Source organism: Ictalurus furcatus, chromosome 10, assembly GCF_023375685.1.
Source record: "Ictalurus furcatus strain D&B chromosome 10, Billie_1.0, whole genome shotgun sequence".
Lineage (NCBI taxonomy): Eukaryota > Metazoa > Chordata > Actinopteri > Siluriformes > Ictaluridae > Ictalurus > Ictalurus furcatus.
Genome location: NC_071264.1, coordinates 9,716,323 through 10,003,576, shown reverse-complemented (window position 1 = coordinate 10,003,576; position 287,254 = coordinate 9,716,323). Strand labels below are relative to the sequence as shown.

Here is a 287,254-nt window from a genome sequence, read left to right as displayed (position 1 = left end):
TTCAGCAAAAAAAAAAAGAATCGAAATATGCAGAAGAAAACAGGCTTGCCTAATCTTGCGATGTAATCATTTTTTCACCACTTACAATGCGAAGCTCACTCATAATTATTTGCTCATATTGTACATTTAATGATATGTAAAGTGAGCAGTTACACAGTATATTTCTAAGCCACATTTTTAATTGCTGAGAATTCCTTGTTTGCTGTTTGACATGGTCATGTCAGTGCTTTGGTCACCCATTACAATGATGAAAATATTCATTCTATGCTTATGCTTTCTTATTACAGTGCTTTGGGCTTCTCGGGGTTAACGGGGCTGGGAAGACTTCCACTTTTCGCATGCTGACAGGAGACACCACCATTACCTATGGAGATGCTTTTCTCGACGGTTACAGGTCTGTCACAGTTCCGCTGTCACTGATCATTATAACTGCTCCTAATGACGGTACAGCATTTTGAAACTCTGTCAAACTGAACCCTCAGTGTACTGAAAGACATGGACAGAGTACATCAGCTTATGGGCTACTGTCCTCAGTTTGATGCCATCAATGACCTTTTGACTGGAAGAGAGCACCTAGAGTTCTACGCTCGATTGAGAGGAGTCCCCGAGCCATATGTAGCAAAGGTACTAGAAGTTATAGGTCTTATATGACTGCTGAAATTGATAATCCTGTAGATACACAGTATTTTTAGGGTTTCAAATGAATAAAAGAAGCCTCTAGCCTTTTGATGTGTCAGACAACATTAATAATTGATCTTTGACCAATAGGTCTCACAGTGGGGAGTGAAAAAACTGGGTTTGACCCAGTACGCTGAGCAAGAAGCAGGAGGATACAGTGGAGGCAATAAACGCAAACTCTCGACCGCCATTTCTCTTATTGGAGCGCCACCAGTTGTTTTTCTGGTCAGCATTTAACACAACAAAGAATCACTATTAAATAGTGATATATACACACAATACAACCCTGTCTTACCTGTCTACAATTTTATTAAATGTTAGTTTCATTCTTGTGCAGGAGTCAGTTGACTTTCTCTGTGAAACTTGCCTGTTTTTGATTCTCAGGATGAGCCCACAACAGGAATGGATCCAAAGGCTAAGCGCTTCTTGTGGAACTGTATCCTCAGCGTCATCAAAGAAGGCCGAGCTGTCGTGCTCACGTCCCACAGGTACAGGGCGTAATTAAAGCACTAACCTTTATGCCTTTTAGCTTGATCAAGTTATTTCTTTTGTATAGCATTGATATGCATCCTTTCTCAGTTCTTTTTGTTTATATATATATACTCAGGGTAGTGATGCCTGTGCACAGTCAGTATCTAAACTTGAACCATCCTGCACTTTTCCTACCTCAAAAGACGCAGTTCTCTACTGGCAAAAGCAGTTCATTTGCACAAGCAGCACCATGTTGCTTGTCTTGAATCAAGAACTGAGAATCTCAGGGACCGTGAGGAAGGAGTAGACTTTTCGCTATTGCAGTTTAAGTAACTCAACTGTTTTTTTGGTTTTTTTTGAGCAACATTAAAATTTTCTGGGAAAAGTCTACAGTTTTGGGATGTATGTTTATATTTTGTTCACTGACAATAGTAAGGTGGACAAGTGGTCTCAGCAATATATGTAGAACCAAATCAACAGCTGTTCAGGCCTTTAATATGTCTACAGTATTTTTCAGATGAAGTGGGTAAAGTATTAAGTACCACGTTAACGTCCTTTATTTTAAAAAAATTCCAAATTGAAACAGTCCACTATTTTTATGCATGTATGTATATGTATGTGTTAATTAATGTATGCTGTATTGCTGTTGTTCTGTGCAGCATGGAGGAGTGTGAAGCTCTCTGCACTCGCATGGCCATCATGGTCAATGGGAGGTTCCAGTGCCTGGGTTCAGTGCAGCACCTCAAGAACAGGTATAGAAAAAAAACTACAACAAAAAACAATCATGTACACCTGATCAGGAACAGTTAATGACATTAGAAAAACATCAGATTGGGGGCAATGTGCCATTGACCGTAGCATGGCTGTTGATGCCTGGTTTGAGTATTTAAGAAACGCCTGATCTCCTGGCATTTTCCCACACAACAGTCTCGTTTTCACACACAACAGATTTTACACAGTTTACACACTTGGCGCAAAAAAACAAAGCGATAAACATTGCAAGCAGCAGCTCTGTAGGCCGAAATGCCTTTCTGATGAGAGGGTTCAGAGTAGAATGGTCAGACTGGTCTACATGGACAGCCATGGTAAGGAGAAAAGCATCTCAGAACATAGCCTTACTATTTGAGTTACCATACCATTGTACCATTTCAGCTATAAAAGTCACCGAAATCACATTTCTTCCAATTCTGATGTTTGATGTGAAAATGACCTGAAGCTCTTAACCTGTATCTGCATGAGTTTATGCATTGTGCTGCTGCCACATGATTGGCTGATTGGATAATTGCACGAATAAGCAGTGTAGAGGTGTTCTTATTAAAGTGGCCAGTAAGTGTGTGTGTCATTGTTCTTGTTTGAACAGAATATATGGACAATAAGGGCTACATTTATGTTGTGTTTGTTGCATTTTTGGACTACTAAAGCCATTCCTAAGAGAGGGAGAGAACAAATAGGAATGGAATAAAGAGAAAGGAAAGTGTAGTGTAGTATAGTATAGTATAGTATGTTTGATAGAAACATTACAGTTTATTCTAGACAGTTGCCTTCAACTGGAAGCCAGTCCCTTTTTTTTTTTTTTTTACCATGTTCATCTACAGCGTAATGTAACCTACTATCAAGTTGGAGAAAATTCCCAAATGATAGTTATGAATCCAAAACATAGATGTGAACGCGTTTTACAAGAACGTTGAACACGATTCGGTTTTAATGAATAATAAAACGATGCATCATTAAGTGGCATGGTGGCGCAGCAGGTACCTTTACTGCCTCACAGCCCCATGGTCCCTGGTTCAGTCCTGAACTCGGGTTATTCTCTCTGCATGGGCTTTCTGTACATGTTTTCCCCATGTCCCTTTGGGTTTTCTCTGGCTTCTCTGGTTTCCTCCCACCTCTACACTATATTGCCCCTAGGTGGGTATGAGTAAGTGTGTGTGTGTGTGTGTGTGTGTGTGTGTGTGTGTGTGTGTGCGCATGGAGACCTGTGATGGACTGAGGTCCCATCTAGGGGGTATTTTCGCAACCCTGACCAGGATACAGCTGAATGAATGAATGAATGAATGAGTGAGTAATAATGGTGTTGAATTTTACATGAATATTTGATGCTCTTCACTTTCCTACAGATTTGGCGACGGTTATACAGTTATTCTCCGCTTGCCTGCATCAGCTCCGGATCCCGGCGCCATGGATGCCTACATCAAGAGCTGCTTTCCTGGAATCGAGCTGAAGGAGAGACACCACAATGTCCTGCATTATCAGCTGCCAACTCGCGCCTGCTCCCTCGCTCATGTGTTCAGCGTTCTGTCAAGCAACAGAAAAGAGCTGAGAATAGCGGAATATTCGGTCTCTCAGACAACACTGGACCAGGTTAGAACTCAGCAGAAATGATTGGATGGATGGATGCGATTACGATTACGATCCGAACGAAACTAAAAGTGAGATGTTCCTCTCCCACAGGTGTTTGTCAACTTTGCCAAGGAGCAGATGGACGACGATGACCGACTGAGAGAGGTGGCTATAAACAGAGGATCAGATGCAGCTCGATCCCGCACACCTCGGTAATCCATTCTAACTGCCTATCCCTCGCTAACAGCTTCTTTTGAACCTGAAAGATCAGTGTCTCAAGTTACTGCTGCTCAGTCATGTCATGTGTTCTCATCCTCCAGATCCAGCCAGCCAGGAGCTGCAGGATCAACGACTAAAGAGAGCAAATGTAGCGAAACAAAACGGCCTCAGCAAATAGAAATGCAGCCTCTAGTGGATTTCTCAGCGAATGGATTAACGTGCACAGAAGAAGAGAATTCTCCGAGTAAAGACCTCACCGAGCTTTTTGTCGTCAAGACATGAACGACCTCTCTGTCTCAGATCTTGATGTTTTGCTTGAGTTTAAAATGTATGTATAATCAGTATTTTGTTTCAAACTAAATTCCATGTACTGAAGATATTAACTACTCTCAGGACCACTCTGTTAAATGATCTGAAAAACTTCTGTATGATGTAATTGCACTTTACTTTGTGTGTGTCTTGTGCAAGTCGGTTTGTTGACAAATCTTATTTATTTATAGTCTATTATATGATTTTTAGACACTGTTTTTCATAATGACGTGAACATCTGTCAATGTCGTGTTATGATCAGAAACTGCTTTCATCACGTCAGCCTTTTTGTATTCATATGTTTCAGTTTTTAAAAGAGTTTAGACAAATTGCACACCTCTGATGCACGCTGGCATAAAAGGAGCTGTGAAACCAAACTGTAAGGTGCACTTACGAATACCGTCTCATTGGAATGTATGTATAAATCATTTTAAGTGGCGGAAAATTGTATATCGCACGTGTAAATGATCTTCACTGAAATGTGCCGTTTCGTCGAGTACATGTAGGGGGGGGAAATGCAAACGCGTTCAAGTTCACAACTGTGTGAAAATATATGTTAAATAAATGCGCAAGAATCTGTTAATCACTTAAATGACGTGTTTGTGCAAATGAATTTTGACACAGACCTCGTCGGCATCTTGCACATCTGCACATTTTTGCTTTTTGCATGCAGGAATTCAAATACAGCTGCACATTTCAGTATTTGTGTCATTTTACAAGTGCAAAACCATTTTAACGCCATGATATTGCACTTATTATTTATTCCTATATATTTTTAAGAACAATAATAAATGTATATGGCATAATGTTTTGTGGGGTGTTTTTTTTTATATATAATATATATATTTCTTGTAAATGTAATTATGCTGATGTATAATTACAGATTAATTCATTCTTTAAAAACACCTGCAAACATTTCTTGCATTATAAGAAAAGAAAAAGGTGAAGAAGAAGAAATAGGGCTGCAGAATATAATGATATAATATTGATATGATAAATGATGTCACGATACACCTTTCTGAGATATTGTAGCTACTGCAAAATCTTTTTATAGTTTCCATTACCATGTACAGTGTTAATTTACTGAACACCGTTCCTGAGCAAACTTGTATACGTATATCGTGATACATACTGTGAACTGTAGAAAGGATATATTCGTTATATCGCCCATCGTTATTTTGAAACCAAACAGAACATGAGATGGAAAATGAATGAGAAGCTCCATAGACAAAGTGGTAGTGTTTGCTTACTATACGCATGCTTTGTTTTGTTTTTCGGTTGTAAAGCCTCACAGGAAGCTTTTTTTTAATATACCAAGTGGAATCAGATTACTAGTGTCAGCTTATAGATGTTATAAGCAGAGAAACACTAAAACATATGATTCAATTCAATTCAGCTTTATTTGTATAGCGCTTTTAACAATCGACACTGTCCCATAGCAGCTTTACAGAAATCTATATATTCAGGATATAGTTTTTAAATGTATAAAATTATCCCTAATGATTAAGCCAGAGGCGACGGTGGCGAGGAAAAACTCACTGAGATGATATGAGGAAGAAACCTTGAGAGGAACCAGACTCAACAGGGAACCCGTCCTCATCTGGGTGACACCGGATTATAAACAATTAAATCCTTTCTATAACTGTGCTCATACTACATGCTCAAATAGTGCAGTTGTGTAACCAGGAAAATTCAGTACAGTTGTTACAGGAAGTCTGTTTTGTTGAACTTCTCCACTGTTCACTGATGGAGATGAGTGCAAAACTGTTTGTGGCAATTGCAGTCCTAACCATCATAGCATAACTGTTCATATGAATTGAGGTCCAAAGCCTTCTTATGGTTTTCAAGCGGTTCCATCCTCAGCAATCTCAATGATCTTTAGGCTGCAGCATGTGGGGCCATGGGGCCATCCTCAGCAGCAGCACGTGCCTTCCAATTGATGAGAACTCCAACCAGAAGTAGGGCATCAGGATGGATCCCGCAGGTCCGGAGAGCAGAAGGGGTCAGGATCGCTGGTTTCTCAGGAGTATCATGTGTAGCTCGACAGAAAGAGAGAAGGAGAGATTATTAGGTATGCTTATTATTTGCTTATTGCTCCAAAATGGTTAAAGACAACGCACGGTGGCTTAGTGGTTAGCACGTTCACTTCACACCTCCAGGGTCGGGGGTTCGAGTCCCGCCAGGGCCCTGTGTGTGCGGAGTTTGCATGTTCTCCCCGTTCTGCGGGGGTTTCCTCCGGTTTCCTCCCCCAGTCCAAAGACATGCATGGTAGGCTGATTGGCGTGTCTAAAGTATCCATAGTGTATGAGTGTGTATGTGATTGTGCACTGCAATGGACTGGCACCCTGTCCAGGGTGTACCCCGCCTTGTGTCCGATGCTCCCTGGGAAAGGCTCCAGGCTCCCGTGACCCTGAAAAGGAGTAAGCAGTAGAAGATGGATGGATGGATGGTTAAAGACAATCTACTTTGAATGAGTACAACACTATATGCCTGTGAGCCCTCTAGATCTGCTCCTTTACCTAAGAAAAATCTATACACAAAAGACTTGAGTAAACAAATATGTTTTCAGCCTGGACTTAGATACTGAGACTGTGTCTGAGTCCCGAACAATAATTGAAAGGCTGTTCCATAACTGTTGTTTTTTTGCAAAAGAAAGCTCTTCCCTCTGCTGTAGCCTGAGGATACTCCAGAAGCATGACTGGGAAATAGACTGGGTGGGTATGTAACATGTTTATTTCAGAGTAATTGTGTGGCTTTTCTGTTTTAAGTGTTCTAGGAAGAGCGGCGATGGAGTGAAGGTTGGGGCAGACTGACAACAGCAGTTATGCTCCGATCACTACAGGCCCAATTGTAATCACTGAGCAATTTTCCCGGCCATTGATGTGGTCACTGTGACCCTGTTAAAGTTTCTTCCTCTGTGAGCCAGTAATTCAAGATAATTGAATGTTTCTCATAAAAGCACTTCAGCACTGTGTGTCATTTGTGTGCTGTCTGCTGTACTAAAGAGACAAGGGAAAAAGCTGCACTGTTTAATTGCGATGTTTCTCTGAACATTTTGCTTCGGTACAGAATGAGAATTGTTCTTTGTTTCAAATATGAAAGGTGAGTATTGTGTAGAAAAATATTTATTGCACAAGATATTCTGACTGTGACTGTTAGTGATTTTCAACATTAAGCCAGTTTGTTCAGTTTATGTTTTGGATACTATATATTATTCTTGATGGAGGTGAACTGTGTATGATGGACTCTTGATCACATGTTTGTCTGCAAAATAAGTGGGTTTTGCTACATTCTAATATCCGCCATGTCAAAAAAAAAGTTTCCTTTGTTTCCACAGTCAGCCTCCCAAAACTGCACTAATGACTTGCATCAGCTCTTCCAGAAAAAAAAAAAAGATTTAAAAAGAAGGAACACGCATAGGACCATAACATATTCTACCATGTCAGTGTCAGTGCTGTGCTGAGAATAGGCCACCACTCAAAATAAAATGATTGGTTGTGGTCCTATGCTTGTACCTTTTTACTGATGGATGGGCTGACAAAATTGTGCATAGCACTTTATGGATTACAGTCAATAATTTTATACCTACAAAGTAACTAGGTTTACCTGAAGAGCAAATGAGTGCAGGGACAAGACCAGGATACTTAATAAAGTGTATCAGTAAAAAGGAACAACCATAAATCCACCACTGAGCAGATATTATTAGAGTGTTGGACTATTCTGAGCACAACACTGACACTGTAGCTTGTGTGTAGCACTATAGTGTATCAGGCAGAGCAGTGTTGCTCAATGTCACTGTGTTACTGAGTTCAGAATAGTCTGCCATCCCTGCTGAAAAATCCAGCTTAGTGTGACTAAAACACAAGTCAAGCTGGTCAAGCTGGTAGACTAGATAGATCTAGATAATAGGTGCTGGTAGAAAGGAAACCTTCATCCATCTCATTCATCATACATCTTCAGTAACTGCTTTATCTTGGCAAGGGGTGCAAAAATCCCAGGGAAAAAACACTGGGCAAGAGGTGGGAATACACCCTCAGGTATTGTGGGATAGCTGTGGCTCAAGTGGCGGTTTAATTCCTGGCCCACGTACCTGTAAATGCCGAAGTGTTCTTGGGCACGACACTGAACCCCAAGTCCGAACGGCAGGTTAGTGCCTTGCATGTGTATGGTGTGTGAATGGGTGAATGAGAAACAGTGTAAAGCACTTTGTAGAACCGCTAAGGTTAAAAAGGGCTATATAAGTGCTGGCCATTTACCCTGGATCAGCCACCGGTCACACACTCTTAGTCTAGTCAGTCTACCTACTAGTATGTTTTTTGTGTGGTCAAATGAAACTGGACAGCCTGGAGGAAACTCATGTGGGCAAGGGGAGAACATGCCAAAGTCCTCATACCCTGCTGAAAACAAAACAAAACAATGGAAACCATCACAGAAATTCTACTAGTTTAAACTACAAATTGTATTACAATCCATCACCTAACCATCAAAACCATTACCATTATTAGTCTTTAATGGTATCTACCACACATAACATGCCACCAACAGAAGGCAACAAATTACCAGTAGAGACCAACAGTGACCGTTACAGTTTCCACTAAAATCAGTGCAATTCCCATTATAACCATTAAAACCACAAGTCCTATGAAGGTTTCCATTGAGTTTTTTTTTTTTTTTTCCAGCAGGGTAAACAGTGAGCCGAGCTCAGGAGAAAGGAAACAAAGTCTAGAAATGCCACACCGTAGACAAGTTACATTTAAGAAAATAACACAACAGCAAGAAAAGCAGAAAATCTCAAACATTCACTGAACAACTCAGTTAAGTGATCAGTAACCTGACCCTGTCCAGGGTGTACCCCGCCTTGTGCCCGATGCTCCCTGGGATAGGCTCCAGGTTCCCTGTGACCCTGAAAAGGATAAGCGGTATAGAAGATGGATGGATGGATGGATGGATAAGTAAACTGGGATAAAACTACCAGCTGGTAAAGATGGTCTACCAACCCAGTCTGTATTCTAGCACTTGGTAGCTGGGTTTTCCCACCAGGAAATGGGTTAAAAATAATAATTAACACAAATTCTGAATGAATAAAGAGCTATAGTATCTGTCTGTACCCAAACAATGTGTTTTAACCAAGTAGCTGGCTACAATAAAGTGGTCTGTAAGTAGAAATAGTTGATACTGTAGCTCTGAGGGTATTGACTGCATTCTGTTTGATCTGGCAACCCGCTTGGCTGGTTTTCTCAGCTAGTTAGCCTTCAAGGCGTCTTGTGAACATAGGACTCAGAATTGACTTCAGTTAAATTTTATTTCATCGTGTCGCTCGAGATGGTTGTGCTTAACAGTAACGCCAACAATGAAGAACACGATATAATGTGAGTAACTGGGTTTGTTATTAATATATCTTGGCCTTGTTGTTGTTGACAACAAGATAGCTAGCACCTAGCAGACGCTAGCTTGGCTAGTAATAAGCTTGGTAGGTAGGTCATCAAGGCGTTATAATGCATATTATTTGTGTAGTTGAGGCTTGGGTTAAAAATGTATATATTTAAGAAAAAATAAATCGTGCAAAATATGTGTCTGCTGTTTAAATGACGCTACATTAGAAAGCAGGTAAATTAATGAGCTAGTGCTTAGTTAGGTTTTTATTTGTAACAATAGTATGAATGATAAATTTCATGCAACCCAGCCAGTTTATTTAATAAGCAAAAAAAAAAAAAAATCTAATTAACCTTGTAATTATAAATCTAAAGAGATCCCCCAGTCTACTGGATCAACTTCTGTTGTCTTTAAATGTGCTTTATAGACCAATTTGACGTGACTGCAGAAGAAAACAGGTCAAGGCGTTTCCTCTGATCTGGCTTGTTTATGACTGAGTGCTTGACTGATGTAACGTTCATTATATCTAGATATTCTACACTCAGAGCTCATTTAATGCATGGACGTTTTAATGTACGCTAAGATCATAAATCAAGGTCTATTCTAAGCCCTGGTCCAGAACTAAAAAATACACCCTGATAGCCATGGTCATTTATAAACAAACAAAAACAAGGCAGGTGGCTGTACAAAGCAGGGAGTCAGAAATGCTGCAGATTTCATTATATTATATTCCCACTTGCACGTAAAGTCTCCCCAAGAACATATTATTGTTTACCATATACTATAATAAATTATTCATTCAGTGTCCTAGTAACTACCAAGACAGCACTGGAACATCTCTATGCATTAATTAAGACTTAAATTTAAAATTTTAATCTCTACACCCTGTTTATAAATCCATGGACCTTTTATATCATCCTTAGTAGAGATGCACCTATACAAAATTTCTCACCCAATTCTGATAGCCAATTATTCGGAGTGATATCGGTAGATACTGATAACCGATTATTCGGAGTGATATCGGCCGATGCCGATGGCCGATTATTCGGAGTGATATCGGTAGATACTGATAACCGATTATTCGGAGTGATATCGGCCGATGCCTATAGCCGATCATTCAGAGTGATATCGGTAGATACTGATAACCGATTATTCGGAGTGATATCGGCCGATAACGATGGCCGATTATTCGGAGTGATATCAGCCGGTGGCCGATTATTCGGAGTGATATCGGCCGATGGCCGATTATTCGGAGTGATATCGGCCGATGACGATGGCCGATTATTCGGAGTGATATCAGCCGACGACGATGGCCGATCATTCGGAGTGATATCGGTAGATACTGATGACCGATTATTCGGAGTGATATCGGCCGACACCGATAACCGATTATTCAGAGTGATATCGGCTGACGACGATGGCCGATTATTCGGAGTGATATCGGCCGACGACGATGGCCGATTATTCGGAGTGATATTGGCCGACGACGATGGCCGATTATTCGGAGTGATATCGGCCGACGACGATGGCCGATTATTCGGAGTGATATCGGCCGACGACGATGGCCGATTATTCGGAGTGATATCGGCCGACGACGATGGCCGATTATTCGGAGTGATATCGGCCGACGACGATGGCCGATTATTTGGAGTGATATCGGTAGATACTGATAACCGATTATTCGGAGTGATATCGGCCGACACCGATGGCCGATTATTCGGAGTGATATTGGTCGATAACGATAACCGATCATTCGGAGTGATATTAACCGATACCGATAGTTCTGCCTTTTATGCCTTCTTTTAAATTAATAATTAATTCCACAATTGTGAAGGAAATGCAAATAAAAACTTTTTCTCCATTTCAACAAGTTGTTTCACAGTAACTGGTCTCATAAACAGAAAATACATTACTCTAACATTAACACATGAACTAAATTCTGAAGATTAAAGTAAGATTTCTTCACTTATTGAATGTTATTAATTCATATTAACATTGACTGAATTCTAAAAACCTCCTGTTAGACTCACATTCACTCTCCACAAACACAAGCATTTCTACTTCATCATTAAATATCAAACTGATAATATATAATATCCACTTTTTATATATTAACATTAACTGGATATGAAATACACTACTCTACAAATATATTTTGCTGTGTAATATATATATATATATATATATATATATATATATATACGCTTTTGTCGATTCATCTTTATTTAAATCTTTCAGCGGTGTAATGGCGCTTTAATTCAGCGCGAGTAGCGCGGCACAAAAAAATTCGACTCAACAACGAAACTCCCGTTTCACTGCTGCAGCATCTGGTGTAAAATTTTATCAGTGCACAGATAACAGAGATTACAAACTGCAGTTTTGTCGTCATTTCACACAAGAGATATCATCTTTACACACAGCACGAAATCGATGTGTTTTCCCACCCTCTCTTGATTGACGGGATATAATCGGCCCTGATCATCAGATGTTTTTCTCTGAGGTTTTGATTCTCAGGGAACCTGCTTCAGGAAGGCTGCATGCAAAGAGGTTTCAACAACATTTGTATGTTTAATTAGTAAGTGATGTGATGCAGTGTTCAGAGAATCTAATCTCAGTTTTCTCTACTAAATGTGATCACTGTATGAGCCGTTATGCTGAGGCTTGATTTCTACTAGTTTGCAGACTGTAGTGTACAAATTCTGTTTATTCGTTAAATAATAATGGTTACTTTGTTGCATAGCAACAAGCCACTTGTGGTGAATCTTTTCTGTGGCAATAGAAATGGCCGAAATTAAACATAGGTATTGTAGATTTTTTGTCATTTCTTTGCGTTAGTTCTTGTAAATTGTTGCATAAAAACAGTGGAACGCTTAAGATTACCTATGTTTTATTTGGGACAGCTGTCTTGTACTATTGATTGACTTTACAGTACACTTACAGTACCTGATAGCTTCACTCGATAAAAGGGCCTGTAATGTAGACTACCGGTCGAAAGTTTACAGACACTCGTCTGAAATGTTTCTCATGATCTTAAAAACTTTTTGATCTGAAGGTGTATGATTAAATGTGTGAAATCGGTGTTGTAGACAAAAATATAATTGTGCCAACATATTCATTTCTTTCATTAGAAAACGAACATTTTATTTACAAAAAATATATTTTTTTAAATGGATGACTTTGAGCGAAATATTCCGAAAAGCATGGCTAATAATATAGCACCTTGAGATATTAATTCTAGACTGATGAAGTCTCTTTTTTTCCCTTTTTCTTAGCCTGATAGAAGAGCGCTGCTCCTCATTGCCCAGCTCTCCTGCCAAACGGGTGTCTCCAGCCAAACGGAAGCAGTTCTTTATAAGTCAGGCCATAAGGAACTCTGACCTTACACCCAAAGCCAAGGGTAAAAAAAGCTTGAGAAGACTGGAGAACAGTAAGTGCTTTTTAAATTACTGTTATTATTATTACTATTATTATTTTAAATCTCATTTGGTTTGGTGTATCTTTGCAGTAGAGCAAGCATGTATTACATACATTGAATGTATTACATACATCACTGAATGGCTTCATGACAATACAAGCATACTCATCTGATTATTTGTTCTGAAATCTTTCAAATGATGAAACTATGAGATATGCTGTGCTCAACTAGAGCCATGATCGATCTTAAGATTGTACATAGTTTTTCTTTTCTTTTTCAATTTGTTTCAACGAATAAATAGCTCGCTACCTGGATAATCTCCTGGAGCGGGACGAGTGCTCCAAAGATGAGACTGAAGCACACGAGACGGCCTCGCCGTCTATTTTCACTGAAGCATGCACCAATGGACATTATGTGAAGGTACAGCATCCTGTTCCAGTGATTCAATTTCAGTATGGTCTAGTGTCTTTAAAATAGCCTTTCCCCATCTCTCTCAGTACTGGAGTGACTTCATGAACCGCTCAGGAGAGGAGCAGGAGAAACTGTTGGCCCTGCTGGATGAAGAGACAGCAAGACAGAGTAACTCTAGCAAGGCCCCAAAAGACCAGAGAGAGTGTGAGGCTTCACTCACTCCTCACCTGTTTACATGAATAAACTGTTATGTTGTGGCCAGAGGTAGCTCAGCAGTTGAGGATTTTCACTAGACCAGAAGAGTTAACGTTTCATTTCTGTGACTGACAGAAAGCCATTGCTGGGCCCTTGAGCAAGGCCCTTAACTTTTTGTTTGGATAAGATCATCTAGCAATTGCATATGTATATGTGTATGTATGTATGTATGTATGTATGTATATTATGTGCTCATATTATTCTTTGCTAACCATTTATCATGGTAATCAGCAATTTTTTTTCTCTCCATCAGTGAACTCTGCCGCTCAGGAATGCTTCCAAAGAATTGATCGGAAGTTGCGTGCAACATTGAAACGCAAACACATTCCCAAGGTGAGTCCTAGTTTTTTCTGTAAATTACACTATACTGTGATTGTTATTAGACAAAAAACAATATCCTGTACACATGTTGTCTGTGCTCATATCATGTACGCTGTATAAACTGTCCCTTTAAAGACTACATTGGAACTTCTGGAGAGTGACCTGCTGACCTTTTTTGAAGCCCACCCACAATCTATATATGTCGCCAAACTTAGCAACAGGTATGTTTGCCTAATAGCAATGATGGGGTCAGTAATAGTTTCTTGTATTTTATGTAGGAAAATGTAACATTTATTAAGTGTTCAATTCAGTGTTTCATTCATAACATGTTTATACCAGTTTTGAGAGACTGTTGCTTCATGCCATTTGCCAGTACATGGACCTCGCCTCAGCCAGTAAGTCGATCAAACATTTGTGTGTTTCTCCTGCTAGCCTTCTTTCCACTGAGGAACCTTATCTCAGGAACTTAAATCCTGGTACTTTGGAGCTCTAAGTCTTAGCTTACAACTAAGAGTTCTACTAAGACCACATTCTCCAGTCTTATCCAAAAAAGATCCAATGACAGATATGCTTAGAAGACTCTAAAATTTCCTAGGTAAAAATGTCTTTATAAAATCGCCAACAACTTTATAAACTGGCATAATAAAATGACATGCAATATTTTGCATCGGGGAGTTACAGTTCTGTACGTTTAAGCCTCAGACCCATAACCATAGAAACAATATATGACATTTACTAGTTAATTGTAGTATTACTAAATCAGGAAGAGTAAAAAAATGTAGCACAATTATACACTCACTGAGCACTTTATTAGGAACACTATGCTAATACTGAGTAGGGCTTCACTTTGCTTTCAAAACAGCCTCAATTCTTCATGGCATGGATTCCACAAGATGTTGGAAAATTTCCTTTGAGATTCTGGTTCATGTTGAAATTCCTGCAGATTTTTCAGCTGCACTTTCATGCTGTGAATCTCCCGTTCTCCCACATCCCAAAGGTGATCTACTGGATTCAGATCCGGTGACTGGGAAGACCACTGAAGAACACTGAACTCACTGTCATGTTCATGAAACCAGTTTGAGATGACTTTTGCTTTGTGACGTGGTGCATTATCATGCTGGAAGTAGCCATTAGAAGATGGTGAATTGTGGGCATGAATGGATGCGCATGCTCAGCAACAAAACTCAAATAGTCTGTGGTATTCAAGCGATTAACAGGCCCAAAGTGTGCCAAGAAGACATTCCCCACACCATTACACCACCTCCACCAGCCTGGACTGTTGACACAAGGCAGGTTGGGTTCATGGATTCATGCTGTTGGTGCCAAATTCTGACCCTCATGGATTCTATATGGAATTGTCCATGAAAATCCCAGGAGATCAGCCGTTATAGAAATACTCAAAACAGCCCATCTGATACCGGCAACCCATGCCACAGTCAAAATCACTGATATCACATTTTCCCCATTCTGATGGTTGATGTGAACATTACCTGAAGCTTCTGGTCCGTATCTGCTTGATTTGATCCACTGCTGCTGCCAGGTGATTGGCTGATTAGATAATTGCATGAAAGAGTAGGTGTACAGGTGTTCCTAATAAAGTTCTCAGTGGGTGTATGATCTGTATCTCTGTTTGATTTTTTTTTTCTTTCTTTTTTTTTTTTTTGGCTTTGACAGTTCCAAATCGCTCCAGTTCATAATTGGGGCTGTTTTTTGTAATCCTGTTGTTACGGGGTTTTTTGTTTTGTTCATGCTTGTGATATTTAGTTGGTTCTAGTTCCCAAAAATGTATATAAACTATGCATTACTATGAATGCATTACGCAGTTCCAAACTTCGTGTTAATGAACATGGTCTTTCTTTGTCCCGCGAGCTTCATATTCCCTCCTCTCCGAAAGTATTGGAACAGCAAGGCTAATTCTATTTTTTTTTTCTCTATTCATTTTGGTTTGAGATCAAAAGATGAATGAGACAATAGATCAGAATTTCAGCTAGATGGGTTAAACAATTTAAATCATGGCATCTTTGTTGGCAGACCCCACTGACATCACCAAACTGTTGCATTTTTCTTTAGCTTCTTTCAGTTGTATGTTTTGTTGTTTTTCTCTCTTCAGTCTCCCCATCAGGAGGTGAAGTGCTGCTCAACTGGGTTAAGGTGTGGTGATTGACTTGGCCAGTCTAAAACCTTCCACTTTCCCCCTCGATAAGGTCCTTTGTTGAGTTGGCAGTGACCCTAACCCTAACCCTTGCTGCATGATAAAGTTCCTCCCAATTAGATTGGGTGCATTTCTGTGTAAATTGGCAGACAGATTATTTCTGTAGAGTTCTGAATTCATTCTGCTGATACCATCATGAGTTACATCATCAATAAAGATTAGTGATCCTGTTCCAGATGCAGCCATGCAAGCCCAAGCCATGACACTACCTCCACTATGTTTCACAGATGAGCTTGAGTATGTTTTGGATCATGAGCAGATCGTTTTCTTTCTCCACACTTTGGCATTTCCATCACTTTGGTAGAGGTTAATCTTGGTTCCAGAACATTTGTGGCTCGTCTCTGTATTTCTTGTGAATTCTAATCTGGCTTTTTGATTCTTACTGCTGATGAGTGGTTTGTATCTTGTGGTATGTCCTCTGTATTTCTGCTCTTGAAATCTTCTTTGAATGGTGGATTGTGATACCTTCACCCCTGCCCTGTGGAGGTTGTTGGTGTCACTAACTGTTGTTTTTGGGTTTTTCTTCACATCTCTCACAATGTTTCTGTCATCAGCTGCTGTTGTTTCCCTTGGCTGACCCATTCAGTGTCTGTTGCTCAGGACACCAGTGGTGTCTTTCTTTTTCAGGACATTCCAAATTGTTGTATTGGCTATGCCCAATGTTTGTGCAATGGCTCTGATAGATTTTCCCTGTGTTTTCAGCTTCAAAATGGCTTTTCTCCCATAGACAGCTCTCTGGTATTCATGTTTGTTTAGCTTTTTTTCATAACAAATGCAGTCTTCACAGGTGAAACCCAGGGCTCAAACCAAGAGTAGACATTCAGAGCTATTAAATCTTTAGACAGTCAGTGTAACAGGGCACACCTGGGCAGCAAGAAACACCTATCAGTCATATGTTCATATGTTTTGATCGCTTGAAAAAAATGGGTGGGTTCAAACAAAAGGTGCCACATTCTAAGTTGTTTAACACATCTAGATGTAAATATGAGGACATGAAAGCTGATATTCTGATCTATCATCTCCTATTCAGACTTTGATCTCAAACCAAAATGTCTTCAATGTATGGCAGGAAAAATTGACCGAAAGTTAAAAACTTTAAAGTTTAAAAACCTCATGCTCACACGACTTTTATTTCGCCCTGGTGCACACGTGTAGTCTCGACCAGCTTTCAAAAAAGAAAAGAAAAAAAACACTGATTAGTCAGCCGCCTGTATTTGTATCCATTTAGAACACATATTCGTTATACAGTAGGTTACATCCTTACAAAGTAATGTTGTATAACTGTCAATATGAGCCCAAAGAGTTGTGTTCTAGGGTTTGAGTTCCTGGTCAGGTTCTGGCACCAGATTTTGTCTTGAGTCGAAAGGCTATTCATGATTGACAATGCATGATTTAATAGACAGAACGATACATTACCAGCATGTCTTATATCACAGGCACTGACTGTAATGGCGCACGACAGACAAAGGTTGTGAATAAGCAAGAGGAGTTCCTCCCTCCTTCACCATTGCTCTCAGCTTATTTGGAGCAGAGGAGCTGAGAGGACGACCGTATTCCTGCACTGCCATCCAAACTGGCCAATATGAATCGTAGAAGCAGCTTTAAATAAACAGTCTGTGTTCCTCGCCTCTACCAGTGACAAAAGAAAGCCTTTGTTTTAGAGAGTGTGTCACTATGTTCTGTAATAGGCTCATGCACTTGCCATTTGGACTTTAAATAGACTTTTAAACGACGCACAAAAATCCAGTATAAATTCAGAATATTGTCCTGACAGATGTACAGTTTTGTCATAAAGGGCTTTTATAGGTGCTACCATTAAATTTTAATGATAGGTTTTTACTACAAAAACAAATCACACACAATTCATAAAATGATCCTGGTTTTCATGATGCTTTTTAAAAATGTACTAAGCTTTATTTGGTAGTTGATTCGTTTTTTCCCCCAACCACACTGTTTTGTACATTCTGGCTTATGAAATCTTGTATAAATCTTGCATGAGTAGAAGAGAAAAAAAAAGTATTTGCAAATACCCTGCTGATAACATCTTGAAGTATCTCCGAAGTATCTGCAGCAGTGACACAGCTGATAGATTTTAGTGTAGTCAACCGTATCTTCTTACCATAGTGTTTCTGCTTTCTCACAACTATACTGAGGGTATTGTTGAAACTAATCATGATTAATTTAGAGATTTTTCAGTTTCGAATGTAATGGTTCAGCATACGTACATGCGGTCAGGCTGTCAAAGTGAAAGGTGTAGAAAATCACTTTTGGCCATGCTAATTGTTAGTGGATAAAAGAATTGAAATGAACTCAGTAGTACTTGCAGTTTTATTTCATTACTCGCTGTCCATACATAGTGTACCGATGGATAACTGCCATTTTTAATGCTTTAATAATTTAATCTTAATCTTATATTTATGCAGACATTCACATGAAATGATGTATGGTAGAAATGGTGATGTTATCGTAGTCAAAAACTGTGCCATATGTTGTGCTTTATACTTTTGAAATTTTTGTTAAATTATAGTAAATTAGTATTTAAAGTAAATCCTAGAATCCAACAGTTTACACTGCAGAAATTCGAATATAAGTTCTTTTGTTTGGTACTGATAATGGTGGACGTCATTGACGTTATAGTTCGAGTTAAGGAAGCCTCCAAGGCGTGTGACGTCAATAAACTCGCATTACTTGTTAATGTTCTTCGCCCTGTTGTCACTCGGTCATGAAACTGATAAAAAAGCCAAACCAATTTGCACTTACAACTATGCCTTACACGTGCATGCCGATTTGTCAGCAATGTGTTTTTTTCATGTCATACGTTTATAGAGCAAGAGTCGCTGTGGTTTACAGTGCGAGGAGAAAGAATGTGGAGAGACCTGACCAATCAGGGCGTTGGTGTTGCAAACCAAATTGTATAGGTGTACGGTTGCTCATTTTCTCAGGCACCAAACCTCATGAATGTGGATTTCTGTACACATTGAACACATTTTTATTCACACAAAGCCAGGTGTTCCATATTTTTCTTTAGATGCAACAACAACAAAAAAATCTGGGCTTTGGGGCCGTTGTAGAATATCTACACTTGTGTGCTATTGTTATTGTGTATATAATATACTGGATAAACAGTGGGGTCCAAAAGTCTGAGACCACATTGAAAATCTGTTTTTTTCACATTGAAATTTTGTTTTGTTTTTTAAATTGGAAATAAACAAAAGGTTTTTAGAATTTTGAAGCATTTAAAACAAAGAATGTAAATGTTCAATATCTTGAGTATTTAATATTCAAGATTCTGCACTATTTCTTGGTCCGTATTTAAATGTAAGTGAATTTATATTGATCATGATAACTTCGGTGTACAGAACATCAAAGATTTTCCTCATGCCTGATCTCTTCTATTAAACGTGTTCAAATGACACTGATGATGGATTTGACCTAAAATGGATCATAAGGTTTTGCACAAACTTGTGTGGAGTCCATGCCAGCTCGAGTGCACACTGTCATTAAAGCAAAAAGAGGACGTACTGAACACAAAGACATTTATGTAAATATTTCAGAGTCCACTTTTTCACTCAAGTTCTTGTCAGTAATGTCATTTGTAATGGAAATTGTTGTGTTCAATTAGAAAAGAACGCACAGTAGAAGCATTTTCATTAGTGTTCTCAGATTTTTGGACCCCACTGTATGTATAGGTAGTTAGCATCATTCACTGTAAAACCAAGAATGCTTCAGTGTGCATCTTTAGATGTGTGACAAATAGGAAAATGACTCGTGTTAAGATGATTTCATATGTATATGACCATTGTGTGATGGGTGCAAGCCATGAATGACTGTCTGTACCTACAGTTGAATAAATACTCGGTCACCTTAGTCTCGAATATTTGGTGTTCGTTGTTATTTACTCTCACAGTAGCCATGTAGTGCTGTCCAAGTTTTACTGATTTATTACAAACTGAAATATTTTAAAGGCCTGAGAGTTTTAATGTTTTTGTAATTACAAACACATAAATAATTTCTTGAGCAGTGTAACAGAGGTGGTAGCCGTTACAAATTAATATGCACTATGAGAAACAGCCATGTACTGGATCTAGAAGATTTACGTATCCATATTTCTCCACTCCTTTCATGAATGTAGAATAATTAATTTGCTGTTTCATAAATGCTTTTATTTGACATTTTTATCTTTATATATTTAAAATTCCTGGAGATTTTGAGCTTTAAAAATTGTGATATAAATAACAGTCATTATACCACAGCACTGTTGAACTCTCAAATCAGATTGGTCAGAAGATGTCGATTTATTTACTGTTACAGCATGGCTCTGATTGGTACCTGCTGCGAGGCAAATTAGAGGGTTTTTTAAAATTGAACAAATTTTATTAATATGTCCATGAAACCATCCATTTTCTATACCGCTTATTCTACTGGGTCGTGGGGAACTTGGAGCCTATCCTAGGGAGCATCAGGCACAAGGTGGGGTACACCCTGGACAGGGTGCCACTCACATAGACATTCACACACCCATTCATACACTACAGACACTTTGGACATGCCAGTCAGCCTACCATGCATGTCTTTGGACTGGAGGAAAAACCCAGAGTACCTGGAGGAAACCCTGCATCATGGGGAGAACGTGCAAACTCTGCACACACAGGACACGGCGGGAATCGATCCCCAAACCCTGGAGGTGTGAGGTGAACGTGCTAACCATTAAGCCACTGTGCGCCCGTCATTTTATTTGTATGATGGATGCTGCACAAGAATCTAAGACTAATAATAAATGGATTTTTTTAACCTTTCCTTTATTGTTATTTAATAAAGTATAAATCCTGCAGTACGGTTCTTCGAAAATTTGATAGATTGAATAAGCAATGTCTATGAACTGGGGACTTGTGATGTCCCAGAAAATGATCTGAAACATAATGAGCTCAGTGGCAGTGCCTAAGGTGTCACTTTAGTGGGAAGTAGACCTCCAATTTTGGCTAAAATGCCTGACTTCCATGGCCTCTTTCTCGATGCGCTGTAGATCACAGAGGAGCAGGGTTTCTGTCATTTGAAAGCTACTGAAGATCTCAGATCTTTTTTTTTGCAGTTTTAACGAGGTTGTTGTGATCTGCGGAAGGCTCTTCAAAAGTGGAGATGATTCCTATTTTGGTAACGGCACAGGCTCTCCATGAACGAACACAATCATGTGACCAGTGCACTCTATCTATATTTTAACTCTATAAATGTCAGTGTCCCCTTGTGACATCAGAGTAGCACACAGCCACTCTCATGGGAATGATGAAAATACAGCATCAACCAAACTAGCAGCAGAATCAAACATTGCACACAAGCACTTTCTTGTAGTGCAAATTTTATTATGAAATGTATATCAGTAAAGAAAGTGACATATTAGGTAACAGACCTCTTTTCAGACATAAAAAACATAATGAAGGCTGCTGGGTTTTGCTGCAAGAAAAGAAGCAAAACGACAGTCAGAGTCTCCAGAAGAACTATGGCAGATTCTCCAAGACACTCAGGAAAGCGTACCAGCTGATTTCCTTATAAAACTGCACAAATTGTAACTTCTTTTTTTTTAAAGGCAAAGGTCTGACACACCAAATAATGACTTTCTTTAGTTTATTACTGTTTACTGCTCTTTATAGCTTTTTTAAATTTATTTGGAAACGTTTAATTTGATTCTTTTTGAAGGCATCTGCTTTACAGCATTTATTTGCATGTGCCTATGTCTTTTGTACAGTACTGTATATAAATAGAAACATACAGTATAATGTGTTTCAGGACAGGTAAATATACACTCGCTGAGCACTTCATTATACTTTAGGTACACCTATTCATTCATGCAGTTATCCAATCAGCCAATCGTGTGGCAGCACTACAGTGCATAAAATCATGCAGATACGGACATACTTTTGACTGTGGCATGGGTTGTCGGTACCAGATGGGCTGGTTTGAGTGTTTCTATAACTGCTGATCTCCTGTAATTTTCACATACAACAGTCTCTAGAGTTTACTCTGAATCGAAACAAAAAAGAAAAAACATCCAGTGAGCGGCAGTCCTGTGGACGGAAACGCCTTTTTGATGAAAGAGGTCAGCGGAGAATGACCAGACTGGTTCTAGCTGACAGAAAGGCTATGGTAACTCAGATAAACACTCTGTACAATTGTGGTAAGCAGAAAAGCATCTCAGAACACACAACACCTCCAACATTGATGTGGATGGGCTACAACAGCAGAAGACCAAGTCGGGTTCCACTTCTGTCGGCCAAGAACAGAAAGCTGAGGCTGCAGTGGACTCAGACTCACCAACACTGGACAGTTGAAGACTGGAAAAACATAGCCTGGTCTGATGAATCTCGATTTCTGCTGAGGCACACAGATGATAGGGTCAGAATTTGGCACCAACAGCATGAATCCATGAACCCAACCTGCCTTGTGTCAACAGTCCAGACTGGTGGAGGTGGTGTAATGGTGTGGGGAATGTTTTCTTGGCACACTCTGGGCCTGTTAATACCCATCAATCATCGCTTGAATACCACAGACTATTTGAGTTTTGTTGCTGAGCATGCACATCCATTCATGCCCACAATTCACCATCTTCTAATGGCTACTTCCAGCATGATAATGCACCACGTCACAAAGCAAAAGTCATCTCAAACTGGTTTCATGAACATGACAGTGAGTTCAGTGTTCTTCAGTGGTCTTCCCAGTCACCGGATCTAAATCCAGTAGATCACCTTTGGGATGTGGGAGAACGGGAGATTCACAGCATGAAAGTGCAGCTGAAAAATCTGCAGGAATTTCAACATGAACCAGAATCTCAAAGGAAAGTTTCCAACATCTTGTGAAATCCATGCCATGAAGAATTGAGGCTGTTTTAGAGCAAAGTGAGGCCCTACTGAGTATTAGCATAGTGTTCCTAATAAAGTGCTCAGTGAGTGTATTTTATAATGCTGAATTTTTCATAACACAGGAACGCGTAGGCTACAATCCGCCATTCAGAACGAATCGATTAAGGAGGAAGAGTGAATCAAACTAAAAGATTCGAATCATTAAAAAGATTCGTTTTGTAACACCCCCCTGCTCTCGTGTCCTTCACGGCGGCTCAAATAAGCGCGCGCTTGGACTTTAGAAAAACACCTCAGAGAATCTATCACTAGTGTCATGGCGGTACAGCAGTGGCACATCACTTTCCTCACAATATTGTGATTACAATTAGCACTGGTGCCAGTTAGGGATTTTAAAACTAATTCTACAATGAATGATTCAGTTAATTCTACCAATGAGTCTTGTCCTGTCGTGTCTGTGTGTGAGGAGGACATGCTCATCATTCCTGCGGTTCCTTACCTGCTGGACGCCTGGCTCGTGCCGCTGGTCTTCGCTCTCATCATGGTGGTGGGACTGTTTGGAAATTCACTGGTTCTCTTTGTGATTTCTAAACACAAGAAAATGTGGACAGCGACAAATATCTATATAGGTGAGAGTTCTTTCTTTCTTTATTTCTAACCTTATTTAACTCTTTCATGCATACATTATTTTTAAAACACACACACACACACACACCATTTTCTAAATATCACATATTAAAAAGTAAATGGACATGGTCCATGTGTATGAATGAAAAAAATAATAATTAAAGATTATTTAAAAAAGAATGTTAACACTTGGGTCTAAAATAGGCTATTTAAGGTTGAGTACCAAACTTATGGAGAATTTCATATTTGAACAAAATGAAGCAGTATTCTTAGCATGTACAAAATTCAGAATGAACATGTACAAAATTAACGTGTACAAAATTAAATACATTTGTAAAAAAGCGAAGGCGTTTTTTTTTTTTTGGAGTATGGTACAAACATAATTTGGGATTGTGTGTAGAAGGTTTGTGAAGATATGTAAGACATGCTACACTGAAAACAGCAAATAGTCTAGACACGAACAGACATCGGGATAACGGTTTATATTCAATTACGGTAATGTTCAAAGAAGTGATTTGGAGGTGATTTACATCTTACATTAAAAAAAAAAAGAAGAAGAAAAAAGAACAGGCTTAGAATGACTACTTATACATTTAGATAAACACTGTGCATGAAAGGATTCATTTTTCTATTTAGGCTATTCACTGAGATTTAATGCAATGAGTGTAGATTGTTGTGCTGTTGCTTTTTCCCTTGAACTAAACCTTAGCCAGAAGATGAAGTTCAATATATAAGATGAAGTTCAATATATTTCCTCTGCAGCGAACCTGGCGATGACCGACATCACCTTTCTGGTTTGCTGTGTGCCTTTCACTGCAGTGCTTTATCCTTTACCAAGCTGGATCTTTGGAAATTTCATGTGTAAATTTGTCAGCTACATCCAACAGGTCAGTTTCTGCCCTCATATGTGTAGTTCAGTTATCCCAAAATAAAATGTTTCGTAAACTGTTTCCTAAATATCCCGGACAGCGCATTGTTGTTGCAAATAATGAATCGGATTGCTTGTACTTACTTTGGGTCTCATGTTCTGCTCTATTTAGCAGTCACTATTCACTGACCCAGGTCATATGTTTAAGAATTACTGCAATACAGTTTTAAATACTAAATACACTCACTGCAGAGGTGTTCCTAATAAAGTGACCAGCGAGTGTATTTCGTATTGCACTGCAGTAAATTGTAGTTTAGTAGTAAATGTATTTCATATGTTTATTTCTTGTTGTGTACATCTGTGATAGGTCTCTGCACAGGCCACTTGTGTAACACTGACAGTGATGAGTGTGGATCGCTGGTATGTCACTGTGTATCCGCTACGCTCCTTGCAGTGTCGCACGTCGAGAGTTGCCACCGTGGTGAATCTGGGAATCTGGATAGGTCTGCAGTTTTCTCCTCACTCAGGACTATTTCACTTACTGCAATCAATGTAACCCTGAAGGAAAAATCCACCCTGAATAACTTGCATGTTAATCTTTAATATTAACAGGATCTTCAGTGGCAAGATTTGTGTTGTATTGAAATTGTGAGTTTTTTTAGTTTAAACTTCTTTCATCGACATATTGGTTGGCGGTTTCCTACGTCACTTACAATGTCCTTCGACTGATAGTGGTGCAATGGGATTTAGGCCTTGCTTCATCTCTAGATAAAGATGGCAATGCAGCAGTGCTTTAATCCTTTAGCGTGTCTACTTCTCTCGCCACCTCATCTGTACATTCTGCACAAACACCTCAGTTTCAAAAGCTTCAACTTTCATGCCAATCCTGACGTCAACGCTATTGTACTTGTCACCACATAGATCGTGAACTAGCCAAGCCCCCCATAGGACCCCCCCCCCCCCCCCCCACTATATAAATGTAACTGTATCTAACAAGCCGAATCTCTGCTGTAACTCATTGTCATGTAGCTGCATTGCCTTCTGGAACGTTCTAGAGTCCAACATTTGCTGATTCCACTGTTGTTAAAACATTGCTGAAAAATGGTGAGTAAAGGTACGTTCACACGTACAGTGACTCGCAGTGACAAAGCGACCAGAGACCATTCATTTTTCAATGAGAGCTGGCGACATGAGCGACAGCAACCGTTGGCGTCTAGATGTGGGCGTGTCCAGCGATGAGACAAAGTAACATTTGGAGCAACTTGGTGCAGCGACTCTCAGTGGAAGTGAAGACAGTAGAGCGCACGAGAGCCGTGAGCTGCCATGTTGCCTGCAAGTTTGAATTGTTTCCTGGACCCAGACAGTCTGGCCCTTGTGCTTCCTCTGCAGATAGATGGCCTCAGTGGCTAAGTCCACTTTACTTGACCTGTTACCAGTAGACATTTAAATTGACCTGATTGACTGATTTACATTTCTGCTTATCTAGCTGTAAAATCAGTGTGACCTGTGTTGTCTTGTTCAGGATCTTTCTTGGTGTCTCTGCCAGTGCCACTGTACACTAGGACTTTAGCTGGAGAATGGTTTGGTCCTCAGGTATTCTGCGCTGAGATTTTCCCCACAACAACTCACAAGAAAGCCTTCATCCTGTACAACTTCCTGGCTGTGTATATGCTCCCACTGGTGACAATCTGTGTGTGTTATCTGGTCATGGTGTACCAGATGGGCCGGCCAGCTGTGGAGCCTGTCGACAATAATTATCAGGTAAGATCATTTGTCAAGCCATAATGTTGTGTACATTAAGTGTAGGGTTGCTGTATTACACGTTTTAATGGTATAGTTACATCTTTGATAAGGAAGACATGTAGGATAGCATTGCGGATAAAAATCAAATTTAATCAGTGTGTATTATAATATATTTCAGTGTATAGATCTGTTATGCCCACATTTTGCATAGATTTCTATGCATTTCTATACATTTAGCATCTAATAACTGAAATGTGCATGTTGGCTTGATTAGATAGATTGCATTATGTATTGCTGATGTAATAATTATTCACTCAAGTTTATGTATTTAAAAACAAGCTGCACTGGATGTTTCTCACTAGTAGGCCAAGGGTGCGACACTTACTTTGTATTTTTTTTAATATATATTTCTGATGTTCCTGAGATGAGTTGCAAAGCACCTGTAAGATTATACTGTAATGTCCTTCAAGACTGCTAATTTCTAAAAAATCTAGGTTTTAAAAGTCTGACAAATATCTTTTTTTCTGCATATCTGTGACTTATCAGCTCCAGGTTCAGACAGAGCGCAGCGCTGCTGTGAGAGCCAAAGTGTCCCGTATGGTGCTGGTGATTGTACAGCTGTTTATTCTGTGCTGGGGTCCCATCCAGCTGTTCATCCTGGCACAGGCATTTAGCCCACACTTCCGTCAGGACTATTACACATACAAAGTGAAGATATGGGCACACTGCATGTCTTATAGCAACTCGTGCATTAATCCCATAGTCTACGCCTTCATGGGTGCCAACTTCCGCAAGGCCTTCAAGAAAGCTTGTCATTGCTGTTTCAAACAGCGGGTAACTGTCGCCCAACAGCCAAACGCAAACGGAAACACTGAGATGCACTATGTGTCATAGAGTATGTGTATGTGTATATGTGTGGGGAATGACATTTGACCTTGTGGGGACATTTGGCTGGTCTCCATGAGGGAAACCAACATTTATTTATTTATTTATTTTACAAAGACTACAGCTTTTATTACAAAAACTAAAAGAGCCAAAAGGTTTAGGTTAAGGATATATTTTTTAGGTTTAAGTGCAGTAGTAATGGGACGTACATCAGATGCCCATTAATGCTGACTTTTTATTACACTCAATTTAAAGTTTAATTCGTAACTTAAAGTACGAATAGGTGCAAGTGAGTCTTATACCAAGAGGCTACTTTGAAAACGGATGGGTGTATTGAAATTATTTGGCTGTGGAGGAAGAAGACAGCGAAATGCCATTAGACATAATGTATTCTACTTCTCTTGGGTTATTTCAAATAATATGGACTAGTATACAGATATCAACACTTTAAAAAAATAACTTATTATGTACAGAAAAATAACTGGAAATTTGTGATTTCTACAGTGAGAATTTGCAAATATGGATGTCAAGAATTGGATGTGAAATAAATAATTTGAGACTGTTTATATGTTTTGGTCTGGCTTATTTTCAGAAATCCCTGTCCCTAGTAATTAGACTATAGTGTTAACCAGTGAAAGCTGCTGTGTTGACTGTTTTATGCCCATCTTTAGTATGATTTCAGTGTGTATTTATTTTATTTCTGTGCGGAACTAGATCATTTTTATTCGTTTACACATGTTCATGAACTCGACTGTTTAGATGTTTAGAAAACACGAGTAGCGCATGCTGATCTTTTCTAATTGGCTTTAAATATACAGTTTATTAGTATTATAAAATCTATGATTTATTAGTCAAATAAATCTTGTCTGTTTCGTTTCTCCAACTTTATCTGTTAGGGGTGTTTCTCACAGCACAGTCCAGCACTGAAGTCTGGATGGTTTCACTCTCCAGTAGGTGGTGCCATAAAACCAACAACCTCTGATGGCAATGAAAAAGTACAATAACAGCACCTAATCACCAACTATAAGTAAAATGATAAAGCAATATTAAAGTTGAACTAAAACACACAGAAATAAGCAAACCTGTATGAATAAGGAAAAAAATATATAAATAGTTTCTGTTGAATCAAATATATTTCTGTTAAAAAAATAAAAGCAAAACATTTATTTATTTATCCTGATTAAAATATTTGCATTTCTGTGTAAATTATCCCGAGCTTGGGTTACTGTCTGTGTGGAGTTTCTGTGCATGTTCTCTCCATGTCCATTTGGGTTTCCTTGTGCCATTAGGTGGATTGGCTAAGATGAATTGCCCCAAAGTGTGAATGAGAGTGAGAATGTGTGTACATAGTGCTGTGTGATGGACTGGATGTATTCCCTCGTCATGGACAGTATTCCTGGGATTGACTTCAGATCCACCATAACCCTGACCAGGAAAACGCGGTTACTGATAGTGAGTGAGTGATATCTGATAAACAGTTCTACTCAACACCACTTTTATGTTGTGGTAGTTCATTATTACTCTTCACACACATACATGTACTTTAGCCCTTTACTGCATGGTGTTGCCATATGGAAACAATTAATTTATCTCCAATTTCTACTATTTTCCATTGTAACTGGAAAAAGGGGGGGCTTTAACTTTGAGGTAACAAAAAAAATGCCATGGCACATGACCAGCACTTCCTTTTCTGCAACCACATGTCATAGTGAAGGTCATCATCAATATTTAGGCAGCTACTTAAAGGAAAAAGGTAACATATTTTTGTCATTTAAACAAGTTCATATATTTTGAGTATTTTGTAAAATGTTAAAATGTCATTGTTGCCATATGACAACAACATGTGATAATGGAACTGTGGTAGTCATGAATTGAAACAGGCCTACACTGCAAAAAAGACACTCTGCTTCTCTAATAGTATATTTCAATTTTTTCACATTCAAAGTAAGAAAAACTGTTGTAGTTTCATTGCAACTTTTTTATTTTCTACATTTTATGTTCCCAGAAAGAGAATTAAGAATTCAAGAGAAATAATTAAACAGATACTTCACCCAAAACAGAAGGTATAACTTTTACGTGCTTACTAGATTAGAACAAACGCTGCAACTTATAGTCTGGAAAATGCAGTAAATTAATTTCATACATTTTGTGTTATTTTTGACTATATGATACTTTCCACCACTGCACATTGTTGCCATAGGGCAACAATTTGCTAACTACGCCTCCCTAAAAATAATTCAAGTAATAAAAATTCATAAGAACATTTTTTTGTGTGAAAGTACTAATTCATGAGGGTTAGGGTAGAGGGTTAATGCATATTAATTGTGTTACAAAAAGCCTATACAGATCAGAATAAAGCATTTAGATCGTGCATTTGTTTGCAATATTTGTCAAATTGTGAAATTAATTATTTTTTAAATGAAATTAATTTTGACCTGCCATATATCTAAATGAGAATCAGTAAGCCCCAAAATCATATTGAGCCAAATTCCCATAATTTATCCTACTTTTTAGCAAATATAAAGTAAATGTAATAAAATATATTGATTATATCAGGATTACTTAACAAAATTGACAAGGTTCCTTTCCACTTCAGCACGAATGCTGCTGACAGCAGGAAACATTTAGGGAACGTCACTAAATTCCAGCTCTACTATAAAACGTTAATTATAACCGTGCCACACATCACAGAAAACCTCCAAGCCACTGGTTTGACCCGCAGCACTACGGGTTGCTGTTTTGTATGGGTGACAATTAAACCTTCTTAAATAGCAATTACGCAGACAGTCCTTTTTCCTTCCCGCATTCAACAAAACCTGTCATTCGCAGACGTTCCCTAAGTGATCAAGCTGACAAGGCCCGGCCTCGTCTGATTCACTTTTTGGAATTTGCATCTAAATGCTGTTTGTCAACCAATGATTTGATGCAACGGCTGAGGACACACCTCAGATTAGTCAAAGATGCCTCAATACGACCAAATTACCTCGTATGTTCAAATCAAACCGAATTAACCTTGTGTTAGCTTGCTACGTAGAAGTGAAGACGTTAAACTGTAGATCTCAATCTAGTTGAAATATTGACTAGGCGCAAGCGCGTCACGAGCGCCTAGTTTTCACGGGGAAATCAGGAATGTTTCTTCCGGTTCCCAAGAGTGCGAAAAACAAAACGGAAGTTGAATTGGTAAGGGTTTTATTTCAGTTCCTAAATCCGTATACGTGTATTTGCTGGTTTAATAAGCCGTACTTGTTGCTTTATATATTTATTTCAGTTGTTATATGGTTATTGTTTAACTACTGGTGTGGAACTCGTTTACCCCTAGTAGCATGATCGGTTGCGATGGTTACGTACAAAAAAAAAAAAAAAAGAAAGAAAGAGAAAAAAAAAAACGGAGAAAAGATGTACACACACACCACGGCAGTGAATAGTGTCTGAACAGTAGTCGGGCTGTTTCGTGAGGTTGTATGGCTTGCTGGTGTACTATTTTAACACACAACGTCTTACTACGATAAGCGGTTTTGGACAGTATATTTATATAGCCCTGCCCTTTTGGCCAGCGCGAACCGGCTGACAAAGCTCTTACTCCGGCTGTATATTAAAATTAAGACCTCGTGTCAACCCTTTATGGAGGAATTCAGGGGCATTTCAGAGGTAAGATCTTTTAGACTGGAAAAAAAAAAGAACAGCTGAAAGGTGTTTGTTAGCGCAGTTGTAATGTCCGTAGTTAGTAAGTCGCTTATCATTGGTTATTCGGTTGGGGAAGTGGAGTATTGATTGTTGGTGTAGTTTGCACTCTTTTTCACAAAGAATAAAAAGATAAACTTTTCATCCGGTGGGGGGAGAAGAAAAGAAACCTGGTGTGAAGTTGTAGATGAGGGAAAAGCTTGACATGGGTAGCATAGACTACCTTGCTTATGTCTTAACATGTATATAGTTCGTATGATATTAGCTTACAGGGATTACTATAGGCTATAAATGTGTAATGTAGAAATAACTGGATGAGATGTCAAGCTGTCCTGTTTCTGTCGTGTATGTATACTAATATATATATTACAGTCGTAACAATTTGACGTAAGCACAAGAGAATGTCAGGAAGCCCTAAGGTATGTGAGCTCCACGTGGTCTGTCTGACTACTTCTGGCAATTTTACACATACATACACACACACACACACACACACACACACACACACTCACACACTACTTATTGCATGAGTAATATATATATATATACACGTACACACCAGTCATAAAATGTGCATTATGTAGTGCCTAAATCTGCGCCCTACCTTGTTTTTTCTTGTGCAATCTTTGCTTTAACTAACTAGGAATGCGTATATAGGAAATGTTTCTTGTTTTGTGTACATCAGCACTTGTATTTGCCCACTTCCTGCTAAGTTTACACAGCACATCATGGCTTATGGTCTGGAGTAGGTTCAAGCCAGGGGTGGACTTTACCATTAGGCAAAGGTCGGTAATTGCATTGGGTTATGCAAACTAATGGCCCCAAAACACTGCATAAACTTATGGTTAAGAACGTTTTAAAATTTTTTTTTTTACTTTTTGTTAATTCATTTCTGGGTTTTTTTTTTCTTCTTAAAATCCTTACGCTAAAATGCCGTCAGAGTGCTTACTTCATGAGAGGCGTGTTGTGGGCTGGGTGTGGTGGTCCACTCTGGGCCAGAAAGTCCAGTGTCCCTGATTATTGCTATTAATGCTAAATAACATATGCTGAAAAATTTAATATTGATGTTAAGACACTTAAATGAGGGCCCCATTCCCCTTTTTATTTATTTATTTGTCTAGGGCCCCCCAAATCGCTAAATCTGCCCCTGGTTCCAGCAATGCCTTCCTCAATTCTTTCATAGTTTCATCAGTATTTTTGTTGTTGTTTGTTTTTGTTTCCTGATGAAAAGTCCTCATCAGAGATATCAGATTTGCCCTGATGTACATCTTTTAGATTTGCATTTATCATTTCTGATTGCGAATGCGTCACAAATCTCTTATGAGATAACTCCTGAAAATAATTGAGTCAAGATTTGGTGATCTGGTTCCCTCGATTCGTCATTTCTAATGCTTTTGACCTAGCTGATGTAAGCTTTCTTATGAAAACTGGATATGTTCAAGCTGCTTTAAATATAGCGATAGAGAGTACCGGTGCAATGTTGGTGCTATTGTTTGAAAATATGTTTATATGTGCAGTCTTTTGTTCCTGACCAATTGCTAAACAAGGCTCATGTATGTGACTGGATCTCGGTGGATTAGGAGCGTGTGGCTAGAGATCAAGTTGAGGTCTTTAAGAGCCAGGGTGCATAATGAAGGCTGTCTAATGAATGGCGTGCCTTGTTAAAAGTGCATACATCTCTCGACCAGGCTTGTTCATGCAGTGATGCGTGGAATGTATTCAGATGTCAGACGTGGCCTTTTTAATAATGGCGACGTGTTTGCCATAAGTCAAACATCAATGGCGCATTGGCTAGTAGCAAGCAAATAGGCATAAATTAATAAGAATGAAATCAAACAGCGGTTACAACGAAACCTGCAGAATATACAGTACTGTGCGGAAGTCTTAGGCACACAAAAATAATGAAATTAAATGTTTCTCCATTTTAAAAAATACTATAAAGAACAGTAATAAATGAAACAAAGGCAATATTTGGTGTGATGACCCTTTGCTTTAAAAAAAAAAAAAAGAGTCTCAGGTAGAATTAGTGCAGTTTTATAAGGAAAATAACTGAAGTTTTATTGAGCCTCTTGCAGAACCAGACCCGGCTCTTCTGGAGACTTTGACTGTCGCACTCGCTTCTTATTTTTGCAGCAAAATCCAGCAGACATCATTATTTTTTATCTGAAAAATGTCTCTAAAATGTTTTTGTACTGACTCGATAATGTAGAAGTCATAAAATAAAAATCTCTAACAAAGCTTGTACTAAAATAAAAAATATGGTGCCTAAGACTTTTGCACAGTACTGTAGATATCACAAGTTCCTGGCGTTAGCTTAGTATTTGTAACACGTCTCGTAAGCGGATTTGCAGTTTCTCTGCGTTCTGTCATTTCATTCTGCCCACACCTGGGCTTTTACATTTTCTGTGGGACGAGCAACCGTCTTTCTCTATTCAGCGTTTAAAAAAAATTGTTCTTAGTTTCGGTTTGACTTCGCAATATCACACTGTACTCCTGATACTGATTTTGTGTGTTTGGACATTCTGTCCTCATGCGATCATTTCCTGAGAAACCTGTGGGGATATGAACGTGATTCAAAACAAAAGTGAGAAGTTGATTTGTGAGAGATCAGAGCCTGAGGAAAAATGAGTATCTACAGGGCATTTGAGTGTATAAAAGGTTTTCTGTAATGCACAATAATAACTGAATTGTTAGCAGTGTGAATAATTGACTGTCTGCAGCTGTGGGTTAGACTCTCGACAGGTCCAGTTGAGGGGAAACTCCACAATGTATGAGAATTTTTCCTAATGAAGAATTTTGTTGATTCGCTGTCTGAAAAACTGGCTGAGGGACTTTTGCCTAATCTAACTTTGTTATTCAAATAAAGCTGATGTCTGGGGAAGAAAACTTGCCTACGTAGTATTTGTTTCTTAGCCAAGAGAGTGCCATCACCCCCCCCCCCCCCCCCACACACACACTCTGAAAGAAAGACAGGTGGGGTGTGTGGGTGTGTGTGGGTGTGGGGGTGTGTGGTTTTACAAAGTGATAAGAATTAGTACATGAGAACAGTAGGTGCTTGGCTTTTTGCTCTGAGGTTCTTTACATCATTCCATCTGTTCCGTTCAAGGCCAACTACCTTCAAGCCAATCTGATTTCTAGTTTTTTTTTTTTTTTTTTAAAGGATTGCAAATCCTCAATCAAGCTGGCTGAACAGGTTTCCACTTGGCATGTTACCGGGCATCAGATTTCTGGTCCAGCAGCTCTTGGAGGTGTTAGAGGCTGTGTTTAGACACAACTGTGTGTGTGTGTGTGTGTGTGTGTGTGTGTGTGTGTGTGTGCTTGCTTGCTTGCTTCTGATATATAGCTGATTAACTGAATAACCATTACGAGATGATCTCTGTTTGAGACAGAAGGTTAATGCTGATTAAGGTGTGTGCATGATTTACTGCTGCGGTAGGAAGTCAAGTGGCTTGGCTGTGACGAAAATAATCCACACGTTTGAGGGTTTTGGCACGGTATCTCTCTCCTCCTGCCAACAAACAGGGAGGTGGTAAGCAGTGATTTTTTTTTGCTCTTTGGGAGCAAAAAATTTCCTTAGGCAAATGCGGTTGCATTCTGCGCTTACAACGCTGTCGATGTATAAAGGAAAAGTCAGGCGGGCTGGAAATTTGATATATATAATATATCTATCTCTCTCTCTATATATCTCTCTCTATCTCTCTCTCTCACTATATCTATCTCTCTCTCTATATATCTCTCTCTATCTCTCTCTCTCTCACTATATCTCTCTCTGTCTATCTCTCTCTCTCTCTCTCTCTCTCTCTCTATCTATATTTCTTTCTGTCTGTATCTCTCTCTGTCTATCTCTCTGTATCTCTCTCTCTGTCTATATCTCTCTCTCTCTCTCTCTCTCTCTCTCTCTCTCTTTATCTATCTAGCAACAGTGTAGAACAGTGTCTTCTTTTGCCTCATACGTGAAGGAAATGGATTGCTAAAGCATGTGCTTCCTCAATAAACATTCTGGGATATTAGTCTCCGAGCATACATCGTGAAATTATCTTTGAATGAAAAGCATTCATGAAGGATGGTTTTATATTCATATACCACAGATTTATGCGTTTCCTAGCCTTTCAGATGTATATCAAATCTGCCGTTTTGAGCAGCAATAATTACATGCGATGTCTCCGCCCGCGCTGATGCTAATCGGTGTTTTAGCTGTCTTTCATTACTCTGATTGCAGCGTAGTCTCAGTTTGCGGCTTAAAGTCTGTCGCAAGAGGTTCATTTGCATTGCAACAAGCCGGCAGAACTGGAATTTGAAACGTCAGTATTGTATTGTTTTCATGTCAACCACAGTAACCGTACCTTCCCTCTCAATGAAAGAAAAAAAAATTAGTGAAAACATTATTATTACCCCTCTAGGCTGTGAAAAATGGGTTTATTTCTCTCAGTGTCAAGTTCAATGTTTATAATAATAATACTGCCTAATATCACTGTATTCAGATGGGGTTTTTAAATTCCAGTTGAATCGTGCATCTCAATATGCTGATTTGTCTCATTATTCAAACCTTTTTATGAAAGTAATTTGAATAATAAAAAAGCTACATTTAAATGCAGGTGCTTTTTTTTAAAAAAAAAAAAAAAAAGAAGCTGATCTTTAAGTGGCTTTCTAATGACTTGGTTAGTTAAATGAAAGTTTATATTTAGAAAAGGAACTGTACAGGTGCGAGGTATCACATCGAGAGAGGGAAAAAAAACGCTGTAAAAGATGTTTATATAGTATATTAGTATCTGTTTGATTTAAGCCCATTTCCTTGTAGCACGTGCCCTTACTAGTCACACATGGAATTTTTTTTTTTTTTTTTGGTGTGTGTAGTACATGTTTATAGCCAGAAGCTACAGTGTGAGAGATAGCAGCAGATAGATCCCCCCCCCCCATGTTTCTTGAAGCAGTTTGTATGCCTAAAGTATACAGTTCTGTTTCCCCTGAGTAAACTGTGTGTATTCTGTGTATTTAGAGGAAACTGTTTTTATGCTGCAGATTTGACTTGGCTTTCTTTCTTGCTTTCTTTCATGGGTTTGTACCTTCTATCATCGACACCCATCAACTGAGCACTTCAGGACAAACTCCAGGGTCCTCCAAAAATGGCCAAAGATAATATCTGTGTAAATTAGATTACTGAATGGATGCATGGCTGGCCACGTGAATCAGATTAGCCTTTCTTTTTGCCAGGTTCTGGACTCTGGGGTTAACTCTAGTTATGTGGCGGTAATCTTCTGAATGACTAACTTTATGCTTTTTCACTGGTGGGAATTTCACTTTCCTCAGCGCTAGTGCTTGTGGGAATATGAAGGGCTACTGTGTGCTTTCTGTCACCCGAGCGAAGTGAATGAAAGGGGTTTTTAAATGTTGTTGTTTGATTGTTTTTTTTTTTCTTTTTCCCCTTCACGCTTCTGTACTGCTTTGTACCGCTCTGCTGCGGCTGTGCTCGTCATTGTGTCGCTCACGGCTGAGCACGTCTCTCTGGTTAAGCGTGCAGCGAAAAGCCTGTGATGTTGCATCCTGTTCGTAAAAGGAGGGCTGAGTGACTGGTGTAAACAGAGAACAGTCAGCCTTTTGCAAACCAGCCAACACTGTAAACATTCAGTGACTAATTTAGCCCGTGCCACTCGCTCTTTATTTAATGTTCACATGCCATAATTAGAACTTCGTTTACAAACTTATTTTTGTCACCTCTCTGCGGCTTTTCTGAGAAAGGCCGTCTCTGTCTGGGCAAATAGTATTTCTCTGTGCAAGCCTGTGATATTAAATGTGTCCTGCATGCTGGTATTTTCATGTCTTGCTAAGTTGTGTGTGCGTGTACACTGTAGTGCAGCTTAGGGGCTGTGGATTTGGGTCTGTATATGTGTGGAATTAGACCCTTAGCACTTTGCTTATCGCTTGTCCTGTTTGCTCGGATCTCACAATCTGTGTGTTGTGTTTTTCTCGTGTTATGGGAAGACACATTAGCACTATTTCTCAATAGATCCGTTGGCTTAAATTCTGTCCAACATGGCAGGATTACCAAAACAAAAAAATCCTTCTTTTTTTTTTTTCCTCCTTCTGAAGAATAAAAATATAGTACCAAAAAGAGCACTAGTTAGTTTGTGTATGAAGTGTTTAAAATAATCATTTAAATTTGAGGGTTTTTGTGTGTGCTAATTGTTAGCCATGACTGTTTTGGATCTCAGAGAGACTCCTGGAAAACTCAACTTGCCACACGTAATTACACGTCAAGATTAACGAGGATAAAAGATAATAAGATGCTGTTTTAAAAAAAACTGGTTAAAATGTACTATAATAACAGTGTCGTTGCGACTCTAAATGCTTGCTTTTGCTGCGTTTTTTTTTTTTTGTTGAGAACTACTTGAATTGGCGAAATCGCAGCCGCACGGTCTTTCACAGCGATGTTTGTTGGTAAATGAGACCTTTTTAGCTGTACTCGCGTTCGACACACGTGAATTGAAGAGGGATTTGGCTGAACGTGTGCTGTAATGTCACATGACGCATCTTGGCCCAAATCTGCGCTAATTTTGTAAAAGTGCAAGCTCCTCCGACCCTTGCTGTGTTTTGCTTTGATTTTGTGTTCATTTCTATGATCACAAAATTGCTAGATCTTGGCAGGATCGAATATGGATGTAAAACAAAAATAAATCGAATTGAGACATGTGGAGTATTCCTGTTTTAGTCGCATTACAGACATGTGTACACCTTAATCACACTATTAACATCATGTGGGAGTTTAATCACCGCATTTTGCGACAGGACACGTGGACGCACGGCAGCGCCCAACCGTTTGACGGCAAATGGCTGAGCAGGGCTGTGTCCCAAACTGCGTACTTACTTACTAAATACATGCATTTCGGCTACTATATAGTAGGTAAGTACGTGGTTTGGGAGGCAGCGCACGGCTTCAAGCAGTCATCTATTTGCACGTACAGCATGACAAATAATTAACCGCAGTTGAAGCTTTGGTAAAATTAAATATGAAAACCCCAAAACTGTATACGGTCCCATAACGAAGCCGAACTGTATGTTGATACGTGAAATTCTGGAGGGAACGTCGGACGGCGTGATGTGGGGACGTAATGACGTGTGCCGTTAATCGATCTATAACATGTAAAACAGGAACATGAAAGGAATACTCTAAAAGCGACTCATGTAAACACCTTAATCACAATATTGTCTCATTCAGAATAAGGTCAATAATTAGATTACTGCTGTACATGTAAACATAGTCAATAATGCCCAAACTTGGATGAATATTCTCATTATTAAGACATGACCAAAACAAGGTTCTGAAAATTGAAGTGACTTTCAGGCTTCAGGTGCAAAATTAATGGTTGCCACTGATTGTGTGCTATTGACATATATATATATATATATATATATATATATATATATAAAATCACATTTGACATATTTCAGAAATGTAATTTAGCCAGAATGTATACAGTCACAGATGTCCTAAAATTTCCTGCTTTTAAAATGATCTCAACAACTAATGTGCAGCAGATAAAACTTGTGTGGCATTGTTTATTTATCTATCTATCTATTTATTTATTTATTTATTTTTATATCCCCCGCCTTCCCGCTTGGAATTTACAATTTGGAAAAAATCGTGATAATGTTTGTTTATGGAAACAGTAAAGAATCAACAGCATGATAAATACAGGAAAATGAACAATTACACCATGAGAGGTTTAAGTAGAGCATGGGAGGGTGTAATAATATTACCGGTTGTGTATTTGGAAACTAAATGCTATAGTTTTCATGTGTAGTAAATATTAAAAATAAAAATAAACAAACACAACAGTACATCTTTGATATAAGTTCATCATTTTACAAAAATTGACTGTCTAATGTCTACATGGCTGACTACATTTTCTTTGTTATTCTGCTACTGCTTAAGTCCTTTTAATTATCATCACCGTTGACATTATTAGTAACATGCTAGACTTTACACTTCACTGTTTACTATTTAATTTTAGGCAAAATGTTTAGATTTTTTTCTCTCTCTCTTTTGACCAAAAATTGAAGGTGTTTTTTTTGTTTTCAAACCATTTTGGTTTCAAAGCGTTCAAAACAGTCACGCAAATCATTCCAGATTTATATCTCTCGTCTTGTGTTCTGTTTTATTGGGTAGGAAACGGTCTGCTGAATCCGGTGTACTCGAGTACGAGCGATGACTCGTACGAGCATGCTCCGATGTCAAATTGAGGCGCTCCGACGCAGAATGTGTAAAGATTGGGAGGACTGTGTAATACCTATAATTCTAGCGTTAATGAATATCATGGCAGTGTAATATCCAGTCCCTCCAGGATTCCGTGATTTTTGCGATCGCAGAAATTAACGCACAATCAAGCAAATACCGCAGTCTTCAGAAGAGCTTGCAATTTTTCTAAATTACCTCAGATTTTGCGCTCATTCTGGCCAGGACGCGTCATGTGACGTCATCACAAAGCGCTCTTCGGTTAACGTGCGTCAAACGTGAGTACAGCTAAAAGGTCTCGTTTACCGACGAACATCACTGCGAAAGAAACTATTTTGTGGAATCGCAATTTTGCCAATTCAAGTAGTTTTTCGTTTTTTAAAAAAAAAAAAAGTACAAAAACTTTTTGAAAGCGATCACCAAAAAAAACCCCCAGGACTGAATATTATCTAGAGATGATGAAATTATTATATCGTGCAAGCTTAGCACGTTGCAAATTTCAGCGATGATGCGATCGTTGCAGTAACGATGGTACAAGAGGATACTCAAGAGGAAAGTCAAGGTGGGAACAAAAACAGCATCAGGATGGATTTTGGAAACTAAGGAGAGGCTGAAGCGCTTCAGTTTAAAATACCTCCTGTTTACAGGCATAATTTGTTATTACAGTCAACAGCATCCATTCACGTCATGAAACACTGGATTTGGTGGACTTCATTCGGAAAGGTCATCCGTTTCAACGCCCTTCTCGTGTTTCAGACCAGTTTTGTCTCTTCATATTGGATTGGTACATATTGTACCTATAAATAATAATAATAATAATAATAATTTTTAAAAAACCAGACTACAGCGGGTACTTTTAATATGACATGTGCTGGGGAAAATCAATCTGAGTTTATGGTTCTTGTGACAGCTTGAACATAACAGAGCAGATCTCTTAAGGAATGTTGTAACGCCTGTGTATGATGTCTGATCTCTATATAGTTCATGTAGAACTGTTATGATTAATCTATATGGTAGCTAGTATCTGTAGTGCCCTGGTGAAGTTGAATGATTTTAGAAAGAGATCGTTCCTCCTTATATGCCGTGTGGAAGAGGTGAAATAAAAGAAGACTGCGATTGGATGGAGGAGAATTTCTATAATCGTTTTTATTAATGCATGCTCTGTTTCTCTCTCTCTTTCTTTCTTTCTTTTCCAGGCTCTGATAGAGCTAGCCGCTCTGCATCAGCGGGAGCTTCTCGTCTCTAAAGCCTGCTTCCGCCTGTAGTGTAGTAGAGGTCCGTGTCTTCGACGCAGTCTTAATCAACAATCCTCAGGTTTAAGTAGAAGACGTTTTCTAGGAGTTCTTCGGTGAGGCTGCTTTTCTTTCGACGCGTTCACGTCCGTTCAGATCCCGTGTCTGGAAACCCGATTTTGCGGTGAAGTGGGGCAAAGGAGGCGATATTTCCGAGCGTCCTGTTTGCCTGGAGATGAAGCTGCAGGCAGTTATGGAGAACTTGCACAGGCAACAGAGGGCCAGGCTGCTTATGGAGATGGAGCAGCAACAGCAGGAGACGGGTTCGTTTCAGAGCTCCGCCCCCACAGGCGAGGAGCTGAAGCTAAGCTCCGCCTCAGACACAGAGCGCGCTCAGATAGCGGCTCTGGCTGCCATGAGAGCGGCGGCGGCCGGACTGCAGAGACGGTCGATGGCTGACAGTCCTAGGTCGGAACACAGCACCGGCGGAGAGGAGGATGAAATCGAAGGAGATGAGGAAGAGGGAGAGGAGCATTACAAAGACATGATGGGGTCTGACGAGGAGGAGCAAATGTACGTATTGTCATAATTGCCGATAGTTACTAAGATGCCAAGCTAAATAAATATTGGGTGTTTATTATGGGTGTTTTCAAATGTTATCCCCTCCCCACCGTTCCACTCTGGAGGAGGCTTTCAATCAGCAGCGTTCATTCTCACAGGTTTAAAGGCTGTCCACTTTGGTAGGCACCATAAGGACTGGTGCCTTTTTAAGGTACATAATTCCGCGTAAGAGTTTAATATGGCCTTGGACTTTCAGCAAAAGCAGTCATTCACATAACTCTGTTTTTAAACCATGAAAACACCTTGAAGTTATCCACCTATGGAAATTGAGTATTGGATTAGTCATGAGCTTTATAAAGAGTACAGAACTCGGCTCGGCTCTTAGGATGTTTTGATTGCATGAGCTGACACATAAGTCTACATTTTTTAATTCATTTTTAGAAAGCAGAAGTGGGACGAGGATGACTTCGAGGGTGAGATGGAGGAAGACTACGATGAAGACATGGCCGAGGAAGGCCTGCAGATGAGCCGCGAGGCCGTCACCCCGGGCCGAGGCATCCTGCTGCTGCCTCATCGTCAGCTCCATCCTCACTCTCAGATGCTGAAGGCCCGATCAGGGCTTGAACCTGAACCGCGGGCCTTGGGTTTGCCAGCTCTGCCCTCTCAAGGCCAGCAACACGGCCAGGACCACACCGACTGGACCTACGAAGAGCAGTTCAGGCAGGTACGACGTGGCAGTTTTCTTTTGCTGAATTTTCAGAAATCTGCCTAAAATTTGAGGAAAATGTTGGAAAGAGATGACGTTTTTATCGTCCATACAGAGTCCTACACAGCCACAATGTCAACTGAAGTATATTTTAATTATATTACTAGACCTGCCAACTTTTACATGTTTTATATAGGAGCTCCCCAATTTTGCGTAGGTGTTTTGAATTCTCCAATATTAACTGACACATGCTCTTTAGTAGATGCACGTGGCAGACACCCTTGCTGTCAGTGGAGAATATTTTCAGCAATATAAAATAAAATGCATCGATGTATGATCGACTTGGCTAACATTAGTCCAGTATATATTTAATAACGGTTAACTATATGGAATACATTTACGACATTTGCCAAACACCCTTATCCAGAGCGACTTACGTTCATCTCGTTATACAACTGAGCAGTTGAGGGTTAAGGGCCTTGCTTAACCACTGAGTTACCACTGCCCCTATTAGAGTATTAGAGATGCCACCGAAAAACCATGTTTTGGGTTTTTGCCAGAAAGAGAAACGAGGCATATTTTCATGTCGGTCATGAACATGTTTTCTGCGTATTATGTTTAAATGTACTGTTATTTTGTAAAATGTAAGATATTGTAACTTTACTGCTGAATCACCTCAAAGCTGAATTTCTTTCTTTTTATTTGTGTGTTTTTGCCGATGCCAGCAAGCCGTTTCCTACTGCACAGCTGGAAATATTATTACGCCCTACTGTTCTTTCCTTAAAACTGAAAAGGTGGAAATGCTTCTTTTCCTGTCTGTTTATTTATTTATTTATTTATTTATTTATTTATTTATTTATAAAGACCATAGGTTCTGGATGATTAAATCATTAATGTAATTTTTTAAAACCATATATTGCAAACAGGAAAAGAAAAAAAATCATAGTCTGTAGTGGATTTTTGAAAAAAAAAACACAAAAAAAAACAACCCTGTGCATTGATGGAGTTTCTCTACTGCAGTAACACAGCATTTCAGCACCATTAGAAATGAACAGGAGTACTAACAACCAAATACTAAACCCCGCAATTAAACGTGTCGCCTAGGTTAAGATACGTGGACATTAGTATGTTCCAGTAGGTCCTTATCCTGAGGCTGATAAAACATACAGTCCCACTTACACACCATGTGTTAAACTGTGCACATAGAAAACCTTGCACTTCTGTAACTGCAATTATAATATCTATAAATTGGCCAGAGAGTTTCATTCTTGGTTTTTATGCAGCTGTTGAAAGACCTCATGGTTCATTGCTTTTATTAGAGGAACTGAAAAGGATTTCTGTGCATTTGCATTCTTAGCATGCCTCAAACGCAGTTAGTGTTTTCTCTATAGCTTATTTACTAGATAGAGATAATCAAAACGTATTTCGGTCTTATAGTAAGTGCTGAAATCACACGTGTTAAGTGTGTCATTTTAGGATCTGCACTTAGGGCTGGGGCGATATGACAAAAATATCATATCACAGTACCTGAGGACATTGCTATGATACACAATGCGTATCACGATATTTAATTTAGCGAATAAACTGTCTGCAAAACAGTAGTAAAATAAATCAATGGCTTCCATTCAGTACTATTTCATATGTAATTATTAAAAGTGTGTAAAAATATTTTTAAAAATCAGCATACAGACGATATCGCAGAAAAATATATCATGTATCACGATATCGAGATTATATTGATCTGTCCCCCAGCCCTAATCTGCACTAATTGTTTAACAGAAAAGGGGGGGAATTGCTTTCAGTTAATGCATAAGGAGTTGCTGGTTTTTTGTTTTTGTTTGTTTTCAGTGCTGAAGCGTTCTGTTGTTGTATGATGTGGATTAACTCTCAAAAGACTGGCAGTTGCCCAGTCTAGAGGAACTGCAGTTAAGCTTTTGGAGATAGCGCTCCCTATCATGCTGCAACCAGAATGTATGAATCTTGGCGACCGTTAATAGAGTTGCAATGTTCTTGTCCATTACGATAATGTTACTTAATCACATCGGGCTGTTTGTGTAAGCATGTCTGATCGAGGTTACGTTGTGTCTGATGAAGGTTGCACTGTTTAAAAAAATATATATATTAATGTGTTTTAAATGTGCATTGAACTGTTGTGTGTGTTTGGAGAGGAAAGGGTTAATACACTGAAGGTTATTTTGGGCAGGAGGGTGGAGGCGGTTTGGAATGTGCCTGAGGGAAAGTGATAATCTGTCGCTCTGGACTCAGACTCTGCCGCTACTCGCCAGCGTGTCTCTCAGCCCGTGTCAGTTGGAACCCTGCCCAAATGTTCTCTGGCTAGACGTGACAAAATTCAACTTCTCAGATGGGGAAACTTATATCGAGCATGCCCTTAAACAGTAGAATCTACATCAGAGCGCTCTTGTCTTCGGCGATCTGGTGAAAGTGCAGATGGGGAAGCGTGTCGGCTCTTCCAACGAGCAACTCCGTAATTCAGCAAATCAGACGTTTGCTTTCTGGTAGAACTATCAGGTCTGGCCATGTAGCTGAATGAATAAAAGAAACAAATTTATTAATTAGTATCAAATTTGACCAGCCTGCAGTCAACAAAGATTTGTTGCTGAAGCCTTTTGTGAGCCAAGTTTGTGATTTTGGTTAAGCAAATTCTTGCATCATGGAGGGTCTTGCTCCCCCCCCTCCTTCTCTCCAGATATTATGAAACTTCTTATTATATAGATTCTTGAAAGACCACATAAACTCTTCTCAAGTTAAAACTTATTTATGGATTGAAAAGGATTTTAAAAATCTCCAACCTTTTGTGACTACAATCAGACTAGTGTTAATAGTTTCTAGATGGCTGCTTTTTTTTATTATTTTTTTTAAACAATCTACCCATCTTTAAAACAGCAAAGCATACAAAATAAGTAATATAAGGTTGTGCTGTTGTAGGTAAATAGTCCATGCCCCCCTGATGGTGTTTGTGGAGGGCTGTTGCCAGCCTGAAGTGGATCATTTTTTCCTATAAAAGCACATCCCGAAGTGTGTTGTTTCATTTATGCCGCAGTGACCTCACAACTATAAAAATTTTTTTCTTTTACATTTATCAGTGAATGACACGTTGTGCTTTTTAACAGTTTATAGTTATGTTTTCTGCATTGAATGTTGTGGAAAGCCTGCAAGACAAGTTAGTTCCTGTTATCATTTACATTGCAGCAGCTACAAAAAAAAAGATTAAAAAAAACAGCTTGTCAAGTTGCAAAAACCAGACTCTCCCATGGTGGAAATTATATATATATATATATATTACTATATATATAATAGTCTGTGTATGTGTGTGTGTGTGTGTGTGTGTGTGTATATATGTGTGTGTGTGTATGTGTGTGTGTATATATATATATATATATATATATATATAAGTATGTATGTGTATATATATAACTTCTGCAATTCTGCAGCTGTGATCCTTGGAGATTTTTTGGCCACTTGAACCATCCTCTTCACAGTGCATAGCGACGATATAGACACACGTCCAGTTCCATGTTGATTCATAACATTTCCCGTTGACTGGAACTTATTAATTATTGTCCTGATAGTGGAAATGGGCATTTTCAATGCTTGTGCTATTTTCTTATAGACACTTCACGTTTTGTGAAGCTCAACAACATTTTGTAGCACATCACAGATGCATTCCTTGGTCTTAGAATGACTAAAGGGGTGCTTCTCAATACTCAAACTGATGCTTCCTCGTTTCCTCGCTCCTCCGTCCTCCAACCCGTGACCCAGAAATTGATCTACGTCAACCATCTTGAAGGACATATCAATCCTCTAATTGCACTGCGAGGAATGAAGAGTGAGGAAGCTTCCAGAAGAGCGAGGATACACCGGTGTATCTTATGCGGAAGTGTTTCCTGTCGAAAAACCCGACACACGTATAAATTCCCCTCCTCCTTTACATCTGCCACAATCTCAAACAAAAGTCCTTTGATGAGGTTTTGGAATTTTGTGTGAAATATAATTAAATAATATGCTTAAAATGAGTATTGTATTTAACTGATCCTTGCATGTTTGGATGGGCAAAGCTGCACAAAAGGTGCACTAATTTATGTATTGTTCATTAATTCATTGTTGAATAACCCAGACATTTCACATACTATCAGTGCATTTTGCTTTATTAAGAATGTTGCTATTAACCAAGCTTCAACAACATAATGGCACATCAAAAACATAAGCATAACGGCAGATCCAGCCAGCGCAGTGAGGTCGTCCAGCTGAGCGCGGCTTTGAAGTGATGCTTGAAAGAGCGAGGATATTCCGTTTGACTTGCTTCAATTCTTCAATTCTTCTCTCCTCACATCTCATCCATGCATCCTTCTCTCACATCCCAATCGGGGAGGAGCTAAGGTGCAAGGAAAGGAAATGAGGATGCACAAATAAGAAATGAGAATCACCCTGGGAATTTGGCCTCTGTGTTTCCTCATATTTATACCCCTGTGAAACAGGAAGTCATGGTTGAACAATTTCCTGTTCCTAGTCACCCAGGTGTACTAATCTATTTATTTGTGTGTGTGTATATATATTTATATAATATAATATAATATAATATTTATTAATGGGAATATACTTCAAATATATGTTTCTCATATGAATTCATGGGGTGCCAATAATTGTTGCGCGCACACATATTTAACACATTTTTTTTTGATAAGCCTGTGTTTGCAATTGGTTGATATCCACGAGAGCAAAGTATTTTTGTGATTTGTTTTATTTTATATATTTATTTTAAAACAAAAGATCAAAAGGTTAAACAATAGACAATTTTTCACAGCTTTCTTTGCTCATATTTACCAAGGGTGCCAATATTAGTGGAGGACCCTGTATGTATGTGATGTATATAACAGGCACACACATACTGTGTATATATGCTGTGTGTGTAATATATACAAACATATATATATAATATATATATATATATATATATATATATATATAAGAGCATATATCCTATAGTCTATTATTTGGTCCCATTCTCATATTACACAATCTTCCTGAGGCAAAAGAGGAGGCAGAAATGGCCTTTGATGTCTCCTCTGTATTGTAAATATCCCCAGTAGGACAAATGGAGCCCAGATGGACAGTAAGGCAGACATGTCTTTAAAAATTCATCACATCCGTCCACGGTGAGCTCCCATTTAAAGGCTTTCGTATTAAAGATTGATGCTTGAGGTGGATAGGAGAAGGCAGCGCTGACCGACACCATTGCACTGAATTAGAGATTACACTCTGTGTGTGTTTTCCGGTTCATTTTCATAATGTACTACCGAAAGTAGTGTTGTTGTTGATCTGGCATTTCTGTCTGGCTTGTAGAATATTTGATGGCGCAAATGTGACCACTGCGAAGAATTATCGCTTTACAAAGACCTAAAACTTCAGTCACATTCAGTGCGTGTAATTTTGGATCACATTCGGTGGTGTGAAAAAAGATGATCTACGCTCTTGTTCCTCACCCTTGTCACTGTGACTCATTCGTCGCCATGTATTATTGAGTGCATTTCTCAGAATGAAGAGAAACACTCGGACTTGCGTACAGCTTACCTTGGGAGATGACGCACTACGTACGCAGCTAATGAAGAAATCAAACCGTAATATGTTCAACGTCTACGTCAACGTAATATGTTCAATGTTTTAATTGCCTATATACTGAACTTTTTTAAATCCTATTTTGACTTTATTTGTATTGTTATTCCTCTCATGGTCCTTTTTAAGGAAGCTGCTTTTACACTTGTGTTGACTGTGTCTAAACCTGTTAGGATTAATAGGCATCGTCACGGCACAAAACAACCCGGGAAAAGTCCATTTAACTTTTTCCTGTAGTTGAAATCTGGCCAAATTGTACATGCTACCATGAGGAATTGCTCCTTGGCAGCGACTTCGTGTGAAGAATTTTGCAAGCAGCAGTCAGGCTGACGTCAGAGCCACATAACCTACGGCTTTGAAAAACTGCCAGGCTTTCAGTCTCGAGCAGGAGGGGGAAGAGCCGCTGGAACGTAAACAAAGAATGCGCAGAGGCATAGCACAGCAGTTTTCCAGGCTGGCTCTCCCTTTTTTTTTTTTTTTTTTTTTTTTTTTTTTTTTTTAAAATTAGGAAGCCCCATCCTCTTTTTACCTTCACGTTTTAATGCATGACATCCTCTAGTGTAACATCTGTAAGCACAATTAGTAGATGTGGTATCACTGAATTTACACACACAAAAAGAGATTTGTTTCTTCATACTTTCATGCTGTCACGTTAGATTAGCTTTGTCGAAGTTGACATTTGTATAGAACAATAAGCCTTTTGTCCATTAGGCATGTACCAGTAATTGGTCCTAGAAAATGCTGTACAAAGTATCTGACACACCTACAGCAGGTAATCAGGGCTGGAGCTGAATTCTGTAGTAAGGCAGATCTCCTGTTGGAACTGTTGGTTAACACTTCTACCGTCTCTCCAACTGTGATTGTGGACTCTCCAAAATATTCTCAGTACTACTGTTTTATTTTGGAGTAGGGAATTTTGAGAACGACTTTCCCTTAAAATTTCATGTTTATACAAAGCCTTTTTGTATAAGCTGAAGTGTGAGTGACTGCGAGTAAAGGCAGCATGCTGGCCCCGGGGGTCGGGGGGGGGAGGAGGGTATGAACTATTGAAAGATTATGCTATGCGGCCAAAAATAGATCGCTGTTTCATTTAGTTCTGGTCAGCAGTGCCACATGTGTACTTCTGATCATCATTGCGTATGATGAAGTTACGAACATGCTAGGAGTGGACGCAGAGGTAGTGCAGGTTCTGGTACCGAGGTTGCTGTAACATGATTTTAGAGGGAGTCCAGAGGGAGTCCAGAGGGAGAGGGTCGCAAACTCCAACCTACATATTTGGAGAGATGTAGGAATTTGAACCACTGGAGTGACGGAAGTCAAAAAAAGGGTAGTAGAAGGTACCTGATGCATTTTGAAAAAGTTAGCAGTGTTGTAAGCATCTGATCCCACACCGCAGCTAATAATGACTGACGAAGCTGCCTTAGTACATGCCATTGTGAGATGCATTTGTGCCTCCTAAGGTTAAAAAAAAAAAACACACACGCAAATACAGCTGTAAAGGGGATTATGAAAAGGGATAAATTGGGGGCTGTCTGAGGTTAAACATTTGCCCATCATCTTGATTGTGCTGTAGAGGAAAGATTGTCATTAGATATAAATGCGAGCTTTTGTGACATTTGGAGGGGGTTGAAAGGCCATGCCACAAGAGCCTTAGTAAGCCTCGTGTCATTGATTATTAACATGCGAGTTGCTTCTCGGCTTCTTCTTGCTCAACGTGATTCATTAAACTTGCACAGCGGTTAGTGTTTTTTTTCCATCTAATATAATCTAGTATAATGAAGACTTTTTTGCCTCTGGCGTTGAGGAGCCCTGCGAAAAGGGAACTGAAAATGCAGGAGTTTTACTTGGTCTCTGTCTGATTCTCAGCCTAGCTAGTTGCATGCTCGCGCTTGCGAGACGTCTCTGTGATGAAATGTGTATGTTTATTTAGGGGTGAGGAAAAAAAACGGAGCAATAACTTCTTGTTTTTCGGCTCAAATGTATGGAAGCTGTAGAAACCGTAGTCACAATCATCCGTAGGAAATGTAGCTTTCTGCGGCCATACGAATGAGTTCATTTTACACGAGGAAGGGAGTTGTTAGTTTACAAATTCGTTTGTATTTTGCTTGGCCCTTTTTGTTTCGTATCTGCTTATTAGGAATTTCATGGAGGTTAATGAGCCGGTCCTCCTCAGTCGGTCCGCCTTTTCTTTTTTTCTTTTCTTTTTTTGTGCTGTGTCATTCTCCACTCGGGGCTGCAGATGTACCTCTCTCGGGAAAAGACGCAAAACTGCTACTGTTTAAAACTTCATTTCCTGCCAAGCAGAGAGCTAAAACGGTCTTGTTTAATGTCTGATTTGCAAGATTGCTGAATTGAAAAGTCATTTGAATTATTAAAGGGTGCAGATCTTTGAGTTTCAGGTTTCACTCTGATGCAGCGATACACAAAGTAACATTCGCACCATGCAGGTGTTTGTTACAGCCCTGTCTGTGCTGCTGATTCAGTTGGAGAGAATAAGGCCATGGTTATGGAAGCCAGCACTATTGTTTTCACACAATGGCTCTCCATTTTATCAGCGACGTTTTACAGGGCCTGCCCGCCATTCACTGATAGAGCGCTCATGTTCTTTTATTATGATTCTGGGCCATGTTAAGCAAATTTGTTGTATAAGACTGAAACTGGCTCACCGGTTGACTTCTGCCCTTCCCCCTATGCTGTATATGGCAGATGTGAAATGCCGTTACAGGGTTTCGACACTGGTGTCTTGTATGTCATAAAAGCATGTTGGGGGCCTTCTCTGTGACCATGAAGGGGCTATAGATTCAGTGTTCACTGAATGGCTTTGATTGAAATACATACAGTAAAGTATTTCTATAATTTGTACAATAAAATGCTGTATTCAGACCAGTTTCATACATTTTAAGCTATTGTATGCAGCAGTTTTCTGTTAAAACAAAAAAGAAATAAATTATTGAGCAAGGGGACAAAAATGCTCTATAGGATGATGGTGCTGAGCTGCTGTAGTAGTATTTCACATTCGGTGCCGTGTTAGCGTGTTGGTTCAGATTGGAGAGAGATTTATTTGCCAGGTTAACTTCAGGCACAAAAAAGGACTGACTCTATGGTGACTGGCAGGAGCCAACAGCCAATCAGGGGAGAGATTGAGACAGCTCGAGAGAGTGAGTTAGAGACAGCAAAGTCCGAATAATAATATCATTTAAAAAGCCGTTTCGGGACTGATTGACGGATAGGGCATTTATTTTTTCTGTATTTTTGTGGTGTTTTTTCCCCCGGGGTTTTATTTATTTATTTATTTATTTATTTATCTATTTATTTATCTATTTATTTATTTATTTATTTATTTTTATCACTACCTATAGTTAGTGCCCTAGTTATTTTGTGTCTATTGATATCACACAGAGCCATTTCCAATGCAAACGTGAGCCAACATAGCAAAACCATTTGAGACCACACACACGATTAAAATCACAGTAACAGAAACTCCACATGACATGAAAATTACAGATGTGGGAAGTGCTAGTGAAGCTACTGCCATGGGGTGGGGAAAATGTTCTGCCTTTAATTAAACCTGCAGATGTTCTCTTCTCCCATAACCTAAAACGGGACCGTGTATTGCATGGAACATTTTTTTTACATAGAGAAGATAACATAGCAGTATTATATTACATGCCAAAAAATATTCAAATATAGTTCACCCAAAAATGAACATTGTCAATTACTGACCCTTATGTCGTTCCAAAATTATAAGACTTTCGCTCATCTTCAGAGCACAAAGAAGACATATTTTAATGAAACCTAGATTTCTGTGCCTCCATTTACAGCCCAGTAACCAAAATTTTCAAGCTTCAAAAAGTTCTCAGATCTCTGACGTGCGTTCACAAGAGAACCACGACGCACGCGTGTTGATGATGCAAGAGCAGATAAAAAAAAAAACCGCTAGTCTTCCTTTATGTTGAAATCTGCAGACATCTTTGTTACAAAGTTCTATGTGATTCAGTTTGTGTACAGCAAATCGCTTCCTCCGCTGTAAACAGTGCAGAGCGTCTGTGTCCCGTTGTATCGCTAGAACGTCCGTGAACGCACGTCGGAGATTTTTGAATAAAGACTTAATTTTAGCTTTTTTTCCCCCCACACAAATCGTTCGTATCTTTTCATAAAATTGGGATTAAACCACTGGAGTCACATGGGTTACTTTTATGATGCCTTGATGAAATTTTTTTTTGGAGCTTGAAAATTTTGGTTACTGGACTGTAAACAGAGGGGCAGAAATCTCCCAGGTTTCATTAAAACGATCTTCATTTGTGTTCTGAAGAAGAGCGAAAGTCTTACGGGTTTGGAACGACATGAGGGTGAGTAACTAATGACAGAATTTTCATTTTTGGGGGAACTATCCCTTTAATGCAGTCGGAATTGTGCAAAGAAATGTACCGTACATTTTATTTGGGCAATTCTTTAACACCTTTTAGTTCATATTCTCTGAGGCTACGTCTACATTACATTAATCCGGATAAATTAGAAAACCCGTCTTTTTCTCTACGGTTTGCCCTTCTGTCAACACCGAGACTGCGTTTTTGTCCAGCAAAAATGGAGCGTTTTCGGAAAAAACCCTATTAATTGGATAAATCTGAGAACGGCGTTGTAGTGTGGACCGAGAAAACGGTGATATTCCAAAACGATGATGTATTTTTAGTCATGTGACCCATGCAACTCAAAACAAACAAGATGGTGGACGATCTTGCACTGCACTTGTTGTTGTGCCTTATGTTTTTACGCATGCACACTATAGGGATGCAGGTGTTTTTTCAGACGTTTCAGTGTGGACGAGCAATTTTTTGGAAAACGTTTGAACGAAAACGCAGTTTTCAGATCTATGTGGATTTAATGTCGCCTAAATCTAAATGTATTTTGGCTGATGGGTAGATTTACTGAAGCCCTACCAATCATCACAGCCTGAATTAAATTTAGTTACGTCAGGAAATGCAGGTGTAGAGGACTTGATGGCGTTCTCTTACATTAATGTTAATGTAATTAATAGCTAGGCCCTAGTCAATACAAAACATTCTAATACTTGGCTCGCAAAGTTAGCTAGCTAGTTACTGGGATCATCTACTGAACTCAAATGACTGCTTTTAATAGACATGTTTTATTTGGTTCTTTTATAGGGATTTATTTGGTTGTCTGAGTGAGAGCATAGAAGAGAGGAAAAATTATAGGCACTCACACGCACGCACACACACAGTATAGAATTAGTTTGCTAGCAGATGAAGCGTATTTAAAGCTTTGTATAAAAAGTGTTCTCCTTGCACTGAATGCTGCTCTGTGTGGTCGTCTGTTGACTGTTTTTGTTTGTTTGTTTGTTTGTTTGTTTGTTTGTTTGTTTTTTTCATCCCCCAAGCATCTGTATTTATTTATTTATTTATTTATTTTTAGAAGCATTACAATAATAAAATTTGAAAGCTCTTGTCAGCATATAATATTTTTGCTCTATTAGACTGACACGCTAACATCTGGTTTGCTCTGTGAATTTTTCCATCACGCTGCTGATCCAATTAATGAGAGCGCACATATAAAGACGTTTTCTCTTTTGTGTCCGAGAGATGCGTTTCCACTGGAACGGTGGGACGTTGGCAGGCCAAATATCCTGTCATAAAAACCGAGCTCTGTGAAGGGAAGCGTGCAGAACAATGAAAGGGTTGATTTGGTTTTCATTTTGCAGCTCTCCGTTAACGAGGCTTTGTTGCTTTGTCGTGGTGTAGATAACGCTGTTCAGGCTGGTTGGTGCATTTCTGCTGTGTTTCTGCTCTTTTTACTGTTGAGGCATATATTCGGCATTGTGCGTCGATCGATCGCTGCTGTGTGTTTATCAACAGCATGAAGGAGCATCAACTGAAAGAACCTGAGCTACATTTTATTTTTGTTCTTAATCAACAGGCTCCTTTGAGTGTTGTTGTTCTTGAGGAGATGGCAGGATGGGTTTATAAATGGTTTTGATGGTGACAAATGCCAAAGCTGATAAGGATCCACTGATGTGTTTTGGCATTCTGGGAAAAGGAAGAACTGTTTGTAAATGAGAAGAAGGAGGCACTGATGGAATTCTATTAGAAAACGAGAGAGTCAGTTAGTCTCTCTCTCTCGAATGGGAGCTCTTTGAGAAATTTATGATACAGTTCTCCTTAAAAGTGCATGCATCCTGTAATTAAGCCTGTGCTGCGTTAACAGCCCATCCCCCAACCACCACTCAGTCATCCGACTCCTCCTCTCCTCCCTTCCCCCACTTTCCAATAGTCCTCTGGGACTACTTCACCCCAGCCTCCGTCCCTTGAAGTCTTACTCTTCTCGTTTAGTTCCCAAGAGATGTAATAATTAACCTTTCCTATTGCTCCCCGTATAGAAAATAGTGGCCATGTGACTACGAGCACAGCCTGATGGGCACAGAATGAGCTAACAATGTCTACCATCCTATCTGGCAGCCTTGATATGTCATTATCGCCACGAAACCGATGCAGAAAACACGTACACGGCTTCATGCAGTAATACCAGATTTTCAGGATATCTGACTTTTTTTTTTAATCATCGCCTCGTCACGGGTTCGGCGCCAACGTGCATCTTAGAATCAGAAATCTTCATGGATCGTTGCTAGTTTCGAGACGACTAAACTGTTCTCGTGTGCCATTAACAAATGCAGTGGGCCGAGTATAAACACAGCTTTTCATTTACAGATGTCCGTATCTTTCATAGAAAGTGTGGAAATCTTTCATAGAAAGTGTGGAATTGTGTAAACTGCAGTGCTCTTTGTACCGTGTGTGTGTGTGTGTGCAGTGTTTTGTTTTTTTGTTTTTTTTCACTGCATAAAGCACCACAACCGTCTGAGAACTGGAGATCATTGGTGTTGTTTTTGCTCAGGAATTGTACCGAGAGCAACTAATGCTACTTGGGTGTGGTGCTGAAATTAATGTTCTGTATCACGCAAAATACGATAAAAAATATCTGGCACGCACAAGCATTTAATGTCAACGCCGGACCTCCACAAACCGGTTACAAGTTTAACTGCACTGATAACAGCCTTACACTGAATACAAACAAATACAGTGCTCTACAAAAGAGATTCATCTAATCATATTTTCACCAACAATTACTTGAAATTAAAACATTTGTTCACATTTGATCATGGGACAGTTTTATTTATTTACTTATTTATTATTATTATTATTTTTGTTAATATTGACAGGCCGTTCATAAGAGCTTAATCACAGGTTACGTAGTGAAGTCTGTCTGCTGCACGGCCATCTTGAGGAAATGTTCTTATCTGCTTGAATTGGAAGATCGAAATATAAGAACCGGATTGAGAAAATGGCATTTAAAAATCTGATAAAAGTGGCATTTAATACAATGTGAGAACTTTGGCTCTTGTCATGCATGAACCCCCCCCCCCCCCGCCGCCTCCCAAAAAAAACAACTTTTCATTTGCTCAGGCTTTCTCTATAACTACTGGAGCAAAGCAAGCTGTATCTGCGTGTGTGTACGTGTACGAATCTGATAGGTCAGACATTTTCTGCTAATATCTTAAACTGGTTCTTTTTACCAGCATGGCAGAAATTCTGTAATCCAGCCAGCATGTTGAGTTTATGCGCCAGTCTTGGTCTACTCGTACCGTCTCCGGCTTCATCTGAGCACGGCTTCGATGTTGAACGGGAGCAGGCACGCCAAGAAACCGAACCCCGAGTTTCGTTGGCTCTTGTTGAAAACGTCTACTACTTTTCTTTTTTTTTTTTTTTTTTTTTTTTTAAAATGTAAATAACATTTCACAACCACAAGCCAGATATGCGCGGAGGAAAAACTACACCCACCTCAGATTTTCAACCGGTGCGGACTTTAAAACCAAATGAGAGGAATTGGCAATTAGGACGGTCATGTTTCCCCACTGCAACCGTCAATTCCAGGCTCAGATTGGACTAGTCAGCCATCTCCCAACCCACTCCCACTTAAACTGATGATACTGTGTGGCTCCTCATCGACTTCGATGGACGAACTAGTTTAATGATTTAATTGTTGACGATTTTGTGCCACTTATATATGTCTAATAAGCAAAAAAGAAGTGTGACAATTATGTAATAAGTGTAACAGTCCACCTGGTGGTTTGTTTCTGTGATCAAACATATATATTTTTTATGATTGCAGTTTTATTTAATTTTTTTGCCTTTATTCGTTAATACAGCATTATCAAATTTATAGTTGAAGCCTTAGCTCCTCATTCTTGTTTTGTTTTTGTTTTTTTTGTTTTTTTCTACACAGCTTTATGAACTGGACGGCGATCCCAAGAGGAAAGAGTTCCTGGATGATCTGTTCAGCTTCATGCAGAAGAGAGGTACACCATCACCCCTGAAATGAACATTTTAGCAGACACTTATTTAAAACTGATAACAGTATTACATTTCATTAAGATGACTCGAGTCCTGAAAGCTTGCTTTATAAATACGGCATAGCAGCAGTACATGGTCACAAAAAATAAACCGTCCGTGGTCCATGAACACTTTCATGGACCATGTTCATGGACCATGGACGGTTTATTTTTTGTGACCATGTACTGCTGCTATGCCGTATTTATAAAGCAAGCTTTCAGGACTCGAGTCATCTTAATGAAATGTAATACTGTTATCAGTTTTAAATAAGTGTCTGCTAAAATGTTCATTTCATTCATTTTCGTTCATTTTTCGTCAGCCGCGGAGTTACCGCGTTCAGTCAGAAACACGTTTAAACGGATATTTTGTCTGCCGTGTTGAGGGCCATAGCTATTTGACCCAGCAAATTTTAGAAGTTACCTTTACGAGTTATAGTTACATTTGTACCCCTATGTTTCTCTTCCTGTAATGAATGAGAACCCAGCTCAGGTTTCAACCTGATGAAGCAACATTTCTTAAATGACTGCTTTATCGCTGCAGACATTTTTACTGCTTATAGTATGCTGGAGATGATCTTTGGCCTTTGAATATATAGCAAATGGTGTGTGTGTGAACATGAGCACATGCTCTGGCTTGGCCTTGGATCTATCAAATTATCATCTGACCTTTCTAATAAATAGGCTCCAGAATAAAGTAATGTATACCGATATCTTTTCACCTCATATAAGCAGCACTGAAGTTCCCTGTGCATATGAGTGAATGTTTTATTTGCAAAAAGAACAGGCTTTATTGCCTGTAATGTAACACAGAAAAAGGAACATACATGCATACATCAGCCATAACATTAAAACCACAGATGGGTGAAGTGCACTGTCAGGAACATTGATTATCTTACTCTAGCACCTGTCAAACGGTGGGATATATTAGGCAGCAAGTGAGCGACTCTGACAAGGTCCAAGTTGTTATGGCTTGACAACTGGTTCAGACATTTCCAAAACAGCAGGTCTTGTGGGATGTTCTCCATGCGGTGGTTTGTGCCTACCAAAAGTTGTCCAAGGAAGGACAAGCGGTGAACCGGCGACAGGGTCACGGGTGCCCAAGGCTCACTGATGCACGTGGGGAGCAAAGGCGAAGTTGTACGGTTCAATCCACACAGAATAGCTACTGTAGCGCAAATTCCTGAAAGAGTTCATAAGGTTATGATGGAAAGGTTTCAGAACACACAGTGCATCACAGCTTGCTGTGTACGGGGCTGTGTAGCTGCAGACCGGTCAGAGAGCCCATGCTGACCCCTGTCCAACACAGAAAGTGTCTACAATGGGCACGTGAGCGTCAGAACTGGACCATGGAGCAACGGAAGAAGGTGGCCTGGTCTGATAAATCATATTTTCTTTTACATCATGTGGATGACCTGTGTGTGTGTGTGTGTGTGTGTGTGTGTGTGTGTGTGTGTGTGTGTGTGTGTGTGCGCGCGCGCGCGCGCACGTCGCTTACCTGGGGAAGAGATGCACCATGGGAAGATGGCGGAGAAAGTGTGAGGCTCTGGGCAATGTTCTGCTGGGAAACCCTGGGTCCTGGCATTCATGTGAATGTTACTTAGGTGACACGTACCACCTATCTAAACAATGTTGCAGTCCAAGTACACCATGGCAATGGTATTCCCTAACAGCAGTGGCCTCTTTCAGCAGGATAATGCGTCCTGACACACTGCAAAAAATGTTCATGAATGGCCTCCAAATCTGATTGAACATCTGTGGGATGTGCTGGACAAACAAGTCCGATCCATGGAGGCCCCATCTCGCAACTTGCAGGACATAAAGTGGCTAGCTGCTAACATCTTGGTGTCAGATACCACAGCACACCTTCAGAGGTCTTGTCTAGTCCGTGCCTCGATGGATCAGAGTTTTGTTTTGTTTGTTAGCACAATGGGGACCTACACAATATTAGGCAGGTAGTTTTAATGTTGTGGTTTAATGTTATGGGTGTATATACAGTCATTTAATCTAATACTGCCCTCTAGGGACAAGAGGGAAAATGACCCCTCCCCTTCCCCCTCTTAATTCTCACCCTGTAGTGAGCACACATATTATGCATGTGAATTGGGGTCAAATACAGTTCATCCTAATGGAATTGCAATACTGCCAATACATTGTAAAAACCATGCTCATTATGTTTCTTTGCAGGAACGCCAGTGAACAGGATCCCCATCATGGCCAAGCAGGTGCTGGATCTGTACATGCTCTACCAGCTGGTGACTGAGAAGGGCGGCCTGGTGGAGGTAATCAATAAAAAGTTATGGAGGGAGATCACCAAAGGTCTGAACCTGCCCACCTCAATCACCAGCGCTGCCTTCACTCTCAGAACACAGTGAGTGTTTAATTCTCTGCAGAGGACAATGTTCTTTACGTCACTTCAACTTTGCATACATATTTTGCATACATATTGCATACATTTTTTTTTTTTTTCGTAAGGAATAAAATACTATGGGGCATACTGTTATTAAAAATAAATCAATCAGTCAATCAAAGATAAGGTCGTGTGATGCGCCCTGACGTGAAGTGGAGTTACTCCAAAGTTGACTGTTTTATTCCTCTTATACCACAGCGTTTTACCAATTCTAGCCATTTCTTATTTATTAAAGAACGACACATTGTTTGATTTATCAATTTATAATTGTGTGATGTAGTGGAAAATCTGCAAAACGCGTCCATTCCTGTTATAATGCCTTGTGATGTTACGAAGAACATCCTGAATAATTTCCTGTGTCAGAAAAGTTAAAGGAACCACTTCCCTCGACTGATATAATGTGCTGACACTGGAAACTCCTTCTAAAAATGCTAAACCAACATCTCTTAACGGAAAACTTTACCACATCAACAATTACATACATTTTAGTCCTGTGTAAGCTGTTATTATAGAAACGGTAATGAATAAGAACAAACACATTCGTATAAGCCTGTGATTAAGCTACTGTCTGAGCGGTGCTGTTAGCAGTATAATCAAAATGACCTTTCATTATATTTTATTATATCATGCCATTCGTCTGCTGCATGAACTGGTGGTGCATGTTGGACCTGAGGTTTATTAGCTGCTCTCTTGGACCTCATATTTCGAACCCTCTCTCTTTCCAGATACATGAAGTACCTTTATCCATATGAATGTGAAAAGCGGGGTCTCAGCAACCCCAACGAGCTCCAGGCTGCCATAGACAGTAACCGGCGGGAGGGGCGACGCCAGACTTTTGGCGGTTCCCTTTTCACCTACTCGCCCAATGGGGCTCCCACAATGCTCTCCTCCCCAAAGATCTCTCTGCCCAGCATTGGTATGGCTGTGGGAACCAGCACTACCTCACTTTCCTCCGTTCAAAAGGTCAAGAAGGGTAAGAACGGTCTCAAACTCTCAAATTCAGGTGTACCTAATGCTGATGATGTTATGCTTTTGTGAAAAAGTGGCATTGCATTTCTTGAATTTACATCTCGCTAAAGTTTAGATCACTTTGAGACAACATTCAGACGTTGCATTTTGCTGTTTTTAACGTCGGTGAAGTTCAAAGTAATTGTGATTTTAAATACTTACTTACTTATAAACTGTGGTCTATAAATTTCTCAGATTTATTTCTAAAGACCACAGAAGAAATTCTAGCTCAGTACACAGTACATGCATAGACATTTAGTTTCAACCAAAATAAGAGTCTCAAAGCAAGCAGCTGATGAAAAGCCTCTTGGTTTTTAAATCTTTTAAATACATGTTCCTGATGTGCAAGTTCTTCTGACCACTCCCTGTCTGTTTGACCTCACTTGTTGTCCGTCTGCTTTCCCTAGAAGATGATGTCAGTCAGTCTCTGACTGCACAGGGCAGCAGACTACCTGGCAATCTGGCTGCTCAGTCAGTGGCAGCAGCTCAGGCAGCGGCGGTGCAGGCTGCCATGGCCGCTCAGGTCGCTGCACTCGAGCAGCTGAGGGAGAAGCTGGATTCCGGCGAGCCGCCCGAGAAGAAGATGGCGCTGCCCTCAGAGGACCACCAGCGGCTCCTGCAGAGGGCACTGCAGCAGAACCTGCTAGCTATGAGCACCCAGATGCCTATGAACATCCGCATCAACAGTCAAGGTAACAAGGCTTTAGACATTTCTCAAACGGTCACAAGCACCATTATCCTGGCGTCTGAAAAGAGCGTGACAGAAGAGTGAACCTCAAGCAATTAGCTGATAAATCTGTTCACATTTTCCCCGATATTATTATTACAGGGTGTCCCAAAAGTCTCCATATATTGGGGAAATTAACACTTTTTAGCAAAATGTAACTTTTATTTATAAAACATTCTCTACATGATTGCCATTTCTTTGTAAACACGCATGGAATCGTCTGTCCCACTCATTATGAACACGTGTCAACACATCTGGTGCTTCCCGATCATACCATGAGAATATCAATACATTCTTGTCAAAGGCATTCTTAAAAGCTATCTAAAAAAATATAACATAAACTAAGTATGAAAAAAGACATTTTGCTAAAAAAAGTGTTAATTTCCGCTATGCATGGAGACTTTTGGGACACTCTGTATATACAGTGAAAGGAAATAAGCTTTCTGACACTTTTTTTTATTTTATTTTAATTTTTTTATTTAATACATTGCATATATCCACTTTAAATTTGCTCACATAATGTCTCTTGCCGTTGTACGTATGAACAAAAAAATTATGGGAATATTAACAATGAACGAAGATGTGTTTTATTATATTGCTAGATATTGCAATATTATAGATATTGGATGGTATAAAAAATATAATATAATATAATGACAGCAAGTCAACTCAAATCCATTTTAAGCAAATAAGGCTGGTTGTTCAATTATGATAATCAGCCATGTAAAAGGAGGATGGGCCGGTCTGTGGAGATGGTAGGCATACGCTGAGGCGGTTCAAATGGCACAATTGATATTGCTGGAAGAGTTAGCCAGATGCCCTTAGGAGTGTTGTCAAACCATTTTCTTTTGACCCGAGCTGGATGGATGACACCGGATTGATTTCTCTGTGATTTCTATCCATATTTTGGCCTTTTCAAAATTAAAATTCTTAAAATTCTTGTTTCATTTTCGTCGGCATGCGAACTTCTACTCCAGAGAAATTCTTCATCTTTTTTGCCAGTTTAGTAGCCATTTTGCACTTTTTGCTCTGTGAACTTTGCCGGATAGAAAGATAATCAGCTTTTGTACATCCGGTGTAAAATGATTTGTTCTGTTTGGCTTACAGAAAGATTTACACACAACTTTACACACCTTTTTGATGAACGAGGCTGAATGTGTGTAGATATGAAGTGAATATATGCACCGGGAGCATAAGTGTCCAAGTAATTATTTCCCCCTCATTTCATGTTTCATTGTATAAAGGGGAAAATGTGAAGAAGTATCACATGAACCATTTGCTAGACAAAATGCCAGGCTTTCCCCGAATTGATGAGCTGTTACCCTCGAATGGTGTTGAAATTGATCATTTTGGGGGAAACCTTACTATGAATTTTCCAGCAATTATTTGTTGTGGTAAAGTCTTGCTGTAATCTCCAGCCTTTTCATTGAACATCATTTACTACTTAGCATCCTCTTGTAATGAAACAAATCCTTCCTTGACTTTCATTTACTAGTATCATAGTACTGAAATGAGTCATACGAGTCCTTTACTTTTCTCACTTTAGGCTATGACACATAAGCGTGTTTCTATTCTTAATCTATGCAAATCTATGTAAAGTGCTTTCATGGTAACTGACCTGAAATTTCCCCAAACTGTACAAAGAAATGGATTTGGGGGGGAAACTATTCTCACACTAAACAAATTCCTACACTAAACAAATGTCTGAAATACTGTATAAAGAGTGTAACAAAGAATGAAGTCAAGATCCTGACCTATTTTTCACCTGAATTCATGCATCACCACTCTGCTTTGTGGTGGTGGGGAAATCCCCTCTATGACGGATAGTAGACACAAATACTATGTTGTAACCTAAAACGAAGTGTTTCAGTTACGTGTGGTTTTACCTGACAAAATTGATAGTAAACGTGAGCTCATATGAGTGTCCTACGCATGTTCTCCTCACACCTACATGGATGTTGTCTGGGTTCTCCGGGTTCCTCCTATGTTCAAAAACCTTCTAGTCGGTGGATTGGGTACATTATATTGCCCTTAGTTGAATGAGTGTGTGAATGGACTGGCGGCCAATCCAGGGTGTTTTCCCACCTTGCACCCAGTGTTCCTGGGACAGACTCACCACTACCCTGACCAGGATAGAGCTATTGCTGTCTGACTGTTGATGTGTATTGCAGTGTGCAATCAAGGTTCATTCTATTTAAGCCAAAACCGGTAATAGATTGTTGATTTGTCTTGTTTTCTTTCATTTCAGAAAGCAGACAGGATTCTGCACTCAACCTCACCACGAATGGCCTGAATAGCATCAGTATGTCAGTGGAACTCAACGGGGTCGTCTACACTGGTGCGTGGGGCAGATGCAGCAAATGTTTTGTGTTGAAATTCAGTAGTCAGGCCTGTTTTCTAATTTTTGCACATGAATCTTTTCAAAGTTATATTTGTTATATTTCAAAGTTATAAATATTTATTTTGCAGCCTGGTTTTACTGGCCCTCTTGTGGAGTAAAAAAATAGCTCTACTTTGTATTTATTTCCCCCTCAAACAGACCTATGAATACAAGAAGCCCGTTCATTCCTTCACTCAATATATGAGCGAAACGTTTGCTTTTATTTATGTTTAACTGTGTGTACAATGTTCTTGTGCTTGTTTTGTTGCAGGTGTTCTCTTTGCTCAAGCTACTGGTCTACACTCCTCAGGAGCAGCTAACAAAACGGCTGGAGAGCGCAGTAACTCTCAGCAGCCTCCTTCCTCTCAGACACCTACCTCGTCCAGCTCCACCAATCCTTCACCCTAAACCCCTCAGAACATCCCTGTCTCAAAGCTAGCTAAAGCCAAAAATCAACCTCATTTTCTAGAGCCTATGCCAAAAAAAATCCCCCACAAACTATCAGGAATAAGTTTCCAGACCACTTGATGTACACTATCTCAGGTTCTCTCTTCTTTTATTCACTCTTTTGTTCAGTAGCCAAAATGAACTAAAATATTAACGCAACAAAAGAGTTTATGGTTAAAACAAACCTAGAATGACTATATATATCATTATATTATACACATACATGCAAAACCTGTGAATAATCTATCTTTTCTGGGTGCAAAATACTTGGAATTAGTAGAGCAGTAGAATCTAGAAATGGTAGCACACTGTTTACACACCTGACTGACAATGAAGCTTGTTGGAAAACAAGAAAAATATTTTATGAATGAAAATTTATTATATATGGTAAAATTATCATGTATGATAAAAAAAACAAACGCAACTAAGGTTCTAAACTATACATGCATATTCCATGTATATCTAGAGTGCCTTGCCGAACACCTCTTCAACAGTCCTCGTCATCGTCGTACTCCACCCCCCGTTGCCCCCCCTAGGTGGCGTGAACAAGAAAAGAGACTCCCTCAAACCCCAACAATGACAACGAATCCGTGCAAATTCATGCCTGTTTTCTGATCCCGCATGCTGAACCTCACCACTTGGCATTTTGGAAAGAATGTTTGAAACCATTTTCCACTCTTCAGAAACGAAATGCCAATTATTTTAAATGATTAAAATAAGTCGTCTCATGGATTAGACACATTACTTAGCGGGGCGGAAGTTAGTACTGCATTATAAACATCATGGAGGATATATTTTTGCAAACCAGCGTATACATGTTTGAGATTTGAAAGGTGTTTATGTAGTGACCTAGACAAGTTAAAAATAAATAAATCAATAAAAAGTTTTCAATAATTCATATTAAATATAGGAAATGCAAATGAGTGTAAAGGATCCTGTCTGCTATTAATCGCTTTGTTTAGCTAATGAGTTAATATTCAGGAAACAGCTCTGTTGTATCATCTAGACTCAATAGAAGGAACTTATTTGTTCCTCTGAAATTAATATATTATATTTTAAGCAAAACCACAAAGTCCTTGAATACAATGGTGTGTTTCTACAAGATATTTGTTATTGAGACACTTAAGAAACTTGCCAAATTCACATAATATATTCATTGTTATTATGCAGATTTGTTATGATGAAGAATTCTATATATTTCCATAATTTTCTCACTGAACACAGAAATTCTAAGCACACATCATTTGGCTCTCTTTATCTTGGCTGAAAACATCATAATTGAGAACATACTCCAGTTTTGGGATTTTTTTTTTTTTTTTTTTCTCATCTCACTTGCACAATAGATGTTAAAAATATCATCCTTAGGCCAGTTGGGTTCAGCGGTTCACTGTCACTGTGTGAGCAGGATGTGGTGTATTTCAATCTGTAGTTTATTTTGCATTCATTTTGGCGGACAATTAAACGTCACCGGGCTAGCACTGAAATGAATGTTTTTATCCCATAATGAACAGCTTTGCCCTGAACCTTGGTTACAGCTAATCTTTTTATTGTTGTGAATTGTCGAGTGCATTATACAGACTGATGGAGATGATGTGTCAATCAGAAAACAATACGTGTACACATTTTCTTCCAGGATTATGCATTATTCTGATTTAAATGTTGTCATTTTTCACTGGACTTTGGGGGACGTTATCTAATCATTTATGTGGTTGTGATGCTTTTTGTTGTACTAACTTTAGTGTTACACTATATTCAGGGTCAGGTTGCTTTTTTTTTCTATTCAGGTATAAAATGGCATGGCTAGATTTCTACCACAATGAAATAGAGAAATGTAACAGTTCCTATAAGTAGCGTTTAAGCCTTCAAGACGTACTAAAGCTGGAAAAGTTCAGTGATGGAGAAAATGCCATGTTATACAATGTCCAAAACCTCAAAACAGACAATTTTTATTTAATTTTTGTCCTTGAGCTTTTGACAGTGTTTTCTCTCACTCTTTTTCAGCCTTAGCTCTGTTGTGTCTAAAACATCGGCTTGTTTCTTCTTTGATGGTAAGTCACTGGCGTATAGGTTACTTCAGCATGTGTGCCGGACGATGGTGTCTATTATTTATTATAAATAAAAAGTTATTCATTACCAGGAAGTCACAACATACCTCATAGCTTTCTAGGCATGTTATTATTAGACTCACTCTATCTACCTCAAACATTCATTTTACTCAGCTTGTGCCCTCGGGCAACACCATGAAATCACAAACCACTCTACACAAAAAAAAAACAACAAAAAAAAACAGGTGTTTTTGTATACAGTAGTTTCGTGGTTAGATTTCATTTGCAGCGCCAGTTTGAAATAAATAAAGGTTAAAATCACACTTGACGTACAATCTGTGCATAAATCTTGGAGAGCTTTATGAGGCTTTGTAAGGTTTCATAACCACATGAAGATGTCTTGTCTAGGGCATATAGCTCTATAAATTCTAACTTGTGCTTTGTCCTTCCTCTGCTGTACTGTATCTCTGGTTAAGGTGGCAATTAACAGGTAACATGCTGCCTTCTAGTGGATAGAGTGCCCTCCATGCCATGTGATATCATTTATTCTTTATCAACATAAAAATCTCCCTGTTTCTTGTGTTAATTTACTAAAGCGCTGGGATTTTTGGATTGAATGTGTTCCTTATCCTTTTGAGTGACACATGAGAAAATCTATCTTGTATTTTGAGCTTGAAAATGTTGGCTATAGCACCATCAATATGTATTAGAGTAGTGTTTTATTATGTATACTCAACCATTTAGGATCAAGGGTAGAAAAAAGAAGAAAAAAAATGACAGCTATGGTTATTTTACCTTTGCTCCAGTCACCATCTAGAATGAGCTAAAGATAGTGTAACACATAGTGTGAATTTTTTTTTTTTTTTTGTAAGAAGGGGGTTTTTTTGTTTGTTTGTTTGTTTTTTGGAACATCATTGAAATGTAGAAAAGTACCCAAAATTGAAAGATCACACTGGCAATTATGACTTCACTGTACTGTATATTGCAAAGACAACCAGAACAGCTCACGCTTATTATAGGATGCCTTATGCTTTGACAATTATTATTACTATTAATTTTTTCTTTCCATAGAATTTAATGTTACACTAAGAGTGTTGTGGTTTTTACAGCTAGACATTGTTTAAAATTTTGGGGGTTTTAAGATTAAAAAAAAAAAATGGCCATGGTTATATTTTTAAGGTTCCAAGAGCTATGTCCAAAAGGCATAAGATTTTCTAATTGGCCACACTTGTGCAAGTGTGCAGTTTCTTTTCCGGAAAGCTTATCTTGCAACAAGTGCTTTACGTTCTAATGAGATGTGACCATTAGAAATGCTGGATCTGTACCAGCTGTGGAAGAGTTAAATGTATTTTCATACACGTGCAACTATTTTTTGTTTTGTTTGTTTGTTTTAAACAAGGCATTTGACATCATCTCAGGAAATACACGTCTACCTCCACATCTATAGATATGTTCATTTTTAGGGATTTTGGTACATTTAGTACACAAAAATATAATTCTACCTTTTATAATGGTGTTACAGAATGTCACTTGTATCACTGCTAGAGTGTGTGTGTGTGTGTGTGTGTGTGTGTGTGTGTGTGTGTGTGTGTGTGTGAGAGAGAGAGAGAGAATAGCTTTTCTTTACGTGAAGAACATTTCTTTTCATTATTGTTTAATTTTTTTTTAATAAAACCTTAACAGTGAAACTTATTCCACTCAAATAAGTTACTCAAAACTAGAAGTAGAAGTATGAGCATTGCTGGGAATTGCCTAAATTAATAATTTAAATGTGTTTAATGTGTTCTTTGAAAATGAGTGGCTTTTTTTCTGTATCTTGAGGGATCGTGTATGACAGCTTCCTGACACCTTTGACTTATTTCTCTTATTTAATCCTAAATGTGTTTGTGTGAATTAATATTATTTGAAATATGAATATATTAAATATCTTTTTTTTTTTGCTTCAAAGAATGTCTACAGAAGAGCTGTTTATTTGCTTAACAGATGGAGTTTGAAAAAATTACACATACATTAGATGGCATCCTGAATGTTTATTTATATATATATATATATATATATATATATATATATATATATATATTCTGAATGTGAAAGATTAATATACTGCTTTAACAAAAAAGTTGTTTCAGATTAAGGCAAAAATAATTTCACAAATGAAATGGATTATTTCCAATGACATCAGATATATGCAGTGCATGTTTGAAGGGTGTTTTTTTTGTGCTAAGCTTTGTCTTGCTTGCTATACATTTGTTGCTTTCAGTTGTAAAAGAATTATTGTAGTTTTCCCCTCTTTTTTTGTTTTTGTTTTTAGATGTTTACATTTTTATAACTGTCTTTTGTGTAATAATTATAACTTCAAAGTTCCAACTGTAAACATATGGAAAATATAATAAATTCAAATCTGGTTTATCACGCGTCCTGCTGAAGATATTAATGCTTTTTAATATCTAGATTTATATTAGAAATTAAATTGTTTTTGAGAAATTAAAGTGCCACCACATGTATGCTGTATACTATTTAAAAAGTCACCTTTAGCTTCGAAATCTCTCATTGCAGCAATAACTAGAAAACAAATCATGTGCTTCCTGGACCCTGGACAACACTTTGAGATCTATAAAGCTAAAAGTTCCTAACTGAAGGCTATTCCTGCTTTCCAGGCCTGTGCTGTAGAAACATGACCTTTTATAAATAAGCTGAGAATAATAATAATAATAATAATAATAATAATAATAATAATAATATTCTTTAGCAATATCACAAGTAGGAATGCTGTTGTGAGAATCAGCACAGCTGTGATTCAGCCAGAGGTAGTCACAGTACAACAGCACAAGTATGAGTGATTATTGCTTTTATACAGTAGTTCTATAAACAAGAATTTAAAATGGAGTAACCAACATTCAGACACAATATGGCCAAATCTTTTATTTTTGCTCTATGAACCAGAATACAGGGTGTCCCAAAAGTCTCCATACACAGGGGGGAAACAACACTTTTTAAACATTTAGTAAACATTCCTTGTCAGTTATCATATAATTGTAAATTTGCATATAACGCCCCCATATTAACACCCCCCCCCCCCACACACACACCCCACACACCAATAATATTAATTAATTAATTAAAAAGAATTGTAATAATAAAAAGTTAACCAAATGCTAACATTAGGGTACGTAGAGGATGCTTCCGAAATCGCTTACTTTGGCAGTGCGTACTAATGAATATGTTTGTGTTATGACTACAATCCCGGACATACTACATCCGCCATGTTAGCATTGTCATGTGACCTTAACGTCATCATAAACACAAACATTTTAAACAAGTTAACAATTTATTCGGGTATTGTTAAACAAGTCCTGTTTAACCAAGATTTAATACTTTAAAAGCGTATCAAGGCTGCCTTCCGCGATTTCGATTTCTTTTTCCGAGCTCGACCGCACCAGTCCCGTTGCATCATGGGATTGTTTGCATCGGTTGCATACTGCAAAATCTCGCCGGAAGCAGTACGCCATCCGGGTATTTCTCGCCTACTAGGAAATGAACTACATAATTAAAATTCTTATTTTATTTGGGAAATGTCATATACATAAAGCAAAGTATATATTAACGGTACCAAATGGTAGACTATTTTCCACTGACAAAGATTTTTGTACGACTCTCTAATGTCAGTATAGAACAATCGTAAAGCTGTTAAGACTCGGCTATCTCGGCTGTTAAAAAGGATACTTAATGTATTAGATGTAGGATTGAATTTTGATACAAGATGCAGAAATTTGATTCGACTGTTTTGTAGATAAGTGCGACTTTGAATTCCCCTATTGTTATTTCTTTAATATTTTTTTAAATGCTAAAAAGTTTATCGCATACTTAGAATTCGGAGATACTACCCCTCTGGGGTACTGCTTTTCGCCTACTATATAGTAGGTAAGTATGCGGTCTGGGTAGTGACGCATGTGCACACCACGTGATCCGTTTTTAAATAAAGCTTTATTGAAAGATTTCACAACTCGTTACAAAGACTTATTTACATAATAACATTGTGATACATTATTTACATTTATATAGTACATTATAAGTCATTGTCCATTTTTGTAAATATGCATATCACAGCAATTCGATGCAATTAAATCACACACATGCATTCACATTAATTTACAACATATTTACACCTCACATCTCTACGGAAGCCCTAAGCGGCCATGCATTGTTACTTTTTTCTGTTGTTTTCTCGTGATCTCGACATAACAAAAGTTGTTTTCCTGGGATCTCGACTTAATTTTCCTGTCTACTGGACATCAATCATGCCGAAGTCAATGGGGGTTTGAATGTTTTTTTTGTTTGTTAAATGCCTGAAATAAGGTCTGTGCTTAACACAAGCTCAATATATGTTCACGTTTTATACTATGCCATAAAATACATCACTAATACCCCACTCAGGATTTTTTAAAAAAGCTTTTACGTGTCTTGAAAAAGACGGTTGCTAACACGTGGCTAAACGGGACTACAGAGGTTGTTGGGGACATTAAACGTCATCACGCCGAAGAGGAAAACTCATCTACTACAGCCTTGTTGTGTTTATACTCGCACTCGCAACTCAAACTTCCCAACTTGTAGATTTATCAATTTATAATATTTTCCAATTGTATTGTGTTTTTTTTTTAAATAAAGATTGAAAGAGTTGTCGGAAGCGTATCGGTGGTGACGTTGAAGTCCTGCGACCGTGGTGTAGTTCGTTTATAGCTTAACATTAGCTTTTTACTTCTGCCGAGTGTATAGGCTTCAAAATCTTATGCATCTTATCTTAATGAACGAAACATGTAAGAATCATAAACTTTTGTTGCTCACAGTTTGTTTTCTGCAATAATCCAAAAGCCAGTGGAAAAATCCTATTGGATTTTTGTGGAGGGAATCAGGGTGATGCTAACTTCCGTGGTGGCCTACAAAAACACCTCATCCCTGCAGGACTGACGACTTCCACATTAGTGTCCCACACTTGAGAAGGGGACACACACCCCTCTCTCTTAATGCGGAGATAAAGTCCATCTCTACAGCGGGGAATTATTACAGTGATGATGGAGAAGATACCAACATGCATGTAACACCAGTCCCATTCACAAAGCTGGAGATTTTCTCTGGATAAAATTACATAGTGAGAAAACAACTTTTGTTATGTCGAGATCACGAGAAAACAACAGAAAAAAGTAAAATGTCTGCCAAAGCGCTTTACACTGTGTCTCATTCACTCATATTCACACACACACACACACACACACACACACACACACACACACACGATAGCAGAGCTGCCATGCAAGGCGCTAACTTGCCATCGGGAGCAACTCGACATTCAGTGTCTTGCCCAAGGACACTTCGGTATGTGGAGTCATGTAGGCCGGGAATCGAACCGCCAGCCCTACGATTAGAGAACAACCCGCTCTACCACCTGAGCCACAGCCGCCTAGTACTAAGTACTAACTAAGAGCATGACCGCTCTTCAAAACTCAATAAAGCGATCTGCGCTCCGCCCACTAAGCGTTGTTGTATTCATAAATATGCATATGTATGCGTGTGACGCGTTTCCTGGCTCCGCCCCTACCGGCAGTTTTAAATCGTTAAAGCGGACTGTTGACGCCCTGATAATGGCGCCTGGGCCTACATAGACTGGAGAGGGGTTTTAAGCTTTTCTCGTTAAGCTTCAGTCGGTCACCCTTTGTCTGGAATTTAATTTGGTTGAAATACTTCGTTACGGTCCCGTTAACATGAGACTTCGGTCGAGAATTATTTCTCTTGAGAGCCCGTCGTCTCAGCAGCCCAGCACCCCGCCGCGCCGCCGTCGGCCGGATTTGAGTCGAGCGCCGCGGATGGAGCAGAACCAGTCCCCGGTGAGCCTTACTGAAGAGAAAATAGAGTTTAAAATACTGTGAGGAACTATAGCTTTCTCTGAAATAACATTGGTTTGTTATTTACACATTGGCTTGAGCCTTTATCCTGCCGTTTCTACAGACAGAGAGCTAGTTATTTGAACGGCACTGCTGTGTTTGTTATTGTAGTTAGCTCGGGTAACTTGTTTGCTAATTAGCTAGCTAACGGTGTTTATAATACCCGTATTGGCTTACGAGATAATGCGATACTAAATCTAGGATGTAGCTAATAATATATATACTTTTTGTTTAGCGACTTAGCAGTAAGCTACCAAGCATCAGATAAAAGCTTTGCTAACAATGAAAGCCAGCTTCTTGTTAGCTGACTACTGAGCTGGGCCTACAGGGCAATAGAGTCTCAACAGCTAATGTGAAATGTCTTGCAAATGGCATGTATTCATTTAGACTGAACTATAGATGGTAGGAGTGACTGTATAGTTAAATGTAGGCAGGTGGAAGAGTTCCCCAAATTGTCTTCCTGATACTTGGAGTAGTAGTATTTGCTACAAAATGGTGATGTTTTCAGTCATAAATATTATTTATACACTCACTGAGCACTTTATTAGGAACACCTGTATATCTACTCTTTCATGCAATTATTTAATCAGCCAATCATCTGGCAGCAGCAGTGGATCAAATCATGCAGATACGGGCCAGCAGCTTCAGGTAACGTTCACATCAACCATCAGAATGGGGAAAAAATGTAATATCAGTGATTTTGACTGTGGCATGGGTTGTCAGTATCAGACGGGCTGGTTTGAGTATTTCTATAACTGTTGATCTCCCGGGATTTTTCACTGACAATTCCATTTATTCCGAATGGTGCAATAAAGAATCCAGTGAGCGGCAGTCCTGTGGACGGAAACGCCTTTTTGATCAAAGAGGTCAGCGGAGAATTACCAGACTGGTTCTAGCTGACAGAAAGGCTATGGTACCTCAGATAATCACTCTGTACAATTGTGGTGAGCAGAAAAGCATCTCAGAACGCACAACACCTTGAACATTGATGTGGATGGGCTACAACAGCAGAAGACCAAGTCGGGTTCCACTTCTGTCGGCCAAGAACAGAAAGCTGAGGCTGCAGTGGACTCAGACTCACCAACACTGGACAGTTGAAGACTGGAAAAACATAGCCTGGTCTGATGAATCTCGATTTCTGCTGAGGCACACTGATGATAGGGTCAGAATTTGGCACCAACAGCATGAATCCATGGACCCAACCTGCCTTGTGTCAACAGTCCAGACTGGTGGAGGAGGTGTAATGGTGTGGGGAATGTTTTCTTGGCACAGTTTAGGCCTGTTAATACCCATCAATCATCGCTTGAATACCACAGACTATTTGAGTTTTGTGGCTGAGCATGCACATCCATTCATGCCCACAATTCACCATCTTCTAATGGCTACTTCCAGCATGATAATGCACCACGTCACAAAGCAAAATTCGTCTCAAACTGGTTTCATGAACATGACCGTGAGTTCAGTGGTCTTCCCAGTCACCAGATCTGAATCTAGTAGATCACCTTTGGGATGTGGGAGAACGGGAGATTCACAGCATGAAAGTGCAGCTGAAAAATCTGCAGGAATTTCAACATGAACCAGAATCTCAAAGGAAAGTTTCCAACATCTTGTGGAATCCATGCCATGAAGAATTGAGGCTGTTTTTAGAGCAAAGTGAGGCCCTACTCAGTATTAGTATAGTGTTCCTAATAAAGTGGTCTGTGAGTGTATATCTGTCTTTGATAAACAGAATGATGTGGTGTTCTTTAAGTGTAAACATGGTCTTGGATTTGTATTACTTATGTCTGAAAATGATGTGTCGTCATAATATTCTTTTCATCTGTGTGCATGTGATATTGTTTAGGATGTCCAGGTTTTAAAGGATTGCTCCAATTTGTTCTCTGATCCTGTCCCAACTGCAGTGAAGCACCCACGCTTAAGACATGGAAGGAAAAGGGTTTTACCACTACAGGCGTGTAAAGGTAAAAATGTGTTTAAACATTCAATCACATCATTTGTTTGGAGACGACTGTGTTATAACTGCCTTCACAGTGCTTTTATTTTTATTTCATTTTTTTTTCTTCTTCTTTCTCTCCTTTTCTTTTTCTTTCTCTCCTTCTTATGGCTCCTTTTGTTGGGTAAAATTTCATCTATGTACACTGCTGTGATTTCTTCTGTTTTTGTGTATCTCTCATACTAAATAGTTTCAGAAATTATATCAAAATCTGAGATAAATGTGTTATTTATTTATTTTTATAAATGATAATGTTATTTATTGAAGCAAAAAAAGTTATCCAATACCAACTGGGCCTGTATGAAAATGTATTCGCCCCCTAGTTACTAATTCCCCAAATCTGTGAAACTGCATTCATAATGGGGTTCAGCTGGACTAGACGCAACCAGGCCTGATTACTGCAAACCCTGTTCAATCAAATCAACACTTAAGTAGATCTTTTTCAACAGCATGAAGTTGGGTAAAAGGTCTCACCCAGTAACACACTATGCCAAAGTTGAAAGAAATTCCAGAAATGATTAGGATTGAAATACATCAGTCTGAGAAGGGTTACAAAGCTATTTTAAAGGCTCTAGGACTACAGTGAGAGCCATTATCTCCAAATGGAAAAACTCGACACAGTAGTGAACCTTCCCAGAAGTGGCCGACCTTCCAAACTTCTTCCAAGAGCACAGCAACGACTCATCCAGGAAATCACAAAAGAGCCAAGGACAACATCAAAGGACCTACAGGCCTCTCTTGCATCAATAAAGGTCACTGTTCATGACTCCACTATCAGAAAGACACTGGGGGAAAATGGCATCCATGGAAGAGTGGCGAGGCGAAAACCACTGCTAACCCAGAAGAACATTAAGGCTCATCTGAATTTTGCCAAAACACACCTTGATGATCGTCCAACCTTTTGGGAGAATGTTCTGTGGATTGAGGAGTCGAAAGTGGAACTGTTTGGAAGACAGGGGTCCCGTTACATCTGACAGAATTTACTTGCTGTCAAGCATGGTGGTGGAAGTGTGATGGTGTGGGGATGCTTTGCTGCTTCAGGGTCTGGGCAACTTGCAATAATTGTGGAAAACATGAATTCTGCTCTCTACCAGAAAATCCCAAAGGAGTATGTCTGGTCTTCATTCTGCAAGTTGGAGCTCAAGCACAACTGGATTATGCAGCAAGACAGTGATCCAAAACATAGGAGTAAATCCTAGTCGTAGGAGTAAGTGAAAGACTGATCTCCAGTTATCAGAAGGGTTTGGTTGCAGTTATTGCTGCTAAAGGTGACACAAGCAGATTTTACGTTTAATGGGGCAGTTAGTTTTTCACATTGGTGATGGGTGTTGGATCACTTTTTTTTTTCCTCTCTCTCTCTTCAATAGGAAAAAAAACTATATAGTGTGTTTACTCAGGCTGCCTTTGTTTTATGCTGTATTTTGTTTGAAGATCTAAAACTATTTAGTACGAGATGTACACAAAAACAGAATAAATCAGGAGCAGTCTCACAGCACTGTATATGTACACTGAAAGGAACATTTAGCTGTGGAGTTTGAAAGGTGAATTTAATAGACTGTCTTTAATCAGCAGAATCTGACTTCAAGACACCAGTGCATCATCTCCGAGAAATGCAGTACTCCTCAGTCAACCCTGCTGCACGTAGCCTTTACTCTCCTGTAGTGCGTTTCGTCACACCTACGAAAGACAGTAAGTGACTAAACTGTGGTCACGAGCACACAACATGGTGTTAAACCTTATATTCAGTGCTGACACTGCTTATTAATAGAATGTAAGTCACTGTTTGCTGAAGGTTGTACCAGTCACTATATAACTTTTTTTTTTTTTTAAGAACAGTTTTAGAAATATTTTCATCTGAAGGTGATCGTACTGCAATTAAGGGTAATGTTTTGTGAATGTTTTTTTTTGGGGGGGGGGTTGTGGATGCAGTTAAGCATAAATGTAGTTTTGCTCAACTACAGAACATTTAACTTGTGGTTTAATGTGCTAATTTGTGCGCTTTTTGTCTTGGGATGCTGCTAACTGTAGAGATGGATATGATTTTTCAGAAACATACCAATCAAATAAGTCGAGGAAATATTATTCCGTAGTCTGCATCTTCAGATTTTGTTACCTGTATCAGACTGGAAATTCACGTAAAATTCTGGGAAACATCTCGGGCACCGTTTTTGTTTTGTTTTTACTGGAAATGATGTAGGTGTAATTTTTTTGTATTACTTTTTAATTTTAAAAAGTCAACGCTGCAACAAGGAGGTTTTGTTTGTTTGTTTTGTTTGTTTTTTAAATAAATAAATAAAAAGCTGCTAGTTAAGCTGCATTTTGGCCATTGTCATTAGTAAAGCATTTTATTTGCACTTTGTATATCCTGAAGAACTGCATCACACTTTGTCGATTAACAAACCACACCAAACATTCCATCTGTAGTGACTGAAAATCAGTGGAAAAACACAATACTGCAGAATATCCGCCATCACCATTTCTTTTTCATAGATGAGAGGACAAGGAGAGGTGCAGTGTTCAGCCCTGAACAGTGTGTGTTCGGATACAGTGCCGTCAGCTCCCTGTCAGAAGACGAGGAGAACGATGAGGTGTTCAGCCCGTGAGTCACTTTTCCAGCACCAAGGGTTTCATAGTACTCTAATTGTTTTTATGCTTTTCCTGCTTAACTGCTTTCTGATCAGTTTTCAGATGATTGCAAAAGCATTGTGAAATACAGCAGTATCTGCTTTTGTGGTTCATGCACTATTACCCCACAGATTCACATTCATCAAAAACATCCCAAACCAGTCACAACAGTCCAGAGCGGCGTCTACTCTCCGGGACATACCGCCCAAGACGAGAAGTACACCTGCAGCCACCATGGTGCTCGATCTGGTGAGCGTTTCAAATACGCAGTCTTTCACAGGCACCTGTTTATATTTGTGTGTAAAATCTTTAGGGTGAATATAGTTCTGATCGTGTAACTAGACACTTATTGCTTTCCTTTCTTAGGATGAAACCCTTGTGTTCAGCTCCCTCAATAGACTCGAGGATGCAGAGTACACGTTTAACACAGTCTTTCAGGATCAAGAGTACAAGGTTATTGAGGCCTTTCTTTTATAACAGCCATGCAGAAATTTCCATGCATGTGCCAGTGTGGTTAGGTGGACAGGATGCTAAAAAGATTGAACCTTTTGTAGTGTATGCCATGCTTATTTCCAGATTTTCTTTTTCTTTTGCACACAGGTGTATATGGTTCTCAGGCCACATGTGAATGAGTTTCTGCAAGCCATGGTGAAGCATTTTGAGGTAACGTGACTTAATAGACCTGCTACAAGCATTTCAGTATTTCTGAAAGCTAGAAATGTCTGTCTCCTGCTTGCCTGATATTTGATAGTTGAAATAAAAAACTAGAGAAAGACACCACACGCCTTTTCTGTGAAAAAGTGATGCGGTAACACTTCTACCCCACACTATGCGTTATCAGGTTTCTAACAAACATTTTACGGTGCTGTGAAAAAAGTATTCGCCTGATTTATTCTGTTTTTGTGTATGTCTTGTACTAAATAGTTTTAGATCTTCAAACGAAATACAACACAAAACAAAGGCAACCTGTATAAACACACAATACACTTTTTATTTATTATTTTTACTGAAGGGGAGAAAAGTTATCCCACACCTACTATTTGCCCCCTTAAACTTAAATTCTGGTTGTGCCACCTTTAGCAGCAATAACTGCAACCGAACTCTTCCGATAACTGGAGATCAGTCTTTCACTTACTTCTAGGATTAGGATTTACTCCTATGCTTTGGATCATTGTCTTGCTGCATAATCCGGTTGCACGTGTTTCAATTTACGGACTGAAGACCGGACATTCTCCTTTAGGATTTTCTGGTAGAGAGCAGAATTCATGTTTCCCTTAATTATTGCAAGTTGCCCAGGCCCTGAAGCAGCAAAGCATCCCCACACCATCACACTACCGCCACCATGCTTGACCGTTGGTATGATGTTCTTTTTGTGGAATTCTGTTTGGTTTATGCCAGATGTAACGGGACCCCTGTCTTCCATACAGTTTCACTTCTGACTCCTCAATCCACAGAACATTCTCCCAAAAGGTTTGAGGATCATCAAGGTGTGTTTTGGCAAAATTCAGATGAGCCTTAATGATCTAGGTTAGCAGTGGTTTTCACCTTGCCACTTTTCCATGGATGCCATTTTTGCCCAGTGTCTTTCTGATAGTGGAGTCATGAACAGTGACCTTTTATTGATGCAAGAGAGGCCTGTAGTTCCTTTGATGTTGTCCTTGGCTCTTTTGTGATTTCCTGGTTGAGTCGTTGCTGTGCTGTTGGAGGAATTTTGGAAGGTCGACACTTCTGGGAAGGTTCACTACTGTGTAGAGTTTTTTTCCATTTGGAGATAATGACTCTCACTGTGGTCCTTTGGTGTCTCAGAGCCTTTGAAATAGCTTTGTAACCCTTCCCAGACTGATGTATTTCAATCACCTTCTTCCTCATCATTTCTGGAATTACTTTCAATTTTGCCACAGTTTGTTACAGGGTAAGATCTTTAACCCTCTTACCCCTTAGTTCCCACAGTATTATGTCCCACAACCCTATATTCCCCATAGAAACAACATGCCAACCCTGAGTTCCCAGGCCAAAATTGGCCCCAAAATCAACATTTTAATTTTAACATTTTTAGGCCTTGAAACAACTTATAATAATGTATTTGTGTAATATTACTTTGAAAATGAAGCAGTTCAGTGTTTTTACTCCACTTAGAGCACAATTCCTAACTAGAGAAATGACGAAAAATGCTCGCTAAAATCCTTATACTCCTTTAGAAGTACCGTATGAGCATCAGCGTGGTCAATGCCTTTGAATAAATTCAAGTAAATAATAAATAAATAAATAAATAAATAAATAAATGCATTTTAGCGCCAAAAGTCAAGTTTCTGGTGATAATCAGACCAGCAGGTAGTGTTTTCACGAATGCACAGAAATGGTCCCGTTATGACTCCAGACCCCTGCAGTGTCAGTCGCACTGGTTGATGCTGAAGTTGAAAATGGATCAGGTTCTGAATCAGGAGAGTTTGCGTCACTATCAGTTTCGGTTTCAACATCCCCTGAACTTTCACTGCTGTCACTATCTAGAATCCTCGCTCTCGCCTGTGTAACTGTGTATGTTTTCTCTTTTTTTCCACTGTTTTAGATGTACCTGTGTTCACTGTAGGTGTAACTTTAGCTGGAACACGATTAGCTTTTCGCTTTGGCATTTTTAGTTCACTTCTACTATTACACCAATATTCACGCTTGGATCTTCATCGTAATGCCGGCGTAATAACGTAATCACGTCGTGACGTCATGACGTCATCAACTTTCCGGGTTAAAAAATAATAATTAAATAAGTAAGGAATCGTAGCAGAGTAATGCCGGTACACCGGCCTTATGGGGATAACGTTTACACTGTAAAGCCGTTATATCGGCCTTACGGGTATTTGGCATAGACGACCAAGCCGGTATATCGTTCTTACGGGAATAGATCAAAGACGGGCAAGCCGGTTTTTCGGCCATACAGGGTAAGAGGGTTAAACCAACTTCATGCTGTTGAAAAAGTTCTATTTAAGTATTGTTTTGATTGAACAGGGTTTGCAGTAATCAGGCCCGGTTGCGTCTAGTCCAGCTGAACCCCATTATGAATGCAGTTTCATGGGTTTTGGGGAATTAGTAACTAGGGGGCAAATACATTGTCACACAGGCCCAGTTGGTATTGGATAACTTTTTTGCTTCAATAAATAACATTTAAAATCTCTCTTTTATGTTTACTCAGGTTGCCATTGTTTTATCTTTGATTATGTTTTAATTTCTGAAAGTGTAGTATGAGAGAGCCACAAAAACGGAGGAAATCAGCACTGTATGTCTGTTTGAAAGTGTTTCATGTTTCCCCTGTATCTTTTGTAGATGTTTGTTTACACTTCTGCTAAAAAGGAATATGCAGAAATGATAGTGGACATACTGGATCCAAGAAAAAAAATATTCAGGTAAGGTGCTTAATCTTTCTGTGCAAAATTGTATTACTACTGTTGTTGTGATGATGATGATGATGATGATGATGATTATTATTATTTAACGTACCAAGGAAACAATCAAGTAATTTCCCATTTTCCCCCCCTAAAGACATCGTCTGTATCAGGACGACTGTGCATGCGTTCTTGGACACTATATTAAGGACTTGGAGGTTCTGGAAAGAGATCTTTCAAAAACAGTGATTCTGGACAACGCACCCCACACCTACCCATACCATGTATGAGTGTTTCCACAATCTTTCAGTCCCTCCAGGATTTTGCGATTGCAGAATTGAACACAAAATCAAGTAAACTCTGCAATATTCAACAGAGCTTGCGATATTTCTTAAAAGCCAACTCAAAATCAAATATTTATGGCCGGAACAATCACAAAAGAAACTAGGCGAAATCCTCTATGGACTGATTGTTGGTTGTTGTTTTTTGAATGTTACAAAAGTGCATACTCCAACATCATTTCACAAAAAGTAATGTTTTTTTCCAGCTGACGAACGCGATTCCCATAAAGAGCTGGTGTGGAGACAAAGAGGACAGAGAGCTACAGAGGCTCATACCTTACTTGGGGAAACTCGCCCAAGCTGTAAGTTCTATCGTGTCTCACTCTTGTCAGAACTTTTGGTTAAAAGTGTATAAACTGAACCCAATAAAAAGTATTATGTTTGTAAAACAGTTAAGTGTTTAAAATGGTGTTCATGAATAACCATGTGTGCATCATTAATTATCCCAAGAGCAATTAAATTCTTTATTGAACATTAAGATGTATTCAATATCATTACCTTAATTAACTCTTAAATGTTTTTATTTTTAGAACGATTTCAGGACTGTGCTCAAGAGGAGGACAGATCATTTTTACAACCTGCTCACTGAAGACTGAAATCCTGTGCCATTTTTATTTGGTGTATATATTTTCATGTAAATAATCGTATGGTGCTCTGGGTGTAATATAGGCTGAATCATTAAAGAATGATAGCCAGTTTTACTATATGTGGCAATCTCACCGAGCCTCATTTAGGGTGATTGCTTTAATTTGAAGTGTTGTGCTTATTAAATTATGAACATTTGATTTTATTCAATTTATTATTTAATAAATTTATTATTAGCTAATTTATTATTGCTGCTTTTTATATGACACTTAAATATGGATAATGTCATTTTCCCAGTTGTACACTGATGCATACATACTTAAAATGTCCTGGATTCTGCCACTTTGCTACATTTCTTCCAAAAAAATAAACTTTGTTTTTAGCAACTGGATGTTATGTGGTCAACCAATCATTCCAAAGCAGTTATATAGGACAAACGTACAGAATTATACATATTGCTTTACTGCAAACAGTATCTGATTCTGTTGGAGTCCAGTGCTTTAAAGGTACTTGCACAGTGAAATGAAGTGCAGCGTTGTGGATTGCTCTTGCCATCAAAACCTTCACTTCTGACAAATTTATGAGGGCGGATTAAAACAGCTAAAGGTAGACAAAGGCAAGGTATAGCTCATTAGGGTGGACTAAAGTTGCCCCAGATGGACGAGGGTGGAGAACCGCAGAAAAAGGGGACAACAGCAAAGCAGTTGTGGACAAACGCAGAAAAAAGAATGAATGAATTAAAAAAAAGGTGTACAAAATTAGAGAACAGTGGAAAGGGGGAGTGACAAGAAGGTGACGGGCAAGCAAAAAAGCAGTGGCAGACAAGGGAGAACAAACAGTGGACAAAGGCAGAAAAACATCAGACAAAGGGGGGGGGGTGATGGACAAAGGTGAAAAAATGGAGGACAAATGACAGGAAAGCAGTAGACTGTGGACAAAGGCAGATAAACTGCTACGCAGACAGCAGACAAAGGCCATTTTGCTGCCTCTGACGAATTTTTCTGCCTTTGTCCACTGTTTTTCTGGCTTAGTGTCATTTTTCTACCATTTTGGGTTTGACTGGGCAAAGTGGACAAAGGCTATTTTTCTGCCTTTGCTTGTTTGTGGGCTTTTGTTCACCATTTGCCTGCCATTTTTCTGCCCTTGTCTGCCTTTTTCTCTCTTTCGTCCACCATTTTTCTCTTTCGTTCACCATTTGTCCACTTTTTTTCTGCTCGTGTGTAATTTTTACTGTTTTTCTGCCGATTGTTGTTTGTCCACTCTTTGTCTGCCTTTTTCTGCCATTCTTCCACATCTGACAATCAATTTTTTGTTCTCCATTTGTCTGCAGTTTTTCCACCTTTGTCTGCCGCTTGTCCATTGTTTTCCCACCTTTTTTCTGCTGTTGGTTCAGTTTGTCCTGCATTTGTCCACCGTTGCCTATCATTTTTCTACCCCTGTTCACTGTTTGTCTGGATTTGTTTGCCATTGTCTGTTTTTTTTGGTCTGCCTTTGTCCACTATTTATCAGCCTTTGTTTTACCTGTGTCTACTGTTTTATTTTCTCCAGCTATTTGTCTGCCTTTTTTCTGCCATTGGTTCAACATTTGTACTACTTTTGTCTGCCTTTGACTGTCATTTTTCCGCTTTTGTCCACCATACTTCCAACTGTGTCCACCATTTTTCGGCGTTGTCTGCAATTTGTCTGTATTTATGCTGCTTTTGTCCACCTTTGTCCTCTGTTTCCGCAGTTTTTCTGCTGTTTGTCCACAGTTTTTTCTCACCTTTATCTGCCATTTTTACACCTTTTGTCCATGTTTTGACCAAATTCCACTTTGTCTGTTGGCTGTCCACATTTGTTTGCTGTTTTTCCGCTGTTTGTCTGCCTTTGTCCAGCTTTGTCTGTCATTTTTCTGCCTTTTTTTCATAATTTTTTTTGCCTTTGTCTGCAGTTTTACTTCCTTTGTTGGCCATTTTTCCTCCTTTGTTCACTGTTTGTCCCATTTTTCTGCCTTAGTCTGAATTTTCCTGCCATTTTCCACCTTCATCTGCTGTTTTTCCACATCTGTCCAGTTTGCCCACGTTACGAGAAAGTTTGTCATTATTACGAGATGTTAAGTCATTATTATGAGAGAGTTTCTCATTATTATTATTATTATTATTAGGCCTTTGATGGATTAAAACATTTATCACTCTGATGATTTGAACTTTTGATTGGACCTGATGAATCTAATTTAAATCATAGTCTGATCAGTGAAATTCCTCTATAATGTTAACGATAATACACACAAGTTACTTCAGAAAATGGAGTGTTTTAAGTCGCATCCAGCAGGTGGACCCGTACATCCGCCTATCACCATTCCCTCAACTAGAGAAGAAGCAGCACCGGAAGTTGTATTCTGTAAAGATGGCGGCGTTGGTAGGTGAGTATCGCAAAAGGAGAATCTTTCATGTTTTAGTTTTAATAACAGAGCTGCATACTTTACTCTCTATAGCATGACAAGTCGTTAATCATTACCGCCTAATTACTGATTAAATTCGGCTGTTGTTTTGTTCATCTCGTCATTACCTTAGCATTTGTTCCCTGACCTTGTTGTGTACCAAAGCTACAAATGTGACATGTAACATTCCCAAACCTGTGGGTGATTCCCACATGCCTTCCTGCTTCTCATAGGGAATATTGAAATAATGTCATTTTACTATTTGTTTACTCCGGTCTCTCTTCAATTGCAAAACATTTGGGGTCAAAATAACTCTGAGCTACAAAGCTAAAAACAAGCCATTCCGCGGCATTAGTTCATAGTGACATCCAGTAATAATGGTGCCTTCTGGAAAGTTCCTACGAGTTCTGAGGTCGTGATTACGACGTGGTGTGTGTTGTTCAAGTGGACGGCGTGAGAACATGCAGAATTATTACGATGTACGCTCACCGTCCACTTTATTAGGAACATAACCGCTCGTTTATGCAGTTATCTAATCAGCCAATCAGGTGGCAGTAGCATGATGCATAAAATCATGCAGATACAGGTGAAGAGCTTCAGTTAATGTTCACATCAAACATCGGCATGAAGAAAAAGTGTCATCTCTGTGACTTTAACCATGACATGGCATGGTCTTCAGCTGTCCAGTTTGGGTGAGTCTGTGCCATGATTTTCTCAGATTCTTGTTCTTGGCTGAGAGTGGAACCTGACGTAGTCTTCTGCTGTTGTAGCTCATTCACCTCAAAGTTTGATGTGTTGTGTGTTCTGAGATGCTTTTCTGAAAGAGTTTTTATTATTATTTGAGTTACTATAGATTTCCTGTCAGCTCAAACCTGTTTTCCTCTGACCTCTCTCATCAACAAGGTGTTTCCACGCACAGAAGTGCCGCACACTCAATGTTTTTTTTTGCAAGGTTCTGTATAAACTCTTTTGTTTGTGAAAATCCCATGAGATCCGCAGTTTCTGAAATACTCAAACCACTGCATCTGGTACCAACAAGCATGCCATGATCAAAATCACAGAGATCACACTGTTTCCTCATTCTGATGTTTGACGCAAACATTACCTGAAGCTCTTGATCTGTATCTGCATAATTTTTTGCATCGTGATGCTGTCACCTGATTGGCTGATGGGATAACTGCATGAATGTGCAGGTGTTCCTAATAAAGTGGATGGTGAATGGATAATTGCAAAATTTCTGACAGTACTTGAAGGCACTGTAATCTAATCTTGGTAAGTAAGAACTGACAAGGCCATATATTTAAAACAAATTTGCCCCAAAATGAAAAAAAGTTTAGCACAGGTGGTGCAGCAAAGCTTGTTCTGTCTGTCATAGAGTCGGTAATAAATTTAATAGTTTCAGAACTTGGAATAACTTGTAGTCTGTGGTAGCATGTAGATGGTTCTAGTTTTATAAGAACTGCATTGTGCAGAAAGTTATGCGTTTAATCCCTTTTATTTTTTTTGAAAGCTCTGGGTATTTATAATACTCAGTACTTATTCAGTACTGATGTTCTCGCAGTAACTGAGCTGACTCTCTGCAGGCTCTTTTTTTTTATACAAAAGTTATACAAGAATTCAGATGCATTATGGTAGCCTCAATTTATGTCCTGTGTTTACATTGAAGATCTGTGTCATTTTAACCTTTAACATTTAACACATGCTCATGGCATATCAATAAATTCAGTACCAATTCAGAATGTAGGTTAAGTATGTGATCATTGTATGCATAGTTGTAAAACTGCAGGTGACGTTGTTAATAAGTTTAGTTACTTTGCACCCAAACAATTTAGCATGATGTTATGGCACAGAGGGATTTTTAAAGTGCTGGCATCCATTTTACTGTTGTTAACAGTCATGTCGCTGTTTTTCAGCTCCTCGCCTTGCCACACTCGGCTCCTTTTCACTAAGGTGAGACATGACAAATGACTTTATTACCTCCATTCAGACTGCTTCGCTAGTTAATGCTCTTGATTTGGCATCATGTTGATATGCTTGATAAATGCTGTGATATATATTTTTTTAATTAATTTATAAAAATTCTAATTAAACATTGATCTCTGTTACAGACCCTTTTCCTCATTTGCTGCTCAGAAAACAGTTTTGCTCAAGAACACGAAGGATGCAGAAGCTAGCAGGTATGGGAAGGTTGTGGAAATTGTGGATTTGCAGGCAGCTCCAGAATTATTGGCACCCTTGGTAAAGATGGGTAAAAAGCTTATGGGGGGGGATATCTGCTTATGATTAACTTCATCTCAAATGTAAAATATGAGTGGAAACATTTTAATTGAAGCAAATTTGGTCTAGGTAAAAAACATATCAAAGATAGATTGTGTTCATAACCCTTCTGTTTCACTGTGTGCGCTTTTAATGAGGTGACACAGAGGGTACATTTCTATATGGGGAAGATTAGAAAACACACGTTTGGCAATAATTCAGTTTATTACCTGCTGGGGGAGCTGTATGGACTGTAACCACCACTGATTTCTGTCCAATTTGCAGCCTGGTTCCATTCAGAGAGAAAAGCACTGCTGTGGCATTGAAACCCACTTCAGCAGTTAGCAGCAAAGGTGAATACGTCATCACCAAGCTCGATGACCTGGTGAACTGGGCACGCAGAGTAAGAATCGTTCGTCTTTGGCTCACTTTCTTGTTTTATTTAACAGGAATGATAATTTATGATACTTTCCTGCCTGTTATCTAGAGCTCCTTGTGGCCCATGACCTTTGGCTTGGCTTGTTGTGCTGTGGAGATGATGCACATGGCAGCACCTCGCTATGACATGGATCGCTTTGGAGTTGTGTTCAGAGCCAGCCCTAGACAGGCTGACGTCATGATCGTCGCTGGAACTCTCACCAACAAGATGGCCCCTGCTTTACGCAAGGTATGATGTGGTGATAAGTACTGTTACATAAGGCTGTATGAACAAGTATTCATACACATTCTACTGTGTGAAAAGGGAAAAATGAAAAAGGGCAGTTTGGCAGAGATCAGCATTTGTTAAATGATTAGTTTTCCACTCTAATTAAAATTTGCTCCAGATGTTGGTGTATGTTTAGGAAGAGTAATCCAGGAAAATAATGAATTGAATTGAAATATTGAATATGCTGAAAAGGCTTTGCTTCTGTGTAGTTATTAATCACTGTACACAATCATAGTAAACTGGTGCATGTCTTAGGTAATTATTAAAATGAAAAACCAGCATTGTAAAATATTTTTAGCTTACGATTTCATTTTATCACCTATCTTTGATAGATTAGAGGGGTGACATTCCTCACTGTTATGTTTGTAATTAGTTCCAAGATGTTATCCCATCAGACTGACTGCCATTTCCAGAATGGAGCAATGAACAGCATTGTTGACAATGGCTCCTAGCTTTTTCTGTGCTGATGGATCATGCAATCGTTCAGGCTCTTAATCCTGAGTAATTTGAAATATGGATATAAACAAATTTATTCATAAATCATTCACAGTAGTATTTACACAAGAAATGTGGTATTCATGAAAATGCAGTTAGTTCAGAAAAAAGTTCATATCCTAAAAGAGCTCCTGAGTTTGTGCAAATTTACATACACTCACTGAGCACTTTATTAGGAACACCTGTACACCTATTCATTCATGCAATTATCTAAACAGTCAAGTCAGTTGGCAGGAGTGCATAAAGTCATGCAGATACGGGCCAGCAGCTTCAGGTAACGTTCACATCAACCATCCGAATGGGGGAAAATGTCATGTCAGTGATTTTGACTGTGGCATAGATAGTGCCAGATGGGCTGGTTTGAGTATTTCTATAACTGCTGATCTCCTTGGATTTTCATACATGTGTAGAGTTTACTCAGAATTGCACAATAAATAAAAAGAATCCAGTGAGCGGCAGTCCTGTGGATGAAAACACATTGTTGTTGAAAGAGGTCAAAGGAGAATGGCCAGACTGGTTCTAGCTGACAGAAAGGCTACAGACACTCAGATAAACACTCTGTACAATTGTGGTGAGCAGAAAAGTAACTCAGAATGCACAACACGTCAAACCTTAAGACGGATGGGCTACAACAGCAGAAGACCAAGTCGGGTTCCACTTCTGTCAGCCAAGAACAGAAAGCTGAGGCTGCAGTGGGCACAGACTCACCAACACTGGACAGTTGAAGACTGGAAAAACATAGCCTGGTCTGATGAATCTCGATTTCAGCTGAGGCACACAGATGATAGGGTCAGAATGAATCCATGGACTAAAACCTGCCTTGTGTCAACAGTCTAGACTGGTGGAGGTGGTGTAATGGTGTGAGGAATGTTTTCTTGGCACACTTTGGGTCTGTTAATACCCATCAATCATCGCTTGAATACCACAGACTATTTGAGTTTTGTTGTTGACCATGCGCATTCATTCATGCCCACAATTCACCATCTTCTAATGGCTACTTCCAGCATGATAATGCACCATGTCACAAAGCAAAAGTCGTCTCAAACTGGTTTCATGAACATGACAGTGAGTTCAGTGTTCTTCAGTGGTCTTCCCAGCCACCGGATCTGAATCCAGTAGATCACCTGTGGGATGTGGGAGAACGGGAGATTCACAGCATGAAAGTGCAGCTGAAAAATCTACAATCTGGAATTGTGTGATGCAAAATCATGTCAACATGAACCAGAATCTCAAAGGAAAGTTTCCAACATCTTGTGGAATCCATACCATGAAGAATTGAGGCTGTTTTGAGAGCACAGGGAGGTCCTACTCAGTATCAGCATAGTGTTCCTAATAAAGTGGTCTGTGAGTGTACATACATGAGTATGAAGAAAATCAGCATGATTGAAGCTTATGTAAATCTTGAGGAATTTTTTAGTTTGTTCTGGCTTGCAAAAATATAAGACTGATAAATGAGGCCCATTGTTCCTTGTTACATTAAAATATTTCCAGGGACGGTTCTTTCTGAACACCATGTAAAACTTTTTTCATGATGTAACATAATAAATATCGTATTCTTGATTTCATTATTCAAAATGTCACACATGGAACAATCAAATGAGTGTAATAAAATTGCCCATGCCACACCTCTGCCTATTAACTGATTTGTGTAGGGATGCTACGAGACCATTTTTAATCACTTTTTGTTGCCGTAGGTGTACGATCAGATGCCTGAGCCCAGATATGTCATTTCTATGGGAAGGTAAGGATAAATATTTCTCCCTCAGCTCACCCAATGCTAAAATGTAAGGAAAATCTGTTTATTTAACCAAAATATAGCAGCACAGGGTTAGTCTTCTAGTATAATTGGCTAAACTATAACTTGCATAAATTAAGGTAAATTATCATGTCTATACAAAACAACACATGCAGCAAATCCAACATGGTCTGAAATGATGTATGTTCATTTATTGATGCAGAAAACCAGCACCACAAATGTGAAGCATATTTTAAAGCTGGACCGGAGCAGAGCAGACTGAATTTTACTTGAGCACTGAGCGAGTTTTTCAGTGATGAGCGCAGTTGCGTCATATGTCTTTGATTGCGTGCTTCTGTCCCATTTAAAGCCATTTGCGTGCACCTCCTGTCTAGTGCTGCATTAACTAGGATGCTTTAAAAAGTACAAGTTAGAATACCACCATTTCCAAACTATGAAACCAGAAAGTTGGGTTCTTGTAGATATAATTAATTCATTATCACGAATAAGAAGAAGGATAACAATAGGAATAGTAGTATAACAACAACAAGAGGAAAATATTTAAACGGTGCATGTTAAGTAATGAATAAAAGACAATGGGGCATGTAGTTATAGTAAAGTTAGCAATGACATGCTGGTGTGATGTGGATGGCCGTTACTGCCCTGGCTGATTAATATTCTACAGAGGAAAGTGTTTTATTTCACTTATAACACAGCAGTTTGGCTGTGTTTATTTATTAAAGAACACCACATAATACTTTTTATCCATTTATGAGTACATTTAACATCTACGAAAACATGTTAGTTCCATTATAGTATCTATAAACGGCTATACACCGCTTCTTTTTTTTTCTTTTCCTTTCCCTTTTTCTCTCTATTGAACATAATACAATGGAAAATATTCCGCATAAGGTAACTTAGAAATTTGAAAACGACTTTCCCGTGGTGGAAACAAAGCTTAACCAGAGCAACACGTATACACTGCTACATAGCAACATATTTCTTCATAAATATCACTTCTGTCTGCCATACAGGTCCCAGTAAATGAGTTGTTTCTATAGAAACAATAACATTATAAAATGAATGTATTCACGTCAACTTGGGATTTGCACACTACTGTCAGAGCAGCTGTAAAAAAAATTCAGTTTACACCTTCTGGCCAATCAGATTCAAGTATTTAGCACCACTGTGGTGTAGTGTTTATAATTCTCATTGTTTCACTATACTTTTGTATGTGAAATGAATATAGACATTTTCTTGTCTCTGGGGTAAAAGCAGTCCTTTACACACTTTCTGCCCCACTTACACACACTGCTCCACTTTACACCCAGTGCATCATCCAGAATAGCTAATGTTGTCTCTGCGCTTATGCATATGAAAGGCGATGTGAAGCAAACTTTCATATAATTTTGCAATGTGATATACACCCAGATAAAAGCATTTTTACTCCATAATCGCTGAGGAAGGGAGTGACGTTTATCACTATGGTATTTTAGTGATGGCTTCTAAAGTCAGTGGTAGAATTTTTCTAGGATATGATGCGAGTCTTTTTTATTTTTTTGCTGTTTCTAGTTGTGCTAATGGTGGAGGATACTATCACTATTCCTACTCGGTGGTCAGAGGCTGTGACAGAATTGTCCCTGTGGACATTTATGTTCCAGGTAAGTGTCACAAATCATTTTAAGCCTTTTAAATGAAACATTTCAGTATAACACACTTTTTGAATTAAATTTTACATTCTTCTGCAATCATGTCTACTTGTATTAAAAATCAAAGTAAGTAATTAACAGTTTAAAACATAACCTGATGTGTGTGTGTGTGTGTGTGTGTGTGTATCTTTTCTCTCAAAGGCTGTCCTCCAACTGCCGAGGCTCTGCTTTATGGAACTTTGCAGTTACAGAGGAAAATTAAGCGGGAAAAGAAAATGAGAATTTGGTATCGCAAATGAGATGTACTATCATGAGTGATCTGTTGTAAATGTTTTAAATTAATTTGTTGTACTTGGAAGGCTGTCAGGAGCTGCTTGTGGTTCAGCTCAATCTCCTCCTCTTTACGGTTACAATAAAGGACTCTCAATTGTACGCTAATGACCTTCAATGCTTTTCTTAAAACGTGGGTACAGTCTAAAATCCCAAACAACAGAAAGAGATATGACAGCTTGGCCATTACACTCTGCCAAATTAGTTGCACCATCCATATTGCATGCATTGCTTTCCCATCTCATAACAGCCTGTGAAAGTTGGTGTTTTGCTGAAGGTTATCAGGTGGTGATTTGATATGCACATGTAGTAAAATACTACACGTGTTACACAATTCAGATAAATGATTTTGGAAAAAAAAGCTAGGTAAATAGGTTTGATCTGATGCTTGTGGTGCATATTCTGGCAGTGCATGACCCATAACACAAATGTGACTAATGTTAAATAAACATAAATTAACTTGTATTTTATGGCTGCCCACATAACCAAACACAGTATGTGAATACTTTTTTTTTTAAAGTAACTTTTAAAATAAAGTCTTCTCCCAATTTGCCAGTTCCTACCCAGTAGCCAGCTATCTCTCATCACATGCCAATATTTTTATCTTTATTGAAAATACAGAGGAGTTGGAGTACAAACTTTACTAGACGATGTTAAAACACCATCATACGTTTTCTGCGGCTGAATCTCAAATATCCTTCGGTACTATTTGTGAGGGAACTAGGTATTATGTTCAGTTCCATTATGTTATGTCCTATGTAGGGCACAAACAAAGTGAATTCGAAGCATTTTAAATTTGCCCACACCACAAGTTCATGGCTTTTACTTGGATCAGAAAAAAAAAATTGATTGATCTAGATAGTGACCAGAAAATGTTACTGAGAGTAAAATAAAAAAAGATGATGAAAACTGCTTACATTGTTTAAATGGCTGGTCTCTTTAAACGTGCCAGAAAAAGGACACTAATCTGTTGAATCAGTGAATATTTTTGTGCCAATTCCAGCCAGAGTCATTAATCAGTAAGTCTGAGTGACCGTTTGAACAATCAACTTAAATACAGCACGGCTCGCTTGGTGGTGGAAATGGAGGCAACCTGGAGCATGACTGAGTCGGGTTGTGCCACTCCGTCCAGTGGAAAATCATTACATGGGTCTTCTTTGTTGTTGCTGTGTTTCACCACCAGTTTCGATGTCCAAATGGGCATGTTTTTCTTCAAATGCTTAAAAGCACTCAGTACCTCAAAACACTGACCTCTTTTTTTCCCTCCTTATGAGGAGGAACTGACTGCCTTCAAGATGCTCATTTATTCTGAAAGCCATTTTTGTGATTATAAAGTCAGATTTTAGAACCAGTTTCATGTTCCAGACTAATTGGCAATGGCTACATGTAGCTCTGTTAATGTACAGCCTTGAGAGATTATGGACTTCGTGCCAGATTTGTAAACATGCTGCAGACCTATGTAAAATCATGGTATTATTATTAGAAGACATGGAATTTATTATTCAGAAATAATACTTTGATTATAATAATAATAATACAGTCTTGTGCTTTTATTTGCATGAATATTTATACACATTCCATGACTCCCACCATAGAATTTCAATTATGCAAAATTATTTTTTCCCCCTATAAAACAGGTAGCATTAAAAAAAAATTCTAAGACATAAAAAGCACAGTAGACAGGTATGTATGCAGGCAACTTGGGCGTGTAGCTTATTCTTTAAGTATAGTTGGTGTAATCATCTTGTTGAAGGAATAGTATTTGCATTCACTTGGTGGATTGATGTCCATCAGCGTGGTGCTGATATTCTCCTTTTTGAATCCAGCCTCTAGCAGCTGAGGCACCTGCGTTTCCTGAAAAAGAAGCACGCACACTCTTGGTAATTCTCTTGTCCGTGTAGTGTGTGAGATTTAATATGAATTCACCGGGTACAGAGTACACACCTGGAACATTTTGTCTATGTTGTCATATTTGGACTTGAGCAGCTCGCCCCAGGAGGTGAGATTGCAGTAGGTGAGGACACCACCAGACTTCAGAAGCCTCTTAGCATGGGCCTGGGACATGTTTAAACGATGAGGGGGAGGGGGGGGGGAAATGATAAAAGTGGGAAAACAGCAATATGTCATCTCACATTTGTGTAGTGATTGCTCGTCCATAGGGGGAAATGAAGCAGAGAATGTTAATCTTTGTAAAGTCCTTATTTACAACTCCATACATTTTGAATTCTGCTGAATTGCATCTTTCGAATGAATAATTTCAAGTGTTGCTATTTGACAGATAAGCCAATGTTTCTTCGATTTGCTCACGTTTCTAGAAGTTACTCAATCGTGCGGCTACACGCTCAGCGCCCCATTAAGAGCAATTAAGTTCATTACACCTAGTGGTCAAAAATAGGAACTGCAACGAGCGCTAATAGAGGACCATTGGGACAGAATTCACACTTCCCCATGCTCACTGTATGAACAATTTCAGTGGAGGACGATCAGCACATAGAACACTTAATGGTATGGTTGCTAAATTGAGCTACTTTAAAAACTATTTGCAGCTCCAGAGAATATTATTTTATAGCAAATATTTGGAAATAAAAACTAATACATTTCCACAAACAATGGCAAAATGCAAGTGCAGACAGTGTGTATGATGTACAGAAGTATTTCTATTGTAAGATATATTGCAAGGATTAGGAGAATGAAATAGGGATTATGTAGTAGATAATATCTGTACAACAAAAATGCGGGTACATCAAAATGATTTTGTTTCCACAGGTAAAGGAAACATGTCTCCCTTTTTTGGGATACTTTCAAGTTTGTTTTTTTTGTAGTTTTTGAGATGTAGTTGGGCTGTAAATTTTGCTGATACAAACTAGAGCTGCTAGACTGTATACTGAATGACTATGTTGTTAACTCTCAATTGTTACAGGGTTTTCCAAAAATGTACAAGATAGTAGATTATAGCAAATCAAGTGTGATAACCTCTTGACTTTTTTTTTTTGAGGCTGCGTTATTGCCCACCCAAACTCTATGGTAATGAGCCACTGCTGAACTTGTCCATCTTTATAGGTGTCTAGCATACTTTATCACCATACCTTAATGAAGTTAAACTGGTGAGTGTGCCAGGTTTCTTCTGACAAGGGATATGTGTCATAAAGGATTCCTGTAACAAAATTGCATATAAGCACTTCTTTTACTCCAACTATAATTTGATGGATTTCAGGAGGTACACTGTGATTGTCATTTCTCTAACCATCAAAGTGACCATCAGGGAGGGTGGGAACCACGTCTTCCCACAGGCCTTTAAGAGGAACAATCTGTATGGGTGAACAAAATAAAAAAAAAAAAAAGTATTAAAACTACTGCCACTCGGTGATAAAATGAATTAAATGTGCAAAGAATTAATCTTTTGTTTTACCTTGTGTGGTTGAGACTTGGCCCATTCTTGCAACCTCTGGTACACACCATCATTGCACTCAATGATCCAGTGTTCCTCGATAGGAAAAGATTCAATTTTAGTAGCAGCTATAGCCATGCCAAAGCCAATCTCAAGGACACGTCCACCTACACAGCAGAACATAAGAAGGGTTACATTAATAGAATAACTTATCATAGGAAATGATCACAATCATTATATAGCAGCAAAAATTTAATGAATGTTTTCATTGGTAGAGTTGAAAATATTAGATGTGAAATTCAGACTATCGATTTAAAACCAGACAGTTTTATAACTAACCCTGTAGATGATAATATAACAATATCTGATCAATGATTAGAATGTTTTACTCCCTTTAGAGTGACCGAACTAACTTCATTAATCTCTTCAGCAAAATTCTACAAAATGACCTACATGTTTTTTTAAACTGATTTGTCCTGGAGTAATTAAAAATAATCGATTCCTCCCTTAGCACTGGCTATGTACCTAAATCATTTAAACTAGCAGTTACCAAACCCCTGATTAAAAAACCTGACCTTGACCCCTGTCAATTGTCCAGCTATAGGCCAATATCAAATTTCCCCTTCATCTCCAAGATCTTCGAAAAGGTTCTAGCACAGCAGCTATGCTCGTACCTACATAGGAACAACATTCATGAAATGCATCAGTCGGGGTTCAGGCCTCATCACAGCACCGAGACAGCGTTAGTTAAAGTAGTAAACGACCTACTACTGACCTCTGATCAGGGTTGTGTCTCGTTGCTTGTGTTACTTGACCTTATTGCAGCTTTTGATACTATAGATCGTCCTATTCTCCTTGGCAGATTAGAAAATGTTGTTGGCATTAAGGGAACAGTCCTCTCCTGGCTCAGGTCTTATTTGACCTTTCGTTATCAGTTCATAGATGTAAATGGAGATTTCTCCATGCATACTGAGGTTAAATTTGGTGTTCCACAAGATTCTGTTTTAGGCCTGCTACTTTTTACTTAATATATGCTACCTCTAGGTCAAATTATTTGTAAACATGGAATTAGCTTCCACTGTTATGCTGATGATACACAGCTGTATGTTTCAGCGAAGCCAGAGGACAGACAGCAGCTTAGTAAAGTTGAGGAATATGTAAAGGACATTAGACATTGGATGTTTATTAACTTCATTTTACTTAATTCTGATAAGACAGAAGTACTTGTACTAGTACAGCATGTAGCTAGAAGTAATCTTTCTGATCACACAGTAACTCTGGATGGACTTTGTTTCATCATGTGCAGAAGTAAAAGACCTTGGTGTGATTATTGACTCCAGTCTTTCATTTGACGCTCATGTAGATAATATTACTAGGATAGCCTTCTTTCATCTCAGAAATATTTCTAAGATAAGAAATATATTGTCACTACAAGATGCAGAAGTATTAGTTCATGCTTTTGTCACCTCTAGACTAGATTATTGTAATGCCTTACTGTCTGGATGTTCCAGTAGGAGCATAAACAAGCTCCAGTTAGTCAAGAATACAGCTGCAAGAGTCCTTACTAGAACCAGAAGATATGGTTCAAATCACCCCAATCTTATCAACGCTGCATTGGCTCCCAGTAAAATTTCGCATTGATTATAAAATATTACTACTAACCTATAAAGCACTAAACAGTCTCGTGCCACAGAACCTGAGCGAACTTTTGGTCTTCTATTATCCGCCACACCTATTTAGATCAAAAGGTGCAGGCTATTTGTTGGAACCTCAAATAGTGAAGGCCACAGCAGGGGGAAGAGCTTTCTCTTACAAAGCCCCACAGTTATGGAACAGTCTTTCAATTAGTGTTCGGGATTCAGACACAGTCTCAGTGTTTAAGTCCAGGCTGAAAACATGTTTGTTTACTCAAGCCTACCATGAATAGACTTTCTTTTACGTAAAGTAAACAGTCTTATCCATTACGGGATAGTAAGGATACCTAACAATCTCACACTCTCTTTACCTCCCTCGCCCATTCTCCTTCTGTCGAGCCACACATGATTTTATGGAGATGCCAGTGATCCTGACCCTTTCTGCTAAGGGACCTGCCTGATGTCCTACTTCTGGATAGAGCTCTCATAATCAGACTTCATGTACAAACCATAATGAACTTTCCTTTACTTTTACACTATCCATTGTTACCCAGATGAGGATGGGTTCCCTTCTGAGTCTGGTTCCTCTCAAGGTTTCTTCCTCATATCATCTCAGGGAGTTTTTCCTTGCCACCGTTGCCACCGGCTCGCTCAATAGGGATAAATTCACACACTTAAAGTCTGTATCCTGTGTTTATATATTTCTGTAAAGCTGTTTTGAGACAATATCCATTGTTAAAAGCACTATACAAATAAAATTTAATTGAATTGAATTACTGCTACTTATTGATCACGGGTACTGAATGATATGATTCTATATGATTGATTGCTTGACTGTAAGGCCTCAAACCAAGTTAGAAGTGGACATGAGAAACACTACACGAGGGGTAGTGTACCCATGGTATTTCAGAGAAGGATAAAAATAGACACATGAAACAGTAAGCAGCGACCCTACAGCCCCTCAGTCAGGGTTTGAATGTGATTATAGGGTCTGTACTGCAATACTTCACAAAGATGTTATAGAAAACAAAATAGATTACCATTTAATAGTGAAAATATTTTAAGTATTTCTACATGTAAATGTTGAACTTTCTCTTTTAGGTTAATTGTGAAAAGTATGAGTATTCATTTGGTAGGTAGAAAACCATTTAAATGTGTGTGATTTTATTTCTTTGATTGCTGATAGGCCTTTTTTTTTTTTTTAATCGGTATATTGAGTGCCTGTCATTTCCAGCACAGAGTTCTGGGACACCTTAGGACCCCTGATTATTTTTTTTTTAATTCTTTGTTACAGTGCTGGAAATGACAACCTATCATTTTCAAAGTTATTATATTTACAGATATTTTAATAAAATGTTTATATGTATTAGCCTGCTTGGCTGGTCACTTGAATTGAATGAGTTTAATCCAAACCTTAATCTCAAAAACAAGTCGCTTGTGTGTAGTATAGTATAATATAATATAATATAATATAATATATGTAGATGGATAGATAGATAGATAGATAGATAGATAGATAATGTCAGCTTGGTAAGAATGTGTGCTGTCTGCGTAAAGTAATACGCAGAATAAAAACTTCTAATGCTGCAGTAATATTGCCAAACTATTATTGTACACGTGAATAAAAAACCTAATATTTGCACAGCTGGATGATGTTTGGAGGTTTGTGAAATGCTGCTGGTTTGAAAGTTTTCAGAGCTACTGTTGAACATATGGAAGCAACCTTTAACCTGTAGGATCGTTCATTTTGATTCAGGCGTTGTGTGTCTCACTGCATAAGTGTGCATGAGGGGAAATTAGGGACAATGTTAGTTCAAACTTGCTTTACATGTTACAGGTCTCATTATGCACAAGCATGTTGTTAGATTGCCAATTTCCAAACTGTATGTCAAGTTTTCAGTGTGTGCATGTTATGTGCGTGTTGGTAAAAAAATAATTCCATTATGTGTGGGTTGCATTAACATAATTTATTTTTTTTTATGCATTTACCTTTAGACGCTGCGACGGTTGCGAGAGAGTGCATGTATGGAGTCTCCCAGCGCTCCATGACAGGTTTCCCCAAAATCTCGAGGTGTGTGTCGGACTCATTGTAATCGGCGCTCGCGTCGTTCCAGCCTTGCTTGCAGTTCTCTCCTTTGGAGAAAATCGGCTGTGCGGTGGTCATTGCTACTATTTAATACTATTAGTTGTTGTTGTTGTTTTTTTTTGTGGTGGGGGGAGGAGCAGACGTGATGTGTCCAGGCACGATGGCTGAAAAAGAGAAAGCTGTCTTTGCTTCCAGTCCTATATATTGAAAGAAGTGCTGATTCCGCAGGAGGCTGTACAATAATCTGCACTTTTAACTGGGCCACTGTGATAAGGAGCAAGAAGGAGGCGGTCACATTACTATGACAGCTGGAGCAGCACGTTCACAATGTCAAGAGAACAGCTGTAACTTTCACGTGGAGCCGTGTTACATCGAACTATACGTGATCACTCCAGTTTAGTATCCTTCCGCCGAGGAGTCACTCCGAGACTACGTCCAAACATAGTCTTCCTACAGTACTAAACGTCAGAAATAGACATTTGGCACACTAGAATGACCTCTGGACCTGAGAAAAAGCTGTCTACAAAGTGCAGGCCACAGAATGCTGGTCTTTGAGTGCATATTGAAATAAGGGCAGCGCTTATTGGAGAGTGCTTAAGACCATAAATGGAAATATGGGCGTGTCTTCTGTGGACGGAAGAAGGAAGTCATTGGCAATTTTAGCTAGATGGCTAATATGAACTAGCATGAACAGGAGCATTTCATAGATTGTAAATGATATTCGTAAACAGCGCTGTAACCTGGTTCAGAATTTGACTGAGGTTAACTTTGAGGAAATGTGTCATATTATTAACACAACATATCAAAATGCTACATGTCTAATACATACATTTTTATTGATTTTTTTTTCTGTTGTGTTATCCTGTTCTGCTAAGCAGTACAGAAAATAGATGGGTGGATGTTGTTATCTTTGAATATTCTTCCATAAACTGCTCTGACTTAAGTTTAATTTTACTGAGATCAATATCTTTGGTTTATTAGAGAGCCTAAGTTAGCCTACCTGTGGATTTTAGGCTCCAAAATTAGGCAACTTCACAATATCTTATAACTTCTTGTGAAGTTTGTTTCATTAAATTTACACAGTGTAAAAACACATAGGTAGTGTAATATTCCTTTATAATAATATAGCCTACTGTTTATTGGGTATATTGATTGAATCTTATGACTTTTGTTATGTTTGCTTTGGAGCGCAGTGACTTGCTCCTTGCAACCCCGCCATGCACACCATTGTTGTTCAGTGTTCTCCTGTTCTTGGACTCAAGATCATTAACATTAGCCAATGTGAGAGAGGCCTTTAGTTGCTTAGAAGTTACCCTGGATACTACAGGTTTTATAGCAACATATGCTTCCATCCATTCCATCTCATCTTTACTTCTGAGAGACTCTGCCTCTATAAGATACTCTTTTTATACTTAATCATGTTACTGACCTGTTGCCAATTAACCTAATTAGTTACAAAATGTTCCTCCAGATGTTTCTTTTTACTAACACTTACTTTTCCAGCCTTTTGTTGCCCCGTCCCAACTTTTTTGAGACGTGTTGCGGCCATCAAATTAAAAATTTGGCACATTTCCTCAGTTTAAACATTTTATGTTTTCTATGTTCCATTGTGAATAACATATGGGTTTATGGGATTTGCAAGTCATGGGATTCTGTTTTTAATTTACATTTTACACAGCGTCCCAACTTTTTTGGAATTGGGGTTGTATGTATGTATGTATGTATGTATGCATGTATGTATGTGCGTGCGTGCCATAGCAGTAAAGGTGTGTCAGAAAACCTTTGTAACTCTGATCATAAAACTACCCAGAAATATTGCAAGAGCATGATCTGAATCCATATATGGGCTTAAAGACACCTACCTGTCTGCAGACAGACCCTTCTTCTTTAGGTAGCCTGAGATGGATTAAAGCCATTTCTCTTTCAGACATAAGATCTTCAGCCTTGCAGCAGATCAATAGTTTTGAGCAGACAGTTTGTTCTATCCTGTTCTATCCAATCCATCAATTGCTCAGTCTGCCTTGACTCAGAGAGAAACCTAGAAAAGTTGTAAATTATTTGAATAAATCAAAAATCCAGTGTACACTGCAGTGTGAAATGCTGAAACCCAAGTGTTCAGCTCTAAAACCAATGCCATCTGTCAGCTGATGTTGAGATTAATTAACCTCTTCTCTTACCATCAGAGATATGAAGCAGAAACAGTTCCTAACCAAACACAGGAACTACTATGCTAAGAAACACTAACTGTGATTTACAGTGGCAGAAGCCACTTTAAAAACAAAAAAACAAAAAACAAAACACCAATCAGCCATAACATTAAAACCATTGACAGGTGACGTGAATAACATTGATTATCTCGTTACAATGGCATCTGTTAAGGTGTGGGAAATATTAGGCAACAAGTGAGCAGTCAGTTCTCGAAGGTGATGTGTTGGATGCAGGAAAAATGGGCAAGCGTAAGGATCTGAACAACTTTGATAAGGGCCAAACTCTGATGGCTAGACAACTGGGTCAGAGCATCTCCAAAACAGCAGGTCTTGTGGGGTGTTCCTAGTATGCAGTGGTTAGTACTTACCAAAAGTGGTCTAAGGAAGGACAACGGGTGAACGGTGGACAGTGTCATGGCACCCAAGGCTTATGGATACGTGTGGGGAGTGAAGGCTAGCTCATCTGGTTCAATCCCACAAAAGAGCTATTGTAACAAAAATTGAAAACGTTAATGCTGGCTATGATAGAAACTTGTTAGAACATACAGTGCATCGCAGCTTGCAGTGTATGGAGTTGCGTAGCTACAGACTGTACAGAGAGCCCATGCTGAGCCCTGTCCACCACCGAAAGCACCTACAATGAGCATGTGAGCATCAGAACTGGACCATGGAGCAATGGAAGAAGGTGGCCTGGTCTGATGAATCACGTTTTCTTTTACATCATGTGGACGGCTTTAATAACATAAAGTTATTATGTGATTATTTTGTGTGTCTCTTACCTGGGGAAGAGATGGCACCAGGATGCATTATGGGAAGAAGGCATGACGATGGAGGCAGTGTGATGCTCTGGACAGTGCTCTTGCATTTATGTGGATGTTATTTTCACACGTACCACCTACCTAAACGTTGTTGCAGACCAAGTACACCTACACAATACTGAATGAAACATCCAGATGGACATGCTGACACTAAGCCTATGGGTTTGTTTGTCTCTTCCTACCTCCACCAATGGCTGTCTCAATCCAAGAAAACCTTTATGGACCTCCCCTCCCAAAGGGTTGACTTCATCCTGCAGCAGAGCTGATGCTGTAGTCTCACTGTTTCCATCCAAATCTACACCTCTTATAAACAGTTAAGAGACATGATGTTTTCCCCAGCTTGTGCTGAATGCTATTTTCAAAGACCTTTACCACACTTTATGGAAACATGCATGCTTCCACATTGCTGTTCTAAATAAACTGAAGGTGTATCTTGCTGCCAGGCCCCATTGCTAGCTAACTCACCAACTCATAAATGAACATATGAGTACATGTTCAATTGCATTGTATATGCAATTTACAGTACTACGCAGAAGGAACATGTAAAGAAATGCTGTAAAGGAAAGATGCTTTCAGACATAATAAATTGAATGTTTCTACATGAAAAGAAATCTACTATGAAAGCAGTAAACTGTAATAAACTAAACTGAGGCAATATTTGGTGCCTTTAAAAATGCATCCGTAGTCTCAGGGACACTTTGTGCCGTTTTATGAGGAGCTGGCTGGTAAGGTTTCCTAAGCATCTTGGAGAATCTGCCACAGTTCTTCTGAAGACTTCTGAAGAGTGGTTTATTATATGATATATTACTTTCTTTGCTGACATACAAATGTTTTTTTCTGTGTTGTTTATTTTTTGTTGGAAAAGTAATGTTTGGAAATTGAATTTTTTTTAAATGAATCCAATAATGCAGAAGTTCTCAGAGACAAAATTTGTATTAAAAAATAGGGTTTAAAATAAATTGTCTGTACATGTGAATGTGTGTGTGATTATACCTTGTGATGGGTTAACCCATCCAGGGTGTTCTCCGCCTTGTGCCCCAAGTCCACTGGGATTGGCTCCAGGCTCCCCGCACCCCTGTGTAGGATAAGCAGTATAGAAAATGGATGGATGGATGGTTGTTTGCAACGGTCTTTTCCTGTGAAAATAAGTAGGTCTTAACTACAACATTTGTTGCAAGATTACTTCTTCAACCACCACAGGGAGTACCATCAGAGTCCTTCTAATAAAGTCTGTCTACTCTGCAGCCATCTTGGCAACACTCCTGGAAAGTTATTTTCAGTCATGCATGGCCAGACCTCTATCTACTTGAATAAGTAGAGGCCCATATACCATAAACAGACCGACAAGATGTTTTTTCAAAAATGAATTTGAAATTGCTGTTGAAGTCTGATAAAGATGGCATAAATAATATGTGACCTGTAACTTAATTAACACGAAAAAAAACACACATATTTTTTCAGGTTTGCTCAGACTATTGAGCATACATGTGTCTTCATAACTAATTGTGGAAATTGCCCTATAGCTGCTCATGCATCAAAGTAAGAGTCTGATTGGCCAGGCTTTTTCTGCTAATGTCTTTACCAAGAAGGTGATTGTCTCTTTTTACTGGAAGGGTGAGACTCATGTCATCACAGCAGCTATATTGAATGTTATGTGCTAGCCCATTCATATTTTAAATAGTGGCTTGTCTCTACTCATACCGTCTTGGTTACCATGCCCTCCTGGGAAATGCTGGAGTTTTAATTGGGAGGTTTAGGAGTGTTCCTGGTGGGCCTGCCATGTATCTTAATCAAAACTACACTCTGTGACCAAAAGTTTGTCGACACTTGACTATAACACTCATATGTGCTTTTTGAACATCCCATTCCAGATTTAGTCCGACTTTGCTGTTATAATAACCTCCAATCTTTTCAGATGGTTTTCCACTAGATTTTGGAGCGTGGCTGTGGGGATTTGTGCTCATTCAGTCACAAGAGCGTTAGTGAAGTCAGGCTCTGATGTTGGGCGAGGAGGTCTGGGGTGCATTCAGAGTTCCAGTTCATCCTAAAAGTGTTCAGTGGGGTTGAGGTCAGAGGTGTTTTTCAGTGTTATAGATTACAGTCTCACCAACGCTCCTTTCAGAGTTCAGATAAACTACATTATCACATTCCAGTGGTTGAAAACTGATATTGGTAATCTTGAAGTCAAAGTACATAGTGTCAGATAACGGACTTCCACTAATCTCATGTAGTAAAATTATGTAGTAATTTTCAGGCAGTGTAAAATCAGGTTCAGTTCTTTTTCTTACCGTTTTCTTAACAGTCAAACAAACAAACAACAACAACAACCCAAACCTGACCGTTAGTGAGTACAGTAAAACATAAATGCACTTAAGCTTTGATTCTGTAATGTTTTACTGAGCTTTTCCATCCTGAATTTGCCCTTTACTCTTTTGTATTGCTCTTTCCCCTTAGTTTATTTGTTCCACAGTCCATTATCTTACGTCTGTTGTGTATATTAACTCTCACATTACTCTCAATTTTTCATTATAATCTGTGTTTGAATGTGTATACTTTCTTCTACTTTCAGGGCAAGAAATCCTCTAAAAATACTTTATACTTTTTTAAACATTTATTTTACATATATACATTATAATCACAACAATTTGTCTTTACTTTCAATAGAAGAAATCCAAATTATAGTCAATGTTAAATTATGTGTAATGACTAAATATATTTACTGTAGGCACTTAGGACAAGTATGTACAGTATGTACAGTCTTATTCAGACTACAGATTACAAACATTTTGTTTAAAAAAAAACAACATTGCCTTTCTGCTGGGCTATTATGCAAAGTTGGCATTTCAGAAATAAAACTGCAGTCCATTTATATTTTTTTCAAGTGCAAATTGTGAAGGGTGATATCCTAACAGCTCAGAGCCAATATACATCATCTTATGTCTGTTATATGGTATAGCACAGTACACAGATAAACATAACGTGTCAGAAACACATTAAAGGCAAATGGTTTATAATGGGGGAAAAACAGTAAAGGTAGAACATTACAGATTGTAATATTTAAAGCTATCTCTTTAATAATAATAATAATAATAATAATAATAATAATAATAATAATAATATATTTTAAAGATTCTTAAGAAAACTGATTTAATAAATTGCTATGCCATGGATCTTGCTGGTTTCTTCATTTCAGAAAACATTTTTTTCAGCCTGAGCGTTATATCTCTGCCTGTAATTAGAAGTGTCCAGCTTTACCTCTTCACCTTGAAACTCACAACACATACATAGTTTCAACAGGACTGAATAGGGTCAGTGAAAAGGAAAAGGCTTGTTAATATTTGTATTGGCATTGCAATTCACCTTGAAAGCAGCAGAGGACTCTAACAATCACAACGTGCTTCTTTAAATGCAATATCAATGACAAATGATTTGTTTTTTCTTTCATTACTTTTTTTGTAAATGACAGACAAAATAATAGAAGATAAAATTTTAAATGTTTTCCATTAAGAATAAGATTAATGATTAAGATTATGCATTAAGATTACACTGATCATATTTGAACTTCATGTTGGTGCACTCTAGTTGTTTTTAAATCCAGATTAAAACGTACTTGTACTGTAGAAATGTTGTATTTTATTCCTTTTTTTTTTTTTTTCATTTTTCCTAACTAATCTTTATATATTTAATTTGGATAATCACCATCATCATCATCATGGACTGATGCGACACAACGTGCAAGTGAATGTTATGAAACGTCCGAGAGACAAGAGACACACATACACACACGCAAAAATGTAACTGAGACTCCTTCCATAAATGTTATATAAATAAATAAATGTCTCCTAACAAAAAACATCACCACATCACAACGATTATAGGAATTACTTTGTTAAACAATGTTTAAAAAAAATATTTTTAAAAATTCTGTGTATTATTATCTTAGATTATATGGAGCTTCTGCCATATAAGTCCATATAACTTAGTAGAATGAGCACATTAATAATAATATCATTAATATCTTTCACAGCCAGAACTACCTGTGGTGTTATATAAAAATGATGCACACCTTCTGACCAATCAGATTCGAGTATTCAACCACGCTATGGTAATGTATAATGAAAAACTAATCGGCCCAACACAATGCAGAGGACTGTTACAACCATTCCTGTTAACACTTACCTTATAGCAGTTACAATAAACAGTCTCTCACCAGCGTCTTTCTTTTTTCTCTTGAAGTTAATCATGAGAAAAAAACACTTCATGTCATGTTACTGAGAAACCAGAAGGCACAATGTCATGTTACTGAGAAACCAGAAGGCACAAAGTCCTCTATCCTGAAGACTTTCCTGTGTTTGGAAACTTACTGAGTGTTAAGGCACTGACACTCCTTCAATAAATGTTAAATAAATGTCTCCTTCACCTTATCAACGTTTTCTATATTATACAGAGGCCTAAGAGGCCATGCATTATTATTTTAGTTTGTTTCTCGTGTTCTTGTGATCTCGACTTAATTTGCTCATGATCTTGACATAACAAAAGTTGTTTTCTCATGACGTAATTTTATCACAAGAAAATCTCACGCCTTGTGAATGGGACTGGTGTCGCATGCACGTTAGCGCCTTCGCCATCGCCATCATAAATTTAATAAGTGGCTGCTGTAGAGATGGACTTAATGAGGTTGAAGACCTGACAGCCTCCTTCTCAAGTGTCGGACACTAATGTGGAAGTTGAAAACAACTTTTGTTATGTTGATATCACGAGAAAATTAAATCCAGATAATGAGAAAACAAGAAAGAAAAAAATAATAATGCATGGGCTCTTAGAGAAATTCTGTAGTATTGAACAACACTTAAAAAAAATCCATTTATTATTAGTTTTAGATTAGGCCTGTGTGGAGCGTCTGCCATACAAGTCCCTGTGTATGAGCTGTTACAATAGGTGCATCTCAAAAAATTAGAATAGTGTGGAAAAGTTCATTTATTTTACGTAATTTAATTTTCAAAAATTGGGAACTTTCATATATTCTAGATTCATTACGAATAAATTGAAATATTCAATATTTCAAGCCTTTTTTTGTTTGTTTTAATCTTGATAATTACGGTTTACAGCTCATAGAAATCAAAAATCTAGTATCTCAAAATATTAGAATAATAGACCTATAAATTCTGTATTCTAATATTGTGAGATACTGGATTTTTGATTTCCATGAGCTGTAAACCATAATCATTAAGATTAAAACAAAAAAAGGCTTGAAATATCTCACTTTATGTGTAATGAATCTAGAATATATGAAAGTTCCACTTTTTTAATTAAATTATGGAGAAAAAAATGAACTTTTTCCACTATACTCAAATTTTTTGAGATGCACCTGTAGAGAAACAAACTGAGCGCATGAATATAAACTAGAGATGCATCGATACTAAATTTCTCAGCCGATACCGATAACCGATTATTCAGAGTGATATCGGCCGATACGGATAACCGATTATTCAGACTGATATCAGCCGATACCGATAACCGATTATTCAGACTAATATCAGCCGATACCGATAACTGATTATTCAGAGTGATATCGGCCTATACAGATATCGATAGTTCTGCCTTTTATACCTTCTTTTAACTTAATAATTAATTCCACAATTCTGAAGGAAATGGAAATAAAAACTTTATTCTCTTTATTTCAACAAGTTGTTTCACAGTAACTGGTCTCATAAACAGAAAACACATTTAACATGAACACATTAACTAAATTCTGAAGTTAATTTATTGAATGTTATTAATTCATATTAACATTGACTGAATTCTAAAAAACCTCCTGTTAGACTCACATTCACTCTCCACAAACACAAGCATTTCTACTTCTTCATTAAATATCAAACTGGTAATATATAGGCCTAATATAAACCTTTTTTTGATATTATTAACTCATATTAAAATTAAATGCATATTAAACATACTACTCTACAAATATATTTTTCTGTGCAATATATACTACTTTTTTGTCACTCATCTTCACTGAAATCTTCTCAACGGTGTACTAGCCTCAGTGCGAGCAGTGCGGGAGCAGTGCATGAGTTGTGCGAATAGCGCCTGGGTGGGGTTCACTGCTGCTCACTTCCGGTGTAAAATTATAGCAGTGCAGAGATTACAGAGTTTACAAACTGTTTTGTCGTCATTCCACATAAGATACATCATCTTTACACACAGCATGAATTCGATGTGTTTTCCTGCCCACTTTTGATTGACAGGATATAATCGGCCCTGATCATTGTGTTTTTAAACTATCGTCCGATAGCCCATAGCGTGAAAAATAGCCTATAATATATAATAGCCTATAATATATAATATAAATAGGTTTATATTAGAGATGCACCGATGTATCGGCCGATAATCGGGATCGGCCGATACATCGGTGCATCTCTAATATAAACCTAAAGGCTACTTTATGTTACAGCCGGAACTACTGTCAGAGCCGTGAATGAACAGTATGTTCAATGATGTTGCATTCATGTAATAATGAAACCCACGACATGACCAGTGCGGTTTAACAGAACTGAATACGGGTCAGGTCGCCGTTACTAACCGTTCTGATGACTACAGTTCCCAGCAGCCTTTGCGTCAGCAGCGCTTCCCCTGCAGGGCGGCCCCGTGGCTTCGCGTCAGCGTTGCGCAGGTTGGGTTTGAACCGAAAGCGGAGTGACCTTCCCGGGGTAGGAGCAGAGAGAGGAGGCAGCTGTAGGAGACTGAAGCAGCAGACTAATGTCCGCACTCCAGTCCTCAACTCTCGCTACAGATATGAACAACCTACCTGGAGATGAAATTGGGTAAGACGCCATTTGCTGTTGTTTGTTTGTTGGAATAACATTAAAACATCACTCCTTCTCATCTCCTCGCTAGCAAGCGACCTGCGCAGTGTAGCTTCAGCGATGATACCGCTCGAGCTCGAGCTAGCTTACAGTTACCGTCAACTGTCAGTTCTAAGCTAGCTCAGTTTACCTGTCCGTAAAGCTGACTGACGCGGAGTCCAAATACAAGAGTTTCGACTCGAACTTGTTAAAAGTAGGAGTTTGTTCCGATTTAAGCCGAGTTTAATGCTTTAACGAAGAGCACCTCATTGATAAACTCGGTGTCTTACAAACTCTTTACTTAGTAAGCTAATGACGTTAGCGGGTGCTAGCGGGTTAATTAGCGAGGTGGGTTAAATGAGAGAAATATCGACTCGCGTAAAGATTGTGTCAGACGAGTAAACACTGAGTCGTCTAGCACATTATTCTCAGTTAATCCGTGAACTGTGTTACACCAAGGAAGTTGATTTTGTTTGAGTGAAACCTGTAATAATAAAGGTGAGTTTAACGTGTAAGGCGGTGAGTCCGGTTTTGTTGATGGGCCGCAAGTCAAAGTGTGAATGACGAGCTGTTTCTCTGAAGGAGCTGCTGAAAGAGAGAGAGAGAGAGAGAGAGAGAGACAAGCTGCAGCTCTGTGATAAACCCAGAACAAGTGGCAGCACAGGTCTCTCAAAGTGATAGCTTCCTAGCTGAATGGAAACGACCTTCTTCTTGCACTTGATGTTGTTTTTTCTTGCATAACTTCATTGAGTTCACTGTCGCATCCACTCGTCTTGTAGGAAGCTGTTTGTGGGTGGATTAGACTGGAGTACAACTCAAGGTAAGACTGAGGGGATTTCTATACACATCTGAAACACATTGAAGCCTTCTGAATTATTCTTACAGTATGATATTACATCCACACTAGTTAAACTGCTTCTACTAATAGTGTTTTTCCCCCCCCCCTCCTTAAATAGTTATGTAGAAGCAGGAACATGGGACGCTTTCACTTTACAAGCTTCTTTGCACAATTCAGATTTATTTATTTATTTATTTATTTTACTCAGATTGGATCCACTTATCTAGACAGTTCATAACCTGAAGTGACCCGTATCTGTCTTTAACGAGAACTCGGCTGTCCGCTGAAATGCCCTGCATGCAAACATGGACGTTTTGGCCAGGTTTTACGCCGATTCTGTCGTTTCCTTCCAGTTTTTTTTTTTCTTTTGCTTGAATCGAATCTGCAAATATGTAACTAGTTTTTGAAACTAATTTTCCTATCTTGTCTGATTTTGCTGTCCTCCATTGTTGTGTCGCTGAGATTGGACGACAACCGTGTGCACGTCGGGGAAAAACCGCGTCGACTTTGCATCCGGGTGTTCTTGTTCGTGTCGCGTTGGCTACATATTTCGTACGAGCGTGATGTAGGTCCACGTTTTTGCGTCTACGCAGTCCTGGAAAACAAAATAAAATCTGTGTCACATTAGGGCAGAACATGGGATTTGTTTCCTCTACCTGGTAATGTGAGTGTAGCCATAGTGTAGCACGTAAGAACACAATAATGAAATTACGATAGGGTACACGTTTCTAACCGTAGGCTTGGAGTTCGTTGTTCAGCACGTTTTATTGTTTTCTCTGCTCCCATCAGTTGAATCATTTGTATTGGAGCAGGGAAAAATACTCAAAACTTGCTGGACAGAAGGTACTCCAGGACCAGGGTTAGAGACCCGCGTTATATTATATATATATATAATGTGCTAAGCCATTTAATTCTCCCTGTTCTCTTTAAAACATGGGTAATGTGTAGAATAGTGTTCAGTCGTGGCACTGATGGCAAGCTGTGGGATGAGGGGGTCGAGGGAACGTGAATTATTTGCAGTGTGGGTGTTATTAAAAAGCTATGGAGACCAACATTATCAGTGTGTGAATGATGGCATGGCAAGTAAAGCATTTCTTAAATATTTAAGGACTTGAATTGCCCTAACAGTTTATTAAGTGAGTCCTCGTATACGTCAGTGTTATAAGACTCCCATGAGTGAGCGAGTAAGTGCGCACCAGAGTTAACCTGTAGGTACGTGGTGTCTGCGCACCATTCAAAAGCTGTCTCATCTGGCTCCTGCACCAGCTCTTCTGCTCAGATTTAGTGACCAAAGCTGTATACATTTTGGCCAAATTAAAATACACACACAGAGTAAATATGGATGCACCTCTATAAGGAAGTATGCAGGTATGAGTATGACATTGAATAGACATAGGAAATATATGACTCGCTTTGAGGACCCTAAACGGGCCAAATATTCCCACAAGTATTTCTATATCATTTAATAGTATTAAATTTAAGCCCTGAAAAGGTCCTGCATGCTCTGACAGAGGTCAAGTTTTGTTTATAGTTGGGGCTTCCTGTTGCTAGCAGTAACACATCCCTCTCGATTTAAGATGTACACGCCTCGCCCATTATAGCCTCACACTAGCTGAAGCAAATGAAGCGAACGCCTCATTGTTTTATATTGTTGCCCGGCAAAACACAGTTTGAGAAATTTTAATGCTTGTTCTGCAATAACTGAGAAGCGACGCGAGCCAGTGACCCTTGAAAGTGTTAAAATATATAAACATAAAACTTATCAGATTGTTATAAACTTAATTCAGCTATTGAAATATTAAGCATTCATTCTATATTATATATTTAATATACATCTATCCACTGTTGCAGTTTGTTATACTGGATATATTTCATTTGTCACACTTTATAGTATTGTTTGAGTGCAATATTCATTATTTAAATATTTTAATACTGGCATGCAGTGTATGATGCTGCTGTACTTCTCACTGCAGTTGTTTTCTTCATTCAACAAGTGCAATAACATACTTTCTGTTTTGTAATATACGTTCTAATTTGTATTTACTTTGTTTTTTATTTTGTACTTTCTTATATTATTTTGCACTTTTTCCTCTGGGTTTTTTTGTGCTCAACACTTCACTATATATGCTGCTATAATAGAACAATTAGATATCTCTTTAAGGATTAATAAAGAATATCTTAAATTATCTAATTGCTCCAATAAGATTTTAGATTTCTGAACTTACACACTTACACCCACAGAATCCAAACCATTGACCTTGTGTTAAAATGGAAATTTAAATAACAAAAGAAGCAATTTCCTAAAAGAAATACATCATTTGTTTGACACAATTTAATGAAAGTAGGCTTATATCTATAACTGTAGTTTTATAATTGTGCTCAGATGTTTTCAGATAACAAAATGTCCTAGCAACAAAGAATATAATTTATTTGTTAAAGTCAAGGTTGCTGTGTTAAACAGTGTGCAGTTTGCCATTACAGCCTATCCGCTTCCTCTTTTTAGAGACTTTACGAAATTACTTCTCCCAATATGGAGAGGTTGTGGACTGCGTCATCATGAAGGACAAAAGCACAAATCAGTCCAGGGGTTTTGGCTTTGTGAAGTTTAAAGATCCAAACTGTGTTCGGACTGTCCTGGATACCAAGCCTCATAACCTTGACGGTAGAAATGTAAGAACAAAGCAGCTTATTACGTTTCTGATGGTGTCTTGACTTCAGCCAAAAATCAGTGTTCATTTATTATAAGAATACATTTCCAATGATACCAAGTAATACTTAAGGCTGAACTAAGTACGTGAAAACTGAAGGACAGTTGAGGTGTAATTCTCTGCTCCCACAGATTGACCCTAAGCCATGTACTCCAAGAGGAATGCAGCCGGAGAAGACGAGAGCAAAAGATGGCTGGGTAAGTACTGTGATGCTCTGTTGGAAACATGAATGTAATCATTCAGGACTTTTGTAGTTCAGATCTTATGCTGATATTGACAGAATTTAAGTGATGTACTGAAAAATAAACATGCTGTCCAGGATTCTGTAAATATATGCACTACATTTAAATGAAAGTCTCCTACTCCCTAGATTCAGAGTATTCGTATTGCTCTGCATTTTAACTGTGGTTATTTTATATGTTTTAGAAAGGAGGTAAAAGTGACAGCAATAAATCCAAGAAGATATTTGTTGGTGGAATTCCACACAACTGCGGTGAACCTGAACTCAGGGACTATTTTAACAGATTTGGAGTGGTAAGATTTAGATTTAGGTGCTTGGATGTCTGTTTTGTGTCATCAGTTTTTTGACCGCAACACAGTCTAATGATAAGAAACAGAACGATCATGATTTTGGTTTTTAGGCCGCTTTTAACTGTAGAGATTAACTCTTGCAGTTGCAGTGCTGTTGAATTTAGATCAGCCTTTAAGCGGTCACTTTGTTCTACCTCTGACTCACTTGTCATACATTTTCTCCTTGAAGGTCACAGAGGTGGTAATGATCTATGATGCAGAGAAACAGAGACCCCGAGGTAAAAGCTGATCTAGTTCTGTTCCCAATACATCTATCTTCATACTCATGACAAACTATTCTGACCCAAAGAGGGGAAAAAAAAAAGTCCTTCAGCAGAGCTCATTCTGATCTCATTTCTAACTCCCATGTCTCCCATGTCGACTTTGGCCTGTTGCACATCTCCTGCATTTAGAAAAGTCAAATCCCGAGCATATATATGTAGCAGACGTGCATTGTGGCATCATCATCGAATCAGCTTCTGATGCATTTGCTTGTTGTTTAGAACGTCAGTACAGTATTAACCTTCATATTTAAAAAAAAAAAAAAAAAACATTTTGTTCTCCTTGAAAAGCAGCAATTAGCCTTGAGTCTCCCAAATATCAGACACCTCTCTTCCTTAATGTAGGAGAAAGCTGATTATTTCAAATAGTCCAGTTGCTTGAAACCGAATGCAGGCGATATATAAGTGAAGCAGACACACAGACAGGTGCAGAAAGTGTTTAATTTTCCACAGTGTAACACACTTGCTGGGGTGGTGAAAGGAAGCAGACTCTTCAGGAAACTTGTGAGGACAGAGTGTATTTCAGTGTCAAATAAAATGACACCGAGCACATGCAATTGGTGTTAAAGATTAAGGATGTTGAAACAAATGCACAATAATAGTTTTGAAGTCTTTCCTGTAATTCACCACCAGTGCAAATTATGTACAATTTAAATGTTTTCAGTGGATCACGGTTTTTTGTTTTTTTTTGCTTCCATGCACATTATGTGTTTGAGTGTATTAAGAGTTGTTTCCTCATCTCTTGCTTAGTACAAATGAAAGGGGGGGAAAAAACAACCTTGCTTAATCTCAAATCTCTTTGTGGATACATGAATAGTTTGTCATTGGATTTTGTAGTTATTTTGAGCTTTGTTTTTATTAACCCTATACAATAAATAGTTTTTTTTTATGATATGTATCTGATATTCTTATTAACGAGTCTCTATATATATACACACATATATCTATATATAGTAAAATAAGTTCTGTCTTTCTTTTATATACATTCTCCTTGTGAACTGTGATTGTAATTAACTGTGTTTCTTAAGATGTTTTTTTTTTTTTCCTTCAGGGGATTGTGTTCACAGTGGCACCACACTGATAAAAGTCAGGAACGATGTGTATAATATGTGTTGCGGTGTCAGACTGGCAGGTGTAGCCAGAGTTCCTACCTAACGTTTCGCTGTGAGATCGTAACCCTGCTAAATACATCATTACGCAATTATCTTAAGTCATTTATTTAGGTGTTTAGGTGTTGTTTTGGCATATTAGGAAGATTTAAGACTCGTTTTTGTATGCATCAAGGCTGTTAACCAGCTGCCTGTTTGCAATGGAAAAACTTCATTTTAAAGGGAATATTTTCGTCGTATTTAAAACGAACTTTCTCCGTTTCGGATCAGATTCTGTGATGCGTGTCAGAAAGCCTATGCTTTCCAGATATGTGCTACAGTGAAGGAACTTGACAGAAGCTTACAGAACGTGCTTTCCATTTTAATATGTTCATGAATTTTGATCTTAAGTAGGTGAGTGGCAGGTCAGATGTATATTTAGTGCTCATTTAAACAAATGAGACTCTCTGTATGGTATCGGAAATCTCAAATTCCCCACCTGGGTCTCCGAGGCTGCTTAATTGGAATCGGGTTAGATCCCAAAGTGGAGGGATCCTCACAACCCAGTTCTGCTGTGCAGTTATTTGATCACTTTTTAAACTAGTTCACACAGTAGTGCTGGTGCTGCAGAAGAACAGCTCACCCGCTGTTTTATATGGTTCATCCTCTGCTTTATCATAAGAATGACCCTGAAAATGGGCTTGTCATTTTGTGCAGTAGTCTCAACTAGATTAATGTCGTTCTGAACTTTTTTCCCTCGTGAGCAAACAGCGTGTGGCCGCTTTCGACTACATGGCTCATTTAAAAAAAAAAAAAAAAAAAATCTGTAAACTGGTTCAGAAAAGAAAAAGGAGCTGAGAAACTTTGGTTACACCTCGTGTAATTCTGGCCACGCACAGACTCGTAGCAGAACCTTACCTTTTTATCTCTGTGGTGCTTTTTATAGCTGTGTTGTAAATTGCTCTTCTCTTCTCTTTGCTTGCCCAAAATACTGTCATTTTGGGAAGGCTTTGAGAAACTATATTTATTCATCATTATTAAGTGTTAATGATTGTTGCTGTCAGCATTTGTTGTACATGTTATACAAGAATATAACAAGGGGACATTCAAGGGGTTTGGATGGAACTGTATGGGAAGTAGAAATGTATATTTTATTTTTTTAAAAGTGAAAAGTAGAAAAATGTTTCTTCATATTGGGTTTTTATTTTAGCTTATTTAAAAAAAAAAAAGATTTTAATGTATAAAACAGACTTATCTGGTAATACAGAATATGTCTTGACTCGGAATACATTATCAAATGACAGTAGTGGTGAATAATTAAAGTGATTGGTTTGAACCTTTAATGCACATACAGAGAACAATATTAATTCTTTTGCGAGATGAGATTGCAGTTCTTGTTTGGCGACCTTTGCTCGTATCGCAGACTGCAACATAATCCAAACCCCCGCAGTGTCACCTTGGTCAACTCCCCTTCCCCTGTTTTTCACCTTGTTCTGTCCCAACACCCTGCTACCTTGATTCACTTTTGGTCGTTGGCTAGGTTTTGGATTTATTACTTTCGAGGCCGAACAATCAGTGGACCAGGCTGTCAACATGCATTTTCACGACATCATGGGCAAAAAAGTGTGTAGTTGTAGTTTTATTTTACCCTAAGTAAGAAACTGAAGCTTGGGTGACCAATAGTGTTTTCTTCCAGAGCCATGAACTCCAATTTAATCCTGATGTAACAGACATACTCAGAAATTAATCTGTGATTTAATCTCCAAGATTTGATACTACAACTGTCATTACAACATTAGCTTAAATGATTAAAAAAAAAAAATAAAAAAAAAACTAAGTGCTTTTGACCGTGAATCACTGACAGTGAATCATACTGTGTACAGGCTCTGCAGTCGCCCAAGGTTTGGTTTACTTGGACCGCTCCTTTGGGTGTTTATGTGCTGGTGATACTGTGTAGCGTTATCCAGGTTTTTTTGTTTTTTGTTTTTTTTTAACCTGAGAAGTTCTTTTTTTTTTTTGTAGTTATATAGTGCTTAAAATGTAATCAGTTTTCACCTAAAGGACTGGTCAATGTCATTTTTCATCTTTTATTATTTATTTCATTTTTGCCAGGTCACTTACAGTTTGAGTTCTTGACATTATTGCAACAACAAAAAAACACAAAGCAAAATCTCAATTAAGTGACCTCAGTTAGAATCTCCATACTGTGTCAATTTTCTGTTTCCCACCAAAAAATATATATTTTTTAGTTTTTAGGTCAGCATATGTATTGAGGTTAGATTACTGGATTTCCTGCACTATTATGTAGGACAATATGTGCAAAAATGATTTCACAATGATAAATCTTTAATTACAGTGATAAGTTGGAATCAAGAGTACTGGCTCAGCTTTAACTACATGACTTGTTCATTCAGTCTGCTTACTGGTGGATATGTATTACTCAATAGTCTGAAATTGCCAAGGGCATTTTTCTGACCTGCACTAGTGCCGTGTGCTGATTCAAAGTGACGAACCACTTTCATGAAGACTGTTGTACTTTCTATAAAGGCTCAGTGTTGCTGTCCTACATTTTTTTTTCCACATGTATCTACTTTCCCCTTGACTCTGTCCTGTTTTCCTGAAGGAAGCAGGTTCTCTAGTACATAGACCGTTGTTCTTGATGTGACATTATTGAAATGGGATTTTGGGGATGTTGTAAAATTAGAAACTGGAACATATCAAACTGTTCTGCAAACCCCAGCTCTGGAGTCGGACGCCACAATTTCAAGTGCTTCCCCTCCCATCATGCTGAGCCCTGAAGCCCGCGGGAGAGGGCCTAGGTAGTTGTGCGGCGGGCCTCAGACTATTCGCTCAAACTGGCACCTAATTAGGTCGACAAAGAGGGAATAAGGAAGGCGAAAAAAGGAGGTCACTGTGTGTTGTACTGCAGAAAGCAACTAAAAAAAAAAAAAAAGTCATGCCTTGCTCTTGATTCAAGGTGACCCCAATAACTCAACCCATTTTGGAGCCAGTCTATTTCAGTCTTACCCATTTTACACTAAGGCTGGCACACCTATGGTTGGGTACTGAAAATAAGGAGATAAATTTTCATCTCTGATAATACAGATTGGATGCCTTAGACCTATAAATACACACATAACTTCAGTCTTTTTCAGGTATACGTAGTTTTCAAATCAAAATACGGCACATTACATTTTTTCCCTCATGTTTGACACAGTATGAAGATTCATTTCTTATTAGATCTATGACACCATTATTCTCTGCATGACTATTATTTTTTTACAGTTAGATCTAAAATTACTGTTCTCATATTTCTACTTCAAATTGATCTAAATTGAGGTTCTTAAATGCATTAGCAAGGTAAGTCTGGACTTTCTATCATAGTTTTTATCTACTTAAAAGGGATAAGATGCAGCAGAAATGCAAGGAAGGTGTTTCTCAGGTACACTTTATAAAGACCATTTGGGCTGTATTTTTTGCAGTTTTTAATTTTTAAAGAAAATCCTGTGCTTTGTTCACGTGAATTTGTAAAAGCTCTCTTTAAGTCTGCTCCATTCAAACGTACCTTAGAAACATTGCTTCAGCATTATGTAGAATAAGAAGCCTAGGATTCATTTTTCTAACTAATGAACTATTTTGTTACATCTAAGTAAAACTATCTCAGCTGAATTACAGGATTAGTAATTGATGGGGTGAAGAAGGCACATTGGTTATTGATTTCTGCCCTTTCACACCCTTCTGGTCTTGTCCTTTGTCCAGGTTGAAGTGAAAAAGGCTGAGCCTCGGGACAACAAAGCTCCTGGCCCTGGGCAGCTGGGAGCCAATCAGTGGGGACCCAGAGCCATCTTAAGTGCGGCCAATGGCTGGGCCGCACAGCCTGCTCAGAGCTGGCAGCAGAGCTATGGCCCTCAGGGTGAGTGAGGCCGACTAACTTTCCCTCTAGAAACGACATTCTAGTGTGAAAAAAGACACCAGAGGTGCCAACTGCTATCTGAGCCTCAGTTTCCCTTCTTTTTGGCCGCACTGTCTGTGCCATCTGTTCGAAAACCAAAGTGTGTTTGTCAAAAGTAGAAGTGTGACTATTTTCACATTTAAACTGTACAAAGTTTACACAGTTTAAACAGTACTTTTGTAAATGTTTGTCATGTAAAAATACTTCTTGTCTTTCTTCCAGGGGTTTGGGTGTCCACAGGGCAACCATTAGGTAGGTTCTATTATTTGCTATGATTTGTAGACCGTCCTTATTATTTGAGACACTTCCAGCTAACTAGGGAGGTGCTTTCTAATCTTTGCATGTCCCTTTATGCTTCAGGGGGATATGGGCCTCCTTTGCCAGCAGGCCGAGGTGCTGCCCAACCTCCCTCGCCCTTTAATGCGTTCCTAGTTACAGCAACCCCACCAGGAGGATTTGGGGCACCTCAGGGATATCCACAACAGGGCTACAGCACACCTCCTCAATTTGGTAAGTCATAAAAACACCTCACTCCGTTTGTTTATGGGGTCGGTATTGCATGAGAGTGCTTCATGTCTCTGCTGGCTCTGGTTTCCCAGTCATTCATCTTCAGTAAGTGCTTTATCCTGCTCAGGGTTGAGGTGGATGTGGAGCCTATCCTGAGAACACTGGGCATGGAATATGCCAGAGGCAGAAATATGCCAGTTCATCGCAGGGCACCACATGCACACACACACATTTGTTTACAACTTGGAGTGACCAGTTCACCTACGAACTTGTTTTTTGGGATTTATGAGGTGGCAATGCTAGCCGCTGCGCACCACCATAACCCTGGTCCTCTGTTATCTTTTAAAATCTAAAAAATTGTTCCATTAAAATTATTGCAAAGAGGAAATGATTGTAAGGTATTGCTAATGATTGCAAATTGCTAAGGGGGCTTAGTGTTTCTTGTTGCAGTTTGTGATTCCTACTTTGTAAGGTGAGAGTAGAAAGACTTTCTCTACTCTTTCTCTTCTCCACTCTTACTCTTTTATTTAATTGAGCCTTGCGTTTCTTTATTTACATCTCGCGCTTACTTTTGATTCTTTGCAACCCTTTTTAACCTGACAGGGTACAGTTTTGGCACGCCACAAGGTGACCAGTTTGTACCCCAAGGAATGCCTCCGCCTCCTACTACTCCCGGAGCTGGGCCTCTGGGCTTTGCCCCTGCTACCACCCCTACTCAGGACATGAGCAAAGCCCCACCAGCACAGCCTGACTTCTCTTATAGCCAGTACGGTGAGTAAAAAGGGCTCACCTCAGCCTGGCCACCTGCTCTCCTGTTACTGCTGATTGGATCCATTTTCTAAACCACCGTAGTTCTAGCCCATTACAATGATCCTCACACAAGCAAGAGCTTGCTCTCTATACCACATGGCTGAACTGGCATGATGGCATCACGCTCAAACAAGCCTGCATACCTGATGATCCTCTAGATGCCACCACAAATATTTATATTAAATAATATTATATATATACTGATATTAATTGATTAGTCTGTGTGAATTTTGCTGATGTGGAAAGATAATCAGTTTGGGTGTTTTGAATTAGATCATCCTGTGTTGCATTGTTGCTTTTTTGGATAACATGAGACACCTCCTTTAATGTCAGTAGGCTTAAGGAGGTGTCAATTACTGACACTTGACTTTGTGTATAAACGATTATCATTTTCTTACTGACTTTTCAATGTTGATATACACAAAAAATGCCGGTCAGAATCTTCATGGAAGATATTTATCATATTTTAGACCATATTTTAAGGAAGTTTATATATAACTGAAACAGGTCACCCTTTCGTGTGAGATGCTTTCCCTTTCCTCTTTTTTTTTCTAGTGAATGATAATGAATCAGGTCATTATTTGGAGCATCGATTGTCATTAGGAGATTATCATTATTAAATTTATTTTTGCACAACGTTTAAGCATCAACTGCACACAGCTTGATGGTTAGATTGACACTGATATAGTTTATTAAACTTTTATTTTGTAAATTATTTAGCTACCTGTAGGTCAGAAAAGGTGGTTAGACCGCAGCTATAATGTTAACAATGATGTACACCCCTCTGTACACAATTGAATTGTTTTTAATATACTCTACACGACTGAATGCTTTTCAGAATGAATCCTGTTTCTCAAAGGCTGACAAGAACATAGCAGAGACTACATTGTGGGATGTGTAGAAGCTCTACATATCACACAATCAAATCAGTGCACTGTGTCTGAGTACATGTGAAATCCCAGATATTAAGTGTTGTGCACCGGCACTGATCTGTACCTCGTTAGCTGCCTGTACCAGAGTCGGTCAGTGCAGCAGCGTTGACCTCACCTGGCTCAGTGTGTCATGCTTATGCTTTGCTTCCATCCATCATTACCATTACAAGTGACTGCCTTTAAGATTTAACCATTTTAAGGCAGCAAAGGACCAATCCACTCACCTTCTCGATTTAATATCTTTAGCTCTTCAAGTGTCAGAGCAGCATAATCGTTTTTTTTCCTGTAGAAAAGCAGTACAATTTGTATAAGAAGCTCTCCCCCAGAGCTAGTATCAAAGGTAGGCTCTCTCTGGGTTTAGTCAACCTGGTCTCCTCATCTCCCTGCTAGGCTTGGGTAACTATCCTCAGGACCCCTCTGCCTACGGACCAACGCGTCCTTCTCACAGTTATGGTCAGGATGAGCAGGGATATAGTGCAGGTAGGTGGGAGCTACTGCATTTTACAACCACCCAATAAAACAGCAGATAAATAAAACCGTATACAGACTCATGAGATTTCAGTGATAGTTTATTTTTTTTCTTTTCTTTTCTTTTTCTACATGCATTTTTACATATGCAAGTTTGTGCACATACTGTATGCATATGTTGTATGTGTATTGTACATACAGTATACATACAGTCCTTTTCTCCATATGGTATACTAAATACAGCTACACGTCATTTGTACAAAAACAAAAACACTGCACCTCTCTTGTATTTGTAACTTGTATTAAATTGGCTACAAATCTCAATTGGTCAACCTCTTCTTTACTTGTCTGATGTTTTGTGACATAGTAGCTGTAGTTTACTATACAACGACAATGTCCTTCAACTTATTTCTCTTTCTTTGTCTCTGCGTTGCTTTGCTGGCAAAAGGATGATCTAATTATAACAGAACTTGTATATCTGGACGTTTCTGCCTTATGTGCTACCCTGTCTCGTAGCATTTGTAGCCCACTTGACAAATGTATTTTACAGATGACTGACTGTGTTGGAAGTTGAAAAGAAAATGCTAGCAATTCATAGCTTATTATCCATTTTTTTTCTAATTTGTGGCCCAAAAAACCCCAAAAAACTGTTCCTGTCTGTCTGATCTGTTTTCATGAATGAACCATCATAAAATGTATCGGGGAAATGGGAAAATTTCTTTGTGCAAGCATTTCTTTTTAACTCTTGTCCCTGAATAGCTTTGCTCTGAATATATTTTCATTACTTTCTTTCCTCTTCTGTTTTCGTAGTGGCTTAGGTAGTTTAGTGTCTTGCTAATACAGTCTTTATTATTATTTATTTTATTTATTTATTTTTTAAAATCGGATGTTAAAAAGAGCAGTTCTTCTGAAGGCCAGTCTCTTCAGGAACCTCCATCCTTGTTTTGAATGACTTCTCTGATGTTGTTGATTTATTATTGTATTGTTGTATTTGTTGGAACAGGTTATGGGCAGGATCTGAGCGGCTTTGGACATAGCTTTGCCGACCCTAGCCAGCAGACTGCCTCATATGGTGCCCCTTCCGCACAGCCTACATCAGCGCCGCAGCCCACAGCGACTACTTTTGGTCGTGGGCAAAACCACAACGTCCAGGGCTTCCATCCTTATCGGCGCTGACCATTCCCTTCTGACTTCCTCAATGCAATACAAACCGTCAGGGAATCGATGTTCTGATCACAAATGCCACTGGATTGTGAGCTTGATGAACATTACAAATGTAACTGGAGGGTGTTTGTGTGTATGTGTGGTTGAGTGTGTGTAAGTTATGAACAGGGACTATACTCCTTTATGAGGAGGCCACATTTGTTGTGTATTTTTTTTTTTTTTTTTTTTCTAGTAGGGCAGCGCTATTTAGCAATAGATTTTCTTGATTGGTGAAACATCAGCACAGAACCATGCCAGTCGGCGGAGTGACAGGGTCTCCCATTTCCTCAGCTTTAATTCTATTAGGGCAAAAATATTTTATTTTCAATTTTGTGGACTTTTTGTTTACTATCTGAGCCTTTGACCATTTTATTTAAAACATTGTTCGAAATAGAACGTACAAATATGTATTATAAACCTGAACTGTGCAATTTTTTAAAAGAATTTTGTACTATTAAATGTGCGCTTTTCTTGTTTTTATTTCAGGATGTAGTGGATTCCCTCAGGTGGCTGTTTTAGTGCACTTTGCACTTATGCAAAAAAAGAGAGAAATTTTATTTGAAATAAATGATTTAAAGATACATATTGTTGTCTTTTTTAATGTTTCAGAATGTATTTTAAAAAGTAATAATAAACAAACAACGGCTAAGTGGGAAAATATGAAGGTATAATATACAGTCGTCTCTGAAAGTATTGGAACAGCAAGGCCATTTTAAAGCTGAGAAAAGAGGGGAAATTGATCAGAGCCATTGCACATGTGCTGGGTGTAGTCAGTACAATAATCTGGAATGTTCTGAAAAAGAAAAATCACTGGTGTCCCATAATCATCTTTTGATCTCAAACCCAAACATCTTCAGTGTTATAGGAAAACAACAGACTTGACCTTGCTGTTCCAATACTTTGGGAGGAGTTAATAGAAGGAGAGCTTTCGTATATGTTTAGGTATTAATATTGTTGCAATATCTAACAAATGCCTTACTATTTTAAAATCCCAGACTGGGACCTCTGCTGCCTATATCATAGTGTATTTAAGAAAATTAATTTAGCATGAGCATTGAAAGGCATAGGCATTCAACCATGCATGTTAATTTTAATATATAAATACAACATGTGTTTATGAAGATCAAAAGGAAATCATTTTAATTTTTTTAAATGATTCAAAGATTCTAATATTTTAGAAATGGGTGTCAGGTGCCTCTAACCAGTTCCTCTAGGTAGAGAACATTTATGAGGATTTTTTGGGCCCCAAAACAAACTCCTGCTTCAGCGTTTTACTCCAAGGCTGTGACATATGTTGTATAAGTCGTCTTTAATGTTCTCCTTATTTTTTTCAGTTCTGTCATTATAACTTAGTGTTTGTGAAGAGCTACATTCACAGTGAGAATTAGACAATCGAAGAACAAGAATATTGTTGATAACTTCTATATTGACATACACACTCACTGAGCCCTTTATTAGGAACACCTTTACACCAATTCATTCATCTAATCAGCCAATAGTGTGGCAGCAGTACAACACATAAAATCATGCAGGTGCGGGGCAGCAGTTTCAGGTAACGTTCACATCGACCATCAGAATGAGGAAAAAATGTGATGTCAGTGATTTTGACCGTGGCTTTATTGTTGGTGCCAGATGGGCTGGTTTGAGTATTTCTATAACTGCTGATCTCCTGGGATTTTCACATGCAAGTTTACTCAAAATTGTGCAGTAAAGAAAGAATGAGTGAGCGGCAGTTCTGTGAACGGAAATGCCTTGTTGATGAGAGAGGTCAAAGGAGAATGGCCAGGCTGGTTCTAGCTGATAGAAAGGCTACAGGAACTCAGATAAACACTCTGTACAATTGTGGTGAGCAGAAAAGCATCTCAGAATGCACAACACCTCAAACATTGATGTGGAAGGGCTACAACAGCAGAAGACCAAGTCTGGTTCCACTTCTGTTGGCCAAGAACAGAAAGCTGAGGCTGCAGTGGACTCAGACTCACCAACACTGGACAGTTGAAGACTGGAAAAACATAGCCTGGTCTGATGAATCTCGATTTCTGCTGAGGCACACAGATGATAGGGTCAGAATGAATCCATGGAACCAACCTGCCTTGTGTCAACAGTCCAGACTGGTGGAGGTAGTGTAATGGTGTGGGGAATGTTTTCTTGGCACACTTTGGGCCTGTTAATACCCACCAATCATCACTTGAATACCACAGACTATTGTTTAGTATTGTTGCTGACCATGTGCATCACTTCATTCCCACAATTTTCCATCTTCTAATGGTCACTTCCAGCATGATAATGCACCACGTCACAAAGCAAAAGTCGTCTCAAACTGGTTTCATGAACATGACAGTGAGTTCAGTGTTCTTCAGTGGTCTTCCCAGTCACTGGATTTGAATCCTGTAGATCACCTTTGGGATGTGGGAGAACGGGAGATTCACAGCATGAAAGTGCACATGAAAAATCCTCAGGAATTGTGTGATGTCAACTTGCGAATCATGTCAACATGGTCCAGAATCTCAAATAAATGTTTCCAACATCTTGTGGAATCTACGGAAGCCCAAAGCGGCCATGCAGTATAAATTTTTTTTCTGTTGTTTTCTCGTGATCATGACTAAATTTTCCTGTGTACTGGACATCCATCATCCCGAAGTCAATCGGGGGTTTTGAATGTTTTTTTTTTGTTAAATGTCTGAAATAAGGTCTGTGGTTAACACAAGCTCAAGATATGTTCACGTTTTATACTACGACATAAATACATCAGTAATACCCCACTCAGGATTTTCAAAAAGCTTATACATGTCTGGAAAAAGACGGTTGCTAAATGGGACTATACAGGTTGTCGCGAACATTAAACGTCATCACGCCGAACAGGAAAACTCATCTACTACAGTCTCGTTGTGTTTACACTCACAACTCAAACTTTCCAATAAAGTGGATTTATCAATTTTTGTATTTTCCAATTGTATTGTTTTTTTTTTAAATAAAGATTGAAAGAGTTGTCGGAAGCGTATCGGTGGTGACGTTGAAGTCATGTGACCGTGGTGTAGTTCGTTTATAGCTCAACATTAGTTTTTTATTTCTGGCGAGTGTAATTAGGCTTCAAAATCTTATGAATCTTATCTTAATGAATGAAACATGTAAGAATCATAAACTTTTGTTGCTCACAGAATTTATTTTCTGCAATAATCCAAAAGCCAGTGGAAAAATCCTATTGGCTTTTTGTTGAGGGAATCAGGGTGATGCTAACTTCCAGGGTGCAGGACTGACGACTTCCACATTAGTGTCCCACACTTGAGAAGGGGACACACATCCCTCTCTCTTAATGCGGAGATAAAGTCCATCTCTACAGCGGGGAATTATCACATTGATGATGGCGAAGATGCCAACATGCATGTAACACCAGTCCCATTCACAAAGCTGGAGATTTTCTCACAATAAAATTACATTGTGAGAAAACAGCTTTTGTTATGTCGAGATCACGAGAAAACAACAGAAAATAATTTAATAATGCAGGGCTTCCGTAGACATGTGAAAAAGCAATTTGTAAAGTAATTCTTCACTTAAGCAGTTCTTCACAAGGCTATTTGTTTACTCTTACTTGGGTCTTGACTACTTTTACTTTTAATCAAGTGAATTATTACTACAGTAGCAGCCCTTTTACTCAAGTCAGTAGGCTTTGTGCTAATTATTTAATTATTAATTCAAAAATAATAAGCGAACCCCATTTCAGTCTTGAAGACAGTTTCATCTCCGCACCACTAGATGGCGAGCTAATGTTCTGACGTCACACCAAACCGTTTTTTTTCTCTTCCTTTTAGCGCGAGCCAACGTCAACTACTTCCTTTTCCGGTTTCTCTCTCAAGATGGTAGGTGTTGTTTTATTTCTGTTTTACTACAATCTAACAGAATCCAGCTTAAATTCGGGCAAATTCAAGTATCTTGTTGTGTTTTTAGTTTACGTGAGCCTCGCTGTATTTGTTTTTGATATTATTTGTTGGCGCTGAAGGTTTGGAATTGGTTGATGTGAATAATTTTGCCAGCGCTTAGAGACGCGAATCAGAGCCCGAGTGTGCGCTAGTCATTCTCTTACTGATCCATCTAACTTTTATACTTTTAAATATCAACTATTTCACTTTCACACCAGTTACTGTGGGGCGTTTATGCCGGAAATGAGGAGTTTCAAGCCAAAGTTGACGTTAGCTTGTTAGGCCTGTCTTATGTAGCTAACACCTTGTTTAACTGAGGCTTGTATTAAACATGAGGCTTGTTGTGTTAAAGGTGTTGTGTGAATTGTGTGTGTTTACAGGCGGACGTAGAGCAGAAGAAGAAGCGTACTTTCAGGAAGTTCACCTACAGAGGAGTGGACCTGGACCAGCTCCTGGACATGTCCTAGTGAGTAACAGGTTCTGTCACTTTTAGAGAAGGAAAAATCAAGGGTTTCTCTCTCCTTCTGTACCTGTGTCTATTGTATTAGTTCATACTTAGATTCTTGAGAAACCGTACAATGCTGACTAAATGTTGATGGCTCAAATCACGATTTGGACAAATCCAGAATAAAAAAAGCACTTTACAGGCTCTGTAGGATTCACAAATTAACACAATCATGCAAACCTTCAATATTCAGAGGAGCTTGTAGTTTTTCAACATTACCGCAGAAGATGCATCATTGTCATGAAGACGTCATCAGCCAAAGTCCTCTTCTACTCACCTGCATATAACATGAGTATAGCTTAAAGGTCTCGTTTACTAACAAACATCACTGCGAAAACAATTGCATTTTGTCCAAATTAAGTAGTTTTATGTAGAAGGAGGGAAAGAACGTGTGAATGTCATTGCAATTTTTTCCAAAGTCGCAGCAAAATTAAGTTTTTTTGGCTAACAACAGTCACCAAAAAAAATTGTTGCAAAATCCTGTACAGACTGATTTTAAGTTTTATTATACTCTAAGTCACAATATAACTGCTGCTTAGTTCTGAAGTTTTACATGCGACGTTTAATCGAGGTAAGAACCAGCCACTGGAGTATAACCAAATGGCCAGTTGAACAGTTCGTTTGGTCTGATGTTTTGTCTCTGGCTGTAATCACAGGAGGATTAACCGTTATAAGCTAATTGTATATCTGTATTTTATCTCAACAGTTATACACGTGTAGCTGTGTATGTATATATGTAGTTATGTATGTAGCTACCAAACTCCAGTTAAGACTCCAGCTGTGTTGCTGCTAAACCAGAACATGAAGGTATAAATATAATTGTCTCGGGTTCCTGGTGCAGCTCTCTGCCAAATCTTATTTTTTACAATTTGAAACGACTTCTAGAAAAGTCACTCTTTGTTCAGTTTCTCACATGAAACTGTGCATGTGCCTTCTCTTGTTTAAGAATTCACCAATCCAGCTCCTCATTTTTTTGATGCATCACAGTTAATTGGCTTAAATGTATCTGTTAATTCAGTGAGCAGCTCATGCAGCTGTATGGCGCTCGTCAGAGGAGGAGGTTGAACCGTGGCCTGAGGAGGAAGCAGCAGTCTCTCCTTAAACGCCTGCGCAAGGCCAAGAAGGAGGCGCCTCCTATGGAAAAGCCTGAAGTGGTGAAGACCCATCTGCGGGACATGGTCATCCTGCCTGAGATGGTGGGCTCCATGGTCGGTGTGTACAACGGCAAGACCTTCAACCAGGTTGAAATCAAGGTGAGGTGGTGGGAAAGATTGTGTTTTATGCTTAAGTGTAATGTGGATCGAGGCAACTAAACAAGTCATGGACTTTTTTGTTGTTTTTTAAACAATTTGAGGGGAAAATACTTTGCTGAACCTCTGTGTTTCACAGGGGATTGGAGCAGTATTAATCTGGGGGTAAATGTTTAGCATTTTAAAATAGCTTTTTTTTGTGTGTCCTGATTAATGTCTCTTTGTCTTGTTCAGTCGTAGGATAATTGATTTTTGTAATGCACAGCTGAAATATGCTGTGTTATGTGGATATAATTGGTTTATTTACACATCAAAACTTCACCCCTATTATGTTTCTCACCATGACTTATGCCCTTTATTGAAGGATATTCACTTCCAGATGTCCAAGTCTAGTTCTGTTCTGTGCCATTTGGGCAGGTTGTGATCAAACAAAGAGGATGTTTTGGTAAAGGGACACAATGAGTTGATCCCAAATGAAGAGAGCTAATATAAATGACTGATTTTAATGTCCATGTTTTGGTGTTTTTTTTCTTCTTCTTCTTCTTGCAGCCTGAGATGATTGGTCACTACCTTGGAGAGTTCTCCATTACATACAAGCCTGTTAAGCACGGTCGCCCTGGTATTGGAGCCACCCACTCCTCCCGCTTCATTCCTCTGAAGTAAACCATAATTGATGTAAATAAAAGTGACATCCAACACATGGCCTTTGTCTCATTCTTAAGAACAGCTGCTACATATTGAAGCTCTAATTTTCTAAGTTATTTTCTGCCCAATTTAAGCACAGTGGATTTACAAAAGCCATTGGACATTAACATGTCTGATGTTTTATCAATTAATAAGCAATATTTAACATGTAAACAATTTCCTTGGTTTTCTGTTCCTCCATAAACAGGTTTATGCATTTATAACTTGAACAAAATAACTTTTCAGCTGCAAGTTTAAAAAATTTTATTTGAGAGGAAACAACTAATACGCACATTCAGTGCTTTACTATGTTACATTTTGGTTAACAAAGGTATAGCCTAAAACTCTTGACATGTGAAATGTTTTGATGGCCCCTTTTTGGTGATAAAATGACCAGATGAATTAAAAAAAAATAAATAAATCACAACATAAGAGAAAATGGAGCTTAAAAAGAACTGATGTAAATGAAATGCTCCATGTCATACTTGGATGGTTGGTATTTGCTTATTACAACTGGAAGACTCCTTTTATTTTGCAATAATATTTGCCCTGGGTAAATATGAACAAAGTAGGCTGAACTTGCAAGCACAACACAGGTTTATCACAAAAAGTCTTTGTTAAATATGTGTGCAACAATTATTGGCAACTCTTATGGACTCATATGTTTGCTGTATATTCCCATTGATATTTAATTTTTTTAGTACACCTGGGTGACTAGGAACAGGAAATTGTTCAACTATGACTTCCTGTTTGACAGGGGTATAAATATGAGGTAACACAAATGCCAAATTCTCTTAGTCATTCATAACAATGGGTTAGACCAAGGAATATAGCTGTGATGTGCGGCAAAAGGTTGTTGAGCTTCACAAAATGGTAAGTGTCTACAAGAAAATAGCACAAGCATTGAAAATGCCCATTTCCACCATCAGGGCAATAATTAAGTAGTTCCAGTCAATTTGGAAATGTTATGAATCAACCTGGAACTGGACATGTGTCTATATCGTCTCAACGCACTGTGAAGAGGATGGTTCAAGTGGCCAAAAAATCTCCAAGGATCACAGCTGGAGAATTGCAGAAGTTAGCTGCGTCTTGGGGTCAGAAAGTCTCCAAAACTACAATCCGAAGTCATCTATATCACCACAAGGTGTTTGGAAGGGTTTCAAGAAAAAAACCTCTATTCTCATCCAAAAAAAACTCAAGCGTCTTCAGTTTGCCAGACACTACTGGAACTTCAAATGGGATCGGGTTCTATGGTCAGATGAAACCAAAATAGAGCTGTTTAGCAATAAACACCAGAGGTGGTTTTGGTACACACAGAGAGGTAGCTATATGGAATAGTACGTCATGCCCACGGTTAAATATGGTGGTGGCTCTTTATTGTTTTGGGGCTGAAGGCTAGAAATCTTAAAATGAGCCATGGTTGGATCTTCCAGCAGGACAATGATCCAAAACTTACATCAAAATCAACACAAAAATGGTTTACTGACCACAAAATCAAGGTCCTGTCATGGCCATCCCAGTCCCCTGACCTGAACCCCATAGAAAACCTGTGGGGTTAACTGAAGAGGAGAGTCCACCGGCCTGGAACTTGAAATTGGAAGGATCTGGAGAGATTCTGTATGGAGGAACGGTCTCAGATCCCTTGCTATGTATTCTCCAACCTCATCAGGCATTATAGAAGACTCAGAGCTGTTATCTTGGCAAAGGGATGTAGCACAAAGTATTGACTAAAAGGGTGCCAATAATTGTTGCACACCTATATTTAACAAAGATAATTTGTTTTGGATAAACCTGTTTTTTGTTTGCAATTGTTTGATATCAGTGAGAGCAGAGTATTTCTGTGAAAATTTTAGACAAAAGATTAAACAATAAATAAAAAATTTTCACAGCCTCCTTTGCTCATATTTACCAAGGGTGCCAATATTAGTGGAGGGGTTGGGAGGGTTACTTTAAAAATGTATTCCGTTACAGTTACAAATTGTTTAATACAAAATGTAATCACTAACGTAATCCAAGTATCACAATATGAAAGTAATGTAATATGATTATTTTTGGATTACTTCAAGGTCACATATGTAAATAAAGTCAAGAGAAAAGCAATATGGTCTAAAATACTTATTTAGAGCTTATTTTAGAGCTTAAAAACATGTTCAATGTTTGGATTTGTTTTAATAAAATAAATTAATTTGTTGCTCATGTGAGTCACAACTGGCAAGTGAGAACCAGAACTATAATTATGCAGCTGTCTATGTTGTGTTATGTCAAAAGCAGGGCTCCAGACTAGAGATCGACCGATAGTGATTTTTTATGACTGATATGATATGCAGAACCAATATTTATTTATTGTTTTATTTCTGTTTTTGACACAATGATAACAACACTGAACTGAACAATACTGTTTTATTTATAACAATGTTGTCAATTTCACTTCCTCCTTGCTTACAAAACAACACAAAACAACTCTTATTTCTACACAAATAAAGAGAGGGGTCTGAAAGAGTGCAAAAAAAAAAAATACACTGTTACTAAAGTGCGGTGGCTTAGTGGTTAGCACGTTCGCCTCACACCTCCAGGGTCGGGGATTCGATTCCCACCGTGGTCCTGTGTGTGCGGAGTTTGCATGTTCTCCCCGTGCTGCGGGGGTTTCCTCCGGGTACTCCGGTTTCCTCCCCCAGTCCAAAGACATGCATGCTAGGCTGATTGGCGTGTCTAAAGTGTCTGTAGTGTCTGTAGTGTATGAATGTGTGCATGAATGTGTATGTGATTGTGCCCTGCGATGAACTGGCACCCTGTCCAGGGTGTACCCCGCCATGTGCCCGATGCTTCCTGGGACAGGCCCCGGGTTTCCCCGTGACCCTGAAAAGGAGTAAGCGGTATAGAAGATGGATGGATGGATGGATGTTACTAAAGTGTCTTTTTTTAAAATAAAAGCTTCGATGACTCTGTAAGTTCGTTTCTAATTCTTAGGGCCAAGCTGCTTAAACCACATATCACGCATTTATGTAACACATCACATTTGTTCATTAAGGGCAGTTATGTTAAATAAAGTTTATTAATTAAAGCAAAGCAAGTATACTTTACCTGTGCACACCGTCATTTACTCGTCTCTCCTCGGGTCCTGCGCGCAACTCTCAAAACACCATTTATCGGATCCGATATTATAAAACCGATATCCGATTATGGGAAAATGTTTAAATATCGGGGGAAAATATCGGTAAAGCCGATTATCGGCCGATCTCTACTCCAAACAAAAAACCTATTAAATAAGAAAAAAAAAAAACAGGCACCGATTGCCACATAAGAATGAACCTACATTTAAAATGTTTTAAAACACTTACTTTCAGTCATCCTGTCGTATGTATACATCTGGCCTCCTTTTACAGCGTCAGCATTTTCATCCACGTTCACTTATAGTGTAGTCTGACCTCCTCCTCCTCTGTTTTGCAGAAAGCCAGTGTTTGACACATGGTTCTGGATCAAACTGCTCAAGTGATGGGCTGTCTGTGCTGATCCTGATCAAGTCTTCCAAGGTTAAATTGCGTACTTTTGATTTGATCCTGTTTTGAGCCACGTTCACACTGAGCAGCCGAAATTGGTAGGACAAGCAACATCTCAACTAGATGCATTCTGTTCAAAGCACATGCTGTCGTTGACATGTCTTGCACACGTCCAGTCAATTCTTCTTCATTAGTAATATCCGAGAGGTACATTTGGTGATTCTTCACATGCAATCATATAGGTGGTGTTGAATTTTATTTTTAGCTCCTTCCATTCGATCTCGTCATGTAGTTCACATGCATGAGACACTGCTTGTGCTAACGGTGTCTTTTGTGGAGCACTCTGTGATGACATAGTCACAAGCTTTTTATGTTTTCGACTATCACCCTGTTTTCTCACAGTCTATTCACTGAAATGGTTCATTTTGGTAATGAAATCTGTTTTTCCTGCTATTTCTCTGCTCTCTTTGGAATAAAAGTCACAAAGCATTTTCTGTGCAATGATCACACCTGAGCATGCAAATTCTTGAATCCAAGAAGTCTTAAAACGCCTTTCTGCACTTTTACTTGGGTGATCATTTATTGACACGGAAAGATGATCCTCTGTGTCTGTCGTTTCTCTCTCTCTCTATCTCTCTCTCTCTCATGCTGGCACAACTGGAACCTGCTTTTTAATTAGCAGGTGTGCCATTAGCATTGGCGCTCGACAGAGATGAGGATCGTTTGAAAAATCTGATATGTTTCGTTTTGACATGTCTTTCTGACACAAAGCTGACCCTCTGCGTATTTTGGCGATCTGGATGAATTTTTTCCCCACTGAAACTTTCATACGTCTCGTTTTATTACTTCAACACAACAATTTATGCGATAGGCGACTCTTCACATAACACTCAATTAAAAAGACATTACAAGCAAATTTTTAAATCATAACGTGTAAATTTATATTGTCACCATTGGCGATCTCAGCAAAAATCATCATTTACAAATTAATATTTTTGGTCACGACCATTTTAGGCGCAGTGTGGAGCTGTGCAAAAGTTTAATTTCTTTGGTTTAAAATGGGGAAAAAACTGTAATCCTGATAGTATTCCCGTTTTTTACAATTATTTTGAAATATATATGCTATTTATTTTTTATATATTTCATGAAATGACATCTTTAGTCCAGTACATAAAAAAGGCAATATGAAGAAAACATCATTCAGATCAAGAGCCTATCCTGGGAATACAGTCTGAATGAGATGCCGCTGGCCACCATGCATACACAGTTAATGCACCAATTTGCCCCTAGGGCAATTTACAGTAACCTCATTACTTGCAGTGGTGACACAACACCAGAGGGAGGTAATGTAGAGTCAGCAGCATTCTACATGGACTTCTCACTTCTGGGATAATCAGATTAAGAATGTTATAACGATATGTGATTGAGTTATGGGGCGGCTGTGGCTCAGGTGTTAGAGCGGGTTGTCCACTAATTGTAGGGTTGGCGGTTTGATTCCCGGCCCACGTGACTCCACATGCCGAAGTGTCCTTGGGCAAGACACTGAACCCCAAGTTGCTCCCGATGGCAAATTAGCGCCTTGCATGGCAGCTCTGCTACCGTTGGTGTGTGTGAGAGTGTGAATGGGTGAATGAGACACAGTGTAAAGCGCTTTGGATAAAAGTGCTATATAAGCGCAGACCATTTACCATTTAGATATGTGTGAATAAAACTAATTTCAATTCAGGAAAGTCTGTAGTTTTCAGAACTATATATACACAGTCATGTGAAAAAATAAGTTGGCTTTTTTGATAAATTTGGACAAACATTTTTTGGACAAACATCCTTTTTGATGCAGTGCCTATTAATGAAGGTGTTACACTCTATCAAATGACATGAAATTGACATTTTGAAGTAATTTTCACAATTTAAATGAACAAAGTAAGAAAAAAGTAAGTGCGCCCCTACATTTATCACACCTTCAAATCCATAAAATTAGACTCAGGTGTTGAAGATTGTGGTGCAAGTGGAACCAGTCTTATTTATATCCCTTCCATATCTAGTGTCTGGTGTTATCTTGAAGAATTTTGAAAAGAGGTCAAAAATTCCAGTAAGCCGATGTCAGAGACTGGTGGACAATTATGCAACACGCCTACAAGACGTAATTTCTGCTAAAGGGGGCAATACTGGCTTCTGAGGCCAAGGGTGTACTTACTTTTTCCACAGAAGAATATCACATCTATTGATATTTCTGTTGAATAAATGATTTAAAAAGCTCATTTTCCTTGTGGTTTTGTTCAAGTAGATCAACTTTATTAATATGCATTGTTTCAAATGATGATCAAATGTTTGCTTGTCCAAATATGTCAAAAAAAGCCAATAATTTCCATGGGGTGTACTTATTTTTTCACATGACTGTATATCGTAGAAAATATCACATCCTTTCGCCTCACTATTGAATAGCTGTGATGTGCTCCCTTACAATGACAAATCTAGTAGATCTGTCTAAAAAGACCATTTCCATTGTGTAATTATGCACATTTTGTGGTCTGTGGGTGAGTTATTAGCCTTATTGAGTCTTGCTCTAGGTTTGCAGTCTTGGGTGCAGCTGTCAGCCTTGCTGTTTCTTTGGAGGCGCTGGTTTTGCTAGCGTTTGGTAGAAGTGCTGTTTCTTGTTTGGGTTTGGAGGCTGGCTGCCAAAGGAAAAATTCATGCAACAAAGTATTGACTGTATCAGGGCACTCCATCATCACCATGTGGCTTCCCTCTTCTATGACTTTCAGGAAGCCCAGAAGTAGTATCTGTCAAGACATTGAGTGTAATTATACTGTTATAGACGGTTCATAACTTTCAAGTACCATAGTTTGTTGGTGTGCAGTAGTGTTCTAGGTGAATGTTTTTACTACTAAATTTACAATGATCACAGATCAGTAAAATGTTTACCTCTGCCATGCGCTGGTCCTCTTGTATTGACACAAACCTGTCATACACGCCGTGTACCAGGAGGATTGGTGCGGTGAGTTCGGCATGGTACACCTCATCCCCCTCTGGCCAGTACTGCCCATTCATCATCGACCGCAGCACAAAAGATGACACATTGAAGGCGTTTTTCTCCTTCAGAAGTTTCTTTTCCCTCTGGCCCTGATGAGCAAAACCAGCCCTAGAGGAACAAACCGTTAGTCCCGAGAATCTTCGTAGGAATGATGACATGCTTGTGGCTACTATAACAAACAGAAATTGCTTTAAAACATAATCTTACATGAGGAAGCTCCATGATAGGCACGGCGACAACCAGTGGAGTACACACGTTGGCAGATTGAAGACTGAACAGAGGCTGGGTTCCAGGGCTGTAGGCCCACCACCATTAATCATCACCACTTTGTGAACTTGTTCTGGATACTCATGGGCCAGAAAGGTGCAGAAAGACACACTGGAGGGAAAAGGCAAAGACGAATCACTTGCCATTTCCAATGTCAAAGTTAAAAGCAAGACTGAATGAATAAGACAGCACAGAAAGAATCGACCCCTTACCCATATGAATGCCCAATGAGAATATTCCGCCGTTTTGCATATCTCATGAATATGATTCTTACGTCATCAGCAAGGGCGTAAAATGTGTAGGCAGCTGTGATTTGAGGTGCAGAGCTGCCTCCATGGCCAGCTAGGTCTGGTGCGATCACCTCATAACCGAGCTGAGAGAAATAGTCCAGCTGGCTCTCCCATATATCCAAAGAGCCTCCTACTCCATGAATGAAGAACAGTGCCACGTCAGGGTGTGTCTCTTTGCACCGGGTAATCTTGCGTTCACAGTCGATCATCACGGTACGCTTAGGCTTGCACCATATACGCTGTGGCCTCTCATGTGCTACTGCTATGCTGGACTCGACAGCCTGTCCTGAGACTGTGTTGTTACTGTCCACAACATCCACCTCCACAGCACTCTCGCCGTTTTGGCAGCGCACCAGCTCTGGGTGAGTCGCTTCACTCGTGTTCTCAATGAACAACTGTCCGCTGTGATACACTGTGATTTTCCTCTTACAGCTCACATTACCCACCTCCCCTGTGTCTGGTTCCTCTATCACAGCTCGCTGAGGTCTAATATGACAAATACGCATCACTCTGCCAGGCTTTACCTCCACAAACTCGAAATGGTCTGCAGGCTCAGATGTTTTAATAGGGACCACGATGTTTGCAGACTTCCCCGATAAACAACAGAGAATTCCATTTATGAAGCCGCTCAGCATAGTGACCACCTGTGGCTGAGAGAATTTCACATGTTGGTATATATACATGTATATGTATATGCCCTTCACTTCTGAAATGAGAAATACATACTGTGTGATATTTGTATCTATGAATATTCCCATCTAATTATATTCCCTGATACTATCATAGCATTTTACAGTTTGTCACTTTTGATCAGTTGCAGTCTGTCCACAGGGTCCCATGTGTTTATATTAGTTGATCAACAAAAGGTCATCTTCATTAAGTTGTCATTCACAACTCCATATAATTTCATTTGTGTTCACAGGATTTTGCAGAATTCTTTGGATTCTTGTGGCCAAAATTACTGGATTTTGCTGCGACTTTTTTCTAAATATGTGATGCAATTCGTGGAGTTTTTTTGTGTGTTTTTGCGGAAAACCACTTGAATTGATGACATTGCGATTGCACGGCCATTCTCAGTGATGTTTTTTTAGCTGTACCCATGTTCGACACATATGAATTGAAGAGGGCTTTGACAGAATGCGTGTTGTGATGATGTCACATGACAAATCTGCAGTAATATTGAAACATCGCAAGCTCCTCTGAATACAGCGGAGTTTCCTTGATTTTGCATTAATTTCTGCAATCGGAAAATCACAAAATCTTGGAGAGACTGACTGATTACCTCTTTTGAGTGACCAAGGATTTAAAAAAAATGTTAATTAATCGGTTGATCTACTTGTCTTTCTAGATGATGTATAATCATGGGGCAGCATGAGCACCAGGTGATTTTGCACTTAGCTTCCTTACATTTACATTTATAGCATTTGGCCGAATTTACATTTATCTCATTTATACAACTGAGCAGTTGAGGGTTAAGGGCCTTGCTCAAGGACCCAACAGTGGCAGCTTGGCAGTGCTGGGGGCTTGAACTCCTGACCCTCAATCAGTAGTCCAATGTCTTAACCACTGAGTAACCACTGAGTAACCACTGAGTAACCACTGAGTAACCACTGAGTAACCACTGAGCAACCACTGAGCAACCACTGACTCCTTAACACCTAGTGGTCAAAAATGGGAACTAAGACAAGTGCCCATTGGGGAAAGAACCACACTGCCCCATGCTGGGACGCGAAGCTGATCGAGTTGCCAGATTGGGCTAGTTTAAAAATACTCAACAGCCATCAAGATCTTGTTTTATAGCAAAAAAATCAAATAATTCATCTTTTCTAGTGTAGACAGTGTGTCTATGATGTACAGAACCATTTCCATTGTGAGATATATTACAAAGATTCAGAGAGGACAAAGGGGAATTATGTGTGTGCACCACTATGACCTTGTTCGTATGCAAAGACAATATGTATCTTTCTCCGTGCAGAATTTTGGGCTGGTCTCAAGTCTTTTGTGTGCATTTTGAGACGTAGTTGACCTTGGAATTCTGCTGAAATCTGGCAAACCTGTTTAATGATTTTATCTGTCCTGCCTAACCCTGGTGATGTGAAGAACACCTGCTGTATCAAACACAGATGAACAGAGGTACATCTAAAACTGTTCAAAAGTTGCTGCTAGACTGTATGCTGGATGACTGCATGCTGAGTCTCAGCTGCCTGGTATAGGGTTATTCTAAATATTCACTTTAGCACAAGTCAAGTGTGATAGCCTCTCAACTGAATTTTGTTTGAGGCTATGTTGTTACTACTGTCAACCTGCCCCACTTATATCTGTGGTCACGATATAAGTATATGCTTATATCTGTACTGCTGCTGCTTACAATAATTTCATTATTTACTCAAACACGAGTGCCACAACAGAAGAATCCGAGTTGATGATAAGTCACTGAATCTTACGGTTGTTATTTCTACTGTAGCTTTTAAAATGTTAAAATTTTACTTAGTATTTATGACTCTGAAAAATATTATTTATTTTCTAGGTGCTGCCCTTCTTTCTACTCCTGCCCCAGAACGGTTCTTGCACCCTTTTGTTTCAGAGGAATCAAAATACACACTAAAACAACACATAAATCGAGCACTTGGTTATTAATAGATGGCTTTTTTAATGTCTGACTTAAAGCTTTCTATGATTTATAGTCTCTTTTCTCTCATGATAACGAGTCAGGAGCCACCAAAATACCTCTCTGGTTTAGTTTCACACCAAGTGAAGATTTATCATCCCTACATTCATCTAGTGCAAAACTGCATTATTACTTTGAGTGCTAATTAATATCTGAGCACTGCTGCTGCAATTACACAAAAACAAAAAACTGTTTTATATTGTAAGGCTTCTTGTGTGTAGACGAAATATTTATGGAGTTTGACATACACAAAGTATTGCTTCTGAACGTCTTACCATTAAATAAACATTTACATGTTTTCTACAATTAGATTTGTGGAAGAAATTGGAGAGTTTTAATTACAAGACTACTCGTAAAAGAAAAATATTGCAATATACAAGCTACTTGCATTATTAGATAAATTATTAGATTTAATATGTTTATTTAAATAGTTCAAAACAGTAATTGGTATTAATGAAAGATTTTAAAATCTAAACCTTCATCTTGGTCTGGATTTAGGGCCAGGAGCACTTATTCATGTAAGGCATTACATTTTAATGTTAAACTAGTTAGTTTACATACACTAAATACAAAATCTTAATTTGAAATCATAAGACTTTAACTGGAATTCATATTATTTATGAAGTTTCTTACCTAATAAATAACTAAAGCGATGCATAAACAAGTTGTAATAACTGCTCTTCCTCCAGTTGAAGTGTGTTGTGGAAAAACATGGTTGATAATCTGCTGCAGGTAATCCAACAGTGTTATCCAACCTGAATCTGTTGTTCTGTGGAAAGTTGCAAAATTACAGCTGCTTTTCTTCCCTGTGTGAAATTTTTAAACCATGTCTGTCTGTTGCTCGCTTTTAGCCCAAGTCTGTTTATTTCTTTTCGGGCTACTGATTGTAAATCTCCAGATTAGACAGGGATTACACCTGCAGGCCATCTGCTGCCACAACAAGAGTCATGGAGCGTCTCGCTTCTCTTATTCTACAATAACAATAGCGCCCTCTGCTGGTTGATTAACAGACTGGTCAAATTTACTGTTGGCGTTGCAGAGTGGGATTTGAAAAACAACAAAACAAACAAACAAAAGAAACAGTCACGTACACAAGCGCCTGCACTAAACAAAACGTAACCACTTCGAATGGTCTTATTTATAGCCAAAAACTAATTACTAATGGTTAAGCATTAAAAGATAACTATTATCAATATTCAGGCATGTTAGCTTATACAGTGTTTGTACAATGTGTAAAATATTTCATACACTAACAGACCACTTTATTAGGAACACTATGCTAATACTGAGTAGGGCCTCACTTTGCTCTAAAACAGCCTCAATTCTTCATGGCATGGATTCCACAAGATGTTGGAAACTTTCCTTTGAGATTGGGGTCCATGTTGAAATTCCTGCAGATTTTTCAGCTGCACTTTCATGCTGTGAATCTCCCGTTCTCCCACATCCCAAAGGTGATCTACTGGATTCAGATGCGGTGACTGGGAAGACCACTGAAGAACACTGAACTCACTGTCATGTTCATGAAACCAGTTTGAGATGACTTTTGCTTTGTGACGTGGTGCATTATCATGCTGGAAGAAGCCATTAGAAGATGGTGAATTGTGGGCATGATGCATGATACATTACCCAGTATTAGTATAGTGTTCCTAATAAAGTGTTTGGTAAGTGTGTTTTCTTAAATAGTTTAATTTCAAAATTAGGCACACCCCACAATTAATACCTGACATAGCTTTTCCTGTACAGAGTGATCACTGAGCGTGTTTAAGAGGTTTAGAGACACTTGTATATGAATCTTTGATCGCTCCCGCCTGCAGAACATTTTAGGCTCTTTTATATTCTTGATTTTGTGCACATGAACTGCTTCAAATCTAGCCACTTCGGTGGTGTTTGGGGTTATAATCTTGTTAAAAGATCCAACTATTGCCAAGTCTTAACCTCCTGGAAGACTCAATTAGGTTTATGACTAAAATATTCTGGCATTTAGTGACATTAATGACTCTGCTAGTCTTCATGACAGGTTCTTTTCACTGTATGCATTTCTTTCTCTCTTTTTATCTCTAAACATGCCAGAGGTGTGAATGGCTAAAAAACATTTAGGCCTGATTGGACCCCACACATGAATCCAGCTCTCTGAGAGGGCCTCTTTTACCCAATGAATTTGTTGCGTAATTGTTTCCAGAACCTTCACACTATCTGTCTCTCAGTGGTGGAATGAACTTCCAACCTCAATCCGGACCGCAGAATCTTCTAAAAACAGCTAAAGACCTATCTCTTCTGTGAACACGTAACGAACCCCTAAAAAACAAACAAAAAAACACCTTACTCTGGCTCTTACACCTCTACTCTACGCACTTTGCTTCTTCTAGAACTCAATTAAAGATCTTGTATTGTAGCACTACTTGTATTGTTCTCGGCTTGATATATCGCTTTGCTTGTATTTCCTCATTTTGTAAGTCGCTTTGGATAAAAGCGTCTGCTAAATGAATAAATGTAAATGGTTGAGGTGACTAATAATGGATTTAGAAAATTCATCTTTACAGCCCCAGGAATAAACTAAACTGTGCACTTCTGTAACCATGACAACCTCACCCACCCTATCTAACACAGCTAATAATCTGTGTAATTTTAGATGATGGCCTTAACTCTCACGACCACATGACATCAACCACTGACTAAACAAGCTGTTCAAATCTGCATACAAGTTATATTTACATACAGTGTTGACTACACAGTAGCTCTACATGCTGGTCTGACTTCAAATGTAAGCTCTACTGCCAACACTCATTGGATTCTTCGAGTGGCAATAATCACATTCAAACCTCTCAGCATCACATAGGCACCTTGACTCCAAACTACACACCTGCACTCCGACTCAGGTGTTTCACCTCAGGGCGACTGGTTTGTCCTTCTCTCAGGTCTGGATCCTCAGTAGTGAAATGTGCCTTAACTTGTATGCATGTATTTCTAGTTGGTCCGAATAAGGCTGTCCATCAGAGGACTGAACGTAGTGTAATCACCATCACTTTTTAAATACTGTTAGAAATAGAGACGACAGAACACCACTTTTCCAATACTGAAACTTTGAGTATCAACCGATAATTATCTGATATTTTCTTTAAAAAAAATTAAGCTTTAATTTTTTTTTCAACTGAAGCACTTCACAGTTTTTTCATATGAAAATTACTCACGTTGCAAATATATTAAATAAAGTATAAATGTAATCAAATCGATTCTAACAAAAGGAAAATGTTTCCTCTTATATACGATTCACTATTTGATCTAGTTGTAATATCAGTTTTCCTTTAATCATGCATGCCAGTAATTGGTGGAGGCTGTATATGTAAGGGTATATTATGGTCAGTACAGATCTGGTTACAGTCAGTTACACGTAATAAAACACTAGTCACTGTAACCATAAACACCCTTTAACTAATAACGGCTTAAGGTTAGATGCTTTCTCTTGCCAAACCCAAGTACCCTAGCAATACTAGAGTTTATTACACATGGTTTAGCCAACACTAGTGGCTTGTTCTGCATTGAACAATCTTTTAATAATACAATAAACACACAACAAAACCTTGCAGTGAAGAGGGGAAAAAAAGAAAACTTAAAGACAAACTACTGACACCTTAACCTTTCCTCACATGCAGAAACCTCTGAACAGGTGTTCCCTGTTGTATTATTACAAACATACCTTATCTGGGTGTTTTTTTTCCATTCATGTTTATTCAAGCACATAAAAGGTAGTAGTGTAGCTCTGATTAGTGCTTGAAGACCAAGCATAGAACCAAAGCATGGCACTGCACTCCAACCTATAACAAACCATCTTTACCATTATCTAATTATACCCATCATGTGCAGGGAAAAATACCTGTACTGGTCAAGCACAAAGGGCTTTCAATCATATTTTCAGTGGAACAATGGGTGGAAAAATCCAACTGCCTCAGTATCTGCATAGGGCCTAATCGGATCAATAACGTTAAATATTTAGCCTCACCACCAAATTTACACCTTCAAAAATAGACCTAAATTTGAATTCTTGGTAAGTGAGTAATTGTTATTTTTTTTTAACATAACCAAGACAGTACTACTGGAACAATTATTTCCAAGACATGATCAATGTGAACCATCAAATTCTTAATGGTGCGATCATGCACAATTAGGCACACGCTAGGAAGATACCACATCACTTACACCAGTACTCCTACAGCTAAATTTGTCCAAAAAAAAAGGGTTTTATTTTCACATGTCTATGAACTGACTTGCCTGTCAGTACAGGAAAAATAAATCCACAGCTGAGCTAGTGGGAATGATTCTTAAACTGGAGTTAAAATTTGCACACACAGACACATTCACGCACGACACTGTGTGATGCAGTCTAAGTTTGCCCCACTCTGCCAAATTCCTGCACGTAGAGACTGATGTAACTTCGTGCCAGCACTCAAGTCTCCCTACCCTACCTGAGCAAATTTCAGTGCACCAGGTCCACAGATTCTGGCAGTGGAAGCTAACAGCAACCCTAAGTGTTTATCACCAGGCTGCAAGGACGCACAATGGGACAGTTTGACAGGAAGCGCTGAATTTAAAAACAAACAAAAACAAAACAAAAATCCCACCATAAAACGGTCTCACTTTTTAAAGCCAGTCTCATGTGCAGACGTCTACAAGAAATGTAGACCATGTATTATTCTTTAATCTGAAAAGGCTGCCATGTTTGTGCCTGTCCCTGTGCTGTTTGGTAACAATCCGTTTTAGGAGTCTTCGTTCATTTCCTGACTGTCGGTCCGTGCAATTTTGCGTGAAGGTGCAGGACTGCCTCCTTCACCCTGCTCTTGCTCCCGTTCCCGCTTCTTGGCTGCGTTCTGCACACAAAAACAATGTATAAAAACAATAGACGGGTTACTTATAACTCATGTAATTGCCATCGCATCATTTGCATGCCACGATGCCAAAAATAGTGAATCTAGCAGACTAAAGGGTTCTTTTCTGGGTTCTCTCTGTATAATTCTATACAGTTTCCCTGTCCACAATAGCTTCCAAATAGACCCCTTAAGAAAGTTAGAACCATTAGCGAAAAGACCCTGAGAAACCCAAATTGTGGTGCAAAAATCTGAAATGCAATACACAAATGCTATTGCTTTTCATTATCGACGAGCAAAAAACGAGCCACGCTGAAAAGTAAAACCTTCATTGCATTACTTTTACGCTGCTTGATCCCTTCAGTGGAAAAATAAAATCAACAGGGGATCGCTAAATGCGTGTCAGGAAACAGCCCCATTGAACTGCATTTTACCAGGCGGCACTTTCGAGTCCGAGTCTCGACAGTCATTTTGACAGTCATGAGTCAGAGACAGAGAGGGAGTTGTAATCAGATGAAGAGGAAAAGGATATGACGCCATCAATGTCCAGGGTGCTTTACCATCCGCAGAAAGGGAATGCCTGATAGTTTCTTACAGTCTCATATCGCACCTACTTTCTGCATTAATTGTAATCGTCAAGCCTTTCAGAATTACTACCAAAATATAATACGCCTTCATATGACTGAAACAACAACCATCAGAATGGGGAAAAATGCGATCTCAGTGATTTGGACTTCTTCAGCCAAGAACAGAAAGCTGAGGCTGCAGTGGGCACAGACTCACCAACACTGGACAGTTGAAGACTGGAAAAACATAGCCTGGTCTGATGAATCTCGATTTCAGCTGAGGCACACAGATGATAGGGTCAGAATGAATCCATGAACCCAACCTTGTGTTGCCTTGTGTCAACAGTCCAGGCTGGTGGAGGTGGTGTAATGGTGTGGGGAATGTTTTCTTGGCACACTTTGGGCCTGTTAATACTCATCAATCATCGCTTGAATACCACAGACTATTTGAATATTGTTGATGACCATGTGCATCACTTCATGGCCACAATTTTCCATCTTCTAATGGCTACTTCCATCAGGGTAATGCACCATGTCACAAAGCAAAAGTCATCTCAAACTGGTTTCATGAACATGACAATGAGTTCAGTGTTCTTCAGTGGTCTTCCCAGTCACTGGAACTGAATCCTGTAGATCACCTTTGGGATGTGGGAGAACGGGAGATTCACAGCATGAAAGTGCAGCTGAAAAATCTGCAGGAATGTCAACATGGACCCCAGTCTCAAAGGAAAGTTTCCAACATCTTGTGGAATCCATGCCATGAAGAATCGAGGCTGTTTTGAGAGCAAAGTGAGGCCCTACTGAGTAACAGCATAGTGTTCCTAATAAAGTGCTCTGTGAGTGTATATATTTGCTTTTCTTTGTAGTTTTCTAAATGTCACTAATAAAACGCATTACCATTTGTGAATTGCATTTCACATTTTTGCAGCACTGTGATTGCCTTTACTCAGATAGGTTCCATTTTTATTACTTATTTATAAATAGGGATTTGTGGAGTCACACTGCTGGCTGCAAACAGGAAAAAAATATATGCAGAATTGCTCCCCATCCAGAATTGGGCTTTTATCTTTGTGAATTTCATAACAATAATGCTGGGATTAATTCATTAAATTGAATGAGGTGACAAATATCAGAGGGCTAATTATGTTGTGGGGCAGCCGTTCAAATTATGTGTTGCATAATACTGTGCAAAAGTAAAAACATTCTGCTTGTCTCATAATGAATAACAGGAACACCTACAACTTCTGCTGATGGTTGAACACTGTTATTAAACTCATAGCTGCAGAACTGTGTGGGAAAGAGGACTGCTAACATATCAGTAATAAATGAATTATTATTATTGCTCAAACACAAACACACTAAGATGCACATACCTTTTTGTCCCACTGTTGGTGGAGGTAACGCAAAAGAATGTTTGTTTTCTCTGTGACAATAACTGTGGAGAGAGGACACATACAGTCATCGATAGATGTTTATCCTCCTTATATGCAATAGCAGGTCATATGAACACTTACTCTGCTCTGATGGATATTCCCGTGTTGGCAAATAAACTGATGGTCTTCTATTCTGTAACAGATTATAAATAATTTGAAAAGGCAACTCACAATTGTAAGCAACCCACAACACATCTACTGTGTACTGAGACACACCATCTGTCACAGTGTGATGCTCACAGTATCACAGCAGGCATTTCACATTTTGAAATGGTTAAAAAGACTACCGATGCTTTGCACACAGAGTCTGCGTGGAATCTACTGAAGTTGCTCTTGTTGTAGACGGGGAGACCTTTCAGGAAATCCGCCTGGGAATGACAGAATGGTTATATGTAGAAAAGGTTTACATTAGGACACACGACATGTGAGGGATTAACATGAACTTGAGAAAAATGGGACATATTTGACATAGTTGAGTCTAGGTTAACGAATTAAAATTCCCATTAAATGGCTTGAAGAGGCAGAAGAGGCAGTAGGAAAGTCCCCATGAAATTAAACCTAACGTTTTGTGGCATTTAGTATGATCATGTTGGCCTTGAGGTTATCTATTAACTAGTGTGCTCCAAAACAATGACGAATTTCTCATTAAGAAGATATATGCGTTCAATATTTACTCTATATTCTATATTCTCGCTCTACCACCAATACGGATCAACAATTTTGATGACATCATTCTGCTTTTCATCAGATTTTCTGTCCAATCAAATGCTCTCTAGAATCTGGTGTCCAACCCCCAAAGTTATTAAAGTTATAAAGTTATTAAAATCCCCTTGCCGAAGTTGGCGTTATCGTAAATGTGGGTCGTAAATGTGTCTTTGGCTGTTGGAACTCGCATGTTTTACATTCAGATTTCCAACTGAAAGACGGTTAAGAAGGAAATGGCTTGAATTCATTCACTGACTGGCATTTTTTTCTATGATTCCTTCACCAATTTTGGAATGTTCGCTGCGTGGTTTGCGAGCTACCTCCAATTGGTAGACATAGCTGTTCCTACCTTTTACAGGTGAAGGATGTGGGAAAAATCCTCCACAAGTGAATCCAACTCATCGTCATTGCTCGGGCTCACGTCCATGGCACTAACGGTCAAGCACGGCTTAGCCTGGGCTGTGAGATAAGCTGAACGCTATTGGCTAAGGGGGAGGAGCCACTCGACATGTCCCGTCCTGACTTCCTCTTTCAATGGAAGTGACATCAACACATCGAATAACGCTGTGCTGCTTCAAGGCACTTCACAGGGACCCTGATGTGCTTGACTGATTTATACAACAACCAATAGCATTCAAGATATGCCACACCCCCTCTGATTCAAAACAAATATGACAGCAGCTTTGCAAACCAGCAAAATACGGAGAGGATTTCTCAGTGCCACCTTCACGCACACCTGTCAACTTTAACGAGGATGACATCGTGGACGAGGAGATGCCGTGCGTTTCTATAGTTCTGCCGTATATGTTTGACAGAAGGGATTTTCACACTGCGCTTAACTCCGGGTCATCGTCGTTCTAAATGACGCTTTTAACCCCGGGTAGGGGAATGTTTCACACTTGTAATTTAGAACGGGGGTTAGCTCCACTTTTGTCCCGGGGTTATGGAACCCTGCTCTGCTTTTGCGGTGTTAACCTGCATTGCTGTTCCAAACGTTTACCGTGTGAAACCATGCAGTGTTACAATGTTACGGCTGGACGATTAGCAGCAGACAACAGGCCAGAAACTGAACAGCGCTTGCCTCGTATCACGTTATTTATCCAATCATGATTGTTGACGTTGCAAATATGCAAATAAGAACATTCACCCAGGGTTTAGGTATGTACACTGTGAAACATCAACTTACGAATACCAGGATTAATTGTTAACCCCGGGTAAATATGAGTATGAGCGGTGTGGAATGCGAAACAACATAACCCAGGATGCTGTTTACCCGGGGGTTTACAATGAGCCAGGGTTAACTATTTCAAGTGTGAAAATCCCTAGCGTGTCGCAGGGTCATCACCGAGAGGCTTCTGGTGTGCATAGTATAGCCTATAGCTAAATGGCTCGACTTCAGACGGGTGCACATGGTGCGATTCTTAACAGTGTTTTGCGACTGTTGCTTGTCAGACTGTACAAAAATGACCCCCGCTGTAAGCCGTGTCACACTGTAGGATCTCGGTTCTCATTAATGTCAGACTGTACGACAGTCAAGACGTGAAACACTGACGCACGCACGCACGAAGACTCGTACGGTGTAGGAGAAGCCACACTACAGGACTATGCCTCAAATCTTCAGTCATTGCCAGAATTTAATCAGAGGAGAAATTTGATCGCAACGGCCGTTAATCGGCTGTCGGGGAACATGCGATCAAAGACTACAGGTTTTGCCCTAGGATTATAGGAATCTTTTAGGATTCTCAAAATTTGTTTCAGACGACCAAATCGTGGCCAAAATCGTACAGTGTGAACATAGGCTTAACATAAATATGACCAAGGGATGGATGCAAAAAAGGTAACAGTGTGTTAAAAAACCAAACAAACAAACCGTGTTTGTTGATAACACCTGGATGCACATGGTCCTGACTCTCTGTAGTCATTATGGTGGCTTAGAGGTCAAGGCTTTGGGTTACTGATCGGAAGGTCGGGGGTTCAAGCCCCAGCCCCGCCAAGCTGCCACTGGCACTCTCTGCTCCAGGGGTGCTGTATTATGACCCTGCGCTCTGACAGGCTGGGGTATGCGAAGAAAACAATTTCACTGTGCTCTACTGTATACCATTTATATGTGACCAATAAAGACTCGTTATTAAAAATCCCAGGACACTTATCATAAAAGATTAGGGGTATACCCCCAGTGTCCTGACAAAATTCCCCCATTGGCCCTTCTCTATCATGGCCCCCTAATAATCTCCATCTCTGAATTGGAATATCCATTCCGGAATTGGAATGTCCATTCCTACATCACTCTCCTCTCCACTAATAGCTGGCACACTACGGCTGCCTTCGCATCATCTATGGATGCACAATGGTAATGGTTGAGGAGATTCCAACTATACTATGTAAAGTGCTGCGAGTGTCTAGAAAAGCACTACATAAATCTAACTAACATATACATCCTAGAGGGCATTTCATTGGACATGACGTATTAAATTACTAACAAGAATATTTCCCCTACAAATACTATTAGAGTGATGTCCATAACACCAAGGGACAGGTAACATTATACCTTGGTGAGATGGGTGCATAAATATAAATATATATATAAAATCAGAGTAAAGCGATAAGTCAGATTCACATAGAGGCCATTTCAGAAATGCACAGATAAGCAATACACCAGAAAGTGGCATCTAATACAAGCAGCTGAATCTTGTTATTAATCGTGTTTTAAAATACTAATCACTCTGGTTCTGGCTTCTCAGATTTATGATTATTATATTTTGTGTCAAGGCCGGTGATGAAGCTGGTTTTGGGTGTTTTGGACCAGCCTGGGCGTTTCCAATCCAGATATCGAGCTGAGAAACCGAGAGCTAAGGCTGGTGCTGGTGTACTATTAACTAAACACCTGTCACCTTCTAACCAAACCTGCTTAACATTTACTCAAAAGACGTTAAAGTGCACAGTGTTAATAAGACCAGCGGATTATTTAGACCTAATGTCTGACGGAAAACTATCGCTTTTGTTGATTTGCTCGAGTCACGAACAACAGAAACAGCTGAGAAGAGAAGCCCGAATGAGCCGACTTGACCGAAAGATAGCAGCCGGTTTAGCCACTAGGTTACTAGCTAGACTGCTAACGTAAACCTGCTATTTAAATATCGATAATAACTTATAAATATACATATTATTATACGAATTTTTTGACATACTGATACTAACGGTTCTACTTGGTGTAGACACGACTGAAGCTAATGACTCAGGCCAGCAACAGCTTTAAAAACATGGCACAAAAAATGGCTAACACTAGCAATATTAGCCAGCTAGCAATAATATGTAGCACGTAAGCTAAATAAAATACAATACTTGTTGTAATGGTTAGCGAATATATGTTCTGATAAAACAAGTAAAAAAAAAATAAATTTGACTCTTCACTTACTTTGTCCATCGTGATATTGTAAATAAGATCCAAAAGTGTTGCCTTGGAAACCCCCCACTACTAGTCGCTGTGCTAGCAAAGCAGGATTACACGGCTAGCTGATGAAGCTAGCTCAAACAACCACAGGGCCTACACTAATTTTATGCCGACAAAGTGACCAACCGGCTACCATTCAGAAGTCCAAGTGTTTCTACCCTGTTTGTCAAACTCACAGTAAATCAGCAGTGCAAAATAAAATCCACGCTTTGAGAAAACAAGTCTAACAACAAACATTAAATGTACGTCTGACTAGCCGATGGACTGCACCTAATAACAGAGGGCGGTGGGTTGCCAGGTTTAGAAAATATACCGAGTGCCGCCGACTCTTTTCAGGGGAAAGTAGCAAAAATTCGCTAGGAGTCGCCAGATGACTTCATAGACTAATTTATATATATTCATTGATTCATAAACATTAAACAACACGTTTTTTTTTTTTTTTTTTTTAAATAAACACGTTTATTATCAGTCTTATGTTATGTACAATAAGTGCAAGTCCCTGTGTATGAGCTGTTACTACTGAAATATGAGAAGGAGTACATTTATTTTAACCTACGGTTCATGTTACAGCCGGAACTACTTTCCGAGCCGCACTGTTATGTAAGAAGTAACACACTACAGGACGCACAATGGAGTGCATTATTCTGTGGAGTGTGTTATTCTGCTTATAATACAGCAAGTTGCCAATGATTACAATATTTAATTTATTAATTAACGACACATTGCACAATTAAATGGTTTACAGTTAATTTAATGTTATAAAACGTCCGAGAGACAAGTTAGTTCCGGTTTTCACCCACTGTATGTTACAGCTGTGACAAACAGTCACACCCTCAGCAACCTCCCAGTCTTTCTCTTGCTCTCTTTCTTTCTGACAAATGTTAAATGAATGTCTCCTAACAAAAACTTCAACAACATCAATGATTATACATCTTACTTAGTTAAACAACACCACTTGTTTTTATCCATTTATTATTAGTCTTAGATTATGTGGCGCTTCTCTTGTGAACGTCCCTGTGAATGTTGAGTCCGAGTCCACCTTTGTTGAGTTCGAGTCAAGACCAAGTCCTTAACCAATCGAGTCCGAGTCCAAAAGGGGCCGAGTTGGACTCAAGTCCGAGTCCTTAATAGCCGAGTCGAGTACGGCCGAGTCCAGAAAGTAATTCAACTGAAAAAAGATTTGAAATTGCAATTGTAAACTCACCACTGAGCTGTTAAATTAATATTTTAACCTTCACAAACCAATGGCAACATAAATGTAACAAAAAATACCACTATTACATCTTGTCATTGGCATTCAATATTTTTATTTCAACTAGTTTCCTATCAAAAAAAAAAATAGTTTAAAAGAAAAAAATGGATATAGAGGTATATGTAGACCTTTTATTCTATTACAAGTGCATGAAAATGCATATTGACCTGTTTTGTTATTGTATCACACTATATTGTGTCCTCCAGTTCGAGTGGACATTTAAATGATTTGATGTCTGAGAGAGAGAGAGAGAGTACAGAGTAGAGGTACATTTAGCAGGATGTCATAACAACAAGCTTCATGCTTTATTACTGCTTTTAATCTGTCTATGAATGACAACAAACTCATTTCGGAACACAGCTCGCTTCTTGTAACCTTTTTTATTATAATTCCTAAAATAAAAAATAAAAAAATCCCTATCAGCAGGGTTTATGATTTTTACTACATTAAGAAGTACATTTCAAATTTTACGTGAAATTCAAGACTGGGCAATATGACTACAATCTTATTTCACAGTAATTATATGTTTTCTCAGGTAGGTCTATCAGTCGTATTCAAGTAAGAAATACTACGGAAATTGAATAAATCAAATAAATTTAATTAAAGTCAAATGAGAGTGATTTTCTCTGTCTTTTGTTGTTTGATTAACAGTAATGACACAGACAGCAGCAGGTTTATTAGAATGCTGTCACTTTAAGACCTAATGCACAGATCTAATATACTGTTTTGACACACCTCTGATTTCCCCCCCAACTGTTTACATTCACTTAAGACATAACCGACTGTGTTTGCATAAGTACTCAGCCAGATCTGTGTTTTGACATGATGTGTGTGTATTTATCTGACTGTCCAAGCGTAATAAGCCGCTAAAGAGAACTTGATTCTGTACTCGCACGATGAGGTGGCTGAATGTCTCCCTGCCTGACCAGGGGGCTGTGTACGCACTTGAATTTCTTAATTTCTTGCTATCTTATTTTTATGTTCTTATTTATTTATTTTTAAATCTTTCTTTTGTTACACGACTGGACTCAGAAAAATTTCAGAGTCCAAAATGTCAGCGTCCGTGTCAAGTTTGAGTACAAATTTACCCGAGTGCGTGAAAAGTCCGAGTTCGTTCATAATCAGACTCAAGTCTGGATTTGAATCTGGGATCGAGTACCCCAACTCTATTTATGTTACACCTGGAACTACTGCCAAAGCCATTCTGTCTCATATCTACAGTCCCCTTAGAAACTATTGGAATAGCAAGGCCGATTAATTGTTTTTGCTGTAGACTGAAGACATTTGAGTTTGAGATCAAAAGATGAATATGAGAAGAGAGTTTAGAGTTTCAGGTTTTTTTTTCCTGGTATTTATATGTAGATCAGGAAGTGACATAGAACATAGTGCATTTTGTATCAGATCATCCAATTTGTTTCTTGTTACCAAGGTATGTCTTGTTAGTTTGATTGTTTAAACAATAAATAGCTCTGAACATCTACTTTTGGTTTTAGGCTTCAGTTTCACCTGTGAAGACTGCATTTGTTGCTAAAAAGGATAAACCAACATGAAGATCAGAGAGCTGTCTATGGGAGAAAAGCAAGCCCTTGTGAAGCTGAGAAAAGAGAAAAATCAATCAGAGGCATTGCGCAAACATTGGGTATAATACCAATACCACAATTTGAAATGTCTTGAAAAAGAAAGAAACCACTGGTGTACTGAGTAACAGACACCAAATGGGTCAGCCAAGGAAAACAAGAACAGCTGATGACAAAAACATTGTGAGAGCTGTGACATCACCAACAACCTATCACAATCCACCGTTCGAAGAAGACTTGGAGAGCAGAACTATAGAGGCCATACTACAAAATACAAACCACTTATCAGCAGTAAGAATCAGAAAGCCAGATTGGAATTTGCAAAGAAATACACAGCTGAACCACAAAAGTCCTGGAACCAAGATTAACCTCTACCAGAGTGATGGAAATACCAAAGTGTGGAGAAAGAAAAGGAATTGCTCATGATCCAAAACATACGCGCTCATCTGTGAAACATGGTGGAGGTAGTGTCATGGCTTGGGCTTGCATGGCTGCTTCTGGAACAGGATCACTAATCTTTATTGATGATGGAACTCATGATGGTAGCAGCAGAATGAATTCAGAAGTTTACAGGAACATTTTGTTTACCAATTTACAGAGAAATGCATCCAAATTATTCTAGAGGAACTTTATCATACAGCAAGAAACCTGAAACAAACAACAGAAGAAGAAGAAGAACCAAAACCAACATGGAAAGTTGAAAAGTTTACATGGACAACAATAATCCACTCTTAACCCGATTAAGACCATACTATGATTAAGAAACTACCATGTAAACAGCAATTTTTAATTACCTTAATCTAATTAAGGTCATACTCGAATTAAGCTCTAATCGAATTAAGACAGGTGGCGTACTCCTGTTTTAGTCACATTATGGACGTGTATTACAGACATGTAAACACCTTAATCACATTATGAACGTCGTGTGAGAGTTTTCACCGCATTTTGCGACAGGACACGATCACACACGGCAGTGCATTTTACGGCGAACAAGAGAGTTCGGCTGTGTCCCAAACGTCCCTACTATAGGCCTGTAGTGGGGAAAAATACATGTATCTCGGCTACTATATAGACAGTAAGTACGCGGTTTGGGACGCAGCCCACGGCTTCAAGCAGTTGTCTATTAGCACGTACAGCATGACAAATAATTAACTGCACTTAAAGCGTTCGTAAAAAAAATTAATAAAAACACCCAAAACTGTATATGGTACCATAACGAAGACGAACTGTATGTTGATACGTGAAATTCTGGAGGGACGTCGGACGGTGTGGTGCGGTGACATAATGACGCGGGCTGATAATCTAATCATGTTCTAAAACATGTAAAAGGGGAACATGAAAGGAGTATTCTAAAAGCGACTCATGTAAACACCTTAATCACAATATTATCTTACTCAGAGTAAGGTCAATAATTAGATTACTGCTGTCCATGTAAATGTAGTCAATGAGTCACAGGCTTGATGCAGTTGTTACACGCAAGGAATATGCAACCAAATAAGTGTTATTTGCTTTCATTTACTTCAAGACTTATGTTCCTATAATTGTGCTCAACTAAAAATTGGATGGTCTGATACAAAAGGTTCTATGTTTTATGCTGTTTAACACATCTAGATGCAAATACCTGGAGATAACAGCTAAAATCTTGTGTCTTTATATCTCAAACCCAAATGTCTTTGGTGTATAGCACAAACAAATGAATCGGCCTAGGCAAGCTAATAGTTTCAGAGGGGACTAAATTATATATCTCCTCAGCTCGGCCCTCTAAATGATTTTACAAGGCCATCCTCTTAATGCCTTTGTATCTCCCCTTGAAAAAAATTCTAGAATGGCTCTTGACCACAACCCTTACGGTTACTGAAGATGGATAAATGAATAAAAGGGTTAGGGTTAGAGTCATTCTGTGCACGAAAAGTGTACTTCATTCTACATGGTCAACACTGATTATAATTCAATGTATTACAATACATAGAATATGCATATAGCCTTTTAAACCACCATAGTGGGTTTAAAAATAGAAATTCTCATTCTAGGATATTAAATAGCCTTTTTATTACTAAGGAATGTATCTCATGTGTGCCACGGACATGTGTCAGTTAAAACAACAGGCAAACTGTAAATTTAAAACTGTTTATTATTCCATTTCAGGTCTTACAAAAATATGACAAAAATAAATCAACAGAAATAAATAAGACCATTTCCTATGATCATTTTCTTTGAAAATGAAAGAAACTTTACAGTGGTGTATTGGAAGAGCATGTTAGTTTGTGAGGTTGCCTTCAGAGAAGGAATTCTACACACTTGGGTACTACTAGGCTCTCTTTTTCCACTGTCTGTGACCGCACGTATCCGCTTCTGAGTGGCAATTTCTTAAAAGTATAAATCAATAGCCCATTAATTATTCACAGTAGGGTTGAACATAAACCACAGTTCCTAAGTCACGTATAAGGTATTCTTATAGATTAGTAAAAAATAAATGTCTGATCTTATTAAATAACATTAACTGATGATTAACTGGATATGACATTAACTGCTGGACAGATATGACAGAAACCTTGCAGCATCCATGGTGCTCTTCAGTTAAACTAAGACATAAAACTCAGCATCTTTTCTATAAATACAGAGTAACACTCAATAGGGTATGAATTATAGCTTATTAGTTAATATTTATAGAACACAGACATCGTGCTTCAGTATAAGCCGCATCAGGCTGTGTTTCATCTCACTTTGCACAGAGTAAATTCTTTCTGCACAATGGAGTAAGAGACTTTTTCTGTCTAGGAAAAATTGTCATTAATAAATAATGAAATTGAAATGAAAATCTATTTTAAACCACAGTTATATCTACCTGGTCAAAGAAATATCATGTGTGTTGCCCTAATACTCCAGAGGAATCTTTGTTATGTACATTTTCCGCATGATAAATTTGAGAATTCTAATTTGATTTGAAGCAATGCTAAATAACACCTTTTTATTGAAATAGTTTAAAATACTTGGTTGATTATGAAATGCCATTTTATTATGCTATTACCATTGCTATGTTTTGAAATGTATGTTTGTTGTGTCTAAGTAGATATTATATATATATATATATATATATATATATATATATATATATATATATATATATATATATATAATCGTTAGGGAATAGGTTGGTTGCGAATATTTAATTAACATGTAAATTCTATTATACTAGAACATAGAAATGCAATATTAGAAAACAGTCAAACAACTGCCATTTTGAATTGTGTAGAACTTAGGGGGATGAAATTATTCAAAAACCCTCTCTCGAAATGTTAATTTTCTATTCAAGACCCAATGGAAGCACAGGGCTGATTCAGGAGGTTTGTATTGGGCTAACAGATGGGCTGTATGAACAACATTAAACATGAAAGATAACATTGCAAATAACCAGTTACTATGTCTTGTTACAATTCTACTTTTTGACATTACTCAACATTCAGGATGTAAAACCTCAGATCTGGATGAGCAAGGATTATTGTTCAGGCTGACATATTATTGCAACAGTTATTTGAGCCAACTCTGTCAATGAAATGAGGAAATAAGTGCATAGTTCCTGTTACCTATCACATTACTATAATACTAAATAAAACCGCGTATTGTTTTATTTTTCTGGCACCATTCATTCTTTTCACGTAAAAATGTAATCAAATCACTTCACTTATATTAAACAGAATTGCTTTAGTTCAAATCCATTGTTGGGCACATCAAGAGAATCGTTTAATAACTGGCTTATCATTCCTCTCACATCATTTGTCTTTTGTTCCATCTTGTATTTTGGGTAATGCTTATAATTTATGAACAACAAAAAAAAAACCTGTGCAAATTGTATGCCTTTTCTAGGGGTCAATTCAATTTCAGTGATTTTAATTCATTTGCAGTTCAGCCAATGAGCAGATTGCAGAAATCCGACTATAGGCTACATTTTAAAGCTGATTGTATTAATGTGATTACAATAATGAACTGACACTCAATTAATGAAACCGTATGCACTTTCTGTGTCCCGCACTGAAACACTGCTGAAATTACATGGATTCTTCCATTCTCCTTCACCTGGTCCATCAGAGCTGCAAGGAGCTTTTTTGCAAACTAAATGTATCTTCTGGTAAAATATTCCAAGCAGTTATGGCTTTACAAAGAAACTTTATCACAATGCACAACGTGTTTCTGCTAGTTTTGCTTTGGCAAGTAATGAAATCAGAACGATCAGAATAAACACGGTAGGAATGAATAGGCAAATAAAACAGGTTAGACCGAAGTTAGAGAAAGCACCGAGATGTACAGAAACCAGATGGGTTAATAATGCTTCTGTAGTGCATTGCAATGAAAACAATAATTAAGCACTTGCATACATTATGAGGCAAGCTGGTGTTCTCCTATTCTTAGCAAAGTCTTTCCCTCCCACCAGCAGTAGGATTTAGTGCAAAATGTTCTCTGAGGCTGCAACTAGTATGAACTGTGGAAATGGAAATGCTACGCATTACTACACTTCTTCACAGAATCCCTTTGCAAGGCAATGCCTGTATTTTACGATGGTCCAGCAGGCTTTTGAGTTGCAAGTCAAGGGAATGTCTTCTTCACAAATCAAGAAATCACTCCGTCATACCAGTGTAAGAACTGAAAAAAAGTGAATGTTGAGGTCAAATGCTATCCTCTAGGTTAAATATATTAAGATGCACAGGAGGACTCGCACACACAAGTTTTTTTGTTTTTTGTTTTTTTTTGATTTTAGTATCAATGATAGTCTTGATCTCCAGCATTTTCTATGTTTTTAGGCTATAATAACAAAGGAGGGAAAAGCCTGTTCAAGCGGCTATTTGCACTTCTGCAATAAGAGATTGTATTTTGAAGTAGACGTTATTAATTCCTTTACGCCATCCATACGCTATACTCTCACTTTCACATTTTGCCCTTGCCACACTTGCCTCAAAGTTTTTATGCAGTCCTTCAAACTTTCAGAATGACTCCAGACAAACCTGTGTATCTGTCATTCAAGATAGTGATATTGCATTTTCTTCTGTTTGAAACTATATGTTCTAGTGATGCAGGAATTTCTATAACTTGCAGGTTTTACAGCACCTCCTTATTCAGGAAATACTGCTGCAATTGCTTAACTAAACCAGCTGCTTTAAGTACAAAAGTTTTCAGAATTAAAATCACTCACAGTTGAAACCGATAATGTTCAGATTATCAATCTGTGGTGTTTTTTTTTTTTTCTTTTTTCTGAAGGTCTCATTGTATGATATAAAACTGATGGTAAAATATTTTTAACACTACGAAGGGTGCTTAAAATGCTTACAATTTTCAGACCATGATAACTTAAAACTGCACTATTCTTTCAGGAATATCATTTTCAAAACGCATTAGAAATGCAGCTCATGCATTCCTGTATGTATTGTAGACAAAAGGCATTGTGTGTGTATGCAAGGGGAGTCATCTTTGAAAAGCCTATGTTCCTCAGCAAAAAACAACACTATTCCATTTTCCCCACAGTATTACTTAACAGCCTCCAGGCTCAGTCTGTCACTGTGCTGAAGGGCACTGAAAGGACTTTCTTTATCCCTTTGTTAGTAATTTTTCTACAGTAGGTGTTTTTTTATTGGATTTAGATTTTAGGGCCTGAGGACTCGGAGTCTAATGAGTGTCCGTTCTCCTGTTCCTCTTCCCCTGGTGATGGGATCTCGTCTGGCACATCGTTGAGATCAGACCTTGTTAGCGCCTTCTCCACTGGCTGTACCCCCTCCCCTGGTTTTGTGAGTTGAGCCCCATTCATACATGCCCCACCATCTGATTTCCCAAAATTAAACAGTTTCCCAGGATTGAAGGACTTGCTGGGGGACTGTGATCTCTCCTGTCCGAGTGCAGCAATGCTAGAATTGGCTGAAGCTGAACCTGCTGCTGCTTCCTTTTTGTTTTCTGGAGACTTGAGGAACTTGAAGCTAAGGAAGCCCGGGAGCTTCGGTTCGCTCCCTGTTGGTGACTGTGGTGAACGGGCCGTGCCAGAGGAAAACTTGCTCTGCAGAGGGATGATCTGTTTGAGTTTCATTACGTTATTGTTGGCCAGCAGTGAGCTGGGTCTCTTCGGTTTGTCACTTACAGAGCCTCCACCCCCTCCGGCCGATCTGGATTTGCCTCCTTGGCTCTTTTCATGATGGTGGTCCCCTCCAGAGGTGTCAGGCCGCCCATCGTCTCTCTCACGCCGGGCCTGGTACTCAGCTTGCCGCTGCCGTTCTTCCTCTTCTCTTTTTCTCCTCTGCTGTTGCTGGAAGTGCTGCTGTGCTTGGCGCTCATGCTTCTGGCAGGGACCAAACACACATTCATTACATACCAGCAGGAGAAATGAAAAATATTGAAGATTGCTGACGATTGCTTATGAACGAGATCTACCTTGAATGCCTCCCTGCGCTGAAACTCCAGTTTGGCCATTTCTTCGCTTACCCAGCTGGGGATGTCAGGGATTGCCACATGAATGACATATTTCAGTAAGACAGCAAAGTGCTGTAAAGTGGAGAAAATATTGAATAAATAAGTACTGGAGTATTGGAGAAAACAAAATGCCTGTGGAACAGTTCCGCATGTGTATGTGTGGGGACTGTATGTACCTCTAAGATCACGATCGAGATGATGGCCATCTCAGGGCTCAGCCAAGGGAAGAGCCTCTGTAGCTGCCCACACTGACCAATCAAGTAACAGTTCACTATGATTGCTATGAGACCCATGGCCTCCATTAGTGTCTGTGTGACAAAAGATACAGTCATGCCATCATCTTTCAATACTCCTTAAAAGATCATTTATAATTCATGTCATTCATGGCATTCTCACCTGCCACTGTCCAATGCTTTCCACTCTCATGCCAAATGGCCTCTGGAGGCCTGTGCAGAGCTTGAAGGCATCACTGCGGATCTCGATGATATTGTTAATTAGGGCACACATAGCTGCCAGTGGGAAGGCAGAGGAAAAGAGAACCACGTAGCCAAACTGAATAAACATTTCCTGGTAATCCTGCAATGTGTCCTGGAAGTTCAAAGAGTTCATTTGATCAGACTCTTTTACTTATACACACCAAGGACATGGAAGCTACCAGAGATGTTATATGTAAGTCTATATTGTATAATAAAGTCATAACGTCAACAGAACAGTCAAATCATTCATAAAAATTCTCTTTATGACAGCACTTTTACCTCATATGTTTGCATGCAGCTCTCGATTTCAGCTTGGGTGAGTGTAATGGTCTCCTGCTCTTCAGGGGGATCCATCCATGACTCTCTCCTGCTCTTACTGTCGGCCCTCTCCAGACTCCGGCCTCTCTTCCGCAGCTTCGGTGGCACACCGCTCTCAGGCCCTGCTGAATCTGCGGCCTGTTCCTTTGCCTCTGTGATGACATTATCATCGTCATCGTCACACATCTCGAAGACCAAAGACGGGTCCATGCCCTTCTCGACCATGGTGGGGCTCCCCTCCTCCAGGAAGCTGTCCTCCATGGGACTGATGCAACCGACAGACTTGCGCTCTACCTTCTCGATGAAGCTGACTTTGCGCAGTTTGAGGCCACAATCGATGGCATTCTCCTCCTCTGTCTCCTCTGCACTGTTCCTAGCACCAGCCTCTTCCTCATGCTCCTCATCTGGGACACCACAGCCTCCATTCAAACACTTGCGCTCATGGCGATCTTGTTGGCCCAGAACACCTTGTTGGTTTCCCTGCAGGCCTTGCCCGGGGTTGCTGGGTTTGCTGGGAGACATATGCGCCCTTCCAACTGCCAGACGTCCATACTTTATTAATGCTGATACTAGCAGGTCCCATACAGCACGCAAAGTGAGTTCTCCCAGGCGGTGGCGCTCATACAGGTACGGCTGCAGCACTTCCTTCAAATTCTGCATGAACTGGCGGATTATCAGCAGTGTTGCAAGCATCTGCAGGTCATGCACAACACATAAACATAAAAAAAAAGATAAAATAGATGATCAAATACTGCCACAAAATATAATTACATTTTTCTAGGCTGTTAAGTGTTACCACAAGTGTCCTGAGAGAATGCCCAACTTGTGCTTTATCTTATAGACATATTGCAAAACATATGCTCCAGTAAAAGTAGCGTCAAAACGAGGGGTCGCATACGAATCTAATCATTCGGACTGCAGTGTTTTTAACCAGTCGCTTGTTTACTTTGGGAAAACCCAAGAGTGAATTATAAGGTGAGAGAAAACTATTGAATGAGTCATCATATTACATCTTGCAGTCTGAGGTGTGGGCCTAGCTGGGAAAGCAGAGGAGGGTTAAAACACCTGTATTGTTTTTCACATGGCTCAAATGACTATAAATTATATCAAGAATGAAAGTGTTTGTCAGACTATTTTTATCTAACCTTATACAGACATACCCACCTTAAAAGTACACAGCCATTGTATATGAAGCATTATAATCATTACCCCATATGCATACACCACATACTGTAACTCAAACAATGTGTGACAAGCAAATGTCCATAGGACAAATGATGATAGCTCTACTCATCATTATGCAAGTCCAGACTTTTTTTTTATGTGGACATGTCGAGCAAACATCAACCCACTGCCATACACTAATACTAGGAGACATGTCGAATTGTTCCTGAGTTACAGAACCAGAAGAGGAAGAACTCCAGCAAATAGTTTTGGGGAATCAAAAGACAGATGGCAACATAGAGAGCGAGGCAGATGTACCGAGACGGAAAGCTGCGGGAAGATACTTGATGGAAGATTTCCCAACGAGAGACACATATCACCCAGAGCAATACCAATACAAATGCTGTAAGCAGTCACAAATACACATCCATCCATCTATTCATACAACTGGTATAGCATCTTTTCAGCAATCGTTTCTATTTGCCTGGGAACTGAATTACTGCTTTCTCTTACCTCCTTTAGACGCTCCATGTCTTTGAGGTAGAATCCAATGTAGAAAAGGCTGAGATATGAATTTACAAACTGAAACTGCAAGACAGAGGTTAAAGAAAAATGCTGTAAATATAACGGATGAATCTGGTCACTTTTGTTAGGTTTTATATCTATGAGCATGTGTACACTGCATATGTTCAATTACATTTTATATGTATTACTCAATTCCTTAAATGGTAAGAACTCATAAAGCTCAATGATCATGAAAATTTCTGGAACTGTGCTGTGCCTAAGATACAAAGTAAAAACCGTAAAATTTCTTCATTTCCATTTTATATACTATACATATAGTATAGAAACAGATACAATACAATTTACTTAGCATTCAAGGAATCTGGTGCCCTAGAGCAGGGTTAAGGCCTACAATGGTAGCTGGGATTTGACCTCTTTATCTCCTGATCATTAGAGCCTTAACTGCTAAGATACTACTGCTCACATCTTTGGCATCACAGCAGCATGATATACTCACTATTCACTTTATTAGGAACACCTGCAGTTATCTAATGAGCCAATCATTTTGCAGCACGGCAAAAAAAAAATCATACAGATACAGGTCAAGAGCTTCAGTTAATGTTCACATCAAACATGTGGTCTCTGTCACTTTAACCGCGCCATGGTTGTTGGTGCCAGATGGCCCGGTTTGAGTATTTCAGAAACTGTTGATCTCCTGAGATTTTCACATACAACAGTCTCTAGAGTTTACACAGAATGGTGCAAAAAAACAAAAAACAAAAACCCAACCATCCTGCTTCAGGATCCTGCGTTTCTGTTCTGCAGGCTGAAACACCTTGTTGATGTGAGAGCTCAGAGGAGAATGACCTGACTGGTTTGAGATGACTGGAAGTCTACAGTAACTCAAATAAGCACTCTTTACAACCGTGGTGAGCAGAAAAACATCTCAGAACACACAACACATCAACCCTTGAGGTGGATGGGCTACAACAACAGAAGTCCATATCAGGTTCCACTCAAGAATCTAAGGTTATCATGGCCACAGGCTCACTCAAACTTGGACAGCTGAAGAATAGAAAAAAAAAATATCACCTGGTCTTTTTTCAGTCTTCAATTGTGGAACCCAATGTGGTCTTCCACATCAAGGTTCAATATTTTGTGCATGTTGACTTAAATCTAGACTTAAGACACATTTTTACTCTTTGGTCTTCCCTGGCTGTTAACTTGTCGATTAGTAGCCTAACTATTATCTTTTATTATTTTTAAATTTAATTTCATTGTATATTTGATTGTATTTTATAATTGTTCTGTACAGCACTTTGGTCAGTGTAAGCTGAATTTAAACATACTTTGTAATTAAAAATGCATTTACTTCCTTTTCTGCTCACCACGATTGTAAAGCGTTATTATTTGAGTTATTATATCCTTCCTGGCAGCTTGAACCAATCTGCCCATTTTCCTCTGTCTTGTCTTATCAACAAGGCATTTCCACCCACAGAACTGTCGCTCACTGGATGTTTTTGTTTCTGTGTACATTCTAGAGACTGTTATGTGTGACAATCTCAAGAGATCAGCAGTTTCTGAAACACTCAAACCAGCCCTTACCACGATACCAACAACCATGCCACGATCAAAGTCACAGACATCACACTTTTTCTTCTGATGTTTGACGTGAACTGAATTTTGTGCATTTTACTGCTGCCACATGATTGGCTGATTAGTTAACTGCATGAATGTGCAGATGTAAACGTGTTCCTAATAAAGTAGACAGTGAGTGTATATATATATATTTATACAGTATATTATATTACAGTAACAAACATATCATATCTGCCTCTTTAAACATGACAATTCTAACATATCACTATTGCCACTTCCACAGACACATATGCATATATCAGATCAAATATTCATATCTTAACATCATTATAATATGCTTTTGTTCCAATTGCATAAAAGAGACTACTTACAAGAACCATTTTGATGATGAGATTTTTTTCATAGGCACTCTGGAGTCTGTAGTTCTCTGTTGTAAATATAGACAATCATTTACATTCGAAATGTCCAACACAAACACAGCAAAGACTCCAGAGTGAAATGAACTCTTATAATGTTAATTTGTCTAACTATTGTATAAGTGTTCATGTAAATGAAACGTACTGTGCAAATAAGTAAAAGGCCTTACATATATATATATCAAGCGCTTCACTACCTGAAGTTCTGTTTATTACATAAGCAATCAAACACGACATGCTGCTATAGGACAGTAATCAATGACAGGGTGGAGCAATGCCGTTAGTTGATTAATTTCCTATAACAGCATGTACATGTTGGTTTATTCCTCTTACACCACAGCAATTTGTCAATGATTCAATTTTTTTTTCATTCATTAAAGAATAACAGCATTTTTTTTTTGTTTAATCACAGTTTGATTTCATGTTGTGGAGCATCCCTAAAAAAGCTTTTATCTTATCACTTATGTTATAAAGGCTATAAACAGTTGTTTCCTCACCAGCCTTGTAGACTAGAAACATTTCCATGTTAGAAACCTTATCTTACAGCTTTACCTCTGACTGTTACAAAGCATGGATACTGTAGACTCCTTCCAAGAATGTTAAATAAACGTCTTCTCACAGAACACTTATTAACCACATCAACACCGTATAAATGATTACACACGTTTTTTTTTTTTTATTTCTTCATGTGGAGCAACCACTAAACGTGTCCCTATCAATGTGTTTTTTTCTATAGAAATGATTAGATAAACGGCACTCTGCTATAATCTGTTATAACTGCTATTTTCATGTAAGCAAGCAATATAAATAACAACATATAATAATAATAATAATAATAATAATAATAATAAAAATAATAATAATAATAATAATCACTGCAGAGAATAAATCATTTTTCTCCTTTTAAAAGCACTGAAGACTCACCCATGTCATTAAGCCAACAGGCTATCTTTCTGTACACCTCGTCACATGCAGTCACAGTGATGGCCAGTATGATTTCAGGGATAAACCTCACCACCCGTGGCAGCTCTTTAATCCCCATCACAAATTCCTGTCAACCGGAAACGCAAGTCTATTCAGAAGTCTTCATATTTGTAACACTTTATTCAATGTCTTAATATGTCATTTATGAAATAATACACTGCATATCTGCACAACACCCTATCAATCGACGATTGAATTTGGGTAACCTTTATGAGCACAAGAATGATATAAGAAGCAAAAATTGTGATAGCACTAACCTGAAGCTCAAAGCAGATGAGCATGGCCAGGAAGACAAAGCAAAGGCAGAAAATACAGACAGGAAAGCTAACCAACCATCGGAACACCCTCCTCCTCCAAGGTGGGTAATAAAACTCCTCACAGCCCGTCACTGGACTGCACCGCTTCATACCCTGGGTGAGAAAAAGATAGATCCAGGAAGGAGACGTATTAAGGAGTGGCTTAAACTGCAACTATACCTACATAATTTTACACTGTCCTAGAAAAAGGATCATAATTAGGGGTGTGATGGTAAGACGGTGGTTAGACAGCACACTGTGATAAGGAATTTTCAAATAATGATATCTTTATGCTATGCTGATAAAGATAATGAGACAATTGATGCCATTAAACTCAGTTATAACAGAAGAAGCAGAAGAAATAGACAAGCTATTTAACAATGAGCATAGCTTCCAAGTGTAAAACTAAGGCTAAGAGGAATCCTCTTGAAGTCACCCTATACTTTATAAACAAATTGGTAAACAAAATGGTTTCCTATCAAATAGTTCAATACTGCCACTTCAGATGGCACTGTAGAGCTATTTCAAGACAAACACAATTTTTCTGATATACCAAAATCATAGTCATGCCATGATGTTTTAAAATGTAATCCCCGTAAAGCCATATCAAACTGCCGAATTACCCTAAACTGTGGCCGCGGCTCTTCGAGCGATTCAGCTGGTGTGTCCAATGTGCCCCATTTGTAAGCCAGTTCTGCTCCTCTTCGTTTCCACCTCTCCAGGAACAGCGTGGCCCACACCACGTTAAAGAGGGCAAATACTACACAGCATATATCTCTGCTGGTCTGTGTGAGAAATAGCACTGGCATCATCAATTAGGCAAACAGGAACGGAAGAAAATAGAAGGAGACAAGATGTACACTCATCGTCCACTTTATTAGGAACACATGCGCACCACTTTCATGCAATCATCCAGTCAGTCCATCTTGTGGCAGGAGTGCAAATCAAATCATGCCAGAGCTTCAATTGCACAGTTTTCAACAAGGCATTTCTGTCTGCAGAACTGCTGCTCACTAGATGGTTTTTTTTGTGTTGTTGTTGTTGTTTTTTTTTTGCACTACTCTGCGTAACCTCTAGAGCATGAAAAACCCAGGAGATCTGCAGTTTCAAAAATAGTCAAACCAGCCCATCTGGAACCAACAACCATGCCGCAGTCGAAGTCACCAAGATCACATCTTTTCTCCATTCTGATGTAAACGCTATCTGAAGCTCTTTACCTCTATCTGCACGATTGTGCTGCTGCTACATGACTGAATGACTGGATAATTGCATAAATGTGCAGGTGTTCCTAATAAAGTGGATGGTAAGTGTATATAAGCACATACCAGTGGCACGTTCACTAAAAAGCAGATGTGGTTTCAATAGAGAGGCGATGTTGAACAACAGTAATGGTTTGGTCAGGCCATTATTTATGACTGCATAATTTTTATTACTGAAACAGTGGATTCGGATTGGAATCCTTCTGAACTGTTACCTGATCAGTTTCAGTCAGCATCCACAGTACAAATCCTATCACAGCAGGATACAGCATAGAGGTTGTGTAAAAACCCAGCCAGGCAAAGTACATGGCAATCTTCACTCCAAAATAATCACATATATCATCTAACAGAGGTAGAGATAGAAATAAAAACAGAGAATATGTATGAGAATAATAGTTCAAATGGGCACTACACCATCATCACCAGCTTAGATGTGTGTGTGTGTGTGTGTGTGTGTGTGAATATTACTAGACATGTAGTAAAAAATGACAAACCTAGGGGCTGCTTCTCACACACAGCTTGCACCCACGATTTCATTAGCTGGCCCAGAATTCTCTGCTCATGGAGGGGGAAGACTTGTTGGATCACACCTCGTGCTTTTAGCTCTGGGACTGTAATAAACACACAGTTTAGAGTTACACATATCACACACACACACACACACCTCAGGAACAGTGTGCAGCTATTTAGACTACAGTACAATTGCTTTATTTCCTTCTTTGATTGATGAAGGACTTTATTGCAGGAGAAATAACATGCATAGATAAGACTATATATTTCAGTCACTGTGGATCTATTTGAGGCAACACAAATGCATCAAAACACAGAGTGGACACGCACTTATGGGCTGCCCTTCAAGAAAGTGGATGTTGTGAAGGACCTCCCCTGGTTTGGCTCTGAGATTATCCAGCCAGTATTTGATTATGTTCTGGCGTTCCTGTGAAGGTCCAGAGACAGAAATCGTTTATAGAGTATCCTGTAGTGGTACATCCTTTTGAGATGATGGTTATGATTATGATTTTGATAACACTAGCCAGCTATAATAATAATTTGATATTCAACAATGCCTCCTATTATTTATGTTAAGGGTATTTTAAAAGCATACAACAAAAGAGTACACAGAGAACGCTAGAAGGATTTGGTTAGTGTAAACCACCTGTGATGTGAAGAAGCACAATTCACTCTCAATGTTCTCATAAATGTAGTCCTCCTCACAAGAGAAGCTGCGAGATCCACCTCCAAACTCTGGCTTCACTGCTTTCCGTAAACCCATCTCCTCTGCACCTCGCAACAGACTAAACAAAACACATGTATTAAGCAGTGCACAGATAACACTTAGATCTGATCATCAAGAAATACTGTTCTTTTTGAGCAACCTGGATTAAACTGACATAATAATGAAAACGATGACATACACACTTCTCGTTAATGGCACGGAATAAGTGTCGAGGGCACCAAATTTAAAATACTATGAGTTTCCCAATGGAGACACAATCCATCCCTATATAATCTTAGCTAAACACTAGATAAAGATCGTGCTTTGAGATGAACATAAAGTGCTTCCGTTTCAATGTGCAGCTTTATTTGGTAAGGCACTGCAGCACGCCTGATGTTCTGTGAAGAATTTATTCTGTACCAAAGCATCATCAATCTGCTCAGCCATCCTCTTGCTGTCGGCACTGCACGGAAATAAAATATGACTGCCACAACTTCTATTATCACACAGACTGGCCTTGCAGACTTCATTTCTCCCTCAGTTCCAGTATGGGTTACAGAAAAATGGTATAAATGGCTTCCACATGGTTTGGCTACTTAACTGACTTATATATACAGTGGATATGTACGGGAGCATGTACGGGATATCACTGTGAAAAGGTATCCATTGGGACACGGGTACAAAAGAATTTCTAAAAACATTAGCTGGAACACTCTGAAGGCCATCATCAACAAGTGGAGAAAACGGTGACATTACCAAGAATGGGACATATCCCCCAAATTGATGAAAGGACAAGAAGAAAACTTATCAGAGAGGCTGCCAAGAGATCAGTGGTTCTGGTCACTCCCTACATGTGACAATAATCTCTCGTATTCTTCACATGTCTGGGCTATGGGGTAGTGTAACTAGATGGAAACCCTTTCTCCTAAATGACCCCAGAATTTTTTCTGAATTCTAAAAGACATTTTTGGTGCAAAAACAAGACAGCTTAACACCTATAGATCACCATACTACATACATGGTGAAGCATGGTGGTGGCAGCACCATGTCATAGGGCTGCTTTTCGTCAGCTGGGACTGCGGCTCTAGTGAAGATAGAGCGAATCATGGATAGCTCCAAATGCCAATCTACTTTGGCAAAAAACCTGCAGACCTCTATTAGATAGATGAAGATGAATAACAAGTTCACCTTTCCAGCACAATAATGACCCAAAGCACAAATCTAAGTCAACAAAAGAATGGCTGTAGAAGAAGAAGATCGACGATTTGGAACGGCCCACCCAGTCAGAGCCCAGATCTAAATCCTATCGGAAACCTGTGGAATTTGATAGATCTGGAGTGTGGAATAAAATGACCAAATCAAGATGTGCTAAGTTGGTAGACTTTTCCCAAAAAAGAGTGCTTTGGTATTCACTTAAATTTTGTTGGAAACATTTCTAACTTAATAGAAAGGACTCTTCCAGGATGCCCCCACCCACCAAATTCTGGTTCTGCTCTTATTTCCTGAGACATAAGGACACAATTCCAGGTTTAGAATATGTCCAACGTGATCTTGAGATTCTAACTCATATTGTCTATTAGATCAAATAAGTTATCTCACGTTACCTCCCACTACTGAGGTCATTATATTTGCTTCCTGTTGCAGGAATCAAATTCAAGAACCTTGTGTTGAGTTCTGCACCACATTATCTATACCCCTGCATGCCATCTCTGGCCACCTTCAGGGTCTTTGGTATGTTCTTCTCTTAATGTCTAAACATGCTCATAATGCAAAATCTCACTGTTTTAGCATCCTGGCTCCTGAGTGGTGGAATGAACCTAGCTTTTCACTCGGAACAGCCTACAACTATTCCTAACACAAAGGTTTAGAAAACTCTCTCTTCTGGCAGTTTCTTACTTACAACACCTTACTTTCTTTGCATTCGCACTGCATTGTATTATTTATTCATTTGTAAGGTATTGCATTATTATTTATGTATTTACCATTCCACCGTTATAACTCTAGCAATTTTACAAACCAGCATTTGTCTCTTGTCCAGGTGGGTTCAACAATAAAGATCTACAGTGCCCTCCACTAATATTGGCACCCTTGGTAAATATGAGCAAAGGAGGATGTGAAAAATTTCTTTATTGTTTAACCTTTTGATCTTTTGTTAAAAAGATTAACAGAAATACTCTGCTCTCATGGATATCAAACAATTGCAAACAACAACATAGGTTTATCCAAAAAAATCATTGTTAAATATAGGTATGTAACAATTATTGGCACCCTTTAAGTCAATACTTTGTGTTATCTCCCTTTGCCAAGATAACTGCTCTGAGTCTTCTCCTATAACGCCTGATGAGGTTGGAGAATGCATGGCAAGAGATCTGATGCCATTCCTCCATACAGAATCTCTCCAGATCCTTCAGATTTTGAGGTCCACACTGGTGGACTCTCCTCTTCAGTTCACCCCACAAGTTTTCTATAGGTTTCAAGTCAGGGGACTGGGATGGCCATGGCAGGACCTTGATTTTGTGGTCAGTAAAACATTTTTTGTTGATTTTGATGTATGTTTTGGATCATTGTCCTGCTGGAAGATCCAACCACAACGCATTTTAAGCTTTCTGGCAGAGGCAGTCAGGTTTTCATTTAATATCTGTTGATATTTGATGGAGTCCATGATGCCATGTATCCTAACAAAATGTCCAGGTCCTCTGGCAGAGAAACAGCCCCAAAACATTAAAGAGCCACCACCATATTTAACCGTGGGCATGAGGTACTTTTCCATATGGCTACCTCTCTGTGTGCACCAAAACCACCTCTGGTGTTTATTGCTAAACAGCTCTATTTTGGTTTCATCTGAACATATAACCCGATCCCATTTGAAGTTCCAGTAGTGTCTGGCAAACTGAAGACGCTTGAGTTTGTTTTTGAATGAGAGTAGAGGCTTTTTTCTTGAAACCCTTCCAAACAACTTGTGATGATGTAGGTGACTTCGGATTGTAATTTTGGAGACTTTCTGACTCCAAGACGCAGCTAACTTCTGCAATTCTCCAGCTGTGATCCTTGGAGATTTTTTGGCCACTTGAACCATCCTCTTCACAGTGCGTTGAGACAATATAGACACACGTCCTGTTCCAGGTTGATTCATAACATTTCCAGTTGACTGGAACTTCTTAATTATTGCCGTGATGGTGGAAATGGGCATTTTCAATGCTTGTGCTATTTTCTTATAGACACTTCACGTTTTGTGAAGCTCAACAACATTTTTCAGCACATCACAGATACATTCCTTGGTCTAACCCATTGTAATGAATGAATAACACTCAAATTGATGCTTCCTCGTTTCCTTCCCAGAAATTGATCTAAATCAACCATCTTGAAGAACATATCAATTCTCTAATTGCACTGCGAAGAACGAGGAATGAGGAAGCTTCCAGAGGAGCTAGGAGCGAGGATACACCGGTGTACCCTATGCAGAAGTGTTTCTTGTCAAAAACCTGACACACGTATAAATTCCCCTCCTCCTTTACAGCTGCCACAATCTCAAACAAAAGTCCTTTGATGATGTTTTGGAATTTTGTGTGGAATATAATTAAATAATATGCTTAAAATGAGTATTGTATTTAACTGATCCTTGCATGTTTGGATAGGCAAAGCTGCACAAAAGGTGCACTAATTTATGTATTGTTCATTAATTCATTGTTGAATAACCCAGACATTTCACATACTATCAGTGCATTTTGCTTTATTAAGAACGTTGCTATTAACCAAGCTTCAACAACATAACGGCACATCAAAAACATAAGCATAACGGCAGATCCAGCCAGCGCAGTGAGGTCGTCCAGCTGAGTATGGTCATCATTAATTGACGTCACTTTGAAGTGACGCTTGAAAGAGCGAGGATATTCCGTTTGACCTGCTTCAATTCTTCAATTCTTCTCTCCTCACATCTCATCCATGCATCCTTCTCTCACATCCCAATCGGGGAGGAGCTAAGGTGCAAGGAAAGGAAATGAGGATGCACAAATAAGAAATGAGAATCACCCTGGGAATTTGGCCTATATGTTTCCTCATATTTATACCCCTGTGAAACAGGAAGTCATGGTTGAACAATTTCTTTTTCCTAGTCACCCAGGTGTACTAATTTTTTTTTTTTTTTTTAAATATCAAAGGGAATATACTTCAAATACATTTTTCTCATATGAATTCATAGGGGTGCCAATAATTGTTGCACACCTATACTTAACAAATTTTGTTTTTTACAAACCCGTGTTGTGTTTGCAATTGTTTGATATCCACGAGAGCAGAGTATTTTTGTGACTTTTTTAAAACAAAAGATCAAAAGGTTAAACAATAAAAACAATTTTATTGCTCATATTTACCAAGGGTGCCAATATTAGTGGAGGGCACTGTACATGACTTGACTTGTTTTGTCTTTCAGATTATGAATCCTTGCAACTTCGCAAGATGCTTTGTATCAGTGCACCTTGAACTGTTTGCACTTTTTGTAATTCACTTTGAATAAGAGTGTCAACTGTATCTTTAATGGCCCTAGCAGTCATGATCACCGCTTTCGTCAGTTTTGCTGTTGACCTGCTATAACACCCAAGTCAAGTGACAGATTTTTGTTGACATAAGGTTGGGCTGACTTACCTGAGAACATCATGACAACTGACTTTGTAGCTCAGTGTGATTCTGATATGTGAGAGTAACATACTGTAGTGGCAATGATAGAACCTGCCAAGCATCAAAGCCACACTTAAGGACAGATGAAGAAAGCTATAAAGGTCATGTGTAAAGGAATTGTTACAGATTTTTTTAAAAATAAAAAATCATTCATTCATTCATTTATTCCACATGACCACCAGTCTGAAATGCCAACACACATCTTCCCTGATAAAGATGTAGCCTTGCTCCACATTGTTTAAAACTAGACACCATGCCGTTATTTAGCACACTGTTCAGAAAATAACACTCATTTCAAATCTGATGACTGCAACACACTCCAAACAAGTTGGGACAGTCGACTGTTTACCACTGTGTAACATCACCTTTTCTTTTAATAATACTTATTAAGTGTTCGGGCGCTGAAGACACCAGTTGGTTAAATTTACCAAGTGGAATTTCCCCCCATTTATCCATTATGCATTTCTTCAGCTGTGCAACTGACATTCTCAATCGGAGACAGGTCAGGACTGCAGGCAGGCCATGCTAGCACCCGCACTCTCTGCTTATGCAACCATGTGCTTGTAATGCAGGCAGAATGTGGTTTGGTGTTGTCCTGCTTTGGCTGGCAGCACATGCTGGTCCAAAATGTGTACATATCTTTCTGCATTAATGGTGCCCTCATGCCATGGACACTGACGCTGATAACAGCTTAGATGGTCCTTTTCCTCTTTGGCCCGGAGAACACGACGGCTGTTTTGTCCAAAAACTATTTGAAATGTTCTCTCGTTGGACCACAAAACACAATTCCTCTGTGCTACTGTTCATCTCAAATGAGACCGAGCCCAGAGAAGTGCTTCTGGACAGTGTTGATGTATGGCTTCTGCTTTGCATAGTAAAGCCTTAACTTGCATCTGTGGATACAGCGGCGAATGGTGTTGACTGACAAAGGTTTACCAAAGTATTCCTGAGCCCATGTCAGGATATCCATTACAGACTCATGACGGTTTTTAAGACAGTGACGTCTGAGGGATCGGAGATCACACGCATTCAGAAGTGGTTTTCGGCTTTGCCCTTTACGCATCGAGATTTGACCAGATTCCTTGAATCTTTTAATTATATTGTGCACCGTAGAAGGTGAAATGACCAAAATCCTACCGATTTGTCTTTGGGGAATGTTGTTCTTAAAGTGTTGGATTATTCACTGACACATCTGTTGGCAGATTGGCGAGCCTCGACCCATCCTTACTCTTGAAGGACTAGGCCTTTTTTGGAGGCTCCTTATATACTATGATTAGATGATTTCCTCACCTGTTTCACATCACCTTCTTATTTCAACTTGTCACATCGCTATTAGTCCTAAATTGCCCCTGTCCCAACTTTTTGGAACGTGCTGCATGCATCATTTCAAAATAAACATTTATCTTCAAAAATCTATGCAGTTGATTAGGTAAAACATCAAATACCTTGTCTTTATACGTTTTTTATTTAAATACAAATCAAACTACATTTGCAAATCACTCCTCTTTGTTTTTATTACCGTTTTCCACACTGTACCAACTTTTTCGGAATTGGAGTTGTAGTTCAAATAAGAAAATAATTAGTTTCTCTGAGACACCCAACTGTCAATCATAAGTCACCGCTGTCACGAAAACCCGAGTTGCCAGGATACACCCAAGTCGCCAGAGTGCATACCTCTGCACTGCTGAATTCTTGTTTAACAACACACACACACACACGTAAGTAAATCCAGCCTTACTTTTCATATGTTGCTGTGACGAAGAACGCATAGACTCTTGTGTGTTTGTGGTGTCGTATCTGGATGATAAGTTCTGGGATGCCAAGGCGTATATGATTCAGCAGCCACAGTAATGTGTGGTCATCTGTGGTGTCTGCAAAACAATAAATAAATAAATAAATAAATATATAAAACCCAGGATTACTATTTATTATGATACACCTGATAATGTAGATTCAATTAATCAGTGAGGAGAGAGAGAGAGAGAGAGAGAGAGAGAGAGAGAGAGAGAGAAGAGGATGAGGAGGACCTGCAAAAGTCATGAGTACGTCACAGTTCTCTGTGGGCACCGTCTTCATCCAGGATTTATGGGACATGATGTATCTCCCAGCCTGCAGCAGCCTCTTTCCAAACAGTTTATCTATGAGCCAGAGAGAGAGAGAGAGAGAGAGAGATTGAGAATGTCAGTGACCTTGCCATGTTGCCATGGACAGAAACACACACTGTGAGGCACACACCGTCTCTCCCATTTCTCTTTGTCAAGTTTAAATGTCACCCATGTTTCCCCTGCAACATGAGAAGACTAGACATGGCTTAACTTCTCTGTTCACAGAATCATGGCTACACTTTATTCTGTATGTGTATAAGACCTGCCTTGTGAGAGACAGAAAATCTATTTGCACTTGGTATTTGGGACATTAGTATTATATCATATATAGGACATTTTAGCACGTATGCCTCACTGTTAACACTGCAATGTGGTAGGTGGATGAGTAAACTGTTACAGATTAGCACGTAGCAGAGAAGTGTGAAAAGCACCTTTTGCATTGAGCAACTCCATGCTGGAAAAAAAATAAAAATAGTTGAGCAGCGTGAGAAAATTCTGAATTGGAATAGTTTTATCTCAGAAATACACTCACTGCTCACTTTATTAGGTACAGCTATACACCTACTCATTCATGCAACTATCCAATCAAGGTCAGGAGCTTCTTTGAGAGGTGCAACAGAAAAAAGTGTTGTTGGGAAATTGCAAGTTCAAATCCTGACGATGCCACAGCCATCTGGCTGGGAGTCAAGAGAGCAAAACTAGCTGCGGTCTCTGGATGGGAGGGATGGCTTACTCTCTCTCTCTTCCAATCAGTGCAACACGAGCCAATCGTGGACGTCTGTAAGCTCGTGTATGCAGAACAGGGCAGATACACCACCCTGGGATGCTGCATGAGTAGCAGAGCAGCAAAGATGTCTTGGAGGACCCAGATGCTTGCCCCACCTTCCCCACATGGTAGTTGTTGTGTGATAGGGGCGAGTTAGCTAGTGGGTGAAAAAACTATTTTGGGCAAGAAAAACAAACGTGTTTATTGGCTCCTAAAAGAAGGAACTGATTCTGAACAGCTGAAACGAGTCGTTAGTAATTCCAGACTTACTTCCTGTACAAACCAAAAAGCCCTGCCTCTGGTCTTCGGCTGCTCGCGAACAGACTGAGCTGAAACTCGTTATGGTAGTGGGCGTTTCCTTTTTGAAACGCTGACAGCGGTAGATCAATCACAACAGAGTGGGACAACTGACCAATCAGAGCAGAGTATGCTCTCTGAAAGGAGGAGTTTAGAATGAATCCTTTAGAACGGATCATTGAACGAGTCGTTTTTGACACTGAGGGGAAAACAGGTAATGCTGCAGTTTAAATTATGAGCACATTAAAGTGTTTTTTGACCTTGGATGTGTGTAAATCTATTGTATGAGACCTTTAAAACAAAATTAGGAACGTTTCAAAACCATAATAGGTCCGCTTCAAACGTTAGAATGAAGGGAGAATGTGCTCGCAGTGGTTTTGACTATAGCATAGTTGTTGGTGCCAGATGAGCTGGTTTGAGCATTTCAGAAAATGCTGATCTCCTGAGATTTCCACGCACAACAATCTCAAGAAAAAAAGAATAAATCCAGCTCTGTGGGCGGAAAAAACCTTGTTGATGAGAGAGGTCAGAGCAGAATGGTCAGACTGATTCCAGCTGACGGGAAAGTTTTAGTAAGTCAAATAACCACTCTTATGTGAAACCCTGAGGATGCTCTACAACTGTATCACACTGGGTTCCACTGCTGTCAGCCAAGAACAGGAATCTGAGGCTACATTGTGCACAGACTCATCCAAACCTGGCAATTAAAGGTTGTAAATGTTGTTGTTTGGTCTTTTCCGCTCTTCAACTACACAATTTCACATCATATTCCCAGGAGGCATAAAAGAAACAATGTCCTTAACAGGAAGCGAGTCCATATCTCGTTCATCTCATGTGTGTTTTGATACTTGGTATATCAGTCGTGCTCTCTACCCAACACATTTCATGTCATTTTATCCCTAACAGCCATGTAACCAGAAGCTGGATGGAAGTTGGTTGGATCTATGCAATGCTTTTGTGTCTTGAGTTGATGTCCACTAAAGAATTTGTGCAGTATTTTGCTGATTGCATTACATCGAAGCATTCGTGATACTGTGTCAGTTTCTTAAAATAGTAATAGCTTTTACTTAGTTTAAAACAATGAAGCAACAACGATGTCAAAATCACAGATACTTAGGCAGACTAGAGGTATTTAAAAAAAATATTATACCTCTATATATACCAGGTATTTTAGGCACATCAGCAGGAACTCTGGAACGTTTTGATCATGACAAAATATAACTCACATACACAATGCAGTTGGCAGAGACTGGTAAACACATCTAAACATGCGAATTGTTGCAAAAAAAAAAAAAAAAAAGGGGCCGCTTCATCGCTTGGACCCCATAATTGCTGCATATAGCTTTATCTCATTATCACACAGTAGCACAAACAGCAGGGCAGAAAGGGGTTTTGTCAAAGCTTAGTGCACTATGACTCTAATAAAACTACCTGCAGGACTGCAGTGGCTTTCTGCTCACTCACTCAGATGCAGGCTCCTACAGATGCTCATTCTCACGCTACAGAGACCACCGGATTTCATAAACAGCCATCTGGTGCAAAAATGATGTTATTATTTAATTCCCAAAAGAAGTAAGCACAAAAAGCATGATTCATAATCTTCACACAGGTTTCATGACAAACACAGCACTGGAGATGAATATCATCTTATAGCTATTGCAATGGATATTGACATTTCCTACTAACATGCAGAAAGATTGACTATTTTGCTGGGCAAGAACTTTGACATTTTCTTCTTGAGGCATTTGGAGATTGAGCTTATAAACGAATCAGCTCAGGAGAGAGCCGTGGATCTGTAACGTTTCTAATATTGAACTTTTTTGTGAAAGGGAAACCCTCTATTATTGGGTTCTAGATAGAAGCAGTAAGGGTAAAAGAGGTAAAAAGAGGTAAAAAAAAAAAAAGCAGTAAAAGAGGTACAAATCAAACGACCATTTAGGATGCTCAATGTATTGTTTGTGTTTTTTTTCTTTTAGACGTTTTCTGAATCTTTGGCGTGACACAAACTGCCCATCTGTCTTAGGTAAGGACAAAATAACTCTGCAGGCCATATAATATCATCATCTCTCCCATAACTCACTGCTGTAGGTATCTTCTGTCAAATTAAACTGTCATCACTTAGTTCTCCCTTGGTTTGTTTCCTGGGAGGTACTAGTATTAGATGTTCATTGCATTCTATTTATAAATCGAGGGTAACATTTGGTGCTGCAGGGGTGGTATTTTATTATGCCACTGACTATCTAATACAACTTACAGCCCTCTGTAATGTTTGCCCACCAGATGCTTTCTCCAAAAAAAATTTTAATTGCACATTGTTTTGTTTCTTCCCTAGAGCTGTAACCCTGCTTTCACAGCAAGATATGTCTGCCATTTCTGCCAGTGCTGACTCATCAACACATCAGTTCATCAGTTCTCTCAGCAAATTTGGCTATTTTGTTCTTCCCTATACCGTATTGTTCACTTGGTTGGGTAAGCCATGACATGAGGGCTGCAAAATAACATAGGCCATTTTTTATTTTTGACTTTTTTTTTTTGCTTTTACACTGCCATGGTTTCTTATGATTTATTACAGTTTAATCAACAATGCCACAGACATTAAAAAAAGGTACAGCTTGACAAGTAAATCAGGAAAGTTTCAGTTCAAAAACCCATGTCTTTGTTTAAAAGGGCCTGTTACCACGCAAGCTCCCGAGATCCTAAAGGGACTCTAAATGAGTGCTTTATTAAAAGCAAGGGCATTTAGAGGGTAAACCGTTAAGCCTATAGATAAAAGACTCATGCTGTGCTAATATCAGTTATAAGGCAAATAAAATGTTACAGTATGTGCTATAAGTGCCTCATGATACTGATCCATATCTGTAAACTTTTCCAATTAGATCTAGACTGTTTCCAAGTCCTACACTTCTCCATTCATTTACATAGACATTCAATTCTTTTAGCATATTTTAAATATTTTGGTGCTAAATTTTGCAATCCATAAATGAATGTAAACCGCAACTTCAGAAGGCAACCTAACAACAAATAATAGCAACTTTCCAGCTAACATGTAAATACATGGCTGTTGTGAACACAGCATGGGTGAAGTGGCAAAAAAACCAAAAAAACAACCAACAACACAAAACTACAGAAATGAGAAATTAATATAGCGACATCTGTTCCAGAGTGTGTCACACTTGCTTTACACAATTATGTCTGGTCAATAAATAGTCTACACTATTATTTTCTGATGATGATATAAATGCAGTTGCATTGTCGTGTACAAAAACTCAGCTGAATAACTGGTTAAGTGCTACATATGTAAAGTAGCACACATTGGTATTCATTCCTCAGATATATGTGACCGCAGACTTGTGTGCTACTCAGAAGTGCAGTTCTACAGAAAGGGGGTTTATGGGTTAGTGGTGTGCATTGGTGTACTGACGTCCTAATGTGTCGTCCTCACAAAAGCTAAAAGTGTTTTGGTGGTTGAGATTTGAAGGTGTATCCAAAATCGGCTGTGCACCCAGAAACACTGTGACCCTTCTTCAGCAGGTTTTTTAAAGGGTTGCAGAATAATAACAACTCAAGTGTAAATAAAATTTGAAACGAGAAAGTGAAAAACAATAAAAATGTTCCCTAATTACATCCAGTACTTTCCGTCTTCCATAGGCCGGGGACACTGGGCACGTACCCACCCCTTTTTGAAAGTGATATCAGTTTAACTTTGTTAATGCTGTTAGTCTCTTATGATGTCTGTAATCAAATGACTCCTCTATGATAAACTTTTTGCATAGGACAGCTATAAATGAACAGCATGAGCGAGCATCCATCAGATTTCCCCCCCCTGTATTTCATATTTGGGTCACAAGGCAATCACTGGATGCTGGAAGTATTTACAGGAAACTACGATCATAATACTGTGGCATATGTGAATATAAAACGAGAGGCTTTCTACCAGCTGTAGCTGTCATAATAATAGCCAATTAAATCCTGCAGGATTGCACACTTTACTTTCTTTTTTTCTTCTAATGGATTCCCAGTAAATAATATTCACAGTGTAGGTGATGTAAACCACAGCAACTCCATTTAAAAAACTAAGGCATCCATCATTCTGTGATTGCTACGACTGTGGATTTAAACATAAGTTAAAGTGAAGTCCTTGAGTACATGAACTGCTTTATTCTGCTTAATACAGATAAGTAAAAAAAAAGCTTCAGAAATGTTTTCTTGGTTTATAAGTGATCATGCAAGATTTCTATTTTCCCCACAGCACTTTTTGAAGAGAGAGAGAAAAAAAGTTACTTCAAGTGCTTTGCAGTTTCTCAGTAACAATGCCAAGCTGCATATTTGTCTTATTGCCTTCAAGATAGAGCAAAAACGAGAAGCAGGTGCTATTATAACATAATTGGTGACAAGAACTAACTCACAGAAGTTCCACAGCATATATGTAATGTAGCTCTAAACAGATAAAAAATGTGATATGCTGTTCTTTAATAAATAAAAACTGGCACTGACAAATTGCTATGGTGTGAGAGAAATAAAATCCATTGGGACTGTTCTAGGAAAATACCCAATAACTTCGTCTTGGGCTGCATCACGTGGCCCCGTAGTGTATTATTGTTTACTTAGTGGGGTATTAGTGGTTTAGAACTTGGAAGTAAGTAGTATTCATTCTGAAGTAAAACGAGACTTATTTGTGACGTATTACATGAAGACAGACACCTATGTGGACGTCCATATACAGCACCCTCACACATTTACATGGAAACACAAGTATTCTATAAACCTCAACAGACAAGGACCTGTTTACAACTCACAAGACATCATCATTTGCAGCATGCAAATGCAGTATGCCAAAGCACTCTGGGTGGCTTCAGTGTCATAAGTGGGTGGAAGCTGATGTGCCTAGGATACTATAGTATTGGAAAAATATGAAAAACAAAGAAGCTGAGAGACTGTTAAAACGTATTCTTCAAAATCAAACCTCATCATTACACCCCAGATCTAAAGAGTGGCATCAGATACATATTCAACACCAGAGCTTTCTCACCAAAACGTACCACCTCTCACAACGCATCAGTCATTTACATTGTACCTTCAATATGGAATTCATTAATCTGATGAAGGCATTTAAACCTTAGCAGATGTTAATTTTCGCAAGATAGTAGAGCTACTTGAATTTCAGTACCAGAAGTAGTCTAAATTTGTGCAGTCATGCCAGAACTGGCATTTCCTTTTCCACTAACAGGAAGGTATTCTCATTCAAAGCAGTTTACTTTCAAGCCAAGGCTAAGGACTGCCAGGATCTCCACAGGGAACATTTTTCCAACAAATTTCTTACCTAGTTTTCCATTCTAAAGACCAGCATCGGTAACTGATTAGCATTTTTTAATCAGAAAACCCCCTCGAAATTCTCCGTTTTGGCTATAAAATAAGGAGAAAATGTTATGAAACCCTTCCCCTCCCCCAGAAATTGGGTTATTTGTCTGCAAGTACTATCCCTGTGTTCTTCCCCTATAACTTTCACAAGTTACTCGCAAACACAGTCAAATACAGTAAAAATGCTGAAATATCAACAAAGCCTTTTCACTAGCCAGCAAATTTGACTACTCGGATAACACATTGGTTTCAACCTACATGCTGAAATAAAGGCTGAGTAAAACCACAACAGAGGTGTTGGTCAGTTTTTATCACATTTGCAGTCAGCAACTGTTTTACACATTATGTATTCTTACTGGCCACTTTATTAGGCACAACAACCTTGTTGGTCCATGTTTTAGGTATATAGCTGGAAACTATGCCATTTGTGGTAATTGCTGTCTTTTTTTTTTTTTTTTTTAAGAATATCTGAACCCAGCAGTGACACTGAAGTGCTATAAAAAGCACTGGGACCAACATGACCCCATTAGCATCTCAATGTCACTGCTGAGAATTTTAAACCACCTAAATGATTTTTGGTCAGCAATGGTTCTATCATGGTCCCTTCTCCACTGATAGAAAAGAGTCGGCAAATTGCACATAACAACATACAGCCTGCTTTCAGTAATTGTATACCTATGAAACCACCTGTACCTGTAAGTGCTCCTGCTAAAATGACCAATAAGTGTTTTAAATCCAATGTGCTAAAGTCCATCCATCCATCCATCTTCCATACCGCTTATCCTTCCTTCAGGGTCACGGGGAAACCTGGAGCCTATCCCAGGGAGCATCGGGCACAAGGCGGGGTACACCCTGGACAGTGTGCCCATCCATCACAGGGCACAATCACATACACATTCACACACCCATTCATACACTACGGACACTTTGGACATGCCAATCAGCCTACCATGCATGTCTTTGGACTGGGGGAGGAAACCGGGGTACCTGGAGGAAACCCCCACGGCACGGGGAAAACATGCAAACTCCGGACACACAGGGCGGAATCTAACCCCCGACCCTGGAGGTGTGAGGCGAACGTGCTAACCACTAAGCCACCGTGCGCCCCATGTGCTGTAAAATATAGAATAAAAAAAACAACTTTTCATCTGTCAGTTTCCAGCTGCTCTGTTCTCTATTGTAACATCTATTGTAACAAAGCTTTTTATTCGCTATTATTGATAGAGTACTACATTTTTAAATTTCTCAAAAGTCCCCTGTCCCCCAAGACACATCATAACCAGCTGCCACTAGAAATCAACAAGAAGACGATCGGCCTCGTTCACAGTGAGTGTGCAGGATAGCTTAGCCCCTCTCTGCCTGTCTATTCAGTGTGATCCTAGCCAATTGTGGACATTTGTTAGCACTACTATACTGAATGTATGACCATGTATGAGTCATAGCTTGAAGAGATATGGTGCTTCGCCATGGAAGCGTTCCAGGAAAGACTTAGGATAATACTAATACTGCTAATAATACTACTAATAATACTAACAACAGCAACAACAACAACAACTACTACAATGAATAAAAACTTTATAAAAATTGAAGGCTACTGCATCAACAAGGCACAATACAAAGAAGTAAATAACAGATGGCACACCGACAGCAGATGCTGTGAGATAGCAGGATGATATTTTTTTATGTATTTTTTTTAGAAATGCTAAAAGTTTTTAGCTTTGTTTGAAGAACTCTGGCCATACTCTGATAATAAATTATAATGTTTTGGGGATATTTAAAAAGTCTGTGGTACACCATCGTTTGGCTTATGCATTTTGTTTGCGTTTGAGTATCTGTTTCCTCCCTTTTCAAAAGAAACAAGTTTAGCAAAAAAACAAACCTAAATATAAAATCTAGAGCAGTAATGACTTCAGGCACTACATAGTCAACTCATTTAAACCCATGTACCACTTATGGAGAGCCTTCTGCCACTGTGTTTGTTTTTTCTACGTACCTGCTTTAGCCCATTTTAGCCACACATTCAACAAAGGCGTGTGTTTGGGAACACATCCAAGTGTTTATGCTGCCTAAACAGGCCATTTTCTAGTTAAAAATCATAAAACAAATGCACTTGACCTCTGTTGTACTGTTGAGAGGAAGTCTTTTGTGTTATGTAGAAAAAGAACTGAAATGACAGGTGAGCATGATGAGCTAATGCGCCAAGAACAGCCTACAGTAATAGGACACGTCACATTGCGGGCAGCCAGAGCGGCTCATTCGTTTGGCCAGCTGGAGCTGGAAATTTGTTTAAAAAGCAGAAAGGTGAGGGGTTATTCAGCGTTCACCGAATTACCTACTCAGAAAGACTTTTTCCTTCAAAGAAAATGATAAAAACTTTTGAACTTGTGAATCAATTGTACACACATTACTCTCAAGACAAAAACATCTAGACACATAGCAGGAATAAATGTCCGAGAAAAAGTGTTGCTACAGTGGTGTGTCTAAGAGTCCTTAAAATTAGCACATGATCACTATTCAAGTATATGGATGAGGAAGCAACATGTAAACAGACTCCAAATATGTCATGTTACTACTATAGTTAGCCTAGTCATTGTTTCCTTATCTGTTCTTTTAATACAACCCCAATTCCAAAAAAGTTGGGACGCTGTGTAAATAAATGTAAATAAAAACAGAATGCAATGATTTGCAAAATCTCATAAACCCATGTTATTCACAATAGCACATAGAAAACATGTCAAATGTTTAAACTGAGGAAATTGACCATTTCAAGGAAAAAAAAAAAAGGTAATTTTGAATTTGATGGCCACAGCACGTCTCATCAAAAAATTTGGGATGGGGCAAGAAAAGGCTGGAAAAGTAAGTGTTACTAAAAAGAAACAGCTGGAGGTTAATTGGCAACAGATCAGTAACATGATTGGGTATGAAAAGAGTTGTTAGAGAGGCAGAGTCTTTCAGAAGTAAAGATGGGCAGAGGTTCACCAATCTGAGAAAAACTGCGTTTACAATTTGTGGAACAATTTCAGAATAATGTTCCTCAAGGTAAAATTGTGAACACTATGAATATCTCATCATCTACAGTACATAATATCATCAAAAGATTCTGAGAATCTGGAGAAATCTCTGTGCAATCAATACTGAGAATCAATATTGCATGCCCGTGATCTTCGGGTCCTCAGGCAGCACTGCATTAAAAACAGGCAGGATTCTGTAATGGAAATCACTGCATGGGCTCAGAAACACCTCCAGAACTCATTGTCTGTGAACACAGTTCGCCGTGCCATCCACACATGCTGGTTAAAGCTCTATCATGCAAAGAAGAAGCCATATGTGAACATGATCCAGAAACGCTGCCATCTTCTCTGGGCCAAAGCTCATTTAAAATGGACCGAGGCAAAGTGGAAAATTGTTGTGTGGTCAGACCAGCTTTTTATCAGCGCTCAGTTCAAAAGCCTGCATCTCTGATGGTATGGGGTGCATTAGTGCCCATGGAATGGGCAGCTTGCACATCTGGGAAGGCACCATCAATGCTGAAAGGTATGTACAGGTTTTAGTGCAACATATGCTTCCATCCAGATTCCATCCCATCTTTACTTCTGAGAGACTCTGCCTCTATAAGATACTCTTTTTATACCCAAACATGTTACTGACCTGCTGCCAATTAACATAATTAGTTGTAAAATGTTCCTCCAGCTATTTCTTTTTACTAACACTTACTTTTCCAGCCTTTTGTTGCCCCGTCCCAACTTTTTTGGATGTGTTGCGGCCATTAAATTCAAAATTACCTTATTTTTTTCTTAAAATGGTACATTTCCTCAGTTTAAACAATTGATATGATTTCTATGTTCTATTGTGAATAACATATGGGTTTATGAGATTTGCAAATCATTGCATTCTGTTTTTATTTACATTTAACAGCGTCCCAACTTTTTTTGGAATTAGGGTTGTATATAGCCAAGTCTTATTGATCCCATAAGTAACATTGCTCATACATGCCATTTCTGAATCATATAAAAGGTACTATATACTACACAACCATGAGTTAAGAATGTTATCCTCAGTAAAAGTCGATATGACATTCTCTGAAGGAATTCAGTTCCTCGGTATCCAAGAGGCTGAATACAGCATTGTGAGTGTGCACTTAAATTATAAATGAGAGAGTGAGCCTGAATCTATAAACACATTTTAACATATGACATATGAATGGCATGAAAATATATACAGTGCCCTCCAATAATATTGCCACCCTTGGTAAATATGTGAAAATTTATCTTTATTGTTGAACCTTTTGATCTTTTGTTAAAAGAAAATTCGCAAAAATACTCTGCTCTCATAGATATAATGCCTGATGAGGTTGGAGAATACATGGCAAGGGACTTGAGACCATTCCTCCATACAGAATCTCTCCAGATCCTTCAAAATTCAAGGTCCATGCTGGTGTACTCTTCAGTTCACCCCACAGGTTTTCTATGGGTTTCGTCAGGGGACTGGGATGGCCATGACATGACCTTGATTTTGTGGTCAGTAAAACATTTTTGTGTTGATTTTGATGTATGTTTTGGATCACTGTCCTGCTGGAAGATCCAACCATGGCCCATTGTTAGCTTTCTGGCAGAGGCAGTCAGGTTTTCACTTAATATCTGATATTTGATAGGATACATGGCATCATGGACTCTAACAAAATATTCAGGTCCTCTGGCAGAAAAACAGCCCCAAAACATTGAAGAGCCACCACCATATTTAACCGTGGGCATGACGTACTTTTCCATATGGCTACTGCACTGTGTGCTCCAAAATCACCTCTGGTGTTTATTGCCAAAAAGCTCTATCTTGACCATAGAACCCGATCCCATCTTAAGTTCCAGTAGTGTCTGGCAAATTGAAGATGCTCAAGTTTGTTTTTGGATGCGAGTAGAGGTTTTTTTCTTGAAACCCTTCCAAACAACTTGTAGTGATGTAGGTGACTTCGGATTGTAGTTTTGGAGACTTTCTGACCCCAAGATGCAACTAACTCCTGCAATTCTTCAGCTGTGATCCTTGGAGATTTTTTGGACACTCGAACCATCCTCTTCACAGTGCGTTGAGACAATATAGACACACGTCCTGTTCCAGGTTGATTCATAACATTTCAAATAGACTGGAACTTCTTAATTGTTGCCCTGATGGTGGAAATGGGCATTTCCAAAAGGTTAAACAATAAAGACAATTTATCACAGCCTTCTTTGCTCATATTTACCAAGCGTGCTAATATTAGTGGAGGGCACTGTATATACAGTATCTCACAAAAGTGAGTACACCCCTCACATTTTTGTAAATATTTGATTATATATTTTCATGTGACAACACTGAAGAAATGACACTTTGCTTCAATGTAAAGAAGTGAGTGTACAGCTTGTGTAACAGTGTAAATTTGCTGTCCCCTCAAAATAACTCAACACACAGCCATTAATGTCTAAACCTCTGGCAACAAAAGTGAGTACACCCCTAAGTGAAAATATCCAAATTAGGCCCAATTAGCCATTTTCCCTCCCCGGTGTCATGTGACTTGTTAGTGTTACAAGGTCTCAGGTGTGAATGGGGAGCAGGTGTGTTAAATTTGGTGTCATCACTCTCACACTCCCTCATACTGGTCATTGGAAGTTCAACATGGCACATCTTGGCAAAGAACTCTCTGAGGATCTGAAAAAAAGTATTGTTGCTCTACATAAAGATGGCCTAGGCTATAAGAAGATTGCCCAGACCCTGACACTGAGCTGCAGCACGGTGGCCAAGACCACACAGCGGTTTAACAGGACAGGTTCCACTCAATACAGGCCGTGCCATGGTCGACCAAAGAAGTTGAGTGCACGTGCTCAGCGTCATATCCTGAGGTTGTCTTTGGGAAATAGACGTATGAGTGCTGTCAGCATTGCTGCAGAGATTGAAGGGGTGGGGGGTTAGCCCGTCAGTGCCAATCAAATTGGTCTGCATGGCTGTCGTCCCAGAAGGAAGCCTCTTCTAAAGATGATGCACAAGAAAGCCTGCAGACAGTTTGCTGAAGACAAGCAGACTAAGGACATGGATTTACTGGAACCATGTCCTGTGGTCTGATGAGACCAAGATAAACTTATTTCATTCAGATGGTGTCAAGCGTGTGTGGCGGCAACCAGGTGAGGAGTACAAAGACAAGTGTGTCTTGCCTACAGTCAAGCATGGTGGTGGTAGTGTCAAGGTCTGGGGCTGCATGAGTGCTGCCGGCACTGGGGAGGTACAGTTCATTGAGGGAACCATGAATGCCAACATGTAGTGTGACATACTGAAGCAGAGCATGATCCCTCCCTTCGGAGACTGGGCCGCAGGGCAGTATTCCAGCATGATAATGACCCCAAACACACCTCCAAGACGACCAATGCCTTGCAAAAGAAGCTGAGAGTGAAGGTGATGGACTAAACCCTATTGAGCATCTGTGGGGCATCCTCAAATGGAAGGTGGAGGAGCACAAGTTCTCTAACATCCACCAGCTCCATGATGTCGTCATGGAGGAGTGGAAGAGGACTCCAGTGGCAACTTGTGAAGCTCTGGTGAACTCCATGCCCAAGAGAGTTAAGGCAGTGCTGCAAAATAATGGTGGCCACACAACATATTGACACTTTGGGCCCAATTTGGACATTTTCACTTAGGGGTGTACTGACTTTTGTTGCCAGCAGTTTAAACATTAATGGCTGTGTGTTGAGTTATTTTGAGGGGACAGCACATTTACACTGTTACACAAGCTGTACACTCACTACTTTACATTGTAGCAATGTGTCATTTCTTCAGTGTTGTCACATGAAAAGATATAATCAAATATTTACAAAAATGTGAGGGGTGTACTCAATTTTGTGAGATACTGTATATTATATATATTTAAATAAAAAGATACCGCATGGAGGACGATCAGAAACAGATTGTACTCAGGAAGTGAGAGTAGGTTTGATTTTACACTTTTCTGCCAATAACATTTATAAAAAAACAATTTGGTTTTAAGAAAAAAACAAAATAAAAGTTTTAACCATATATTCATGTAACACAGTAACTATCTGTTTTATTTTACCAATGAATATATTCATTCTACCAATGAATATATGTGAGAGGGTTTACAACAAAATAGAATTTTTTTAAGTCAAAAAGCTTTATGTGCTTTGATAGTATTATGGGTCAAATCTTTATGGCTTAATATCTTCAAATTACAGAATTAACTGATAAAACCCTCACAATTTAAAGGTCATTTTCTCCCCAATTTGGTCACCTGCCAATTCTCACCAATCAGCCAGCTCTCCTCTAGCGTATGGGAGGGTGAAGGCAAAGACACGTAAAGCCAGCCACTCAGATCTTTTATAACTGTTCATCATGCTGCATCACAGGACAGAGCAACCCACGCAGAAGAAAGCACTATCTGCCCTCTTCCTCATACATTAGATCTCAAATGCCCACGATTGACAGGGGAGACAGTATGCCATCCCTCCCAACCAGTAGCTTGGCCACCAAGTAGCAGTGGGAATTGGAGTATGCCTAAGTCATAATGCCACTGATTTCCCTCTCAAACCAAGTAGGTCAGGTATGATTTGTTATATGCACCTTTCCTGAAGATGCTGAAAAGTTTGACCTTGTCACGTCTTTGTTTGTAAAGGATTCACCAGAAAAAAAATGAGGGATGTGTACTTGAAATCAGCTTCCCTCTCAGAAAAGGGCAATTAAGGCACGTAATTACATACCATTTTGGTGAGGGAAGAAACTTATTAGTTAATGTTTCTTTAACATTTTCATTTGTTCCAGTGACCTCTCACTTAGCGCTATCTAAATGGTGTCAAATACTAGGAGCTGGTGTAATTGTGCTTCATATATGACCTTGAGTGTAGTACCAAGAGAGATGAGGATAGAAACTGTGTTTCAGCACACTTTCTCTAAATGCTTGACATATATCTAGCCAGATAACTATCATCTAGGCAGCGAAGCAGTTAACAACAAAAATGTGCATATGTCAAATGTGCATTTGGCAGAGCTTCTAAAAACTTCAACTTTACAACTATGATTTTTATTTTACTCTTAAAGGTCTAGACATCCAGCCATGGATATGTTTAAATCAAGAGAATACTGAAAACAAATATTATAATAAGTAAATAACCTAAAGTTTTGTTACTGTGAGTGTGTAAGAAATGTGTACTCAAGGTTTCCAGACTAAACTGCATTGGGGAGTCTCTATGGAAACGTTTTTCAGTCTTAAGTTTCAGAAAACCAAGCTAAACTAATAGCAGGTGGTGAATATGACTGACAGAACACAAACTGGAAATGGACACGGTGTCTCATAAGCAAAGCAAATATGTAAAAAAGAAAGAATAATCTAACTGAATCCAAGCTTATTTGATAACAGCACAACACCCATATCTATCACCATATTCGGAATTATTGAGTTATACAGAAATCCTAAAGGGAAAATGGAAGAAAGGGAAAATATGGTGTAATGATTTCACATTGCTGAGACAAAGAAAAATGAGATTCAGTGAGTGAAGGCGCATTTATTTTCTGCACCTACAAACTAGAAAAATGGGTTTACATCAGCACAGACAGGTAAGAGGAGAAAATGATTATAACTGAAGTTTAACATAACGAAAAAGTAACATGGCATATGCAGGGGTATTTTCAATGCTTTCTTTAGATTTAGAATTAAATTGCGATTTTCAGAATACACTTTTAGTTATCATTCCTAATGGTGGTGGGAGAAAACTGTCCCCTGTGCTGTCCACTGTCCTGCACTCCCTCCAGGATTTTGCGATCGCAGAAATGAACGCAAAATCAAGCAAACTCTGTAATATTGGGAGGAGCTTGCAATTTTTCTAAATTACCACAGATTTTCTGCAGGTTTGGCCCCGGGACGCGTCATGTGACATCATCACAACACGAATTCAGCCGAAGCCCTCTTCGATTCCCGTGCGTCAAGCAGCTAAAAGGTCTCAATTACCAACAACCATCACGTCGAAAGACCATGCAAGAAATTTTGTGCGATTGCAATTTCACAAATTCAAGTAGTTTACGCAAAAAAATGACAAAAAAATCTGCAGGATGCATCGCTAAAGCATTTTTGGCTGCAACAATCACACACACACACAAAAAAAAACTCAGTGAAATCCTGCATGGACTGATTAAAACAACCCTGTGTATGTTGAGTTTTTGTCTCAGGCCCTGACCTTTGTCAGCACAGACCCAATACAACTTCCCTGTACCTATACATATATATTATATGTTTATAAATGATTACACTAATTCTGCTCATTAAAAGTGGTCTGTGGAGACCTTTTCCTTAAATCCAAGAACATCGGTCAACACAGAGGCTGTGAATAAGACACTGCATAGGATTTAAACATGGCTTTTTTCAACTCTGTGCCAAGTCAGCCATGGTAGATTTAACCCCAGAGAACTTAATATTGCCAATAAATACTTATGTAAATAAGGAGAGTTTACAGAAAAACCGAGGTGTGACAAAGTACCTAAGTACTCAGTCTTGTTTCAGCGATTTATATGAAGCAATGGTCTGGTGAATGAATGAAAGAATAGAAGAAAGAAAGTAATAAAATGTTGAACAGTTTCACTTCATTAGCTAATTTAGCTCATATATTAGCCAATTTATACCTTTTCTGTTTTTTAGTAATACTCATAACTATACACACTTAGGGAAAAAAATAACGTTTTGATGCATTCTTGCGCTTAGTGGTTAGCACGTTCGCCTCACACCTCCAGGGTCGGGGGTTCGAGTCCCACCTTGACCCTGTGTGTGCGGAGTTTGCATGTTCTCCCCGTGCTGCAGGGTTTCCTCCGGGTACTCCGGTTTCCTCCCCCAATCCAAAGACATGCATGGTAGGCTGATTGGCGTGTCCAAAGTGTCCGTAGTGTATGAATGGGTGTGTGAGTGTGTATGTGAGTGTGCCCTGCGATGGATTGGCACCCTGTCCAGGGTGTACCCCGCCTTGTGCCCGATGCTCCCTGGGATAGACTCCAGGTTTCCCTATGACCCTGAAAAGGACAAAGCGGTATAGAAGATGGATGGATGGATGGATGGATGAGTTCTTGGCTTCCTAAATGAAAGGAAACCCCACTCTTGCAGGATTCCACATCGAAGCTTTAAGGGTTTCCATGCACGGACAAACCAAAGAATGCTGAGTGGATCCAGATTAAACCTAAGAGAGTATGTTGTGAGATGAAGTGGCTGTATATGAATAAATGTAAATTAGAAATGAAAACCATCTATACAATTAACAAACAAACAAAAATGTGTTTTTTTTACTCTTGAGGATATAATGCATGTAGCTTATACCCTTCGGAAAACCATTTCTCAAGATATGGGTGAGTAGGACAACATTTCAAATCCTGGTTCATTGCTGTATTGCCAAGAAAACTGTTGTGTAATTTGACAGTCTAGCTAACATCAGTTGTTGACATAGGCCATGCCACTGCTGTATCAAAACCCAAACTAAAATCAAACTGTAGCAGTGATGGAAGATTATTTCATACCACAAAACACTGATGACATCAAATGCAACCAGAGTTGCTTACGGACCCTTTAATGTGGTGCACTGATTGTCCTGTCCGCTGTGTACAATGTCTACACAAGGTACCTTCTGTAAACTGTATATAACATACACATTTTATGTCTTATAGTTGACTGCATCACACTGCACCGCATTGGAAGGGGTGAAGGATGCGGCCCGAACAGACGAACAAAACCGCTGAAGTAACACGTTTCAAAGGCAGAGATGTGGCTGTAGACCAGAAACGTATAAGTGATGAAGCTGAAAAACAGACCCGAGCGTGACATCACCACCACATCAAGGAAAGTAGCTTCATGCACGAGCCCGCACGAGCCAACATCCTGCATGTGGCTAAAGAACTGCACGGCAACAGGATAGTGAAAACACAACCCCGAACTACCGGAACAGCACAAAGCCTGACAGAGAGCCAGCAATATCGCTCCGCGGGGAATGTGGGCGATCTCGTGGCCCGCTGGCCGGAACGCTGCCTCCCCTTCTCTATCAGAACGCTGAATTTAGCGTAATGTTGACATACAATACAGCGTATGACCTTCCAGGCCCGAGCCGCCTGCAGTCGCTGATTCTCGCGCGACTCTCCTGCGATTCAAACACCGAGACAAAAGCACACGCGCATTGTTCCGGGCGGCTCATGACGTCCTCCTGTCACATCCACCTGTCCCGAGCGCTCGCCTTTCGCCTCCATTTGCGCTGTCTCTTCAAGTTTGTTCGTCTCGTACGTGCGAAAAGGAAGGCGGAAAAAAACTCACCTAAAACGCCAGAAGACGTTGGCTGGCACGAGGCGCTTTGCTCCGGCTTTTCCGTTTCTGCTTGCGCGCGGTGGCGGTGGCGCGAGCCGTCAGGATCGGCGCCGTTACTGGCGGACGCAGCGTCGGGCATGCTGCTGAAGCGGGGACTGACTGTTGGAGCTTTTATTCCAGAGGAGAGGGGAGGGGGTGCAGTGTCCTAGTCTGCAGAAACATGCAGCGAGTGCCGGTTCGGATCGGTTACCGGGGGTTAAGTGAAAAGGAGCGTGAAGGGACGGTTGTGGGTCATCCTGCTTTGTAGGGGTTATGAGTGCAGATCCGCCGCTTTCTGATCAACACAGGCTTTACTATGGAGGAGGGACAAAGGAGCGAAATGACACATCGTCTCTCTCTCTCTCTCTCTCTCTCTCTCTCTCTCTCTCACACACACACACCTTTGTCTTCCTCTCCTTTTGAGGACCTTCCACTCACGTAGTTATTAACGCAGCTAATTCATTTTATGCCTATATCTAAATCTAACCCTAACCTCACCCACCAAAAGGACACAAATAAAGGCTTTCTGTAAACGAACAAACAAACATATAACAACAACAAAATACTACTACTAATAATAACAACAACAAAAAATACTACTAATAAAAACAACAACAAAATACTACTAATAAGAACAATAAAAACAGCCTACTACTAATAATAACAACAACAATAACAATACTACTACTAATAATAACGACAACAAAAAATACTACTAATAACAACAACAATAAAAACAACAAAAACACTACTAATAACAACAATAAAAATAGCCTACTACTAATAATAACAACAACAATAACAATACTACTACTAATAATAACAATAACAACAATAAAAATACTACTACTACTAAAAACCACCACAACAACAACAATAACAACAACAATAATAATAGCATTTTTTTGTCTTGTGGAACCAGTAAAATGTCCACACAAGGCCAAAACTGTCAGACATTCTCATCCGTGTGGCAGACATTTGGTCAGCACCAAGATATAGAAACACACACATACAAATACAAACACACACACACACACACACCCCGATCAAGGGAGCTAAAGCCAAGTCTCTCAAGTTTCCCCTAACTTACTCCCACACAGGAGCATTAAATAATGCAATTCAGTATAGTATTTTGATATACAACCCCAATTCCAAAAAAGTTGGGACACGGTATAAAATGTAAATAAAAACAATGCAATGATTTGCAAATCTCATAAACCCATATGTTATTCACAATAGAACACAGAAAACATATCAAATGTTTAAACTGAGGAAATGTACCATTTTGAGAAAAAAAATAGTCATTTTGAATTTGGTGGCAGTAACAGGTCTCAAAAAAGTTGGGATGGGGCAACAAAAGGCTGAAAAAGTAAGTGTTCCTAAAAAGAAACAGCTGGAGGAATATTTTGTAACTAATTAGGTTAATTGGCAGCAGGTCAATAACATGATCTAGAGAGGCAGAGTCTCTCAGGAGTAAAGATGGGATGGAATCTGGATGGAAGCAGATGTTGCTATAAAACCTGTATATACCTTTCCAGATGTGCAAGCTGCCCATTCCATAGGCACTAATGCACCCCATACCATCAGAGATGCAGGCTTTTGAACTGAGTGCTGATAAAAAGCTGGATGGTCCCTCTCTTTGCCTCAGTCCATTTTAAATGAGCTTTGGCCCAGAGAAGACAGTGGTGTTTCTGGATCATGTTCACATATGGCTTCTTCTTTGCATGATAGAGCTTTAACCAGCATGTGTGGATGGCACGGCGAACTGTGTTCACAGACAATGAGTTCTGGAGGTGTTTCTGAGCCCATGCAGTGGTTTCCATTACAGAATCATGCCTGAGGACCCGAAGATCACAGGCATGCATTATTGATTTTCACCCTTGTGATTTTTCCAGATTCTTGGAATGTTTTGATGATATTATGCACTGTAGATGATGAGATATTCATAGTCTTCACAATTTTACCTTGAGGAACATTATTCTGAAATTGTTCCACAAATTGTAGATGCAGTTTTTCTCAGATTGGTGAACCTCTGCCCATCTTTACTTCTGAAAGACTCTGCCTCTCTAAGATACTATTTTTATACCCAATCATGTTACTGACCTGTTCCCAATTAACCTCCAGCTGTTTCTTTTTAGTAGCACTTACTTTTCCAGCCTTTTGTTGCCCCGTCCCAACTTTTTTGAGACGTGTTGCAGCCAAAATTACATTATTTTTTTTATTAAAATGGTACATTTCCTCAGTTTAAACATTCGATGTTTTCCATGTTCTAGTGTGAATAACATATGGGTTTATGAGATTTGCAAATCATTGCATTCTGTTTTTATTTACATTTATTTACATTTTACACAGTGTCCCAACTTTTTTGGAATTGGGGTTGTATATAGCCACGTCATATTGATCCCATAGGTAACATTACTCATACATGCCATTTCTGAATCATATAAAAGGTACTATATACTACACAACCATGAGTTAAGAATGTTATCCTCAGTAAAAGTCAATATGACATTCTCTGAAGGAATTCAGTTTCTCGGTATCCAAGAGGCTGAATACAGCATTGTGAGTGTGCACTTAAATTATAAATGAGCAAGTGAGTCTGAATCTATAAACACATTTTAACATATGACATATGAATGGCATGAAAATATATACAGTGTCCTCTACTAATATTGTCACCCTTGGTAAATATGAGCAAAGAAGGCTGTGAAAAATTGTCTTTATTGTTTAACGTTTTGATCTTTTGTTTAAAAAATTTCACAAAAATACTCTGCTCACATAGATATCATTGCATTCTGTTTTTATTTACATTTTACACAGCATCTCAACTTTTTTGGAACTGGGGTTGTAGACTATAAATATAAAGCCAATCATGTTACCACTCCCTGTGGTATCGCATTGCAGTGGTTTGGTTCGTGTTTTTCCCCCGACCACTTTTAGGTCATTTAATCAAATCAGAAAGCACTGGCATAATTTCATAGCAAAACACTAAAACTTGTGTGACTCATTACTCTCAGCAGGTGCATTCAGTAAAATGGTGGTGCTAATGAAAGGCAGACTGAGACAGATGATAAAGAGCTGTATGGTTTATTTATCAGCACAAAAAATATCCTCAGAGATTAATATTTTGTCTATGATTCGAATGTAAATCATGTTGTCTGAGATCCTAAGGTAGCAGAGTTTCATTATCAGTTACAGAATATATGCTTTAAAAAATAATGGATATTACAGTGCTATGAAAAAGTATTTGCCCCCATCCTGATTTCTTCTGTTTTTGCATATATCCCATAAGAAATAGTTTTAGATCTTCAAATGAAATACAACATGAATCAAGGGCAACCTGAGTAAACACAATACAGTTTTTATTTTTTTACTGAAGCAAATAAAGTGATCCAACACCTATCACTCATGTGAAAAAAGAATTGCCCCCTTAAACTTAAAATCTGGTTGTGCCACCTTTAGTAGCAATAACTGCAACCAAATTCTTCCGATAACTGGAGATCAGTCTTTCACTTACTTCTAGGACTAGGACTTACTCCTGTGCTTTGGATCATTGTCTTGCTGCATAATCCAGTTGCGCTTGAGTTTCAACTTATGGACTAAAGATCAGACATTCTCCTTTAGGATTTTCATTTTTCATTGTAGAGAGCAGATGTTTCATGCAAGAGAGGCCTGTAGATCCTTTGATGTTGTCCTTGGCTCTTTTGTGATTTCCTGGATGAGTCATTGCTGTGCTCTTGGAGGAATTTTGGAAGGTCGACACTTCTGGGAAGGTTCACTACTGTGCCAAGTTTTTCCATTTGGAGATAATGACTCTCACTGTGATTCTTTGGAGTCCCAGAGCCTCTGAAATAGCTTTGTAACCCTTCCCAGACTGATGTATTTCAGTCACCTACTTCCTCATCATTTCTGGAATTACTTTCAACTTTGGCACAGTGTGTTACTGGGTGAGACCTTTTAACCAACTTCATGCTGTTGAAAAAGTTCTATTTAACTCTTGATTTGATTGAACAAGGTTCTCAGTAATCAGGTCCGGTTGCGTCTAGTCCAGCTGAACCCCATTATGAATGCAGTTTCATAGATTTGGGAAATTAGTAACTAGGGGGCAAATATATTTTCACACAGGCCCAGTTGGTATTGGACAAGTTTTTGTTTGCTTCAATAAATAGCATTATCATTTTGAAATTTGTATTTTGTGTCTACTCAGGTTGCCATTGTTTTTATCTTAGATTGTGTTTTAATTTCTGAAACAATTTAGTATGAGATATACACAAAAACAGAAGACATCAGGATGGGGGCAAATACTTTTTCACAGCACTGTATGAAGAAAAGAGCTATCAACCTGCTGTACAGCAGCACTATGGCAAGAGACTGCACGTGCAGTGTAATGCTACTGTAAGGCTAAAATAACACTAGGAGCTTTATGTGGCAATAGTCATGCAGTAGACTGGATATCTAAAATCATGCTCAAAACTGCTAGCTATAGACAGGACCATACATATTTCTGTCCCTATTGCTGTGTAGATACTAAGCAACCCTCCCCTCACTGCTGAGAGGAAGACAAGCCACATAATTTCTGCTTACTCACCATCCTCATGCCTTACCACCTCTGCAGAGAGGTGCACCATGCTGAATGAGCTCTGGGATCCTGCTGTTCTCCCAGCTCATCCTTCATGTGTTTTATTGCCCAGGTGCTTGGTGTAGGCTATTATTTCCTGTAGCCCGTTCATAATATTTTATTTTGGCAATAAATCCTCATGATATTAATGTAAGCAAACCCATGGGATGAAAAACGAGATAAAATGTTTCTCTTTTTTTAATTATCTATTCTTACTTTTAAAAATTTTGATTAATTTTTTTTGTAAAGTCATTTTGTACATGTTGGGTTACAACTTTTTAGCTTATTTCCAAGTAACAATAATAAAAGAAATAATTTGTACCGGAATCACGATGTCATTAGATATTTGTATGAATTTATCAGACAGTAACACTAATAAATTGATGAATTGTTAAAAAATAAACGAGACGACACGCCCTCGTTATTAAGTATTTTTAAAAAGAGACTTCGCAAGGCCATAGATACTATCTGTAGGGTTTTTTCTTTCTTTCTTTTTTTATATTCATTTTCTAAAGAACCGGATCTGTCCATATTTACATTTGAAGTGTCAATACGGATACTTTATGAGGACGCACAGAGGCGGGAATTGAATTTGATTGACGGCATTTAACAACGAATTAGAGCTGTCTAGAAATAACGTCATGGCGACGCGGACCAATGAAATTCACAAAAAACAAAACAACAGCAACTTCATTGGATTTTAAACGGGAAGACGGGTTTTCAGTGCATGTGTTGGATGGTTTTTTTTTTTTTTTTTGTAGTTTCTGGTACATGTATTTAGAGTTGTAATTCAGTCTAAAAAGTGACACAGTGTTAAATCTATCTATGAGTGCTCCAACTAGAATAACATTCGTATATTGTATTTTTTTAATCTTAAGCATATAGCATCCTTAACAGAAATACCAGACGCCTACCATGGCGCTTGCCGGCTGCTGGAGGATTGCCCTGTATAAAAATGTCACAAGGTTTGTGAGATCCGTCGATCGGATTTATAGTAGCCTATGCATTTTTAAAAGTCCGATCGCTATGACGTTAAAACCCCCGGATGACGAGCACCTTCATAAACCTTATGGAGAATGTACATGTTTAATTCCCTAGGCCACGAGTGTACCTCAGGTGTCCTGTCGTCTTTGGTCGGGCTTGCCCTGTTAGACCCGTGTGCAGTAGACCTGCCCCTGGCTTTGAGGACACGATCTTCGCGTTGTCTTCTGGTAGAGGTCGGTGTGGAGTAGCAGTGGTGCGTGTGAGCGGACCAGATGCAACCGGAGCTGTGCGCGCTCTGACCGGCCTGAAGCGCGCGCTGACTCCCCGCACTGCGCTCCTCCGCAACATCACACACCCCGCATCTAAGGAGCTGCTGGACCGGGGCCTTATCCTGTGGTTCCCAGGTGCGTGATCAGGATCGTGATGTGTGGGGATAAGACTTCATCCTCTGGGATGTTGTATTGCTGCAGGTTATGGACAAAATATAATGTTACTTTGCTTCATGCTTATGTGAATCTTTGTCACCTTATATAGTTGAGGTCTTTTTTTATTTTATTTTATTTTATTTTTTAAAATTTTTTAAATAAAATTTACACCATGCAGAATCTGGAAAATGATTATAATTAATGATAAATAATTTATAATAAAAAAAATAGGGTTCATAAAAATTGCATTTTTTTTTATTTAGTTCTGCCCTCAATAAGCTATTTCACATAACAGATGTTTACACATAGTCCACAAGACACAATAATAACAATAATGAATTTACACAAATGAAACAGTTCAAAAGTTTACATACGCTCGATTCTTAATACCGTGTGTCGTTTTGTGAGAGTTGTTCATTAGTCCCTTGTTTGTCCTGAGCAGTTAAACTGTTCTTCAGAAAAATCCTCCAGGTCCTGCACATTCTTTAGTTTTCCAGCATCTTCTGTATATTTGACCCCTTTCCAACAGCTATATGATGTTGAGATCCATCTTTTCACGCTGAGGACGACTGAGGGACTCGTACACGACTATTACAAAAGCTGCAAACATTCACTGATGCTCAAGAAGGCAACACGATACATTAAGAGCCTGGGGGGTGTAAACTTTTGAGCAGGATGATTGGTGTAATTTATTATTTTATTGGTGTAATTTATTATTTTTTATATTAAAGATCTTTTTTTTTTTTTTTTTAAATTTAGTACTGCCCTTAAGAAGCTTCATAGGATATTTACATGCTTCCCAAAAGACAAAATAATAACAATTTACACCGGTCATCCTGCTTAAAATTTTACACCCCCCTGGAATACCAGTACCATACACACATATTCATACCTAGGGGCAATTTATAGATGGCATTTCACCTATTGGTATATTTTTATGAAGTAGAACTCCACACTGACAGTAACCCAAGCTAAGGATTGAACCAGGGATCCTGGAGCTGTGATCTGGCAACACTGTACCACCGTGCTGTCCTAAAAGTCCACGCTTAGTTTTTCTTCAATAGCTTCCTTCCTGTTTGAAGTATATTTTGAGGTTATTTTATGCATACAAATTAATAACAAGAAGGACTGGACTTGGTGGTGGTGGTTATTATAATAAAGGAACATAAAAACTCACATTAAATGGCAGTTTTGCAGCAAGGCTATGCAAACTTTTGCACTTAACTGTATGAATGAATTATTATATATAAGCCAGTGTTACTTGACATTTTAGCTCCGTTCTTGATTTAACATGCACCTCATAGTAGGGCTGCATGTTTTGAACAAAAATCATAACATAAATTATGCAGTTAAAATATGCATTTAAAACACGGGTGAGTGCTTGTTGTGACATGGGTTAATGTTGGTCAAAAATTATTTGCTGCATGACGTGAACGTCATTAAAACATTTCTCATCTGGGCCAGTTGACCAACTATGTACTTTGTGGTTTCCTTCAGGCCCTCACAGTTTCACTGGAGAGGACAGTGCTGAGTTTCACATACATGGAGGACCTGCTGTCATTAATGGTGTTCTACAAGCCCTGGGTATGACTCTCATCTTTCATGAAACGTTCATAGGATTTAATGCAGTGTGATGAATGAAATGCTGCTGGAACCGGAAGTGTGGGCTTTTCTGTGGACTGAGTGCTGTGAACCTTTTTACCCACAAGATGGCAATAACAGGTAATTAATGTTGATATTTAAACTCCATTTTTTTGTATTTGCATTTTAGGTAGCCTACCTGGACTGAGGCCTGCCGAGGCAGGTGAGTTTACCCGACGCGCGTTCCATGCTGGAAAGTTGGATTTGACTGAAGTAGAGGGCTTGGGGGATTTGATCCATGCAGAGACGGAAGCTCAGAGGAGACAAGCTCTCCGGCAGATGGCAGGGGACCTCAGTCGCCTCTACAATGACTGGAGTCAGCAGCTTAAGCATGTATGTAATGTTTCCAAAGACCACACAACAGAGTCAGGTGTGTTATTAGGTATCCTTGTTCAAACATAAAGACCGTGTGTCTGTGGTTTAGTATATTATTTTTTGACGCACGTTATGCTTGGAATTTTTTCAAGAATAAAGGTTTATTTTTCCATGGGGGTAGAAACTTTTGCACTTCTCTGGAACCTCAGTATCAGTAACATCTCAGTGGCCCAGTCTGAATACTGCTAACACTACTGGCACATCTTTAAAGACAACCTGAATTCAGAACTGACCTCTTTCCCTTGTTAGCACTTGTCCTGTGTTAGATTGTACAGAAGACATCAGTAATAATCACATTTAATTGTCCCTAATGTGCAGCAACTTTTTTGCATCCTGTGATAGTGACAGGTAGGATTAAAATGATAACAGCAAAGGTATGTCCACGACCACATTTCATAAGCCCTGGGTCAGGTTCTGATCCAGTCACATTCACCTAAATATTTTCTTTGCCTTGGAAATTCAGTATATCATGTTGGGGAAGAAAAAAATTGCACATGTATTTCTGTTTCACGTTGTCTTGTGCAGCAATGAGCCACAAGAGACTGATTTTTTTTATCATGGGTAAGGGAGTGCTTAGACACAGTGCACAGCAGAGTGCTTAAAACTGCCTTACCTTTGATAACGGCATCTTTTTTTATATATATATATATAAAATCCAGTGTTCAATAAATATTTAGATTCATTTTTTAATAAAGTTTGCAATGAACATTTTGTCCCCATATGCAAGTTTAATGTAGTTTGTTAACTTTGGTTGCAACATAATGGGCAAGGATTAGCGCACTCCATTTGACGAAACAGTGGCCCTAGTGTAACAGCTTTTTTGGCTTAAAACCTTGTGCATTTACACAGAATTCAATTTCTGTGATGTTCACAAGTGTGCCTATATTGAGGATTTTACACCAGCTTTGAATGAAGATCAGCCAATCAGATTTTAAAATCAGAACTACCGGGTCTCCCAAAAGTCTCCATAGATAGGGGGGAAATGAGCATATTTTAGCAAAATGTCTTCCAAAATTTTTCATACTTAGTTTATATTATATATATGTATTTTTAAGATAGCCTTTAAGCAAGCCTTTGACAAAAGAAGAACGTATTGAAATCATTCTCATGGCTGGACCGGGAAGCTGCACAGGAAACATGACACTGTTACCAAACTTATTAACAAATTCGAAAAGACTGGAAGTGTTGTGGACCGACCGAGAAGTGGACGCCCACAAACATCCACTGACGAAGACACAACCAACGTGGTGCTGGGAAACATCGTCTTCTATGTATGGAGACTTTTGGGACACCCTGTATTTTATGTTTTATAAAAATGCATTTTGCAGTTCATGATCTGATATTTTAATACACCAACAACAGGTGGCGGTGTCGGACTAAAACTATCAGTGTTTCTAATAACATATCAAACAGCAGTAAGAATGAAAGTGTGCTTGTATGTTTGTAGGAGCACACATTAAAATGTCTTTGTATAATATATATTTTAAAAAAAAAGTAAAAGTAGTTTTAAAATAATGTAATACGGAAGCCCTAAGCGGCCGTGCATGATTAATTTTTTTTCTGTTGTTTTCTCGTGATCTCGTCTTAATTTTCCTGTGTACTGGACATCCATCATCCCGAAGTCAGTGGGTTTTTTGGTTAAATGCCTGAAATAAGGTCTGCAGTTAAGACAAGCTCAAGATATGTTCACTTTTTATACTACGCCATAAAATACATCAGTAATACCCCACTCAGGATTTTTTAAAAAGCTTTTACATGTCTGGAAAAAGACGGTTGCTAACACGTGGCTAAACGGGACTACAGAGGTTGTTGGGGACATTAAACGTCATCACGCCGAAGAGGAAAACTCATCTACTACAGCCTCGTTGTGTTTATACTCGCACTCGCAATTCAAACTTCCCAACTTGTAGATTTATCAATTTATAGTATTTTCCAATTGTATTGTTTTTTTTAAATAAAGATTGAAAGAGTTGTCGGAAGCGTATCGGTGGTGACGTTGAAGTCATGCGACCGTGGTGTAGTTCGTTTATAGCTTAACATTAGCTTTTTACTTCTGGCGAGTGTAATTAGGCTTTAAAATCTTATGAATCTTATCTTAATGAATGAAACATGTAAGAATCATAAACTTTTGTTGATCACAGAATTTATTTTCTGCAATAATCCAAAAGCCAGTGGAAAAATCCTATTGGATTTTTGTGGAGGGAATCAGGGTGATGCTAACTTCCGTGGTGGCCTACAAAAACACCTCATCCCTGCAGGACTGACGACTTCCACATTAGTGTCCCACACTTGAGAAGGGGACACACATCCCTCTCTCTTAATGCGGAGATAAAGTCCATCTCTACAGCGGGGAATTATTACAGTGATGATGGAGAAGATACCAATATGCATGTAACACCAGTCCCATTCACAAAGCCGGAGATTTTCTCTGGATAAAATGACATCGTTGTGAGAAAACAACTTTTTGTTATGTCGAGATCACGAGAAAATTAAGTCGAGATCATGAGAAAACAACAGAAAAAAATTAATAATGCATGACTGCGTAGGGCTTCCGTAAGGTAAAGCTGTTACTATTTCAGGGTTTCCCCCCCAAAAGTAGCTGGTTTTGTATATATATGTGTGTGTGTGTGTGTGTGTGTGTGTGGTGTTCTGCTTGTCTCCTGCCTGTTTGTGTTTGTGTTTTGGATCTTACCCAGAACTGTTCAGTAGGTGAAGAGCACAGCTCGGCAGGCAGGAAATCCTGCCATGGGTGTACACCAGACTCTCTTATGTTCCTGAGGGACTTGAGTGACAGGGTGGCTCACTGGTCTCGTAAAGAAGAATTGTGTAACTCCAAAACACACATGTTGAGTGGTCCAACAGAACTCCTGCAGGAAATTTACTGCCTGGTGCCTTTGCAGATTACGTAGTGGCCTGGGGACACTTTGGAATAAGAACATGGATACTTTTCTTAAGTCTTTTAGATGTGTCTATATTTGAGCACTGTTTGACTACTAAGTAGTTTCCTTTTAGTTATCAACCCAACAAATGCAAAAGAAATGCAGAATGCCTTACTGAATGAAGTCACATTTTTATTTATTTATATATTATTCGTTTTATTTTATTATTTATCTAGGTGACTTAAAATATTATCGCATTATCTTTGAGAAGTAGGTTTACTCGTTGAGACTTGACACCTAAAGGGCTTTAAAAAAATAAAATAAATAAATAAATATATATATATAGGCAGATGATTGAAGTTTAATGTTGTAAAGCTTTGGAGAGTTTTGATAATCAGTTCAGTGTCCTGATAAGAAGTACCAAAGTTTTCTTAGTTGGTATGAAGGTAAAATAATTACAATTTTGGATTGTGTACCCACTTCGGAGGGGGGTGGGGGGGCTTGGAGTCTTTAAAAGGTAGTAGTGCATGTCATAATTAATTAAGCTATGTAGACTAGTTTGTAATGAATAAATGATTTGCTATATACTGGGTGATGTGGAAAATAATCAGAAAAAGCAGTAGTTACAGTGCTGTTGTTGGCAGCGGTTGTGATTTAGGATTGTGTAATCTTTTTTTGTTTGTGTTTCCCAACCTTTCCTGGGAGGTCTGCAAAAACATCCCACCATTTGGATATAGTCCAGCTCTTTAGCTTGTGATGATTAAAGCCAGTATGTTAGTTTTCTCTGCTCTCACAATGACCACGGCATAGAAACAGAAGTGTTCATGTGGGGTAAATTCTACCTAAAGAAAAGTCAAAGTGAAATTTATAAAAAGTGAACACTTATTTGCAGGGAAAAGGGTCTTAATTGGTTTTATGAGTTGGTGGATTTTTACAAATTTGGAGTGTGAGGATAAGGAAATCACACGCGGCTTTTTATTTTGGACCATAACGAGATGTTTTTCGTTCAATTGCAGTGTTTAGCGCACGTGGAGGCTTTCATTGACTTCAGTGAGGGTGAGCTCATAGAGGATGGAGTCTTAAATCAAGGTGCGTCTCCAAATCTTGAAAAAACCCAAAACAAAACACTTAAGGCTCATTTTCCGAGTACAGAATGGAGAAACTTCCTGTTTGCACCAGGGAGTCTGTTCCACATCCACTGCATGGAAATAGTATTGGAGTCCAAGTGCTGAAATGTTAGTTTCCTCATGGAGAAATTGACAAATGAAAGTCTCAAAGCAGCTTTTTGTAATACAAAATAACTATCATATCCATGTGCTCAGTGTACCTGTTATCATTTCCTTTGCATCTGTATTAGGCAGAGACACATTGTATTTGTGTTGTGAGCTGTTTCTCAAGAGAATTTTGGGACTTTGTAGTGCGTCAAGGAACAAGGCTGTCACAGTCCATCTCCTTCCTCTGAGTGACATCAGCTTGGCTGGCAGTGGCTAGAAGCTGAAGTGCAAAAGGAAACTGGCTTTGAATTGAAGTTTAAAAGATTTTGCTTGCTACAGCACTGGCATATAAGAATTGGCATAAAAACAGCAGTTGATAGTACACACATTATAATTTAATTTGCACTACACTACTATCCAAAAGGGGTTGAACGACTCAAATGATATTTGGCTTAAAGTTTCATTTCCGTTCAATATTTAAAAAAAAAACGTGTGAAATAATACCTGAAGTTCACAACAGATCCAAAAATCACCCCAAAGTAATTAATATTACGAATCTGCACTGAATCACTAGTCTGTTGTGTAGTTCTAGGAAAATTAACCATGCCGTGGTGGTGTGATGAAAAGCAGAGAAACCTGGTTGATACTTGACACATGATTTTGCAGAAGTAGTAGTAATGCAAGAAGCATTGTTCACACACCTGTCTGCGAATCTTATATACACCTGGAAGATTTAAAAGCTGCATTCGCTAGACGCCACGTTCCGTCAAACTTTCTCTCGAAGGTTTTCCAGACGAACTGTAAACTTTCATGATTTCATGCACAGTAATGTTAAACATACCGACAAACTCTGTTTCTCTTTAAAGCTTTCCGCCATCATCATGATTAACGTCACGAGCTGCGTCTCAAATCGAAAACTCTGACCTTAACATTCAAAAGTATTTCATAATCCAGAAGACTGGTAGACGAAACGGACCTTTCGGTAGGTTTGAAGGCTACGTGAGAGGTTTTTAAAATTCAAACATATGAAAGTAGTGTTAGCACTCAGTAACAGTCTAGAATAATACATGAGTATGCCGTTTTGAGACACAATACAAGAAGGACCAAGATCAAGATAAGTAACATGTACCCTAGTCATTTAAATGTGAATGTGACTCCCAAAAACATTTGAAAATATTACCGCACACACACAATCTGCCTTCAGTGTTTCTAATATGAATTTGTAAGATAAATGCATGAAACAAAAGAGGAGATTGAGGTTCTCCTATGACCCCATTTGTAAATCAAGCGACCCCACGTGGGATTGCGACCCCTAGTTTGAGAACACCTGCCACAATTCTGACTCATTAAAACTGTCATAATTGGATGTTTAATCTTCTCATGCAGCGCTTTTATTTCTATCCACGCAGTGGACACGGCAGTATCCAAGCTGCAAGTGGAAATACAGACGCATCTCTCTGATGAGCGGAGAGGCGAGCGACTGCGCAGTGGTGTACATGTGGTGATCGCAGGATCCACCAATGCGGGCAAGAGCAGCCTTTTCAATCTACTGTGTAAGAAGCAGTTTGTGGTATTGATGTACATAAATGCCTGGTTTCCTTAGTTGCAATGTGATGCTTTTATACTTTGCTAGAGTATTATTGAAATTGAATGCTCGTACTCTTTCTTAATTACATTTCCAACATTTTTTAGACGTTTTATTATTATTATTTCTTTTTTTTGGACATTCAGTGTAATCTTTACAAATACAAAGCCAATGACCGTATGCTATATATCAATCCAGTAGATTAAGTTTAGCATCCAATCATTTCAGTTTAACATCCAATCAAGTCCATCAGTGTAGAAAAAACTCATGCCAAATCGTCATCTGCTGTAGCAGAATGTAGTTAGCGCTGTAGCTAACAATGTGTCTGAGTTAACATGTTGTCTAACTTAACCGGCTAGAGAGGAAGTCAAATTCTAGCTAATGGTAAAATTTGGTTATTTACACGATGTTTTACTTTAGATTAATTCATGAGAAAGACTAAATAGCATTGGTCTTTGCATATGAGTATATGCATTTGACAAATATGATAAAGCGTTGTTGTTTTAAAATGGTTTTAAATACATCAGTAAAAGTTAGTGTTTACGTGAAAACATCACGTTACTGAAACATTAGTTAAAAACATTGAGTAAATTTAAAAGCAGCTTTTTTTTTAAACTTTCACTTGAGTACATTTTCTGGCAAGATACTTCCACTTTTAATTGAGACAAATTTTGGCATATTATCTACGCTTTCACTTTTTCAACTCCAGGTACATTTGCTTAATTTGGTTAAATGGCCACACTGTGGTTCATTTAAATGGTACCGTGCTTACGCTCCGAACATAGTCCATCCATTTGTCCGTTTTCTGTAACGTTTATCTTACACAAGGTCACGGGGAGCCTGGAGCCTATCCCAGGGAACTTGGGGCACAAGGCGGGGAAACACCCTGGACGGATAGGCACAATCACACACACATTCACACACCATAGACTATTTAGAGATGCCAATCACACTACATCGCATGTCATGCATGGAGGGAGGAAACCAGAGTTCCCGGAGGAAACCCCTGTAGAGCGGGGAGAACACGCACACACATCGGGAACTCCTGACACACAGGGCGGAGGTGGGAATCGAACCCTGGAGTTGTGAGACAAACGTGCTAACCACCGTGCCCCGCATAGTCATTACAAGACTTAACACATCATACCAATTCAAATACCACAGACCTTTATGAGTTATGAATTATAGTCACTACTATCACAACTTTTGGAGTTTATAATTTCACAAAATGTAATTATTTTGAAGACTGGTGAAATACAAAGTTCTGCTTCTGCTATGCATATTTTCCAACCCGCCAGTTAAAACTGATTTAGATCAGAAGGCTAAACACATGGAAACATCTTTTATTACGTAATATAAGATGGTGCAGCACATTGCAGATTGCAACTAAGGTCTGGGGGAATTTGAGAATTGTAGATTTAGATCAATTGAGTTGAAATAGAAATTAATATTATTCATGTTCCTGTCTATGAAGTTTAAAACAATAAGCTGCTCTGGCTGAGACGACAGCCGGATGGTAATTATGCAGAGATTCCCTCCAAACTATTTAGAAGACCACCATCTTCATCTTATTTTTCCATGTTTCCGCTTTGGAGATATTTGCGGCTGAACAATGAGTTATTCCATGTATGAAGAACAAGTTCTACTGTTCTCACACTACTCTGTCTAAAGGCTAACCTTAGAGATGTCTTTAACCCATTAGTCATTTGGCAGAAATGTCACAAGGTGGACTGTGAAATATACAAATGAGTCACTGTCTGTACTTGAGACGAACGTCCTGTTGTGACGTGTTGGAGAAATGTTAAGCATCATCGGTTTGTAAACGTGTTTCCTTACATATCAGACAAGCGATTCTCAGTCTAGAGGTGAAATCCTGCAATTGTTTTATGAAGTAGGTCGAAGTTTCTTTTTCGGGATTATTTGGATAAATCTGTGTCTGAAATATCACTAGACATAACAACTCTAGGCAGCAGTTACTCGGGCCACATCTCCTTCCTCTGCCTCTGTAACATTGTAAACGAGCAGGAGAGTTTCGAAAAATGCATAGGCAGCTCAAAAACAGCTTATCCATGCAGAATAAAATGGACTGCAATGTGAGGTTCTATCTGCTGTTCCAGTTGCCTCTTCTTTTCTAGTTTATTATATTTATATATGGATGCTTATAAAAAAATATATAAATACTTTTGAGCATTTTAAGGTTTTTACCTTTCTAAAATATGCTGCCTTTATGATATACTATGTAAATAGTATAGTGTAAATTTACTAAGTTACTGGAAGTAAACTGAGGAATAAAAAGAAAAACAAATGATGCTGTTCAAGTTTTTATTTTTATTTTTAGCATTAATTGAAAACATTGAAGGAAGTGAATAAATGATGATGATGATGATGATAATAATATAGGGTCTTGAAGCTTATCTAATCAGTGTACATAGTGTTTTCCATCTCTGGCACATAGTTCAGTAATGACAGGAGCAAGGGTGCAGGACAGGGTGTGTGGATATCGCTGGGTTTCCTGCCCTGAGTGACCTGCATTCATTAGTTCTCAGTTTTATTCCTGTTATTGTTTCCAGTCCGGCTCAGACTTGTAGAGCTTGTTCTTTTTGTTTTTGTCATTAATACTGGGATATAGTGTTTAAGAAAACAAACAAAAACATTAAGATATGTACATGTAAAAATCTCACACTCACATATACACTGTATATGGAAACTGTATATATGAGAACTGTATGAGTATTCTCCTTATGTGTTTCTCTCTCTCTCTCTCTCTGTGTGTGTTTTACCACAGGCCAACGTCCTGCAGCTATTGTGTCTCCTATAGCAGGGACCACTAGAGACGTTGTGGAGACGCCACTGGACATCGGAGGTTTTCCGGTCCTGTTGAGTGACACGGCAGGTTTGAGGGAGACAGATGACAGCGTGGAGCGAGAGGGCGTCCAGCGTGCCCTGAAAAGGTAAGAACAGCTTGTGGGAAAATGGTGAGTAATATAAACAACACTGTGTCAAATTTAAACACACTGACATTTTATAAATATGGCGCATTTTTTAAAATGGCCGGTGGAAGGAAGCAAACTCTTTGGCTTTTCCTTAGTGTGAGTGGATACAGTGATTTTGAAATTTCACCTCAGGTATATTTCCTGCGCTCTGCTTTGTTAAATTGTTATGTAATGGAAGTATAGATTATGCGGTGTTTATGTAATAGATATCCATCTTTAATAATTAAAAAAAAAAGAAAGCAAAGATGAGAGTACAGGTATACTAGGCGTATATTTTGTAGCATTGACAGAGGGGAAACCATAAATGCACATTTATCTAAAAACATTGCATAGAATCTTTCATACAGTGAGTGGTTAGGGTGCGACACAGGGTTAGAGGTTGTAGCTTTATTTGACTGTAATCTAATGAAATCACGTTTATGCAGTGCGTTTACCTGTACATATTATGATGCACATATTTTGTGACTACCTGATAAAATCAGTTGATTTTGAGATTCCACACACTTAGTGGTATTAGTGGAATTCACACCATGAAAGCACTGGTAAGGTCTGATGAGGTCTCTTTCAATATTCTGTAGAAGAATAGTCTTCACTGCTGTTGTGAACAACAAACAAACTATTTATTGGGACATATTGAAGCACACACACTGAGGGGGTCATGTAGGGGTTAACAGAATTACACACACTGGTACTAAGACATCAAGATGAAAGGAAAAATCTACTTATAATGACCTATAATGAATATATTTTCAATGGTGTCCAAGATTTATTTTACATTTACATTTATTCATTTAGCAGATGCTTTTATCCAAAGTGACTTACAAATGAGGAAATACAAGCAAAGTGGTATATCAAGAGGAGAACAATACAAGTAGTGCTACAATACAAGATCTTTAAATTGAGTTCTAGAAAAGCAAAGTGCACAGAGTAGAGGTGTAAGAGCCAGAGTAAGGTGTTTGTTTCATTTGTTTGTTTTTTATTGGGTTAGTTAGGTGTTCACGGAAGAGGTGGGTCTTTAGCTGTTTTTTGAAGATGGTGAGAGATTCTGTGGTCCGGATTGAGGTTGGAAGTTCATTCCACCACTGAGGAACAGTTAGTGTGAAGGTTCTGGAAAGGGACCTTGAGCCACGCTGAGTAGGCACTACTAAGCATCGGTCATTAATCGATCGCAGATTGCGTGAGGGAACGTAAGCCATCAGGAGAGAGTTGAGGTAGGAGGGTGCTGTTCCAGACAAGGTCTTGTAGGTGAGCATCAAGGCCTTGAATTTGATATGGGCGGCTACAGGAAGCCAGTGGAGGGAGATGAAGAGCGGATTTTATAACAAAATTGAAAATTAATAGACTTTTTTTGCCTTAAACTTTCATCTGCATGTTGGTCTATTTTCACTTTGGTAAATGCTTTTCTACAATATCTAAAATGCCATTCAACTACACGCTGATGATGGGAATTAGCTCTCATCTCTACACTCAAACAGATCAGCTTCCAAATTTCAACTTCCATGATACTGCCATCCTCCAACAAAGCCATTGTGATTATCATCTGGTAAATAATGGAATTACATTTAATTCATTTAATCCATTTAGTGCCAGAAGTATCAAACGTAACTTTTCAAGAAACGGACAAACCTATACAACGAGAGAAGAAAAACACACCGAAACTGAAAACAGTGGAATTTTACATGGTCTTCAAATTCTTTCTTTTCGCTCTTCATGATTTATGAATGCACTGCCAGAGTTTTTGTTTACGCTTTCAAAGGTTTCGTTTACACTCCACAATTTTACGTTCATTCTGGCACAAACCTCTTGTGTGGGTGGGGTTTAACAGCGATTTACTCTCATTGGCTAGTGAGATTTGTTCGGCAGCTCCCTGACCAGGAAGTAGAGACTTCAGTGATGTGAATTTTGGAGAGCGTTCTTTATGCAGTTCTCTGTATAGTTATAGTGTTTGTACTTCGCGGTGGAAATGACTTAAAATACAGTTTTTAAATGATAATGTTATTTATTGAAGCAAAAAAGTTATCTAATACCAACTGGGCCTGTGTGAAAATATATTTGCCCCTGTAGTTACTAATTCCCCAAATCTATGAAACTGCATTCATAATGGGGTTCAGCTGGACTCGACACAACCAGGCCTGATTACTGCAAACCCTGTTCAATCAAATCAACACTTAAATAGAACTTTTTCAACAGCATGAAGTTGGTTTAAAGATCTTACCCAGTAACACACTCTGCTGAAGTTGAAAGAAATTCCAGAAATGATGAGGAAGAAGGTGACTGAAATACATCAGTCTGGGAAGCGTTACAAAGCTATTTCAAAGGCTCTGGGACTCCAAAGAGCCACAGTGAGAGTCATTATCTCCAAATGGAAAAACTCGGCACAGTAGTGAACCATACCAGAAGTGTCGACCTTCCAAAATTCCTCCAAGAGCACAGCAACGACTCATCCAGGAAATCACAAAAGAGCCAAGGACTACATCAAAGGACCTACAGGCCGCTCTTGCATCAGTAAAGGCCACTGTTCATGACTCCACTATCAGAAAGACAATGGGCAAAAATGTCATCCGTAGAAGAGTGGTGATATGAAAACCACTGCTAACCCAGAAGAACATTTAATGTTCATCTGAATTTTTACAAAACACACCTTGATGAATCTCAAACCTTTTGGGAGAATATTCTGTGGATTGAGGAGTCGAATTTTAGTTGTTTACATGACTTTGAACATTGCTGGAAAATCTTTGTTTATAGGAGCTAACAGCAAAACCTGATCGTTATTCCTTTATCTTTGGTATAACTGATTTTTTTTCCTCTCTATCAAACGACATTGTAACTTTGCTAGCACTGTTCCCCTGTGACGTCAGTCTGGCACACAGCCATTAAGTTCTCACAGCAATAACACATACGCCATCAACCAACAAGTTAGTATCATGCTCGCTAAGCACATCACAAATATTTTATTATAAACACATTTAATGTGTTCCAGGGTAGAGTTTTCCTTTAAGCTCTACACAGGCACTGTGCACAACAAATATGCTTATGGACCGGAAGAATAACGTTCTCTCTTAGTCATTTGCACGTCCAACCTTGAACATAAGTGTTTTGTTGTGTCCACTTCAGCAAGGAGCAGTGTGTCATCCAAGGTTAAAATGCTACAATCATTGTTGTATGTGTTCTTTTGTTCATTTAAATTGTGAAAATTACTACAAAATGTCAGTTTTGTGTGTCATTTGATAAAGTGTATATTTCATTAATACGCACTGTTTGAAAGATGATCAAATGTTTGCTTGTCCAAATATGAAAAAAAAGGCCAACAATTTTTTTAAATTATTATTCATGTTCAGCCTTCTTAAGAAAAAAGTTGTCCAAAAAGTCAGAAGTCTTCAAACTGAGACTACCATGTCTAATCTGAGCAAGGTGTCTTATCTGCAAGTATTTAAAGAAGTCTGTTTTAGGAATATGATACTTTGCCTGTAACACCTCAAACAACATCTGTGTGAAATAGATCATATTGGATCTAGGATCTTTAAGTTATTAAAAGTAGTATCTTTTTGGTGATAAAGTTGTCATACTGGTCAGGTTGTAAGTAGAAGCCATAATCGACAAGGCAGAAGTGTTTTAGAAAGAATAAGCATTTTTTTTATCTCCTGTCTATAGGGTGGAAGTGGCAGATCTGACACTGGTGGTCGTCGACTCGACACAGCTTCCTCAGGAGCCTCGGATGGTGCCAGGTTTCCTGAACGACTACCTCAACAGTGTGCTGCCAAAAAAGATGGAGCAGGGTCACGTGCAGCAGTGTCTCCTGATCATTAACAAAAGTGACCTCTTGCCTAATGAACACATGAGCATCATCCAGAGAGCCCTCAGTGACCTGTTTACTGCGGCTGCAGTCAGTATTCTGTCGTGTAGTACCGGAGCAGGACTGACTGATTTCTTGAAAATGTTGCAGGAGAGAGTTAAGACAATGTAAGTGAAGCATTGTGAGGTTTCTGTTCCTGTGTTTTATGCAGATTTGGATCTGCACATGAGATAACCTGAATGGAAATATTTAAAAAATATTATTTTATATCAGGTTAACCTTGCTTATGGTGGAAACTTCTGTATATTCATAATGACATCATGCAGCAAAGGGGTAATGAAAAATTCAAGTTTTTCAAGTTCAGTTTTTCATATTTTCAAAACACTAGCTCTGAACACGGAGTTGATCTTCATCATTTCAGTTATTGATGTAATGTTTTGAAAGTGTGACTCTGAATTTGTAAATCTGGATTTTGCTGCCAAAAAAATGAATTTGTGTTTTCTATACTGGATTAATATCGTTGAATTTAAAACCTTGTGCACATGCCATGTTTATAAAATTTTAACTCAACGTAATCCAACTACAAGCTTTCACTTACACATAATACCATCCCTTTTCTCCCTTTTCTCCCTTTATTCCAAGGTGTGCGGATCCGCTGGTCGGCAGCCCGAGTCTAACTCAGACCCGCCATCGGACTAACCTGCAAAAGAGCATTGAGGCCTTGAGTCAATATCATAAGTACAGAGATGTGGACCTGGCGCTGGCCGCAGAGGGACTGCGATTAGGCCTTAGCTGCTTGGGTAGAATCACTGGCAAGGTTGGCACTGAAGAGATCTTGGATGTGATCTTTAGAGATTTTTGCATTGGGAAATAAATACAACACTGTTCACAGTCCTTATGTCTGATTTAATGTTGGCGGACCATTTTAAACCACTTTAAATACACCAAATGATGTTATGTGGTTCAGAATTTTTAAAGCAGTAGCTGTGGTACTATTTGCTGTTTAAAAGAAGATGTATCCAGCCTTTTTGGTAAGATTTCACTAGTAAGAGCAAATTAAACTATTTAAAACTAATCCCAAAATAAGCAGTACTATTATGGTGTATTCAAGCAGAACTTGTGAATTTGTATTTGTTAGAGGGGACCGTGAACTTATTATTTGCTGCTCAAGTGGTTGAGAAAGTTGAAAGAATACTTCTGCTACACCGTTGCTAAGCAACTGAGAAATATGGACGCTATGCTTGTGATTTAGTTAGCACGTGTTTCATACAAACCATTAGAGCAAATATTTGTGAAAAATTTGCCTCAAATGTGCTGGTAAAGTACTAATAAAAGACTCCATATGACCAAAACATCATTGTAATTGCGCTTAGCATCGAGTACAAATCCAACTTTGAGGGGTACTGCCATAGTGAGCAATATCGACACTGGCTACGTTTACATGCACATCACGTTTCGTTTCAGGTCTATATTCGGGTTGCAGCCATATTCCGAATACGATGTTTATATGCGTACAGGCATCGGAGTATTCCTGTATACGTGGTTGTTGTAAGTATGCCCGGGTTGCCATTCCTAAATACCTAGCCGACAGCTAAGCATCTGTTAGCACCCACAATTCTTAGTGGGCGCATAGATCTCCTTTCAGTGTATTTTCTGAATAAGGTGATTACATGCAACAAATTTCCGATTAAAACAGGCATATTCAAGGGGTGGGAATCAGAATTTTGGGGGTCGATGACTCGATACTAATCAGAATATTGCCAAATTCCGATTAATATCGGAATATTGATGTGCATGTAAACGTAGATTTTTCCACAACTCATGAACTGGGAGTTATTAAACACATTTAGACATTTGAAGTGGTGAATACCACAAAAACAGGCCCTTCATGTGTAATCATTTTGTAAACAGGATGTATTTATTGATAAAGACTTCCAAGCACTTGTGTAAATCGCTCTGGATTATGCCAACCATGAAAATGTAAACATGATAAACATATGTAGTGTCAGACACAATACGCAAAATAGGCTAAATATGAAGCAGATTTGTACACAAGACTCAAATGTTTATGAGAATTATGGCAAAGGGGATTTAAAAAGTGCATAATAATAATAATAATAATATCCAATTTAACAATGAAAACGATCTAACAGTTACAGCATTCCAAGTTGTAGGTATTTATCATAATAGTTTATTTTTTCACCTTAGGATAGGAAGTATTTATTTTGGTATTTTAGGGGTTAAATGAAAATGCTACGTATGCCTTTTTGATTCAAGCGAACGTTTTGGATGATCTTTCGACTGTAGAGGAAGCAAACAGCTTAATGGGGGCTCCCACAGGCCTTTGTTCTCCTGTCAATCCGACCTTCATTTAAATATTTATGCTCCTTTGTTGAACTCTTCACCGCTCTGATGGCATTGCCTTGTGCACGATGGAAAGGCGCTTAAGGCAGCATGCTGTACCCTCACCTTTTCCTACTATTCATCGCAATGACGTCATGCTGTGTTCAGCCCTCTGCAGGACTTAACAGAGGTTAGAAGGTCTCACAAATCACACCACACAGTTTCTGCAAGCAAAGTATGTACTGTACTTCAATTCATAAAACAGATGGTCCTTGGTCCTAGGATGAAGAATGAACTGACATCCGTGTTCCTTAAGAATGATGTTTAAGGTTATACAAATATAGTTACTAACAACAAAAGTTAAGAGAGTGACTGTGGTGTACTGTACTTGAATAAAGGGTGGCGTTCATCTTTAGCGAAGTAAAAATGCAAACAAGAAATAATATAGCAGAATTAATTTTAAATCTTAAAACTTTCACTTAAAAATGATTCAGATATTGTCTATTAATCATACTGAGCAATTTACTGTTAAAGTGACTAATGGGAGTATTATGCAAAATTGTGGTTTCATGACTCTGGTTTAGATACAGTGCATCCAGAAATTTTTCACCCCCTAGTGATAATTTATTTATTTGCTTGCTTGTTTATTTTTAAACTGTATTACAAAAACAAATGTAAGTATATTAGAACTGGATTTTTATCTATTCCTTTTTGAAGTCCAAAGTGAGCGTCAAAGCCCAGACTTAAATCCAATTGAAAATCTGTGGCATGACCTGAAAATTGCTGTCCACCAACATTCTCCATCTAATTTAGGAGAGTTGTAATAAATTTGCATTGGGGAATGAAAGAAAATGCCAAAATCAAACTGTGCAAATCTCAGAGAGACACATGCAAGACAACAAAAAGCTGTAATTGCTGCAAAAGGACAATGAAGTTGACTCTGGGGCTGTGAATACGTCTCAATAAAGCGTTTAGATTCAATTTTTTTCAGTAATTCTGAGGACATCTAAATAATAGATTTAATTTGATTTATGTAGAGAGTCGCTTTAAAACAAGCTGAAAATCCCATTCTTATATACTTAATGTGCAACACAGCAAAAAGAGAAATAACTTGAGAGTGAATATGTTCTGTATGCACATATAACTGCTGCATAGAATTCTGGTCTTTAATGCTTGTATTTTCTGGTGAGATATGAGACACAGTTATGAGCACATCATGATTTCAAAATCCAAAATCCAAACTGTTTTAGATAAAGTAAACATCCTGGAAAATTACACCATGTATCAGTTATGAATTATGTAGTGATTATATGGCAAGCATAAGAAGAATAGCTAAAATTCTGTAATATTTTATTTATGTGCAGGTCACTGACAAATCAAGTGTAGACAAATATTTTTATGATTCTGTAATGAAATAATTGTGATTTATTATTTTATCAACTGTATTCAATAGTATTTACAAAGTCACATGATTTAGAAAATAAACAAGGATTGAAGATGAATATGCTTTAAACAAATACAGGAACATACATATTTAAATATTTTAATATCAAGAAAATATGTACAATACAACATGTGTAACTGGCTCTTGTTCGGATTGCTTTTACCCCAGCCTTTGCAGGATATTTAAGGCTAAATGGTAAGCTTGCATTGTTAACAACAGTATAACTTTATAATTTTACATTCTACTGTAAAGTTCACAGTGAAGTTTATTCGGCCAGATCTGTCTTCCCTGAGACACTTTATACTTTAAAAAAAAAAATTATTATTATTTATTTTATTATTTTTCACAAAATAGTCACCGTCATGTTTGACGTACAACTGTTGAAGAACTGAAAATACATTCCTGTACAATGGAGTATTCATACATTCAACTGATTCATACTGTCACAGTAGTATTAATGTCTACACATCAAATACTTTTACAATTCACCTTAAGCTCATGAAAGTTAGAACCTCAAAATCCCAAATTTTGAGCTGTTCTTCTGAGACTGGACTGGAGTAGAAATATACTGTGTGTCACTCGCTCCTTGCTCCTTACTCCTCACCTGGTCTGTGCAAGAGATAAAAAGGTTGAGGACAAATCACAAATCACATGTACATTTTTGATTATTTTGTAGACTTCGAACCCTTAAATCTCAATAATCTCAATGAATTGCCATGCTATTACACTATGTTTCATTTTGTATAGCAGAACAGCTCTGTAACTCAAACTCAAATGATACGTTTCTATAGTAACAACTAGGGATGCGCCGAATGTTCGGCAACCGAAATTATTCGGCCGAAAATAGCAAAAAAAAGCATTTTCGGTGTTCGGCCGAATAAGTGAAAAGGCCGAATAAATTTGACCGAACAATGACGTGTTTGATGACGCGACCAAATAGCCTAGCAACCAGAGTGAGACGCGCGAATGTCACAACCTCGATGAGGGGGCTCGCGCATGCACGAGCTACGTGTACGAGCTACGTGCTCTTCGGATGTTTACTGTGCATTTGTTTTGTTTCTGTCACGTCGCGAGACGTAAGGGAGTAGAGTATGGAAGCAGGTAAAGACGTATTTATTTAAGGGCAGGCAGACAAATCCTATATCTACTATAATACTCCGCGAGGTGTACAGGGACGCGAGCGGTATATATCCCCAATATAATTAGCTGTATAGAACCCAATAGAACCATTTTTTGCACTCTTGTCAATGCACTTTTTAATGCACTTTTTAGTTGTAGGCTACAGAGTGATACATTCTTTCAGCAGTCAGTTATAGGCCTAACATAGGCTATTCAAGGGGGGCTCAAAGATGACCACATCGAAATATTTTACTAATTTATTTATTTAAAGTTATATTGTGCCTTGTTGGTAGCCTATGCCTGCAGGAATGAACAAAAAAATGATCAGTGTTAAATAAATATTTTGAAATTGTAGTTTTTGTAATTGATTTTTTCTTTGAAAAGCAAGACAAAATAGTAAAAAGCACATTTTGACTATTCAATTTATGCAATGGTGAAAAAAATGGCAAAATACATTTAATTGCTGATCGATGTTTATTTAGCATTACTGGCGTCTCAGGTGTCACAACTTTCTAAAGATCGGACATTTTTCTGCCATGGGTGAGTCTTCAAGACCGACGGGGCCATTTAGTGCTTTATGGCAGTTGAAAAAAGTCTAGACAATAACAATAAGAAGAAAACCTGTAGCTATGTACCTTTGGTGGTTGACTGCTGCCTGGTTTGCTTTGGACTGCAGTGTGTGATCCAGGGACACCCATCTGTCCCAGCCGATTCCCGGCCGACTGTCCGTATATCATGTAAGAATCCAGTCCATTCGGTTTTGGTACAGGGGGCTGCAAAACAAATGATGATAATTTGCTAAGCTTTGGATGAACATGACGTGCTATCTTGGTGAGATGACTAAAAAACGAAATAGGCCTGAAAAGGTTTACAGTCATCCAGCTCATTTGAAAAGTCTAATAAGGTTATGACAGCTGAACTTGTGGTGTAGTCGTAGACATTTTACTTTGTGTCTAAAGTCTACTACAGCTAAACGACAGAGGAAAAACCTGCAAACATTTGCTAGCAGACGAACTGATACTACTGTTGCATCTTTTCTTCAGTGCTCAAGGCTTTCTTACCTTTGTTATACATGTAGCGTCCAGCCTCTGCTTTTCCTGGAGCAGTTGTTTATATCTGTTCAGTTGTGACTCCATCAGATTGTCGTGGCTTTCCTGGGCCTCCTGAAGACGTTTTAAGCACTTCTCGGCATCCTGAGCACGACTCTGGCTGCAGTTCTGATTGTCAGACGTTAGACGTTTGTTTTCAACTTCCAGTCGGCTGCTCCGTGCCTGAAGGGCTGAGACTTTATCGCCAACTGAGTTCAGGTAGTTCTGGAACTTGTCTTCTACTTGCCGGGAAAGGTTTGTGCAATTTGCATGGATCTTCTGCATTTGTTCTTGCTGCTTTGAACAAGTGAGGTGGAAGGTAAAGGTGTCAGGGAAGAGGTTGTCAATCTTGGCGAGGAAGGCAGTTGTGACATCCTGGATGCCTTGCAGCGACATCACAAAATCCTCTTTGCACTTCTTTTTGTAAAGTTGAAGCTCAGAAGTCAGGTCATCCTTCTCTTGTTTCAGTTTGATCATGGCCATCTCGTGCTTATTTTTATCTTTTATTGCATTGTCCAAATCGAACCTGAGGTTCTGCACCGTTTGACTGAAATTGGCCTGGAGAATTCCATACAGAGATTTCTGCTGGTCCAAGAGAATCTGTAAGGTTCTCACGTGTTCTGAAAAGTGAAGGGTTAGGATTTCAGATACTTTTAAGTTGAGCCCACAGTATATTCTTAATGCAGTGGAATTGTAATGAGCAGTCAAAACTTACCATTTGTAGAACTGCTTGATGGAAATGTGCCTGGACACCGAACTATAGGTTGTTTATTACAAATAGCCTGTGGTAAAAAAAAACAACAACTGATTTTAATGATCACGCAACTACACTTAATTCTATCTCATCCTTCTGCTTCTGCAATGGTAATAGAACATTCTCAAAATGTAAGAAACTTGCAGTATGTCAAGACATTTTTGCTGTAAGCCAAAATGAATGAAGACTTACTAGTGCTTGCAGACATTTTGTGTTATTAACTTTGGCAGCATCCAAATCTGCTGTAATTTTCACCACTTTTTTATCAGCTGCATCCTTCTCTGCCGTCTTTGTCTTAAGCATGGCAATGAGGTCGGCTTTCTCTTTCCTCAGGTTAGTGTTGTCCGACGAAAGCTTGCTGAAACTGAGCTCCAGCTCCTCCACCCTTTTCTCATCAGCACTCTTTGCTGGCTGTCCATACACCAAGAAGAGCACCAGGCTCACGATGATCAGAGACTGTATCAGTGAAGAGAAGAAGAAGATGATGCGTAAATAATACCCACAGCTTTTTCCCTTCGATCTGCGAATGTCCTGAGCCTTCAATGCCACCTTGGGCCGGGTGTAATTGTTGTTGTACATCTCTGCCAAAAAATGTTCGTCGGCCAAGATGAATCGTTGAAGTCTCCAAAACTATGAAGTTGAAGCCTTAATAAATGCTTCCCAATTACATTTGTGCCATGTAAACACTACCAGGTTTTGCATCGCTGCAGTGCTTATATACATGCTGCCGTCCACATCCTGCAAGGCAGCTCTTTCCTGACCCTCCTCTAAGTGGTTATCTCTACTTCACACTGTGCTGTGGAGATATGCAGAGCAGCGCACCTCATCAATTCCCCATGTCTATCACAGAATATGACTGTTAACTAGTTAGGCTACTCAATGTGGACATATTCACAACATTCAGTCAGGTTCATACTGTGGATATAAAAAGTCTACACAACCCTGTTAAAATGGCAGGTTTATGTTATGTAAAAAAAAATGAAACTAAGATAAACCATGTCAGAACTTTTTCCACCCTCAATGTGAAATGACAGCGTATAAAAAAATAAAGTGGAAAAACAACCAGAGATATTTAGGGAAAAATAGTAAAAAAAAGTTTCAATAACCTGGTTGCATAAGTGTGCACACTCCTTTAACATTGGGGATGTGGCTGTGTTCAGAATGAACCAATCACATTCAGTCTCATGTTCAAAAGTAATTATCATACAGCTGTCATCAATGAAATTATTCTGATTAACCCTAAATAAACAACAGCTGTTTCTGTAGGATTTTCTTCACATCTTCTTGGTTTCATGCGACTGCTGAAGCCCTGGACCGCAAAGAGCTTACAAAGCATGCATGGTATCTCACTGTCGAAAGGAGTCGATTAGGAGAGGGGAATAAAAGTTTAATGTCCAAAACTTTAAATGTACCATGGAACGCAGTTAAGGCCATCATTAACAAATAAAGAAAATGGAACACCACAGTGACATCACTAAGAACAGAACGTCCCTCCAAAATGTATAAAAGACAAAAAAAAAAAAAAAAACTTACCAGGGAGGCTGCCAAGAGACCTACGGCAACATTAAATGAGCTGTAGGAAGATCTGACAAGTACTGATCACTCTCTGCATGTGACAACACTCTCTCATATTCTTCACATGTCTTGGCTTTGGGGTAGGGTGGCTAGAGGGAAGCCCTTTCTCACAAAAAACATCCAAGCCCAAATAAACCACCCCAAACTATGTGGCAAAATGTGTTATGGCCTGATGAGATCAATTAAAAAAAGGTATAATAATTCCATAATTCCAAATATGTAGGTATGTTTGATGCAAAAAAAAAAAGCACATCACCAAAAGAACACCATACCCATGATGAAGCATAGTGGTGGCAGCATCATGCTTTATGGCTGCTTTTCTTCAGTCAGGACTGGGGTTTTTATCAAGGTAGAGGGAATCTTGAATAGCTACAAATACCAGTTGATTTTACTGCAAAACCTTCAGGTGTCTGCTAGTAAGCTGAAGATGAAAAAGAATTTCACCTTTCAGCGTGACTGTGACCGAAAGCATACATCCAAATCAACAAAGGAATAGCTTAACCAAAAGTAGATCAATGTTTTAGAATGATCTATCCAGACCCAGACCTGAATCCAACTAAAAATCTGTGTGGTGACCTGAAGCAGGCGGTGCACAGGAGATACCCTTACAATTTGATGGATCTGGAATGTTTTTGTAAGAAACAGTGGGAAAATATTGCCAAGTCAAGATGTGCCACACTGATAGACTCTTACCCAAAAAGACTGAATGGTGTAATAAAATCAATTGGTGTGTCAATATAGTATTAGTTTAGGGGTGTGCACACTTATGCAACCAGGTTACTGTAAGTTTTTTTTTTCTTTTTTCCCCTAAAATGTTTGAATGTTTTCACTTAATTTTTTGATGAACTTTGTGGTGTAAGCATTCTGTCTTCCGATGACAGCACACCCCATCGTGTTTTATTCCTTAAAACGGGTATATCACAAAGATGTTGGTATATTCTTGTTGTAATTTAGAATTTTCTATATTTGTGCATAAATATGAAATAAACCATCATCAGATTTTCACACAAGTCCTAAAAGTAGAGAAAGAGAACCCAATTAAACAAATGAGACAAAATATTATACCCGGTCATTTATTTATTGAGGAAAAGTATCCAATATTACATATCTATGAGTGGCAAAAGTATGTGAACCTCTAGGATTAGCAGTTTAATTTGAAGGTGAAATTAGAGTCAGGTGTTTTCAATCAATGCAATGACAATCAGGTGTGAGTGAGTGCCCAGATTTATTTAAAGAACAGGAATCTATCAAAGTCTGATCTTCACAACACATGTTTGTGGAAGTGTATCATGGCAGGAACAGATTTCTGAAGACCTCAGAAAAAGAGGTGTTGATGCTCATCAGGAAGGAAACGGTTACATAACCATCTCTAAAGAGTTTGACTCCACCAATCCACATTCAGACAGATTGTGTACGAATGGAGGAAATCCAAGATCATTATTACCCTCACTAGGAATGGTCGACCAACTCCAAGATCACGCCAAGAGCAAGACGTGTAATAGTCCACAAGGTCACAATGTAACCCAGGGTAACTTCTAAGCAACTCTCACATTGGCTAATTCAATTCAATTCAATTCAATTTTATTTGTATAGCGCTTTTTACAATAGACATTGTCTCAAAGCAGCTTTACAGAAATATCAACACGGTATACAGATATTAAAGGTGTGAATTTATCCCAACTGAGCAAGCCACTGAGTGGTGACGGTGGCAAGGAAAAACTCCCTAAGATGTTTTAAGAGGAAGAAACCTTGAGAGGAACCCGACTCAGAAGGGAACCCATCCACATCTAGGTAACAACAGTTAGTGTGAAAAAGTTCATTATGGATTTATATGAAGTCTGTATGGCCTTAGGAGCAGCCGTAGTCCCAGCTAATGTCAATGGTCATGAGTCCACCATCAGGAGAACGCTGAACAACAATGTTGTGCATGGCAGGGTTACAAGGAGAAAACCACTGCTCTCCAAAAAGAACATTGCTGCCCATCTGCAGTTTGCTAAAGATCACATGGACAAGCCAGAAGACTATTAGGAAAATGTTTGGTGGACAGATGAGACCAAAATAGAATTTTTGGTTTAAATGAGAAAGGAAAACACTGCATTCCAGCATAAGAACCTTATCTCATCTGTGAAACATGGTGGTGGTAACATCATAGTTTGGGCCTGTTTTGGAGGACATCTGTCCATGATCTGAATCTCAAGAGAAAGTTGGTCCTACAGCAAGACATATATTATACTTTATCTTAACTTTTGTCTTATTTGTGTAATTGGGTTCTCTTGATCTACTTTTAGGACTTGTGTGATGTTTTACATCATATTTATACAGATATATAGAAAATTCTACAATTTTCACAAACTTTTCAAGCACCACTGTATTGAGTGATTGGGTCACTGAAAACAAGAATGGAAATGCTGTTTCCCAGGATGATCAAAGCAGACAATGAAAAACAGGATTTGTTATAAGTTATATTCTCATAGTGCCAGATCAGTATTGTAAAGAGCAATATTCTAATAATGACATACATTCTCAGTTATGGAGTGTTGGTGTTCTTAGTTACTTTTGGTGTTTATCCCTGGTTCATGGCCAACCTACCAGGAAGGGGATTCCTCCTTGAATTGCCCCGCCCAAGTTTTTTCAGTTTATTTCTTCAGTTCAGCAAAGTTTTTCCTGTTTATTCATTGATTGTTGAGAGTGAAGCTTGTTATTTTGCACTTTTAGCTAGGCCTGGCTTGTATGAAAATGAAGCAAGATAACAATCTCGACAGCACTAATATTGATGTGATTCTGTACATGTTCAACAAGTACATTTTTCTTTTTCTGTCAGCAAACGTCGCGATCCATCCCGACCATCTCTAACAAAAAGCTTCTTGCGTTATTTTCTGTTTCAAACTGTAAATCAGCATCTGCAATCAAACCTTCACCTTCATCTTATGCACGCGTATGCTGTAGCTTTTAAACCTCACATCAAGATTCAAGTGCTAGCTAAAAGAAACTCTACGAATTTTACCTAAAAGAAAGAAAAACAAACAAACAGGTGTGTGTTTTTTTGAGTTTGTGTATATGTGGTCACTGTGTTTACTCATTCTTCCGATTTATTTCCATCTCCTGACCTTTTCCTCCCAAAGTGTAAACTTTGACCAGTCGTCATTATGTCGCACAGGAAAAGTAAACGACAGCATCCAAGCCTCACTCTATCTCTTCCTTGATCAAAAGCCACACATAAACACGAGCGTTCAAAATAAGCCATCGAAAATTCAGCTTCCCGTGCTGCTGCTGCAACTGTCGGTGGGACAAGAAGGACAACAATAGTGACCTGTCAGCTCTTTTTTTTTTTTTTTGATGGAACGAATAACAAATATTCCCAGCCATGCAGGAGGTGGTAGTAAGCACGTTTGATCCTCTGCATTCTTGTTTGCAGCGATGACGTTCAGAGCCCAATATCCTGTCCAGGACGGGTGTGAAAAGGGAAAATAACGAAAGCCAGGGGTTTTCCTGCAGTCTATTGTCTTCACTCCAATGTGTCCTCAGAGGAAAGCATAATTTATGGGGAACCTTTTTAAAAAGGGCAGAATGTAATAAAGGTCCCGAACAGATAGCATATCAATTTTAAGACATAAACAGGATGATTGACCTAAGAACGATTTATGTTCATTGAAGTTGTTCATTTCTGGTATTAGTTTGGCTTTGAAGGTCTGCATGAACTCTTTTCAAATTGGAGCAAAAAAATTTTCTATGGCTTTAGGATTACTTTTTAAAATTTTTTTTTTTTAAACATCAGGTTGGCTTATGCACCATTAATTTTTTTTATAATAGTTAATTAATCTAATGTATACTGAGTGATGGTAACATTAATGCAACTTAAGGTACATTCTCTTTTGTTTTAAATTCAAGAGACATTTTATTTTTGCATTGAGAAGGTAATGCGTAATTGACACGTTTTAAATTTCACAAAACGAACATCGCTTTTGCTAAAAAAATAACAAGGTACATTAATAGGTACAACAGCTGGGTTAGATGGCATTGTTGGCTTGTTGACATTGTTTCAGTATAACAACACAAACACACCATTGTGTACTAAGCGTTGGTGGGAAGAGGTCACGTTAGATTACAGTAGGGCAAATGCGCAGCTCCCTTTCTGGGAACGTGTGCAAAAGCCGGGACTTGAATTTGGGCTGGTGAACCGTGTTTCTGAGAAACGAGGAGGTTCCACATGTTTGAGGTTCCTAATTATCGGTTTAAAGAAAGGAAATTATAGCAGAGATTAATGCAAGCATTAAAACTCTTCCGACAATTATTTAGTGAACTGTGTACGTGTCAAGCTTAAATGGCAGGATGCAACTTCAAAGCTGAGTTGGCGTTTACATACAAGCAAACTCAGAAAGTTCAAAACAGTTTGTTCAGAACAAATGCAGCAAACAATTACGTGAAAGACAATTCGATTACTGACAGACATGGACTCCTTGTGTGTGTTGGATGTTGAATGGGAATAAATATGTACAACAGAAATGAACTAGAAGTATCGTTATGACGTCTTTGATTCAAGAGCAATAAGGCTGAAGGATAATTGTTGAAATAAAGTTGCTCGTATCTATATATTTTGTGTTGTGTAAATCAAAACAAATAATGCACGATAGAATATTTCCGTTCAGATGCAGGGAAATAAAGCTATGTTTAACATTGTTGTAGGCTGTGATTTTCAAGAGCCATTCAACAGGGTTAGGGTTAGAATGAGGAGAAATATGATCTCAGTGACTGATTGTGATGTGGATGTTGAGCTGGTTTGAGTATTTCAGAAACTGCAGATCTTCTGGGATTTTTTCCCACATCAATCTCTAGAGTTTACAAAGAATTGTGAGATAGATTGAAAAACAAAAACACAACCATCCAGAAGTTTCAGCTGTAGGCAGAAACACGTTGTTGATGTGAGAGGTTAGAGGAGGATGGCCAGACTGGTTTGAGCTGACAGGAAGTCTATAGTAACTCAAATACGCACTCTTTATAACCGTGCTGAGCAGAAAAGCATCTCAGAATGCACAACTCATCAAACCTTGAGGTGGACGGGCTACAACAGCAGAACATATCAGGTTCCACTCCTGTCAGCCAAGAACATGAATCTGAGGCTACAGTAGGCACACACTGAAGACTGGGGAAAAAAATGTCACATGGCCTTTTTCCATTCTTCACCTATACTCTGCGAATGGCATTTTTGTTTGTGCGATGCTGGTACAGGTACTCTACGCATATGTTACGTTTATAAGTTACACACCCAAATGTTGAAAAGGTTAACGATAATCCTTACACATTGTTGTTAGCAATATTCCTACTGTACTTTCGCAATTTTTATTAAAAATACATATACGGGTCAGTGTAGTCGTCATGTGATAAATGAAAATCCCTGCAATGTTACTAATGAATAGTAACATTGTGAGTTAAGATTTATACCAGATTGACGTCTCTTCATATGGGGCGGCTGTGGCTCAGGTGGTAGAGCGGGTTGTCCACTAATCGCAGGGTTGGCGGTTCGATTCCCGGCCCACGTGACTCCACATGCCGAAGTGTCCTTGGGCAAGACAACAACCCCAAGTTGCTCCCGATGGCAAGCTCTGCTACCATTGTTGTGTGTGTGTGTGTGTGTGTGAATAGGTGAATGAGACACAGTGTAACATGCTTTGGATAAAAGCGCTATTTAAGTGCAGACCATTTACCAAAACTAAAATTTATAGAAGTATTCAGTATGAGAAGGCAGATCTTGACTTAGAGCTATGGTGGTGTGTTAGTCATGTTTCACAGAAATACATTAAACAAACTAATTTCAATGCACCATGTTCTTGACTTTTATCATTTATTTAACCACATCCTTACTCGACAATCGTCTTTCCACATTCACCAATCTTTCCTGAAGGGTTTATGCTGAATGGATCCAGTGAATAAAAGGCAATCTCCCTCCCCCTGAACATCTCAAATCTAAAGAAAATCCACAAACAGTCCACATGTGAAGACATTTTGCTCTCTTCTTCTTTCCCCCAGCACAGAAAGTGTCCATCATTAATAGACAATCTTAAGGGAAGACGCTTCATCAGTGATGCTAGTCCTTCATTAATCCTGTTCATGGAGATCTACTGCATCTTCTTACAGAACTCAAGACGCTCCAACCCAAATCCAACACTGCTCATCTGGTATATCATGGACACTGATTATCCAGACGAAGCAGTGTTACAGCAGTATTGGAACTAAGTTCTACAGTGTGATTTCCAGGAGCAGGGTTAGTGAGCAGTGATCTACACCGTGGCCTCGATCTCTGGTGGCTCGTCGCCCTCTAGCAGGCTGTAGGAGGCATGGCTCTGGAAGGGCCTCTGCAGCGGGTGACACAGCAGCTTAGCCATGCAGTTATGCAGCTCGATGGCCGGGCCACACAGCGACACCTCGAAACGGTAGCACATCCCCTTAGAGTCCAACTTCGAGAAGGATTCATACGTGTCCTGCAGAGAGGAGAGATGGATTTACGAAAACTCTTACAGGATGCACTGAAATAGTTCAACACAACGAATGCTTCAAGTGGTTTCCCCAAATTCAACTGAAAATGCAACTTATAATGATTTCTCTGATTGGAGAAATCTTGATTTCTCAAAGTTGCTGACATTGGAGACTCCTTCCAAGAATACTACAAAAACAATTGTAAAATAAACATCATATTTTCATCTTTTCCATTAAAAAAAACCAAAAAAACAATAGTGGATACAAACTTTTGTGCTTAACTGTAACAAGATTGGGTATTGTATTATAACGGTCACTATTTTAAGATAAGCCTTTAGAACAGAGGGACAGTGAAAATAAAATTACCCTCCAGCTGTTATCATCCATTTGCTCGTCAGCGCCATTATGAAGGTAAATGACGTCAAAGAAGAAGTACGGAGAGCGTAGCATTTTCTGTAACACAACATTTCAAGATTTCATTTGAAAAGCAAATTACTGGAGCAAAAAGCATACCATGTCAGTACTGAAGGCTTTAAAAATGACAAGTTTGGCATAAGACATGTGTTGACTTACACTGACAGCATCTGATGGGTTAAACTGCAGCTGGCCTGCGTGCCGACTGTAAATGAGGAGAGTACGAACCACAAAGGGTGGTGGGATCGTCTGAACATTGTCCATCATTGGAAGATCAATCTTCTGGAGACTATAAAAAAAAAAAAAAAAAAAGTAGAGGTTTTATATCATGTAATTATACTGTTAATGTAATATTATTGTACATATACTGTACCTTCTCAGAGACAGGAATTAATGGATGCAGGTCTGTCAGTACTTAACAGTACACCACGTAACATAAGGAGTAGACTTGTGAAGTTCTAAATGATTACACTTTTTGAGCCTCAAAAAGTCATATACATATAGGCAGGCCTCAACGTACTGGTAAATGGTCTGCACTTATATAGTGCTTTTTTAACCATGGCCTTTCCAAAGCGCTTTACACTGTGTCTCATTCACCCATTCACACGCACACACTCACACACCAATGGTAGCAGAGCTGCCATGCAAAGCGCTAACTTGCCATCGGGAACAACTTGGCGTTCAGTGTCTTGCCCAAGGACACTTTGCCATGTGGAGTCGTGTGGGCCGGGAATCAAACCGCTAACCCTACGATTAGTGGACAACCCGCTCTACCACGTGAGCCACAGCCGCCCATACTGGTTACACTATGGTGAATTTGTTGCACTATTTGTTCAACTGGGGGGGGGGGGATGTCACTGTTTTTTCGTTTGTGCATTCTCAATTCTTTCTGTACTTTTCCACACTTCTCATATGTAGCATTCCTGGAATACTCGCCAACATATTTCTGGCTCAAAAATAAACAATGGTCATTCAAATCAATTAGACCCTTATTGTGTGTACATGTAGTTTCTATAGTATAAACCATGTACAGGAAACTACAGTTGCGGCCAAACGTTTACATACACCTAGGCTAAAGTTCACACAGTCCATGTTGCCATACCAATCAGTTCCTGTGTTAAGTCAGTCCTTTTACTTTGTTGTCTTTAAGCCATTTTGTTATAACTTTGCAGGCATGCTTAGGATCACTGTCCTGCTGGAAGGCCCAGCTGCAAACCAAGTTCTAACTTTCTGGCTTATGTCTTGAGGTTTTTCTTGAGTATTTCTAGATAATCCCCCTGCCTCATGATGCAATTCAGTCCCTTTTCCAGCAAAACTCCCTCACGACACAATGCTGCCACCCCCATGCTTCACAGTTGGAATGGTGTTCTTTGGATTAAAATCCTCAGCCTTTTTCCACCATACACACCACAGATCATTATGACCAAACAAACAGTTACATTTTTATATCACCTGACCGGAGAACACTCCTCCAAAGGCTTGTAATCGCTTTTTTGTACTGGTCTTGGAGTAGGGGCTTCTTCTTGTGTGTTAGTCTTTCAGGCCATGGTGATGTACATACTTTGCTACTGGTGATACTTTGGCCAACTCCTTTACCAGTTCCTTTGTTGTGGACCAAAGATTGTTCATCCATGGGAGTTCATTTGTGCTTCTTTCCTACAGTGTCTGTGTGGTCCCAAAAATGTTATATTTGCATACAATTGTTTGTGCAGATGCTTGTGGATACTTCAGTTGCTGGGAAATTGGTCCTAAGGAGGAACCAGACTTGTGGAGGTCTTTTCTTCTAAGACCTTGGCTGAGTTGCTTGGATTTTGCAATGGTATCAAGGGCAAAAAGCTAATGTTTCTAAAGCTAGGCCCTTAAATACAGCCACAGGTGCACTCCCATTAACTCCTAAATATGACAACTGGCCAATCAGAAGCTTTTACAAGTCATTCTTTAAACAGTCTGGAAGATTCCAGAAATGGATGTAGACGGTCAACTTGTGTGTATGTAACCTTTCAACCCACTGGAATTCTGATACAGTGAATTAAAGCTGGAATAAATCTCTAATCGATTGTTTTGAATTGACCGCTGATGTGAACAAAGTAGATCGCTAATCGACTTACCAATAGAAATGAAGGTTAATATGAAATGTGTTTAGTTATAAAAAACTGAGATTAAATATCTTTGGCCTAGGTGTTTGTAAATGTTTGGCTTCAACTGGATCACAAGATTGCAACAACACACTTACATTACATTGAGAAGATCCTCCAGGTCTAGATTAATATGTTAAGAAAGAATCTTTTTTTTTTTTTTTTTACAGCAATCATGCAATACCATCTTGTAACATGGCAGTTAACCCAATAATTGATTATTATGGATGTGAAAAGGATACTGAAAGATTCGCAGATGTTTGTTTCAAGATCATACAAACAGCTACACAGCTCCCGTGGGTCAGAGGTGAAGCCTGATAACTAGGTACAAGAAAGAAGTCAAGAACAACGAGTTTTAATTCCCTGATTAGGATTTACAACAATTGACACTTTTTTGTTGGACTGGATCAACACAAACTTTTAAACACAATAAGCACACATTCTAATATGCATATGGGTACATTTATACCACAGCACTGTTGAATTCTCGATGCTGATTGGTCAGAAGGTGGTGATCAATTGGTTTTTTTAACAGCTAGCACATAGTTACAGAAAATAGTTCTGAAACGGCTATTTATGGTCCAACTGCTTGTGGACATAATTGGATATGTGGATGTGTTGTTCTTAAATAAATACATTTTTAAATAAACAACTTTTTGCGTTGGCAAATTGCTGTGGTATAAGATAAGTAAAATGCTTTGGGATGTGCTGTTATTGGAAATTAAGAAACAAAATGTTCATGTGTGTGTCAAGAACCTGCCAATAACCAGTCCTGTCTAATCCAGTTTAATCTATAGATCAGAGGTTGACCGTTAGAGGATTCTTCCGATAACTAAGTTCCTGCCGATAACCGAGTTAATCAACCGAACATAACATTCAAAGTAAATTATTGCTGAACTTTATTACAAAAATAATGAAATAAATATTAATATATACTAAAGTAAATAAAAAGATATACATCCAAACAGAACCAAAAAGTAACACTTCAAATAACAAATAAAAACAGATACATCCAAAATGAATAATAATAAATAAATTAAAAACACTTCAAATAACACAACAAAATTTGTCAGTCGGTACGTTTACATGGACAACAATAATCCAATATTAAGACGATACTCTGATTAAGACACTATCATGTGAACAGTGATTATTGATGACCTTAATCCGATTAAAGTCATACTCGAAGTAAACACAAATCGAATTAAGACATGTGGAGTATTCCTGTTTTAGTCGCATTACAGACATGTACACACCTTAATCACACTATTAACGTCGTGTGGGAGTTTTCACCGAATTGTGCGACAGGACACGATCACACAGGGCAGTGCTCAACCGTTTGAGGACAAACAAGAGAGCACAGCTGCGTCCCAAACCACGTACTTACTTACTAAATACATGTATTTCTGCTAATATATAGTAGGTAAGTACGCAGTTTGGGACGCAGCCCGTGGCTTTAAGCAGTCGTCTATTTGCACGTACAACATGGCAAATAATTAACTGCACTTGAAGCTTTCGTAAAATTAAAACTGAAACACCCAAAACTGTATACGGTCCCATAACGAAGACGAACTGTACGTGAAATTCCGAGGGAATGTCGGACGGCGTGGTGTGGGGACGTAATGACGTGTGCCGTTAATCGATCTGTGTTCTATAACATGTAACACGGGAACATGAAAGGAATATTCTAAAAGCTACTCATGTAAACACCTTAATCACAATATTGTCTTATTCAGAATAAGGTCAATAATTAGATTACAGCTGTCCACGTAAACGTAGTGAGAGTGAGTTTTTATTTTACTTCTCGAGGTCGCTCTCGTACTGTATAATGACAGCGGACTCTTTCTTCATAACTGGGATAAACTCGGTCTGGATTTTTGCTGGAAACTATCGGTCAACCTCTACTATAGATTGGTCTACTATACTTGATGGTGACCACTATGACCACTATGCATTTCATACACAACTCTTTAATAACTTTTAAAGATGTGATGCTGTTAACAGTTTTTAAATCTCACTCCAGAAAGCCCACTGTGTCACACTGTTTGAACACAAACATCTGGACACTCGATCAGAGTCAAGATTCTGACGCTTGTGGTCGGCTGATGATAGTATTTTATTTACTATCGTAGGTTACGATTAGTTACTTGTTTATGACTCACCCACAAGGCATCGTCATTGACCACCACCAAGGCGAACTCGTGCCTCTTGTCTATTTTGTGCTTTGTTCTCACAAACATTTCAATCATCTTCTGGGAGATATTGAGAGCGTTCGTCTTGGATCTGAAACGGAGAACTCATTTCAAACATGAAGATTTCTATGAGATCGTAAATCTGGTCGAAGGTAAAGTGGATTGAAGAATATTACCCGTTGAAGGACTCCAGCTTCTGTAGGGACATCTCCTCTGACAAATCCAAACAGATGATCTATTTTGGAGACATAATACACACCATCACCGCAATGACTTAACAAGTAAGCAAAATTTAGGTCTTCGTTTATCTAAATGTCTCGACTCACCACTTTTTCAGGGCAGTTGACTCTTGGTACTCGCAGCTGGAGTTCTGAAGCTGGAGGAATCTGTGATGCCAATGAGGGCTGACTTGGTTTGGGCCTTTCTTTGGCAGCAGCCATTGAAGCAGGCACTGAATTGGACATGACGCTTGCTGCGGTAGTGGCAGCAGCAGCGATGGGGGCAGAAATAGTAGTCGTGATGGTGGACGTGGAACCTGGAGGACTGTCAGTGCTGGCCGCTTCTCCTTCTCCCTCCACTCGACTTCCCACAGTAGGTTGTGAGGGCGGAGGACTGTTCAGACCACCATTACTGCTCCGTCTGTCCTCCGCTCCCTCTGGATTGGAGCGTGTCCTCGGTCGCAGTTCGGCCATTCGCTCCTCTCCATCTGCTGGGCTTGGATCTGTGCTCTCCATCACGCCTGCTCACTAGTCGGCACCAAGAATCAGCAAATGTCGCTAATTTCACTTTGAAAATACCATCACAACAATTTACACTGTATTCGGGAGAATGTTTCTTTCGAAGGTTAACCTTATCTTAAAATCTATCTCCAGATTATATTGAAAATCTACTGTTATATCTTTCTTGTTTGTTTACTGCTCACTGTATGTTACACCTAAACACTTCGACTTTGGTTCATTGCGACTGATTCTGCCAGTAAGCAGTTCCCACCTGCACAGCTGGGAATATTATTACACCCTCATGTACTCTTTTTAAACCTGAACTGGTATAAATGTGCATTGTCCTGTGGTTTTCCCCCAGGATGATCAGTTCTGGTGGCACGGTGGCGCAGTGGTCAGCAGTGGTCAACTCCGGAGCTGGGGGTTCGAGTCCCGTCTCTGCCCTGTGTGTACAGAGTGTGCGTGTTCTCCCCGTGCTTCGAGGGTTTCCTCCGAGTACTCCGGTTTCCTCTGTGCCAGGTCTGCTTGCAAAAAGGACTGGATTTTAAAGGGATTTCCCTGATTAACCGCAATTCTTGCGTTAACTGTTCCAGCGAATAAAGATTTTGCCAGAAAACTTGTACATATAGACAGAACCATAATCATGAACAACAGTCGATGGGCATTTGTTACAAAGGGTGATGCTTTTCTGAAATGTGATAAAGTAAGCTATGAACCACTCGAGGGCGTGCTCTACACTGATGATATCACAGATAATGTGCTTATGGCAACTCTTTACCCCTGATTAAAATCACTGTAGATCACCTGCTCGAGTGATTTATTGCTTTATTTGACGTCACCAAATAATCAATTTACCACAACTCACAAACAGCATACTTGTTGTTGTCTGTTATTCAGAATGTTCCTCTTTTTTTGTTGTTGTTGTACATGACAAGTACTCTTCATGTAGTAACAATAAACGTCTAATAGATTACTTTAACTGCCATTCTTCAGGTCAATATCTCAACCAGAGCGGTATTCCCTTTATCCGCTCACTACATAGGATTAAAAAGCGTCAGTTTCTGACTCACATGTAGTTCACTACATATAGAATATAGAGCCGTTTGACATACAGCCTTGCTAACTGCGACATAAATATCTATTCTCTAGCGTGTAGGACTCAATTGACAAGCTTTTTAACCGGCCGCAACAGTGTCAGAAAATGCTAGCTAATGTGCAATAAGAACAGTTGACTTAGCAGAAACGTAATCCGAAGGAAATCGTTGATATAGCTTACCAAAATCTATCAAAAGGTAGCAACAAATACGTGAAATAAATTTCCTCAACACTTCCTCATGCAGCTCTACTTCGTTGACAGACGAAGACGACCGTTAAGAGCGCCACCGCCACCTAGTGCCAAAATTCTCGCGTTACATCAAAGCAGCATTTCTTTCTTTCCTTTTTTTCTTCTCTTTTTTCTTTACTTTTTTTTCTTTTCTATTTAAGTGATCTCATCAAGTACAAGAAGTATAAAGAAGTGAACATATCATCATGCTAGGGAGAGTATATATACTCAGCAAAAAAAAGAAAAAAAAGAAAAAGAAACGTCCTCTCACATTCGACTGCTTGAATTTCCAACAGATTTCTTAACGTGTGTAAATGTTTGTATTAACATAAAAAGATTCAACAACTGAACAAGTTTCACAGACATTTGAGGAACAGAAATGGAATAATGAGTCCCTGAACAAAGGGGAGGGGTCAATATTAAAAGTAACAGTCAGTATCTGGTGTCCTCCAGCTGCTTTAAGTACTACAGTGCATCTCATCCTCATTGACTGCACCAGATTTGTCAGTTCTTGCTGTGAGATGTTCTTCCACTCTTCCACCGAGGCATTTACAACTTCTCCATCATGTCTGGGGGGACACACGGTTACATGTAATTTTCCACTGCAAGGACGGTCAGCTGTCCTTCCTGTCTCCCTGTAGCACCGTCTTAGGCGTCTTACATTACAGACATTGCAGTTTATTGCTCTGAACACATCTGCAGTCCTCATGCCTCCCTGCAGCAGGTCTGTGTCATGTTCACGCAGGTGAGCAGGAACAACATCTTTCTTCTGGTGTTTTTCAGAGTCAGTAGAAAGGTCTCTTTGGTGTCCTTAAGTTATTGTAACTGTGACATTAATTGCCTAACGCCTGTACACTGTTCGTGTCTTAAGGACTGTTCCACAGGTGCATGTGCAATAATTATTTATGGTTCAATAAACAAGCATGAAAAACATTGTTTAAACCCTTTCCAATAAAGATTTTTAAAGTTTATTTGGATTTGACAAAATTGTCTTTGAAATACAATCTCCTGAAAAAGGGACCTTTCTTTTTTTGGTGAGTATATTTCATACAAAAACGTTACAGCTTTACAGCTTTAATTACAGCTCTTCTATTGTCTCATCTACCTCTTAGAAGAAATAAAGCATAGTACCTTACCTAAGAATTTACACTTATGGACATGATATTTAGTTGTTATTACTATAAGATTTGCCATATATGCTTGTGTGTACATATCATTATGAAATTTTAGCAGACCAAACTACAAACTATGTTTCTATAATAAACTAAAATGCTCATCAATATTTTCAATGAGAAAAGGTTTTGGAAGAAAAGTTTTACCTAAAAAAAATATGTTGCTGTTTAGATGGAATTTTATATAAAAAACTAAATCATTATTTTCTTTTAGAACTACACTGTATATGGGTATATTCTACAAAAAAGTTTGAACGTTTTTTCCCCCATGAATCACCATCAACAAATCAATTCACAACAGTGTCACATTTTTTAATTTATAAATGTCTTTTTGGGAAAGAGCCCTTATTGACAATTTATTGTTATGAGAATGATCTGAGAAGCAAATCTGAAACACAGCAAAATGTACCAACAATGACTGTTGGTCATAAATGCCATACAGATTCCAGAAGGCACTGCACCAAAGACTGTTGTATAATCTTTCGGCGCTACAGGGATATTATACTGAGTCATAAATTGTTCAGAAGTCAAAAGCTATCCACTCTACTGTCGATGTGGCATGACTCACCTTTTTATTTATCAAAACCAAGACTGATACTGAAGCCTTAAGTATAATCTGATATCGATATTAAGCTGATATCTTTTTCTTTAAAAACTACTAAGCTTTAAAATGATTTTTAAACCAAATTACTTAAAAAACTACAGGAAAATACATATACACAATTTCTGATCAATCCTGGGTATCAGATTGGTGGCATCTCTAATTGGTTCTTATTAAATAATTGATCCATTAATATAATATTAATATAAAACCAATATTCCAGAAACATAGACTTATGACCATTGCCTGACCCTAACCCTAACTCTTTTTCCATATGAAATACCTATGAGGTGAAAAAGTTTGCTTGTATTTATATCACTTGTATTTCATGACATGAAGGCCTGATGATGAAATGCTGACAGTTTGACAGTGTTTTTTTCAATCAACATAAGAAAATTTTTTTAAAATAACACCAATGAAATATGGCAAAAGATGGAAGACATTACAAATGAGGTTAGGGTTTCTAAAACAAAGCCAATTCCTCTTAAAGGTGTTATTCAGTGTAGAGTTCATTATTTTCATAAGAATTCATTCATTCATTGTTTTTCTAATGTGGTGATGTAGTGAAGTTTTCCTCCCACATAAAACTGAACAGCATTCGGTCAGTCTTTTTCCTTGACCTTTTTCTTCACTTGAAAAGATGTAGAGTCAACACTACATATGTAAACTGAGAGATTCCTTCCAAAACCCATTACTCAAGTAGCTCCTGGATGTAGCTTATATGTAAGCAGTGACTGTCCCTTTTAAACATTAAACATACCACAGATTTACAAAGCTAAATCTGAAAATGTTTCTTCAAAATAAAGGAAGAGGAATCTTCATTTTCTAGAATGCTACAATAACTCATATACCTTTTGTATACCTTTTCCCCCCCAGTAGCCTAAGGACAGTGCCGTAATCCTTCAATTCATCCTGGACCATACTGTAAAAAGAATAGGTTTTTCTCCAACACACTCTTTTACTGGGTTTTCAACACCACCTTTCAACAGAGGCAAACAAGTCTAAACGAAAACAGGAAAAGATCACACAAGAGCATGGGTGGGGGCTGTAATCATGGCTTCCATTAGTTACCAGATGTCTTTATCACAATGTAGAGGAAAAAATGAACCTCATTCAATAGAGTCAGAGCAACAACAGGCTAGCAAAGAGGTGGGATGAGGAAAAAAAAAAACACCTCTTCCTGATCCGACAGAGCTGCGTGCCACGAGACGGGCACTGTGTGGATCTACTCAAGCCTATAATCACACCCCGAGCAAAAGGACGGCAGCTCCTGTCCAGAAGCCTACAGCTCTGGTGTGTGCTTTTATTGTGTTTTTAAGCAAGGGGACGGACATGAAAGTGTAGCAAGAGAACCAAAATGACAGAGGTGAGTTCCTTTCTTTTTCATGTTGACTTATGGATGAGTAATGTGTCTCTTTTTATTGTCTGGTTTCAGTAGAGTGAGGCCTGTGTGTAGGGAAACCATTTTATAGACATAGATGACATTCATATAATAAATATTAATATCAGGATGTTTGCAGTTATGTGAATAAACTGCATGACTAGTGCATTTCTGTTTAACTTTACAACCCATGGGGGAAGAAAAGAGATAAACTGCTTTCTTTCAGAAATGAATTTGAAACCTCATGTGTCTAACACATGTTTATACATTAATAAGGACAACAAGAAGTAAGAATTAAATATTTTTTCAAGAATTTGGGGCCAACACAACAGATGCAGGAAGTATCCTTACAGGATGTGCGTTTCCTCTGTTTCCTTTGATCAAAACAAAAGGCTGTACACTAACAGTAATGTTTTCATCCATGGATGTTTTTCATCCACAGCAATATTTGTGTGCAAAAGTTTGCACACCCACTGACACAGCAAAGACATTTAGTGTGTTAGGTGTCATAGATGTTCCTTCATTATGATAAGTAACTTAGAATGTCAAATCTTAAGGTGAAAATTATAGCTGATAACTTTGCATCTCCTTTACAAATATGTTCCATCTTATATGTTCACCTTTTATTCCTCCCATCTCCTTTATATCATCGGAAAAGATCAGTTGTAAAATTAAACCCCCATAATATCTTCAACTCAGGTCTGCTGATGTAGAGGGTCACTGAAAAAAAACACTGGTGTCCTTTTTTAAGTATACACTTGAAATGATTTTACTTTTTGTGTTGGAATGTAAATGTAAATGGTCTGCACTTATATAGCGATTTTTTTAACCTTAGCGGTTCTACAAAGTACTTTACACTTGTTGTCATTCACCCATTCACACACACACACCAATGGTAGCAAAGCTGCCATGCAAGGCGCTAGCTTGGCATTGGGAGCAACTTGGGGTTCAGTGTCTTGCCCAAGGACACTTTGGCATGTGGGCCAGGAATTGAACTGCCAACCCTACGATTAGTGGACAACCTGCTCTACCACCAGAGTGCCCATGCTGACCCCTGTCCAACACAGAAAGTGTCTACAATGGGCAAGTGGCCATCAGAACTGGACTATGGAGCAATGGAAGAAGGTGGCCTGGTCTGATGAATCACGTTTTCTTTTACATCATGTGGATGGTCGTGTGTGTGTGTGTGTTGCTTACCTGTGGAAGAGATGGCACCAAGATGCACTATGAAAAGAAGGCAAGCTGGTGGAGGCAGTGTGATGCTCTGGGCAAAGTTCTGCTGGGAAACCTTGAGTCCTGGCTTTCTTGTGAATTCACCACCTACCTTAAAGGACTTAAAGGATCTGCTGCTAAGGTCTTGGTGCCAGATCCCACAGCACACCTTCAAAGCTCGAAGGCCTCGACAGGTCAGAGCTGTTTAAACAGTACAAGGGGCACCTAAACAATATTATTATTTAATGTTTAATGTTTAATGCTATGGCTGATCGATGTGTATCCTGAACAAACTGTTGGCAAACTTCAAATCCTGAGGGTTAGGGTTACGGTTAGTACTGTGTATGAGTAGTTCATTTTAACTGTAAGGAATTGTTCAATGTTTAATATTGATTTAATTGAGACGTATGTGAATTGTGTCTCGTAGATGACCGATAGCCTGGCGTGTGCTGACTCAGAGCTGGCACAGTGCGAGGCCGAGGTGGGCAATTTGCTCCAAATCATATCTGAGCTTAACGTGAAGATGGGCGCCCTGAAAATATCACGGTAAACACACAGTCACACCTGTGTTTATAAGAAAATAGCTTTATACTGGGTACACACCTAAAACTTATCAGGATTATCCCTTTTTACTTTTTTTTTTTTTGCATATCAGGGGTCGAAAGGACTATGAGACACAGAATCAAGCCTGCAAGCCAGTTTCAGACCTGAACTCTAGTCCCCCAGCACCACAGAGTAGCCGAGTGGCTCATGTTGGAACAGCATCGGTGGAGTCTGTCACTAAGCAATACTCAGGGGAATATGAAGGCATGTTTTATTTAAACAACGTCCCAGCATCAGTCATGCTAAAATGGGTGCTACTTAAGTCATTTTGTGTATTTCAAACGCTGCCATATGTTTGGTCCTGATGGAGAGTTTTCGTTTTTTCCCTCTATTAAACAGTGTAGATAGTGAGTGAACACAGCACTGTTGAATTCTCAGTCAGATAATAGGAGTTGGTAATTCTGACAGTAGTTCCAGCTGTAATTCAAATCACAGCTTAATAATGATACACAACAAAAAGTAAACAAAAAATAAACATTTGCAATTGCAGATATAGAAAAGTTTTCTGTAGGAGATGTTTATTTAGGATTTTTGCAAGGAGTCTCCAGTATTATCCTTTTGTAACCATCAGACTTAAAGCTGTTCATTTATTGATATGAGATAGTCTTTAGGATGATGGACTTTGCGCTTCCTTGTTAACATGACAGGCTGCTATAACATGCAATAACAGGAACTTGATTGGTGGACGTTCTACAACATTAAAACACGACTCTAAACAGATTAAAAAAATACAATGTGTCATTCCTAAACCCTCCTATTATGTTATGGGTCAAGTTGACCTATTTTCACATTAGAAGTCTGAAATACTGGTTAATCTCTCTTTTTCTCTTTGAAATATTTGGACTTTCCTCATTTAGACTTACGAACTTGTATGCAAATTTTTTTCTTATGGCCTGTCTTGGACAAGCTATAATAAAGGTTTACTGTTTTAAGCTGTTCTTTGCTGTTTTCGAGTGTATTTAAACTGTGGAAGTCATTTTGACCTATAACATAATGGATGTAACTTTTTTTTTACCCCAACATAATAGGAGGGTTTAATAAAAACCTTTGCAGCGTTCTGTGTTCTGCTTTGCATTGGGCCACATCACCCTTTTGTTGATTTTCCCCCCATAGAACAGCAGAGCAGTAATATCTAAGATTTCTTACATATTAGACACATGCGAAAGACATAATCATACCTGTAGTTATGTACATTGCTCTTGACATACACGTCTCACACAGAGAGCCCCTGAATATGTTTTGTATTTTTGGCCACCATTCTGGATTATCGTTAATCCCTCTATATACTGCTGATCCACATGGTCTCTGTGAGAAAAGTAGAAAAATTTGATTTCTAGATATATAATAAGATGTTAAAAGTCAAATGTGAGTAAATCCAGCATACAACAATCCAAAAACTAGGCAAAAACAGCAGATTTTTTTTTTTTTCTAAATAGGTTTAGACACCAATGACAAAAGAGGCAATCCAAGTTGAGGCTTGGAGGCTTATTACGTTATTAGAGAATGTTTATAAAGGGAAATGCAAAGTGATATAATTTAGAATTTTTTACTTTTAATATTTTTACATAGACTATTTGGTCATTTTTGTGTTTTTTAACAACGAAGAGACATCTGTGAAATCCAACACAGTAAAAAGTTTTAGAAATTAAATGCATCACCTTCATTTTGTCTTAAAGGTATACAAACCTATTTTATTATTTTTGCACTGAACTGAACCTACATAAATATGTATGAGGTGACAATAAAATAAACTTGACTCAATATCCATATTCCATAATCTTCATATTGCACTTATCATGTTTGGCCACAGGGGGCAGTGGAGAGCTATGGACGAAGCTCCAGCAGGTTTTGTCTACTCTGGAGTCATCTGCCAGCAGAGGGAGAAAGTTGGTCGCCCCTCACATTCATGATGATGAAAAAACCCAGGAAGAGCATATTACTGCAGCGCGTGATACCTGGGTTCAGGCCACACAAGTAAGGTTCTCCCATTCCACATCATCAGGAGATAATAAACACCAAGCCCCAGTTTAAGAAATGGTTCACCCCAATAATGCTACCACTGTTAACAAGATGACAAATACTAATACTAATGACACTATAATGACACTATAATGACACTACTTAGATACTAATGACAAATGACATACCATTTTGTCCCCAATTGCTTTTTGTGCTCTTATTTGCAAGATATAATTTTTTTCCCTACATTTAACTGCTATCTCAGGTATTAGAGGAAATGGAGAGGGAGCTCGGAATCTCTTACCTGTCTGCATTACCCACTGAAGAGCGTCAAAAGTATCAAAAAGAGGTTGTGTCACTGGGTAAACTGAACCGGGATCTGAGCAGCAGCCTGCAGAAACGTCAAGAAGAACAGAAGAAAATGGAAGGAGCCATTTTGGAGATGGAGGAAGAGAAGAGAAGACTTCGAGAGAAGGTTACACAGCATGCTATAATCAATCAAACCTTACAAAGTACTTTAGTTTGGCCAAAGATTTATTTACTTTTTTGCCCAAATGTAGTAAAATAACCAGGACTTGTTTTGTGTGCAACATTTGCTGGATTAGTTTTGCTCTGGAGCTACAGGCAACTTTGTTAGCTACATTGGCCTGGTAGCTCTAGACTTCAGACTCAAAACATGTTTTGTTGAGCAATTTGACAAATGTCTAATGGCCTCTAAAATGCACCTTTTGGAAATAGTTGGACGAGCTGAAAAACAAATGGCTGATTACGGCTAGTTGTTCCCCTCCCAGAAGTCCATCCTTGTCCTTTAGCAGGATCCCAAGCCCCTGTTGGGCATCTCCTACGATCCCTGCGTCTCCTCTTTTCTCACGTAGAATGCCCATCTCACCGCCCGGCTCTCCGTCCACGCCACCAAGACTCAGTTCTGCCAGCTCAGTTCTGGAAACTGAGACGGAGCGTCTCCAGAGGTGAGGCATGGATTTGCCATTCCAGTTAATGCAGTAATATGTATTTTAATTTATGTGTAAAATAGGACATCTATTAGGACAACAGTATCTTTTGCACTTACATATGGTTTGGTATGTAGGTCCTTGGAGAGATTGAAAGCAAGAAATGAGCGTCTGACAGCAGCTCTAGAGAGACGGAAGAGCGAGTCAGAGCAGGTCAGCATGGCTCTGAACCGCCATGAGGCTGACTGCTCAGCTCTGCACATGGCCCTCACATACTGGTGAGCTGTTGTTGTCTACTCCAGCACTGTGTATATTGTAGCAAGCACTGATTTCACAAACGGTGTGTTGATGTGAGATAAAATTCTCACTAAAAATGTTTAGCAGTAACAAAGTTTTATTAGTGTTTGTATGAGAGAGTAACTAACAGATTTTTTTGACTGACAGTGAAGAATGTGAAGAGGCATACTGTGATCTTTTGTCCCTGTATGAAGCCAGGAAACGACAGAATGCTGTGTTAGCAGGTACCTTACACACACATTTGTTATGTGTCATGTGTCTCTCTCACGCACGCACACACATATATACACACACACACACACACATACACACATTTTTTTGTCATTGTCTGTTAGTCTCTCTCTCTCTTTCTCATTTTGAATCCAGAAATATGAAAATATGTCAAATTGTATACAGTAATTTGTATTTTAATAAATACTGTAATAGATTTTGTAAGAGTGATGAGATGTGAATGTTTGAATGAATCTGTGAAGCCTGCTGTTATATTTTTTATCTCACATACTGGGAAGAGGTACAAGATAAGAAAAGATAATACTTTATTAATCCCCAGATGGAGAAATTAGGGATCATAGCAGTTTGTCTGCTAGCAAGCAACCATCTCCTTCGCTAAATCCAGTCAGGCATTTGGAAATAAATGCAGAACACAAAAGCATTAATAATAATAATAATAATAATAATGATAATAATACATCCTCAGTGTATTTCTTACATTGCTCCTACAAATATGGAATAGTGTTCCAGAGATCATTAGGAATGCTAGCTCAATAACTCAATAAAAAAGAAAATCCTGATTAAACACATACTTGTTTAATTAGTGGGACAAGCACCGAAGTTGCATAGGCACCCTACTGTTATTCTACTTTTTCTTCTTCTTCTTCTGGCTAAGGTGTCTATGGCAGCCCATAGAACTGTCTGGTAAAAACTGATGAAATTTGGCACACTGATTGGGGCGGGTCTAAGGAACATTCTGACCAAATTTGGGCCAAGTGCTGATAACGCTGTAGCACCAATGATGTCAATTTCTGCACAATTTTCCACCATCTTGGATTTGGTCAAAAACTCTTTTTTTTTTTTTTTTTTTGCTACTCCTCCTACAAATTCCCGGCACTGACTGACTCAGACTCTCTCTCTCTGTCTCTCTCTCTCTCTCTCTCTCTCTCACACAGACACACACAGAGACAAAATGTATCTGGTAATCCTCTCTGGCTCGCTCTCACTTTTTTCCCCTAATTCCTCTTTCTAATCTCGCTCCAATTTCTCATTACAGAGCCCTCTACCCCAGAACACACTGGCAATGTGAATCCTGCTAATGAGGAGTCATCCTGTACAACAGTGACCACCCAGAACAGGTCACAAAGAGCACCTTAGCCTTCATTCTTAATGACTAATTTGCAAAATAAAGATGAATACGTTACAATACATAGGTTAATAGGAAAAATAGGAAAATAGGTTTCATCTCTAAAATGCAAACAGTTTGTGTATGCTTTATTTGAGGCTAGACTGGAATATCCATGTCTTTACTGGGGAATGTCTTCAGTTTATATAATAAAATGACTGTGCTGTTTGCATAGAATATAACAAAAGCAATTATTTGTTGTTCTTAGTTTGTCTTCAGAGGAGTTTGAAGATAAGTCTGGAGTCATTCGGCAGAGGATCACCCGTCTGAAGCAGGACAGGATGGCAGTGTGTATTCCACAGCAGACCAGGACAGGAGAAGGGAAGCTCAGCCCTGATACGGGCACGCTGGCCGGAGCGAGGAGGCTAAGCTTTCTGTCCTCAAACAATCCCAAAGAAGAGAAAACAGCACTGATGTATGAGCTAGTCAACGTCAAGGTGAGCTATCATCATAAAATTTGGCTCAGGACCCCAAGATCCCGATGATAAGTGGAATTTACATTTCAGATGACTGAAGAACACTGAAAGAAATCTTCCTTTTCTCACACTTTTTCTTATGTTAATTGCATATTATTTAGTCAAACCCATCCAAATTACTTGCATGCTTTCAGTTGCTTTTTTTTTTTCTTCTTGTATAGTTGTTCATTTAGGACATAACATACAACCAATTTAATAGGAACATCTGTACACCTGCTCATTCAATTCTCCAATCAGCCAATCGGGTGGCAGGAAATCAGTGCATAAAATCATGCAGATACAGGCGAAGTGCTTCAGTTAATATTAATGTAAATGTAAAACATGATCTTGTCTTTTAATTAGGTTGCTCGTGCTAGTTGGCATGTGAGTGCTGTCTATATAAACTGTATTCTGAGTCCATTAACAATGTGTAACTGTACACACGGGCAGACAGATCAAGATAGCTGGTTAATTTTAGATAGATAACTAATTAAAACACATGCTCTTGTTGATGGGAAAGGCCTTTTCTGTTATCATCACTCAGCTCAAACAAAAGCAGAGTTTGCTTTATACTGGGCTTTGTGTAGCTCTGAGGCTGTTGGTATTGAGCTAGTGGGGTAAAATTAGCTAGCTAGTATGGAGAACAAAGCACACATGCCTGGTGACCTTCAGTGGGTGTATTTGCATTACCTGATATGTGTCCTCTGTCTATTTGATTTTAATTCTCTGGCCTTTTAGGTAGTTAACGTTGGTTGAGTAGCCACCACTAGATCTTTGTGAAGCTTCTAGGATTTCTACATTGTTCTGTGAACTTCAAAGTGGCTCTATGATTTCTCTCTAAGGATGGACATATTTGTGATGCCCAGAAACCTCCCCCAACCCACAGATGAGAAACCCTCCCTACTGGAAAAAAAACCAATAGAAACCATTGCAGTAATTCTAATGGTTTCCACTACAAATACCATCAGCTAACCATTAACACCATTACCATTACTAGTCCTTAATGGTATCCACTAGACATAACATACCACCAATAGAAGGTAACAATTTACCAGTAGTGACCCACAGGGACCATTACAGTTATCATTAAAACCAATACAATTCCCATAATAACCAGTAAAACCATTACAAATTCTATGAGGGTTTCTTTAGTTTTTTTCAGCAGGGCCTAAGGGACTAAGAATTGCTATTATTTCGTTTTCAACAACAACAGCAACCAAAAATCTTACACAGCAGCAATAAACACCTGAACTTCATACCCATATATTATATTTTGTGTTATGTTATAGTCATAATGTTGTTTTTCTGGGCAATTTGGTAGGAGGAGATATCTGAGCTGCGGGGACTCAACAGGCTGAAGGAGAAGGAGCGGCGCTCTTTGGAGTTTTCTCTGGTGGCCCATAGGTGTCAGGACTCAGCTGCGGCTGCCATGGCACATAGCCTGCGAGCGGAGCTGGAGGACAGGAGAGCAGAACAACAGGTGTTTTGTTTTCTTCCACGTGGGCTAATTAGCATTTGGGCATGACATGATACTGTTCAAAACCTGTTCGGACCCATGCTACCTACACAATTTTAACTGAATACCTTTAAGGCTGTGTCGCTGCGATATATATTATGCAGTATCAATTCACACCTCGATGTAAATGCCACGTTAACTTAACCAGACTGATGACGTCATAGGTGTGAGTCACACACAGTGTTTTAAATGCCAGGTTTTTTTCCCAATCATACAGTAGAACTGAAGAAGCCCCTTGTATGAGGGTTACATCATTTGCGACTGATATGACCGAGCAAACACGGATATCATTCAAAGCCAAGAATGCTGCAGTTTATCAGTGTTGACAAATGCTTTTAGGCAGCCATACACCTTGACAGAGTTATTTTTTGATCACTAAAATGTTTGCACAATGACGACTGATGTGTTTAAAGACCTGAGTTGTCTAAAAGTCTAGCATTTATGCACAGTTGAGGGAGTGAAACTGGACCGTTGAAGGTTAGAAAATTACCAGGTGATGTTTTTCCAGTCTTCAACTGTAGCCTCAGATTCCTATTCTTGGCTGACAGGGCTGGAACCTGATGTTGTCTTCTGCTGCTGTAGCCCATCCACCTCTGAGATGCTTTTCTGCTCAACACGGTTGTAAAGAGTGGTGAATTGTACCATTTACCATAGCTTTACTGTCAGCTCGAACTAGCTTGGTTCTCCTCTGACCTCTCTCATGAAGAAGGCATTTCCACCCCAATGGATGTTTTTTTGTATCATTCGTGCTTGGCTGATTAGGTAATTGCATGAATGAGCAAGGGAACATGTGGCCAGTAAGTGTATATTGGAGTGGTAGGGATGGTCAACTTGAGATGCCAAAGTTGTGCTGACTTGGATGACGCTTTGATGTATGACTTTCCCAAAAATGTTCCAAAAATGCCTGTTTTATGTTTCAGAATCTAAAATGTTTGTCGAAAATTGTTTTAAAATACTTTCTCAGGATTTCTTTTCTAAACATGCCCATGAATAAGGTTTTGAAATTGCATTTGTAGCAGTCTGATGTAAGAAACACTCAATGCAGAACTGGAAAAGTGATCTTGGGTCAGTTTGTGAAATGGAATTGAATCTTTCCATTGGAAATCCTCATGTAAAATGGAAAACTCACTCTTTGCCTCATGATGATATCAGGCTTGAAGAATGTTGAACGCACATGAACGCCAGCACAAAGTCATATTTCGCAGTGGGAAATTTCCTTTAAGCTCCGAGTTGGGGTGTGTAAGAAAACGTGGCCGTATCAATAGATGCAACATCTGTAGTTGACGGTAGATTTGTTGAAATTGAATGTTTACTCGCCTCAGAAGCTGATTTCAGTTATTATGTGTTTGGTATATGCAGCAAGTTATTGAAATACAACCAAATTGCATGTTTACAATAACTTACAATAAAACAAGCTAATTTCCTGCACAAAATACGATAGCGTTATACAATTATGATATAATATGTAACGATAACGTTGATCAAAAACATAAAAAAGCTAAACACACCTTAATTCTTCATTTTCTTGAAGTAGAGTTAAAAACCTTGCTGTATTTTTTTTTTGTAGTTAATTAAGAGAAGGTACACCGCGATCTAGCTCTGACCAAAGTGACTTGAACGCACCTGACGTCCTAGTTATAACTTCCCAACTCATAAATAAGGGGCAGTGGTGACTCAGTGGTTAAAGGCTCTGGGTTTCTGATCAGAAGGTCAGGAGTTCAAGACCCAGCACTGCCAAGCTACCAATGGTGGGCCCTTGGGCAAGGCCCTTAACCTTCAATTGCTCTGTTGTATACATGTAAGTCACTCTGGATAAGGGTGTCTGCCAAATGCCGTAAATGTAATTATGAATGTCCCAGGAGGACTTGAACACATCATAAGTCCTGGACATACTTGTGCAAGGCAACATTTTTAGAGAGAAGTTTGTTGTTATTCATATTCATTGAAAATTAATGTCCGAACAGAAGGGCATTTAAAATTATGATTACATTATGCTCCATCAGCTGGTGTGCTGGTCACTGCAATTTATATCGAGACTTTTCTTCTGTTTCTTTCAGAGGATAGAAGAGATTCGGGCCAAGCTGGAGAGTGGAGCGGGAATTCCTGGGCCACGGAATCACGCCATCATGAGAGAACTTCAGGCAATACTACAAAGGTGCAAAATTTTTTTCAAAAGTCACGCTCAACCAAGCTGTGAATTAAAATGTATAACTGTTGATTTAATAATACTTTTGTCATAAAGGCTGATTAACTAAAGTTTCTTTCCTGTTTTCTTCTGCAGGGAGCAGACATTAAAGAGGAGAGTGACATCCTTACGAGAATTGTTGGACACAGCGATGTCAGACGGCACCACACAGAGAAGAGTTAATAAGGAAGAAGTGGCCCGCTTCTTGCTCTGTCACAAGTACAGCACCATTATTTATTTTTGTCTGGTGAACTCTTATGGTCTGGGTGATGCTGAGGGATTAGGGCTACTTTTAGGTTTAGGTTTAGGATTAGAGGACAGAGAGCATCATGGGTAATGCTTAATGCTTCACAGAAAAGATTGTAATCTGATTAAAGTTTTGGATTTAGAAGACCTATACGTTATGCTACAACGGAAGTTGTTAAGTTAGCGGAAATATGAAAGAGATGAAAATGCAGCAAGGTGCACTAAATACATTTTTGTCTATTTGACCTAGCATGAAATGAGAATCAATCATGACACAAAATCCTTGCTCTCAGATTATTTTAATTATAATAGGTAATAATAATAATAATAATAATAATAATAATAATAATAATAATAGGTATAATAAGATTAACCCACAGGTTTGATGTAACCTGTAACTTTTTAACCATTTTGTGATGAAAGAATAAATCAAGGTGGAATATTTAACGCTTCTAGAATATGCAGCGTAGATAATGATAACTATATAGTCTATGTGTTAGCCTTAATAAACATTATTCTAAATGATTCTAAACCCGATATGCAGAAAGCAGCTTCATACACTACACTTTGAGCGTTTACAGTGGTAACGCATGTTTATATCAAGCTGATGCAGCACAGACAAGTTTCAAGATATAATTACTGACTCATAGTGAGAAAGCATTGTATTGAGGCTCCAAGTGAATAAATGAGTCATGGCCAGAGAAGTTTAAAGACTAGACGACACAATCACTGTAGAGTACAACTCATTTTTGTTGTGTGGAGCTGGACTTCGGTTGATGTTAAAGCTATTTGAAGGAATTTACTCGACACTCAGTTTAAAAGCTTCTGTATGCTGCATTCAGGGAAACTAATAAACCTGTTAAAATCTAAGAAAGTGCAACATTGTGAACGCAAAAATTTAATAATATTAATTAAAAAATATATACATAAAACAGACAGGGTTGGGAGTTCGACTCCCACCTCTGCCCAGTGTGCGCGGAGTTTGCATGTTGTCCCTGTGCTTCGGGGGTTTCCGTCAGATACTCCGGTTTCCTCTCCCAGTCCAAAGACATGCATTGTAGGCTGATTGGCATTTCCAAATTGTCCGTAGTGTGTGAACGTGTGTGATTGTGCCCTGTGATGGGTTGGCACCCCGTCCAGGGGGTCCCCCGCCTTGTGCCCCGAGTTCTCTGGGATAGGCTCCAGGCTCCCTGGCAATGCTGTATAGGATAATCCGTATGGAAAATGGCTGTCCATTGGCTGGGTGTGTAACCGACGTTTTGTTTTAAGACGAAAACATTTGTTGCATTTGTAGTCTTTTATTACGGAGGTACTGTAGAAAGGATATTTTAAGAAAATCTTTTAAAAATGGCCTTTTTTCAGTTTCTCATTTATAGCTTACCTGTAAAACTACAGCCACCACCTGGCCTGTTAAACTATACATTTGCAAGATAGCATAGCATAGCTATTTATCACTATCAAGTGTAGGAATGATGTATTTATGTTAGTTAGATTAGAAAAAAAGATGCATTTTGACATGCATTTTGAGAATAAAATAAGCTTGGTCCCAATGTAGACATCATGGTCCTTGACAAATGTCTAATGCCAACCCATAACATTGTTCTTAAATATTTTCTTAAATTCATTCTTTTTTTTTTTTCTTTCTTTCTTTCTTTTTTTTTTTTACACAGAACATTACTTTTATTTACATTTACAAGTAAATGTAAGACAAGATGCAATATTTGATTTTTATTCTTCATGATATTCACCATAAATGAATGAAAGTGTAGTGGATCAGTATAGGCCATATGCCTCCGTTACTTGTTAGCTATATTAGCCTTGTAACTTCCGTAGATTATTAAAAAAATTATGTTTCGATTTTCCACCCAACTCTTGCTTTAAAGCCTGTACTGATGAATAGGGCGATTACGAATGGTCGGATTAATCTGAGGCTTTCCTTTTCGCAGTAAAGCCATGAGTGCATGCAGGAGCGCTCGCAAAAAGCACCACGAGCAGCTGTGGAGGATCGAGCGACAAATGACAGCCATGCAGGAACGTCACGAGTCTCAACTGGCTGAACTAAAAACCACGCTGGAGGCGCTGGAGTGGAAGAAGGAGGAGACAGTGCTCTAAAACACATTTTATAAACTAGCTTATAACTGCAATAAAAAATATTTTAGCATTCTATGTAACTTAAGCTCAAGAGGGCATATAAAGAAGGGGACACTGAGGGAAATTTGACTTTTTTTTCACAATGAAAAGTTTCATTTAGGTGTTTGAATGAAAATACTTTAAGTTATTTGCAAAGCAATGGCTTTAGTGTCCTTTAAAGTTCTCTGTATAAACATCCCTAGGGCTAATGAGTGTTTTTTTTTTTTTTTTTTTTACAAGCCATTCTGTGATATTATTAGGTGCATATAAGCTTGCTCGTGTAAGGGGGTCTTTGTGGGAACACTGAGATGAACAGATCGCGAGAAAATGGGAGCAGTGTTTACCAAAGGTCATGTATTTATTCTGCGTGCAAAAAAACCACGCTCCCTGCAAAGATCTGGCCCTTCGCTCGAGTCAAACAAAAGATGAAAGACAAAAGAGGCTGAACATAGAGGATCTCGGCTTGGCCATTTGTCTCCTTTTACTGAGTCCACCTTTCTCAAGACTGCACGCTCCCAACCCCCAATGTTCGGACGCAGCTGTGAATGCCACTCAGAAGGTTGAGGCAAAGGTTGAGTGTCACACCCCCAGGGGTCAAAGGGCGGCCTGTACTGTTGTTGAAGCCTGTGAATGTAGGGGTGACGAGGCCATGCTTAACTGAGACACTAGCCTGAGCTAGAGATAAAGAAGATCAGAGGAACGGATGACCGAGTCAGCTGCACATGCTGCACTGATCATCGTAATGCTAATGAATCCTGAGTGCAGCAATTATACTCAATTTTATTTAATAATGTTTTGTAACGATATAAGGCTGGGCAATATGATGATATAATATCGATATCATGATAAATTATGTTACAATACACTTTTCTGCCGTATTGTGATATCTTTAAATATATAATTTTAATCATTACAAACTGATTGGAAGCATGGAAGCAGCTAGTTGATTCATGCATTATGATGTTAAATTAATTTTTGTAGACATTAGGTAAAAGTATCATGAGACTCTTCAGCGTCTCGTTAAGTGCTACAAACACTACAGTTTTTCTGGAGGTTTCCTCTCTCTCTCTCTCTCTCTCTCTCTCTCTCTCTCTCTCTATATATATATATATATATATATATATATATATATATATATATATATACACACACACACACACACACACACACACACACACACACACACACATACAGTTGTGCCCAAAAGTTTGCATACCCCTTGTAGAATCTGCTAAATCTTAATACTGTTAACAAAATAAGAGGATCATAAAAATCCCATGTTGTTTTTTTATTTCAGTTCTGTCCTGAATAAACTATTTCACATTACAGATGTTTACAAGACAAGATAATAGCTGAATTTATATAAATTACCCAGTTCAAAAGTTTACACACGCTTGATTAATACCGTGTGTCCTTACCTGGATGATCAGCGACTTTTTTTTTATGTTTTGTGAGAGTTGTTCACAAGTCCCTTATTTGTCCTGAGCAGTTAAACTGCCCACTGTTCTTCAGAAAAATCCTCCAGGTCCTACACATTCTTTGCTTTTCCAGCATCTTCTGCATATTTGACCCCTTTCCAACAGTGTTTATATGATGTTGAGATCTGTCTTTTCACACTGAGGACAACTGAGGGACTCGTACACAGCTATTACAAAAAGTGCAAACATTCACTGATGCTCAAGAAGGCAACACGGTACATTAAGAGCCGGGGTGGGGTCGGGGTGGGGGTGGGGGGGGGTGTTCATCCTGTTTTGAACAGGATGATTGGTGTAAATTGTTAGCATTTTATCTTCTGGGAGACATGTAACTATCTTATTTAGCATCTGAAGGGCAGACTAAATGAAAAAAAAAAAGATCTTTAAACAAAATAATAACAATTATAATAACACCGATCATCCTATTGTCTTGAATCGTGATATATTTTTATCATTTCGCCTATAAAGATGTTACACCGAATGTCAATAATGCAAATTTCATATCAAATGTAACCTCACATACTGTGAACTGTGTTTGATATAACGAGCAACCATGCAAATGTGGTACAGGTTAGACTTTTTAGTTTTTCTACACTCAAGTGTCATTGTATCCAGTTAGTTTTTATTTTCCCAAAACTAATATACGTTTTATACTACATGCTACAGCACTTTTTTTTTTAGCTAAGAAATGAGTCTGGCATAAAACAGCGAACAAGTGAGTGAAATGAAAAGCAGTGGTGGGAAAACAAGGTGCCATAAAGCTCCAGCATCTGTTGAATGTGAGGACGTTGGTGACGCTCTGATGCCTGGGAAAAACACTCAGTGTCGGAAAACAGTGACAGGGCCTGTCAATCACAGGCTGCAGAATGGATTAATATCCCCCACCCTACCCTTCTTCTAAAGCATACTTTCTTTCTATCTCACTCACTCACACACACTCAAACACACAGAGGGCACTGACCCACAGGGTGAAGGTCAACTAATTTACTCCAAACATCCGCTTCTCATTTGAATACGTTGTCCCCATGAGTGGTATAAAGAGATCACGGGCTGGCCTTCCTTTTTTTTTCTCTCTCACAGATGTCAATACAGCTTTTCTCTGCTCCTTTTCTCTCTTCTCTCGTCTCCCTCCCTCCGTTTTCTTCTGCACTCACCCTCTTCATTCACCTCTGTGCTGCTCACAGTCTCATCGAGGATGAAAATGCTGTTACTTAGATAAAAAGAGGTTTGACCTCAATCAAGCGACCAAACATGCATTGTCATCTTGTAAACACACACACACACACACACACATGCACACACACACACGCAGTTAACCCTACTTATCAATGCAACGGTCTAAAACACAGCATGAGAAACCGAATCCTCATTTGTGCCCCCAATTAGCTCAAGCTTCAATGCAGGTAACCTCACACAACCTTTGCTACGTCAGCGAGGCAGATTAGCAGGCTGAAGGCTTTAAAAGTAAAGGACAGAAGGGGTCAGGTTTCTGCATCGGAAACAGATTTCTAATCCATTTATCCAATGAGATCTCTTCATTGAACCCATTAGAGGTCAATTCAAAAACTCAGTTGACCCTTGAAAGGTCTCACAAAATGTCACAGCTTCTTTGCAGCACTCGGAGTGCTGCACATGATGTACTGACTCTGAATGGACTTTATTGCTTTACAGAAAACGAAGGCTTGTACACGTAAGCTGTACTTGCACACTTATTCGGGGTAGCCTAAATGAGCCAAGCTGACTAAAATGAGAAAATTTTTTTAAAAACATTAAAATAAGATAAATATACAAATATAAGTTTATACAGTATATATATATATATATATATATATATATATATATATATATATATATATAGGTGCATCTAAAAAAAAATGTATATCGTGGAAAAAGTTAAAAAAAATTTCCATAGTTTAGTTCATAAAGTGGAACTTTCATATATTCTAGATTCATTACACATAAAGTGAAATATTTCAAGCCTTATTTGTTTTAATATTGATGCTTACAGGTCATGGAAATCAAAATTCCAGTATCTCAAAATATTATAAATAAAGAATTTATAATACAGAAATGTCGACCTGAGAAGGGCTCTAAACAGATAATTAATTCAAAACACCTGCAAAGGTTTCCTGAGGCTTTAATCTCTCAATCTGGTTCAGTACACAACCACAATCATGGGGAAGATGAAAGTAAATGTTCTATTTCATTTGGAAATCAAGGTCCCAGAGTCTGGAGGAAGAGTGGAGAGACACAGTATCCAAGTTGCGTGAAGTCCAGTGTGAAGTTTCCACACTGTGGAAGTCAGTGATGTGGAAGTCAGTGATGATTTGGGCGGCCACGTCATCTGCTGGTGTTGGTCCACTGTGTTTTCTCAAGTCGAGAGTCGATGCAGCGTCTACCAGGAGATTTTAGAGCACTTCATGCTTCCATCTGCTGACGAGCTTTATGGAGATGTTGATTTCCTTTTCCAGCAGGACTCGGCATCTGCCCACAGTGCCAAAACTACTAGTAACTGGTTTGCTGACCGTGGTATTACTGTGCTTGATTGTCCAGCCGACTCGCCTGACCCGAACCCCATAGAGAATCTATGAGAGACACCAGACCCAACAATACAGACGAGCTGAAGGCCGCTATCAAAGCAACCTGGGCTTCCAGAACACCTCAGCAGTGCCACAGGCTGATTGCCTCCATGCCACGCCGCATTGACGCAGTAATTCATGCGAAAGGTATTGAGTGCATAAATTAACATACTTTTCAGAAGGTCGAGATTTCTGTATTATAAATTCTTTATTATAATATTTTGAGATACTGGATTTTTTATTTCCATGAGCTGTGAGTTGTAATTATCAAGATTAAAACACAAAAAGGCTTGAAATATTTTACTTTATGTGTAATGAACCTAGAATATATGAAAGTTCCACTTTTTGAATTTAATTATGGAAAAAGTTAACTTTTCCACAATATTCTAATTTTTTGAGATGCACCTGTATATAAACAGTATATATATATATGCTTCGCACCTCCAGGTTTGGGTGCCCATTTCTGTCCTATGTGCACAGAGCTTGCATGTTAGGGAAGTGGTAGCTCAATGGTTAATATGTTGGACTTCTGATTGGAAGGTCATGAGTTCAAATACCAGTAACACCAAGCTGACACTGCTGAGCCTTTGAGCAAGCCTCTAAACTCACTATTGTACCCTCATGAGAGAATTATAAGTTGTGCTGGATAAGGGTGTCTGCCAAAATGCCAAATCCTGTGGTTTGGGAGTTTTCTCCCATGCATTGATGGCTGATTAGCATTTCCAAATTGTGTGTGTTGGAAATTTTAAATCCCTCCAGTTCCCCAAAGTTTAACACTGAAGTTAAAGGCGATATACATTGCCTTGTCTCCGTAGCAGATGTTTGGCTTCACCCTGTTGCAAGTACCTTGTTTACTTTCTGTTCCTTGTCCATTCTTTTGAGGTCAGAGGCCGTCCAGACTCAAGAGAATGGCTTTCATGTGTTTCAAAGAGGTAGATGATGCATGGTTGCTGACGGCAAATTGCACGTAGCCCCCATGAAATTGTTAAAGTTTAAACACACTGAGTGCATTCTTCCACACCTGAAGCAGGAGCGATGGTACTGGTATTGCGCTCTGTTAACTTTTACTGTGTGCAGCTTCCTCTCCAGGGTAAAACGTTGACCTGTGGAGGGCGGCCACATATTAGACAACATTAAATGCTTCATCTTATAGACAATATGTTGTTATGTTTCAGTGGAACATATTATGAATGGAGTGGAAATGTTACTATAAATAGTACAAAATAATATTAGAGGTGTCGTTTCATACAACATGCTGAGCATGCTGAGATATTTTTGGTGTGTTGTACCAAAGGGATCAACTCAATACCGCGTGTGTGTGTGTATATGTGTGTGTGTGTGTGTGTGTGTGTGTGTGTGTGTGTGTGTGTGTGTGTGTGTGTGTGTCGTTTACCAGTGATGGTCTACTCACAGTGCAAGAATGCAAGAATGTGCAAATCCAAACTTACCAGACTCCAGCAGAGCGCAGCTGCATTCTTGCTCTGCAGTTCAAAGACCAGGAGCCCAAGAACACGCACACACACACACACACACACACACACACACACACAGAGAGAGAAACCAAAAACAAAAAAAACAAAGAGGATTGAAACCATAGAAGGCACAAAGCAAAGCACCATCCATTTAAATGATCTGATAAATAAATATATTTTTGCTCTAATTTTTTTTTATATTATTCATAGGTTGCATACACCTACTGAAAAATATCTATCTATCTATCTATCTATCTATCTATCTATCTATCTATCTATCTATCTATTTGGCTATGTAGGTACATTTTACAATAAATAAATAAATAAATAAATAAATAAATAAATAAATACAATTACATTTTTACCATTGCAATATGTATTAATTTGTTTTTAAGCTGGGAAAAATGGCAAATATATATATATATCTTTTTAGGAAACAAATAATGTTGAACTGGGATTAGAAGTGTTTTTTTTTTTCTTCTAATTTCACTAAACAGGTCAGAAATCCAGCACTTTGAGCTTTTCTCTCCCCCTCCTCCACACACGCTCGAGTCAAAGAGCTGTAATTCAGATTAACACTACTGAAGGTCCACTGATAACCTTCCTACACACAAAACACACCACACACAGGCAAGATCCTGCAGTTCTGCACCACACAATGAGGCTTAGCTGCTCAAAACCCAGAGAGAATTTTAGCTTTCGCGTGATGTAATCTGTCATGCCTTTACGTGCACGTGTGAATGCAGCAGTTAGAAGTGATCAGGAAGGATATATTCGACATTATGAATAAGAAATGAAACAATGAAATGGAAAACTATAATAAAGTGCAAAACACTGCACTTCACAGGGTTTCAGGTCATATCTGTGTGATTGAAAAAGAAACATGCAGAAGCTTTCAGAATGAGTGTGACTGTAGAGTTCATAAAGTTACAATATGATATATATATGCGTTGTTTTTTGTGTCGTGAGTGTGCTGGGTATAATTAGCTGTTTGTGTGAGCGTGTGTGAGCATGTGTGTGTGTGTGTGTGTGTCTATGTTTACATGAGCATGAGTAAATGGTGCTTAAAGACTATAAGCCCTGTTGTGCTGCAGCAGTGCTTGGGTTATCTGCCTTCTGCCTCTGTGTGTGTGTGTGTGTGTGTGTGTGTGTGCGTGTGTGTGTGTGTATATGTGTGTGTGTGTGTGTGTGAGTGTGGGAGTGCAGTGCTCATATAGCAGTATATGATACAGATACAGTGTGCTTAACAGCCATTAGCTCTGCTGTTCTTTGGCAGAGGCAAGGGTTAACTGCCTGTGTGTGTGTGTGTGTGTGTGCGTGTGTGTGTGTGTTTGAGAGAGAGGGGGGAGGCAGGTTCGGGGGTCAGCAGCAGCAGCACATTCCTCTCTGGTTGTGATCGAGCCCTCGGCAGCCCACTCGCTGCTCTTTGACTCCTCTGGCCATATAAGGCAGGCGTCACCATGGCAACCATGGGGCTTGAATAGCAATGTCAAATCCCTGAGCAGACACACACACACACACACACACACACACACACACACACTCCTGCACTCAGAGAGAGAGAGAGAGAGAGAGAGAGAGAGAGAGAGAGAGAGAGAGAGAGAGAGAGAAGGGTGGGGGGAAGTGAGAAAGAGAAGGAGGGAGGGAAAGAGAAAGAGAGAGAGAGAGAAACAGAGCAGGGTCTGTTGACCATAGAGGCTGGTTGATCTTTCCTCTGTCCTTCATCCATGGCCAAACGGCGCTGACTTCCTCCATTCGCTTGTACCAAAGGGACAGATAGACGGAAGGAGAAAGAAGAAAAGCGGAAACGGTTTCACAGTGGCTTCCGGGAACGCAGGGGCGAGCTCAAGCCCTGGAGCTGTTACTGCTGGATGGGCAAGTGCTGACAAAACAACGCGAGGGAGGGACACTCGAGAGACACGGACGCTTGCAGATCTAAGATTCCTCCTTTTTTCCAGAAACCTTGCCCTCTTAATCGACGCTTGAATCCCACGCTCTTCTTTGAAACTGACGCGAGAGTGTATGTGGAAGCAAGAAGATCCGAGCCTGGGTTTCCCAACAGGACAGAAAGGGTGTGTGCGTGTGTGTGTTTGTATCTGAGCGAGATAAAGGGGACTTCCTTGAACTTTGATCCTTCATAGTGAGGGCTGAAAGAGAACTCTGTTTATCATTAGCAGGCTTTGTCTCTTTCTCTTCTCGGTAGCTTTGAACGGGAAGATTTATTGGAACTTGTGTTCTGAACATGTGAACTTTATTTGGTGAGATATTGCTGTAACCAAAAACTCATTTTCTGCTTCTATATTTTTTGTTTTTACTGTGTGTGTTTTTTTTAAAATAGTGGGGACAGAGTTTACGAGCTCTGGAAAACACAGAACAGGTTTGACTTGTTAGTGACCTGTGGGCAGGGCAACTGTCTCATTCTCGGCTCCTAAAGCGGCACACGGTTTTGAATGCTCACTGGCTGAGATGAGGCATTTCAATTCTTCTTAAGAGGCGCTTTACTTCTGCCCCAGTTTCGGAGTCGCGGGGACGTGCATGTTTATGTGTAATTTATAGTTTCCTGTAAAAAGGGCAGGCTGTATGTTACTCACTCTTGACTGAACTCTGAACTATTTGGCGAAGCAGACGTTCTTCGAGAGCCCTTGAGGATTACTTTGAAGTTAAACCGAGTTTTAAGATCAGTAGGAATACTGAAGACTACAAAACAGGAGAACATTTGCTGATCGACCGTCGACTCTCTGAAAGGTCTGTTTTCGAACGAGCCCTCAGATTTAGGCTGCGTAAACGTTTGCGGACCTCGCGTCACTGTTTACTTTTTTTTTTTTTTCCTTCCACACTCGAGAAGCTTGAGGTTAATGTCTACAGTGTGAACTCTCACACACAGTCTCTGGCAAGTCTGAATACTCACTGTTGGGAGAGGATTTTGTAAAAACAACACACACAAAAAAGCTCTGGTGGTGCACACAGCGATGGCCATGGTGGGTGGGGGATGGGGTAACCCTAATGGGAGCACCAATGGCCTGGGGGAGAAGGGCTACCTACGGGGGGAGGAGGACGAGAGCTCTCCGCAGGCAGGGAACAGCGATGCCGAGGGCGGAGAGGATGACAAGGCCTGCGTGGTGGACTGTGTGGTGTGCGGCGACAAGTCCAGCGGCAAGCACTACGGCGTCTTCACCTGTGAGGGCTGCAAGAGTTTCTTCAAGAGGAGCATCCGTCGCAACCTGAGCTACACATGCAGGTAAGAGATTCTCAAAGACTTGCAGCGATACACTGCTAAGCAAATCTGAAATATAATCCAGGATAAGCTATCTGCCAGCACGTGGACAGTAAAGAGCCTTGTTCATGACATATGTGAATGACGTCACCCATTGCAGCCTCAGGGATTGGCGATTAAATGTCACACGGTGCAATCTAAAACCAGATCAGCCTCTACGATAGTGTGCTTAGGTTGAGTCAAATTTTACTTTACAGTGCCTTGTGTCAGATTATACAACAACATCTTATACATATTACAACTGTGCACTATAATACTAAATAATATCTAGTCCCTAAAAATGCAACATACTCATTTACTATATTGAATGTGGCTACAATGACAAATGTAAATCCAAAGAAAGTAATGCAAACTTCCCTGACCTTTCAATGAACTGTGGATAGCCTGATGTTTGGGTGTGAATTGTGCTTTTCATATGGTAATACATGGCTAAATTGACTCCAGGTAAGGTGTTAAAAGGTCTTAATGGTTAAGAATCACAGAGGATCAACACTATTTAAATGCTCTTGAAGCGTTGTTGAATCAACACTGCAATAATATATATTAATATTATATTTATTATTAATATTTATTAATATTAATAAATAATAATATATATGAACAATATATATATATATTGAAGCTGTAAAATATTATTTTAAAACCTTCATGACCAAATTGACTTCAAAATACTTCTGATGTCCTTTCTGTGCAACTGATATATTGATCATTCACTAGCCCAATTTACCTTCTCTCTCTCTCTCTCTCTCTCTCTAACCAAAAAATAAAGCACACTGGCTGCTACAGAAATGTGCAAATTGAACTGCGTTCTTTCAATTGTGTCTAGGTTGCGTGGGCTGATGATTTACCAAGGCCATTTTTTTTTTTGATAAGGTTTAAAGCATGGCACACCACCAAGGCCAGACATCTCTGGCATTCTGTTTAAAGAATTAAAGCCAATGTTAAATATTCATTCTTCAACTGCTTGTCTCACAGTTGCTCTGACTGAATTTATTTACTGGCAGTCTTAGCAACTGTGCACAGCGCTTTATGGATGTTGGAGCGAATGTTACTACCCTAGAATACATTGTTAATATTCAGCTGCTTTAGTGGCAGCTTTTCTATTTAAACAACAACCATGCCTTTATGGTTAATTCAGGAAAAAGAAAACAGATTTTTAAACTTTGCCAAGCAATATCAGATATGTTGGAAAAAAAGAAGAAGCAAAACCTCAGCTCTCGTTGTTTATAATCAAGAACTTAACAGCATAAAGGAGGAATTTTAGGACCGGAAGCTTAATGAGAACCATCATAATAAAATGCATGGTATAGAAATTCCTATCCAAATAACTCTAGTGACCTCCAGGGTCGGGGGTTCGATTCCCACCATGGCCCTGTGTGTGCGGTGTTCTCCCCGTGCTGCGGGGGTTTCCTCCGGGTACTCCGGTTTCCTCCCCCAGTCCAAAGACATGCATGGTAGGCTGATTAGCATGTCCAAAGTGTCCGTCGTGTATGAATGGGTGTGTGAATGTGTATGTGATTGTGCCCTGTGATGGATTGGCACCCTGTCCAGGGTGTACCCCGCCTTGTGCCCGATGCTCCCTGGGATAGGCTCCAGGTTTCCTTGTGACCCTGAAAAGGATAAAGCGATATAGAAGATGGATGGATGGATAACTCGAGTTGTTGAAATACTAGTATTGTCCATGAAATGCACGAAAGAATCACATTCATTCATGTCTTTATTGTGTTTTTCAGATCAAATCGAGAATGTCAGATTGATCAACATCATCGCAACCAGTGCCAGTACTGCCGTCTGAAGAAATGCTTTCGTGTGGGCATGAGAAAAGAAGGTAGCAGTCCCAGCGTTCCCTGCACGTTTACAAAAATAGACATAGCGCTTATAGTGCATGATCACAGATGTTTAACGGTGTTAAATCTGTTTTGACCTCAGAATGGCCGGGATTTTGTGTTATTAAAATGTATATTGACTGTCTATCTCGTTTGGAGTTATAGATGTTAAACATGTTATAGAACATGTTTTCCCCCTCAAATTTTAAATCAGATCTCAAAAGAATCCAAAAAGAATTAGGGGTGAGAGCAAAAGGAACAGGCTTATATACAGTACAAGTGCAATTAGGATGCATTCAAGATATTAAAGATTAGTGCAACACAGTCTAAATAAAATGCACATGTTAATTATATTGCATGTAGACATAGTTGCAATGTATTTTTGCAATAAGCATGAAAAAAAAATAGAGCAATCAAAGCTATTTAATTACTAGTGTAATTAATATCCAATTGTGAGTTCAATCTGGCTTTCAACCAAAAGGCCAAAGCCTGCAGTGCTGATGTCCCTATGTGACCTTGGCAGGCACAGTGCCAGAGGCAGTTTTGCTCTCCAAGCTGTGCTACTCAACACTGAGCTGCCAACTATAAATCCACATGACACGAGAATAATGCCTTGGTGAGAGCATGCAAAAATGGCAGAATTGTCACCTTTTTGTCTGGAGGTTACAGTGTTCCTTTTACAGCGTTATTGAAAACAGTAAGGCTTATTATAAGCTTATTGTAAGACAAGTCCTGCATTCCACTTTCTGTTTTACATACAGATTTCCCCTTGTCCTTTTCCCTTAGTTGAGTATGTGTTGTCATTTCTTGTATCTCAGGAATGTAGTTAGGGATGGTTTGCATGATGCAGCATCATAAAACCCCTTAGGGCTGGTAAACGTGGCTTTATGGGTAAGCATGGTGTGCAGTGGTATATTGATGGACTCTAATGGATGCTGTCTTCCCAGAAGCTTACAGTGTGTCGTGTGTATCTGTGGTGCTGTGTGTCAACCAGCCATCAGGTGAACGCTGATTGGTTGACGTGGGGAGATCCAGTTGCATACCGGGAAACAGTGCAATGAGACGTTGTGACCTTTCTGCTGTGGGTTTAATCAAGAGTTTCGGAATAATATTCCTACAAAGGCACATCAAATGTAAACAATAAAAATGTAAAGTCTTATAAAGTGATAAAGTACACCGTAAAACCAGATAGTTCATTGAACTCAAAAAATTTGAGGAAACTTATTACCTCAAAATTTCTTTAAGCCAAATTACACTTAAATGACAAAGTTTGAGTAAACATTTTGTCATATTTAAGTGTATTTGGCTTAAAGAAACTGATTTATCAACTTAAAAATTTTGAGGTAAATAGTTTCCTCAATTTTTTTTGAGTTAAATGAACTATCTGGTTTTACAGTGTGTTAACATACAAAAAAAACACCTTAGCAAATTCAGTAGTTTATGTCTTCTAGGCTGTGAGACGTGTAGTCCGTTAAAAATCATATACATAACAAAAACTGATAAAAAACGCTTTCTAAAATGTCAGTTTAGCCTTGTACATGCTGTTAGTTTCTAACCCTACATTCACACCAACAAGTGCCAACGCAACAAAGCAAACATACTATAACAGCAAACGCAGGATAACCCTAGCTAGTGAGAAGTCACTTGTAGTTGCTTGTAGTTTGTCACTTGGTCATGTAGTGACTGATACTGTGGGAATGTACTGTCCTGTTGATTAGCAGATTAGCAAAGCAAGCTAATTGTACTAGCTACGTACACTCACGGGAGGCAACAGTGGTCTCTGCAACTTCCTTCCAAGGTTTCTTTTCAATATTCATGCCTGTGTCCATAGGTGTTGGAGGCATTATGTTGGTCAGGTTATCTGTATGTCCAACTGTGCATCTGTCCAAGATTCTCCACTATTGCTATTGTTATAGTGCGACATCTCAAGAACAAGTGGTTGAATATTTGTAGGATTTATATGGAATTATCATTGTATCTAGCAAGGTTACAGCAAGGTCAGACGTCTGAAATTGTTTTTCTTCAATCACTTCTTTCCTGTTCTTTGTTAAAAGGGTGTTTGTGGTATACAAATTAGTAACAAGAAGGACTAGATATGATGGCGGTGGACGCTGATGCTGTTGGTGTCGGGTTTACTTACAAGTTCTTCATAATGTCGCTCTACACATTTAATGAGAGGTTGCATATGACTGGATTTTGTGTCAAACAGGAAGACTAACTAATGGAGAACAATAGAACTAATAGGTAGGAACTAAAGTTGGACTGGTTGGAGGAATTGTTCAAGACTTGTCATTTTACAATGTCATGCCTGCTTTGCATAGAATTAAGTAAAACACTCATTTACATAGAATTAAGAAATTTAAATAGAATTAAGAAAATCTCATTTGTTTTGGCTAAGCGACTGACCATTTCTACTTTCACTTTTCTGTACATTCTAGGTTAGTTCATGCGACACTGCCACCTAGTGTTCACGCTCATGTTACATACAAGTATGTAGGCAGACATCTATGTGAGCGTCTATGTAAGAAAGCCTCACACGCTTGCAAATATGCAGTAGGAATATTCCAGGCCATAAAGTCTTTGTGATTGTGGTTTCTTTAAGAGGAGGAAGTTGCCCAGAATGCACATTACGCATATTACTTTTTGAAACTGCTGAAAATATGGAATGAGCAATAAACTGCTTGATATTTGTAATGTTTACTGTCTTAAATTCACAGGACCAATCAGCAGCAGGCTCTCATTCCTCACTATTGTACTGTGACGACACACATTTTCTATTAGTTTAACTAAAGCTGCTAAATAATTAACAGTAGTTACTGAATGGAAAACTGTATGATGGATAGCAGAATAATACATTGTAACTTTATGGAGTTAAATTTGTTCTTTCTTTCTTTCTTTTTTTTTTTTTTAGAAGGAAATTATTCTGTCTATACTTGACCTTTTGTAACACTTATTACTTTATTTTGCTACCTAGGTTTGTTAGCAAACCTAGCAAGCTGATATGACTCAGATTTAAAAGAAAAATAAACATACATATTTCTAAGGAAATCATTTCAGTTGCATTGTTCTTGCTATCAAAGGCAAGGGTAAATCCTCCTGCTATGTGTGACATGGTTAAAATGCACTATAGAGTTGTAAATGGGAAGTAAAACAAGGGTGTTAAAAACTGTACTGGAATGCAGGGTCAAGATTATTTTGTTTGTTTGAATGTACCACGATTCCTTTCTTTTCTCAGCAAATCTATTACATTTTTGTACTATTGAAACAAATAGTAGAAGTGTATTCTTGTATTTTGTACTGGAAGCATAATATTTACATATTGCTCTACATGATAACATTAAAAACGGAATTCCCATTTTTCTGTAGCAGTCCAGCGTGGACGCATTCCTCCATCACACTCAGGTATCAGCCCAACCACTATGGTGTCGGCTGGTGGAGGTGGACCAGGAGGACCAGGCATGGCCGGTGACTTTTTCAATGGTCAGCCGGCACCCGAGCTTATCTCACAGCTCCTGAGAGCCGAACCGTACCCCAGCAGCCGCTACGGAGCTCAGTGTGGTCAACAGTTGCCTGGAGGCCACGGCTCCGTCATGGGAATCGACAGTATTTGTGAGTTGGCTGCCCGACTCCTCTTCAGCACCATTGAGTGGGCTCGGAACATTCCCTTCTTCCCTGACTTACCTGTCTCGGAGCAAGTGGCCCTGCTGCGCCTCAGCTGGAGCGAACTGTTCATCCTGAATGCAGCACAATCAGCCCTGCCTCTACACATGGCCCCCCTGCTGGCTGCTGCTGGCTTCCACGCTTCCCCGATGTCTGCTGAGCGTGTGGTATCCTTCATGGACCAGGTGCGAGTCTTCCAGGACCAGGTGGATAAGCTCACACGACTACAGGTGGACTCTGCTGAATATAGCTGCCTCAAAGCCATAGCCCTCTTTTCACCTGGTAAGTAATGCGATTTTATGTCCAAGTTAACCATACATCTTAGGAATAGGCACGTCTAGGTAAAAAAGAATTTTGCAAACTGCATGAGCTACACTTGTTCATATTTACACAACATGAATGTCTATTCTTCTCAGTTTTACTGATTTGAATGGAATGTAACTAACCTTGATTTTTGTACTGAATATGAAGCAGAACTTTAACATGAACATGTAATTAATGAAGGCCAAGACACATTAGTTTTCTGAAGAAATTTGACACTATAGCTCACTTTGTATCTCTAATAGATGCATGTGGACTGACAGACCCAGCCCACGTGGAGAGTCTGCAGGAGAAGGCTCAGGTGGCGCTGACTGAATACGAACGCATGCAGTATCCGACTCAACCACAGCGTTTCGGTCGCCTCCTTCTCCGTCTGCCCTCACTGAGAGCTGTCCCCGCAAACCTCATATCTCAGCTCTTCTTCATGCGACTGGTCGGCAAGACGCCCATCGAGACACTCATTCGAGACATGCAGCTCTCTGGTAGCTCCATTAGCTGGCCTTACGTGCCTGGACAGTAGCTGGGTCGGACACCCTGAGAGCAGACGACAGTCAGCCACTCAAACTTTGACTTTCATGTTCTGTGTGGGCTTATAGGATTGTGATATGTAATTTCCTTTTAGTTGCTGCGAGGATATTCATGTTGTGTACAGCATGCCATTGCTCATTAGTGTACATGGAGAAGGATGGCCAAAGGTCAATATGCTGTCACATGTCCTTGGGCAGATGAATAGTGTCACTAGATTTTGGGATACCTCAGGTTTTTTACGTAAATAGCAGATCTTATAGCGGTGACTCTATTGTAAATGCATAAGCACAGTGACAGATGATTGACAAGAAACTATGACTAGTAAAGGAAAAGACAATACATTTAAGGCATTGCATTCAGAGATGAATATCTCAACGCTATGGTATATGACTGATCCAGGTCCAGCTTTAATCAATTACAGGAACATTCCTGCTATACCTAAGAATAATTACTGTTTCAATTATAACAATTGATTATGTAGTTTAGACAAATTAACCCACTCATGAAGGTATCGCCATGGACTGCAGTGCTACTTACTTGAGAATCAGTGGTGAATATGTATTGTAAATGTGATGGTCACATTGTTTAAAAAAAAAAAAGAAGCTCTGTGTACTCTTACTTAATTGGGTCCAAAAATTTTTTCATATCGTCGGCCATTAAAAATATCCAATATTTTTGCATACGAATAATTAAAAAGAATACATCCAAACATTTTGTGCTGAAATTTTGATTAGACTGGAATTTATTCTTTGATCTCTGGATTTCAAGAAAGCCACATTTGTCATTTGTTACTGAGGGAAATATGGTTTTCTTTTACAGTCAGAGAACTAGTTCAAGTTCATATGATGTTTTAAAGTGCACCTATTATGGTTTTTTCAAATATTACCTTTCATGTAGTGTGTTATAGAGCTGTTTGTGAATGTAAAAACGTCTGCAAAGTTTCACAAATCAAAACGCACGACAAACTGAGTTATTGATTCCCGAAAGAAGGAACCGATTCTGAACAGCTCAAACGAGTCGTTAGTAATTCCAGACTTACTTCCTGTACAAATCTACTTAGGTTTGTAACACAAAACTCCTCTGGTCTTAATCGGCTGCTTGCTCACAGTGGTAGACCAATCACAACAGACTGGGACATCCGACCAATCAGAGCAGAGTACGCTCTCTGAAAGGAGGAGTTTAGAATGAATCCTTTAGAACGGATCATTTAACAAGTCGTTTGTGACACTGAGGGGAAAAAAGGTAATGCTGCAGTTTAAATTATGAGCACATTAAAGTGTTTTTTGACCTTGGATAGATGTTAATCTATTGTATGAGACCTTTAAAAGAAAATTAGGCACGTTTCAAAACCATAATAGGTGCGCTTTAGAGTTACACTTGAATTACTTATCAGTAAGGGCAGACATTTAATATACAACATTTTATTTTTCAGTCCACTTATTTGAGGTATATATCATTCATACAAAGTGATGAGATATTTATTTGCTAATTTAAAGTATTTAAACGTTTCAATTTATGACAATGTACTGGTCAGATTGCAAAGAGCGAATAAGATTTCATAGTCGCATTTCTTTTATATTTTATTATAACTTTGTTTTAGATTAATATCCAAAATAAGTCTGTGTGTGACTGCAGCATCAAGTAGAGTCCATACGTTCCAATACTGTTGGAACCCTTGTTGACTTAACCTTACCATTTCAATTAATATCGCTGTCACCTTTAGGGTCGTTCCACCTAATTAGTTAAGTTAAGTTAAGTTAGGCTCGTTAGCAGAACCATTTGTGTCACATGTCTATAACATTCAGAAGCAGAATTAGATAACAAGGTGTTATAATCTCATGCAATTTTGCTTTCAATACTGTGACAAAATGGTGGAACAAACAGTTTATAAGTGTAGTCAGGGCCAATAAAATTCTTCACATTTCAGACATAGTTGTCTTGCCACACTAAAATCAGATATTATGCAGTAAGCCCAGGGTCAACCCTTGCCTTAACCCTAACCCTGATCTCAAACCCTTGAGATCAAAACAACATGGCAACACACAGCCTCAGCAATAAACAAAGCAGCGTTTCTTACCTTTACATGAGATAAGCTGCATATCCAAGTATTTGCTTACGCCAAGTATTTTAACCCTTAAGCAAATACATGCAGCCTAACGCGTTTAAAAGGTAAGAAATGCTACTTTGTTTACTTCTGGGGCTGTGTGCTGCCATGTTGTTTTCATGTCACTTGCTGAACTTGGAGATGAAGAGACCATGATTAGAGCCATTAGCTCTAACACCTAACACCATTAGGAGTTGAGGGGTCATTTTCTTTGTAGCATAATATATACCCCTGAGTGTATCGAGGGTACAAATGCTCTTAGTCTCATACTTGCCACTGTTTTTTTTTAGAAAATACAATTTCTGGTATTAATTGTCCACTTATATGGACTGAGCCCCTTTTAAAAAAAATAATTAATAAAGTGGAATTGAATGTGTGGGCAACCTGTATCTTCTCAAATCCAGTGTGAAACCAAATACTTGACTACTGAATCATCATCATAACAGAACTTGAAGCTTTGACTAATTGCACCTTTGACCTATGATGGAGCACTGGCCTCTTAAATATGTCTTTAATCTCCTAAAATAGGTAATGAACAGTCTTGTTATTGGGTTTTGATATGGTTCACACATCAACAGCCACAGTTTTGCTACCTCACGTACTTTAATGTACACAACACTATTTTAAGACAACTCCACAGCACAGCTATTTTCTATTAGGGAATCATCATAGGTGTTTTCACAGATTTCAAAAACAGCAGCCGATTAAATTTAAACCAACACTGGCACTCCACAGATTTTTATGCCACTGTGGAACCTTTTTCTGATAATTCATGCATCACAGCTATTGCACTGCTCATCGCAATGCTCATACCCAGGAACACGATCTGGAATCACTGAACGAAATGAGCAGGCAGCCTAATTTATAACTGTTTCCTACTATATTCATCTCAATGGTAACATCTCACATATCTTCCTTGCTATTACCACATTCCACTCTTGCAGTATTGTTTCCTTTTGCAGCAAGAGATGTGTTTTAGCCGATTTAAGAGTGAATTTCTGGATTCTCTATCTGCTATGCTTTCTGGCAGAAATCTTCATTCTTACATGATGAGACATGGTGGCAAACAGGAAGCTCCAGTTTCACATACAATTAGCTAGCTACTAATTTTTAGAAGATTGACTAGCTTTCGATGTCATCACTTTTTATTTTTTATTTTTATTTTTTTTTAAATAAATAAAATTACATGTAGACTGATGGCATACATGGGACTGCACTTTACTGATCCTAGAGTCTGACTTTGTTCCCTTTTCATGTAAGTGCAGAAAGCATTAACTCAGGGGTTGGGAACCTATGGCTCTTTCAGTGATTGCCTATGGCTCAATGACAGGAAAAATGAATAGGAATCACAAAGCTAGAGTGTCAATTGAATTAAAACTCTACATATTTTGAAATATAATTCATAATCGATGCCCGTTTGTCATGTATACACCAGCCTGTGGCACAATAAGCTCAAATTTCACTGGACAATGTGGAATGGAGCATTAATTTCCCAGTCAAATTCATTAATCGGTTGAAAACTACATAGCCAGTCAGTTTTCTTTCTTTTTTTTCTTTTAACAAAGCTGAAATGGAAAGAAAACAAAAGACGAGTATAGTTTTTACCAGTCGAATGGTCATGGACAGACAAATTAACATATTTGGAAGTCGCTTTAATGGTAAGTAGTGTTCAATTTACTATCACCTACTTACAGCATCTTGTATTGATTTACCATTTGATGAAAATATCATAGTTGGTTAAATTAAGTCCAAGTGCCACCTACAGGTCTAATAGGTGAAGTGCAGGCTATTAGGTCTAACATGCAAAACGTCAAATGACCTTTAGTACATTACCACTTTTTATAATTATGCAATAATAGTAAAGATAATAACTATAATAATAAGAAGACATATATAAAAACATTTTTAAAAAAGTTAACTTTTCTCTGGCTCTTTAAAGAAAAAAAATCATAACTTATATGAAAAGGTTCCCGATCTCTGCATTAACTGCACAGATGTGTCCAAGTTGTTAACAGGGCCTGTGACAGAGAGAGAACCATTTGCACAGAGTCTACCAGCAGCTAACTCTATTAAATCATTTTGAGAGTTAAAGAGTTAATTTTGGATTTTGACACCAAACTGTATTCCTTATATCTGAACACTGGTTGACTGTATGGTTCTTTTTCTTCTTCAATTAAAAAAAACATATTTGCTAAAATCGTTAGTACATGAGTATAACTTTTTTTATTATTATTTTATTTTTTAAAATAGACTCACTGAGCACTTTATTAGGAACACCTGTACACCTATTCATGCAATTATCTAATTGGCCAATCGTGTGGCAGCAATGCAAGGCATAAAATCATGCAGATACTGTACGGGCCAGGAGACCACTAGAATGGGGAAAAAGTGTGATCTCAATGATTTTGACCATGGCATAATTGTTGCTGCCAGACGGGCTGGTGTGAGCATCCCTGGAGTATGGTGAAGTGAACGCACACCAACATCTGAAATTCAAGTGTCGCCTACTTCCTGTCGACAATCTTGGATTTTGTCAAAAACTGTTGTTTTTTTTGCTACTCCTCCTAAACATTACATCCAATCAACACCAAAATTGTCATACATCACATTCAGACTAATCTGGACAAAAATGATCAAAAGAATATATATTTTCATATTTTATATATGATATTCCAAATATCATATATAATACGGGGTTATACAGGGTTTGCTCGTAATGTGCCAACAAATCTGACGGCGAACAGCCACCAAACAGGAAGTGAGACTATATCTCAGCAAAGACCTTGCACACTGACACAAAACCTGGTAGGCATCTCCAGGACCATACCCTGAAGCTATACAACAAATGTCATGACAGTCCCATTTACTTGTCAAAAGTTACAATAACATATCAAAATGCTTCCATCTGAGTGCCATTTTTGCTCTTCCTCCTCCAAATTTTTTGTCCAATCTTCACCAAATTTGGCTCACATCATCTTGACACCTGTCTAAACAAATGTCATCAAAGGAACTCTGATGTTCAAAACTGGACTGGCAAATGTGTGAAACTACAAATCCACTTGAATCCCCTTGCCTATACTGTATTTATTTTGAAAACTGATTTTTAATTATGTATATTTAAATTTTGGCACGAATTCTTAAAATTCTAGTATGCATAATTATTTTTTTAAGTATGTACACTTGGAATTCTAGTATGAATACTTATATTTCAAGTATGCATATAAACTTTGTATCTATACTTAATTTGTGTATAACTTAGAAAAAAAGCATACATATTTAGCATACTTATTGTTTAGTATTTGTACATATTCTTAATTATTTGTACTGTTATATTTCTTTGCTTAAAGACTTCTATGTATCAGTAAATTAGGTAAACATTGCTTTGTTAATTAATCCATAAGGTAAGCTTGTTAAACTTTAGCAGGCTTGTGCATTTCTGACCAGGATGAATAAACTGGATAGAGTAAGTGTTTCAGCATGATTCAGATGCTCACATTTATATATAAGGAATAGTTAAAACCTAAGGTTTGATCAGTGACTGCAGTCGTAAGTTGGCATAATTAGTAGTGTTAATATTTCATGTTCCAAGGGTTGCAGGTTCAATGCTGAACTGTGGTCACTTCTGTAGTGTTTCACGATTCCTCTTGGGCCAGTGTGGGTTTCCTACAGTTCTCTAGTTTTCTCCTACCTCTTGAAAACATGCCACTTAATGATTAATTAAAAGTCTAATCACACGTGATGAATTGCGTAATTCTTAACGCGCATTCTTAAAGGCCACATCTGTAGTGTTATAAGATATTATAAATTTGATGACCATGGTATCCATGTATGTATTAATACAATTTTTATTCAGTTCAGTTTAACTCGCAGAAATGCCACTCATACACACTTTAGTGTGAGTACTAGAGTAGAAAGTTATTCATGATTATGCATATTAACATATCATCACAATAGTTGGGTACAGATATGAGATGCTGACCGCTTTTGTACAAGGTCAAAATACTCAAAATGTACATACTGTATTTGCCATATTTACGTGTAAGCACAGTGAAAGAAGAAGAAGAACAACAACAACAAATCACACCTGTCGAGCCACGCATGATTTTATGGAGATGCCAGCGATCCTGACCCTTTCTGCTCTCCAGACCTGCCTGATCCATCCTGATGCCCTACCTCTGGATGGAGCTCTCATCAACTGGAGGCTACAGCCTGGAGATTGCTTAGGATGGTACCACTTGAAGTACCATGGAAATGGTTTTGGACCTCAATTCCACATGGACAATCTCGCTGTGATTGCTGGGACTACGGTTGTTGCAATGGCCTTAGGACTGAAATTACCACATGCAGTTTTGCACTCGGGTCTCCTTTAGTGAACATTGGAGTAGTTCAACAAACAGACTTCATGTTAAAACCATAATGAACTTTCCTTTACTTTCACACTATCTGTTGTTACCCACATGAGGATGGGTTCCCTTCTGAGTATGGTTCCTCTCAAGGTTTCTACCTCATATCATCTTAGGGAGTTTTTCCTTGCCACCGTCGCCACCGGCTCGCTCAATGGTGATAAATTCACACACTTAAAATCTGTATCCTGTGTTTATATGTTTCTGTAAAGCTGCTTTGAGACAATGGCCATTGTAAAAAGCGCTATACAAATAAAATTGAATTGAATTGAATCACACTTTTGTCCTCCATACTTCAATTAGTAAATTATGGTGTATGAAACATGAGTGAACCTTGCTCCAATTCTGACTTCAAGAAATATTTATTATATGCGTCATTAGCGTGGAAAGAAAAGCAAAGTACAGTCGGAGTGTCAAAAGATACGAGGCTGAAGTTACCTTTTTATTCGTACATTTCTTCTGAATATTTTCTTTTCCACCTTAAACGGTCCACCAGTTACGATCTCCCGCCTGTAGATGGCGCCATGAAGCGTTAACATCACTGTATATTTCCTACACCATTCTCGCATTATACTCAAAACGTCTAAAAATATTTACTCGACAAATTTCTGACAATTGCATATGAAATTAACTGTAATATTCACTTGCAGGCAAATTGCACTGTCAGCTTATTTTCTACAACACTTCCGCTTTCCCAAAACATCACTCCCCCCCCCCCCCCCAAAAAAAAACCCAACAATTGCATATGAAATTCTGTGCAAAATACTTTCAAAATATTGAATAGGAATATTTTTTTCTGTAGGATTTTAAAATTATGGCCTTGTAAACTTAACATTTGAGACTTTCGGATGCAGGAAAATGGCATTTTCTGTTTTATTCCTGTAGCCTTGTTGCTTTATTCTCAAATATGAAATGATTGCAGATACAGCATTGAGCCTGTCGAGGGCACTCATTAGTCTTTTAAAAAGTGTTGTGTATTGTAAAACATTGTAACACTATTACTACTACTGCTACTATTACTATTACTACTACTATTACTATTACTATTACTACTACTACTACTGCTAATACTATTACTATTACTACTACTATTACTATTACTACTACTATTGATATTACTACTACTACTGCTACTATTACTACTACTACTACTACTACTAATAATAATAATAATACTAAAAATAATTTTTACTTGATTTCTTTTTGTTGTTGGTACAAATTGGGATTTATTAAAACACTTTATCACCCTTAAAATGACAATATTATATTGGATAAAAGGCCTACTTTTCATATATATACGTCTGAGTTAATGTACTGTTTAATGGGTTACATGTCTTGGGCCACTAAAATCATCACAATCTGAAAGAATTGTCTTCATGAAATATATTTGGAGCCAGTTCCCAAGACCATGTTATCCCACGCACTCACTCACTTTCAGTAACTGGTTATCCTGGTTAGGGCCGTGGTGGATTTGAACTGGGGAACCTGGGTGTGAGGCGACTAGTACTATAGAAGGATTTCTTTGATCAGACTATGATTTAAATATGATTATTATATAATCCATCAGCTATAATCAAAAGTTAAAATAATCCGAGTGATAAGAAAGGTTTTAATCCATCAAAGGTCTAATATTGACTTTGAAATGTATTTCAATCATGAAAAGAGAGTGACTTAATGTTAAATCAGCATTTAAACATGATTGTGTTGTAATGGTACATGGAATATTTTATTAATCAGAAAATAAGAGGTGAATATTCATGTAGGTGAAACTAACTAACTCCAGCTTGTGGGAAATCACTGAGCACACAGTTCTCACTCACAGTTTGTATCTTTTTCTCCCTAGCTTGCTAATTTGTTATCTGTCATTTCTTAGTGTGTATCCACTATTACTGTCAAGCTTTATGAGTGGGCTATTGTTCAGAAGAACTGCAGAAGTTACATAAATACAGAATGTCGTACGCAAAGGCCTGTGTGCGCAAATGTCCAAGTACTGATAAGGCCACCTGTGTTAGAGAAGATGTACAAATGTTCAAGGATATGTGTGTGTGATAGTATGGTATATATTCATAAGCAAATGTTACATGCAAGAAATCAATTGGTATATGTTAAGAAATCAAAATGAGATCTAATCATGTGTGACCAATGTATGAGATATTAGAAGAGAATCAATTTATTATTCAGAGAAACTAAAATCAAAGTAGGTCAAGCTGGTGTGACTATTGTGTAAAATCATGTGAGTGCACATGAGTCCATTGGAAAGTGTATCTTTTTCTTCTGGGCTTGCTCTGTCATTTCTCAGAACAATCTCACTCTCTGAAACTGCTTAGAGATATTGAGTCTGTATGCAAATCAGTAAAATAGAAACTTAAAAAAAGAGCTGAGCTTGCACCTCAGTTATAGATAAGAAAACTGAAAAAAACATAATTGTTTCAAGATGACAGAAATGCGATTGGAACATGGAAACCCCCCACTCAACAAGGTCATTGTTTTAAGATGGTATATATACATGAGCTATGATTGTACCAAGACAGTCGCTTTGCAAACCGACTCGGCTTTTGTTACTATGGTAATAAAAGTCTAATCTCTTATTGCCATCAAAAACATCGAGTCTCAGAAGTTTTTATTTTTGCTGAAGAAGATTTCAGGACAATACCTGCTGTGCCAAGACCATGATTAAAAGGACAAACTTCTCTATAAGAACCTATATATATATATATATATATATATATATATATATATATATATATATATATATATATATATATATATATATATATTACACACCTTGTAACACTAACAAGTCATATGACACCAGGGAGGGAAAATGGCTAATTTTGTTGCCAGCGGTTTAGACATTAATGGCTGTGTGTTGAGTTATTTTGAGGGGACAGCAAATTTACACTGTTACACAAGCTGTACACTCACTACATTACATTGTAGCAAAGTGTCATTTCTTCAGTGTTGTCACATGAAAAGATATAATCAAATATTTACAAAAATGTGAGGGGTGTACTCACTTTTGTGAGATACTGTATATATATATATATATAAATTCAGAGAACTGTTTAAAGGGTTAAAACTGCTTGAGGCACCAAAACCGTACCATATTCCGAAAGAAAGGGACTTCAAGTCAACAAATTCACCCTGGCCCAAGGTCTTCTTTACCTCTAAAAGTATACTAGTATGTTGCATAAATGGCTACTTTTCCTTAATGAATAAATTATCTTATCAGGGCACTAAAAACAAAAAAAACCCTCAAAAAAAACCAAACCAAACAAAACAAAAAAACCCCTCCTCATTGTGAAAAAGGGAAAGAGCAAAATTTTTATCCAGACTGGCCCAAAACTAGCTTTTATACATAAAATGACCATATTGATTGTTTAAAACGTTAAACACACACACTAACTAACTAACTCTCTCTCTCTCTCTCTCTCTCTCTCTCTCTCTCACACACACACACACTAACTCTCTCTCTCTCTCTCACACACACACACACTAACTCTCTCTCTCTCTCTCTCTCTCTCACACACACACACACACACACACACTAACTAACTCACACTCTCTCTCTCTCTCTCTCTCTCTCACACACACACACTCACATTCATTCATTCATTCATTCATGCTCGCTCGCTCGCTCGCTCTCTCTCTCTCTCTCTCTCTCTCTCTCTCTCTCACACCCCTCCCCCACATTGGCTCCGCCCACAGCGTGGTATCTGCATGCTGTCATTTATGGGTGGAACCACAGATCCGTGTCTCAAATCCTTGTAAGAGGCGCGTTTTATTGTTCTCGGATTCAGGAAAAACACTGCATTAACTTTTAAACATGTCGTACATACCGGGACAACCTGTCACTGCTGTCGTGGTAAGTCATGTTTCATCCTGAGCTCCCGAAACTTTCCAGCTCCACACCAGTCCAGAACACCAGGTTAGAGAGGTAGCCAGCTAACTTCTTTTACTTCCAATAGTCGTGTAAAAAAATAAAATAATAAAACTTCCCTTAATATGAATCTAGTTAACGGGTAAATTAGTCTTCTAGTTGATGTCTTGGTAGATGTTCGTGGAACTGCGTAAGATAGCTAGCTAAGTTTAATTTATTCAAGTTATCAACCTGTCCCATAACTAGCTGTGTTGCCTGAACTGTACCAACATAACAAATGAACACTTATACTTAATATCATAATTCAGTATAATTGATGTGTTTAGTTTGTTAAATGTCACCAGTCATTTGTTTGACTAATTAGCAAGCAACCAAACGCTTAGCTTAGCTTACTCTCCTTGATATCTGCAGCTAGCACATAGCTAACGGAAGTTAAATGGGAGCTAGTAACGATATTAGTAACTCTGTAGGTCGGACTAGCGGCTCCATTTTTTTTCCAATGAGCCTCAAGTGAGAATGAATAAGTTGACTTTATATGCAAGGTTTTTTTTTTTTTAAATTATTATTTCTGAAAGGACTGTTTTGGACCCGCAGGTAAATTCTAGGCGTGGCTTGTGTCTCTAAATGACTTGCAGGTAACGTTAGTGTATGTCCATATATGGGCAAGCCGAGTTTGTGTGACTGTGCTGCAGGTAATCTGAAAAAGCTTTGCTTTCTGTGTCTTTCAGCAACGGATTGAGATTCATAAACTACGTGATGGGGATAATTTAATATTGGGCTTTAGCATTGGAGGGGGAATTGACCAAGATCCAAGTCAGAATCCATTCTCAGAGGACAAGACAGACAAGGTGAGAGTTTTCTATTAGCCTCGTTTTGAACATAGTGTTTGAATGATGACTGCGAACAGCATGCATGCATACGCTTGTTTAGATTTGTTTTAAATGCTGCTGCTGTCTGCTTTTCAATCAGGGCATTTATGTCACAAGGGTAACAAAAGGAGGACCAGCAGAAGTTGCAGGTCTCATGATGGGGGATAAAATAATGCAGGTAAGGATATCAGATTTATGCGTCATGGTGGTAAATGTTACAAAACGGACAACCAAGAGAATTTCAAAATCATTTCATCCACCAGAGGCTCTTCTCTCCTGCTGATGTTTGCATTTAATGATGGTCTTTATTTGTCTCATATACATTACAGCAGAGTGTATTTCTTTTCTTTGCATATCCCAGCATGTTAGGAAGTTGGGGTAAGAGCGCAGGGTCGGGGGGGGGGAGTTAGAGCTTTTTCAGCCGCTGCCCCTTGTTTATGGAATCAGTTGTCACCGGACATCTGCCTTGCACCTTCCATTATCATCTTTAAAATGAGGCTGAAAGCATAGCGTATCTCTTCTCCCAGGCCTTTTAATCAAATTTTCACTATTGCTTATTGTCTGTCTGTATTTGGTTTTATTGTTTTCTATTTCTATTGAACTTTTTCTTACTCTGTTCTGTACTTTAGTCAGGTTTGCTGTTTAAATGTGTGCTATATAAATAACATTTTATTTACTTACTTGAAGAGAATCTGCAAAATTGGGGACCATTCAGAGGACATTTTAAACTGTCAGAGTGGTTGGATTGTCTTTCTTTTAATATCTGAACACAACCAGGACTTCTGTGAGCTTTGAGCTGCTGTATTTTTTTCATTTAGTAGCACACACACGATCCCTCAGGGTAAAGCCTGAAAAACACAGATTGGGGGGGAAAAAATGGAGATTATATTAACTCATGCTGTGCCAATTAAAATAATCCTTGATGCTGTCTAATCAGCCAATCATGTGGCAGTGGTTCAAAAAAACATGCCGTTACAGTTCAAGAGTCAAACATCAGAATGAAGAAAAAGTGTGATCTCTGACTTTGATTGTGGCATGGTTGTTGGTGCCAGATGAGCTGGTTTACACAGCATCTCAGAACACACAGCACATCAACTTTGAGGTGGTGAGTCAGTGCTCATGATCGCCTCAGCTTCCTGTTTTTGGCTGACAGGAGTGTAACCTGATGTGGTCTTCTGCTATTGTAGAACATCCATCTCAAGGTTCGATGTTTTTGTGCATGCTGAGATGCTTTTCTGCTCACGATGGTTGTAAAGAGTGATGATTTGAGTTACATGTATATGTAGGAATTATGTATTACTACATACACCCTCACACCAGTCCACAGAAACAACCACTGTTTTTAAGCAGAATGTGGGGTCTAAACGTTTGTTCCTCATTTGTGTCAGTACTGCATCAGTGTTCTCACCCAAAGTTCAAGTTGTGATGTCCTCTGGTTGCTCCTTGCCTTCCCCTGCATAGATTAGGCTGTAACTATCGAGTGTGAAAAGTGTCCAGTGTTCCACAATTCATTTAGTACATCATCTCTGTAGTAATAGTACATTGTATTAATAGTACCAGTACCCAAAGTGTGTAATTTGTGGGGTAGCTTCAAGCTAAGCTGTGCAAACAAACCAATAAATAACTAAAATGAAATGCATGTAGTTGTTTGAATAGGTTGCCAGTTTGGTTTACCAGTAGGTTGAATAGGGTTAATTTGCTTCAGTCTGATCTTAAAACCACATTAATACTTCCATGTGTAAAATTTAAAATATCTACATAGTTATGTTAATGTAATTTGTTGATCTGTGTGTGTGTGTGTGTGTGTGTGTGTGTGTGTGTTTATGTACATAAAACAGGTGAATGGCTGGGATATGACCATGGTGACCCATGACCAAGCACGGAAAAGACTAACTAAAAAGAATGAAGACATCGTCCGGCTACTGGTAAACAGAAAATCTCTGGAGGAGGTAGTCAGACAGTCCATGATGCAACACTAAGAGAACTCCTTTATGAATGTCATGTGTCAATCATTCTTACACAGTATGTAACTTTTCATATATACATTGCAATCAATCCAAGGATAATGTCATTCCCATTTAGCATCTCATTGGGTGGTTTTTACTGTTTGGTTTTTTTTTTTCTTCTTCTTTTTTCAGACAAATCTTCAAATCTACACTGACAGCATGATTTAGTAATGTTTGTAATACACTGGTGTCACTTTTTGTACACCTCACTCTTGCATTCCATAGGGTTGACCTTGAAGTGCATTATTCCCAGTGTTGCAATGAAAATCATTCTTTTTCTCATCGATTACAAGGGCTACAAGTAGGTTTATACCAATTATTGCCTTCAGTTGTATTTTATAATAAAATATCCTCTAGACTGATTCCAGATAAATCCAAGTAACATGTTTACCAACTACACGTAAAAGACCACTAATATTTCCTTTCATTTGTTGTAGGATGTTGTATACATCTATACCCGTCTATGTTCAAGACTTGTTTTGTCTCTGCAATCTAAATTTTTATATGTTCTTTCAATTATGCTGAATTTTGTTGTAGTACACAACACTAATACCGTTTTTGTAATTTCTTGTAATCGTCCGTATTTGAAATAAGACCACGAAAGCCTTATCGTCGCCACACAATAAAACCTTGTATTTAGGGACCTTTACTGATCTGCCTTTCCCAGGAATTACTACAGTCTTGTAAATTGTCTTTACTGTATAATTGTTTTCCACTTTGAATAAATAAGTGAATCCTATGAGCTTGTTTGTTACTCATTTCATTAATCACATATGTAGAAATGCACGTTGCGTGTTGCTTATGTTTGTAGTAATATAATACAGTCAAGAGAATTTTAGAAATGTGAAAATAAGCTTACTGTCATTGTCAGGAGATTTGTGTGTGTGAGAGAGAGCAATCAGGTGACATTTCAAAGCATAAAATCTATTGCCTGACCTTTTGCTGTTTGCTCAGTCGTTTCAGTACAGTGATGATTTCACTTTCATCTCTTAATTTAGCCTATAGGCATTTCCCTTTTATCTTATGGATGCAAGTACACTGCTTTTGGTGCTGCTTTATGTAATTAATCAAAAATAAAATGTTACAAATGTATGTCTGCAGGATGTTTTAAGTTATATGAATTTGTAATGTAATATTTCACAAAATGCTTTGTGGATCAGCTAGTCTTACAGAGCAGTGAAAATAGAATGTAGGTGAGTGTTTATGCATTTTTGCAACAGTATGTTTGTCAGGCCATCAATTCATAAACTGTGGAATTAAGGACAAACACTGTATTAATGTAAATTTTTGTATTTACACATTTCATGGGTTCATGGATTCAGACTGGGAAGGCCATTGGAGGGTAGTGAACTCTGTCATGTTCATGCAACCAGTTTGAGAGGACTTGCTTGGTGACGTGGTGCATTATCCTGCTGGAAGTAGCCATTAGAAGATGCGGAATTGTGGCCATGAAGGGATGCACGTGGTCGGCAGCTATACTTGAATAGTTGGTGGCGTTCAAACAATGCTCGACTGGTATTAACAGGCCTTGAGTATGCCAAGATAACATTCCCCACACCATCACACCACCTCCACCAGCCTGGGCTGCTAACACTAAGCAGGTTGGATCCATGGATTCATGCAGCACCAAATTCTGACCCAAACTTCTGCAGCAGGAATTAAGATTCACCAGACCTGATTCCCAATCTTCAACTGTGCAGTTTTGAAGAGTCTGCTCACTGTACTTTCAGATTTCTGTTTTATGGCTGACAGGAGTGGAATTCAGTGTTCATAGCCTTCCTGTTCGCTCAAACCAGTCCGGTCGTTCTCCTCTGACCTCTCTTTTCAACAAGGCGTTTCTGCCTGCAGAACTGCAGCTCACTGGATGTTTTGTTTGCACCATTCTGTATAAACTCTAGAGGATGTTGTGTGTGAAAATCCAAGATCAGCAGTTTCTGCAATACTCTAACCAGCCCATCTGATAACTGATAACCCATGCCATGGTTGAAGTCACTGAGATCACTTTAACTAATATATATATATATATATATATATCTTTCTTTCTTTCTTTCTTTCTTTCTTTCATCCATCCATCCATCTTCTATCCCGCATATCTTTTTCAGGGTCATGGGGAGACCTGGAGCCTATCCCATGGAGCATCGGGCACAAGGCGGGGTACACCCTGGACAGGTTGCCAATCCATCGCAGGGCACAATCATGCACACACTCTCTCACCCATACACTATGGACACTTTGGACATGCCAGTCAGCCTACCATGCATGTCTTTAGACTGGGGGAGGAAACCGGAGTACCCGGAAGAAACCCCCGCAGCACGGGGAGAACATGCAAACTCCGCACACACAGGGCGAGGGCGGGAATCGAACCCCCAACCCTGGCGGTGTGAGGCGAACGTGCTAACCTCTCTCTCTCTCTCTCTCTCTCTCTCTCTCTCTCTCTCTCTCTCTCTCTCTCTATATATATATATATATATATATATATATATATATATATATATATATATATATATATATATATATATATATATATATATATATATAAAAAAAATTAAGATAAGTGGTCCAAGATGATGTGGATGGTGATGAGTCTAAGATGATGTGGGAGGCTCTACACTGTCACTTAATGTGCCTATTGTCCTGTTTTAGTAGTTCTGTATTGTCATGTGTTGTTAGCACACATCTGCACGTGCACTTTATGTAAAAATGTGTAGATCTTATTTAGTTCTGTGTCGTCTCATGTGGTTAGTGTGGTGTTTTATGTAGCACCACGGTCCTAGAGGAACGTTGTTTCATTTCGCTGTGTACTGTACCAAATTTATTGAACATAAACCTGTGAAAGTGTGAGAATTTCACTTGTATCTGTAATTAGCTACACGTTTCTTAACGCATATTCCACAAGCCGCACTTCATTCTCTCTGCATGCTGCAGCAGACCGCCTCCTCCTCCTATATTAACTAACGGTGTTGCAGCAACCAGTTGCTCTTTTCGCCTGGAGGATGCTTAAGCGTCTGTTCCCACGCAAACCACACATTTCTCCTTCTTCCCCAGTCTGAATCAGAATCAGATGTCAATCAGAATTATTAATCATTGTAGGAAGAGCAAGCTGATATAGCAAGACTTACTGAAGTATCTTTGCCTCTTGTTACTCCTGCCTACTTCTCAGGACTTGCCATCACTCAACAGTGCTTCGATCAGTTTAAACAGGGTAAGTGTTACTTTTTATAGTCTACTTTTTTATTTAATTTTTTTTAAAGTAAATAATAAATAACATCACAAATATGTTTCCAGCTATCTGCATTAGCATTTAAAATATTCAAATTAGATTAGGGAAACCCTTGATGTATTAATTAATTATAATTATTCTTACTCAGTTGCTTCATTTTAGGCATATATCAGTTTAGTATAGCTCCAGTAAGAGCTTGAGCAACTGGGTTTTCTTTCTGCACACAGCATGAAATCACCAAGCTGGATGAAATGTGCTGAGGAAATGTGTGTGTGTGTGTAAGTGACAGATGGAGCAGATAGGGCATGCAAGGCAATCCTTTGTACTAGTAGTGTGATACTATGGTATTTAACTTTTACACAGATCTCAGAGCAGTTTTTCTTTTCACTGTTCATTACAGGTAAAGTCCTCCAAGTGTTCCACTCATGTGGTGATTGGAAGGTCATGGTTCCACCACTGGCATCTAAAGTCATTGCTACATGAAGAAAATGTAACATTTTCTCAGTGTGTGGGGAATTATCATATGATAAGAACTATCAAAATGATACTTGATATGCAACATAGTTACAGCAGACTATTAGAAATAATCAAATATAACCTTCACTTGTTTCACCATGCAGAGCCATACAGAAAATGTCTGGAGCCGAGGTCAGGATGTGCAAGTCGTTCCTGCGCCGCAACACCTTTGTGCTCTTCACTGTGGCAGCAGTTGTAGTCGGTAAGCGTGGACGATAAAATGTGTGATTAACCTCGAACATGCCAAGTTCTCAGATGTTAAACAGCTGCTTAGTGAAGTTTATTTGCATTTATAAGCCCTGGACCCTGTAATGTTCAGGAATCGTGTTTGGATTTGCTCTGCGACCTCAAAACTTATCCATGAGGGAAATCAAATATTTCTCTTTCCCTGGGGAGCTACTGATGAGGATGTTACAGATGCTAGTCCTTCCACTCATCGTGTCCAGTCTTGTTACAGGTACGTGGATACAACAGATGCAGATTTGCTCAGTGTGGCAAAACAACTGGAAGCTGGTTGTAAACGGGTGTGAACTGACTGTATTCAGTTTGTATTTAGAAAAGAGTTCTTCCCATGTGTTAAAGTTTATGCCATTTTGCCCTTTTACCAGGTATTTCTTCCTTGGATAGTAGAGCTTCTGGAAAGATGGGAGCATGGGCTATCATTTACTATACGGTGACCACTATCATTGCTGTGTTCATTGGTATTGTCTTGGTGGTCATCATAAAACCTGGAAAAGGCAACAGAAATAGTCCAATGTCCTCTAATGCCAGTATTGAATCAGTGCAAGCCACTGATGCCTTTCTTGATCTTATCAGGTGAAGAGAGACAGCCATGTGAATGTATTTGATATTTTGATGGCAAATTGTTATAATAGTTTACATTTTCACTTCTCTTACAGAAATATGTTTCCGCCTAATTTAGTGGAAGCCTGTTTCAAACAGGTATGGCATATATGATGCTTTGATTCGCTGTTGCTGAGGAAAAGAGAAACAAATGCAATTAAAATAAGTAAGATAAGTAGAACTGAATAAGTAGAACTGAACTTACATGTAAATTTCTTCTGTTTTTTTTCTTGTACAGTACAAAACTTTTTACAAGAAAACTGTTTTCACCAAGGACATCACTGTTTTAGTCAATGCAAGTCATGACACCAATGCCACCAAGTTCAGCCAGGTGGGAAATTACAGTGCAGTCCTGCAGACCTTCCAGGAGACAGTGGAGGAGATGATTCCAGTCTCAGGCTCCTCTAATGGAGTGAATGCTCTGGGTCTGGTAGTGTTTTCTATGTTCTTTGGCTTAGTGATTGGGAATATGAAGCAGAAGGGCCAGCCACTGAAGGAATTCTTTGATTGCCTCAATGATGCCATAATGCGCTTGGTAGCTATCATAATCTGGTAAGTGCCCGGGTACAGTGACCTACACATTCATTTCAAGTGAAACTTTATGTAATGTCGGAATAAGTAATATGTGAGAGATTTTTTTTTTGCCTACCACTTTGTAATGAACACTTGATTTGGCCTATTCAAACATCCTTTAGGTACGCACCAATTGGGATCCTCTTTCTAATTGCTGGAAAAATCATTGAGATGAAAGACCTGGCACAGATTGGAGGACAGTTGGGCATGTACACAGTCTGTGTGATCGTTGGTTTACTCGTCCATGGTCTCTTCATTCTGCCCTTGCTCTTCTTCCTGATCACTCGGAGGAACCCCTACACATTTATTGGTGGTCTAATCCAAGCTTTGGTTACTGCCTTAGGAACATCTTCCAGGTGATTAGAACATTCTTTACATTATTTGCAACACAGAAGTTTAACGATTGAGCTCCTTTCTTAATGCACTTCTCATATGAAAAACAGCATACAGGGAGACATCTGGACTACAGATAAGGCAGTGAGTGATACTGCACTCTCTGGAGCACCAGGTGGCACTGTTAGAACAAGGATCAAAAGGACTTAGTCCATAGAGACAGGACTAATTCCAGTGACTGAGATGGAGACTGGGACTGAGACAGAGGTTGGCACAGGGGTATGATCCGAGGCTCACATGAAGGCTGGAAATAGCACAGAGACAGGGTCCAGGCTGGGTGCAAGGAAGGGACCATAGCCAGGGGCAGCAGCAGAAACTGGAATATGGGCAAAAGTAGAGGCCAGAGTTGCAAGCCTGATTAATGAGGAGGTAAGATGTGAGGTGTTCTGAAAATTGGGGTTCAGGACCAGTTTGACTCTGGACACAGAATTGAAGCCACCCAGGAAACAGAAACCATCACAGACACTGGGGACACTGGAATTTGGAATTTGACCAGGATAGGAGAGACCATGGAGTACACGGATGGTTATTTGGGATGGCTTGGTGGAGTTTCTGACAGGAGATGTTGTGGACTATAGTAAGGCAGCAAAGTATGTTGAGCGGGAGTGACCGGGCTGGAGATTTCTTTAAACCATTCCTTGACAGTAGGCTTATTCCCCATTCTTGGTGATGGATCATATAGTGTACAGAGCAGGGCTGAGTTAAGTAACCTGACCATTGCAAACTCTTCACATAAGATGATGGCAATTTTAATTGATTAAAGACTGGTTAAAGATGGAGTGTTCTTACTGCCACCACTATCACTATCTCACTGGAGAAGTCTCATTATAATTGGCAAAGAATGGTGTTAGGTTCTCTACAATTTGGGTTCAAGAGGCATTCTCAATTACTGGGGCAGCTGAGGCTGGGCAAGAAAGTGGTTTATTGACAGCTTGAATGGAAATGGTAGTGACTGCAAAAGAGGACAAGATCTTCCTTTCATTAAGCTTTCTACCTAGAACCCAAACCTCTGTCCCTTATCAAACATCTGAGCAATGCATGACTGGTGAACCTTGTATTACACGTGAGCCAGATATTGTGGGACATTAACACAATCATTTTAAAGAGGCTTTTCTAGAAATTGTTATCAGAATCCATAAAATTGGTTGAAGGGATGAGCAGAAATGGCATGACTTCACAAAGCATACAACAAACAAAAGAGCTTATAGATTGACTAGAGCAATATTACAACAAAACACAGGTACATACAAAAAGCAGAGAGCTATAAAGTAATGATTATACAGTAATGAGCTCTAAGCAAATAAGGACATTTAGTAGTTTGATTTGTAAATGTTCTTGTTTAGCACAGTGTGCAGGGAGTGTTGTGAAAAAGAAATGCTGTAAAGCAATGCAATAAAAAATCTGTTTCTTTTCTGCAGTTCAGCCACCCTTCCCATCACCTTCCGTTGCTTAGAGGAGAACAACCATGTGGACAAACGTGTAACGCGGTTTGTTTTGCCTGTGGGAGCCACCATAAACATGGATGGTACAGCTCTTTATGAAGCAGTGGCTGCCATTTTCATAGCCCAAGTTAATGACATGGACCTGAACTTTGGACAAATACTTACCATCAGGTAATAATGAATGCTACACTCTTACCCTAAATAAGAATGATTAAAGTCCTGTTTTTCCAATGGTCATTGTGTTATAGTGCTACATCTCAGTATATTATATCTCAGTATATATATATCTCAGTAATTATATATTTTGAATTCTTCAAGAACTACGAGACCCTTTGTGGTGTGCCACCTAAAACACTTCTTGGGAGTTCCTATCATATTCTTTCTTATTAAAATGTCCTTTTCCAGTATCACAGCAACTGCTGCCAGCATTGGAGCAGCAGGTATTCCTCAGGCTGGTCTGGTAACCATGGTGATTGTATTGACATCCGTGGGACTGCCCACCGAGGACATAACACTCATCGTTGCTGTGGATTGGTTCTTGTAAGTCTTGACTAAATGTCACATTGAAGCATGCAGCTCCAGCAGAGAGCACTCTTGCAAAAGGTTATTTATACATAATGCAGACACATAATCTGAGGGAATATGAAATGTTTTAAAGCCAGTACTGTTGCCACGGTACAGAATATAGGATGCAACTCGTTATAGATCCAAATCTCAAATTAAATTCCAAAATGCCTTGGAAGCAAGTCATGTGTTGTGTTTCACTGAGAAGATTTGTTTGTGTGTTTGTGTTCAGGGATCGCCTCAGAACCACTACCAATGTGCTGGGAGACTCCTTGGGAGCTGGCATTGTGGAACATCTGTCACGACAGGAGCTGCAGAACCTGGACTGCAGAACCGATACTGACAACTCTGAGACTGAGGAGCACGAAAATCCTTATCAGCTCATCTGCCAGGAATGACTGCCTCGGGCACCAAAACAGTGAAAGTACAATGTAAAAAAATCATAATCATATTGTTGCTAGAGAGAACACCTGGAAACATATTATTGGATGTTATACCATATTAGCATGTTCGAAAATAAGTAATCATACCACACTGTTCAGCCTTATAATGAGAGGTCAAATCGGAGTATCCAAGCATTTTTTTTTTTTGCAAATTACAGTATGTACTATTACATACCACAATTCACCACTAGTAGAAAAGGATTCGTTGCATAGTGGAGTATTCTTAGTTGCCTAAAAGGTCAAATGCTAAGACTAAACTATGAACAATATTTACTTCCCTAAAAAAAACCCATTTCAGTCTATAATTTCTTGCCGTCATTTTCCACCACAAAGATCCTTCAGCATAATGTTAACATTTATGGTCTTATTTTTATCTGTTTATTTTTTACTCTGGGACCAACAAAAATGGTCCATCCATCAATCAAAAGGTGTTGTCATAAAATTTTTGTTTTCTTAAATCACTCTACTTTACTCTACTGGCACGTTAATTTTTTAAGAGTATAGAACGTTTAAAGGCTTCCCCAGAGGAACAAACATTAGATTTAGCTTTTTTTCCTAATAGAGTAGTAAGCATGTAGTTTTGATTACACAAAGTACATGGCATCTCTTATAAGCAATATTTTATAAAATGTTTTGTATTCATAAATCATCAAAGTGATTCTGTATCATGAATATTTGCATTGGTGGAATCTCCATTTAATGGGAGAAGTAAAAGGCACAGTGCTATCTACAATGTAAATGTTATACAAAACAGTAACTGTTGCATTAACTATTTGCTCTGGATCTACGGTGACCCTTATTGTGTCCGTGACCGTGGGTATTATGGTGAATGAAAATCTTACCTTACATTGCAGCATGGCACCGCCATTAATTTTCACTTACACTGTTGATTCATTTTAAATAATGTTTAAAATAACACTGATTGTGGTTTTGTTAATTCATGTTTTAAGTTTGCATTTATTCCAGTTTGATGTTAATATATTGTTTTATTTTGAATCAAACATTTTTTTTTTTTGACATTTAATATACAACAGATTTCACAATGGTGGATGAATGATAAAAACACTCATGTACAGTTGAGTATGCAGTGGTAAGGCTGGAGGTGACTGCCTCTGTGCTCAGCTCTTATTCATTTTACAGTATTGTTTCCACTTTTATGTCAGCCTAATTATATGTAGAATATAGCACGTTAAATATGATTTTAAAATTCAGGGTTAATCTTTTAAGTGATTATCCATCATTTCAAAGATAAAGGTGTATGATATATATGCAGTGCCTCCTGAAAATATTCATCTCCAGTATCTTGACAATAATAATAAGTTGAATAGAATAAACCATCCTGTAAGTACATACTGTATGTATGTATGTATGTATGTATGTGCCTCAATAAACAAAATGGAAGGTAACACAAAGGCATTTTTATAAGACATTATTCATGGTTGATAGTCAATGTTCATGGTTTCTTGTCAGGGTTTCCAAAACAAGAAGATAATACCTCATTGTAAACAATCTGACTTGTTTTTTCTTCAAACCATTAATGTAATTGGAGCTTACCAGCAGTCACTGAAACTTTGAGTAGAACCTGGACCCTCATTTATAAATGATATGTGTGTAAATTGTGTGTATAAACCTTTCAGGGCATGTGGGATTTATCAAAACAAACATTTGCTTAAATTCTACCCCCTGCGTCACCACTCCGCCCTCAAAGCAGATATTTCCTAACAATTGTGTCGGAATGTGCACAGTGTTACATTCTCTTGGCCCGACCTAACCACTTCCCCTACACTGAACAGATGTGACACAAGACTCGCAAGCAATCACTCTTTTTCCTGACAAAAATAGCTTGACTACATTTTTGTTGCATGTAAACCACCATCAAAAAATCTATTTGCTTATATAATGTATATCCCAAGGGTTTTCACTCCATAATAATTATTAGTAACTTTGATTTTGCTCATAAGCTTGGTAAAACACCAGTTACTGTTCTACTTGTATAAGTATTCAAAATTTGATAAGAAGTTTGTTGTAGAAACCTGCAGGAGTGTCTCTTGTTAGTGTGGCTGTTACAGAAGATGAGATTACTGCATGCCAAAACACCATGAATTTAATAATTGGCTCCTGCTTATGATGTGAACCATGCAGCCAAGCAACCATGCAAGCAACCAAGTCCGCCCTTTATGATGACCATTCATCATATACACAAGAACCAAGTACCTTAAACAACGTACCTTAAACAACGCCTTACACCATGATAAGCCAGATAGGCCTTGCTCTTCTTGAAGGTTTAATTTCACCTGAATTCCAAAAATCTTATCACATATTTACCCATCAAGACTCACATCTACAGACACAATATTACCCAAATCTTGTTTTATCACTACCATTAGTTGGGACATTGACAGCCAAAGGCCCACTGCTTTTGAAACTGTGCAATTGTTATTACATTTCACACATCACATTTTTATTTTTTTGTTTTTTTCTGCATCACCTGAGGACATTTTTTGGTGAACTTATGAGTTTCTGTAAGTTAAATATCCGGATATCCCCAAGTGGAGAGGGAAAAAAACCCCAAAAACTAGAAGGTATCCCAGGACCTTCTTCACTGACCAACCCGATGAATGGTCATGTTTTCTGCCTTCATCAGAGCATTCCAACATGTACACAGATAATAAACCCCTTTCTTTCCTTGAAACGTCACACCCAGCGCAGTGGAAGACTGGTTTCAAAAGAGTGAAGATGACATGAGAACAGGTGCACAAACCTCTTAAATAAGTGGTCCAGCAGCACAAGGATTTTGCTGATAGAGACTGTTGGAAACACCCATCTACAAAACCAGAGATCTGGTTTGGCTGTCTACTAAGGACTTCTGTTTATTCAGAGGGGGTTGAAAGCTAATGCTTTGGTATATTGTTCCGTTCAGATTCATCCAATGTATTAATGAGGTAACATACAAGCTTCAGTTACATCTTGAGTATCATTTATCACCCAGTTTCCATGTCTCTCTCTTTAAACCTGTGGCACTCAGCCCATTGAATAAAGCATCACACAGTCAAATGTCACCATAATTTCTAGACATTGGAGGGGTCTCCTTCACACAAAGAAGGACCATCCATGCCTCATCTTTACAGGGGATACCTTAAGTACCTTAATGACTGGGACGACTACAGCCCTAAAGAAAATTACTGGGTCCTGGCTCAAGATGTCTTGGACCCAGCACTCCTTAGGTATCGCTAAGTGACTGGACAGCCCCGTTGTACTTGTGCCCAAAAACGGATCACCTCTTCTGGCTTAGGGAAAAGCCTAGATGGCTATTGAATATCTCATATTGACAAGTACCTGGATTGGCTGAGCGTGGCCCATGCATAGACTATGCATAAGAACTTTGTGTATACAATTTATGCTCGTAACAGCACACTGTAATTCCCCAACACCCACGCTGTCCACCAGTAGGCTCAGTTTCCTGCATTCTAGTTAGTTTCCATAATTACTCAACATGCACATCTGTTTACTCTATGTCTAGGCAAGTGTCTTGGCGTTCTCTTCAGTACTCATTGCAAACTCTTGCCATTTATCCTAGTCTTCTGTTACCATTGTTACTTTCATTTTGTTCATGACCTTTGATACAGTCTCTGGCCAGTTCTCACCTGGACTACTGTAATGCATTCACTGAGCTTTCAAAAAGATCCATTTATGGTCTACAACTGGTACATAGTAGTAACTTGTGTTTGCAAAACTCAACAATGTATTAGAGCTGTTACATGAAAGCTCTTCACGTGCCTCCTGTATTAGAACAAACTGTTCCAGACTGTTCTAGACAAAAAGACTCTTGTCTTAAGCATGTTTGAACATCTCAGACTGCTTGACAGAATATAGCATTGTTTGTGTTTAAACTGTCAAATGTACCAAAGTGTTAAATACTTATTTAAAAAAAAATGTGACTGTAACTTCCATTAAGATTTCAAATGCAAGACTTCTGTAACAAGTGCCTTTTATTCTTTTATTCTTTATCTAAGGTGCCATATAAATAAACATTTTTGTTAGTGTCAGTTGTAACTTAACAGTACTTTTAAGTTACTGTTTTGGGATCGTTAGAACAAAATGGAATATTTTTAGATGTTAAAATAGAATATTTTTAGATGTTTGTACAAGACAGTGATCCAAAGCATTCCTCTAGAACTGAAATGGCTCACAGATAATAAGCTTTCCACGGGTTAATTCACTACTGTGATATATAACTTACACATGTTTTTGTTGGAGTGTTTTAGAGGAGTGTTTTAAAGCAAGATCCAAGAAATATGTGTGTGT

The 287,254-nt window shown here is 38.8% G+C and overlaps 19 protein-coding genes across 31 annotated transcripts in view; 13 read left to right on the top strand and 6 right to left on the bottom strand.

The window, feature by feature from the left end:
* Positions 1-4,809, top strand: part of abca7 (ATP-binding cassette, sub-family A (ABC1), member 7) — a 29,015-nt gene extending 24,206 nt beyond the window's left edge. The window contains exons 43-50 of one of the 2 annotated variants that reach the window (XM_053634123.1): positions 288-394; positions 483-624; positions 769-903; positions 1,063-1,166; positions 1,809-1,901; positions 3,267-3,510; positions 3,601-3,701; positions 3,810-4,809. In XM_053634123.1, the coding sequence (XP_053490098.1) occupies positions 288-394; positions 483-624; positions 769-903; positions 1,063-1,166; positions 1,809-1,901; positions 3,267-3,510; positions 3,601-3,701; positions 3,810-3,990 (1,107 nt within the window). In that variant the 3' untranslated portion in view covers positions 3,991-4,809. Of the gene's footprint in view, positions 1-287; positions 395-482; positions 625-768; positions 904-1,062; positions 1,167-1,285; positions 1,902-3,266; positions 3,511-3,600; positions 3,702-3,809 lie in introns of those variants that run through there. The other variant, XM_053634124.1, reaches the window with a different exon arrangement.
* A 4,219-nt stretch (positions 4,810-9,028) lies between these two features.
* On the top strand, positions 9,029-19,880 carry r3hdm4 (R3H domain containing 4). Its single transcript, XM_053634144.1, has 8 exons — positions 9,029-9,386; positions 12,663-12,817; positions 13,107-13,225; positions 13,303-13,420; positions 13,725-13,804; positions 13,928-14,013; positions 14,132-14,187; positions 17,441-19,880. Exons 1-8 carry the CDS (start codon positions 9,340-9,342, stop codon positions 17,542-17,544), a joined length of 765 nt encoding a protein of 254 aa, XP_053490119.1. The 5' UTR covers positions 9,029-9,339; the 3' UTR covers positions 17,545-19,880.
* Positions 19,881-21,616: 1,736 nt separating this feature from the next.
* On the top strand, positions 21,617-27,539 carry kiss1ra (KISS1 receptor a). Its single transcript, XM_053634142.1, has 5 exons — positions 21,617-23,481; positions 24,242-24,366; positions 24,715-24,850; positions 25,870-26,108; positions 26,637-27,539. Exons 1-5 carry the CDS (start codon positions 23,262-23,264, stop codon positions 26,982-26,984), a joined length of 1,068 nt encoding a protein of 355 aa, XP_053490117.1. The 5' UTR covers positions 21,617-23,261; the 3' UTR covers positions 26,985-27,539.
* Positions 27,540-29,560: 2,021 nt separating this feature from the next.
* On the top strand, positions 29,561-65,589 carry arid3a (AT rich interactive domain 3A (BRIGHT-like)). 2 transcript variants are annotated; one of them, XM_053634137.1, is made up of 9 exons: positions 29,561-30,623; positions 40,083-40,691; positions 41,121-41,403; positions 55,309-55,381; positions 57,599-57,782; positions 58,547-58,794; positions 59,237-59,521; positions 61,805-61,894; positions 62,208-65,589. In XM_053634137.1, the coding sequence occupies exons 2-9, from the start codon at positions 40,354-40,356 to the stop codon at positions 62,342-62,344; spliced, it is 1,638 nt and encodes a 545-aa protein (XP_053490112.1). In that variant the 5' UTR covers positions 29,561-30,623; positions 40,083-40,353; the 3' UTR covers positions 62,345-65,589. The 2 variants fall into 2 exon arrangements, with proteins under 2 accessions (XP_053490112.1, XP_053490113.1); XM_053634138.1 differs by having other exon boundaries at positions 29,668-30,155.
* A 4,459-nt stretch (positions 65,590-70,048) lies between these two features.
* On the top strand, positions 70,049-79,666 carry ctdspl3 (CTD (carboxy-terminal domain, RNA polymerase II, polypeptide A) small phosphatase like 3). 2 transcript variants are annotated; one of them, XM_053634141.1, is made up of 11 exons: positions 70,049-70,307; positions 72,208-72,325; positions 73,930-74,046; positions 74,848-74,956; positions 75,114-75,231; positions 75,349-75,435; positions 75,583-75,645; positions 78,298-78,377; positions 78,514-78,640; positions 78,904-78,999; positions 79,228-79,666. In XM_053634141.1, the coding sequence occupies exons 1-11, from the start codon at positions 70,185-70,187 to the stop codon at positions 79,291-79,293; spliced, it is 1,104 nt and encodes a 367-aa protein (XP_053490116.1). In that variant the 5' UTR covers positions 70,049-70,184; the 3' UTR covers positions 79,294-79,666. The 2 variants fall into 2 exon arrangements, with proteins under 2 accessions (XP_053490116.1, XP_053490115.1); XM_053634140.1 differs by having other exon boundaries at positions 73,927-74,046.
* Positions 79,667-81,623: 1,957 nt separating this feature from the next.
* Positions 81,624-88,974, top strand: ndufs7 (NADH:ubiquinone oxidoreductase core subunit S7). The gene is made up of 8 exons (XM_053635083.1): positions 81,624-81,683; positions 83,615-83,651; positions 83,810-83,878; positions 84,243-84,360; positions 84,445-84,624; positions 86,853-86,899; positions 88,466-88,554; positions 88,744-88,974. The coding sequence occupies exons 1-8, from the start codon at positions 81,668-81,670 to the stop codon at positions 88,839-88,841; spliced, it is 654 nt and encodes a 217-aa protein (XP_053491058.1). The 5' UTR covers positions 81,624-81,667; the 3' UTR covers positions 88,842-88,974.
* A 1,433-nt stretch (positions 88,975-90,407) lies between these two features.
* Positions 90,408-96,469, bottom strand: gamt (guanidinoacetate N-methyltransferase). Its single transcript, XM_053635084.1, has 6 exons — positions 95,884-96,469; positions 92,282-92,427; positions 92,117-92,180; positions 91,959-92,026; positions 90,817-90,927; positions 90,408-90,726 (listed from the first exon to the last, which is right to left on the bottom strand). The coding sequence occupies exons 1-6, from the start codon at positions 96,056-96,058 to the stop codon at positions 90,586-90,588; spliced, it is 705 nt and encodes a 234-aa protein (XP_053491059.1). The 5' UTR covers positions 96,059-96,469; the 3' UTR covers positions 90,408-90,585.
* Positions 96,470-105,658: 9,189 nt separating this feature from the next.
* dazap1 (DAZ associated protein 1) lies at positions 105,659-119,788 on the top strand. Of its 5 annotated transcripts, none has more exons than XM_053634859.1 (13): positions 105,659-105,829; positions 106,630-106,670; positions 109,192-109,358; positions 109,528-109,593; positions 109,823-109,930; positions 110,157-110,205; positions 112,876-112,958; positions 115,095-115,248; positions 115,510-115,539; positions 115,726-115,797; positions 116,398-116,565; positions 117,927-118,016; positions 119,008-119,788. In XM_053634859.1, exons 1-13 carry the CDS (start codon positions 105,765-105,767, stop codon positions 119,178-119,180), a joined length of 1,266 nt encoding a protein of 421 aa, XP_053490834.1. In that variant the 5' UTR covers positions 105,659-105,764; the 3' UTR covers positions 119,181-119,788. The 5 variants fall into 5 exon arrangements, with proteins under 5 accessions (XP_053490834.1, XP_053490833.1, XP_053490836.1 ...); XM_053634858.1 differs by having other exon boundaries at positions 105,662-105,829; positions 115,648-115,797; XM_053634860.1 differs by lacking the exon at positions 117,927-118,016 and having other exon boundaries at positions 105,664-105,829; positions 115,648-115,797.
* Positions 119,789-123,002: 3,214 nt separating this feature from the next.
* rps15 (ribosomal protein S15) lies at positions 123,003-125,577 on the top strand. Its single transcript, XM_053634190.1, has 4 exons — positions 123,003-123,064; positions 123,505-123,590; positions 124,648-124,882; positions 125,429-125,577. The coding sequence occupies exons 1-4, from the start codon at positions 123,062-123,064 to the stop codon at positions 125,540-125,542; spliced, it is 438 nt and encodes a 145-aa protein (XP_053490165.1). The 5' UTR covers positions 123,003-123,061; the 3' UTR covers positions 125,543-125,577.
* A 5,582-nt stretch (positions 125,578-131,159) lies between these two features.
* abhd8b (abhydrolase domain containing 8b) lies at positions 131,160-133,283 on the bottom strand. Its single transcript, XM_053634192.1, has 4 exons — positions 132,571-133,283; positions 132,299-132,469; positions 131,983-132,199; positions 131,160-131,840 (listed from the first exon to the last, which is right to left on the bottom strand). Exons 1-4 carry the CDS (start codon positions 133,281-133,283, stop codon positions 131,571-131,573), a joined length of 1,371 nt encoding a protein of 456 aa, XP_053490167.1. The 3' UTR covers positions 131,160-131,570.
* A 6,248-nt stretch (positions 133,284-139,531) lies between these two features.
* Positions 139,532-146,649, bottom strand: dda1 (DET1 and DDB1 associated 1). The gene is made up of 5 exons (XM_053634191.1): positions 146,295-146,649; positions 142,462-142,542; positions 142,256-142,307; positions 142,115-142,176; positions 139,532-140,178 (listed from the first exon to the last, which is right to left on the bottom strand). The coding sequence occupies exons 1-5, from the start codon at positions 146,301-146,303 to the stop codon at positions 140,068-140,070; spliced, it is 315 nt and encodes a 104-aa protein (XP_053490166.1). The 5' UTR covers positions 146,304-146,649; the 3' UTR covers positions 139,532-140,067.
* Positions 146,650-153,616: 6,967 nt separating this feature from the next.
* Positions 153,617-189,508, bottom strand: ano8b (anoctamin 8b). Of its 2 annotated transcripts, none has more exons than XM_053634187.1 (17): positions 188,341-189,508; positions 170,537-170,647; positions 170,248-170,380; positions 163,779-163,917; positions 163,463-163,559; positions 163,117-163,233; positions 162,838-162,965; positions 161,987-162,148; positions 161,325-161,477; positions 161,008-161,134; positions 160,039-160,094; positions 158,078-158,152; positions 156,362-157,093; positions 156,003-156,194; positions 155,783-155,914; positions 155,568-155,678; positions 153,617-155,475 (listed from the first exon to the last, which is right to left on the bottom strand). In XM_053634187.1, exons 1-17 carry the CDS (start codon positions 188,468-188,470, stop codon positions 154,786-154,788), a joined length of 3,285 nt encoding a protein of 1,094 aa, XP_053490162.1. In that variant the 5' UTR covers positions 188,471-189,508; the 3' UTR covers positions 153,617-154,785. The 2 variants fall into 2 exon arrangements, with proteins under 2 accessions (XP_053490162.1, XP_053490163.1); XM_053634188.1 differs by having other exon boundaries at positions 153,617-155,472.
* A 3,240-nt stretch (positions 189,509-192,748) lies between these two features.
* Positions 192,749-210,335, top strand: gtpbp3 (GTP binding protein 3, mitochondrial). The gene is made up of 9 exons (XM_053634492.1): positions 192,749-193,953; positions 194,087-194,376; positions 195,895-195,981; positions 196,169-196,371; positions 200,309-200,381; positions 201,916-202,059; positions 204,877-205,042; positions 208,736-209,044; positions 209,520-210,335. The coding sequence occupies exons 1-9, from the start codon at positions 193,904-193,906 to the stop codon at positions 209,749-209,751; spliced, it is 1,554 nt and encodes a 517-aa protein (XP_053490467.1). The 5' UTR covers positions 192,749-193,903; the 3' UTR covers positions 209,752-210,335.
* Positions 210,336-212,630: 2,295 nt separating this feature from the next.
* plvapb (plasmalemma vesicle associated protein b) lies at positions 212,631-216,389 on the bottom strand. Its single transcript, XM_053634493.1, has 5 exons — positions 215,818-216,389; positions 215,587-215,653; positions 214,845-215,491; positions 214,419-214,556; positions 212,631-213,273 (listed from the first exon to the last, which is right to left on the bottom strand). The coding sequence occupies exons 1-5, from the start codon at positions 216,202-216,204 to the stop codon at positions 213,265-213,267; spliced, it is 1,248 nt and encodes a 415-aa protein (XP_053490468.1). The 5' UTR covers positions 216,205-216,389; the 3' UTR covers positions 212,631-213,264.
* Positions 216,390-222,356: 5,967 nt separating this feature from the next.
* babam1 (BRISC and BRCA1 A complex member 1) lies at positions 222,357-230,531 on the bottom strand. Of its 4 annotated transcripts, none has more exons than XM_053634496.1 (9): positions 230,408-230,531; positions 228,739-229,197; positions 228,589-228,647; positions 228,383-228,503; positions 226,463-226,541; positions 226,319-226,343; positions 224,245-224,374; positions 224,038-224,124; positions 222,357-223,676 (listed from the first exon to the last, which is right to left on the bottom strand). In XM_053634496.1, the coding sequence occupies exons 2-9, from the start codon at positions 229,144-229,146 to the stop codon at positions 223,476-223,478; spliced, it is 1,110 nt and encodes a 369-aa protein (XP_053490471.1). In that variant the 5' UTR covers positions 229,147-229,197; positions 230,408-230,531; the 3' UTR covers positions 222,357-223,475. The 4 variants fall into 4 exon arrangements, with proteins under 4 accessions (XP_053490471.1, XP_053490472.1, XP_053490470.1 ...); XM_053634497.1 differs by lacking the exon at positions 230,408-230,531 and adding an exon at positions 229,403-230,400 and having other exon boundaries at positions 228,739-229,158; XM_053634494.1 differs by having other exon boundaries at positions 222,358-223,676; positions 228,739-229,158; positions 230,408-230,529.
* A 2,631-nt stretch (positions 230,532-233,162) lies between these two features.
* ushbp1 (Usher syndrome 1C binding protein 1) lies at positions 233,163-247,421 on the top strand. Its single transcript, XM_053635302.1, has 14 exons — positions 233,163-233,594; positions 235,249-235,367; positions 235,477-235,628; positions 237,235-237,398; positions 237,649-237,858; positions 238,122-238,351; positions 238,471-238,611; positions 238,778-238,854; positions 239,898-239,979; positions 240,235-240,463; positions 241,803-241,961; positions 244,055-244,152; positions 244,279-244,401; positions 246,375-247,421. Exons 1-14 carry the CDS (start codon positions 233,586-233,588, stop codon positions 246,538-246,540), a joined length of 1,959 nt encoding a protein of 652 aa, XP_053491277.1. The 5' UTR covers positions 233,163-233,585; the 3' UTR covers positions 246,541-247,421.
* Positions 247,422-253,713: 6,292 nt separating this feature from the next.
* nr2f6b (nuclear receptor subfamily 2, group F, member 6b) lies at positions 253,714-262,567 on the top strand. 2 transcript variants are annotated; one of them, XM_053635273.1, is made up of 4 exons: positions 253,714-255,322; positions 257,092-257,186; positions 260,554-261,126; positions 261,411-262,567. In XM_053635273.1, the coding sequence occupies exons 1-4, from the start codon at positions 255,054-255,056 to the stop codon at positions 261,683-261,685; spliced, it is 1,212 nt and encodes a 403-aa protein (XP_053491248.1). In that variant the 5' UTR covers positions 253,714-255,053; the 3' UTR covers positions 261,686-262,567. The 2 variants fall into 2 exon arrangements, with proteins under 2 accessions (XP_053491248.1, XP_053491247.1); XM_053635272.1 differs by having other exon boundaries at positions 260,551-261,126.
* Positions 262,568-271,919: 9,352 nt separating this feature from the next.
* Positions 271,920-275,694, top strand: tax1bp3 (Tax1 (human T-cell leukemia virus type I) binding protein 3). Its single transcript, XM_053635554.1, has 4 exons — positions 271,920-272,065; positions 272,809-272,928; positions 273,050-273,127; positions 274,788-275,694. The coding sequence occupies exons 1-4, from the start codon at positions 272,027-272,029 to the stop codon at positions 274,926-274,928; spliced, it is 378 nt and encodes a 125-aa protein (XP_053491529.1). The 5' UTR covers positions 271,920-272,026; the 3' UTR covers positions 274,929-275,694.
* Positions 275,695-278,159: 2,465 nt separating this feature from the next.
* LOC128614161 (excitatory amino acid transporter 1-like) lies at positions 278,160-284,331 on the top strand. The gene is made up of 9 exons (XM_053635485.1): positions 278,160-278,893; positions 279,011-279,148; positions 279,300-279,507; positions 279,591-279,633; positions 279,773-280,086; positions 280,230-280,463; positions 281,919-282,113; positions 282,348-282,482; positions 282,739-284,331. Exons 1-9 carry the CDS (start codon positions 278,809-278,811, stop codon positions 282,902-282,904), a joined length of 1,518 nt encoding a protein of 505 aa, XP_053491460.1. The 5' UTR covers positions 278,160-278,808; the 3' UTR covers positions 282,905-284,331.
* Positions 284,332-287,254: the final 2,923 nt, after the last annotated feature.

What these genes read in the sequence shown, in the direction of transcription:
- r3hdm4 (XM_053634144.1), top strand. Translation starts at nt 9,340, where the DNA reads ATGGTTGTGCTTAACAGTAACGCCAACAATGAAGAACACGATATAAT. An exon ending in CTTGAGAAGACTGGAGAACA is followed by an intron (nt 12,818 to 13,106) that starts GTAAGTGCTTTT and finishes ACGAATAAATAG; the next exon opens with CTCGCTACCTGGATAATCTC. An exon ending in GTCGCCAAACTTAGCAACAG is followed by an intron (nt 14,014 to 14,131) that starts GTATGTTTGCCT and finishes TGTTTATACCAG; the next exon opens with TTTTGAGAGACTGTTGCTTC.
- kiss1ra (XM_053634142.1), top strand. Translation starts at nt 23,262, where the DNA reads ATGAATGATTCAGTTAATTCTACCAATGAGTCTTGTCCTGTCGTGTCT. An exon ending in AGCGACAAATATCTATATAG is followed by an intron (nt 23,482 to 24,241) that starts GTGAGAGTTCTT and finishes TTTCCTCTGCAG; the next exon opens with CGAACCTGGCGATGACCGAC. An exon ending in GAATCTGGGAATCTGGATAG is followed by an intron (nt 24,851 to 25,869) that starts GTCTGCAGTTTT and finishes TGTCTTGTTCAG; the next exon opens with GATCTTTCTTGGTGTCTCTG.
- arid3a (XM_053634137.1), top strand. Translation starts at nt 40,354, where the DNA reads ATGAAGCTGCAGGCAGTTATGGAGAACTTGCACAGGCAACAGAGGGCC. An exon ending in CAGCTTCATGCAGAAGAGAG is followed by an intron (nt 55,382 to 57,598) that starts GTACACCATCAC and finishes GTTTCTTTGCAG; the next exon opens with GAACGCCAGTGAACAGGATC. An exon ending in CAACGGGGTCGTCTACACTG is followed by an intron (nt 61,895 to 62,207) that starts GTGCGTGGGGCA and finishes GTTTTGTTGCAG; the next exon opens with GTGTTCTCTTTGCTCAAGCT.
- ctdspl3 (XM_053634140.1), top strand. Translation starts at nt 70,185, where the DNA reads ATGAGACTTCGGTCGAGAATTATTTCTCTTGAGAGCCCGTCGTCTCAG. An exon ending in ACCACTACAGGCGTGTAAAG is followed by an intron (nt 72,326 to 73,926) that starts GTAAAAATGTGT and finishes GTCTTTAATCAG; the next exon opens with CAGAATCTGACTTCAAGACA. An exon ending in AACGATGAGGTGTTCAGCCC is followed by an intron (nt 74,957 to 75,113) that starts GTGAGTCACTTT and finishes ATTACCCCACAG; the next exon opens with ATTCACATTCATCAAAAACA.
- ndufs7 (XM_053635083.1), top strand. An exon ending in CTCGGCTCCTTTTCACTAAG is followed by an intron (nt 83,652 to 83,809) that starts GTGAGACATGAC and finishes TCTCTGTTACAG; the next exon opens with ACCCTTTTCCTCATTTGCTG. An exon ending in AAGGATGCAGAAGCTAGCAG is followed by an intron (nt 83,879 to 84,242) that starts GTATGGGAAGGT and finishes TCCAATTTGCAG; the next exon opens with CCTGGTTCCATTCAGAGAGA.
- gamt (XM_053635084.1), bottom strand. Translation starts at nt 96,058, where the DNA reads ATGACCACCGCACAGCCGATTTTCTCCAAAGGAGAGAACTGCAAGCAA. An exon ending in CCAAGTCTCAACCACACAAG is followed by an intron (nt 92,181 to 92,281) that starts GTAAAACAAAAG and finishes TCACCCATACAG; the next exon opens with ATTGTTCCTCTTAAAGGCCT. An exon ending in ACCAGTTTAACTTCATTAAG is followed by an intron (nt 90,928 to 91,958) that starts GTATGGTGATAA and finishes AACATGTCCCAG; the next exon opens with GCCCATGCTAAGAGGCTTCT.
- dazap1 (XM_053634858.1), top strand. Translation starts at nt 105,765, where the DNA reads ATGTCCGCACTCCAGTCCTCAACTCTCGCTACAGATATGAACAACCTA. An exon ending in CAGCACACCTCCTCAATTTG is followed by an intron (nt 115,798 to 116,397) that starts GTAAGTCATAAA and finishes TTAACCTGACAG; the next exon opens with GGTACAGTTTTGGCACGCCA. An exon ending in CTTCTCTTATAGCCAGTACG is followed by an intron (nt 116,566 to 117,926) that starts GTGAGTAAAAAG and finishes TCTCCCTGCTAG; the next exon opens with GCTTGGGTAACTATCCTCAG.
- rps15 (XM_053634190.1), top strand. An exon ending in CAGCTCCTGGACATGTCCTA is followed by an intron (nt 123,591 to 124,647) that starts GTGAGTAACAGG and finishes CTGTTAATTCAG; the next exon opens with TGAGCAGCTCATGCAGCTGT. An exon ending in TCAACCAGGTTGAAATCAAG is followed by an intron (nt 124,883 to 125,428) that starts GTGAGGTGGTGG and finishes TTCTTCTTGCAG; the next exon opens with CCTGAGATGATTGGTCACTA.
- abhd8b (XM_053634192.1), bottom strand. Translation starts at nt 133,283, where the DNA reads ATGCTGAGCGGCTTCATAAATGGAATTCTCTGTTGTTTATCGGGGAAG. An exon ending in CTATCATGGAGCTTCCTCAT is followed by an intron (nt 132,200 to 132,298) that starts GTAAGATTATGT and finishes TTGTTCCTCTAG; the next exon opens with GGCTGGTTTTGCTCATCAGG. An exon ending in AGGACCAGCGCATGGCAGAG is followed by an intron (nt 131,841 to 131,982) that starts GTAAACATTTTA and finishes ATGTCTTGACAG; the next exon opens with ATACTACTTCTGGGCTTCCT.
- dda1 (XM_053634191.1), bottom strand. An exon ending in ACTCTGTGTGCAAAGCATCG is followed by an intron (nt 142,308 to 142,461) that starts GTAGTCTTTTTA and finishes AATCTGTTACAG; the next exon opens with AATAGAAGACCATCAGTTTA. An exon ending in ACCAACAGTGGGACAAAAAG is followed by an intron (nt 140,179 to 142,114) that starts GTATGTGCATCT and finishes TTTTGTGTGCAG; the next exon opens with AACGCAGCCAAGAAGCGGGA.
- ano8b (XM_053634187.1), bottom strand. Translation starts at nt 188,470, where the DNA reads ATGCCCGACGCTGCGTCCGCCAGTAACGGCGCCGATCCTGACGGCTCG. An exon ending in GTCACAGCAACATATGAAAA is followed by an intron (nt 163,918 to 170,247) that starts GTAAGGCTGGAT and finishes TGTTTTGTTTAG; the next exon opens with TCTGTTGCGAGGTGCAGAGG. An exon ending in ACATGGAGCGTCTAAAGGAG is followed by an intron (nt 157,094 to 158,077) that starts GTAAGAGAAAGC and finishes CATGACCTGCAG; the next exon opens with ATGCTTGCAACACTGCTGAT.
- gtpbp3 (XM_053634492.1), top strand. Translation starts at nt 193,904, where the DNA reads ATGGCGCTTGCCGGCTGCTGGAGGATTGCCCTGTATAAAAATGTCACA. An exon ending in CTGTATAAAAATGTCACAAG is followed by an intron (nt 193,954 to 194,086) that starts GTTTGTGAGATC and finishes TTAATTCCCTAG; the next exon opens with GCCACGAGTGTACCTCAGGT. An exon ending in CAGGAGAGAGTTAAGACAAT is followed by an intron (nt 209,045 to 209,519) that starts GTAAGTGAAGCA and finishes CTTTATTCCAAG; the next exon opens with GTGTGCGGATCCGCTGGTCG.
- plvapb (XM_053634493.1), bottom strand. Translation starts at nt 216,204, where the DNA reads ATGTACAACAACAATTACACCCGGCCCAAGGTGGCATTGAAGGCTCAG. An exon ending in CAAAATGTCTGCAAGCACTA is followed by an intron (nt 215,654 to 215,817) that starts GTAAGTCTTCAT and finishes TTTTTACCACAG; the next exon opens with GCTATTTGTAATAAACAACC. An exon ending in ATCAAGCAGTTCTACAAATG is followed by an intron (nt 215,492 to 215,586) that starts GTAAGTTTTGAC and finishes TTCACTTTTCAG; the next exon opens with AACACGTGAGAACCTTACAG.
- babam1 (XM_053634496.1), bottom strand. Translation starts at nt 229,146, where the DNA reads ATGGAGAGCACAGATCCAAGCCCAGCAGATGGAGAGGAGCGAATGGCC. An exon ending in TCAACTGCCCTGAAAAAGTG is followed by an intron (nt 228,648 to 228,738) that starts GTGAGTCGAGAC and finishes TCTCCAAAATAG; the next exon opens with ATCATCTGTTTGGATTTGTC. An exon ending in TCAATGACGATGCCTTGTGG is followed by an intron (nt 226,542 to 228,382) that starts GTGAGTCATAAA and finishes TCTTGTACCTAG; the next exon opens with TTATCAGGCTTCACCTCTGA.
- ushbp1 (XM_053635302.1), top strand. An exon ending in ATACTCAGGGGAATATGAAG is followed by an intron (nt 235,629 to 237,234) that starts GCATGTTTTATT and finishes GTTTGGCCACAG; the next exon opens with GGGGCAGTGGAGAGCTATGG. An exon ending in CACATGGCCCTCACATACTG is followed by an intron (nt 238,612 to 238,777) that starts GTGAGCTGTTGT and finishes TTTGACTGACAG; the next exon opens with TGAAGAATGTGAAGAGGCAT.
- nr2f6b (XM_053635272.1), top strand. Translation starts at nt 255,054, where the DNA reads ATGGCCATGGTGGGTGGGGGATGGGGTAACCCTAATGGGAGCACCAAT. An exon ending in TGTGGGCATGAGAAAAGAAG is followed by an intron (nt 257,187 to 260,550) that starts GTAGCAGTCCCA and finishes ATTTTTCTGTAG; the next exon opens with CAGTCCAGCGTGGACGCATT. An exon ending in CATAGCCCTCTTTTCACCTG is followed by an intron (nt 261,127 to 261,410) that starts GTAAGTAATGCG and finishes TATCTCTAATAG; the next exon opens with ATGCATGTGGACTGACAGAC.
- tax1bp3 (XM_053635554.1), top strand. Translation starts at nt 272,027, where the DNA reads ATGTCGTACATACCGGGACAACCTGTCACTGCTGTCGTG. An exon ending in CAGAGGACAAGACAGACAAG is followed by an intron (nt 272,929 to 273,049) that starts GTGAGAGTTTTC and finishes CTTTTCAATCAG; the next exon opens with GGCATTTATGTCACAAGGGT. An exon ending in TGGGGGATAAAATAATGCAG is followed by an intron (nt 273,128 to 274,787) that starts GTAAGGATATCA and finishes TACATAAAACAG; the next exon opens with GTGAATGGCTGGGATATGAC.
- LOC128614161 (XM_053635485.1), top strand. Translation starts at nt 278,809, where the DNA reads ATGTCTGGAGCCGAGGTCAGGATGTGCAAGTCGTTCCTGCGCCGCAAC. An exon ending in TGGAAGCCTGTTTCAAACAG is followed by an intron (nt 279,634 to 279,772) that starts GTATGGCATATA and finishes TTTCTTGTACAG; the next exon opens with TACAAAACTTTTTACAAGAA. An exon ending in GCCTTAGGAACATCTTCCAG is followed by an intron (nt 280,464 to 281,918) that starts GTGATTAGAACA and finishes TCTTTTCTGCAG; the next exon opens with TTCAGCCACCCTTCCCATCA.